Here is a 284,076-nt window from a genome sequence, read left to right on the forward strand (position 1 = left end):
TGTTGGTAAGCAGAATTGAGAGAATAAAAGTCAACATTGTGGGGGCAGCTGCCACTGAAATAACATTATTTTAATCTGCCCTGCCAATCAAATCTCCCATAGCCAATCAGAAGTCCCGCTGGTCAAGTACTCAGACTTCCACAGAAGCTCACTGGGTGGTCTTGGGCCAGTCACTCTCTCTGCCTTATCTACCTCACAGGGTTGTTGTTCTGATGATAACATGAAGGAGGGGAAAGACGTTAAGCCACCTCAAATCTCCCCTTGGGGAGAAATACAGGGAATAAATCTCTAAGTGAATAGATTTTCATCTCAAAACTAGCATATAAAAGGCATTAAAATAAATGGGCTTCTTTCAGATGGACCGAAAGCCTATGGGGGCTGTAATACGCACGATGTTGCAGGTGCTGTTGAAATATCCTGCATAATTGGTACACATGTGTGAACAATGTCGCTGCAGAATAAAAAGCTCTGTTGAGAACGCATCTTCTAATTCATATTGAAGTGATATTCAAATCACATGTCTTCTTACCACAAGTACACTTTCCTTAGTCCATAGAAGAAGAAGGAGGAGGAGGAGGAGGAGGAGGAGGAGAAGGAGAAGGAGAAGGAGAAGGAGAAGGAGAAGGAGAAGAAGAAGAAGAAGAAGAAGAAGAAGAAGAAGAAGAAGAAGAAGAAGAAGAAGAGTTGGTTCTTATAGGCCACTTTTCTCTACCAGAAGGAGTCTCAAAGCGGCTTACAGTTGCCTTCCCTTTCCTCTCCCCACAACAGACACCCTGTGAGGTGGACGAGGCTGAGAGAGCCCTCATATTCCTGCTCGGTCAGAACAGCTTGGTCAGTGCTGTGGCAAGCCCAAGGTCACCCAGCTGGCTGCATGTGGGGGAACAGCAAGAATCCGAGCCGGCTCAACAGGGTGTAGTCTGCACGGGGCTTTTTACCCACTCCCAGATCGACTAAATCCCTGCAGACTACACTCAATTCGATTTCTATTTTGATTTTGGGAGCTTTAAAATTTCCCTCTGCAACATGCATGATTGATTCATGGTGGCCCTACCTTTCCCCCGCGATATCCAGAAGTGGATATAAGCCTCGATATTTGATAAATCGGTATCAGTAAATGTGCAGATCTCTGCTTCTTGCAAATTAACTTAGCTGCCACGTGCCTCCAATGCTCCACCTTTCTCCACAAAGGGGATCAACATTCTTCTTTATTTTATCCTCACAACAACCCTGTGGAGTAGGATGTGACAGGCCCAAGATCAGCCAGAGAGCTTCCATTGCAGAGCAGAGGATCAAGACCAAGACCCCAGACCAGAAAACCATCCTGATGTCAGACGAGCCCTTTCAGCCGTATATTTAGTAGTTTGTAGGGAATGTAACGGTAGGAATGCATTCTGCTTTTATTGCCTGGTCTGCTTTCACACCATCTCCCATTTGTCTCCTACATATTCCGGGAAGGACAAACTAGCACACCGCTCCGTTTGATGTTCTCCCGCCGAATCCTGGATTCCAATGGGAGTGGGGGTGGAGCGCAGGGTTAAAAGCTGAGGTTTGCTTGTTCCAAGCCTGTTCTGGCCACGTATTGATTTGGTTTGCTTGCTTGCTTTAAATAAAATCGATCTTTTGCATCAAGTCAAGGATTCGTTATCGGCGCAATCTGCAGAAACCACACCCGTTGCCAGAACACCTTCGCGGCGGGACCCGAATCTCCTGTTCACATCAACATGTCTGACGGAGACAACCAGGGTTCCAAAGCAACGCGCTGGAGGGAGACCCAAGCCCTGACGGTGGATGGGGCTTCGACAGGCCTCACATTGGCCACCAGCAGGGATGCCGGGACATGCTACATGGCCACCTACACAATAGTCATGCTGTCATGGAAGCAGGGGTCCTGAGGCTCCAATAACGGACAGGTCGCCATGGCAAGTGGGCACTCTCAACCCATGACCGTGAGTTGGCTGACTGGACCAATCCGGTGGGGCGGAATTAGCCTGCAATGGATTGGGAACATGAGCTATCTGTGTACCAGGAAATCTCTGAACTGTGGTCCAAGATGCGATGCCCAAGAAGAAGAATTGGTCTTTATATGCTGCTTTTCTCTACCCGAAGGAATCTCAAAGTGGCTTACATTTGCCTTCCCTTTCTTCTCCCTAAAACAGACACCCTGTGTGGGAGGGGAGGCTGAGAGAGCCCTGATATTACTGAAGAAAAAGAGAGTTGGTTCTTCTATGCCGCTTTTCTCTACCCGAAGGAGTCTCAAAGCGGCTTACATTCACCTTCCCTTTCCTCTCCCCACAACAGACATCCTGTGAGGGAGGTGAGGCTGAGAGAGCTGTGATATTCCTGCTCAGTCAGAACAGCTTTCTCAGTGCTGTGGTGAGCCCAAGGTCACCCAGCTGGCTGCATGTGGGGGAGCGTAGAATCAAACCCTGCTCGCCAGATTAGAAGTCCGCATTCCTAACCACTACACCAAGCCAGCTCTCAAAGGAATGAATTCTTGGGGGTGATGGCAGCACTGTTCAGCAGAGACAAAATGAAGGGCCAGGCCTTCAGCCAGAGATTCCGGGAGGGTCAAGAGGCCACTGGAACATCCGGCTGGTTGGCAGCCACGGCAGCAACCACCACAACAACAACAGCCACCCAGAATGCATCGGCCACCAATGTGCTTGCTGCAGTCACAGCAACAGTGTCTGTACTGGGAGGGGCAGTCACTTCCTGAAAGCTCCATACCCATTTTGATGGGATCTCCAGCGAGCTTTCCTTCTTCCTCGTGCAGCTGGCAGCCTTCATGAGCAAGTGTGCCCCCACTGTCCCCAACAGCACCGTCCAGGGCCTAGTCTGCACACACAGGATAATGCACTTTCAATGTGCTTTGGCAGCTGGATTTTCCTGTGCGGAACAGGAAGATCTACTTCAAAAGTGCATTGAAAGTGCATTATCCTATGTGTGCAGACTAGGTCCAGGTTTGCCATGTGGGGTCACATCTGGAGCGGGAGGCTGCTGAGAGGCTCACGGACCTCTACAACCTAGGCACCTCGTAGCACTTGGTGGACTCACCCCAGGTGGATATAGCAAAGGAGCAGCTGCTGAACCTGCGTCAGGATTCAAAGACCGCAAAGGTCCATGACTGGATCAAGGACACAATAGAGTTTGCTGAGAAGGCCTCAACTCTGACTTTCTCAAGAAGGCAATGGCCCAGGACAACCTGGCCATCCTCATGGATTGGGTGTGACTTGCCAGTGAGGCGGTGACATCATCAAGATCAGGGGTGGCCAAACTGCGGCCCTCCAGATGCCCATGGACTACAATTCCCATGACCCCCTGCCAGCAAACATTGGCAGAGGTTCATGGGAATTGTAGTCCATGGACACCTGGAGGGACGCAGTTTGACTAACCCTAATCAAGATGGTGAGGAGCCAACAGGCTGGCCGAGCATCAAGCCCTGGGGGCATGCCAGCCCGCGTTGGAAAACCATACCCTGGCATGCCCCTAATTCATATACTTCATATTTACATTTGAAGGAAACTTAAGAAAAAAACACACTATACATGCTCAGAGGCACTCTTTTTATTATTAAAGCTCATGTTCCAAAGCCTTGGTACTGGAGGCAGGGGATGTCTCTAGAGCCGGCTCCTATAAACCCTGGCTTTGGGCCACCATGTGATTCTGTTGGCTTGTCAACCTCCAGGTGGAGCCTGGACATCTCCTGAAGTTACAACTTCAGACTGCAGAAATCAGTTCTCCTGGTGAAAATGGCTACTTAGGAGGGTGGACTGTGTGACAGGACACCTGCTCAGGTATCTACCCTCCCCTTCCCAGGCTGCTCTCCCAAATCTCCAGCCCTGAGTTGGCAACACTATTGGGCTGGTGCACCACTAATATATATATACACACATACACAGGTAGGATCTACCCACAATTGCAGGAGATTGGTTCGCAGCTTGATTTAAAGCGGTTGAACCCCAGGGGATATATCCCTGAGCTGCCCAATCAGGCGCAGCAAATAACTTTTGAATCTACTGACTCCCCTAGGGGAGACCAGCCGGCAGGAGCCAATCAGCGGCTCCAAATTACTATCCTGCCTCGGCCCTCATGCTTGGTTCTTCTCGGCAGATCCGCATTCCCAACACGGTCCCAAAGCCGCTCGCTGCCTCCGGTTGCATCAGGTTGTTGTGCAGAGTCTGGTCTCTCCCCCCACCTCCCTCCCTCCCTCGCCGCCCCCCGGGCTCCGGCTTCTATTCTCGCGCCCGGTTCTCCGCTGGATCCGGTTCACCGCTGGATCCTGCAACTTCCAGCGTTTCGAAAACTGAGCATCCCCGGATCGAACGCTGCCCAATCTCGGGGAAGAGAATTTCCAAACAGAACGATCCAAAACCACCCCAAAAAGAACACGCCAAGAGGTGCAGTTGGGGTGGGGTGGGCGATCTTGCAAAGGAAAGACACTGGAGGGCGTGCGCTGGGAAGTCACCAGGTGCGACCTTGGGGAGTTGGCAAGCCACGTTCCTTCCAAGCCCGCCCGGACATCTGGCAAGGCGAACACGGACCCGGCGGGATGCCTCTCCTTGGATGCATCCATTCATTTCAGGGGTGGGGCTGGAAGGAACCCGGGCCCGGTTTGGGGTCCAGCTGCCTCCTCCCCGCGCCCCGGTCCCACCCAGCCAGCGGATCCTGGCGCGGTCCAGAGCTGGGCGCGGGGCGGGGGCTTCAAGGCCGCCCCCTCCTCTGCTCCGCCAGCGGCTGCTGCTCAGCGCGAGTTCTCTTCTCTTTTTTTTTTCTTAATGAGTGCAGCCTCCCAGGCAGCCAATCCGGAGCCGCGGTGGGCGTGGCCGCGCGCTGCCCTGCTGAATGAGTCGGAGCTCCCTAGAGGTGAAGGGCTCCAGTGTGGAAATAACCGGGGAGCGGCGAAAGTGGGACGGCGACGGAAGCGGAGGGGGGGGAAAGAGGTCCGGGCGGTGCAGCGAGCAAGGGGCGATCGACGGGGTTCCCCCCCTCTTTGTTGCAATCCGAGGGGGGGCGCAGGCAAAGATTTCTCCTCCTCGCCATGCCCAGCTCTTGGCTTGAAGTCACCCCCTAGCCAAGGTCAGGCGGGAAGCCCGGGGCGGCGCACCGTGCCCGGCTTTTTTTTGCACCGTGCCTGGCTGAGCCGTCGCTGCGGGATCCCGGGCAGCGCGCCGAGGGGGCGAGGGGGCTCTCCGCAGCGAGCTCCGTCCGATCAGAAGCTCCCGAGTCCCCTTCCCCCGTCTCCTTCCACCCTGCGCCACCCCCGCCCCATGATGAGGACGCCACTTCTCTTGACCTGGATCGCGTCCCTGAGTTACTTCGCACCCACAGGTATGAACAGGACGGGTGGGGAGGGGGCTGGTTAATGGCTAGAGGGCTCTTTGCCCTTCGGAAGGACCCCCCTCCCCCCCAAAATCTTCTCCTTGGCCCGGATTCGCCCCACTTTGGGAGCCTGTCCTTTGGACGGAAGGGATGGATTTGGACTAGAAGGGGTGGGGGGGGCGCACTCGGATAGGAAGGGAATCATTTGGGTAGGGGGTCCTTGACTCTGGCGCAGGGGCTCGGCAGAGATGGAAGGGGCTGTCCAGGACTTGCTTTGGGGAGGGGGGAGGGGGGAGGCGGTGGGACTCGGGGCTGTCGGAGGGGGACGCGGCGAGAGAAACGTGTCCGAAGCTGTGCCATTGAATGCAGCCGGGTGTACGGGTGACCTTGAAGGAGGATCGGCCGGGGATCGCCGCTCCTGCCGCTCCCTTGGTCCATTCGGAGGGGCGGGGAGGGGGGGGGCTGAATAAACGCTTTACCTGCCGACTGCATCGGGGAGCTCTCGCCTTCCCTGGGGAGGTCCCCCCTCTTCCCTCCCCTCCCTTTGAAGATCCTGCATTTCCCTTCTCAAGAACGCAGAGCTGGTTTGATTTGTCCGCTCGGCGGAGAGACGAGGCTCCGTCTCCCAAACTAGGCGGGTGGAGACCGAGGGGTGGGTCGCCTCTCCTACCCTCGTTCCCTCAAGTGCAATTGGAGGGGAGGGCTTTTTTGGGGTTAGGGTTGAGGGAGCGGCATGCGGCGGCGAGACTCCCCCTCGTGGCTAACCTTGAACCGCTCCATTTCGGGAGAGCGAGCCGCCCGGGCGTATTACTCGTTCCTTCCCCCCTTCCCGGTCCCTGACTCCAAGCGACCATTCAGGGGCCTGCTGGCCGTCTGCAAGGTTTTCGGGCCCGGAGGAGGGAGCCCAGCGCCTCCCTGCGAGAGTTCATGAAAGATCCTTTTTCCGTTCCCGACAGACAGCTTGGTCTAGATGTCACTTGAGTATCACCGGTCCCGCGTCTGTCGCACGACCCTAGCCGCGCCTACTCGGAAGTAAGCCCCTGCATTCCGGAGCTTTGCGCTCTCTTTCGCCGGCATCCGTCCTGAGCTCGACCTCTGTCGGAGGTTTGGGAGCGCCCATGACTTTTGGCGTCTCCTGCCGGACAGAGGGCGCCTGGCTGCAGTTGCGCCGGAGGGCTCCCGAGTTAGGCGGCCCTGGATCCGTTTGCGGGGAGGGCAAGGCTAGAGGGCCGGGTCTTGCTCCCGAAGCCGGCGCTGAAGGGCGTCTGCTTAGGCAGGCGAGCCGCCGATCCCGCCCAGCCGCCTCCTCTAGCGCTCGCTTCTCTGCCTCGCACGGAAGGCGAGGTCGCCCTATCGGAGCAGTTGCGCCTCTTCAGGCCGGTTCGCTTTGGGGTTCGCTTTGGGCCCTCGCGCGCCCTTCGCCCCTCCCGTTGCGGCTCAGCCCAGCGGAGAAGTTCTCCTGCGCAAGCCTCTCCGGAATGCAGGGGGGGGGGCAGTTTGACGTGCGGGTTCCACCGGGTCCCCTAAACCGCCCCCTCTGGGAGACCACGGGCAACTCCGGGTCATTCTGGCAGTGGGTCACTGGGCGGAGTCTTGGGTGGAGCTGCTTTTCTTTTTTTTTTTTTCAAGCACAAATCCGGGCTCGTGTCCCTTTAAGGGGGGCGCTCTTCGCTCTCCTCCAGTCGCAGTGCTGCTGCTGCTGCGGCGGCGGCAGAAGCGGCACCTGCCGAACTTCTCTCCCGCGTGCCCTTAAAGGCGCAGGAGCAGCCTTTCGCCGGGCGGGCGGGGGGGGGGGCGGCTGGCGCCTTCCGTGGCGGCGAGGGGAGTGCCGAGGGGCGCGGGGAGCGGAGGTGTCGAGAGGGGGACGAGCGAGTTCGCACTTGCACGCCTGGCTTGGTCCCGGCCCCCCGGCTATGCTTTTCCCTCTGCGCTAACGCTAATGCTTGCTGAGTGCTTTGGCGCTCTCTTCTCCCGGGGCGCTGCTGCGCCTCTCTCGGGCCTTCGCATCAAGCTCTGCAAACGTGTGTGTGTGTGATTGGGGGGGGGGATCGTCTAATGATGGTGTGTCTTAAGACAGCGGCACCCCCCCCCCCCCGGGAAAGTAGATTTGGGGTAAAAGGAGAGGCCAAGTGGGAGGACAGAACCCGACATTTCGCAAGGCCTGCCAGGGAACTCCATTCTATCAGATCTCAAATAGCGACCCCTACAGGCCGTAGAGAACTGCAATAAATCTGTTCTTCTGGGCCATGGGGAAAACTCTGTGTGTTTCGGAAGCTTGCGCTTGGCATTAGCCATAGAAGGTGTTTCTGTTCGAAAAAACACTGCTTGGATCTGCTTTCTGAAAGGGTTTGGTACGTAGGAGGTGGGTGAAAAGACACATGGTTGGCCAAGAGAAGGTGTGGGATCCAGAGGGGTGCTGGGCTAGGGTTGCCAACCCAGGGAGGTAGATTCCTGGAGATTTAGGGGAGTGTCAAGGTTGAAGGAGAGCCCTCAGCAGTATAATGACACCAAACCCACCCTGTAAAGCAACCATTTTCTACAGGCGAACTAGTCTCAGCCTGAAAATCAACCAATACTCTGTGAAATCTCCAGGCACCGGCTGAAGATTGGCAACACTGTACTGGATTGGGATCTCAGCCACAAGCTCACTGGCTAGCTTTTGGGTCCTCTCTGCCTTGATGCCATATAATAAAATTGGCTTAGCTTACGGAGCTGCTGGTGTTACTGTGATAATGAAGCGTTTTATAGGCTGAAAGGCTGTTGAAATACTATTATATTACTAAGAGGCGAGTTGGCTGGTTCAGCTGATGTCTTGTACAATGAAGCACGCTGGAGGTGGTCGCCGTTTTACTTAATTCTCTTGGATCTGACACAATACAACCAGCACAGTGTTATGGCGAGCAGGTTCGATTGGAACTGGGGTCAACTGAGTTTCGATTCTCACTCGGCCACTAAACTCACTCAGGGCTGACTTCGGGCCAGTCACACACTGGCTGCTTGATCTTCCTCACGAGATCGTTAGGAAAACGAGCAGCGTAAGCTTGGAGGAAGGGAGAAGCAAAATGGATAGGTAAGATTCATAGTGCCATCCTTACTCTTTCCTGGCTGGGAACTACTCTATCCAGCTTGGTGTAGTGGTTAGGAGTGCGGACTTCGAATCTGGTGAGCTGGGTTTGATTCCCCGCTGCCCCACATGCAGCCGGCTGGGTGACCTTGGGCTTGCCACAGCACTAATAAAGCTGTTCTGACCGAGCAGGAATATCAGGGCTCTCTCAGCATCACCCACCTCACAGAGTGTCTGTGGTGGGGAGAGGAAAGGGAAGGTGAATGTAAGCCACTCTGAGGCTCCTTCGGGTAGAGAAAAGCGGCATATAAGAACCAACTCTTCTTCTTCTTCAGTAACCTTGGGGCTCTCTCAGCCTCACCTCCCTCACAGGGTGTCTGTTGTGGGGAGAGGAAAGGGAAGGCGAATGTAAGCCGCTCCTTCAGGTAGAGAAAAGTGGCATAAAAGAACCAACTCTTCTTCCTTTCAGCATTGGTTTTGCGTAAGAGTTGAAGTGGTTTAGTGATGAGTGTTGGATTCGGAGTTGGGAGCCCTGCGTTCAGATCCTCACACCGCAACTAAAGGTTGCTGGGTGACCTTGGGCCAGTTGCATAGTGTTGCATAGCCTCACCTACCTCACAGGATTATTGTGAGGAGAAAATGGAAGAAAGGAGAATGTGGTAAGCCACAATGAGCCCCCCAAAGTGTGGTATAAATGGGATGCCGCAAAAGTGGGATATAAATGAGTCAAGGGTTTTCTTTTTTTTTAATTACATATCCATCTATCATTCACCCCTGAAAATAGAGAGGGTGACCCCAAAACCTACACCAACATAAATCAGGGCTAACACAGCTTTGGATCCCAGACTGCAAACAAAACCAACGAGGTGTAGAAAACCTTGGCCCTGCAAGCTTTCCATCTTCATGGTACCCTTTCTGCATCAGCTTGTCTGCTGAAGAGCTCTTGCATATGTGGGCCTGGGAACCTGTGAGCACTGCAGAGGATTCTGGGAGATGTTTTGAGGGCACACTCTCAGTTCCCAAAGGGGGCTGCTGGGGAGGTTCATGGCTGCCCTGCATCAAGAAGAGTTGGTTCTTATATGCTGCTTTTCTCTACCCAAAGGAGTCTCAAAGCGGCTTACAAATGCCTCCCCTTTCCTTTCCCCACAACAGACGCCCTGTGAGGTGGGTGAGGCTGAGAGAGCCCTGATATTACTGCTCGGTCAGAACAGCTTTATCAGTGCTGTGGCAAGCCCAAGGTCACCCAGGTAGCTGGCTGCATGCGGAGGAGCGAGGAATCAAACCCGGCTCGCCAGATTAGAAGTCAGTGCTCCTAACCACTACCCCAAGCTGAGGTGGTGCACTGAACGCCCCCCCCCCCCATTCCAGTATGAATGAAAGGGGGGCAGACTTCTTCCCTCGAAGTTTGCTCTGCAGCATTTTCATTTGGGAGCCCCTGACTGGCTTCTGGGAAACCCCAGACTCCCCCTGGCAACCAATGCCAGCCATTTTCTCCCCGTGGCACTTTCGAGATGCTGTTGTATCTCATGCTGTTTTGGACTCTGGTAGGCACCATAAGTCCCTGAAAGCTACATCTGAGCCCCTCAGGCCATCTTGCAGAATTCCTGCAAGCCAACTTGGAACCCACTGCCCTAGATTGAGCTGTCTTTGAGTGACATCAAATAGGGTGTGTGTGTGTGTTTTTTTTAAAGAGAAAGCTCCATTTTCTTCTTTCCTCTCTTAAAGCTTTCCAGCTGCATGGAAGCCAAAGGTGTCTGGAACAAAACCGAAACGTGTGCGTTGGGTCCTAGCCCTGTCCTGGTTTTGAAAATCTCCGCCTGTAATAAAACGTTATTATCGTCCACCATTCAGAGCGCTTTGCCCATCCGGGGTGAAGAATTTTCTTTTCTTCCCTTCAGGTTTTGGAGAGGGGGTTGGTTGTGTCCCCCCCCCCCACTCTCTCCAGTGTTCCAGCAAAAAAGAAAAAAAATTAATCCAGCTGGCTCCTAAGAATGATAGAAAAGGATAATTCCTCCCCCCCCCCCTTTGAAAGAGAGGGGAGAGAAAAAAAATCCCATCATCTCATTGAGAAGCCGTGCGACTGAAATTTGGCAAGAGCAAAAGCTGGCCTGGGGGATGAGCCTTCTGTTGTCTCTGTGGAAATCCACTCAAATTTGCAGTGATCTCAAGTTGGCAAAGTTGCAAGAAGTGCATTTATCTGAATACTAATGCCGGGCCTTGCCTGTTTGAAGCAATGCAAATGACTTCACCCCCCTCTGCCTACAGAATTGGGGGGGGGGAATAGCTGATCTCCAAACCTCCTTCCCTCTTGGAAGGGACGGAGGGGGAAATAGTCCTCCGTAAGGCCGACAAAGAATTAACTGACAAAATTGATTGAGAAACTCCCCCCCCCCCAAAAAAAATAAAAATAAAGAAGGCCTTGCAGAATCTCAAGGTGATCTTTGGATTGTGTGATAGGAAACAAATGTGGCTCTTTTTTTCCCCCTCCCCTCCGGACTACATCACCGTGTTGTTGGGAAATCTGTTTGACTCCAGTTTTTAAATGTTTGTTGTCGCTGTCATCGAGTCACGGCAAACTTATGGTGACCCCATAGACCAGACATGTCAAACATACAGCCAAGAGCTGGAACCAGCCCAATCACAGCTCTTATGCAGCCTGTAAACAACTGGGGGGGAACCAGTCCAAATGTGGACCGGAAGGGCCTATACGAGGGCATTATAGCCCCTGCTGAAATCCATCCTTTCTGCAAACACATCCCTTGGGCCTTCCCCCAGGGATGGCCCAACCCAGAGTTGGCAACCAGAAGGGGTGAGGAGGGCTAGCTTGGCTCCAAGCTCTGCTGAGGAGGGTTATGGGTCAGTCTTTGGTAAAATATCTCCAGTATCTGGCATTGCGTTTCACAGCACGCCTGGCCTGGCCTGGCCAAGTGACATGTAGGTCAGATCTCAAAACAAACTTCTGCTGTAAGGTTTTCAAGATGAAATGTTCAGAGGTCCTTTTTGCCATGGTTGGCCTCTGGGTCATGACCCTGGACTTCCCTGGTGGTCTCCCTTCCAAATACTCCCAACATAAGGCTGGTCTGACTTATTCAGGGCTGAGAGCCAGCTTGGTGTAGTGGTTAGGAGTGCGGACTTCTAATCTGGCATGCTGGGTTCGATTCTGCGCTCCCCCACATGCAACCAGCTGGGTGACCTTGGGCTCGCCACAGCACTGATAAAGCACTTCTGACTGAGCAGTGATATCTGGGCTCTCTCAGCCCCACCCACCACACAGGGTGTCTGTTGTGGGGAGAGGAAAGGGAAGGCGACTGTAAGCCGCTTTGAGCCTCCTTCGGGTAGGGAAAAGTGGCATAGAAGAACCAACTCTTCTTCTTTTTACTTCGTTTATTCTGTTGTGGATCCTTCTGAATTCAGTTTGATTTGAACTCGGGCCTTCCCCCCCTCCCCCATTGAAACAAAAAGTGTTCTGCACTTGATTAGGGAAGCTCAGGAGGGGGGGAGCAACAGCAGTGTGCAACAGCACAAAGAATACAAAATACAAAGTCACTCAACCCAAAATCTAAAATGTAATTGGACTGAATTTTAAATTGTTGTGGAAGAGACTTACTATTGAAGGGAGGGGCTGTGGCTCAGGGGAAGAGCCTCTGCTTTGCATGCAGAAGGTACAGGGTTCAAGCCCTGGCATCTCCAGTTAAAAGGACAGGCAATAGATGATGGGAAAGACTCTTCCTGAGACCCTGGAGAGCCCCTGCTAATCCCATTATACTGCCCTTGGGTGGACCAATGGTCTGATGCATTATAAGGCATTTTCACCTGTTATGCTACTTTATTATACACAGAACTGGCTATTTCACATGCCTGTTCCACTCTCAGGAGTCCAGGGTGGTAAGTATGTATTTATCTCCCACAAAAACCCTCTGAGGTAGGGCAGGCCAAAAGGGTGCCTACTTCCCAAAAATCAGGTTTCTTAGATGAGGAGAGAACAGTCTCCTAGACCAAGTCCAGTGTTCTGTTTATGAAGAAACATGGGTTGTGTCTGGAAGCTGCTCAGAAGAGAGCTGCTGTGGCCGGGAGTTGCAATAATTTGTGGATGTTCAGTAGGTACTTTGAAGGCACAGAAACACATGTTCGTTTTTATGATGAGAAAAGAGGTGTTTCCAGATGTGTAGATACTGCAGTGCAGGAATGCTTGAGATGGGTCACAGGTGGGGGAGCTGACCCCTCCCATTCATCACCAGTGCCATTTTGTTGTGCCAGTGGTCTTGCCCCCACCCCACACATATCTCTGCATGTGGCAGAGTGGGGATCTGAACCCCAGTTTCCAACCATCTAGCTGGACCTGCCACCGCACCATGGATGCATTCTGCATCAGTAGAATGGAATTTGGTCCTAAGTTTGGGAATGTGGTAGACAGTCGACCAGTCCCTTTGGCAACTTGGTGAGGAGACAAGGAGAATCAGCATCAAGTGACTTCCTCCCTGCCGTGATTGGCAAGCCCACTGGAAGACCCCTGCTGCGCGCTCCCCAGGAAGCCCACTGGAAGACCCCTGCTGCACGCTCCCCAGGAAGCCCACTGGAAGACCCCTGCTGCACGCTCCCCAGGAAGCCCACTGGAAGACCCCTGCTGCACGCTCCCCAGGAAGTCCACTGGAAGACCCCTGCTGCACGCTCCCCAGGAAGTCCACTGGAAGACCCCTGCTGCACGCTCCCCAGGAAGCCCACTGGAAGACCCCTGCTGCGCGCTCCCCAGGAAGCCCACTGGAAGACTCCTGCTGCACGCTCCCCAGGAAGCCCAGGCATTGGAAGGACTTCTATGGATTTATTCTGCTTGCACATTTTAGGTTTGGGTCAAAAAATATTTATTGCATCGTACAACCCCCAAATTGAGAGGAGGAGGGGCGTTGTATATTCATTTTAAGAAATGAACAGCTACGTCCTGGTCATGACATACTGTGTCGAAGTCTCACCTGTCTCCCTGTGAATATTGGCACACGTGAATCCGAAAGGGCATTTTTGCTGACTCAAAGCGGCAGCAGCTGATATTAAACAAAAATTAATAACAAAGCTCTCCATTTTTTCCCCCCTTTCACGCCTCATCCTCTGTCACCGAGTAATTACGTGATCCTTTAATTTCCTGAGGCTGTAAACATTCGGATTGATTTTTAACATGACTGGAGAGGCTGCTTTCAAATATCCATTGATTATTACTAGCTAAAATTGTCGGAGGAAACGGGAGGAAAATCGAATTTTCCAGAGAGAGAGAGAGGGAGAAAAGACAGAAGCCTACCCAAAAAAAAAAAAAAGATAAAAAGATAAAAAGGCCCTGCAATTATTACATGCTTGATGGGCACTAGATAGATTGGCAGCGTCCCAAAAATTTTGTCAGTGCTGCACATATTTCACGGCAAAGGGAAGAGATGCAAAACGCCCTGTCTAGTTTCCCCCCCTCCCCCTGCAGTGTCTGCTTCTTCCAGCTTTAGCTTGACATATTGGTTTAGCCCCAGAACCTGTTTTTATTGCCAGAGCCCCAACTCTGGAACGTGCACAATTGGGGAGGGGGGGGTAACAAATGCCCTAGTACCTTTGCCAAGAGAGGATCCTGTTCTCAGCCGCTGCCTCTCCTACTGCGTGGGGACCTGCGAGGAAGGAAGAATAGAATTACCTGTCTCATAAGTTTGATTCTTTGCCAGGGGTTGCTAATATATCGTCCGGCTATGCTTGGTATGTTGTAGAGTTCCCCCCCTGGCTGCTAAAAGCATAATAAAAACAAATCCGCTTTACATTCCTGCGTGCCCCGTTGTGCTGCTTCGATTCGGGACAGTAGTCTGTCTCAGGCATCTGGGACTGCGTAAATCAGAAGCCGTCAAAGGATCCGTGTGGTTCCCGAGAAAATCTGAGTCGCACGCAAGGCATTAGGGTTCGGCTCTGAGCTTGCCCTTGGCGCTAGCAATGCCAGAAACAGGGCTCCGTAGTCAAAATAGGGCTGTGGCTCAGTGGCAGAGCGTCGGCTTGGCATGCAGAATGTCCCCGGTTCAATCCCCGAAGGGCCAGACTGGAGGTTGCATGAAAGACTCCTGCCCATCTTAGGCAACAGTATTGATGGACCAAGGGTCAGATACAGCAGGGGTAGTCAACCTGTGGTCCTCCAGATGTTCATGGACTGCAACTCCCATGAGCCCCTGCTAGCGTTTGCTGGCAGGGGCTCATGGGAATTGTAGTCCATGTGCATCTGGAGGACCACAGGTTGATTACCCCTGAGATACAGGGCAAGGAAGCTACGGATGTTCAGTGGAACTCCATTGTTATTTCTATTTATTTGTTTGTTTGTTTATTGTGTTTATATACCGCCCTCCCCTGAGGCTCAGGCCAGGGGACATAAACGCAGAAAACAGTACATGGAACTTAGTTTTTCAGAACAGATAATAACATTAGCAGAAGTAACAGAGGATAACGATGCAAACAGGTCCAGAGCAGAACGCCTGGGTGGATCTCTGGGAGGGAGGGAGCAGGAGCCCTGTAGAAGTTGCTGGCCACCTGGTCTCAACCCAATTTAGTTTTCTTTCATTTGTCACTGGGCTGGATCCAACAGCGAAGTCTCTGTAGGGTTCCCAACTCAGGGAAACACCTGGAGATGGGGGAGCATAGAGCCTGAGGAGGGCATGATTTGGGGAGTGGAGGGGCTTCGATGGGCATAATGCCATAGAGCAGGGGTAGTCAACCTGTGGTCCTCCAGATATTCATGGACTACAATTCCCATGAGCCCCTGCCAGCATTTGCTGGCAGGGGCTCATGGGAATTGTAGTCCATGAACGTCTGGAGGACCACAGGTTGACTACCCCTGCCATAGAGCATCAGTTCTCAACCTTAGGGTAGCAAACCCTCAGGGGATCAATCAGCCCTTTCCCTTCAGTGCGGGTTGTCCACTTCAACAATCTCCAACATCCAGTGTGGCCAGCGCCACGGCTGCACGCAGGTGCAGAGCAAGTGGGTACGAGATCTGTTGTAATAGTGGCAGATCTCCAGCCAGCACCTGGAGGTTGGCAGCCCTAGGTCTCCGATATAATACCGTTTGCAGGCCTTGCAATCACGATAGTGCTAGAATGCTGAGTCGCCAGCGGGAAACCAATCAGCTACCTGTTTGAACTGATACTCTCACGGATCATCCGACCCCATGGGGTTATAACTTCTACAAGTTAATACAAGGAAGAGTATTGAATTAATGCCTTAGCGCCTGTAATCAGATCATCTAGGGACATCCTGCTGGCCTGACTTGTCCTCCGACTGAATCAGAGGGTTCTTCCTCGGTCCAAATCCTTCGACTTCTGTCGGAGGCTGCGTGGAAGCCATGCTGTTTGTGGGAGATAAAGGACGGCGGGGGAAGAGAACAGAGGGAGGTTAATTATTCTCTGTATTTTTAATTAATATTTCGGATTCCGCGTCTTATCAGGAAAGATGCCTATGAAGTCCTAGGGAGTGTGCGATGACGGGAAGGACTTAGCACAACAAATAATATGTTAAAAGCACGTGAAACGAAGTGGCAGAAACATCTCACTGGGTCAGCCAGTGACCCTGAGCTGAATTCTAAATTATTCCGTATGGGTACCTGCCTTTCCGCTGATTGTTGCTTAAAGCAGCCTGAGTGGACATTTCGTGATGTAGTAGTTACAGCATCAGGCTAGGATCTGGGAAATTACGGTTCAATCCCTCGCTGTGCCATGCAGGCTCACAGACACCTGCTCTCGATCTAACCTACCTCACAGGGTTGTTGTGAGGAGGAAACAGAGGGGAAGAGCGATGTCGGTCGCTACACTGCACTGTGGTTGCTATTGGCTTTGGTTTCTATAGCTCAGTCGTTCTCATTTTATTTCATCCGTTGCATCTGCAAAATCCTTCATCCCTGAGGACTAGGAACGTGAATCATGACCGCCACGGTTAAAGGGCCCAGCAGAGATATTTGTGCATCTCTGTGAGAAGCACGTGTCACCGGATGATCTCTCCCAGACATCTAGTTCTATCTACAGGCAGCTAACAGAATGCATGCATCCTGGAATATATCGTATCTTAACCAAGACCTCAAAGACATGCTCTCTGACAACCCCACTTGTACACACTGTGTCATATGCACAGATCCTTAGCACAACAAGGAGGCAGAGACATGAGATGGGGGGGTGTGGATTATGTAGCTGACAGATGCTCCTGGCCTCCACGGCAGCTTGGTGGCGAAAATTGCCGTCAAGTTCCAGCTGACTTATAGCAACCCCATAACAGTTTTCATGGCCTGAGACATCTAGGGATGGTTTTCCGTGGCCTGCCTCTGCATGGCAAACCTGAGCTTCCTGAGTCGTCTCCCATCCAAATTCCAACCAGGGCCAACCCTGCTTAGCTTTGGAATGCTGCCTGGACCATCTAGGTCAGGGCCCAGTGTGTCTTCCCTTCCTGGAAAAATCTGGCCAGGGGTCATGAAGCTGCGCTGAAAGGCCTTGTCCTTAACCATTCAAATTCCTTTGCAGACATTTTGCTGCAGGGGGAGGTAGGCTGGCCATCTCTGCTTTAGTCAATCCCCGGAGAGGTAGGGGTGGAGCTGGAGAGGGCAGCATTTAGGCAGAGAAGGGTAGAATAGCACACAATCCATGGCTATCAAAGCACCCATGGCCTCCAGCGGGTCTGAGGTCTGTGGCTTGGAGATCAGGTGTAATTCCAGGTGCTCTCCAGGCCATCACTGGGGATTGGCCACCTCTTCTCCCATCTGACCTCTCCAGACTGTGAACAAGGCAGGCGCAGCTTTTGGGTTTGGTCTGGACAGCCCTAACCGTCGCCTCCTTATGGGACGTCAGTCCACTTGAACATTCCCAAAAACGGAGCAGGTGCAGCCGACAGCCTCACTGGTGCTCCCATTGCAGGAACGAAGATGAAGCCGGCTGCCTCTCTTTCCTTCCTCCTCTAGGTGTTAGAGTGTGAGATGGCGCATGCAACGGGGATGGAAGCGTGCCAGTTTATCAGGCATGTTTACTGTCGGGGGAAATGACCACCCAGCGTCCAGCAGCATGGCCACCTTTCACCCCTTCTCCTCTGCTCTGGAAGCCAAGCTGGGATTGTTTGGGAGAATTCTAGCATGGCCTGCCTTAGAAGCCTTACCAGGAACGAATTCGCCCAGAGCTCTGCAGTATTTCATTTATTCATTATTTAACTTGATTTATCCCCCACCTTTCTCCCTCATTGGTGTCCAAGCAGCTGGCATTGTTCTTCTGTCTTCCATGGGATCCTCACAACCACCCTGTGAGGCAGGCAACCCAGAGAGTGTGACTGTCAGAGTCCCTCGGCAAGCTTCCGAGGTAGAGGGGGGATTTGAACCTGGGTTTCCCGGATCTTAATCTGACACTCGAACCAGTGCATCATGTTGGCCCTCAGTTTTGGCCAGGTGGCCCTCCAAGGTCTTGCCAGCCTCCCAGCTGAGAAGGGGACTGAGCTTTTGTTCGTGGCAAAGCAAATAGTTGCCCATGAGAGTCTTCCGGATGCTTTCTGCATCTCTAGTCTTAATCATAGAATCATAGAGTTGGAAGGGACCTCCTGGGTCATCTAGTCCAACCCCCTGCACTATGCAGGACACTGAAAAACCCATCGCTCATCCACTGTAACCTGCCCCCCCATTGAGCCTTCACAGAATCAGCCTCTCCGTCAGATGGCTATCCAGCCTCTGTTTAAAAATCTCCAAAGATGGAGAACCCACCACCTCCCAAGGAAGCCTGTTCCATATGGCAGTGTTTTGCCAAACTTCCACTGCAAATCAGCCTCCATTTTTCCCAGTGCTGTGTGTGCCTCTAAATTACATGTGCGTCTATGTGTGTGTTGCGCTTCTGCTCTGACCTCTAAACCCCTCTTGCTCTCCCCACACAGGCTTATTTATTTACCAAATGTGCATCCTGCCTCACCGGAGACCAGCTTTGGAGGCAGCTTGCAAAGGCAAAACGATCCCATAAAATCATAAGGACGACAGCGTAAAAATTAACAATAATAAACAAGCCAGGGCGTGAAGCATTCAGGGCAAATTGGGTGGGTTTTAAAAGCCCCGAATGCTACTTCTGTGCCTTGCAGGGCAGTTCGCAAAACAGAATATAGATGCGCATACTTTAAAAACAAAACAACAACCACCTCTTAGAATGCACTCCAATTGCCCCTATTTTCCCATGGAGAGTAGCTGTGTTCTTACACATGGAAAATAGCGCTGCATTTATTTTGCCGTAGGGGGAAATTGGGGCGATGTCTTTTCTTAAACAAAGTTAGTGGGCATGCGCAGGAGTTTACCAACTTTCCTCCAGTTCCTCCGGGCCCAGCTGTTAACTGCCTGGTGTGGTAGCAATTTGGCTGTGAGTCGGACCTGTTGTAATAACAACCTGGCGCATACTGAGAATTCTTCGTTTTTCACAAAGGAAAATGTGTTCGGTTTACTTATCTACAAGACCTGTACAGCAGGGGTAGTCAACCTGTGGTCCTCCAGATGTGCATGGACTACAATTCCCATGAGCCCCTGTCAGTGCTGACAGGGGCTCATGGGAATTGTAGTCCATGAACATCTGGATGACCACAGGTTGACTACCCCTGCTGTACAGGACAGAACGTGGCAGAGTAAATGCCTTGTGCAGAGGAAATCAGAAGGCGTTAGCTGGAGGTTGGCAATCCTAGGGGATCAGAAATGTATGACAGGGGGGTGCGTAGTATGCATTAAAGGTCCTTGGCCTCTAAAGAAGAGTATCTTAAAGTTAATAGACACTGCAGGGCAGTCATCTGAGAGGCCAAAGCTGGGAGTGAGCTGAGACTGGCCAGGGAAGCCAACTGTAACAAGAACAGCTTTTTTCAGGTATGCGAGGAGCAAATGTAAGGTAAACGAGGCAATAGGCCCATTGTTGGGTGACGGTGAAGGGACTTGGACAGAGGACAGAGAGAAAGCAAAAAGGCTCAGTACCTATTTTGCCTCTATGTTTTCCCGGAAGAATATGGACACATCTAGGGATGGTAGTAGGCAAGGTAGAGTGTCTTGGTGGCAGGTTGACATGGACAGAGAGGTTGTCGAGAGGCACCTGACTGCACTGGATGAGTTCAGATCCTCTGGGTTAGATGTTGTGCACCCAAGAGTGCTCACAGAACTTTCTGGAGAGCTTGTGGAACCCTAGGACCTCTCGGAGGACTGGAGAGGTGCCAAAAGACTGGAGGAGAGCAAATTTTATCCCAGTCTTCAAAGAAGGGAGGCGGGATGACCCGGGACACTGCAGGCCAGTGAGTCTGACCTCAGTTGCAGGGGAAATAATAGAGCAGATTTTAAAGGGGGAAGTCTGTACGGATTTGTCTCCAACAGGTCCTGCCAGACCACCCTGGTTTCCTTCTTTGACCAAGTGACAGGCTTATTAGATCATGGAAATTCAGTGGATGTTGTTTACCTAGATTTCAGTAAAGCTTTTGACAAGGTTCCCCATGATGTTCTGATGGGTAGACTGGAGGACTGTAGGCTGGATTTTCGGGTGGTAAGGTGGATAGGGAACTGGCTAGAAAACCGCACCCAAAGAGTGGTTGTCAGTGGTATTTCATCAAATCAAATTTCATCAAATACCACAGGGAGGTGAGCATTGGGGTGCCACAAGGCTCAGTTGTGGGTCCGGTTCTTTTCAACATTTTTATCAGTGATCTGGATGAGGGGGTGGAGGGACATTATATTTGCAGATGACATCATTTGTGAAGGAGTAGTGAACACCCCAGAGGGTAGAGATAGAGTTCAACAAGATCTGACCATACTGGAAAAGTTGGCAAATGAGAACAAGATGCATTTCAGTAAGGAGAAGTGAAGCGTAAAGTTCTACATCTGGGTCTCAAAAATGCAAACTGGGTGGTAGATACATTTCCGGGGAGCAGTGTATGTGAACGTGATCTAGGGGTACTTGTGGGCTGTAAGCGAAGTATGACCAGACAGTGTGATGTGGCAGTAAAGAAGGCAAATGCAGTCTTGCGCTGTATTAACAGAGGCACCACGTCAAAATCGCAAGATGTCTTAGTCCCACAGTATACTGCACTGATCAGGCCCCACCTGGAGTCCTGTGTGCAGTTCTGGAGGCCTCACTTCAAAAAGGACATGGACAAAATTGAGAGGGTTCAGAGGAGAGCGACAAGAATGATCCAGGGCCTGGGGACCAAACCCTAGGAGGAAAGGCAGAGGGACTTGGAAATGCTCAGCCTGTTAAGGGGAGACATGATTGCTGTCTTTAAGTATTTGAAAGGTTGTCACTTAGAGCAGGGCAGGGAGGGGTTCCTGCTGGCAGCAGAGGATAAGACACACAGTAATGGGTTTAAACTATATGTAGAACAGGAAAAAAAGGTCCGCGGAGTAGTTCATCAGTGGAATCGGCTGCCTAAGGAGGTGGGGAGCTCCCCCTCACTGACAGCCCTCAAGCAGCAGCTGGATAGATCCTTATCCTGGATGCTTTAGGCTGACCCTGCATTGAGCAGGGGGTTGGACTAGATGGCCTGGATGGCCCCTTCCCAATCTAGGATTCTGTGAGTATGCACGAGAGCGTGTTTGCATCCGTCCTCAGGGTTAGCTGGGCTCGATTTTGGTTCAGAGGGAAGTTACTGGGTCAAAGAGAGACCACCAGAGCTCTGCTGCCATCTGGGAAGGCCCCCGGGGCAAATGTACAGAGGGGCACCGGTTTTGTGCCCAGCCCACAAAGCGTGCGTTGGGCCGTCGAGAGGCCGGGCAGATGTGCACGGGGGATTTTCAGAGGCCTCGCTATTCAGGGCAGGGGGAGCAGTGGCGCGGAGTGGCCAGCTTTAGCGGAGACAAATGCCGAAAATTAACATCTGTTGGCTTCTGGGGATGACCTAATTTCTGGCAGCTGAGCTGGTGCCAGGCAGCTATGGCAACATGCTGCGAGGGGTGTGCAAAGCTCAGTGGCGAGTCCCTCGGCACAAAGGGCTGGTGAACAAGGGGGGTGTGCCCCCATCGCCAAGATCTGTCGGGGCCGCACGGCGAGGCGTCTGATGGCTGCTTCCAGGCGGGGAATGAGGTCAACTGGGCGATGGGGCTGTTGGCGATAGCGGAAGCTGCCCTCTCGTGAGATCGGTTTGTCAGGGTCTGCACTGGCTTGGATTTGGAGGGCCCAGCCTCGCCTGATCTCATCCAGGGGTAGTCAAACTGCGGCCCTCCAGATGTCCATGGACTATAATTCCCAGGAGCCCCCTGCCAGCGAATGCTGGCAGGGGGCTCCTGGGAATTGTAGTTCATGGACATCTGGAGGGCCGCAGTTTGACTACCCCTGCATCAGACCATAGAAACTAAGTGGGGTCCTGGTGAGTACCTGAATGGGAGGCCACCAAGTATTCAGGCTCTGCTAGGCAGAGGCAAGCCACCGCTGAACATCTCTTGCCTTGAAAATCCTACAGGGTGGCCAAACAGTCGAACGGTGGCCCGCCAGACGTCCACGAACTACAATTCCCATGAGCCCCTGCCAGCATGCTGACGGGTTCATGGGGATTGTAGTCCATGGACGTCTGGAGAGCCACCGTTTGGCCACCCCTGCAGGATCACCACTTGATGGCATTCTCCACCACCATCTTAGCTTAGCATCTGCTAGCCATGCAGAAGGTCCCAGGTTCAATCCCTGGAGAAGACAGTACGGGCTGAGATGGACCAGTGGTCTGATTCAGCTTGGAATGTTCATATGTCTATTCACCTGGCAGCCATAAAGGTCTATCACTTCTACTGCCTGATCCTTTTAGCTGGAGATGGGGAGGAGGGGCAGGTTTGAACTTGGCATGTGAGCTCTACCACTGAACCACAGTCCTTCCCCTGAGAATGAACCCATGAAGGAGCTTTCTGGTTCACTCAGGTCTGTATTGTCGCCTCTGACTGACAGCAACTCTCCAAGGTTTCAGGAAGAGACTGGTCTTTTCCAACAGTGGCCATCTGAGATCATGTAGCTGGAGAAGCCAGGGCTTGAACCTAGGACATTTTGCATCCCATGCCGCCTGACCCCCACCCCAATCAAGGGCAGGGTGGTTTTAGAGCAGTGGTTCTCAACCTGGGGTTCGGGACCTTTTTGGGGGTCAAATGACCCTTTCACAGGGGTCGTGGCAGGGCAAGCAGCTTGCCCAGGGAGGGCGTCATCCACACAACAGCCTTGCGGGGTAGATCGAGATAGAGCCTTCGTCTGTCTGGAGCAGTGGAAAAGAGCGAGATGGGCATGGTGGGACAGAACTGAACTGAGAAACCCCAGAAAAAACCCAATTTATATACAATCGTGAACCATGGATCTTCACACCATTGGTCAGTTTTGGTGTAATTTCTGTGAAATAACGCTTGCATCATTTTATGGTTGGGGGTCACCACAACATGAGGAACTGTATTAAAGGGTCCCGGCATCAGGAAGGTTGAAAACCACTGCTTTAGAGAGAAAGTGGTTACGTCAGGAGTGGAAAGGACACACAGCGGAGAGTAGCAATAAATGAATAGTTCTTGCGACAAAGCGGAAGTGAGCAGCGGGATTCTACAAGGGTCGCTATTGGGACCAGTGCTATTTAATTTGTTCATAAATGCTTTGGAACTCGGGTGTGTGTGTGTGTGTGTGTGTGTGTGTGTGTGTGTGTGTGTGTGAGAGAGAGAGAGAGAGAGAGAGAGAGAGAGAGAGCAGTAGAGCAGCCAAGGCTGCAGAAGAGACCAAATTATCTATCTAAATTGCATGTGTGGGCAACAGTGCAGCAAAGGAAGTTCAGCCTGGGTAAGAGGAAGGCGATGCCTGTTGGAATAAAAAGAATCCCCATTTTGAAAATGTGCCGATGAGGTCCGAACTCGCTGAGACTGAAAGAGATCTCGGGGCCGTGGTGGCAAGCCGGGTGCGTGGCAGCAGTCCGGCCACCTGGCCACTGCAATGTGGACTAGATGGATCACAGGTCTGAATCAGCCGGCCATTCCGTTAGCATCGCTATTGCAGCTTCTGCACCAGAGGCTTTGCACCGTGTTGCAGGCTGGAGTTTGAGCCAGGGCAGGTTGTCCCATCTCGTCCTGCTCCCACATGGGGGAGCATTTGGCCCAGTGCACCTCGTCCGTCCTGGATTTCTGCTCCCACACAGGAGCTGGGGCAGCGAAGTTCCCAGTGCATAAACAGTCCTAGTTCGCGTAACCTTAGAATACCGGCTTCTTGTTTCTCCAGCCTGCCTTTAGCTTGGGAGGCCACAGGCAATCCTGCATCTGGCTCGGCCAGTGATGGGGCACCCCGCCCAGATCTAGGCCTGCACAGTCACATGACCCAGTTGTGAGCATGAGGAGAAGACGGTGGCCTCTGGCATCTCTGGTCAACACCCTGTTCCATGCAGTGGCCAAGCTGGGTACCCAAAGGTTGGGTGAGAGAAAATATTTTTTTGGAGAAATGAATTGTGGGCTCTCCTGGAAGCCAGGTCTCCTTCCAGGCTCTCCTGGAAGCCAGGTCCAGAACTCCGAGCCTTCTGCGTTCCTGCCCCGACCGTTGCTTTTTTGGGAGGGGCTGTCAAGCCACAGGCATCTTATGGAGTTTTCAAGAGACATGCACAGGTGGCTGGCCATTGCCTGCCTCGGCATGGCAGCGGTGGGGCTTCTTGGTGGTCTTCCACCCAACGACTAACCGAGGCTGACCATCCTTACCTTCTGAGATATGATGAGGTCTATCATGGGCTTTCCAAGTCAGGGCATTGTGGAGATTACTTCCTCTGAATATGCAGGCTCCGTCCAATCCCCTTGAATAGTAGCCATCCATGAACCTCTCTTCCATGCATTTATCTGATCCTCCCTCAAAAGCCGTCCACGTTGATACATCCCGTGGCACATCCCACAAATCTGTCCTTGAACCACCGTGGCCCGGATTTGCTGCAAAAGCCAGGCAGCTGCTTTCCCAGGGAGACCCAGATGTGTACAGGAAACTTCCCCAAGTTACTGAGCAGAAACCAGAGCTTCAGGGGTTACTGAACCAAAGGGGTAGCATGAGGACTGGGCTGCCAGAAGCCTTGGCAGAGCACTGGAGCATGAGGGGTGCAGCCCAGACAGGCCGGGGGATGGCTGGGTGGCGGAACTGATGGCTATTGAATGAGCCTGGGATACAAAGCCGCTATTGTCCGGCTGCCGGCTCACACACTCACAAGCTGCCAGCGCTGGTAACCCGCTCCCCCTTTGCCCGATCTGCAAAACGACGATAGGGGATTTTGTGGCGAGGCTATCGTTCCCCATTTCTGCTGGCTCATCTAGGAATAAGAGACGTAAAACTATTGGGCTGGGGGGCACAAGGGACCCCAGGTCCTCCCAGGCATGAAACTGCGTGGCCACCTCTGGTTAGTCAATATGACGGAGACAGGAATCAAGACGGTGCAGAATTGGATATCGCAGGGTGCCCTTTCGAAGGGGCTCGTCTACAGCCGTCCTGTCTCAAAAGCAAGACGTTAAGGCTTCCGGTCCCCAGGCAGGACCTGGAGATCTCCTGGAATGACAAAAGTCCCCCCAGATGACAGAGATGAGTTCCCTTGTAGAAAATGTCTCCTTTGGAGGACGGACTCTCTGGAATTACACCTCCCTTCCTGGCTGGCACCTGCAAAATTTCCACCCCCAAAATTTCCAGGAATTTACCCATCTAGTTGCCAAGCCCTGCCTGTGTGTTTGTGTCCCTTTGCCCTTCAGGGAGTTGTCAAAAGGCGTCAGCCCTGCCCCTTTCTGTCAACCCACCCATCAGGCAGAGCCTTCCTGGGAAAGCCCGTGCCAGTCCACGCCACCATAAATCTGTCAGGGGTTGGCATGTGGGCTTTCAGGCCTTGAATGTTGTGTGTGTGGGGGGGGGGTTACCTTTTCCAAACACACACGCGGAGATGCTTGATCGGAGGGGGTGAGGGGAGGAGAGAGGCCTCTTTCTTTCTTAATGCAGCTCAGCCTCCCAAGCTTTTCCCCCGGGACCTCCTTGCAGGACCTTCCCTTAAAGCAGGGGTAGTCAACCTGTGGTCCTCCAGATGTGCACGGACTACAATTCCCATGAGCCCCTGCCAGCAAACGCTGGCAGGGGCTCATGGGAATTGTAGCCCGTGCACATCTGGAGGACCACAGGTTGACTACCCCTGCCTTAAAGGACGCCGCATGACCGAAACCCGCTTTGCCACCGTGCCGGGAAGAAACCACGCCCGCGGGGCATAGCCTGCGCGGCCCCGATTCAGTTTCGCGGGCACGCGCATGTGTCTGGTTTTGCCCACTGTGCATAAATGCACTTGTATTGCGCTTTTGCGACTGGGCTCCCCTGGGTGGGACAAGATCACCGACTCCGAGAGTGCGTCTAAAGTGCGTTCCCACGCCGCGGGGTCCTTGGGCCGAGGGCAGGCGCCGAGGAGACCGGTGTAGTCCGGAGGCGACGGCTCTGCCTTCCCCTTTCGGAGGGCGGGAGGAGGCCTCTCGGGCCCCAGCGCCGCTTTCGTGCGAGCCGGGCGGCTTCCGTCTCGCTTCCCCCCGCGGCTCTGGCACAATGGCCCGCCGATTTCACGCCTATTAGCAAGCAGGAATTTAGCGGCTCGCCTTTGCCTCGGCGCGGCTTCAAAAGGGATTTGCGGCGGAGCGTGGAAATGCAGCGCGCGGGAGTCCAGAGGAGCCCGCGGCGGAGAGGAAGAGACGAGCCAACAAGTGTGTGTGTGGAGGGGGGGGGGGGCAGTGCCGGGCGAGGAGCTCCCGCAGCGCTTTTATCCCGCCTTTCCCGGGGCTCCGGGCGGCTTTGGACGGGAGCCGCATCTGCAAAGGGCGCGGCCTGTCATGCCCCCCCCCCCCCGCTCATGTCACACTCACGTAAGCGGCACCGGGATTTGGGATTCACTTCCTCTCCCCCCTTCCCAATTCATTGGGTTGCCCGCCCCGTGTTGAGACATCCCGGGAGATTTTGAGAGGAACCAATCTCTGGTGATCAATTGTAGCTGATCTAAAGGGCCCACTGGAAAGTTGGCAACCTATCTTTTGTCTTTGTAGCAAAGCGCAATTTGTCAATTGCAGAATGGGAATTTCTTGGAAAGAGAGAGTAGGAGGTATCTATCATTCATTCATTCATTCATTCATTCATTCATTCATTCGATTTCTTACCTGCAACCCCCAATAAAATACCCCTTAAAACCACAGACATAAAATACAGCAGAAAGAGACAATAAAATGCAGTAAAAAAACCCTTAAATTTCCCAATTCTACCCCCCCCCCAAAAAAAAGGGGCGGGAGGAAGGGCAGATAAAAACTCAAGTCCACCCACCGTTCACATAGCGGTGTCTTTAGTCCTGGTACTTAATGCAACAGTTTTATATTTTTTAATGTTATTTTTTCCCTGGATGGAATTTTACTGTGATGAAATCCACCCTGAATCGCACAAGATAAGGGGGGGAATAAGTATTGAGAACAGGAATACCACCTGCCCTCAAAAGCAGCCGATCTCTGTCCCCTAGAGTTCAGTTGTAAATCCTGGAGGTATCTAGCCCTCCCCTGGAGACTGGGAGCCCTAAGGACATGAAAGGCCCCGCTCTAGACACATGCCATGCTGCATACCCTCATGAGGACAGAACGTCTGGGAAAGGGTGGTGAAGGCTCTCAGACTGCAGTGCCCAGAATTTGGTATAGGTAGCCATGCTCCCTTGAATTAGAATCACAGTGAATTGCCTGCAGAGAATTATTCGTTTCTCTTCATCTTCACTAAAATCTGCCACAATTTCTTCTCATTCTGACGCTGACTCACAGGCCGCATCTGAATGCTTGTTCCCACATTCTGCCATATGTGCAGGATCGCTTTTTAAAGAAAGTATGCGTTAATCGGGCACTCTGATCTCTCTTTCTCTCACATCAATGCCAGTTTAGGAAATACCTGGAGTTTTGGGCGTGGCCCAGGGAGGGCTGACTTTGGGAAGGAGGGGGAAATCACTAGGGGTATGATGCTTCTCTGGAACCTCCATTTCTCAGAGACTCAAGGGTGGCCAAACTGTGGCTCTCCAGATGTCCATGGACTACAACTCCCATGAGCCCCTGCTAGTGCGAGGGGCTCATGGGAGTTGTAGTCCATGGACATCTGGAGAGCCACAGTTTGACCATCCCTGCGTCTATGGCAGGGGTAGTCAAACTGCGGCCCTCCAGATGTCCATGGACTACAATTCCCATGAGCCCCTGCCAGCAGCTGTAGTCCATGGACATCTGGAGGGCCGCAGTTTGACTACCCCTGATCTATGGTATACCATCCTCTCCATCCTCTCTGAACCTGCCATTTCCTCCTCGGGAGCTGTGTTCTCTAGTCCGAAAAGCAGACCCAGGTTTGGGAAGAACTTCAGGCCCCCACCTGAAAGTCGGTACCTCTACAGAAAATTCGCGTTCCACCACCAGTGGCCACCTCGAACCAGCAAGCCCATGGGACTGGCAGCGGTTTCTTCTGGGACGGTGCGTCGGGATGTGATCCGCTCAGGCCCCACTGCCGAATTGAGGCACGGTGCGGCCTTCCGGTGGCGACGTTCGCTCGAATGGCAGCAGATGGGTGCCCAGATGGACCTCTCCCTGCGGGAATTTGACGGGAGGCTTTCCTGCAGCTGTGCGTGTTCAAGAAGAGTGTGTGTGCACGTTTGTGTGCATTTGTGTGCGCACGAGAGACGGAGAATGTGTGGGATTGGGTGGGTTTTCCCCCCCAGTCACAACGGTGTTAAAAGCAATGGAATCTGTGGGGTCTCTTCCCTCCCCTCCCCTGCCCCCCTGAACATAAAGCTTTCAGGTAGGGAATGTGCAAATGTGACATGAAGCGAATCTAGGCACTTAATGGGGAAAATTGCGGTGGCTGCCGATTCAGTGTATCCATTAAGGTGATTCTGGGGCCAGCAAAGGCCTTTCTCATTAACATGGCTGCAAATTGACGCCTGGGACTGCCTGCCAACCTCTCTGTTACGCAGCCGGCATTTCAGCGGCTGCAGCCACCCAACCAGGGGCTCCCCATTCGGTGTCAGCTTGCCCCGGCAGCCCTCACAGGCTTCTTTCTGGATTCTGATGGACCAGCATCCCCTTTTGTGAGGACCGTGCTGCCCAGGGCATTTGCATGTGGACAAAGTACTTTTGCTCCGGATAGATAGTTCGGCTTCCCTGTAGGATAGGGGCGGTTGGGAGGCTCCAAAACCTCACCAAGGTCCCCATCTAGCCAGCAATGAATCTTTCAGGGGGGGGGGAAGTGCAAAGGCCCATCCCCTTGGGGTTGCCAACCTCCAGGTGGGCCCTGGAGCTCTCCCACTATTATAATTATAATTGATTTCCAGATGGCCCAGATCAGTTCCCCCAGAGAAAATGGCTGCCTTGGAAGGGGGAGTCTTTGGCCTTATGTCCTGCTGAGGCCCCTCCCCTCCCCAAACTTCACTCTCTCCAGGTCCCACCCCCCCAGATATTTCCCAACCCAGAGCTTGACACCCATCTCCCTGCCCACTTTTCATCCCACGAATCTTCCAAGCAGCTTACAATCATTCTTCTCTCTTCTGCTTCATCCTCACAACGACCCTGTCAGGTAGATCACTGTCTGTGACGGAGCCTGTGTGGGATTTTTGCATGCTACCCCACTTTGTGTTTTCTTTTGTATGCTCCTAGGCCGGGATCCGGGAATCCAGGCTTAACCTACTGGATTAATCTGTGGGCTTCCAACATTGTTGACCCTGTTAAACTAAAACCTGTCCAGGGCTAAATAAAGGAATGGAATTGTTTAGGGCCAGTAGGGCACAGCGGATTGGGAAATAAATTCTTTGCTGTAGCATTTCTTCACTTGAGAGAGAGAGGTCCAGTGAGCGAAGGTTTAGGATAGAGCGGAGGGGACAGCTGGGGTCGGAAACTGGTTTGAGAAGGTGCCCTTAGAAGAACCTTCTTGAATTTTTATTGGGGGAATGATAGTTTTCGAGTCCCCCCCCCCCGTATCTCCTCTTTTGTTACGGTTATTAGCTGGATCTGTGTTATGTTTTTATGTCTGGGGTTTTAATAGGATTATATTCAGATTATTGTAACCCGCCACGAGCCATTTGGGAGTGGCGGGTAATAAATTGAAACAACAACAACGATAATAATTTGTTTCTCCGGGGCAGATGAGATGCAGATTGGAGAGCAACAACTAAGTAGATGAGAATGTTTGTGCTTTTTAAAAGGGTGAAGGTGGGGCCAGTTTAGCATTCCCAACTCCAGTTTGGGAAATATCTAAAGATTTTTTTTGGGGGGGGGGGAGTTGGAGGCGGGGGTTGAAGAGGAGAGGGAGTTCAGCAAGGTATGATACCATAGAGTTCGCCCTCCAGAGCAGCCGTTTTCTTCAGGGGAACGGAGCTCTATCATGCCAAGATCTGTTATAATTCCAGGTGGTTTCCAGGCTCCACCTGGAGGCTGGCAACCCTAGGCCAGGTAAAACCACCATCCCCTGTTTGGAGGGGGGGGAGGCTTGGAAGGTGGTATGTTCCGACCTACTTCTCTTAGAGACATCATTTTCTTCAGTTGGGAGTTGAGTAACTTGACGTAAACTGGTTGCATCGGATGCCGCAGGGCCGCTTCTGAGGGGCTAAATCAGGGGCAGTCAAACTGCGGCCCTCCAGATGTCCATGGACTACAATTCCCAGAAGCCCCTGCCAGCATCCGCTGGCAGGGGCTCCTGGGAATTGTAGTCCATGGACATCTGGAGGGCCGCAGTTTGACTACCCCTGGGCTAAATGGTGTTAGCCTTCCAGTTGCCCCAGACTCCTGTTTTGGGAGCTGGTTGCTTTAAGGGGAGGGTGGGCAGCTGAATCCGCCTTGGCGGTGTGGCAGGTTACAGTGGATGAGCGATAGGGTTGGGAGTGTCCTGCATAGTGCAGGGGGTTGGACTAGATGACCCATGGGCCCCCTTCCAACTTTATGTTTCTATGATTCTATTTCAAATCACACCAACCCTCTGGCCAAGGGTTTAAAAAAGCTATATTCCAGCACTTGGTGCAGTTGTGGTTCTCATCTCGTTGGGAGCAGATCGATCCCATCCGCCTGGAGCATAGGGTGAGCCAAGAGATCAGTTCCACAAACTATTAAATATGGAGGCGCTTATGCCGTTCATTGCAGCAATACCCTGGATTTCCATTCTCAAGAGCCGATACAAATCTGCCCAATGGCTGGGGCCAATGTGGAAGGCCCACAACAGAAGTTCCGCAGGTTCCAGCTCTTCCGATGTTCCCCCAGTTGTCCTGTTGTAATTAGCCTTCCTGGTTCCTTTCCTGGGGGAAGAATCCGCCTGCCTTCCTGCCTTTGTCTGCGGCTCCCTCTGTGCCGTGACCCTCTTGAGGGGATTATCTGGCTGCTCAGCCCCTGGTTGAGTGGGTAAACTTTTAAACAATGGGACAAAAGGCCTGGCCTTATTGGATTGCAGTTAAGCAGGCTTTAGTGCGGAGATAAGAGCCTCAAGATGGAGGGGTCTGTGTGCCAAGGAAAGCTCTTTCAGCCTCTAGGATCTGAACAGGCTCCTGGTGGCCGGGAGGGCGGAGGGCACCGCGTGGGAGGTTGCATGCTGGGTATCAGGCACCCCGTGGGGCTGACCACTGCATAGGCTTCGCAGCATTTGGGGCAAAATTTCAGGCAGATGTATTGCCCCGTTTGTGGTGCGCCTGCTGTAGCTTTATTTGCAGTGTGTTTTTTTTTTTAATGTTTGTGGGGTTTTTGTTTCCCTAATTCTGGAAAGCGGGGACTGACATGAAGTGAATAAATAAATAAAGTCCATCTTTTGTTTGTTTGTTTGTTTATGTTTATATACTGCCCTCCCTTTCGGCTCAGGGTGCTTTATATTATTACTCGCATAACAATACAGCACAGTGAAACCTTCAAATATTACAAACTCATTTAACAGTGAAAAACTCGTATTTGTGAATTACAACTGAACTGAAAAGGACTGATTTGCTGATTTAGTAGAGAATTATCATGTGGCATCATATGGCTTAATTTGGACATTACGGCACAGTTTATTAATTTGCGGCCATTTGATTTTGCCTTATCTCTCCACAGTTATGATGGTTGTTCATTTAGTCTGAGGAAAAGTGCTTGAACTCAAAAGCTCACGCCTTGAATAAACCTTTGTTGGTCTTAAAGGGGCTATTGGGCTCTACGTTTGTTGTGTCAACAGTGTAATAACAACAGTATTCAATAAATAACCATTTGGACTGACTGCACCCTGGCTCCCTTTTTGTGCAGTTTACAGGGCTACGGTCTGATGGTTGAAGGCTTATTCAACTGTCTTGACCAAATACCTGGTGGAAGAACTCCTTTGTCTCTCACAGTTAAGGCTGGTTGCAAAACTGAGGAGCAGAAGGGAAAAATGGCCTTCACAGGTCTTTACTGTAGAAAATAAGGGAAACTCCTAGATCACTGGTTCTCAACTTTGGGGTCAGGGCCCCTTTGGGGGTCAAACAACCCTTTCACAGAGGTCACAGCAGGGCAAGGAGCTTGGCTGAGGGGGGCATGCACACAACAGCCTTGCGAGGTAGATCGAGATAGAGCATTCATCTGTCTGGAGCAGTGGAAAAGAGCGAGATCGGCATGGTGGGACAAGAGGCAGAACTGAACTGAGAAAGCCCAGGGAAAAAATCATTTATATCCAATCATGAACCATGAATCTTCACACCATTGGTCAGTTTCGGTTTAATTTCTATGAAACTGGCATCATGTTATGTTTGGAGGTCACCACAACAGGAGGAACTGCATTAAAGGGTCACAGCATTAGGAAGGTGGAGAACCACTGTCCTAGAGTGTCTCCAAGAAGTGACATCCCGCCCCCAAACACCACCCTTCCCAGGCACCTCCCTCCAAATCGCTGTGCATTGTTGTGTACTTGGCACAGGGCTCAGGGGCTGTGTGTAGCTAGCTGCTGATTTATTCCCCCCTAGCCAGTGTGACGTTGGCGTGATTGCAACTCCAGCTGTTTAATCGGAGTTTGGGAAGTATTAAGGAGGGGAATCAGGGGCCACGGTGCTGGGAAAGGAGGGACTTCCTCCCCATTGAGCACAACATGGGCCCTGTGTTCTCTCCCCTCCCCTCCCCTCTCCCCACATCACCCTCTGGAAGCACGGGGCCTGTAGCACACGCTAAACCGGCCCTGCTTCAAGCTCCCCTTCTTGTCCCTAGCTCTTTCCTTTGGTGTCACCGCCAGATTTAGTTTTCAACCCCCAAGCTGAGCAAAAACAGCTCTTGATTCCAGAAATCCCCCCCGTTCAACTTGCGTGTTCTGATGCTTCTATCGCTACAAAGTTTTCTTCGGTGCATTTTCATAAGGCTGGGAGAAAGGGGAACAGAAGAAAACCGCTCAATGAGGGCAACACAGAGCAGAAACTGGAGTCTTGCTTTTTATTTCCTGGCCCAGGGGCATGTGCAGAGCCTCGGAAACTGGCACCTCAGCAGTCTGTGGCAGGGAGATAAGGCAGTGCCAGGGACCCGGGGGCTGCTGCGGTGCCTCCGAGTTTGAAACGTGCTCTATCAGCGCTCTTTCTCTTTGCACACGCACACGTCTCACCCACCACATTTCTGCGCAAAGGCAAAGAGACGAAAACTGCTAACAGACGGAACATTTTGAGAACGTGCCCGTACCTTGTGAACCAAGGGAGGGTGGGCGCAAACAGGCGTCTAACATTGCTGTGATTTTCGAAAACTTCCATGCAAGCAGAAAGCTGTATGCCTTACTATCTTGGTGCATTGGCTTTCTAGATGCAAGGAGATAGTTTTTTTATATGTAGGGGAGCGTCCGAAGCTGCAATCTGATCCCTATCTGCTGTCTGATAGTGGTATGATCCACTTAGTCACCCTAAGGCTTGGCCAACTCATTGCACCTCATGAGTAGAGCAAGTCTTTTATTAGCTAGGAAAAGCTGTGGGCTGGTTCCTATAGGATGGGTCTGTTGGCAGCTTTTAGCAAAAGTAGTAAGATGGAGCCTCCATGTGTAGTGCGCAGTATACCTTTGAGCGCCATGGAACAAAATAAGGGGGAAATGTTTGTGAAATGCTTTCAGAAGCATCACTTTGGGGGCTGTCAGAATGATGGATGAGAAAGACTGTGATCAGAGCAAGTGACAAGAAAACAGAGATCTCTGCGGTGAGAGCCAGTATGGCGACTTGGCTAGAGTATTAGAATAGGATCTGGGATTACCAGGTCCAAATCCCACTCTGCCACAGAAGCTTGCGGGGTGACCTTAGGCCATTCACACTCTCTCAGCCTCACCTACCTCACAAGGTTGTTGTGAGGATAAAAGAAGGAAGGAGAGTGATGTAAGCCTCTTTGGGTCCCCCACTGGGGAGAAAGGCAGGGTATGAATGAAATAAATAAACAGAGCAGCCCAACAACATTTGGGCACTTTCCAGGGAACCTTGACTTAACAGCCGTGTTTTTCTCCTCTCCCTCCCTGTAGTGTTGGCCGCCTACTTCTTCCAGCAGCCCATGGATCAAGTGATCGTGTCTGGACAGTCGGTGACCTTGGCGTGTGTGGTGATGGGATACCGTGGCATGGTTCAGTGGACCAAGGACGGGCTGGCGTTGGGTGGAGAAAGAGACCTGCCTGGTAGGGTTTGTGGTGCTATGGGGAGTGCAGTTGTCAACGCCGGGTCGGGAGATTTCTGGAGAGTTGGGGGTGGAGCCTAGGGAGGGGAAGGAGGACGACAGGTTAGAACAGGGGTAGTCAAACTGCGGCCCTCCAGATGTCCATGGACTACGATTCCCAGGAGCCCCTGCCAGCGTTTGCTGGCAGGGGCTCCTGGGAATTGTAGTCCATGGACATCTGGAGGGCCGCAGTTTGACTACCCCTGGGTTAGAATGTCACAAAGTTCACCCTCCAAAGCAGCCATTTTATCTGGGGGAAGGGATTTCTAGCCTGGACATCGGTTGTCATCCCAGGCCCTACCTGGAACAAAGAGAAGAATTCAAGCCCAGGTGACATTGGCCACCATACTGCTGCTCCCAGCAGCGGCTCTCAGTCATTGTCCTAGTCCTTGGGCATTTTAATGGGGAGATCAATCTGTTTATTCTCCCCCCCCCCCGTTGCTGCTGGTCTTTTTCTAGCCTGTTAGGGTGTCAAATATTTTGTGTTTTGGAATTTTTCTTTTGTGTGCTTTTATGCAGAGAGAAAGCCTCTTTATTAGTCGCTTTTTGATGGGGTATAATTTCAAAATAAGCCAGCTTTGTGTAGTGGTTAGGAGCGCGGACTTCTAATCTGGCGAGCCGGGTTTGATTCCCCACTCCTCCACATGCAGCCAGCTGGGTGACCTTGGGCTTGCCACAGCACTGATCAAGCTCTTCTGACCAAGCAGTAATATCAGGGCTCTCTCAGCCTCACCTCACTCACAAGGTGTCTGTTGTGGGGAGAGGAAAGGGAAGGGGGTTGTAAGCTGCTTTGAGATTCCTTGTAGAGAAAAGTGCATAAGAATCAACTCTCCTTCTTCATTGCCTCCTGCTTCATTCTGTGAGCCACGTGGCCAAGGTCTCCAAAGAATATTTTAAAGAATGGACAGATGTTTTAAAAGTCAGTCAACCCCTGGGGAGCGGGGCGATGTGTGGACATCCGTCCATTCTGGGTCCTGTGAACTAATCCCGTCTGTCGTGCCTTCTCTCTCTTTGCCGCAGGCTGGTCCCGCTACTCCATTGTTGGAGACGCTTCTGCCGGGCAGCATAACCTGCGCATTGACTACGCCGAGCTGGATGACGATGCGGTCTATGAATGCCAAGCCACGCAAGCGGCGCTGAGATCTCAGCGTGCAAAGCTCACCGTCCTGAGTTAGTTTCCTTTTCTCTACGTTATCTTTCCCTGGGGGTGCCTGATTCTGTTGCATATCAGTCTAATATAGAGTGTTCGATTAGGATAAGGGAAAGCCAGGTTCGGATCCTCACTCTGCCATGGAAGATCACTGGGTGACCTTGGGCCAGTCACGGTCTCTCAGACTGACCCGCCTCACAGGGTGGTTGTGAAGGTACAATGGAGGAGAGCAGAATGAGGTAAGCCTCTCCTCTCCATTGTGGGGAAGGCTGAGCATAAAAGAAGTACATTAAAATAATCCATAGGATATTGGGGGGAGGTGGCCTGACATGCCTTCTGGAAGTCCCAGAAACAGGGCCTTGAAGGCTAGAGCCAGCCCTGTTTGCCTCCAACAGCAGGATATTCATCGGCATCCTGACCCAGCTGAAATATTTATGTATTTATTTACATGTATGGCCCGCCACTCTTGGCTCTTGGTGGCTGACAACACATTTAAAACACGGGGTTAAAATTAGTAATTTAAGACAATGAGCCGCTTGTGGTGCAAAGTGGTAAGGCAGCAGACATGCAGTCTGAAGCTCTGCCCATGAGACTGGGAGTTCAATCCCAGCAGCCGGCTCAGGGTTGACTCAGCCTTCCATCCTTCCGAGGTCGGTAAAATGAGTACCCAGCTTGCTGGGGGGTAAACGGTAATGACTGGGGAAGGCACTGGCAAACCACCCCGTATTGAGTCTGCCATGAAAACGCTGGAGGGCCTCATCCCAAGGGTCAGACATGACCCAGTGCTTGCATAGTGGATACCTTTACCTTTACTAAAAAACATAACCTAAATTCCCCCACCCGCCCCTTGATAGACAAGCCTCCTTGAATTCATCTAATCTTCTTTGAAAGTCGTGGGAACTGCTACATCTGGTTGCCGTGAATTCCGCAGACTCGCGAGGAGTCTGGGAAAGAAGAACTTTCTTTGAGTTGTTCGGAAGCTGGACCTAAATCAACGGCGACGTTACTGTAACAGCCTGTCATTACGACAAAGCTTCCGACGGAGTCTGGTGATTTCTCTTCCGAGGCCAGCGTGGTCTGCTCTGAACAGCTTTCCAGGTTCTGGGTTAGATATTTTCTGTGGCCAGCTAGTGAAGGGATGGGTTGGAACCCGGGACCTTCTGCCTGCCGAGCAGATGTTCTGCCACTAATGCAGGGCAAGAAGAAAAGCCGCATCCTGGATCCGAAGGATTTTCCTCCATGCGATTCACCTGCCTCTGCTATATGGAGCGGGGGGGATTCTTGCATCCCTGCCATGGAATGGCTCCCTGGGAAAAGAGTCTGGCAAGCCCCCTTCTGTCGCAAACGATTAAATGCTTTAATGATCCCTCTTCAGTCAATCTGGAATCGAGCCCTGCTTGGATTAAGCGCTCCCCTTCTGTTTCGCTCCAGCCGGGTTGTGGTTCCAAGGAAGCTCGCAGGAGGCTTCCAGGAGGTTTTGCGGGCATCTGTTGTGACGTGGGGAGGGGCCCCCTCCCGGGGTGTCCCCTCAGCTGACCTCCTCCCTCCGCCTCTCCTCTTCCAGTCCCTCCCAACGATCCCGAGATCCAAAACGGCCCGATTGTGCATGTGATTTCCAACGTCCCCTACAACCTGTCCTGCCGGGCCGCTGGGGCCAAGCCTGCCGCCGAGATCAGCTGGTACCGGGATGGGCAAAGGCAGGATTCAGCCGTGTATTCCAAGGTGAGACTGCAGGGTGGGGCGGGGCGGGGCGGGGCAGCAGGCAAGAAGCTGGCAGCAGAGCAGGAAGTCTTAAAGACCTGCCCCACTATCTGGTCCCAGTCTGCAGAGCTGAGGCAAATGGGCGCCAGAGATGGGGTGTTTTCAGTGGTGGCCCCTTGTCTCTGGAAGGCCGTCCCCAGGGCCGGATTTTCCTATAGGCTAGCTAGGCTTCGGCCTAGGGCCTCAAGATCAAGAGGGGCCTCTATTCCACCTTTTTTATAAAGCTTAGTACCGATCACAGCATGTTTCATGTTACATATTGATCTATATCATAGTAATGATGTATTTTATTATTTTATTATCTCTCATGTAAATTACAAACTTAAAAATGGGAGGTGAAAGGGCCATAAGTGGAATAGACTAGGACCTCTTTTCATGTAAATCCGGCCCTGGACGTCCCCTTTCACGCTCCCTTGACTGCCTTCGCGACCCCAAGCCAAAACATGGCATTTTACACGGGCTTTCTGTTTGTTTGCTTGTTTGTTTCGATTTTAGATCGCCGCTCTCCACAACAGCCGTCTCATGGTGGTTTAGAAAATATAAAATCAATAATGACACCACGATAGATATAAAACGATATAAAACACATAAAACTGAAGGGTTTCAACTTCTTAAGTGCAGCTAATATTGTGAGGATAATTTCGTGGCCATAATTTCCAGGATGGAATTTATACCCTTGGTTCATTCTAAAACTGGTGTTCTTACATTTCTTTTCGTAATTACATTTACTGTGCAAATCGTCTCAAGCTGGTGTGTGGGGTGGTAGCGAATAAACCGTGCAAATAGAATCTTTTTCAAAGGACTGACTAGTGTTTGAACAAACTGGGAGTCCAGGGGCACCTTTGAAGACCAACAAAGCTTTAATCGAAATATGAGCTTTTGTGTGTACACACGCTTCCTCCAATACAACAAAGAAATCAAACTTGATTGGTCTTAAAGGTGCCACTGGACTCTCAATCGGTGCTGCTGCTTTAGACCAACGCAGCTACCCGTTTGAATCTATCTAGTATTTGTTCATTTGTAACCCATCTTTTTCCCCATGCGGGAACCAAGGTGGCTCACATAATTGTCCAATGTTCTATTTTATCCTCACAACAACCCTGTGAGGTGGGTTAGGCTGGAAACAGATTTGAACCCAGTCTCCCGGAGCGGCATCTGCTGCTCTCACCCCCATGCCACCCTGACTTCGTGATCGTGGCTCAGAGATAGCCTCAGGACCATAGCACATCCTTTCCTCTCCTGCAGGCGCTGATGGAGGACGGCAAGCGGGAGGTAGCGGTGAGCAGCCTCCTCTTGACCCCCAGCAGCAGGGATATGGGCAGCACCTTCACCTGCCGGGTCAGCAACCCAGCAGCGCCCGCAGGGAAGCAGACGACGGTCACCCTCAACGTCCAGTGTGAGTCCCAGCGGACGGGGGCCCAGTGGGGACAGCATGATCAGCAGCACATTCCCCCTCCTGATCCGGGACAGAGCTCTTGAAGGAGTCCTGTGTGGGGCTGGCCTCAGCAATCGAGGCTTTCGGGTATCCCAGCCTGAGCGCCTGGTTACCAAGACGGAGACAAGCGTAGCATTTCAGCTGCTCATCCCTTCCTCTTGCAGACCCACCCATCGTCATCCTGTCAGTCCAGCCGCAAACCGTACCCGAAGGGGGCAAGGTCAGCTTCCTCTGCTCAGCCACCTCCAACCCTGAAGTGACGGGATACAGGTAAGGGTTAAAAAACAAACCGCTCCGCTCCCAAGAGCCAACCGCGGCATTGATGTAGCTCGGAGGCCCTCTGTTGGCTATCTGGGGAGACTGCATGCTCGCTGGTTGGAAGGACAGGGTGAAATCTCCCTTCCTTCTGCAGGGATTATTGTTCCCTCCCCTCCCTTCCCCCCACCCCCATGGTGCCTCCAGTCAGGATTTCCTAAGATTGTGCCTGGATCCACAGGTGGGCAAAAGGTGGCGTGCCCGTTCCCGAAGCCAACGGTGATAGTTACGAGGCGACGGTGGACCAGTCCTTCTTCACCGAACCCGTGTCGTGCGAGGTCTCGAATGCCGTGGGGAGCACCAACGTCAGCACGCTGGTGGACGTGCATTGTGAGTGAGGAGGCAGATCGGGACCCTGATAGGGGTGGGGACCCTCTGGAAAGAGGGGGGAGGCAGGGATTGTCAAGGCCAGGACCATGGACAGCAGACCCAGGGTAGGCTGCTGTTAAGGATGGCGTCTTTCCCTAACATAAGAGGCTCTTCCGTCAGTGGAAGAACATCTAGGGTGCCAGAGGAAGGCACCATCGTGAACTTATTTATTTATTCATTTTTAAATTTGTATACCGCCGCTCTAGAGACTCACAGCGGTTTACAAAGACAATGAAAACACAATAAACCCCCCTAAAACACCCCTTAACACATTAACTAGATGGCAATTGATAAGGATTCTAATCTCTGCCCCCCCCGCCCCGTTTCCCTCCAGGCTTTCCTTCTTTTTATCCCCCCCCCCCCTTCCTTTCTCCCTCCTCTTGGGCTTTCCTTCATTTCTTGCGATTCCCCTCCTGCAATTATGAAGAAAAGGGTGTTATCACGTGTGGTTCCGCCTCCTGCGTCAGCCAGTTTGCGGTTGGCCCCACCCTGTGAAGCAGCCATCTTGGAGCGGCAGTCGCCACCGCCTTTCAAAATTGCAAAGTTGCCCCCGGGCTCAAAAAAATGTCAAAACCCCACTCTAGGGCATCAAAATCTTTCATGCATCCTCTCCCCGTAAGCCAGCCCTTGCAGAAATTAGCTTGATGTTACGTTCCTCATTCCAGAGATGAAAAGGAAAGAATGCGACTTGCGTGGAAGTGCTTAGAAGCTCCAAGCAGGGGTACGAATGGCACAGGAGGCCTCCTCGCTGACTGCTCCAGGTCCCAGCCGGCATTCTGTGCTAACCCTCCCTCTTTCTCTCTGTGCAGTTGGGCCCCGACTTGTGTCTCAACCCAAGCCCCTGACGGTTGACGTCGGTGCCGATGCCTCCTTCACCTGCACCTGGTCTGGGAACCCCCCTCTTACCTTGGCCTGGACCAAGAAGGGATCTAGCGTGGTAAGACACCGGCCCCAGAGGCCTTCTGCATGCAAACCTAGGAGATCCCCCCTCCCATCTCTTCTGAGTCAACCCCATGGCCTTAGGACAGCGGCATTCAGATCCTGTTCTTTCGGCAGGTGCTGAGCAATGGGAACACCCTGCACTTGAAAGCCGTCACGCAGGAGGACGCCGGCATCTACGTGTGCAAAGCCATCGTGCCCCGCATCGGGGTGGCAGAGAAGGAGGTGACGCTCGCAGTGAACGGTAAGGGGCTGGTTAGGGTCTCCTTTGGGCTGGGCGGTGTCTCCGCGGCCTGTGGCACATCCGGGAGAGTACACCTGGCAGCCCCCTAACGGCGCCCTCTTTTCAGGCCCACCTGTCATCAGCGCGGAGCCAAGCCAGCAGACTGCGGTGGGAGCCAAAGCACGGCTGGAGTGCCTGGTGGGGAGCATCCCGCCCCCCGACAGGATCGTAAGTGTTGGCTGCTGGGTTGTCTCCGCCTCCCCCCCCCACGCCTGTTGGGAATGACCCAAGTTATGCCCTGCCCTGTAGGACTCTGGCTAGCCTGATTTCTTCAGGGGCATTTTCGGTCGTGGCCCCGACCTGGTGGAATGATCTCCTGGGTGAGCTAAGGGCCCTATTGGAACTTTTTCAGTCCCGCAGGGCCTGTAAGATGGAGCGCTTCCGCCAGGTATTTGGTTGAGCCCAGGGCAATTAAGATCTGGGCCCCTCCCTGAGCAAGCTAAGTCATCAGGCTCCCCCCTTGTCATGTTCCCCCTGAAGCACTGCTATGAGATCTGTAGGGCAGGGGTAGTCAACCTGTGGCCCTCCAGATGTTCATGGACTACAATTCCCATGAGCCCCTGCCAGCATTCGCTGGCAGGGGCTCATGGGAATTGTAGTCCATGAACATCTGGAGGGCCACAGGTTGACTCCCCCTGCTGTAGGGGAAGGGGAGGGTTTTATCTATCGCCACGACAGGTGGCGTTTTGTTGGGCTTTCCTGTTTTTAAGGGGATTTGATGATGGACTCCACACAAGCCACTGTGTGGGAGTCACGGGATATAACTACAATTATAAATAAATATAAATAAATAAGCAAGCTAGGCTGTCTCTGGGTAGCAATCCCCAAGGAAGGGAACCTAAAACTTGCTACGCAGAGTCAGACAATGTCAAACCACCTATGTACTCCTGCCAGGACAATCTTATAGGGTTGATATTAGTCAGCAGGGATGTGACGGCATTTTCCTTCGTCACTCGATATAATAATACAGCCAGCTGGAGTCTCTCCCGTTGGCACGAGGGAATCTTTTTGGGAAGGGTGCCTGCGCATCGAGAGAACCTGAAGGTGGCATTTCGCCATCGCCAGGCTCAAATGTTTCTCAGCAGCACACAAAATGGTGTGCTTGGAAGGCAGCGAGGTGACTAGGAGGCGCTTGAAGGAAAGCCAGGGGGGTTCTTGAACACCCTTGACTTTCCAATGCTTGACATAAGGATGTGCTTTAAGTATCGTGCATTCTGATGGAGAGGCTGATTCTGTGAAGGCTCAAGGGGGCGGCAGGTGACAGTGGGTGAGCGAGAGGGATGTGAGTGTCCTGCATAGTGCAGGGGGTAAGACTAGATGACCCAGGAGGTCCCTTCCAATTCCGTGATTCTATGATTCTATGTATCCTCCGGCTGTTGATGACCATGCAGATTGGTCGGTTTTATTTATCTCCCCTCTCTTATAGAGATCACCAAAGGAGGTCTGCCCAGCCAAATTTCTTTTTCTTTGGCACGGAGAACTGTTTCATGTTGTCATTACAGCCATGGGATGGCAGTGGCGGCACGGAGGCATTTTTAAAAGCTGCCTCCGCATGGCAAATATCGTGCCTACGCTGGCTCGGAGTCAGCTCTGCCTTTAGCCCCCTGGCTCCTAGATCCTCCTTCTGTCCCGGCTCTCAACTCTTTCTGTCTCCTTCCTCTCGCGGCAGGCGTGGGCATGGGGGGAACGGGTGCTGGATTCTGGATCGCTGGACCGCTTTACGGTGGACACCGTCGTGACGGAGCAAGGCATGCTCTCAGCTCTGCTGATAGACCCGACCCACGACTCTGATTTTGCCCTCCCCTACAACTGCACGGCTTGGAACCGCTTCGGCGTACGGTCAGCCGCTGTTAGCCTACGGCGACAAGGTGAGACTCTCTTGTAACAGCCAGAAACGCCCTTAATACTGGAGCTGGTTAGGTTGACAGGTAGTTTCCCCGTGTCCTTGCTCAGCCACAACGCTTGCTCTGTCTCTCTCTCTGTCTCTCTCTCTCTCTCTCTCTCTCTCTTTCTCTCCCTCTCCCTCTCCCTCTCCCTCTCCCTCTCCCTCTCCCTCTCCCTCTCCCTCTCTCCTGCTCTCTCTTCCTGTCTGTGTGACCCACCTCACAGGGTTGTTGTGAGGCTAAAAATAACTTAAAGCCTCACACGTTCTCCTGAGCTCCCTGGAGGAAGGACTGTGGGTCAGTATCAGAGAAAAATTAAATGATAAACAATAATAAAATAAAAGATCAGTGTCAGAAACCCCCATGGATTTGTGCCATGATTTAGTCGGCCGTAGTTCTGGTCTGATTTAACGCTTTGCCCTGCCCAAGCTGAGCTGACCCACAAGGATGAATTCCCTTTGCAGTTTTAACAGCGCACCAAATTCCCCAACATTCCTCATCTCCCTTCTCCCTCCCATGTCCATTTGGTCTCCTTCCCATGTCCATTTGGTCTCACCCATAGTTAGATTCAAATGGGTAGCCATGTTGGTCTGAAGTAGGACAATAAAATCAGAGTCCAGTAGTACCTTTAAGCCCAACAAAGATGTATTCAAGGCATAGATCTTTTGAGTGCCTGAGGAAGAGTGCTGGCACTCGAAAACTCACACCTTGAATAATTCTTTGTTGGTCTTGAAGGTGCTACTGGACTCTGATTTTATTGTGTCACCCAGAGTTGTTATCAAGACGTTGTGATTTCCTTGACATAGTGTCTGTGAACAAAGAATCCCAAAGAATCAGCGGGCGGGTTTACCTAAGTCTCTGAACTTCAGTTCAGTTCTTCTCTCGGCTGGCATTCTTGTCAGACTGACGGTCTCTCTCCAGTTCCACCTGGAGGTTGGCAACTCTAAAGCCTGAGTACCTATTCAATTGCTGTGACCATCTGTGTCTTTGATGTGTTCTGTATCTGTACAACACGTTGCCTGGGTCAGTTTGCCTACGAGTGTTTTAGTAAACGAAAAGCGATCCGTGTGAAGAGGGGATCCTTAACCCCTTTCCCTTTGCACTTTCTTCCCACTGACAATGCCCCCAGATGCTTTTACCCCCACCGGGGAAAAACCTACAGGTAAGTGGTATGCAGTAAATCTCTCTATGTGCTGTCCCACGTCAAGCCCTCCCAGTATGGCTTTTTTACTGAGCGCTGACAATATTATAATCCTTTTTGTTGTTGTAGCTTTCAAATACTTTCAAATACCTTTCAAATACTTAAAGACAGCAACCATGTTCTTTTTACGTCTGTTTTTAAAAAATCATGCCTTTCTTCCAAGAAGTTCAGGGCAGCGTACGCTGTTTTCATTTCCTGTCTTCACAGCACCCTTGTGAGGTGGGACTTTCTGAGAGACAGAGTTACTGACTGGCCCAAAGCCACCTAAGTGGGCTTGTGGCTGAACTGATGGGACATGCTGGATGAGAGATACATTTCTGGGGAGCAGTGTGTGTGAAGGAGATCTTGGGGTACTTGTGGCCTGTAAGCTAAATATGAGCAGACAGTGAGATGCAGAGGTAAAGGAGGCAATTGCAGTCTTGGGCTGTATCAAGAAGAGTTGGTTCTTATATGTCGCCTTTCCCTACCTGAAGGAGGCTCAAAGCGGCTTACAGTCACCTTCCCTTTCCTCTCCCCACAACAGACACCCTGTGAGGTGGGTGAGGCTGAGAGAGCCCTGATATCACTGTTCAGTCAGAACAATTTTATCAGTGCCGTGGTGAGCCCAAGGTCACCCAGCTGGTTGCATGTGGGGGAGCGCAGAATCGAACCTGGCATGCCAGATTAGAAGTCCACGCTCCTAACCACTACACCAAACAGTGGCATCACATCAAAGTCACAAGGTGTCATAGTCGCACTGTGTACCACATTGGTCAGACCCCACCTGGAGTACAGTGTGCAGTTCTGGAGGCCTCGCTTCAAAAAGGACAGGGACAAAATTGAAAGAGTTTAGAGGAAAGTGGTGAGAATGATCCAGGGCCTGGGGATCAACCCCTATGAGGAAAGGCTGACCAGGGAATGTTCAGCCTGGAGAAGAGGAGGCTGAGAGGGGACATGATTGCTGTCTTTAAGTACTTGAAAGGTTTTCACTTGGAGGAGGATCCTGCTGGCAGCAGAGGAGAGGACCAGCAGTAATGGCTTTAAACTACATGTAGAACAATACTAGCTTGTTATCAGGAGAATAATATTCAGAGTCAGAGTAGTTCAGCAGTAGAATCAGCTGCCTAAGGAGGTGGGGAGCTCCCCCTCACTAGCAGCAGCTAGACCAGGGGTAGTCAAACTACGGCCCTCCAGATGTCCATGACTACAATTCCCATGAGCCCCTGCCAGCAAATGCTGGCAGGGGCTCATGGGAATTGTAGTCATGGACATGTGGAGGGCCGCAGTTTGACTACCCCTCAGCTAGACATTTATCCTGGATGCTTTAGGCCAGGCTTTCTCAACCAAGATATTGTGAAACCCTGAGGTTTCTTGATAGCCCTGGAAGGGTTTCCTGAATGGGTGGGAGTTAACTAATTTTTAAATATATTTTTAAATGTATTAAACATTGATCAGGTGATATGACTATATATGGTCATGTTGACCTGCCCCGTCCTCCCAAAATGGCCAATGATGGGCCTGGAGGGATGGGGAGGGGCCCTGGATGAGTGTGCACACCTGTATGTTTCCCAAACATATTCCGCATGATTGTGCCACTCAAAGCCTGGCAAATGCTTCAGGGATTTCTCAGTGGTAAAAAAAAGTTGAGAAAGGCTGGGTTAGGCTGATCCTGCATGATCAGGGGGTTGGACTAGATGTCCCCGTCCAACTCTATGAGTCTCTGATCCCTGATCTCCCCAATCTTGGGCCTTCACTCTAACCACTACACCACACTGCGTTTCTCTCAGTTTCCATCTGAACATGAACTTTGTTTTTAATTGATTGCTTGTGGGTGTTCTCTCTCTCTCTCTCTCTCTCTCTCTCTCTCTCTCTCTCTTTTTTTCCTCTTGCTCTCTTTATTCGACGGTGTTTATTTTACGGTGCTGGGAATCCTTCCGCCCTTCCTTTTTGTGTCGATCTGACAGTTCTAGATCCGTTTTTAATTTAATTTTTACATTTACACTCTGCCCTTCCGTTTTGTTTATTTTTTTAAAACCCTGCTGGTTAAAACGGTGATTAAAAGGCGGAATTCTCCCTGCAGAAGTCCTGTCGGTTCTCATCTTGGGGGTCCTGGCCTCTTCGGGCGTGGTTGGCCTTCTGCTTCTGGTGGTCACCGTGTCCCTCTGCTACCGGCGGAAGCGCTGTGGAAAAGGTGAGAGTTCTTCCGGCCCCTCCACCCTCCAGGGTTGAGGGTGGGGGTTGGGGAAGAGCGGGACTTCAGTGGGTTACAGTCAGTCAGATGTACTGCGCAATCCTAGCAAGACCTGAGAGTGATTGGGTTAGAGCAGGGGTAGGCAAACTGTGGCCCTCCAGATGTCCATGGACTACTATTCCCACGAGCCCCTGCCAGCGAATGCTGGCAGGGGCTCGTGGGAATTGTAGTCCATGGACATCTGGAGGGCCACAGCTTGTCTACCCCTGGATTAGAGTGTTGGACCCAGATTGGAGTTCAAACCTCTGCTCTGCTATGGAAACCTGCTAGGTGGCCACTCACTGAGGGCCACTCACACATACTCAGCCTGGCCTGTCTCGTGAAATGGAAGCAGGGAGAACAACATCTGCCTGTTTTTGCGTGTGGCTCAGTCTTCCCAACTGTCTGTCCTGCAGCCAAGCGGGGAACACAGCTCTCCAAGGCCGACATCCTGGTTCAGATCACGACCAGCGAGAGCAGCCCCAGCCGACCGAGCGAGCCGGAAGATGACAGCAAAGAGCCAATGGTGAGTAGAGCCGATGCCTCTGAGCACCCAGGGTGACCCTCAACAGGACTCTGCTGCCAGCTTGGTGTTGGGATTAGGAGACCAGACTTCTAATCTGGCGAAAGGGGGTTGATTCTGCACTCCCCCACATGCAGCCAGGTGACCTTGGGCTTCCCACAGCACTGAGAAAGCTGTTCTGACCGAACAGTAATATCAGGGCTCTCTGAACCTCACCCACCTCACAGGGTGTCTGTTGTGGGGAGAGGAAAGGGAAGGCGAATGTAAGCCGCTTTGAGACTCCTTTGGGTAGGGAAAAGCGGCATATAAGAACCAATTCTCCTTCTTCAGTAATATCAGGGTGAATGTAAGCCTCTTTGAGAATCCTTCGGGTACAGAAAAGTGGCATATAAGAACCAACTTCTTCTTCTTCTTCAGTAATATCAGGGCTCTCTCAGCCTCACCCACCTCACAGGGTGTCTGTTGTGGGGAGAGGAAAGGGAAGGTGATTGTAAGCTGCTTTGAGACTCCTTCAGGTAGAGAAAAGCAGAAGTAAGAACCAACTCTTCTTCTTAACATCAAGAGTTCTGTTGAATCAAGGCTGCAGATCCATCTAGCTCAGTGTCCTGTTTCTCAGCAGAACACATGAGCCATAGCCCGCCCCTCATTTTATGTATTTAAAGGTATACTGCTATGAGACACGGAGGTTCTTTTTCGCTGTTGTGACGGAACGTGGCCCGGTCTTAATCCCGTCGTGTTTTTTTCCTGTGTTTAGCAGTGGTACAGTCCCTTGGGGAAGCCCCCGTCACCCGTACTGATGACGAAGGGACCTAAAGAGCTGAAGCTGGAACCAGGGAATCTCCTATATCAGGCTCACCCTTCACCCTTCGTCTCTCTCCAGGCCACTAGCAGCGAATCTCCAGCAACATCCCATACAGAGCACAGTGAAATCCTGGAAGATGACGAAGGGAGCCAAGAGCTGAAGGTGAGGCCAGCTGGGACTCAGGGAGGTGATGCAGAATCTGCCCCACCGATAGTTACTTGAGAGGCCCCCAGTCTTGTCAAGCCTGAGGCGCTTTTAGAATTTTGAGGGAATTGTCACAAAATGGCTGCCATGGAGGACCAGGGCCTTTCATAAAATGGCTGCCCTGGACAAAGTGACCAATCGTGAAATGTTGTCTTGGCCCCGCCTTGAATTCACTTCACTGGCTTTTCCGTTGTCTCTTCTCCCACAGGATCCCACTAACGGCTACTACAAAGTCCGCGCGCACGAGGAGCCGTGTTTGGGGAGCAGCTTCTCAGAATACACGCCAGCCTCCCGCCCTCTGTTTGGGGCCTCCTCTCTGTACCCTTCGGCGGGCCCAGTGCAACCGAAGTTGTACGAGTACGCTCACCGCTACACTTTGGGCACCCCTGGCTCCCGCTCGGCCTACGACCCGCACGAACGACTCTTCCCTCGGGAAAACATGTACAGTGGGAGCACCTACCTCACCGCCCCCTACAGCCGGGCCTTCACGAGTTATGTCAAGCCCAGCAACTACGAGAAGGCTGAGAGCGGGTACGAGCCTTCGGACCAGGCCAGCAAGGCCTCGGGCTGTTCCCGCTTCTCCTACACCTCCTTGTGTCAGCAGTCCGACTACGGGCGCCCTTCCCAACAGCGCATGCAGACCCACGTATGACTCCTGCCGGACCCTGCCTATTGCTGCTCATCTTCGGAGGTCACAAAAAAAGGAACAGGCGCTCGCTTTGGCTGATGGACTCCAAAGAATCAGGCAACAGACTGGGTGTCCTCGAACTTAGCCGAGGACGCAGTTCTCACCATCTGGGGAAGATGGCAGGCAGCCGCCTTAGCAACCCACAGCGGCCAAGATGGCCGACGGCCGGCTTGGCATCTTCAACGGTAGCCCAACCCATCTGTCTGGGACTGAAGACACCGGTGCTGGCCTCCTTGTGTCAGGACGCAGTGAATATGGAAGGGCGCACCTTCTGCCGACAGTGGGAACAAGCTGCAGAGGATTGTGGGATAGCTTGGCCTGGCATATCCTAGATTCAAAATGGTGGATAGTGCTGGCCGTGGGAGGCAGACCTGAGAAGCCCGTAGGCCAGGGTGTTGAAAACTGGTGACAATATGGTGCTAAAACAGCCTCGGCAACAGGGCTTTGTGACGCTCTGTTTAGCCCGATGACAAGGCTTGCCCTAAGGGCAATCCACCGCTTCAATTTAGACCTTACTGCAGTCGCATGATTCTGAGAAATCATTGCATGGGCAATAATGCTTGCGTTTTACTTTGTTCCTGGCTTGACGCTGTGGTTAAATTATCCCCTCTCCCCCTCCCGAGTGGGGGCATCTCTGGATAAACACAGGTGCAACTCTAAATACCCCCACCCCCAGTCTCAGAAAACCCTGTCCCCCAGTTCTAGTACAAAGGGACCAAAATAGCATCTCTTCGGAGAATAACATCTGTTCTTCACTCACCTGCAGTGAACTCATCTGACCAGTGGGTGGCACTGGTGTTCAACAACTTAGGCCATTTCTCTACCTTGAGACTTGAAAGGACTCCCAGGGTACAAACTCTAAAATAAATCTGACCATAAAGTCCAGGGATGGAGCCTGGAAGGAAATAGGAAGCCAAAAGTAGATGTGATAGGTTGATATCTTTCTTTTTTTTAAAGAAAAAAAAAGTAATAAGTTATTCCTTTTGCCTTAAATGTATTTCCCCGCTGTGAATGTTTCGAGTTTTACGTTCTTCTCTTTCCAGAATCTCACTGTATATCATTTTTGTTTTGTTTTGCATTTTATTCTTTAGAATGGGATTTCGCAGTGTGGCACGCAATGATCTTGCCTGAGTATGTTGTGCTTTATATAGAGACATAGCTATATATAAAAAAGAGAGGGGGAATTGTAAATGCATTGCCTACCCGTGGAACGCAAATATTTATATTTAATTTTAAAAAGTAGGAACTGATCGATGCTTTATATCAGGGTTTCATATTGTACAACTGCAGTAGGGGAAGGCAGGCTGGATAAAACACACAAAGCCATACAAATCTCTAGCAGCTTTATTTTTCCACTGATGATATAGTGTCACTGGGGACCTCTGTTTAAAAACAACGGCATCTAATCTTATCTAACAGGTGAAGACCCGTCAGCCGTGATTAAGCAGCAGGAAAAAAAAGTCTCAAGCCAGTGATGGCGAAAGGATTTAATCCAACGTCCAAAACAATTTCAAAACGGATTCCCGGGTATAATCTCTTTTCGATAACTTCATCAGTGATATTCTCCGTATTGTTAATAACTCAGTCTTCTCTCATTATATTCTCATGGATGATGAAATTATAGTGCAAAACCAAAAAGGGAATGAAACCCCAACCTTAACAAAGTCAGGAACTCAAAAGTTGAGCTATAAAACAATATACAGTTTGAACAATTGTTTATTAAAGTGCACCAATATTAGGTTAAAAACAAAGTAAAAACTATATTTAAAAAACTATACAGATCTAACTGCACATGAACAGACCAAACATGTTTCGACCCTACTGGGTCTTCCTCAGGGTTCAATAATATTAAATAATGCACTCTTATCTAAAACCAGTTATGACACACATGAGATGCACTCTCTGTGCAGAGTAAAACAATGGCTGAGAGTGGACTTCCTTGATATTACATATCTTAGAAGGTGGGGCTCCAGAAAGACACACTATACCAGTATTTGTTGGGGCTACAACTCACAGATTTCCCTTGACCATCCAGCTATACTTCAGAATTGGTTTTAGAGTGTATTTAATATTATTAAGAGCCTCTTGTGGCGCAGAGTGTTAATGCAGCAGACATGCAGTCTGAAGCTCTGCCCATGAGGCTGGGAGGTCGATCCCAGCAGCTGGCTCAAGGTTGACTCAGCCTTCCGAGGTCGGTAAAATGAGTACCCAGCTTGCTGGGGGGTAAACAGTAATGACTGGGGAAGGCACTGGCAAACCACCCCGTATTGAGTCTGCCATGAAAACGCTAGAGGGCATCACCCCAAGGGTCAGACATGACCCGGTGCTTGCACAGGCGATACCTTTACCTTTACCTTTAATATTATTGACCACTGAGGAAGACCCAGTAAGGTGGAAACGCATTTGGTCTGTTCATGTGCAGTTAGATCTGTATAGTTTTTTTTAATATAGTTTTTACTTTGTTTTTAACTTAATATTTGGTGCACTTTAATAAACAATTGTTAATTTTTTATATTGTTTTACAGCTCAACTTTTGAGTTCCTGATGTAATTATAGAAAATAATAACTTAGTCTCTGGTAATATTTTGGTTTATGTGGCTCAATCCCAAAACGGCCATATAATACCCAAATTTGTAGAGGTCTACTAATATTAATATCACAATGTGTAAATACTCTTTGGCAATAACTGCAGAAGAGTAATTACACATGATATTAATATTTCTATAATTTCATCACCCCTAAGAATACAATTAGAGAAGACGGAGTTATTAACAATATTGAAAACATCACTGATGAAGATCTCGAAAAAGGACTATACCCAGGAATCCATTTTGAAATTGTTTTGGACGTTGGAACAAATCATTTCGACATTGCTGGCCTGAGACTTTTTTCTTCCTCTTATCTTACCCGGCAAAGGGGGAAATCAAAAGCTGAGAATGCAGCTAGAGCTCAATTGTTCTAAAGAAAAGCACCAACTTGTTGGCACGCTGTTGCATATGCTTGTGTATTAAGTGTTGCCAAGTCACTTCCGACATGGCTTCCAAAACATCCTGTCAACAGCCTCGCTCAGGTCTTGCAAACTGTGGGCCGTGGCTTCCTTGACCGAATCCACCCATCTCCTGTTGGTTCTTCCTCTTTTCCTTCAATTTTCCCTGGATTGTCTTTTCCAGTGACTCTGGTCTTCCCATAATGTAGCCAAAGTACAATAGCTTCATTTTGGCCACTTTAGCCTCTATGGAAAGCTCAGCCTTGATTTGATTCAGAACCGACTTTTGCCTTTTGGCGGCCCACGATCTCCGTAAACCCCTCCTCCAGCACCACATTTCAAAGGAATCGGCTGTCTTCATGTCACCTTCCTTCACTGTCCCACTTTCATGCTCATATATCGTCGTGGGGGAATACGACGGCATGGATTAAATTGCTCTTGGCTGCCAGCGACCACATGTGTACCTGCTTTTGAGTGCCACAGATTTCTTCAGGCTTGGATGTTGAGCAAAATAAAAAGAGGAAGGAAGAGATGTTACAGAGCATGCTGGAAAGCCCAGCAGGTCTGCAGGTTGCAATGGCCTTAAAATAGAAAAGAGGAAGCAATGCAGATTTAGGGTAGGTTACCTTGTGCTAGCTGCAGAAAGGTCTCGTGGGGACTATAAGGACAAAGAAGTTTTTTTTAAACTCGTTAAAAACAGTAATTCTTCAGTTGTGATACCATGCCTAATTGAGATCTACCGGTTCCCTAGAACAGGGGTAGTCAACCTGTAGTCCTCCAGATGTCCATGGACTACAATTCCCAGGAGCTTAGAGCTCCTGGGAATTGTAGTCCATGGACAACTGGAGGACCACAGGTTGACTACCCCTGCCCTGGAAAGCAGCAAGTAGAAAAACATGGCTGAGGTGGAAGGAGCTGTCAAGCTGCATCACGATTTATGGCAGCCCTGTGGGGGAGGGAAGGGATCCCCAACCTTTTCGAGCTCGTGGGAACTGTTGTAGTTCTGACTCAAGGTGGTGGGCACAAGTACAAAATGGCTGCCAGAGGAGGCAGAGCCAACCAAATGCTAGGGGACAAGGACTTGCATAATTCTCCTAGAAACTCTTCAATCTTTCAGGCAGAAACTCTTGTTTAACGGGGTGCCTTATGGAACAAGCACCTTGTTTAAAAACATTTCCCTGCATAAAGACAGTTTCAGTCATGCAGTCCAGGTCCTTGTGTTATGGTGGCCGTGACCGCCAAAATGATGTTTCTAAAAGTGGGCACAGCTAATCAGCTCTCGTATGGCTCATCAGAAACCCAGAAGGAGGAGGAGGAATTGGTTCTTATAGGCCACATTTCTCTATCCAAACGAGTCCCAAAGCGGCTTACATTCGCCTTCCCTTTCCTCTCCCCACAATAGACCCCCTGTGAGGGAGATGAGGCTGAGAGAGCCCTGATATTACTGAAGAAGAAGAGAGTTGGTTCTTATATGCCGCTTTTCCCTACCCGAAGGAGGCTCAAAGCGGCTTCCCATCACCTTCCCTTTCCTCTCCCCACAACAGACACCCTGTGAGGTGGGTGAGGCTAAGAGAGCCTGGATATTACTGCTCAGTCAGAACAGCTTTATCAGAGCTGTGGCGAGCCCAAGGTCATCCAGCTGGCTGAATGTGGGGGAGCAGGGAATCAAACCCAGCTCACCGGATTAGAAGTCCGCACTCCTAACCCCTACACCAAGCTTGCTCTCTCCCATGGTGAACAAAAGCTCCACCTAGCTCCTAAAAACACTTAATGGGTATCAGGTAAAGTGTCGACAGGTGCCATGGTGCCCCTAGGGACCTTATTGGGACAAGGTGGACAGAAGTGGTCTGCCCTAGCCTGTGTCTGTAGAGCAAATCTGGAACTGCTTCGTGATCTCCCATCCAAGTCCATACCAGGACTGACCCCGCTTAGCTTTGTAGGTCTTCTGAAATCAGGCCAACCTGGACCATTCAGGTGAGGGGAGAAGGCAACAGATCTCATACTAACAAAGATGAGGATTGTTTTAGAAGATGCAAAGTAAATAAAAATAATTGGGTAGGACTGGAAGAAGAGCAGAAAAGGGGAACTAAATGACTAAAGGGATGGGACCCCTTCCCTGTGAAGGAAGGGTTAAAGGGATTAGGGGTAACAATTGAGGGGTGACATGACAGAGGTTGACAGAATTGTGTGTGGGATAGAGAAGGCAGAGAAAGAAGTACCTTTCTCCTTTTCTCACAATACAAAAACCGGTGAGCACTCCATAAAATTAATGAGCAGTAGGTTTGGAATCTAAAAAGAAGTAGTTTACTCCACTCTGGTTAGACCTCATCTAAAGTGCTGTGTTCAGGTTTGGGCACCGCAATTGAAGAAGGATGTAGGCAAATTGGAGTGTGTCCAGAGGAGGACAACGAAAATGGTGAGGGGTTTGGAGACCAAGATGTATGAGGAAAAGTTGAGGGAGCTTGGTCTGTTTGACCTGGAGAGAAGACAACCAAGAAGTGATATGATAAACATCTTCAAGTACTTGAAGGGCTGTCATACAGAGGATGAAGCAGAGTTGTTTTCTGTTGTCCTTGATGGCCGGACCTGAACCAATGGGGTGAAATTAATTCAAAAGAATTTTCGGCTAAACATCTGGATGAAGTTCCTGACAGAACGGTTCCTTAGTGGAACAGGCTTCCTTGGGAGGTGGTAGGTTCTGGTTCTCCTCAGGAAGTTTTCAAGTAGAGGCTAGATAACCATCTGACAGAAATGCTGGTTCTGTGAACTGAGGTAGATTGTAAGTGGGTGGGCAGAAAGGATTGTGTCTGAGCTTGGCTCTTGTGCCCCTTTCTTGCATGCCCAGGGAGATGCTGATCTCCACTTTGGGGTCAGAAGAGGAATTTCCTCCAGGCCAGACTGACTAGGGATTCTGGGGAGGGGGGTTGGGGGGGACATCATCTGGACATGCAATTGGGGTCACTGTGGGAGGGCAAATAGTTGTGGATTTCCGGCATTCCGCAGGGGGTTGGACTGGATGACCCTGGGGCTCCCTTCCAACTCTATGATTTTATGATTCTATTCTGTGAGGCTACTTCATCCAAAGAGTAGTTAACACATGAAATTCACTGGCATAGGAAGTGGTGGCAGCTACAAATGTAGGGATTGGATGAACATACGGAGCAGAGGCCCTCTTAGCCCCAAGGTACAGATGAAATACTCTTTCTGGGGAATAGATGCTCTTTGTTCTTGGTGCTTGGAAGACAATGGGAGGGCTTCTGGAATTCCTGCCCCATCAGTGGACCTCCTAATGGCACCTGGGTTTGGCCCCTGTGACCTGTTGGACTGGTTGGGCCATTGGCCTGATCCAACATGGCTTCTCTCATGTTCTGATGCACTGAAGAGGGGTATAGGGGTATGTTTATAAGCACACCTATGGGCAAGAATGTTCCGTTGCAGGGTACAAGCTCATCCTGTGCCGTGTATACTCTTTCCTGCAAAGAAATTCAGCCCTACAGTCATCACTCAAGAAGATCTGGAAGATGCAGGCTGCGTGAATTAAGCACCGTCTCTCTTCCTTAACTTTCCCTAACTTATTCGGCGGCTTCGATGTCTCTTACAGCAGTCTGATCCTGTGAAGAGCGGCAAGGTGCATGGAGCTTGGAAGCCAAACGCAGAGCTGCTAAAAAAGCTTCTGGCTTCTGAAATGTCAGGAGGTATTGCCCACGCTTTTTGAAGAACATCTTCACCGCCATAAGGCTGAGAAAGAGGAAGAAAAAAAAAAGCAAAGGCTTGGGAATTGCAGCATGCTCTGTTCAAGTGAGGAGTAAGTTCCTGCATGGGAAGGGGGCCATGGCTTGGTGGTAGAGCCTTGGCCTGGCATGCAGATGGTCTCCAGTTCAGTCCCACCATGTCCAGCTAAAGGACCTTGAATCCCACCTGTTATGGGGGGGAAAGGAGATCTGTTTTTTTATGCACCCCTTTTCACTGCCGGAAGGGGTCCCCGTGCAGCTTGCATAGCCCTTTTCCTTCTTCCCACAACAGGCCCCCTGTGAGGGAGGTGAGGCTGAGCAAGCCTGGAGAGACCTGCTCTGCAAGGACAGCTCTAAGACAACTGGGATCAGCTCAAGGCCACTTGTCTGGCTGCATGTGGGGGAGCGAGGAATCAAAATTTGGTTTCCAAATTAGAGGCGGCCGCTCTTTAACCACTACACCACACTGGCTCATTGCCAGAAGTGTGATACAGTGCAAATTCCTTCCTTGCCTTCATGAATCTCATAGCTGCTGTCACTCCCAGCCTAGCCTGCCTCACACAGTTTAAGGAATTGTGGTGCCCATAGCACCAGAGCAGATTTAAGGATTCACGGGGGCCCTGGTAGAGTACTATTTCAGCAGGAGCAGCCAGATTGGGGCAGAAGGGTCGTCCGTCCCCCCACAGTGGAAAGAGGCATCACCCCAAGTGTCCTTAAAGAGGGAAGAGGGGGGAGGAGAGAGGCTATGACCCTGATCCGTGGAGGGGAGGCATTGTGCAAGGCACAATGCCTCCCCTCCATGGATCAGGGTCATACAGGTGCTACATGGATAAACCAGCCCTGACCTCACAGGGTTGTTGTTGTTGTTGTTGTTAGGTGCAAAGTCGTGTCCGACCCATCGCGACCCCATGGACAATGATCCTCCAGGCCTTCCTGTCCTCTACCATTCCCCGGAGTCCATTTAAGTTCGCACCGACTGCTTCCGTGACTCCATCCAGCCGCCTCATTCTCTGTCGTCCCCTTCTTCTTTTGCCCTCAATCGCTCCCAGCATTAGGCTCTTCTCCAGGGAGTCCTTCCTTCTCATGAGGTGGCCAAAATATTTGAGTTTCATCTTCAGGATCTGGCCTTCTAAGGAGCAGTCACTGCTGATCTCCTCTAGGACTGACCGGTTTGTTCGCCTTGCAGTCCAAGGGACTCGCAAGAGTCTTCTCCAGCACCAGAGTTCAAAAGCCTCAATTCTTTGATGCTCGGCCTTCCTTATGGTCCAACTTTCACAGCCATACATTGCAACTGGGAATACCATAGCCTTGACTAGACGCACTTTCATTGGCAGGGTGATGTCTCTGCTTTTTAGGCTGCTGTCTAGATTTGCCATAGCTTTCCTCCCCAGGAGCAAGCGTCTTTTAATTTCTTTGCTTCAGTCCCCATCTGCAGTGATCTTGGAGCCCAGGAAAATAAAATCTGCCACTACCTCCATTTCTTCCCAATCTATTTGCCGGGAATTGAGAGGGCCGGATGCCATGATCTTCGTTTTCTTGATGTTGAGTTTCAAGCCAACTTTTGCACTCTCCTCCTTCACCCGCATCAACAGGCTCTTTAGTTCCTCTTCACTTTCTGCCATTACACAGGCTTGTTAATAGGGGCCAAATGGAAGCACAAACGTGCCTTGAGTTCCATAGGATACACATGATGGATTATATTTTATTTTATTGTTTGTTTGTTTATTATTAGATTTTTATACCACCCTTCCATAGGGCTCAGGGCGGTTTACATATAACATCACGGGGGGGATACATGGAACGACCTAACATATAACATAGTCAAATACAACAACAAGGATCTAACAGTGGTTCTGAATAAAACAATTTCAGTGACCTTAAACAACAGCAATACAACAATGTAGCAGGCCCCCAGAGAGGTCAGACTGGTTCAGGCCATGGAGAGGATGTCTGAGGGGGACCTGTGGATGCTATTAGGTTTGGTCAGTCTCAGGCAAATGCCTGGTGAAGGAGCTCCCTTTTGCAGGCCCTGCAGAATTCTGGGAGTTCAGGCAGGGCCCTGATTTCTTCAGGGATCTCGTTCCATCAGGGGGGGGGCAGGACGGAAAAGCTCTGGCCCTCGTTGAGGACCGACATGCTTGTTTGGGGCCAGGGATCACCAGCTAGTGGTGGCAGAGCGAAGCACTCTTTTGGGGCTGCAGGCAGAAAGATGGTCTCTCCATGGTCAGATGGGGCATAAGTTGACATTAGCAGCAGTATAGAAGAGGGGTTTGCAGCAGAGAGTGGGAAAATGTCATCTCCTCTTGGAGGGATTCCTTTGCAGTGGGTGTCCCTCCTAAGGTATCACTCAGGCCCTGCCGCTCTTCCAGTCGTGATTCTCTGGCTGCAAGGTTCCCTTCCTGGAACTGTATTTTTCAAGAAACATGTGAAGTATTTCACAGCTTTTTCTGTTCTTGTGAAACCAGATGGGCTGATGGCATGGTGTTTTTGCCTCAAAAAGCTGGAGGGGGAAGGGAGAGATCGCGGGCTGTCTCTGTTTCTCATCAGCCCTTATCGGAAACATCTTCGCATTGCTGAAATGGTTTCGGTCTACACCATCTTTTTTATCCCTAATCACTTGCCGAAAATATTTCTCACCCCCGCCGCATGCCCAAGGTGGGGGAGAAGTTTGACCGATCCTGTGGAGAAAATACGTGCCACCTGAAAATTAAGGTTTGACTGCAAGGTGCACAAAATACCGAAAAGGATGCATCCAAAATGTTTTAGCTCACGCAAGGAAATCATATCCTGTAATGCAGGGGTAGTCAAACTGCGGCCCTCCAGAGGTCCATGGACTACAATTCCCAGGAGCCCCTGCCAGCATTCGCTGGCAGGGGCTCCTGGGAATTGTAGTCCATGGACCTCTGGAGGGCCGCAGTTTGACTACCCCTGCTGTAATGGATGAGGGGGTTCCAGCTGCATCAGTACAGGGAGCAGGAAGCTGGATAAACTGTGGCCACATGTATGGTGTATTTTTCACTTTCTAAAAATTTGAAGTCCTTGTTCTCCGGGAAACTGGTAGTATTCTTGATCTGTTATGGTCAGAACCTCATGTTTTGCATTTGCAGGGTAGCCAGCCTCCAGGCGGGGCCTGGTCTCCTGACTACGGGGATCAATTCCCCAAAAGAAAATAAGCTTCTTTGGAGGGTAGCTATATGGGATTATACCCTGCTCCTTCCCTAAACCCTGCTCCATCTTCCCGGACTCCACTGCCATAAATCTTCAGGAATTTCCCAACTCAGGCGTGGCCACCTGGCACTGATGATCCAGTACCGAATCCCAACTTCCTTTTTTAGGGCTGTCCCCTTTGTTCCTCCTGTTTGATGAAGCATTAGACTAGTGGTTCTCAGCCTGGGGGTGGGACAAGAGGCAGAGCTGAACTGAGAAATCCCAAGGAAAAAAACAATTTATATACAATCATGAACCATGGATCTTCACGCCATCGGTCACTTTTGGTTTAATTTCTGTGAAAGAACCCTTGCATAGTTTTATGGTTGGGGGTCACCTCAACATGAGGAACTGTATTAAAGGGTTGCAGCATTAGGAAGGTTGAGAACCACTGCATTAAACCATCAGTTGGCTCTGGGCAGCACTCTTTGCTGCTTTTTGGTCTCCTACCTGTGCTTGCCTTGACCGGAATGGCCTCGCTAGATCTCAGAAGCTAAGCAGGGTTGGCCCTGGTTATTATTTCAATGAGAGGCTACCAAAGAAGTCTAGGGTCACTATGAAGAGGAAAGCAATGGCAAACCAATTTAAAATTTTAGTACTAATATTTATTAAAGTTAAAACCCCAAGGCTTATTGCATAGCCTCAATGAAACCAGGGCAGACAGGCATTCCCATGCCTCCACTGACCAGATGTGTCTCGATGTTACTGCCTTTATTGACAGTCAAAATAAAGTAAGAGGGGTAGGACCCTGTGAAGGACCAGATACAGGGCTAGTACAGGGGCTCTGGGATACCAATATGGCCAATCAAATATACAAAAATGACTTTTATGGAGTCTTCAAACTTCCATTCTTCTTTATTCATTTATATAATTCTTTTATATAATAAAGAATAAAGAAGAATGGAAGTTTGAAGACTCCATAAAAGTCATTTTTGTATATCTGATTGGCCATATTGGTATCCCAGAGCCTCTGTACTAGCCCTTTATCAACGGTCAGACATGAAATGAAAACAGCATACATAAAATACAAGAAATGCAAGAATTGTTACCTACAGTTAGTTTCTTTATATAAAATGATGATATTATATACACTGGACACTAGTCAATTCTGTGGGCCAGAAGGCCAGATAACTTGGGCCTCTGATGTTTCCAAAGCAGGCCCTGGTCAAGGTAAGCAGCACTGCCAGGGTCCAGTAAGTGCCATGGAGGAGCCAACCTTCAGCAAAGGATGCTACAGGCTGATGGCCCATCCAATCCAACCCTCTGTGTCATGCAGGGACCATATCCCAGGGACCGTCAAAAGTCCCAGGTCTTACACAACCAGTTCCCCTCCTAAGGATTTGGCTTCCACTTTCTGCCAAAAAAAACCCACCTCCTTTGTGTTAGTCCAGGGCAGCTTTGCTTGTAGTCACACATACATCCCCAAAGTACGCCATTTTTGTTTTTAAAGGGTGTATTTTACTGTACTATATTGTAATATTAGAGCTTCTTGTGGAGCTGGGTGGTAAGGCAGCCAACATGTTGTCTGAAGCTCTGACCATGAGGCTGGGAGTTCGATCCCAGCAGCCAGCTCAAGGTTGACTTAGCCTTCCATCCTTCTGAGATTGGTAAAATGAGTACCCAGCTTGCTGGGGGGTAAACGGTAGTGACTGGGGAAGGCACTGGCCAAGAAACGGCTAGAGGGCATCACCTCAAGGGTCAGACATGACCCGGTGCTTGCACAGGGGATACCTTTACCTTTATTGTAATATCAGCAAGATGGTAATCTTGCCATCTTATGTCTTTATTGTTTTTATTGTTGTGAACAATAATAAAAATAACTTCCCCCTCACCCCAAAATGGCAATGTTATCCCACCCTGAGGACCATTTAAAGTTCTTATTAAAAATGGGGTGGGGGGGCACCTGAGAAGTAGTAAGAGGACAAAGCAAGGCATACAAGGGAGGATAGGTAGGTTTAACCCCCACCGGAAAAAAAGGTTAAATAAAAGAAATAATACAAAAATCTACCCATTGAATTAATCAATGGTACAAGATAGAAAAATAATAGAAAAAGAGTTTAAAACCAGTGGTTCTCAACCTGGGGGTCGGGATCCCTTTGGGGCTCAAATGAATCATAGAATCATAGAATCATAGAGTTGGAAGGGGCCATACAGGCCATCTAGTCCAACCCCCTGCTCTACACAGGATCAGCCCTAAGCATCCTAAAGCAGTGGTCCCCAACCTTCATCTGGTCGGGGACCGCCTCCGGGGGTGGGGGAGAGCCAGCGGCCCGGCTGCCGCAGTTGCTCAAAAACGCGCACACGCGGAATTGCCGCGCATGCGCGTTTTGGCCACCAGGGGGCACAAACGCACATGCGCGGCAGTTCTGCGCGTGCGCGTTAGCATCACTAGCGCATCGGTTGCCGCGCCAGCTGCCATACCGGCCTCTTTCCCCCCCTCTCGCTGCAGTGGGGGGGAAGCAGGCGCGGCCGCTGGCGGCCTGGTACAATGGCCTTTGCGGCCCGGTACCGGGCTGCGGACCGGGGGTTGGGGACCCCTGTCCTAAAGCATCCAAGAAAAGTGTGTATCCAACCTTTGCTTGAAGACTGCCAATGAACCTTTCACAAAGGTTCTGGGATGTTTTGCGATCCTTCCCCTTTTAAAAATCCCGTGCACAGGCCTGTAAAAGGGGAAACTGTTTGGAAATCCCACAACCACACTCTCCCCACCGGGATTTTTTAAGGTTAACTTCCATCTTCCTTCTTCTCCTTTCTCCCTTTATCTGACTTTCCGCTACTGTCTAAATGTCACGCCTCCAGAGGCATAAAGTACCGTCAAGTCAGAGCTGACTTCCAATGACCCCTATTAATTCTGCCAGCAAACACAGACTCCTTCAAAAACAACAGCTCGTTATTCAATCCAGTACCAACTCCAAACATATACAGGGAACATAGGAACAACACAGACTTATACACAGTTTAGCTGGGCCACCAAAGAACCTGATAAAAGGGAGCTATTCATTGGTCCATACGTTTGAGGAAGAATCACCTCTGATTGGCCCAGTCACAAGCCTTCATTTGCATAAGGCAGCCTTTCTCAACTTTTTCACCATTGAGAGGCCCCTAAAACTTTCTTCAGCCTGCAAGAAACACCAGAAGTGGCACGATCGTGCAGAATAGGGTTGGGAAACAGAGCTGCGGACACGCCCACCTGGGGCCCCTCCCCTCCTCACCCCCTCCAGGCCCATCATTGGCCATTTGGGGAGTCAATAGGACCATATATGGTCATATCAACCGAGAAATATTTAATAATAATAAGCTGTGTCATTTGATTTGGCCCCCACATCAATCCTGTGCAACAAAATGTGCGCCATTGAGGTTTGCATGAAATTACCCAGCCCAAAGTCCTTTTACATAAAAAAAAAAAACAGAACATATGAATCAGAAGCTGGCCAGGCTATATTATATTAGCTCTGGGATGGGAAATACCTGGAGATTTGGGAAATGGAGGTAGAACTTGTGGGGGGGGGGGAACCACTGCAGTATGTAGAGAGTCTGTCTTTCAAAGCAATCATTTTCTCCAGGGGAGCTGATCTTGGACTTCTGGGGATTGATAGCTGGATATCTCCAGGTGAGATTAGCAACACTGTATTCTCTATCCTGGCATACAGAACCTTTTCACGTTACATGCTCCCTGGTTTTTCTAGCTGAAAAAGTCAGGGATAAGTCCTTTTTAAATTGGAGAAAACAGGAATTGAACCCAATACCTTCTGCAAACTACAGGACTGCTCTGCACCCTTCACACGGGTTGATTATGCACTTACCCCTTTTCTCTGGAATCAGTCTGCTGGCCCTTTTAGATCGTCCCTATTAAAAACAGTCCATTTTCTGCATGTGCACTGCTACTGCATGTTCCCCTTCCCCACCATAGTAAACGATTATGCATTTGAAATTTGAGATGACAAATCTTCGAAAACTGGAAAAGCCCATTCTCGGAGGGAGGGGTAATTCTTCCGTTGCCCTGAAACTCATTGGCTAGCTAAGAGGACAGACGTGCCGCGAGAAAACGCTGACTTTTCCCACGAGGGTTCGCCGCAGCATTAGCTGTCTAAGTTCATTGCAGTGCTAACAGTTGGCCACCAGGAGCACAGTTGACAGACTCCAAGATTTCTTCTTCTATCGCCACAATCAGTTTTCCCTGTAAAATTGTACTTTAATAAGACTTCTGGCTAGAAAAAAATTATTTTTACGGTGATGCCTACTCAATCAACAGAGCACAGCAAAGGGGGATGGAGGTGGGAGGGACAGGCATTTGGTGAGGAGCAGCTACTGAGGCATACAACCAAGGACGTCCAGCAGGGGTTATTCAGTAGTGCATGACACTAACTTTCTTGAAGACATTTTTATCCACGCACCACGTTTCTGGCCGACAACACCTTAGGCTTCAGTGGACACCCAAACTAGGCTTTCCCAACTACTGTTGAGCAATACCAAACTAGAAAGCCAGTCTTGTAGGTGGTGCATTAGGACAAGTGCGAGACATCTGCTGGTGGCTGTTACAGCTTGACTTTGCAGGTTTGAATCCCATGCTGGAATTTGACATATGTGTCTTCAACAAGAAATTCCCGTGGGGGAGCACAACCTTTTGAATGCCAACCTGCATCTCTCGAATCACTACCCCCTTTACCTCTCTGAGGTATATTGCTCCTCTTTGAGAGTGGATCAAAATACCTCTGAGGGAATGACACGTCCACATGCAGCAATGAAAAAAGCGAATGGAGGTGGTGTAAAAAAAAATTTCCTATTAAGTTTGTACTTTTTCTTTAAAGGATCTTGGTATGACCTTCCATGTTCACACACAGCTCCAATGGAAATCCTCAGGATTAAAGCGATACCTTTAAGATATTTTCCCGTAAGCACTCATGTGCTGTGCAGTGCTCCCATGCATTCATGGCTGTAAATGATGCGCTGGGTCCAATGTCGCACTCCCTGCTGACATAATGTTGTAATAGCAGATGTGGGAGGGGCACTGCCGAACAAGGGGAACTTCCACCTCCCATTGGTGGACAAAGGAACTGCAAGCTGAAAGGGGCTGTTTGTTCACCCATTGGGAGGAGGGAGAAAACATGGAATGTTTATGCATGGGGGGGAAAGGTGCAAAGGAAAAGTCATTTGAAATACCGCAAGGAAATGATGTGAAAAAGGCACATTCACTGCCAGGGCAGAGTATTGTGCAGAATGGAAAATACAACAGTGGTGGTTCCCACATGCAGAACCCTCCCCCCCAAAAAATCCTCTTTTTTTTGCAAAGTTTTTGTGAGGTTTTCCCCAGCGCCCAATTCCCCAAGGACACGTGACTGCCTTCCCTCTGGTCCATCAAGATCAATATTGCCTGGTTGGCAGAAGCTCTCCAGGGTCCCAGGCTGAGAACTTTCACGTCACCTACTCCCAATCCTGGACCTTCTGCATTTGAAGAACGAAACATTGGAGTCACCTGAAGGTTTCTTCTCTCCAGTGGGGCGAAGTCATCCAGAGAGGTTAGGTCATGCCTCTGCTTGCCTAGGTAGGGCAATTGTAATGCACATTTCTTGAAGCCACTTAGCTGGTGACTAGAGCTTGACCTTCCAGTTTTAGATTGCCCTACTGCCTAGGTAGGAGATCCCACAGCACCATCTTGACTAGGTTCAGGCTGGGGAGGAGGAGCAAAATGAGTTTTGACAAGTGTTTGTTCCTCATGAGGATTCCTATTTTCCACTATAACATAAAGAACTCTGGAGCACAGAGCTGGTGGGAACTCTTATTGGCCCTGGGAAAGTCACAGAAGGAGCACCCCACCCCTTTATTCCTACCCAACCCACTCTGTCCCAGAATTAGTTCCCCCACCCTGAATTTTCTCAATGTTTGTCCCCTCAATACCACACTTCAGTTTGTATTGTGACTCTATTTTTAGTTGCCAGTATTCCAGTTCCGGCAGGTGAATAGAGCCTGCTAGATCTATCAGGGCTGGGCACCATTGAAAAACAATCGTAATAAACCTCCTGCAAGCACAAGTGAAATTCCTCATTTGTGAAGGTCAGGTAGACATCTGGAATAAGGTGACCAGATTTTAACATTGGTAAAGCAGGACACCATCTACCGAGGGGGTTCTTGATTAAAAATTTGGTCTAGTCACCTTAATCTTGAAGGAGTTATCCCTGTGTTTTTTTTCCTTTTCTATCAAACATGGAAATATCATTTTCACCCATCAGGTTTTTCATTCTGTACCCTGGGTGATGTCCTTGGAGGATTCTTCAGCCAGGGCATGGACCCGACAGGCACTAGCTCGGGGGCCCCATGAGCATAGGGGACCTCTGCTAATCTGTGCATAATCAGGTATTTTCAAGCATTTGATTGCTCAAATGTTTATCAGGTTGATTAGTTGCTGCTGTACAGCATGTTTTTAATGTTTTAACACCAGTTTTGTTCAAGTACCAATTAAATAAATATATGTTTAATATAATGGACCGTTTACTTCTTATTCCTGTGAGTGGTTGTTGCAGGGGCCCCAGCACACTGGCCCCAGCACAGGGGCCCAGAACACTGCAGGTCTTACTGTATATCACCCCCACTGGCCACTGGACCCTCCCTATCATGCAGGAACCGGGCCAATTGCCTTAGAAGAGTTGGTTCTTATACGCAGCTTTTCTCTACCCGAAAGAGTCTCAAAGGGGCTTACAGTCACCTTCCCTTTCCTCTTTCAGTCACCCTGTGAGGTGGGCGAGGCTGAGGGAGCCCTGGTATAACTGAAGAAGAAGAAGAGTTGGTTCTTATATGCCGCTTTTCTCTTTCCGAAGGAGTCTCAAAGTGGCTTACACTTGCCTTCCCTTTCCTCTCTCCACAACAGACACCCAGTGAGGGAGGGGAGGCTGAGAGAGCCCTGATATTCTTGAAGAAGAAAAAGAGTTAGTTCTTATATGCCACTTTTCTCTACCCAAAGGAGTCTCAAAGCGGCTTACATTCACCTTCCCTTTCCTCTCCCCACAACAGACACCCTGTGAGGGAGGTGAGGCTAAGAGAGCCCTGATATTCCTGCTCAGTCAGAACAGCTTTCTCAGTGCTGTGGCAAGCCCAAGGTCACCCAGCTGGCTGCATGTGGGGGAACGTGGAATCAAACCCAGCTCACCAGATTAGAAGTCCACACTCCTAACCACTACAGTTCTAGACCCTGGACTGAAATCAGAGCTACACCTGAGAGCACGGAGTCCGGCTCTTCCTCCTCTAGGAGCGGCACAAGTGCACCAACGGCCAAGATTGCCGACTCTTTTTGGCAGGGTTCCTCTGCTTTTCACATCTGCAAAGCAGGCAAAAAATTAGTTGCTGGAATGGGGTAAGTGCTTCTTCACCCTGCAAAAAAAAACCCCTCAGTGCTGATGGCCATTTTACATTGTACAGTGAGGCAGTGCCTGCAGGATTCCGTCCACCCCCACCACGGAAATAAAACAAAACTGGTGGGGGGTGGGGCTAAGTGGCAGAGTGCCTCCTCAGCATGCAGAAGTTCCCAGGTTCACCATGCGGTTGTGACCTCAGGACAAACAGAAGGAGCTGGGATCTGGCTGGTCCCCACTTCCAACCTGTGTTATCAATGGCCCACTTTGCCCACTGGAACTCAATAAAGTCAACAGATTGGACGCGCAATGAATCAGCAACATGACGGGGCTGTTACCCACCACGGCCTCAAGTGCTCCTAGAGCTACCAACAGGACTGGAAAAGAAAAAAAACACCCTGTCCCATAAACCCGAAGCTTAATGGTTGTTCTTTACCAGGGGATGTGATTGATCTCCATGCCATGAAAAGTTTCAATTGCACATGTCCACACATTAAAGTGTCTCTTAAAGAGACATGACATGCCTCTCCAGGCTTGTTGGCAACCTTAGGTGCCCCGAGACACCGAAGCCACCAAAGGACAGAGAATTGCTCTGCTGCGACAGTAGCAATGATGAGGACAGAGGAGGGAAAGGAACAGGTTGTACAGGGGAGGGGGCGCATGCTTGGGCATTGAGCAGAGAGTATCTCTGACAGTGAAAGGAAAGCTGGGGGTGGGGAACGGAAATATGAGATGCCTGTCTTGGCCCCATTCACTTTGAGCTGCAGATAGGACATTGAGGATGACGCTTGGCAAGAAAGAAGGGGAGACATCAAGGTGGCAGGATTAACCAGCGTCGATCTCTCTGCAAAGTGGCTCTTCTGCAGCAAGCGTAACTTTTACGCAGGCGAGCGTCTTGTATGGCAAGTGCAAAGGCAGAGACCGAGGGAGGCGGTCTGGTCCTCTCGCCAGGGAATCAGCCTCTTCATCCGTGGCGTCTGCGGCAGCTGTGCCACACTGAAATGGTCATGATCCATCACAAGGAAGTGAGACTGGCAAAGAAGACCAATTTGCAGGACAATAACAGTACGATGTGAGGAACACACACACCCAGCCTCCAGGAGAGCTTAAAAGGCACAATAACACAACCTCCTTAAGGACGGGGCAAAAGTTTTTAAAAACACAAACTGGGGGGAGGGGGGAGTGGCAGGAACCCAGTTAACCTGGAAGGGGGCGTGGGGGACCCGAGGGGGGGGCAGGAAACTGCAGTGCAGGGGGTCCGGCAAGCCCCTAAGAGAAAGCACCGCCCAAGAGACTCCACCCCGAAAGCATTTCAGTGGCAAGTCCACACTATGGCTGCCACGGGGGGGGGGGGGGCTGCCAGACCTCAAGGTTCTTCACTAGCTGCCTTACAGGAAGAAATTCAACAGGGGAAGTATGGAAAGTGTTGTGACACCTTGCCCTGTTTGACTTCTACCTGTGCCAGAAAAAAAAATATGGAAAGTCAGTATTTGGCTCTTGGGACACTGAATAGTGTCCCCCTCCCCCTCTCTAATAGGGGAGATTGGGAGTGGGGTTTTCCCCCATGTTGGGATTTTATGTCTTTTAATTGGGATTTTAATGGGGGTTTTAAGACTTTGTAACCTGCCACGAGCCGGTTCCAGGAGTGGCAGGGAATAATTCTAATTCTAATAACAATAACAATAGCAAAACAGTGTTGTTTAAACCCAAAATGTGGAGCTGCACTCATTGGTCCCAGCTAGTGCGGTTGTCAGCTACGGGTTGGGGAACACCTGGCGATTTGGGGCGTGATGCCTGAGTAGGACGGGGTCTGGGGAGGGCCCTCAGCGGGGTATAACGCCAAAGAGTCCACCTTCCAGGGTGGCCCGGGGAACTGATCTTGGGGGATCCGTTGTAATCCCCGAAGATCCCCAACCCGGAGGTTGGCACGACTGCAACGCAGGCGCCCTTAGAGAACATCTGAACAGCCACCGCGCGTGTCAAAGGTCCCGAACTTTGGTGATCGAACCCGGTTCCGCGCTCCGCCCGCGAGCATGCGCGAGTTGTCGAAGGAGCCACCCGTTGGTCCGACGGCTTCAGACGTTTCCTCGTGCACGCCACGGAGGGCCGACTTCAGACGAACGAAACAGCCGCCGCGTTCAAGCCGGGCAGAGAGCGGGGGGAAAGGCGGGCCAAACAGCCCCGGCGCTTCGTCCTCCTGCGCAATATCTTGGCGTCTCTGAGCATGCACAGAGCGCCACTCCCCCCTCTCCCCCGGATCCCGACACACCCAGTGAATTGATCCCCCGCCTGGCGTCATCCCTGTCCGGGACCCTCTAACCGGGTCCGGGTCTGGTCTGCAGCCCTCCCTCCTGCTCGGGAAGCCGCCCCTGCGAGCGGGCCAGCGAGGTCCGCCCCCGGGCCGGCTGCCGAGGCTGCGGCTCCTCCCTCCCGAGCGCGACGTCGCGGCGGCTGCAGGCAGGCAGGCAGGGCGGGCGGGGCGAAGGCTGCAGGCGCGGCAGCGGGAGGAGGCGGAGGCGGACGAGGACGAGGACGGCGGCGGGGCCAGCGCCAGCGCCTCCTGTCACAGCCCAGCTGGGAGCCGCCGCCGCCGCTGCCGCAGCGCCGGAGCCGGTGCAGCCTTCGCTCTCCCTGCCGTCGGCGTCCCTCTGCCTTTCGCAGCGGCAGCCCCGAGACTCGGCCGCGCCGTGGCCATGGCTGGGGCGGCGGGATGCGCCGCCGTGGCGCGCCGGCTCCTGGCGCTCGTCGGCTTCTTGCTGGCCTCTGGCGGCGGACCCGGAGCCGCAGGCGACACCCAGGTGAGGCCGCCCAGAGCCTGGGCTGGGCTGGGTTGGGCTGCGCGGCGGAGCCTCGACGGCAGCGGGTCCGGGGAGGGGAGTGACTGAGGATGGCGCGTTGGAACGGAACGGAACGGAACGGAACGGAACGGAACGGGGGGCGGGGGGGCTGGCCAAGGTCACCGGAACGGCGAGGGGCTTCCTTTTTCATTCTGTGCCTCCTTAAAGGGGAGGGGGTCCTTGGGCTGGGCGAGCGGGATACGGGAGGGCGAGCCGAACACCTACGCCCCTCGGGCAGCCATCTTCAGGATCGGCTTCGCCTGGCGGCCCAGGGCCAAAGGATGGCTACAGAGGGGCATCCGTTTGGGGCGGGGTGGGGGGACCCCTCCGCCCCGCCCCCTCTGCTGGGGTTTGGGTTGTGTTCTGTCGCTGTGCCAAGGGGGCTCAGGTACCCTCCTTTTCGGCCCCAGATGTCGCAGGAGCGGGAGAGGGAGTGACCAAGGCTGGGGGGGGGGGTCTCCCAGCAGGGGAGGGAGGGAGGGGTCTGCCATGGCTCCATCTCCGGCAACTGATCCTGTCGCAGGGCAACCTTGCCTCAGGGAAGGGAGCGTTTCCCCTGTCCTGCCACTCTCTGTTGCTCCCCAAAGGGCATGCCCCTCTAGCGGGGTCTCTGGGCATAAGCAGAAGTGCCTCTTTCCAAGGAAGACCAAGGAAGGGTTGGGGGGTTGCCCTTCCGGTGGCTTCGGTGACCCTCTCTTTAGGATGGGGCCTACAGAGCCTGATTCGCGGCGGTTGGAATGCCCCATTGGACATCTTAGCTGTGGTCCCCACTGCTACCTTTGGGGAAACGGAGCAGCACCCAGTGAATTAATTCCCTGCCTGGCATCTTCCCTGTCCGGGACCCTCTAACTAGGTCTGGTTCTTGCCTGCCGTCTTCTTGTGGGCCTTGGCTCTTTGTCAGATGCTGAGAAGAGACAGGCAAACCCACTGGGAGGCTGCAGATGTCACCAGCTCAAAGGAGAGTCACCAAACAGTCCCTTGCCATGTCTTGATCCGCAGGGATTGGGTGCAGGAGATGTTCTCGCTGGGCTCTGGCCCAGGTGCTCTGTGGCTTGAGGAAGGGGGGCTTATCCAAAGGAGAGGCCTTGCTTTGGGAGATCTTTGCAGTGCATCTGTGTATTGGGAGGGGTCTGAGCATACTTTTGCTGAGCTCTTGGGGGGGGGGGAGATTCACTGCAGTGAATAGCCTGCCTCCGACAAACCGTGGTTGAGATTGCAGGGTGTTGGGATTCAACATGCTGTAGCCTACCCCAGCGTAGGAAACAGATCCAGAAGGGACCGTGATGTCCCACGGGGAATTTTCAGGTGTGAGAGCGCATCTTTCCAAGAAGATGAATGGTGGAAGAGAGGCAGGTGTGGCCTTTTGATCCAAGATGTGAGCCCTCCCACTCTTAAACTGCATTCTGGTTCCTTCGGGGTTATGAGAACCACTTTATGCTGTGTCCGTTCTTATGAGCCCTCTCGTGTCTCATGGTTTTTACAAGGGTCAGAGTCATAGAAGGTTGTTTTGTCGATAGGTAAAGAAATCTCCTGTGGTGTGGAGTTTCTGCGATCGGAGGCATTCTTTTAGTTGCAGAGACTGAAAGGCAAGCAAACAGTCATACCTCTTACTGGGGAGTAGTCAGATATCTGGCTAGTAGATGTGGGGGACCATTCGGCTTTTGGGTCAAATCCAGCAAGGCAGTTCCCATTGGTTGAGAAAGAGACCAACATCTCCCACCCCCCTCCCAGCAGTGGGCATATCTATTGTGGCCTTCCTTGGTTGGCCCTGCTTTACTTAACAAAGTCAGGGAAGTGCGGACTATGAGCATTGGAAACGGCCTTTTCTTGGTCCATTAAGAACCGTATTGTCAACTCTGGCTGGCAGCTGCTTTCCAGGGTCTTAAGGCCAAGGTCTTCTGCATTTCCTATTACCTGGCCTTTTCAACTGGAGACGTCAGGGTTTGAACCTGGGACCTGCTATGGGCAACGCCTGTGCCACAGCCCTTCACTTTAATAAGCACATTCTGCTTAATTGAATTGTTGGTCCCTGAATTGCCTGTCGGGCTGGCAGCAGCAGCTCAACATCACAGGAGAAAAAGCTCTTTCCCAACACTGGCTACCTGTGATCCTCTGCATATTCTGCACACAATAGATAATGCACTTTAAAAGTAGATTTTCCTGTTCTGCACAGAAAAATCCAGCTGCCAAAGCACATTGAAAGTGCATTATCCTATGTGTGCGGAATGGGCACTAGGATTGGATTAGGGAAAGGTTTTCCCTCTGTATAAAATGGCCTTACACCGATGTTGTCCCCTTGGTCCATCGAGCTAACTACTCGGACTGGCGGCAGCTTTGCAGGGTCTGGGCAGAAGGATTTCCGGGTGCCTCCTGCCTTTACCTGGAGACGTAGGACCTTCTGGAGCACTCGGGACCTTCTGCTTGCAAAGCAGTGTTCTGCTCCTGAGCCTTGATCCTTCCCCCAAACATTGCTTAGGGCGGTCTAGTTTTTCATAAACATGCATTACATTCTGAATTATCCCATTTGTTTCCCTTGCATCGTTAAATGGGTTTGGGGTGTGTGTGTCTTAAAACGTAAACATTTCTTGTTGACAGGGTTTGGGGGATTCGTTTTGTTCCGGTTCCAACTGGGGGTCTAGCACATGGGAACAGAGGAACCCATTCCCCTCTCTCAATGCCAGTCATCCCCCCACCCCCCACCCCCACCCCATCACTTGCTCTTTCCTTTTTTAACATCAGCACCAGCCCTCGCCAATGTTTGCTGCTTCCTTGCTTGAGTAGCAAATTGCTGGTGCAAAGAACTGGAGTAGGGAAATCCCCTGCTCTGGAAAATAAAGCCCATTCGATTTTTCTCTAGGGCCAGTGGGACTGCAATTCTCTGGCTGCCGTTTCTCCAGAATTTTTTATTTGGGGGGGGGGGAGGTTTTGACTCTCCGGGCCGGATGCTTATCCTGCCTCTCCTCTCCCCTGCCCCTTGCAACTCCTGTTGGCAAGCAGCCTACCTCGCTGCCTTCTCCCAGAGCCAGCTGGTGTCGAGATGCAGGGACAGCTTGCATCAGCTGAAGAGGACTGGAAGAGGGGGGGGGGAGCAGCACCAAGGGAGGCTAATAACAAACCTCCACATCCCGCCCCCACCTCCTGGGCTTCTCCTTCTTTGGAGCTGCCCCCCCAAAGAAATCTGAAAGGATTTGGGGCGACCCCTTCTATAAGAGGCAGGATCGTTGATTTCTGTACCCGTTTTCACCTTTGCTTCCCCCACCCCACCCCCAAGTTATGAGATTCAGTGGGAGGGGGGAGGGGAGCAGGTGGAAGCTTTCTCTGCCTTCTATCTCATCTCACTAAGTGCTGTGCAGGGAGGGGAGAGCAGGAGAGGGGATTAGCCCTGCATTTATTAATCCCGGTGCCAATTAACTGCTTCCCTGCCATCCGGGCTTCCCTTTCCCAGCTACCTCTTTGTCACCCTCCATGGCAAACAGACCCACCCAAGCTCCAGATTCTGGGGCAGGGGGCAGGTTTAGGAAGCCGAGTCAGCCCCGCTTTGACGCCTAGCCCCGTCCCACCCCAGCCCGGGGAGAGGTCACCACGCCACCAAATTATTCTGGCAGCCCTGTGTAATCGCTCTAAGCGGCAGCGGCTTAGCTACAGGATCCAACTTAATCTGGGCCTGACTTCCCCGCAGTCATGCACACACATGGCTTGGACTGAATCGGTCGGCCGGTCTTCCAAAGTCGGTGTTGTTTGCTCAGGCCGGCAGCGGCTCTCCACGGTCCCTTTCACACCCTGGTCCTTCTAACCCAGGGGTAGTCAAACTGCGGCCCTCCAGATGTCCATGGACTACAATTCCCATGAGCCACTGCCAGCATGTGCTCATGGGAGTTGTAGTCCATGAACATCTGGAGGGCCGCAGTTTGATTACCTCTGTTCTAACGGAAGATGCCAGGGATTGAACTCGGGACCTTGTGTGTGCCAAGCAGATGCTTTGCCCCTGGGCCTGTGTGTGCACGTTCTCTCTTTTTCATGCACAAACACATTTGAACAGGTAGTCCTGTAGAGCCTCTTCCGCTTCTGAAGGCAACTTGGGTTTTTTAAAGGTTCAGGATGAAGTCCTGTCCTCTTGCCATTACTGAAGCCTTACAAACCTGTTTTATGCCCAGGTGGGGTTTGGGTTGAATTTTCATCCGTAAAAGTGTGTGAAACCTTGAAAACCCATTTGTTTTCAGAACCGCTCTCGCTAACAAACCTGGATTCTAGAATAGGCTTTTGGGCACAATGATTGGCTATCCGCATTATGCAGTTCTGGGGTGGGGGGTTGCTGGATCAGGGAGCCTCACAAGGGGCCACGATATGCAAGGGGCGCGGAACTGAACTGCCCGTGTGTAACAATTTGGATTGGATCAAGCAGAATACCGTTCTTTGCTGTGGTTAAGCTAGTTAAGCTAGGGTGAGGGAGTCCCATTTGTTGTTAACATGCCAACGCTCAAGGTGCCCCTAGGTTCCTCCCCGCTGGAATTGCACCCACTTTGCCTGTTCTGTCTTTTTCTGCCTGGGCTCCTCCTGTGCAAACACACCCTTTTTTCATAGCTTCCCGCCTCCATTCCGAGGATGCTTGGAGCATTTCTCCAACCCACCCGCCCCCAGGCCCTTGAATTGTCATCTTCACCTGTAGACCAGAGTGAAAAAATTATAGTCATTCCGATTTTCCTCCATATATACCCACATGCCTAAACCGAAGCAGCATTTGGACTAATAAGGGAAGAGAGAGAGGCATTCGGTGTTGGCAGATGTTGACACATTTGCAGTTGTCTCTCCTCAACTTGAACATGGCTCTGCTCCTACTGTTGTCCCAGACCTATGGTCCTTTCCATGTCACACCCCCTTAGCATCACCACACTTAAACTGAATTCTTGGGAAGTTTTGGAGCCCAGAGCCGTCTCCCTCCGTTGTTTCTCCGGCATCCAATTCCTATATCTCCTCCCCGCCTCTGTTATAACCTCACAAGGATAAGCTTCGTGACTCCGATGCTGGCCATCTTCTCCCCAGTTTGGGACCTCCTGCCCTTGCCTTGTGCTTCCTGTCATCCTTTCAATCGGGCTGCGGGAAGAGATGGAAGCAAGGTGTGTTGTTCCGCCAGGTGGTGGCCAGAGGCCTTGAGCCCCTTGCCCTCAGGGGTGTGAGATGATCAACACAACCCTGTTTCTGCCTGCCGTTTTTGGGTTGCAGCTGCCGAGCCCGGAGGCCCCACCTGCCCTCTGGCATGATACCGAACCAGAGTGCCAAATTGCATCTCCACAAATTGTGAGGCATGAGTCTGAGAAGGAGGGAGCGTTGCAAGAGGAGTGGCTGGGAGTCCGGGATGGAGGAGTGGGAGGCGGCTGTTGAGGGGGAGGGAGGGAGAGAGAGAGAGAGAGAGAATAGGGAGGTGCGGCCTAGTGGGAGGGGGCTCCGGGTGAGGAGAAGCTGCCGCGGGAGGGAGGGGCTGGGGATACAGTATTAATTTCCATCTGGGAGCTGGTCTCCATGGCAACAGAGAAGATCCGGCAACTCCATGGGGAGCGGTTACCACGGCAACAACATCCCCGTGGTTGCCGAGGAGGAGAAGACAGAAAGAGAGAGAGAGAGAGAGAGAGAGAGAGAGAGAGAGAAAGATGGTACAAACAAGGGTGGGGGAAGGGCGAGAAGAGGACCAGGCAGGTGGATCCCCCAGGTTCGGGGGTGGGCCAACAGGGACGTCCCTCTTGGGGCAGCCCTTGAACTCTTTCGTCAGCTGTGGAAGCGAACCTGTGTGTTTGTGTGTCCCCCTTTCCCCTGCCCCCGTGTGATCTGCCGGCCGGGGGCGGGGGGGTTCTTTGTGGAGAATGCGGAGATTATGGCCCTTCTCTTGGTGTCTTGCAGGTTGTGGGCGCCGCCCTTGGCCCCCCACTGGGGGACCCCCAAGTGGCCATGTTCTGTGGGAAGCTGTTGTTGCACCTGAACATACAAACAGGTCGCTGGGAGCCAGATGCCTTCGGCACTCACACTTGCTTCCAGACCACCGAGGAGATCCGCAGCTACTGCCAGGAGGTACCACGCCCCCCTGTTCCGCTCTCTCTCCCCAAAGCTCACCTGGATAGAAGAGAGGGCGCCCCTTTTCACCGTCCTTTCTCTTGTCCTGACACTCGGCTGACTCAGCCGGCCCTGCCTTGAGAACATCCAAAGCCACGATGCTAACCCTGCCCTCGAACTCGGTTCCCACGTTAATCTGGACTCCCGCCGGACATCCGTCATGCTGTACAGATGCAAGTGGGTGGCCGTGTTGGTCTGAAGCAGCACAACAAAACAAGATCAGAGTCCAGCGGCACCTTTAAGGCCAACAAAGATTTATTCAAGGCGTGAGCTCACGCCTTGAATAAATCTTTGTTGGCCTTAAAGGTGCCGCTGGACTCCGATTTTGTTTTGTTGTACTAAACAAGGTTCCGAAAAATGGGCACATGGGTGCTTATAGCCTTGGAAGCAGAATGGGTCAGAGTTCTGGGTGGGGATACACCCCGCCCCCTCCTCAAAACATCACCTGCCAGCTCTGCGTCCTTCAGAACAACACGTGATAAAATGAGAGAATGGCCTTCCTAAAATGCAGTCCCTTTGCCTGCTGGCAGGCCGTTATGCCAGTGGAGCGCTGCCCTCAGCTCGCCTGCTCGGAGCGACGTTATCTGCATGACGAGGGTATCCAAATCTCGGGTCAGTCGCCCACGCGTTAAAGATCTGTGCACTCCATCTCGAATGCGTTCACGCTAAGTGCCTTGAATGCACAAACATCCAGCGATGCTGCCACCTGGTACCCTACGCGTGCCAAGCGGTGACTTCTTTCTGGAGTATGATAGCGCCCGCTGACTAACAGTGTATGAGATAGCCTTATAGTGAGTCAGAGCCTTGGATCAAGGTCAGCGTTGTCTGCTCTGGCCGGCAGCTGCCCTTCAAGGTCCCAGGCTAAGGTCTTGCAGATCATTTAGTGCCTGGTCCTTTGAATTGGGGATGCCAGTGGCTCTACCTCTGAGCCATGACCTCTCCCCTGGAAGTGCAAAGTGCATTGCTGCTTTCAGCTCTCCTGTGCCAGCAGTGCTGTGAATTTTTTCAGCAGGCCATCCCTGCTAGGGATGGCCAAGCTCTGTTTACCCATCACTGATGCTACCAGTCAACTTAGTTTTGTTTTTCATCCTGCCCTTCTTCAATAGTGCTCATGTGCTGTCCTCCTCTCTTCCCTTTTTAAAAAAATCCTCACAACAACCCTACAAGGTAGGTCAGCTTGGTTTAGTGGTTAGGAGCGCCAACTTCTAATCTGGTGAGCTGGGTTTGATTCCCTGCTCCTTCACATGCAGCCAGCTGGGTGACCTTGGGCTCCCCACAGCACTGAGAAAGCTGTTCTGACCGAGCAGGAATATCAGGGCTCTCTCAGCCTCACCCACCTCACAGGGTGTCTGTTTTGGGGAGAGGAAAGGGAAGTTGCTTTGAGACTCCTTCAGGTAGACAAAGGCAGCATATAACAACGAACTCTTCTTCTTCAGTAATATCAGGGCTCCCTCAGCCTCACCCACCTCACAGGGTGTCTGTTGTGGGGAGAGGAAAGGGAAGGCAATTGGAAGCCACTTAGAGGCTCCTTTGGGTAGGGAAGAGCGGCATATAAGAACTAACTCTTCTTCTTCAGTAATATCAGGGCTCTCTCAGCCTCACCTCCCTCACAGGGTGTCTGTTGTGGGGAGAGGAAAGGGAAGGCAATTGGAAGCCGCTTTGAGACTCCTTCCGTTAGAGAAAAGAACCAACTCTTCTTCTTCTTCAGTCTGGGTTGGGGGGTTGGCAACTGGCCCACAGTTACCCCAGTGAGCTCTGTGGCTAATACAACCCACAGACTGGTACTAAGCTGACTCTCAGAAAGATCAAGGGAGCCCAATGACCAGCTCAAAGGGATCCATTTTAACAGGCCACCCCATGCCAGCTTAGTTACCAGATCCAGACGGCAGCGCTCCACTCTTAACGCGGAACTGTGAATTGTGCAAAGGCCAGTCAGTGAGGTCAGAGGGTGAGATAAACTCAAGAGGCCCACAGAACTCGTGGCAGGGAGCTACGATGCAGTCTGCTGCTGGCATACCCAGGGATGTAAGACAGGCAGGACACCCAGAGTAACATCGGGTCAGGCAAACTTGACCTTCACAGCTTTTATGATGTACGTTTTCCAGTTTTCACTTTTTCACACAGAGAGGAACCTTGGTAAACATCACGAAGAAACCTTTCTTGGCCTGGAAGCTCACTCAGGTGACACCAGTTGCCTCCTTCCAGCCTGGCCTCCCTGTTGGGGGTGTTGTGAGGATAAAACGGGATCGCCTCCTTTCGAGATAAAAGGGAATTCGATGACACAGGGAGGACTCAAGCCTGCCCTCCGAGCAGAGACACGGTGTGAGGGAGGGCCTTAGACGGCACTCGGAATTTTTGGCCAGGAGTGAGTTTTTCCTAAACCTTTTTAAACAGCACAGCTGCATCCCGTAATGCTTTGGCCAGCTGTTTCGCAGGACCCCTGTCTCAGAGCCTACTCGCCACAAAAAGCTTTCCAGCAGCTCAGCAGCGGTCTTGCCGTCCTCTCACGGCGATCCCAGCCATCCGGTTGCCCCGTGGGTGCTGTTTATCGGTCTCTGCAGAATTCAGCACCATCCTTGAGAAAGGGCCCCCATCCACAGCGCATATCCCGATGTGCTGAAGCACCTTGTGGTGCATCTTGCTGACAAGGCTCCTAAGATGTTCTGTTCCCAGGTGTCGGGTATCCAGAATCATAGAATCATAGAATCATAGAATCATAGAGTTGGAAGGGGCCATACAGGCCATCTAGTCCAACCCCCTGCTCAACGCAGGATCAGCCCAAAGCATCCTAAAGCATCCAAGAAAAGTGTGTATCCAACCTTTGCTTGAAGACTGCCAGTGTATGCTTGAAGAATGCCGCCCAACGTTCATTTATGTGTGTGTATATTTTTACACGTATGCCCTGCCCTTCCCCGTAGGCTCAGGACAGCTTACAAAGAATTATAAAATACATGAGAAATTTCAAATTAAAATACAGGGGAATTTTAAATTAAATATTTTTAAAGAGCGTCAAAGAATTGAGGCTTTTGAACTCTGGTGCTGGAGAAGACTCTTGCGAGTCCCTCGGACTGCAAGGCGAACAAACCGGTCAGTCCTAGAGGAGATCAGCCCTGACTGCTCCTTAGAAGGCCAGATCCTGAAGATGAAACTCGAATACTTTGGCCTCCTCACGAGAAGGAAGGACTCCCTGGAGAAGAGCCTAATGCTGGGAGCGATCGAGGGCAAAAGAAGAAGGGGACGGCAGAGAATGAGGTGGCTGGATGGAGTCACTGAAGCAGTCGGGGCAAACTTAAATGGACTCCGGGGAATGGTAGAGGACAGGAAGGCCTAGAGGATCATTGTCCATGGGGTCGCAATGGGTCAGACACGACTTCACACCTAACAACAACAAATGTTTAAAGATTTTACATAACTCTCCAGTATTAATAGTAGACCTGTTGGTTTCAGTCGCCTTCTTCCTTACATAAGGGGGGGGGGCAAGATGTTCATCTGGTGGACTTCACTTGGAGCGCCAACACAACTCAGTTCCCCCCCCCCCCCGATCTCATTTGGCAGAGCATTCCACCAGGGCGGGGCCAGGACCAAGAAGGCCCTGGCCTTGGTTAAGGCTAATTTGATTCCGATGGAGGTGGAGATCCTAAGGGGACGTTATTCGCTAGAACATAAAGTTCTTTGGGGGACATAATGGAGCTGGTTTGGACATACCCAGTCCTTGGATGGGAGTTCACCTGCCATCTCTCGGTATGCTGCTCACTCCTGTGGAATGTAGACATTTATCCCCTGCAAATTTAGACTCGGACCCAAAGCCGCTTATAAAATATTGTTCTCCCTTCTCCTGTGCTATTGTTACAACGACAACCCTGCAAGGTAGTTAGGCTGAGAGACAGAGAGAGAGACGCCACCGTGTGAGTTTCCCTGGCAGAGGTGGGATTCAAACCCGGATCTAAAGCATCGTCTGAAATTCAAAGCACTGTTCCACCCCCACCCACCCACCCCGGCTGTTTTCCTTGTTCTGCCAGCAGAAAAAGCTAGAAGGGTCATATTCCATCTCTGCCACTTACAGGGGTAGTCAAACTGCGGTCCTCCAGATGTCCATGGACTACAATTCCCATGAGCCCCTGCCAGCATTCGCTGGCAGGGGCTCATGGGAATTGTAGTCCATGGACATCTGGAGGGCTGCAGTTTGACTACCCCTGTTCTATGACATGCTGTGATGGAGCCTCTTTTCCCCCTCAGGTGTACCCAGAGCTGCAGATCACCAATGCCGTGGAGGGGACCCAGCCGGTCGCTATAGACAACTGGTGCAAGAAGGGGCGGCCCAAGTGCAAAAACCACCGGCACATCCTGGTTCCCTATCGGTGTCTCGGTGAGTGTGACGTGGACTGGCCACCAGGAGCCAGCGTGATCTGGCAGCTGGCGGTAGCCTTATTGCGCGTCAGCCCAGGGTATAAGAATGCCTCTGTACGCTGCATATGAGTCAAGCCTGTGATACGATGCGCAAGGGAAGACTGGTGGGTGGTCGTCCCACAGATGAGGCTAGTGGCCAAGACTTGTTTGTCACCTTCCTGTTTTTGAGAGGCATTTCGGCTGAATATAGCACCAGTTAGGCTGTGTCTACACATTGCTGAATTTTGCACCAATGTGCAATAGCTAACTGGATTTTCTTGCGTGGAGGGCGATGAATGACGGCCCTTCTGGGACAGTGGTGCCATAGCCCATGGTGCATGAGTGCAGCCTTCGAACTGGGCTAGGTGGACCCAGGCCGTTTCCTTATGCTGGACCAGGTCTTTGCACTGTCAATATCAGTTTTGTCCCTTTGGACTGGTTGCGACCCTCCGGGGTCTTAGAAGGTCACTCACCTACGCTTGGTGTCGTGGTGAAGAGCAATGGCCTCTGATCTGGGCAGCTGGGTTTGATTCCCCACTCCTCCTCCGCCTGCAGCCGGCTGGGTGACCTTGGGCCGGTCACAGTTCTCTCCGAGCTCTCTCAGCCTCCTCTAAATCTCAGGGTGTCTGTTGTTGGGGGGAGGAGGCGGAGGTGATCATAAGCTGCTCTGAGACTCCTTTGGGTAGTGAAAAGCAGGATATGAAAAATCAGTTCTTCTTTTCGTCTACTCTCTGATCATTTAAGCTAGAGGCGTTAGGTGATTGAACCGGGGATCTTCTGCATGCCAAGCAGATGCTCAACCCCCGGGCTACAGCCCCACTTGGTAGGTGGCTATGGGGTTACCTTTGAGAGTCATCTGAGTCGCTGCCCCGTGTCGCTGCCTAGCCCTGCAACACAGTTGTCCAAGGCTTTCAGCAAGCAGCTTATTACAAAACAAAAACTAAATGCTCTCTTGAGATGTTTGGCACAGCAAAGTCAGGGGTTGTACATGCCGAACTACATTGTCCCGTTGAGTTATGGAAGAGACCGATGCTTGCTCACTCTCCCCTTCCCTTCCCTTCCCAAGTGGGTGAGTTTGTGAGCGAGGCGCTCCTCGTGCCGGACAAGTGCAAGTTCCTGCATCAAGAGAAGATGGACTCGTGCGAAAGCTACTTGTACTGGCACAGCGTGGCCAAAGAGGTAAGAAGCCCTGGCGGAACTATTTAGCGTAGATTCAAATGGGTAGCCATGTTGGTCTGAAGTAGCGCAATAAAATCAGAGTCCAGTAGCACTTTGAAGACCAACAAACATACTGAATTCGAGGGCACTGATTGGCTGTTTTGGCGAAGAATGATCCTATGGCTGCATTTGGATGTGTGACACAGTTTACTCATTTAACAGAATTAATTTTTGCTTTACATTCCCACGGTCATGATGGTAGTTCACAGTCTGAGGAAGAGGGCTTCTTGCACTCGAAAGCTCACGCCTGGAATAAATCTATGTTGGTCTTAAAGGTGCTACTGGATTTTATTTAGTATAGAGAGAGTGGGAAATAGAGACCGTCTACCAATGAAGCCAAGTCCCTTGGAGAGAAACACGGACAGAAGTATTATAAAAGCCACACCAATTTCATATTGCCACCGTGGCATCAAAGGTGATTGCTGGGGGTTGATTCTGGAAGAGGATTTTGTATGAAAAACCCATGGCGAGGTTTAAGGGGGATCCAACTACAGCCCATTCTTCTGCAGTAGAGCAGAAGAGCCATAGAATCTGGCTTCTTAATGCCCGTCTTGGGAGGGATGGCAGCAAGGTGTAGCCCAGCCTCGTCTGATCTCAGAGCTAAGCGGAGTTGGTGCACAAAAGGCAGACCATCAAGGAAAGATCTGCTCTGGAAAGCAATGGCCACCCACCCACCCCTGCCTCTCACTCGTCTCCAGAGCCCTTGCTGAGCTTGCCTTAAGTCAGCTGTGCCATGAAGGCACTAGACACGTGCAGTGTCTGCTTTCGTCTGTGCACATTCCCCAAGTTTCATAGAATCATAGATTCATAGAGTTGGAAAAGACCTCCAGGGTCATCGAGTCCAACCCTCTGCACCATGCAGGACACTCTCAAGTTTCTAGTCCTTAAGAGCGGGAAGGTACAGGTGGGACTGGTGAAATCCCAGAAGGTGGGGGAGTTGTGGTGCAAGATTTCCAGGGACCGGGAGGTGGGATTGGTCCCTGGGAGCCCTGCCCCCGTGACTAGGTGAAAGAATGCATTTTTGCAGAACTGTTGAACATGCACAAAATGAGAGAAGCCATGCATATTCTGCTCAACTTCACAAAATGTATGTAGGTGGAGGAACAGGGCAGAATTTGGGGGTTTCTTTTTAAGTATGCGTAATTCTGGAGGGTATTATTGAAGAGCTAGGCAAAGGATGCACTGCTTTGCAGCCACACCTGTCCAACAGGTGTGCACTTGGCATTCTGGGTTGAAACTTAGATTCTCATGCACTCAGCATGGACTGAGACTGATACATGGGGAGAGGGAGCTGGAACCCCCTCCCTGCCACTGCCTCTATTGCCCATAGCATTTACTTGGCTGTTCCAGCCTTTGGGGCCGCTTGCTGTCCTGGGGAAACTCCACCTGTCCTGATGGGAGCAATATTGACTTGAGAAAATGGCACGAGGGGCAGTTTGTGCTCATCTCCCCTGCCAGGGCTGGTGTAAACATGCTCTGAGGCAGGGCAGCTGCCAGGGCCCAGGGCTTCCAGTGGGGCCCATAGCTGCTGACCCCCATCCCTGCAGCTCCCCTGTACCTCCCAGCTGCCCAGAGTCCTTGACGAAGGGCACAGCAGGGCCGTGGCTCTCTTGACACTGTGGCAGCCATGGTGGGATCCCCCGCAGCAGCATCCTTTCAAAGTCAAAAGTCAAACCCCTTTATTGGCATAATCATAGCACAACATCTGTATAAAAGACAAAGCGATTCAAATCCCAGATCACTTGGAGAAAATCCCGTGGAGGAATTTTGCAATGCCTTCGGTGACTTGAGGATTGGGAGCCAGTAATGGTCGAGGGACCATTGGCTGGGGTTATTGGGGGAAAAGGCAGCCAGGCATGGGAGAAGGTTGCACAGGGAGGTATGAGTCCCAGACACTGTATGCCTAGGGGCCTCCAAAAACTGGGACCGTCCTTGTGGGACAGTGCCCCCAGCCCTGATGGAGATCGGTCCCTACGTACCCGGGGGAGATGCCTGCCCTACCTGTTGTGAGAGGGTGTTGCCTGGGCCCGGGAGTAGTGCGACCTGGCGAGAGGCCGTGCATGGTGCCTGGCAGCAATGTGATTCTGTCCTCCTCCGCTTCACAGGCCTGCAGCCCCGAGGAACTGGTGCTCCACAGCTATGGCATGCTGCTGCCCTGCGGGGCCGACCGCTTCCGAGGGGTGGAGTACGTGTGCTGCCCCGCACGCCCCGCCCCCGTCAGGGTGGAACAAGGCACCGAGGCCCCTCCGAGCCTTGCCCACATGAGGGCGGAAGCAGTGTACAGGTGAGCAGGCCGCTCCGACTCACAAGCATCCTCCTTCGGAGGGCGCCGATCGTTCGTAACGCAGAGCGCTCCTTTCAAGCAAACCTTACAATAATTCTATGGGGCAGATCGGCATGTTTATTCCTGTGTCGCAGGCAGGAAGTTAAGGTCAGGGAGTAAAGCCAGCTAGCAAGATTTGAACGGGTGGCTTCTGGATTCACAGTCACTTAGCTACAAAGCTATGGTAGCTCTTGCTTTGCTTGTTTTCCAGAGCGGGGCATAAGATAAAGGCTTCACGAGTTTCTTTTGAAGTCGGCCAGCTGGAATTCAGCTTTCTGGCTGCATGAACTTTGTGAAAGTTGCTTGTCTCTCTCTCCTTAAAAAAAAAAATCAAAACACGGGCAGTCTGTTTTTCATTTCATGCCTGGATGCTTGCATTCACAACCCCCTCCCCCCCCTAAAAAAGCTGAGTGTCTGATCCAAGACCTGAGTCTTCTGACATCCCTGCCTTGTGTGTGTTCCCAAAACAGTGAGCCTGAATTCTGATTCAGACCTTCCCTAAGCCGGGCGAGACCCGAGTTCAAATCTCTGCTTGTCCATGAAGCTAACTGGGCAAATCTTCAGCCAGCCGCCCTTTTCAGAATCATAGAATAATAGAGTTGGAAGGGAACTCATGGGTCATCTAGTCCAACCCCCTGCACTGCACTAACCTTACAGGGGGTTGGACTAGATGACCTTGCAGGATTGTTGGGTAAGGAGAGGGGGAGAACAGCATACACCACTGTAGTGCTTCAGAGAAACAAAATAAGTTTTTAAGTACGATAGCTCTCCCCCTCCCACTTAGTCTGCGGCTGTCCCTGTAGGACCTGCATCATCCTGTTCAGGGTGGAAAGGATACGGCAACTTTCCCTCCTTCCTACGAAATGTGTCTCCCTCGTTCACTTTTTTTGTGGCGCCTCTCAGAGAATTGCCTGACGTGTTTCCCTTGTCCCCAGCAACAAGGTTCCAACAGCCCTCATCCCAACGGAGGAAGACAGCCTGGAGATGGAGGAAGATCGGGACCTGGAAGAGGAGGAGGAGGAAGAGGTGGAGGAGGAAGAGGAGGAAGAAGAGGAGGAAGAGAGCCCTCCGGACAACGCCTCGGACACGGACCCCTTCCCTAACGCCTGGGATGACTACTTTGTGGAGCCGGGTTACTATGACGACAGCATCACCCAGACGACCATCACCACCACCACGCAGACCACCGAAGAGGACGTCAAAGGTAAGCTAAGCCAGCGCGGGCGAGAGGAAAGACGGACCATAAATGTAATAAGTAAGAATAATATGAATAATAAAGGCAGTGGGGGATGCTTCCCGAGGGTGAAGCTTGCTGTGGAAGGACTGCCTGTTTGGCACATGAGAGTCCAGGGCGCGTGGAGCCAGCAAAAACCACCCAGGGGGGTGGGAAGGAAACGCTCAGCTGCCTGGCCCGGTCACGTCTCCGCCACCGCACAATGGGGCCTCTGTCTGAGGCAGAGCTCGGAACCTGGCTCTTCCTGACACGAAGGGGCAGTCAACTCCCAGCCGACACGTCCTTCGAGTCAACATCTCCTAGAGGCTGAAGGGGGCACCCGTGCCTCAGCTGGCACCCAACCCGGTGCCTGTCAGGCTCTGAATCACGCTGGGCCCTCCGGAAGTAAGGGGTTTGGGTGGTTTTCTTGAAAAGATGGCTTCTTTGAAGAAAGGGATTGATAGCGCAGTCGTGAGACTTCTCTGTTCTCGGTGTGACCTGAGGCAGGTAAGCGTGTTGCTTCAAGGTGCACCCATGAGGGGGGATTGTCCCACTAACAGGCTCCCCTTCCCCCTCGCAGTGACCCCAACCCCTCGCCCGACGGATGGAGTAGACGTTTACTTTGAAATGCCCGGCGACGGGAGCGAACACGCCAACTTCCTGCGGGCCAAGATGGATCTCGAGGAGCGACGCATGAGACAGATCAACGAGGTCATTTCGCTGGCCCTCTTTCTCTTGGGGCATCGTGCGGGAACATTTATGTTTTACTTGTTATTCGCAAAAAAAGAAAAATGCATATCCTGCCATTCTAGCCTGTCAGGGCCCACCCAGGCAGCGACCACTTGAAAACAAAACGGGACTAAAAACATATTAGAAAATCAATTAAAATCCAAAACGATCAAATGTATGTAGATACATAAACAAGTGACACACAAACATAGGACGGGAAATGCATTGGGATCTTGAGTTCATCTGATTCCCACATTTTTATTTATTCTATTTATCGGCTTTTTTTTTATCACCACTCACCCAAAGGGTCTTGTGGAGATTTACAGCATTTCAATCAATATGGTAAAAAAAAAGAAATCATAAAAGGCAAACGACAAATATAAAATATTAACACTGAGTTATGAAAATACGTGGCTGTCACCCTACCTCTGTAAAAACAGGCAAAACGTGTGGTTACCCTCCCAAGCCCAACCTGGGCCCATTAGTCATATTTTAGATCAGTGGTCCCCAACCTTCTTCTGGTTGAGGACCGCCTCCGGGGCTGGGGGAGAGCCAGCGGCCTGGGCACCGCGCACCGCCAGCAGGGGGCGCAAACACGCATGCGCGGTAACTATGCGCATGCGCGTTTGCGTTGCCGGTGTGCCGGCGGCCGCGCCTGCCTCTTCCTCCCCTCTCAGTGAGCAGCTAGCGGCCTGGCAAGCTTCTCGCTGCGGGGGGGAGGAAGGCCGCGGCCACCGGCAGCCCAGTACTGTGGCCTTCGCAGCCCGGTATCGGGCTGCAGCCCAGGGATTGAGGACCCCCGCTTTAGATAATGTGCTTTCAATGCACTTTAGAAGCAGATTTTCTGGTTCTGCACAGGAAAATCCAGCTGCAAAAGCACATTGGAAGTGCATTATCCAATGCAGAATGGGGCCTAAACGATTCATCTTTGCACGGCCAGTGGAAACTACTGGCAGGGCTTGGGTGTCATCTGAGAGTGCATTCCACTGGGTAGAGGCCACAACGGAGAAGGCCCTTTCCTTGGTGACTGCTAACCAAACTGTCCTGGGGCCAGGGGCCCACAAAGCCTTGATTTCCTAGGTTAAAATCCAGGAAAACTTTAAAGAACAGGCTGTTCTCCAGGGTATGACCTCTTGAGGGTGGAACAAGTCCGGAAAAGGGAGTTTTGACCCTCAAAAGCATAGACCTTGGAAAACGTGTTGATCTTGAAGGTGCTACAGGACCCCAAATCTTGACTTCCTGTTCTTAGTGCATCTCTACTTTACCTAGCATCCCTTTGTGCGAACTGACAACCAGTTAGGTTAATAGCCATTAATGTGTGGGTAGGGGGTGAGTGTGTGTGTGTGTGTGGGGGAGAGACTCAGAACAGACGGCCAGCTAAGGAGGTCTACGTGGCAGTAAGCCCACTTTATTCAGAGACTGCAGCCTTCAACGTTTTATCCCTCACTCCTCCTGACTCTCCAAGAAGAAAAATGGACAACACTGTCCAGTGTCTGTAACGAGCATGTCTCCTGCAGCTCATATGTCTATACCAGGAAGTGGTAGGCAAGTGCCTTACGGGAGCAGAGCAAGCTGTGCATTTGTCCACGGGCACATTATCCTGATCCAGAGTTTTGTTCCGATTCTGTAGGTGATGAAGGAGTGGGCCGAAGCCGACAACCAAGCCAAGAACTTGCCTAAGACGGACCGGCAGGCGCTCAACGAGGTGAGCATCGGAAAGGGATAATTGGCCAGCCACCCTGGTACGAACTACTCTAGTGCATTTGCTGGCGGCACTAGTTAGCTTGATCATGTTTGGGGCTTCCTTAATACTGTGTATTTGGGTCTCGTTGTGAGAAGACTCACTGGAAAAGACGATAATACAAGCCAATGGCCGGTGGAAAAGTGGAGGTGTGCTGACTCAACCAAGGAAGCCACGCCCCGCAGCTTGCAGGAGCTGAGCAAGTTCTTTGACAATGATAGCAAGTAACACAAAGGGAAACAATAGCCCAACCTGAAAGACAGGCGAGAACCAAAAAGGCTTGGGCTAAAATCAATTTAAAAAATATATGAATGGTTTATTATAGGAGCTCAAATGTTTAAAAACCTATAAAAGAATATCTATTTGGCGCACATAAAACATCTAAGAGAGCACACCAATGATGCCTCCCCCCCCCCCAAATTTTTTTTATGACCTTGACCTAACCCAGTCTAATAGATCTCCATCAGAGGTCAATTATACAGATGTGTAAGCTCTAATTAGCAAATTTTTACAATTTTCAACCTAGGGGCGAAAAAAACCGTGGGTAACAGAAATAACATGAAATGAGTACTGCCATTATCTCTGTTGAGTTGTATACATTCTGTGTTATCATTTGCTTACTTGCTTGCTTATTCAGTCTCCTCTGGCTAGTTCTGGTCCTGCAAGGTGTTCATATTAGCAGAATCCTCGGCCAGCAAATATTTCTTGTTTCTAGTAGATAACTCGGAATGAATACGCATAGATTGAGATCTTTAAGATCTTTAGCACAGATTTCATGTTCATAAAATTACCAACCACCCCAGGATATTGGAGAATCCCACTGTGTCCTTCTCTGAGGGCAGATTCAAAACGAGAGGTTATTCTTGTGCTTTCAGGCTTGGATAGCCTCAGATAAAGCAAAAGCCTGTAGGTGCAGAGAAGGGAGGGGAGAGGGGGAAATCGTGCCTTTACAGACTAGGTGTTGTTGTTTTTTTTCGCAGTGCAAAATGCAAACAGTTTGCACATCGAACCCAGTTCTTATACAAAGAAAAACTCCTATATAAATTACAAGCACAACCAGTCCGTTCCAGAATGAAGGCTGGCCGGTTCAAGAGACTTCAGTGTGTAGATCCAAAATGTCTCTCCTTCTCAGTTGTCTAGGGCAGGGGTAGTGAACCTGTGGTCCTCCAGATGTTCATGGACTACAATTCCCATGAGCCCCTGCCAGCATTTGCTGGCAGGGGCTCATGGGAATTGTAGTCCATGAACATCTGAAGGACCACAGGTTGACTACCCCTGGTCTAGGGAGGTGTTCCTCAGACCTTTTCAATAACCCAGAAGCGCAGATCTTTTTCTGCCCAGTAGGAACTCAACCAGGGCTATATCAGAGGTGCTGAAACTATTCTGTTCCGAATGCAGATCAGATGTTCCAGTATACGGACTTTTATGGCTCTGGAGCTTAGTCCCTCATACAGTAGGTTACATTTGACACATTCAGTGGCATATATAATACTTTTAGCATTACCGTTCACAAACTCCTTAATATTAAATGTCTTTTATTTGGCTGAATCCTGAACGGTATTTCTCTTACAAGAATATTTACAGGCCTCTGAATCCCAGTGCCAGGAGGCAGCATCAGGGGAAGGCCTGGTGATGCTCTTATACCTTGTTGTTGCCCTCCCAAGGAGGAGGTTGGCCACTGTATGAGACAGGATGCTGGACTAGATGGGCCACTGGGCCGATCCAGCCGGGCTTTTCTTACATTGTTAGTAACATAAGGTTGTAGAGGTCATAAGGACACCATAGGTTGGAAACAGCTTGATAGCACAATAGCCCACAAACATTGTCTTTGTCAGCGGTTTGTGTTTCTAGACTCACCTGTTACCTGTCCTCCTCCTCCTCACTCACTCCTTTTTAATGAGTATCCTCCCCCTGCAAGTGACGTTTGCTTCCTCAATGGCTTCTGTCCATTAACCATCTAAAGCGTGGATGTTCTAAAAGCATGTCCATTATTACACGCATTCATTCATTGATTGCCTTTCACTTCCACCCTGACTTGCTGCATTTGGCTGTCCCAGCATTTCCAGTCCATCCTGCAGACGCTGGAAGAGCAGGTGGCCAAGGAGCGACAGCGGCTGGTGGAGACTCACCTGGCCCGGGTGGTGGCCCTGCTGAACGATAACCGCCGTGCAGCGCTCGAGAGTTACCTGACAGCTGTACAGAGTGACAACCCTCAGGTAGGCGGAGGGACTCCGACCTGGACGGCCCAGGCTAGCCCCATCTTGTCAGATCTTGGAAAATAAGCAAGGTCCAGTCGAGTTAGTACTTGGATGGGACCACCTAACTGACTGTATCCCCGAAAAGCACTTCGTTCAGCCAATTTGAACCGGTTGATGATCCCTGGCCCTAGGAAAGTACATCTGGCCTCGACCAGGGTCAGGGCCTTTTCAGTCTTGGCTCCTACCTGGTGGAATGAGCTGACAGAAGAGCTGTGGGCCCTACAGGAAGTTCCCCAGTTCCATGGTGCCTGCAAAGCAGAGTGGCTAAAAAGGCAAATGGTATTTTGGCCTGTATCAAACGGAATATCGTGTCCAGATCATGGGAGGTGAGGGTACCGCTTTACTCTGCTCTGGTTCAGCCTCACTTGGAGTACTGTGTTCAGTTTTGGGCACCCCAATTGAAGAGGGATGTTGACATACTGGAGCGTTTCCAGAGGAGGGCAACAAAGATGGTGAGGGTTTAGGAGACTAAGATGTATGAGGAAAGGTTGGGGGAGCTTGTTCTGTTTAGCTTAGAGAGGAGACGACTGAGAGGGGATCTGATAACCATCTTCAAGTATTTAAAAGGGTGCCATATGGAGGATGGAGCAGAATTGTTCTCTCTTGCCCCAGAGGGACAGACCAGAACGAATGGGATGAAATTAATTCAAAAAAAATTCCATCTAAACATCCGGAAGAAGTTCCTGACAGTTAGAGAGGTTTCTTGGTGGAACAGGCTTCCTCGGGAAGTGGTGGGTTCTCCATCATTGGAAATTTTTAAACAGAAGCTAGACATCTGATGGAGAGGCTGATTCTGTGAAGGCAAAGGGGTGGCAGGTTACAGTAGATAAGCGATTGGGATGTGAGTGTCCTGCATAGTGCAGGGGTTGGACTAGATGACCCATGAGATCTCTTCCAACTCTATTATTCTATGACTCTATGAATGTGCAGCCTGGGTATACTCAGCAAAGCTATGGACAGGTGAGAAGAAAAGAGGGGCCAGCTGCAGAGAAAATGCATCCAGGGAGGGTCAGTGGTGGTGGTGGGAGAAATAGCAGAGATGTTAGGAAGAGGTTCAGGAAAGGAGTAGTGGCTCCATGGTAGACTGTGACATTTTGTGGCAATTCTCCCCAAAAAGGCAGTCTTAGAAAACAAACTTTCAGTAGTTTTCTAGAATGACATACTAACGGCTACACAAAATGCTTGGTTGCCAGAACTGACCACATACAAAGATTGAGACAATTATAGAGCTTAGCTTGCCTACCCTCCGATGCCAGTTGGTTTTATACAGTCTGTGATCTTACAGAAAGTACCATCTTATCTTAAAAGTGAAAGTAGGATTTACAACTTAGGAAGAATAATCATAACACAGAGAACAGGATAAAATGCCAAGTGGCCCTGGGGACCAGAGAGTATGGGAAGAGGTTGGGAAACCAGGAATAGGGAACTCAAGAGGAGCAGAGTCAATCGGCTGCCCGAGGGACATCGTGGGACTCTGGTCAAGCCAATATGACGTGAGCAAGGGGCAAACATGACATACTGCAGGGGTAGCCAAATTGCGGTTCTCCTTAAGGAAGGCCGAGCGTCAAAGAATTGAGGCTTTTGAACTCTGGTGCTGGAGAAGACCCTTGCAAGTCCCTTGGACTGCAAGGTGAACAAACCGGTCAGTCCTAGAGGAGATCAGCCCTGACTGCTCCTTAGAAGGCCAGATCCTGAAGATGAAACTCAAATACTTTGGCCATTTCATGAGAAGGAAGGACTCCCTGGAGAAGAGCCTAATGCTGGGAGCGATCGAGGGCAAAAGAAGAAGGGGACGACAGAGAATGAGGTGGCTGGATGGAGTCACTGAAGCAGTCGGTGGGAACTTAAATGGACTCCGGGGAATGGTAGAGGACAGAAAGGCCTGGAGGATCATTGTCCATGGGGTCGCGATGGGTCGGACACAACTTCGCACATAACAACAATAACAACAAGAGATGCCCATGGATTGCAATTCCCATGAGCCCTCCAGCATGCTAGCAGGAGCTCATGGTAATTGTAATCCGTGGACATCTGGAGAGCCAGTTTGACCACCCTGACATAGAGCATCTGCTTGGCATGCAGTAGGTTGTAGTTTCATTCCCTGGTATCTCCAGTTAAGGATTAGGTAGTCAGTGATGGGAAAGACTTTTGCATAGGTCCCTGGAGAGCCACTGCCGGTCTGAATTGACCACACGGACCTCAATGGAATGAGGGTCAGGTTCAGTCCAAGGCCAATGTCATGTGCAATTCTCCCATCTTCCCCTTTGCACTGTTCCATTTCTCACCCAGCCGGAGCGCGTCCTGGCAGCCCTGAAGAGGTATGTGCGGGCAGAGCAGAAAGACCAGCGCCACACCCTCCGCCACTACCAGCACGTGGCCGCTGCCGATCCTGAGAAGGCTGAGCAGATGAAGTTTCAGGTGCGATTCTTCCCCTACGTGTGCTTTCATCCCTGGGAAATGATCCTTTCCCCCACCCAACCCTGCAGTGCGGAACCCTGAAGCCTTGCTGCCCTTTCCCCCTAGGTATACACCCACCTCCATGTCATTGAAGAACGGATGAACCAGAGCTTGGCTTTGCTGTACAAGAATCCTCATCTTGCCCAAGAGCTCCGTGGGGACATTGGTATGTACCAGGCTACTTCATTTCCCGAGGAGCAATCTCTTTTCTTCTGCAGCATCTCTAGTCTCTGCGGTTCCCAAAGGTCTCCTCGTCTTCCTCCCCTTCCTTCTACCCCTTCTGCCTCCATAAGCCAGGAATGGCTAGCTAATGTTTGGGAAATCCCTGCTTCAGTTCCACAGGATTGCCAAATATGGGTCAGGGAAATCTAGGAAATATGTGGGAGGGGTCTCCACTGGGTATGGTCTCATAGAGTCCACCTTCCCAAGCAGCCATTTTCTCCAGAGTATCTGTCCTGAGTAGTTTGGAGACTACTTGTAATTCTCAGAGATCTCTCGGCCTCACCTGGAAGTTGACAACTCTCATTCAACTCTCATTCAGCCAATTCATCCCTCCAGGGCTGAGTGATGGGGCACCCCATGTGTTCTACATAATATTTCTGGTAAGGCCTTGGAGGAGGAGCGTGTCTCATGGCTTAAGTGCCACTCAGAGCTTAACACCCACTCAGGGCAGTTGTCCCGCCCCTGAGTGCCTCCTCCTCCAACCGGCCTGCCTGTCTGTCCAGTGGCCAGCAAATCACCTTCTGTCCCTCACCCCTGACCACCCCCTCCTCCTCCCACTTCCCTCTGAGGCTTGGAGGCTGCAGATCCCTGCTGTGTGAGAGCTGCCCCTGCTGATGAGTTCCCTAACAGCTGCCTGTAGCCTTTCCAGGGCAGAGTCTGCACTTACTTTGTTTATTCCATTGTCAATCCTGCTGAATCCAGATCGCTTTGAACTCGGGTCTTCCTCTCCCCCCCACCATTGAAACAGGAAAGTGTTCTGCACGTGGTTAGGGTAGTTCAGAAAGGGGGGGGGGGAGCCAAGCCTATTTCTTTCTGTTCTTGAAGGGGGGGGAGAGGAGCCAAGCAGGGAGCCTCTTTCTTTTCTTGGAGGGGGTGGGGGATCGAAAAAGGCAGAGAAGGGAGAAAAAATCCAGGACTGACAGAAGTTGAGAGAAATTAGGGGCTTCTCCTTTAAGGCAAGTTTGTCACATGACCAGGTGTGGCTCATCAGAGGTTCTCTACCACAGAGCTTGCTTTCCCAATCCAGATTTGAAAAATATTGAGGGTTAAAAGCACTCTAAGATATCGCACAATAAAGGTAGGGTCACTCCAGATCAATCCTTCTTGCTGCAAAGGAAAATTTAAATCACTCCAAATCCAAATGGAAATCGCATTCTGTGTAGACGGCAGGGACTGAATCGACCTGGGATTGGAATAAAAGCTCCGTGCAGTTTACACCCAGGTCTTGGGGAGGAGGGGGAGGCCGTCTGCAGAGTTCTTCCATCCCATCCCCCCAATCTAGCGCGTGTTGTGTTCCTGAGTGAAACGAGCTTAGCCCCTAGTTTTATATAACTTTGTTCAGAACACTTTGTACACCTGATAGGTGGCATCAGGCTATATGTTTCTGCCTTAAGCTAACCCTGAACCTATCTGAATCAACCTCTTATTTATTTTAGAAGACGCTGCTCAGGTTGTGTTGATGCAGCTGAGAATAAAATACAATTTTCAGTTTCTCCCCCTTGACAATGTACCATCTTGGATTCTTGGGAACAAAAGAAAAACTCAAACAATGAATCCAAAACCGTAGCCAAAACCTTGTGCCAGCAAATTATTTTTACACTGTAGAAATCCCCAAGTACTGCAGAACTTTTGCCCTAACTTAGCTGCCTGTCCTCAGCACCCTTGGACGGGAAAACCTTACATACTCTCATTCTTCCCCTCAAGGTCTGTGTTCCTGCCAATTGAACACACTCAAAAACATGGAACTGGTATGATTATTTTTCATTGTAGAAGAAAAAGAAGAAGAGTGGGTTCTTAGATGCCGCTTTTCTCTACCCGAAGGAGGCTCAAAGCGGCTTACAGTCGCCTTCCCTTTCCTCTCCCCACAACAGACCCCCTGTGAGGGAGGGGAGGCTGAGAGAGCCCTGATATTCCTGCTTGGTCAGAACAGCTTTATCCTTGCTGTGATGAGCCCAAGGTCACCCAGCTGACTGCATGTGGGGGAGTGCAGAAACGAACCTGGCATGCCAGATTAGAAGTCCGTACTCCTAACCACTACACTAAAGGACATCCCTTCTGCTTATCTCACCTCTGTTTACCCAAGTGCCGGAGAAGATCTGAAAAATTCTACCCCTACTTGCCCTTTAAGAGCCTCTTGTGGCGCAGAGTGGTAAGGCAGCGACATGCTGTTTGAAGCTGTCTGCCCATGAGGTTGGGAGTTCGATCCCAGCAGCCAACTCAAGGTTGACTCAGCCTTCCATCCTTCTGAGGTCGGTAAAATGAGTACCCAGCTTGCTGGGGGGTAAATGGTAATGACTGGGGAAGGCACTGGCAAACCACCCCGTGTTGAGTCTGCCATGAAACCGCTGGAGGGCGTCACCCCAAGAGTCAGACATGACTCAGTGCTTGCACAGGGGGTACCTTTACCTTTTGCTTGCTCTTTGCAGACCGCTCCAAAGAGACCCTCTCTAATGTGGCCAAATTCTGTACCAAGAGTTTTTCCACAAGAAATATGGAAATAACTTTTTATGTATAATTAATACTACTACTACTAATAATAATGACAGCACAATAAAGTTATTATTATTATTTATTTACGATTGACCCGGCACTCTTGGCCCAGCTGGCTTGTGGCGGTTTACATTAGAATAAAATCCACATTAAAACCCGGTACAATAGACCATACAATTTTCCAATATTATTATGGCAGCAACAATCAAGAACTAGTCTCCCTTGCGGACCCTCAACTCTGCTGCTCACAGTCATTGTGGCACTAGATGACTCCAGGCGATGTTAGCCTAAGGGGGGGCACAGTTCCCAAAGAGAGGGCGGGACCCGATCATGGAAGGCTTTAACATTTCTATGTAAACTGTACCTTGTTGACTGATCTGTTGTCTGCGATAAATATTGATGGGCAACGTTTTATTCAACGCTGCACTGACTCGATGTTTCCAGAACAGCTTTGGCCAAATACGAATGACCAGTAAATAAGCAGAAAAGGGATGGAGAGCCATTCAAAAGCAGCCAGAGATTAAGCATTTCAGCCAAATGAATAACAAGTCCTCAGGGGCATTTTGTCTCCTCCGAGTTGGAAGCAGTACCTTCTGTTCCCAGATTCCCTGTCGGAAATCGGAACTAGGGGCATCGCTGAGACCTCTGAGGTTTTGACTGGCTTGGTATGAATCAAGAAGTGGATTCTCAGGCTGCCAGCTTGGAACCCCCCTGAAAGGGAGAATGCACTCATGAGTGCCTTGTGGATGAGTTGGCATTCAGCCACTGTAAGGGCATTAAAGGAAGAATACATTGCAAAATGCTAAAGGGAATTTCCCTTTGAAGGGATAAAATAAACCCGTTTATCAGACGGGTCTTGAGCAGTGGTAGTTTCCCATTGGAGTGCCCTTAAAGGTTGGGGGAACCAGGGGCAGGCAGTCAGTTTATTACTGCAATCCCCAACCAATAGAGTCGCAAAAATAATACAATCACAGTCCTAACAATCTACAAGTTAGAACTGATTTAAAAATTGCTTCATCAAATTCGTCTTTACAATATAATTAAAGGGGGGGGGGAGGAAATGAGGTTTGAGATTTTAAATTTCCTCTTATCTCCATCTCAGTTACCGCGTGCTAAGTTTACAGAGCTGGGGACAAAATCTGGGTATCAGGCATGGACTGTCCATTATGGGCCCCAGGATTTTTCCTGTGGGGCTGATGGCCTTATCCCCTGCACCTGAGCCAGGTCAGCCCAGTGGCAAAAGGGAGGCATGCAAACTTTCTACATCTCATGTAGGGCTGGGGAAGCCCTGCACGGCACTTCTGCCACTGAGCTGGCTTGCCCCAGGCGGAGGGAAGGCCAGCCTGTGTCCCACCCAGGCCTCTTCAGTAAGGTGCATACTGCATGCTGTCCCTAGGAGACCGCAGACGGACACTCTCTCCCTCCTTTGGGTGGGCAGGTGGGACAGAAATCTTCTTTCCCATCCTTCAGTGAGATGGAGCTAAGTTGACTGGGAGGGGGAGAGTTGTCGTTTTTCTCTCCCAGTTTGCCCCAGTGTGGAACCTCTAAGTTAATAGCCTGTTGCATCCTACCAGTTAGGAACCGAATACTTCAGTCTGAGGCCAGAGCTATGCCCTCCTCAGCTCACAGTCTGAGAAGGCTGCTCACTGTTCAGGCCTTGTGTTGTAAGTTTGCCTCTCAAAATGTCTTTCCAGAAGAGCTGCTGCGATCAGAACGGGTGGCAACCAACGATCTGCTCACCACCTCCATCTCAGAAACACGCACCACCGAGGAGTTCCTCCCCGTTGACAGTAGCGAGGACATGGCCGCCGAGAGCCATTCGTACCTGCATGATGGAGAAGGTGAGTAGGACCTTAACGTTAAATCCTGGACCATCATGGCGGGTAGATTAGCAGTCGGGGAGCTGGTTCTTGGTGGCAGTGGGGGCTCAGCTGGCAAGTCTGTTCAGGAGTCGGGTCCACGGGAAGTTCACAGAGGATGCGAGCAAGATCCCTCGAAACCATTTATGCTTTTCAGTTTATGGGTCACTTGGAGGGTGATTCTGTAGGACCGGAGTTAGCCCTCCCCTGTTAACGGACCTTGTTGACGCAGGCTTGTTGTCTTCGGTTTGACTTTTGTGAAATGCTCCAATGGTGATCCTTATTGAGGGCTGTTAGGAAACTCATTGTTTTGGATGCTGAGTTTGACAGGTAGTGCGATGTAGTTAATGTCATTTTTGTTCAGTTTGTTTTTATTGAAAGGTTAAAATGCGGCAGGTCTCTACCCCAGACACCCACAGGAGTCTCCTTTCATTACCTGAGGGGAAAGGAAGGTTTTTATTCCAGTTCTGTTGACTAAAAGTTAAGTCTTTTCCGGTATTTGAACCAGGATAAATAAGGGAGACGCTTCCCTCCCCCCCCCCCTCCTAAAAATGATCATTCCACAATCTCTGGTCACCTTTATTTTAGTTGCAGTAAGGATTTATCTCTTAGTGTACATGTTGTAGTCACATCTGAGGTCGTGAGAGGTTCAGGTATATATTTGAAGGTGCTGATGATGTCCTCGGGAGGGTCAGTTTGTGAATTTCCTTTTTGGAACAGAGTTAGAGAGAGAGCCTTCCTTGTGTTTGTAGGACGGTATGGATGGGGGACTTCTTCCCCCCGTCTGTTGTAGATCTGGGCTGTATGCCTCTCCTTCCCAGTCTACCTCACGTTGGTAATCATTGGTGCAATTTGGACATAAGACATCTTGAGCATAGTGTTACAGTTAGAATTTTTCTGACAGCGGAAGTGAAATTTTGTGCCGAGTCTTTAAAACAAAACAAAAAAAATCTGATCTATTTCCCATTTTCAAAATCTGAAAATCTTGCCAATGTCACAAACAAAAATGTTGGACTGAAATGCGGGTTGTGGTACCAAATAAGAATGATACACTCAATGCTGTGAAGCTCTAACACCAATGATACCATCTAGGATGACAAAATCAGAGTCCAGTGGCACCTTTAAGACCAACAAAGATTTATTCCAGGCGTGAGCTTTCGAGTGCAAGCACTCGAAAGCTCACGCCTGAAATAAATCTTTGTTGGTCTTAAAGGTGCCACTGGACTCTGATTTTATTGTGCTACTTCAGACAGACCAACATGACTACCCACTTGAAACCATCTAGGATGATTATAAACCAGCCTCAAAAGAACTTCTCTTTTCATTGGGATTTGAGTTTTCTGAAATCCTGATTGTCCTTTCAACTAGAGATTTGTTAAGGGAAACATAGGAAGGCTCTTTCCCCTTTTCCCAGTCATGCTTTGTCGCACTCCAGGTAAGGTGATGGGGGAGTTACTTCAGGACGGACAAAAAATACTTATTCACACCATGGTGGCAGAAATTACTGCCACAGTATCTAGCAATGGCCAATAGCACTGATGGATTTAAGAGGGAATTAGGTGGCTTTATGGGAGAGAGGCCCGTCCATGACTACTAAATCATGAGAAATAAATGGAGCCTCCATGTTCAGAGCCTCTTGTGGCGCAGAGTGGTAAGGCAGCCGTCTGAAAGCTCTGCCCATGAGGCTGGGAGTTCAATCCCAGCAGCCGGCTCAAGGTTGACTCAGCCTTCCATCCTTCTGAGACCGGTAAAATGAGTACCCAGCTTGTTTGCTGGGGGATAAACGGTAATGACTGGGGAAGGCACTGGCAAACCACCTCGTATTGAGTCTGCCATGAAAACGCTGGAGGGCGTCACCCCAAGGGTCAGACATGACTCGGTGCTTGCACAGGAGATACCTTTACCTTTTACCATGTTCAGAGGCAGTATGCTTCTGAATAACAGCTGTGAGGAGTAGTAATAGAAGATCGCTTTGGTCTCTGTGACCTGCTTCAGGGCCTTTGGGGGGTTATCTGCTTGACTACTCTGGGATGCTCAGTTAAATGGGCATTTGAGGTGCTCGGGCAGGGTCCTTCCCAAACTAGAGATTCAGTCAAAATTCATGAAACATAACTGTTTCAGGTTCTTATTTCCCACTGAGATTCAGAACTGGGGAGTCATATTCTCTTCCCTCCTGCCGACTCCGTCTCAGCTCTGATTCGGCTCCCTCGACGTTCCAGTTGCTGCTCCGGCAATTAAATAATCTTTTAGCACAACTGCACCGGGCCAGTTGAGGGATTACTTGACCCAGGAAGCAGTAATGACCGTGGAGGGGTTTAGCTTTTGATCTCTTGCTTTGAAGCAGAGGGGAAACTGGCAGCTTGGATTGAAGCGATGCAAAAAAAAAAAAAAAGAAAAGAAAAGAAAAAAAGTGGACTTTTTTCAACAATCTGTGTAAGGAATATCAAGTAGCATGGGCATGATTCTGTCGCAGGAGGGTTTTCTAGTAGGATTTTACTGGAGAAACCTATGTCAGTCTCCCAAACATTTGAAGTTGGCTTACGAAGCTGGCTACCAGTCATTCTCCCCACCCACCCCAGCCTGGGGCTCACTTTCTGACCTGCAGGGTCTTTCCAAGGGCTCACACCAAAATCATTGATTGATTGATTGATTGATTGATTGATTGATTGATTGATTGATTCATTCATTCATTCATTCATTCATTCATTCATTCATTCATTCTCTATTTATTTATTTGTTTCTTTTAATTTGGATTTATATGACCACCGCTCTCAGCAGACTGGTTCGCAGCGGTTTACAAGCATGTAAAATACAGATCCAATCCATAACAATAAAACAACAATATCAACAGTATCAAAACAATCTCCCCGTAAAATAACTCTAAAACTCTACAATATTACAACGGTGGTAATAATTAACAACTAACGTCATGTCCCACGCAGGGAACCACTGGACCCATCCCTGCTGGCATTTCTGTAGTACTTTCGCAATCTTTCATTTTTGTTTATAAGAATTTAGATGCTGCTTTTCCTCTCCAGGGGCCCTAAAGCAGATAACAAACAAAGAGAAATGGCTTCAGTGAGTGAAGGGCTAGTTGCTGGTTCTTCCCCAGGTATACTATCTGCATAGATGCTACTCCTGCTTGGAAGATTTCAGGAGCTTTGGGGTTGGAGCCTTGAGAGGGGAGGAGCTTAGGGTTGCCAGGTCCCCTGGCTGCCAATTGGAGGCAGGGAGGTAAGAATTGCCAACTCCTGGAGATTTGTGGGTCGAGCCTGATAAGGACAGGGACTTCAGTGGGGTGCAATGCTCTAGAGCAGTGGTCCCCAGCCCCCAGTCCGGAGACCGGTACCGGTCCGTAGATCAGTCGGTACCGGGCCATGGCTCCTCCTCGTCCTCCTCCCCGGCTGCTGCCTCTGGGGCTTTAACCCCATAGAGTCCACCCTCCAACGCAGCTATTTTCTCCAGGGAGAACTCAACTCTGTAGTCTGGAGATGGTACAATTCTAGATCTCCAGGTCCCACCTAGAAGTTGGCAGCCCTAAGCAAGGCCCCCATGAATTTTGCCCTTCAGTTTGAGCCTTTGATTATGCTCAAGTCTCATAGCACTTGTAGGAAGAGGAAGCAAGCCCTACCCTGTCATGATATAACAGATTGGATAAAGGGGGGGGAGGAGCTTGCCTAACACCTTCCGATTGAATTGGCTGAAGGACCCTACCTAGCATATTCTTTTAAATTATTCTTTTTATTTTTTATTATTTTTTTACATTTATTAGCCGCCGCTCTTGGGCCAGCTGAATCGCAACAGTTTACAAGTATAGTACAATCAAACAGACCAATACAATAGTACAATAAAATTAAATTTCTCACAACAAAAACCCACCCTCCAAAATTTCTGGCTCCACGGCTCATCTTGACCTAATTCCTCAAGAAAAGTGCTTGAAGGAGGCACCCAATAAGATCTTGCTAGCCCTGGCCTCAACCAAACGCCTGATGGAAGAGCTCCATCTTGCAGGCCCTGTGGAACTACAATTCCCATGAGCCTCAGCTCTTCCAGCAGCTTGTTCCACCAGGTAGGGGCCAGGATCAAAAAGGCGCTGGGCCCTGGTTAACGCCAGGCATACCTCACATGGGCCAAAAATCACCAATTTATTAGGATTCGCAGAGCAGAGAGCTCCGTGGTGGGCATAAGGAGCGAGACAGTCCCTCAGGTACACTGGGTCGGACTGAGAACGGCCTTAAAGGTTAAGACAAAAACCTTGAACCTGATCCAGAATTCCACTGGCAACCAATGCAGCTGCTTCAGCACAGGCTGGATATAGGATTTCCAAGGTGTTCTTGTGAGAAACCTAGCAGCTGCATTTTGGACCAATTGGGCTAGAAACGAGGGCAGGCCAGCATAGGTATATAAATCTAAATAAATAAATAAAAATAAATAGGGCAAGTCACAGAAGTCTAACCTGGAGGTGACCATTGCATGGATCATTGTAGCTAGGTGCTTCAGGGTCAGATAGGCTCTAGTAGCCTCGCCTGATGAAGATGGAAAAACGCCAGCTGGGCTACCCTCGTGACCTGCGCCTCCAGGCATCAAAGGTCACCCCCAAATTCTTAGCTGCGGGTGAGATCTCTAATCCCACCCCGTCCAGGCAGGGGAGGTGTGCTTCCTGATCTGACTTCTTCCTTCCCAGCCACAGGACCTCCATCTTGGGAAGGTTGAGTTTTAACTGGAGGTGCTGGGCGACTGAACTGAAACTTTTTGCATGCAAGCAGCGAGCTTTGCCATATTTTTTTTTATTTAAATATTTTTATGCCACCTTTCCACTTGCTCGGGGTATGCGTAGCGCCCAAGATCCTTAGCAAGAAAGAGCTCATGAACAATGTGGGCTTTGATCTAATAACAGCAACAACCACCAAGAGATAAATCTAATAATAATAATAATAATAATAATAATAATAATAATAATAATAATAATAATAATAATAATAAAAGAGAGTCAGAGAAGGATGGTTAGAAAATTCGTTTGTTATCTATCTAGTATAGTCTTACCCTTCCTTCAAGGAGCCTGTAGGCCACATAAAGCGTTCTGCCCTCCTCATTTCATCCTCTCAACAACCCTGTGAGGTAGGCTAGGCTGAGGGAGTGTGACCAGCCCAAGGTCACCCGTTGAGCATCTGGGGCATAACAGGGTTTCCAGTCTGGTCCCCCAGATCCAAATCCAACAATTTAACCACTGCACCCAGGTGGTTCTTCTTCCTACATCCTTCTTAGTTACATAACTGCTCTATTAGTACCAGTGATGAGCAGGCTTTCCAGGGAGGAGACCCCACTGTAGATACCTGAGTAAAATCCTGAGTAGAACTGATGTTCTGGGTATCCCATCTCCCAACAGATATATTGGAAGAGGAGATATTTGCCAATGTGAGCAGTAAAAAAAAATGCTTTATAGGAACTGGAATTGTATTTGACATTTTTAAAAGGGGATTTCTCTATAGAGAAATAAGGAACGAAGAATTTTCATTTAGAACACAAATAAGAACTGTTTGACTACTGCGGCCCTCCAGATGTCCATGGACTACAATTCCCATGAGCCCCTGCCAGCGAATGCTGGCAGGGGCTCATGGGAATTGTAGTCCATGGACATCTGGAGGGCTGCAGTTTGACAACCCCTGGTTTAGATGGTCAGTAGCCCCTGGTGCCTGGTCATGATCGACAGCTGAGTAGTTGGTCTCTGGTCCCTAGCAAATCTCATCGACTTCTGAGATTTTGGAGGGATGGGAAGGGATCGCATTCCTGCTCTGGAGGAAATAGGATCTTGACAAAATAAGGCAATAGTGAGTAGAGAATAAGTTGAGCTAGAGGTCATCCAAAGGTGCCCTAAAACTAAACAAATAACACCATTAGGTAATGCCTGTTTGGTTTTTGGAACGCTTTGCCTCCAGATATCACAGAGGTCTTTTTTAAAGATTAAGAACACCATTGGGGATCATATCTGGTAGGTGAACCCTGACGTTTGATGTGTCCCAAACGTTTTGATCATCTAGATCAGTGGTTCTCAACCTGGGGGTCAGGACCCCTGTAGGGGTCGGACAGCCCTTTCACAGGGGTCGTGGCAGGGCAAGCAGCTTGGCTGTGGGGGAGGGCGTCATCTACACAATTGCCTTGTGGGATAGATCGAGATAGAGCGTTTGTCTGTCTGGAGCAGCGGAAAAGAGATCGGCATGGTGGGACAAGAGGCACAACTGAACTGAAAAGCCCCGGGAAAAAAACAATTTATCTACAATCATGAACCATGGATCTTCACACCATTGGTCAGTTTCGGTTTAATTTCTGTAAAAAGAACCCTGGCATAATGTTATGGTTGGGGGTCAGCACAACATGAGGAACTGTATTAAAGGGTCACGGCATTAGGAAGGTTGAGAACCATGGGGCTAGAGACTGATAAGAATATCCTGCATTGCTAAATATGTATATATTTTTGTCTGTGTCCAGATCTGTGTTCAAATTGCAGTGTCTGTGATATCAGTCAAGTACCTAAAACACTTGGTGTTGTGCAAAGGCTTCTACAATATAGACATTACCAGCCTGAAAGTACGCAAAGACACCACAGGAGCCTCGTGTGTGTGTGGGGGGGGGGGGTGACAATATAGTACAAGAAGAGAGAGAGAAAACCAGGGAAGCCATCGAAACAGCAGGCGTATCAATAGACATATTCCAGCAGGGACATAGACAGAGATCGGACCATTTGAAGATTGGATCGCAGAAGCAAAAGATAATGAGAAATGGAAAATTACGCTCTGGCCGCATGCCCAGACAGAAGGACGGGTAGGGAGGTTATCAGCATCCAGAGCAGCAGACCTGTAAAAGAGAGAGGGGGTGTGAAGGAAAAAAACAGAATTTCTGATGGATTGGAACAGCCTTTCAGTCTCTGTTTATTAAATCAATTTTCAGCCTGGAAACTCATGACCGTAACAATGGGTGAGGAAGGGGGGGGGTGATCAACCCTTTACTGCTAAACCATGTCAAAGTTCAGAGCAAGAATGTCTCACGGCACCTGTAGAAGAGAGCCCTTTTGGTGCCACTAAAGCCGTACATCTTAACCTTTACTGATGATTCACCTCTTGATCAATCATCCGTAAAGGTCCCGCAGCCCAAACACTTGCTTTTGGAATTGGCACACACACAGAGGCTCCTAATAATCATAGAATAGAATCATAGAGTTGGAAGGGGACATGTAGGCCGTCTAGTCCCACCCCCTGCTCAATGCAGGATCAGCCTCAAGCATCCAGGATAAGGATCTGTCCAGCCGCTGCTTGAAGACTGCCAGGGAGGGGGAGCTCCCCACCTCCTTAGGCTGCCCATCCCACTGCTGAACTACTCTTGAGTGTGAAAAAATTTTTCCTGCTATCTAGCCAGTATCATTCTACCCATAACTGTGGGTCCTCTCCTCCGTTCCCAACAGGAACCTTTCCCTGCCCTCCACTAAGTGACAACCTTTCAATGTTGGGTCCACTGCAAATTCAAAATACGCTATGTTGTATACTCTTTTGTTGTTGTTGTGCGGTGGCCATATTTTATTATAGAAAAATAACTTCTTCATCATTGCCAAAAGCCACTCTGGGTCCTCACTGGGGGGAGGAAGGGAAGGGAGAGGGAGGAGGATCCAAGGCCTGGAGACCAAGCCCTATGAGGAAAGGTTGAGGGACTTGGGAATGTTCAGCCTGGAGAAGAGGAGGTGGAGAGGGGACAGGATTGCTGTCTTTACGTATTTGAAAGGTGGTCACCTAGAAGAGGGCAGGGAAAGGTTCCTGTTGGCAATAAAGGAGAGGACCCACTGTAGTGGATTTAAACTATGTGGAGAATGGTATCAACTAGATATCAGGAAAAAAATTTCACAGAGTAGTTCAACAGTAGCATCAACTACCTAAGGAGATGTGGAGCTCCCCCTCACTGACAGTCTTCGAGCAGCGGCTGGACAGATCCTTATCCTGAATGCTTTAGGCTGATCCTGCATTGAGTAGCGGGTTAGACTAGATGGCCTGTAAGGCCCCTTCCCACTCTAGGATTCTATGAGAAGGCTTTTCCTGAGGTCTGGGGTGGAGCTTGGGAAGGACTGGGCCTGAGGAGGAGAAAGTTATTCCATCCAGCCCACCTTCTGAAGCTGTCTTGTTTATCAGGAAGATATGCAAGGTTGGCCCTGGTCAGCAATGGGATGGGAAGCCACCAAGGAAACCCTGGGTTGCTACCACCTAGAAGCAGGCCATGGCAAATCGTCTTGGTAATTGGTCCATGGACATCTGGCCCAGGCTAGCTCCATCTCGGTCAGATTTTGGAAGCTAAGCAGGATCAACCCTGGTTAGTACTTGGATGGGTGACCACCAAGGAAATCCAGGGTCTCCAATCCAGGAACAGGCAATTGCAAACCTCCTCCATTCCTCTCTTGGCTTGAAGGCCCTGCCGGGTTGCTATAAACCAGTTACGCCTTGACAACACACTGTACTACCTCTTCCACAGTTATCACGTGCAACTGGGGAAGAGGGACCCCTAAGAGATTAACTTCTCCTACTTTCCCACCATACTCTAGCTCTTCCCGTTCTCAATCCCCTGTCCCTGGCTGCGTCTTGCCAGTTTAAGCATTCTGCCACCCTCTAACACAGGGGTAGTCAACCTGTGGTTCTCCAGATGTTCATGGACTACAATCCCCATGAGCCCCTGCCAGTAAACGCTGGCAGGGGCTCATGGGAATTGTAGTCCACGAATATCTGGAGGACCACAGGTTGGCTACCCCTGCTCTAACACATGGCTCTTGCAATGAAACCTGAATATTCTCTTTCTGTTTAGCAGAGCACTTAGCAGGCCAAGGGGATGGAGGAGTAAGGCTGTCCCAGCCAGTAGACATAATTTAAGAATGCAATCACACTGCAATTTGTCACTGGGCAGTTTTTGTTTTTGTTTTCTGTCTCGGAGAAACAGCTCATGGTGTACAACTTAAAAAAAACAGCAGCAGCAACCTTACAATAGGCATCTCAGTCTCTCTCGGTGAATGAATGAAATAATGAGAATCCGAGAACAGCTATAAAAAGCCGCAGAACTCCCGTCTCCAGAGGGCCGGATTCATGAATGATTGAGCAGGAAAGGGAGTTGGAAGCGCATAAGGATTGCTCTCTTGATCCGACGAAAACAACCCGTTGGGTCCTGACACGCTCCATGGGACCCTGATCAGTCAGAAGGCTCCTGGTGGACTTGCACCAGGAAAGCACTTCTTCTGCCCAGTGTGGTTGCCAGCCTCTGTGCTTTCCCTGAATTGCCACATTGCTGACGTGGTAGGAATCGCAAGTGGGAGCTCTTGAATCCGATGGACCTAGTCCAGACTTGACCAAACTGTGGCTCTCCGTGGACATCTGGAGAGCCACAGTTTGGCAACCCCTGACCTAGCTTGATGCATTGACTTGAGCATGGACATCCATCAGGCTTGCTAGTGGCTGCAGCTTGGCATTTCATGAGTGGGTATACTGCCACTAAATGTAGAAGTTTCACTGGAGATCATGGCAAAAGAAATATCATTATTAACCTCCACCAAACATACCTAACCCTTTTTAAAAATGCAAGTAGCCATCACACACCATGACCGTGATAGCTCAGGCTATAGCCTGATCTCCTCTGATCTCGGAAACTAAGCAAGGTGGATGGGAGACCACCAAGGAAGGCCATGAGAAAGATTGTACATTTTGTCCCCTCTTCATTCTGGATTTCCTTTTCTGTATGTTTTAAAATATGTCATGGAGATGGGAGGTTTGGGTGATCAGATCTGTTTACCATGATGCAGTAGATGGTAAGAATTCTGGAGACCAAGTCCTGTGAGGAAAGGTTGAAGGGGCTGGATCTGGTTAGCCTGAAGAAGCGATGACCAAGAAGTTAACGGAGCTATCAGAGTTCTGCAGGGCCTGCAAAACAGAGCTCTTCCGCCTAGTCTATGGTTGAGGTCAGAGCCAGGAACAATGGGGGACCCTCCTCAGGTGACACAATAGCATCCTCGGGGGTGGACAGCTGCAGGCCTGGGGGGAGGGATTATCCCACCAACCTTGTTGTATCCTCGTTTATCTTTGTTTTGTTGTTTGTTATGGGATGGGGTTTTATCATGTTTTATGGGGGGTTATATTGTACTCCATTATGAGTCCCCAGAGTGGTGAAGGAAGGAAGGAAGGAAGGAAGGAAGGAAGGAAGGAAGGAAGGAAGGAAGGAAGGAAGGAAGGAAGGAAGGAAGGAAGGAAGGAAGGAAGGAAGGAAGGAAGGAAAAGAATGATGACAATGATTACCGTCTTCAAGAATTTGAAGAACCGTCATATAGAGGTTGGAGCAGATCTGTTTTCTTTTGCCTCAGAAGGCTGGGCCAGAATCAGCGAGTTGAAATTAAATCCAAAGAGCTTTCAGCTAAACATTAGAAAAAACTTCCTGACAGAGTGGTTCTTCTGTGGAATAGGCTTTCTTAGGAGGTGGCGGGTTCTCCTTTGGAGGTTCTTAAGCAGAGGTTTGATGACCATCTGATAGCAGTGATCAGGTAGCCCTTTCATATATGCCCGGTTAATGCCAGTCACAGTTCCGCAGGGCCTGTAAGACGGAGCTCTTCCGCCAGGTCTTTGCTTGAGGCCAGATCAGGTAAGATCGAGTTTTGTTTTTGGTGTTTTGGTGGTGGTTGTTTTGTTTTTTGTTTTTAATGCCTTCCTGTGGGCATAGAGCAAAGGACCCTGGGGAATGCGGGAGGCAATTGTGAATTCCCTGCGATGTGCAGGAGGCTGGACTAGGTGATCCTTGGGATCTCTCCTGGCTCAATGCATCTAGGTAAGTTTCGAGCAGCGGCTTTAGTGGTCTTAGGAGCAATTCTTGTGTGGTTGGAGTAGACCATTTGAGTTCTGTCATTTAAAAAAACAAAAAAGCTAGCAGCTATAGCATATGAATGAATCGAACACTGATGTGCTATAGGCCAGGGGTAGTCAACCTGTGGTCCTCCAGATGTTCATGGACTACAATTCCCATGAGCCCCTGCCAGCAAACGCTGGCAGGGGCTCATGGGAAGTGTAGTCCATGAACATCTGGAGGGCCACAGGTTGACTGCCCCTGCCATAGGCAATTCTTCCAGCTGAACAGCTGTGAGGAAGTATGCTGTAGGCCAGGGGTAGTCAAACTGCGGCCCTCCAGATGTCCATGAAACTACCATTCCCAGAAGCCCCTGCCAGCGAATGCTGGCAGGGGCTTCTGGGAATGGTAGTTCATGGACATCTGGAGGGCCGCAGTTTGACTACCCCTGCTGTAGGCAGATCACTGCTGGGTCAGATGTTACTGTGCAGTCAAAAGAACTGAAGCCCGGTGTATTCTCAATGTTGCGAGCGTCTCTTCTTTTTAATGTACATCTGTTTGAATCCTGAGAGATGCCCATGGCTTAAACCCAATTCTCACCGGTTTCCACACAGTAAAACTGCCATGAAGCAACATCCCTATTGTTGGTTTTTGAGGGGTTTCGGGAGGGCGTGGGCGTTATGAGGTGTACATTTCGTTCAGACCTGTCCCCACGATGGCGACAAATGGCGTTTAGTTTCCCATTGGGCCTAGCATGCAATCTCCCACCGTATTTGCTGGGACAATGAACTTGGTCCTGTCAGAAAGCCAGCAGGAGAACCGAGCGAGCAGTAATCTGGAGGCATGCCCTTGTTCGTTGGTTGCCAAACTCTCCCTTCGAAGGAGAGCCCTTTCTCCCTTGACCAAGGTGTTCCTCAGACGTTTGCAGTGGAACATTCTAGAATATGCTTTAGAGGTGCCGCTAGGTCTTTTCGGTCACCTTCTGTACCACATGCTCGAAACTGGCCTTAAATGACACAAGAAAGAAAGTTTGACAGGGGCGAGCAGGCGGCCATCTTTCAGAGAAGCGTGTCCAACCGTTACAAAGCATTCTCAGGGAGGCTTTCTCGATCTGCTTCCATCGTACCTCAGGACTCCTGAAGCCCAGCTTGAAAGCCCTTTGTGCCCTAGTTGCCAGCTTGATCCCTGCTTTCCTGACGCCCTGTTGTCATCCTTTTTTCTCCCCCTCTTTGCCTCAAAACTGTGTTTCTTTTTCTGTTCTTTTTTTTTTCTTTCTGCCATGCACTCTGTCTGTCTCTCTCCTCTTGATGCTCTGTGGGGAACGGGCAGATTCTGAACAAGTTGACAAGAAAGGTGAGTGTTCAGATCTATGTTCAACATCTTCCTGGAGTATTTCTTGGAAGAGGGGAGGGGACTCAGGGTGGGAAACACTTCCCAAGCAGAGAAATCTGCCCTCCAGTTGTGTTCTAAAGGGCGTGTTGATATATTTTTTTCCTCCTCCGAAGCTTCTCCCTATAGCTCTTTACTGCACTGCTGCTTTTGAAATTTCTAATTCTGGCTGGCTTGTTCTTAATCCCGGCATTGATTTCTGCCGCTGCCTGCTGTTTTTAAGAAAAGAACTTTTAAAACTCATCCTGCTAGGTTGCCTCGGGTGCTGTTTCCTGACGGAAAAGCAGGATACAAATCCTAAATGGAAAAGCAGGATACAAATCCTAAACGGAAAAGCAGGATACAAATCCTAAATGGGTCATCCCACCTCACAAGGTGAAGTGGGCCTTTTAAAAGGCTAAGACGGTAAGCTTGTGTTCCTCACCGGATTCCTTTCTCTGCAGCTTCTGGACTGGCCGAATATGACTACCCCACCAGTGACAAAACCTTGCTCTATGAGTATGAGCGGAAAGTAAGTCCAGCCTGACAATTGCTCACATACCTTCTGTGTTTTATTCACTGAGTTTCCTATATCCTATGGGATTGTTTGTTGTTTCTCACTTTTTACTATGATAGTATTTTGAGTCTTTATGTCCTTTTAATGGTGGCTTTTAATGGTTTTTGTGGGATTTCTGTAACCCGCCACGAGCCGGCTCCGGGAGTGGTGGGGAATAATAGTAATAGTAATAGTAATAGTAATAGTAATAGTAATAGTAATAGTAATAGTAATAGTAATAGTAATAGTAATAGTAATAGTAATAGTAATAGTAATAGTAATAGTAATAGTAATAGTAATAGTAATAGTAATAAAAGGGCTTGTGAATTTTATAAACCGTGGAAGGAGATTGCCAAACTCTGCCTTTCCCACATGCAGGGAGATCTTAACTTGAAGGTGTCTTTCAAAGTAAGGATTCCCAAAGAGGCCGATGGGGTATAGTGTTTCCAGCACTAGGCTAGTATCCGGAAAATCCATGCCTTGCCACAAAACTCACAGGGTGACCTTGGGCCAGGCACAGCCTAATCTTCCTGACGGAGCTGTGGCAAGAGTCAACTGAGGAGCAGGGAATTGTGCGCCCTACTCTGAGTTTCTTGCGTGAGGGAGGTGCCTTCAAGTTCATGGCGACCTTATGGCTCAAAAACTTATGGCTCAAAAACATGGCTTCGGAAACATCTTGTCGATAAAAACAGGATAGAATGTGAATCCTGAGGAGTTGCCACTGCATGGAGCAGACTTTTGTGTCTGCTGGCTCTGAACGGTCTCTGTCAGGCAAGAAGGGATATGTACCATGCTCATGCGTGCTCCTGGCCCTTCCCACCAATTCAGCCTCAAGTATGAAAGGAGACATTTAAGAGGGAGAAAAGCTGGTTCCAATGGCCAGACCTACATCTCCTCTGTGCCATACAGAAAGAAGGACTTTCCCCCCCTGGAGTTCTCTCCTCTGTTCCTGTTACAGCCTGCAGCCCCAGATCCTAAAGCCATTTTCTCTCCCTCACCATAGGTTAATGTGTCTGCCTCAGACCTCAAAGGCCTGGTGTACAAATCCCAAGAGATCCAACGGGACGAGTTGGTAAGTGGTCCTCGAGCCAGCCCGAAACAGCTTCTCCTCACCTTCCCACCTGGCCAGGTGTGCATCCCCAGCCCCGCAACTTCCTGTTCTGTGTGTTCCCCCATCCCTTCCATACTTACGCAACTCAGCCTGGAAGAAGTGGAGTTTCTTTCCCGCTTCTTTTTTATTGAAGACCACTCAGCGTACCGGATAGAGTGGCAGACTAAGTTTCCTGGGTGACCTGGGTTCAAATCAAAAACATGGCTTCGGAAACATCTTGTCGATAAAAACAGGATAGAATGTGAATCCTGAGGAGTTGCCACTGCATGGAGCAGACTTTTGTGTCTGCTGGCTCTGAACGGTCTCAGGCAAGAAGGGATATGTACCATGCTCATGCGTGCTCCTGGCCCTTCCCACCAATTCAGCCTCAAGTATGAAAGGAGACATTTAAGAGGGAGAAAAGCTGGTTCCAATGGCCAGACCTACATCTCCTCTGTGCCATACAGAAAGAAGGACTTTCCCCCCCTGGATCCCGACTGTGGGGTAGGAACGCGGGATATACAAATAAATGAATGCACAATAAATCCCAATGCATAGAATCATAGAACATGGGATGCAAAGCAATTTTTAGAGCATTGTTCTCCCTGCCTTCATTTTCTCACAGCAGCCCTGTGAGGCAGGCCAGGTCAAGAGCAGAAGTGGGAATTTGAACCCAGGTCACTCAGGAAACTTAGTTTCCTAAATCCCAATGCATGCAAAAAAACTTCTCTCCCTTCCCAGTTGCTCAGCCTGTCCCCAAACACTTCTGTTCAGTTTGATCATTTGCCGGACTTGCATGAGAACAGGAGCTTGTGTTAATTCCTTAAAGGTGTTTTGCATTTTGAAAGTCAGCCACTCAGAGGCTTTCGGCCTGAAACATGATTTGGGGCAGCTGGAAACGCAGCAGTGTCAGCAGGCTGGTCTACAGTATAAGTGTGTGAGTGTGAATGGGTTGCCAGGTCATGGCATTCTGTGTGCGGGTGCGCATGAAAATGCATGTTGGGGGTGGGGCAGCTGGTTGCGTAGTGAGAATTGGCAGTGATGTGCAATTGCAGCAAAACAACAGGGTGATACCAGCCTCCAAGACAAAAGAAGGCAAGGACGAATGCCGATGGTGTGGCGGGAGAATGAGAATACACCGAGGGGGATGCTAAAAAGTGGATACACTTTTCACAGTAGCACTGTCAGGGGACCCTTAAGTATGTTTTATCTACAGTGGTTTCCTGACAACTGTGGAATCCCTTTTCCGTCTTCCATCAAGAAGAAGAAGAAGATAATTGGTTCTTATCTGCCGCTTTTCTCTACCCGAAAGAGTCTCAAAGGGGCTTACATTCGCCTTCGATTTCCTCTCCCTACAACAGACACCCTGTGGGGGAGGTGAGGCTGAGAGAGCCCGATATTACTGAAGCAGAAGAATAATTGGTTCTTATATGCCGCTTTTCTCTACCCGAAGGAGTCTCAAAGCAGCTTACACTCTCCTTCCCTTTCCTCTCCCCACAACAGACACCCTATGAGGGAGGTGAGGCTGAGAGAGCCCTGATATTCCTGCTCAGTCAGAACAGCTTTATCAGTGCTGTGGAGAGCCCAAGGTCACCCAGCTGGCTGCATGTGGGAGAGCGCAGAATCAAACCCGGCTCGCCAGATTAGAAGTCCGCACTCCTAACCACTACACCAAGCTGGTTCTCTCAAGAGGGGCCAGAGTGTCACACTGGGATCCCAAAGCCCCAGGTCCCCTGAGCGACCTTGGGGGTAGTCGCGCCCACTCGGCCTGGCTTATCTCCCAGGGTTCCTGTGGTGATCAAATGGAGATAAAGAGAATGTGGATAACCACATCTTACAAATGCACTGCTACATGGACCCTTCCCCTCCTTCCTGCAACAAGCTCCAAAAGCACCTCAGTTACAGGACACGTTTTTTTGGGGCACTTGGGGTTTCCAGAATCCCACCTAGTAATTAAAATGGCCAATTATTCGCAGTGACCTCTTTCTATCGGTGCTGGCCCACCAAGTTCTCCTGCACAGCCTTAGGGCACATTGTCTGATTCTCCCTGCTAAACAGATGTTTGGCCTCCTTTGCTCTGACAGTGCCAATCTCTTGGGGAGGGAGAGCTGAAACCTGGGGGGGGGGGATGCTTGTCTTCAGCCACCCAGCCCGCCTCCCTGCCAAAAGGGGGGAATGGACTCTGTTAAAGATGGCAGGCCTGACCATCTGTTTGGCAGGTGTATGTGAGACGGAGCACAGGAATCAGGTTGCCCACGGGGAGAAGGGTTTTTTGGGGGGGGGGCGTCTATCTCCTTTGTGTGTGGGGGGGGGGAGGTTTGCACGTGTGGACAACTGTCAGCTTGCACAATCCAGGCTTCTAACCACAGAGCACCCCAACAAGAATGGCTGACTCTTCAGTCTGCTGACATTGGACCTCCTTTAGGACTGGCAGAGGAGAGAATTCCATCTGCTCCGGGTGATTTATGAGCTGAATATTTCTGCCTCCTCCTCTCCCCCCCCCCACCTTTTTCACTCCGCAGCGTCTTCCGAAGACAATTCAGTGTGTGTCATTCCAGCAGATTTATCACCTTCACCGAGGAACGGCTTGAGTGTATCTCTCCCGCCCCCCTCCCCAACCTTGTCTTTTTTGTCTACCACAGATGCAAAGCTCTCATTTAACTTCCCTGCAGTATATCTGTCTGTCTTAAGTGCTCTTTTTTTTTTCCTTTTACATCTTGATGGTCTAATGACCCGAGCTATTCTCTTTGGCAAGCTTCCTCCTTCTAATGCATCCCTTTTTAAAATTCTTATCATGGGCTTTTAGAACTTACCGAGATGCTTTTAGTTTCTTTTTTATCCTCCCCTCCCCCTTTCCCCCGCCCGCCCTTCACACACATCCCTTATTAGGTTTTATTATTATGTTCAAACTGGATTTCGGGTCTTCAGGTTCTTTCATTTGAGTTCTATCCTGCTACACACACACACACACACACACACACACACACACTCTTTATGGAGTGTTTTAAAACAGTCATCAGTCATCTTTTGGCTCTCAAAAGTGAAAAGCTTAATTTAAAAAAAAATAACCCTGCGTTGACTTATTAATTGCATAAACCCTACATGAAATTCGGGGTCTGTGTTCGAATCCCCTAATGTGCGATCTGGCGGCCAAAAACAGCATAGTTACTTCCCATAAGGGAAAGGGAGGAAGGATTTGTTCTTTTTTCCAGATAGTTTACCTAATCCAAATGTCATCTGCAGCTGCTTTCAAACCTTTGTTTACCCCTGCAAGGATCGCAAAGCAACTGGGGGGGGGGGGTTGTTGAAAAATGGTACCCTATGGCTGTTTTCTGAAGCTGTCTACTATTCGCCAGGGATGTGTGTGTTTGTGTCACAGATTCCCTTTAGTGTCCCATGACATTTAGTTAATGGGGCAGGTTGCTGCAATTAATGCTTCTCACATTTGAAAAAGATTGCACTTGAGCTAGATTTTGGGTTTTTTTTTTTTTAACCCCACAAAACTTGACATGCTCCCGGTGACAGAGTGTGAATATAACAGCGCCAGTGTGGTATAGTGGCAAGAGAGCTGAACAAGGATCTGGGAGACACAGGCTGGACTTCCCCACTTGGCCACGTTTGCTTGAGGGTGACCTTGGGCCCGCCACATGCTCCCGGCCTCACCTACCTCACAGAGTTGTTGTGAGAATTAAACGGGGGAGAGAAGAACAACATAAGCCACCTTGAGTGCCCACAGGGGAGAAAGACAGGATATCAATAAAGTTTTTTAAAAATTAAATATTGTGAAGGTGCGTGAGAGATAGACCCATGGGTTGGCTCTAGTGGACAAAATGTCCACCAGCAGAATGGGACTTCTTTACCACCCTCCCTCTCACATGTGCCATCTAGTCGCTTCCAGCTTTTGGAAACCCTATGATTGAATGGCTTCCAAAACATCCCTTCAACAGCCTCGCTCAGGTCTTGCAGACTGAGGGCCGCGGCTTCCTTGACCAAGTCCACCCATCTCATGTTGGGTCTTCCTCTTGTCCTGTTGCCTTCAGCTTTTTGTAGCATTGTGGGCTTTCCTTTCTTACTGCAGCCTAAGTGGCTCCCCAAAATACTGTGTTCCTGGCAGGGGTAGTCAATCTGTGGTCCTCCAGATGTCCATGGGCTACAATTCCCATGAGCTCCTGCCAGCATTTGCTGCTCCTGGGAACAAAAGGGGATTCCCAAACACAACAAACTCTGCATAGAAGAATAGAGTTGGAAGGGACCTCCTGGGTATCTAGTCCAACCCCCTGCACTATGCAGGACACTCACAACCCTATGACTCGTCCACTGTAACCTGCCACCCCCTTGAACCTTCACAGAATCAGCCTCTTCCCCCAGATGGCTATCCAGCCTCTGTTTAAACATTTCCAAATTTTTCTTCCAGTGGCAAGAAGAATTCAGCAAACAGCTGTTAGATATTTCCACCAGCCCTGGACCCAGCCCCCGTGTACTTTCTTCAGGGCACACAGCTTTTTCTGCTTTTTGCGCAGCGGGGGCATAGCTGACCTTATTTATTTCCCCGCTTTTCCTTGGTGCCGTAATTGTGCCTGTACTTAAAAGTAAGATTTGTTTCCCAGTATATTACTGCCCACAAGCATTCCCTTGAGCTCTTCTTTTCATGTCATTGTCCTAATACACACACAAACCCACACTATTTCGGGGTTCTGTCTTTGTTATATTCTATTCAAGGAATCAGACCGACAGGGGAGGTGTGCAGCTTCTGTTCTCTGTGCCGCTTAGTAGGGAGGTCAAGGAGTAATAAAAAGGCTGCAGCTGGGAGGGGGAAAACCTGCTAGTTTGTATATACAGAGAGGTTAGGTCACTTTTAAAAATGGGGAGAGTTAAAAGATGTGCTCCTTCACTCACAGTCAACAATAATGCAGGAAACATATATGATTCAGCCATATGTATAAATTGGCACGTTGTACCGATTAAAGTGCTGCAGCTGGACCGGAGAGGTCTGAGTTCAAATCCCCACTCCACCCTCTTTCTCAACTTTTTGACCATGGAGGAGCCCCTGGAATAATGTTTCAAGGAGCCTCGGAAGTGATGTCATCTGGCCACGCCTCCCTAGCATGCCCCCATAAGTTGCATGTCACTGGAAGTGACATCACCACCTGCATTAACAGACAATTTTGAGGAGGACTGAGGAGGGGGAGAAAGGCCATTGTTTAAGACAGGAAGAGGTATTCTAGCCCCAAACAGAATGCTGGTTCCATTTAGGGAGTGTGCCCTGGGGACGGATGTTGAGCCAGGTCTCTGTCCCAAATGCTGTTCTCCTTCGGAGCTAGAGTTCCATCCTGGGGCATGAAGTGAACTCTTCCCCACAGGCCAGGGCTCTGGCAAAGGGAGGGAGCTGAAAGATGCAACCGGGTCATGGTGCTGAAACACTCGAAGACATATTACACAGACAGCACAGTGGGATGAATGTTATTTATTAAACACGAAACCAAATGGCCCTTAAAAAAAATTCCATGCTTCCCTATGATCCCCTTTGCAGTTATTGGCCACTTATTCCCATTTGCCAAAGAATGTGCTAGGAAAACCTGGCCGCTCCCACGTTTTTTTCCAGAGTTAAGGCCTGGCTTCCAGGCATGTGCAAAGTGCCTTTACCACACTGGTCAGGGCCAAGATACCGCTGGTTCTTCATATTCATATTACCTCCCAGTATATTTCCCTGTTTTCACGGAGACATGGAGAATTCCAGATTCCACTTGAGAATTGGTGGACTCTCTGCCCCCAGCATGGGCTGCAATATTAAACTTTGCTTACACCAGGGGTAGTCAAACTGTGGTTTTTCAGATGCCCATGGACTACAATTCCCATGATCCCCTGCCAGCGAATGCTGGCAGGGGTTCATGGGAATTGTAGTCCATGGACATCTGGAGGGCTGCAGTTTGACTACCCCAGAGCTAGACAGATATTTATCCTGGATGCTTTAGGCCAGGCTTTCTCCACCAAGATTTTGTGAAACCCTGAAGTTTGACTACCCCTGGTTTACACCTTGGTTCCTGCCTTCCCTATTCTTGCATTTCTTTTACTCCCATCTTTTTTTCTTTTTTTTTACAAAAGGTTCAGTGGCATCAGATTACTCGGCAGGAAGCAAAGGAGTTCCAATGATCCGTCTGCTTCTCTGCAGAATCCCAACGCATAGGAAATATATCCTGCAGAACTGCTCCCCACTCCCTCCCTCCCTCCCTCCCTCCCTCCTTCTATAGCGGGTACCTTCTTTGTGGCTGAGGTCATCCTTCTGCTTCATGTTATGTTTCACATCTTAGTTCATGGATTTCTTTTTTTTTTTTTTAAACATCCCACTTTGGCTACGTTACTTTGGCGTGTGATCCGAAAAGGCCTTGAAGAATCCCGAGGCCAGAATCTAGCACTCTGTCCGAAAAGGCAAACCCCCAGGAACCGATTCATCCTTGTTCACTTGGCCACAGGTCTGCTTTTGTTCTTGAAGAAGACCAGCCTCCTAATTCGAGCAGGCCCTCAGAACGGAGGCACAAACTCAGTTTGGCAGGAGTTTGAAGTGGCCCAATTTAAATTCCAATATTAGATTCCATGAACTGTAGTATTGCTGGTCAAGTGTCTGGGGGAGGGGGGGCAGGGGAGAGAGACGGATGTGCTAAGCAGAAATCCCATTTCATTTCTGCTCTTAGCCCCCAATGAACACTGGGGGATCAAAAGCTTACTGAACGTTTCGCCACATTAGCCGTAATCTTTACCTAATCCCTTTTCTTCGCCTTCTTAAGCAGTACCTTTTTGTGTGCGCGCAAATTCCTTTCCCGTCTTTATCCTCCCGACAGCCTGGTGAACAAGGTTTGCTTTTCCTGCTTTGACAAAAGATATATATTAAAAAAAAAACACCTGTGAGTACAAGCGATGTGCTCAAGGCCAATCTGCCAGAGTTTAGAAGGTAGCAACGCACCCCGTTTGCCTCAGGCTGCACAGTCAGCCAGGAGCTTCTGTTAATCCTAATACATTTACAACACACAGAGCTTGTGTTTCCAGGTGCATGTTTGACTAATTCATGCTACAAGAGTTTCAGCTTAGTGTGGTGGTTAGGAGTGTGGACTTCTAATCTGGAGCCGGGTTTGATTCCCCACTCCTCCCCCACACGCAGCCAGCTGGGTGACTTTCGGCTCGCCACAGCACTGATAAAGCTGTTCTGACCGAGCAGGAATATCAGGGCTCTCTCAGCCCCACCTACCTTACAGGGCGTCTGTTGTGGGGAGAGGAAAGGGAAGGAGAATGTAAACCACTTTGAGACTCCTTTGGGTAGAGAAAAGTGGCACATAAGAACCAATTCTCTTCTTCAGTAATATCAGGGCTCTTTCAGCCTCACCTCCCTCACAGGGTGTCTGTTGTGGGGAGAGGAAAGGGAAGGCGAATGTAAGCCGCTTTGAGACTCTCTCAACCTCCTCTTATCCAGGCTGAACATTCCCAAGTCCCTCAGCCTTTCCTCATAGGGTTTGGTCCCCAGGCCCCAGATCATTCTCACTCTCATCTAAACTCTCTATATTTTGTCCACATCCCTTTTGAAGTGAGGACTCCAGAACTGCCCACAGGACTCCAGGTGGGGTCTGATCAATCTGGTATACAGCGGTACTATGACATCTTGCAGTTTTGATGTGATGCCTCTGTTGATACAGCCCAAGACTGCATTGGCCTTCTTTACCATTGCAGCACACTGCTTGCTCATATTTAGCATACAGTCTACAAGTACCCCAAGATCACATTCACATACACTGCTCCCCATCCAGTATGCATGTTTCTCATTTTTGTGACCCAGGCACAGAACTCTACACTTCTCCTTATTGAATTGCATCTTGTTCTCATTTGCCAACTTTTGCAGCATGGTCAGATCTTGTTGAACTCTGTCTTCTGGGGTGTCCGTTATTCCTCCCAGTTTGGTGTCATCCACAAATGTAATGAGGAGTCGCTCCACCCCCTCATCCAGATCACTGATAAAAATGTTGAAAAGAACCGGACCCACGACTGAGCCCTGTGGGACCCCACTGCTCACCTCCCTCCACTCTGAGGAAATACCACTGACAAGCACTCTTTGGGTACAGTTTTCTAGCCAGTTCCCTATCCAACTAACCATCCAAAAATCCAGTCTACAGTCCTCCAGTCTGCCCATCAGAACATCATGGGGAACCTCGTCAAAAGCCTTACTGAAATTTAGTTAAACAACATCCACTGAATTTCCGTGATCTAATAAGCCCGTCACTCGGTCAAAGAAGGAAACCAGGGTGGTCTGGCAGGACCTGTTGGAGACAAATCCATGCTGACTTCCCCAGATTAACAAATTGTCCTTCAGATGATTGCAGATCGCCTCCTTTAAAATCTGCTCCATTATCTTCCCTGCAATTGAGGTCAGACTCACTGACCTGTAGTTTCCCAGGTCACCTCATGTCCCTTTTTTGACAAAACAGGACCTTGAACTCAGCTCTCTTAGCCTCACAATGTTGCAAACATCCTTAAATGTGGGGAAATCATGGCTACATGGTCTTCAGTGGTTGTGCCGTCCCCTGCACAATTAAAGCACTAGCCTTGCCCAGCATGAATGTTTGAAGGGAGGTGCTCAGAATGCAGTGAGTTTGCCACTTCTTCCTGTACTGACTCTTACCTTGCTGCCCTTTGCCGATCCTGTTTCAGGGGCCCTCTGTCTGATCACTGTATGTGTGTGTTTGTGGGAAGAGGAAAGAATCTGAGGCAGCTTAATGAAGCCTCACCCGCTCTTTTATGTCCCAGGAACCAGACACCTTGGTGACCATCAACAGGGGTGCCCTCATCGGCCTGCTAGTGGTGGCGGTGGCCGTTGCCATGGTGATCATCATCAGTCTCCTCATGGTCCGCCGGAAGCCCTACGGGACCATCAGCCATGGCATTGTTGAGGTAAGGTGGGAAAGGATGTGGTGTCCTGTTGTTGTAGTTGTTGTTATTAGATTTATTATTAGATTTATTCCCCGTCACTCCCAAAGCCAGCTTGTGGCGTGTTACAAAGGTCCATCATAAAAATCCCCCACTAAAACAGGACATCACAAAGTACAATAAAACACAACAAACATGGCGGTGAAGTACACAACACTCATCCCCCATTGCACCTAATGTGCCTAGTAGCAGGGGGTAGGCGGAGGGCCATCGATATTGCATTGGCCAGAATGCTATATAACACTGGCACGGGGCGGGAGACAATCTTCCTCACCGCTGTGGCCTCAATTATAGACTTAGCGGCTCCGTTTTGCAGGCCCTGCGGAACTCAGGAAGTTCCCGCAGGGCCCGCAGCACGACTGGGAGCTCCTTCCACCAGGTCGGGGCCAGGACTGAAAAGGCCCCTCCTGTCTCAGCCTGGTCCACGGAGCCACAAACAAAGAGAAGAGCAGGTGTGACACTGAAAGGTGAGGATGGAAGGTGAAGGCTATTCGTTTCATGGAAGGGCAGCCTAATCCATCCTCATCCGGGAAAGCTTCCTTGGACCCCGGGTAGGGCTAACCAGCCTGCTTTGGGTGCAGGCCCATTCTGTTACCACCATTTCCAAGAAAAAAAGAAGCACCTTCTATGACACTGTCAACCTCGCCGTCATAAAAGCAGTTTTCTTTTCGCGAAAATGTCACTGTTTCCCCCTCCCACCCACGCTGAAAGAAAAGAACTCTGGGAATTGTAGTTTGGTGAGGATGAATGCTGAAGTGGTTAGAATGCTGGAATAGGAGCCTGGGAGACGGAAGTTCAAATCCCCACTCTGCTGTGGAAGGTCACAGAGTGACCTTGAGCTTATCGCTGTTTCTCAGCCTAACCCACTTTGCAGAGGATAAAATGGAGGAGAGGGGAGTAATGGAAGCAATGTTAGGACCCCCTCAGCACTGAGAGGTGTGAGCAGTGGCTTGGTTATATGTGCCCCTCTTCCCACCCCCTCTGTTAAATATTCCTGGGGGATTGAAAGTTCAAGGTTGAGTTATTCCGCCGTGCTCTGTGATTTTGTTGGTCTTTGTGGTATGTTTTTAAACTCCGAGGGTTTTAATGGGGTTTTATTGTGAACAACTGTACCCCGCCATGAGCCAACTTCGGGAGCGGCGGGAAATAAATAAATTAATTAATTAATTAATTAATTATAATAATAATAATAATAATAAACTTGAGCCGGGCACCGGCTTATTAATTTATTATTATTATTATTATTATTATTATTATTATTATTATTATTATTATTATTATTATTATTATTATTATTATTATTATTATTATTATTATGGTAGAAAATAAACACTGAGAATTCTGTTTAGTTTTCTCCTCCACTCCCCATCACACGTAGAAAACCACTTCAGGCTCCTGTTAGTATTTCTTCCAATACATCAGGGGTCTTGTTAGCTGTGGGTTGGAGGGGGGGGTCTCAGTGCTCCCAGGTGCTGTTTTTGTTTTTAATCACCCTTTCTTCCTCCTCCTCCTGCTTCACCCCACCCCACAGGTGGATCCTATGGTGAGCCCCGAAGAGCGGCAGCTGAACAAGATGCAGAACCACGGCTACGAGAACCCCACCTACAAATTCTTTGAGGAGATGAACTGAGTCCCTCGGTGGTGCTAAGGGGTGGGGCGGGGAATGGGGTGTCACTGGGGGAGGTGGGCGTTACCATGGGGATGGGAGGGGTTGGTATCTACAGGGGGGGAGAGGGGTAGGTTCTCCAAACACTTCCCCGCCGATCTCCTCTCCCTCCGCCCTGACTGAGCCTTGTCCTTTCCCCCTCACAAATTTCCTTCTGTTCCTCCCTCCGTTTGCCATATTCCGTCCCCCGCTTCCCTTTCCAGGCTTCCAGGCTCCCATTGCTAGTCTTCCCCACCCCCAATCCTCTATCCTCAGTTCTTCACGATTCCTTTGGGTTCCCCAACCCCAATCCCACTGGTCTCGGATGCCATCTCCAGGTCTCTCAGCTCGTCCAGCTACCTCCGCAAAGCACCTGGAACCCGTGTCGAATCCCCCAGTATCAAACCGGAGGGGGAGGGGCACACCGAGGACCACACACCTGCACCCTTAACGACTTATGCACGCACATCGCTATTCAGTGCTCAGTCACTCGGGGCTGTCTCACGAGCTTCTTCCTTGACCTCACACAGCGTTGGGCCACAGCTTTGACACTAAAGCGCCTCGCCTCCAAATTTCCCATTTGCATAACTCCATGTTTCACCAAACCTCAACCCATTCTATCCACCGTATAATTCATTTGTAACTCCGTCTCTCTCTCCCTGCCTCTGTCTCTCTCTCTGCCTCTCTCTCTCTCTGCCTCTCTCTCTGCCTCTGTCTGTCTTTCTCTCTTTAAATCTCTCTGAGTCTCTGTCTCTCTCTCTGCCTCTGTCTCCCTCTGTCTCTCCCTGCCTCTGTCTCTCTCTGCCTCTGTCTCTCTCTCTGTGTCTCTCTGCCTCTTTCTCTCTGCCTCTGTCTGTCTTTCTCTCTTTATCTCTCTCTGAGCCTCTGCCTCTGTCTCCCTCTGTCTCTGTCTCTCTCTCTCTCTGCCTCTGTCTCTCTTTTGGGGTAGCTTGTGCGGCAGATAGAAGAGCACCGTGCACACTCTAATTCCCTCAGTCCCTAACCCTGCCAGCCTCTTGCATAAGAATCCCACGTCTGCCTACCCTTGCTTGCCTCCCTCTCTGCCCTCTCCCGCACCCGCACACCCCCCATATTATGCTTCCTTGGTTCCACCCCTCACGATTTGCACTTAATTTATTGGAAAGCCAGCTGTGAGGGTGATCGCAGCAGGTGAGCCCTTCCACTCCCCTCTGTTCCTGGTTACTTCCATCAGCACCTTTACTGACTCATTCGGGGAGGGGAGGAGAAAAGACTGAGGGCTCTCCCCTCCCCCCTCGCTCCCCCTCCTTCGTGATGCGAGGGTGACGGGGTGAAGTGGCTGAAAACAAGACAAGAGGGCTGGTCTTTGTCCATCCTGGCAGTCCCTTCGCTCGGCGGTCAAGCCAGCGGGGGCAGCACAGGCAGAGCGTCCGTCACTGGGCGAGGCTGATTTCGGCCCTCCGCACGGCCAGGCATTTCCCCATTGGTGGGATCTCGCCAGTCGCCGCAAGGTGGCCACAGCATGACATTGTGTCATCACCTTCCAAAGATCTTTGGGAACAAGCCATCTTGGAATCGGGGGAAGGATGGTGGGATGCCTTGTAACGATGCCCGCCCGCCAAAACCTTTGCCCATCGCTCGAGGGTGGGAGTCGGCTCTTGGTGTTACCGGCTTTTACACGGTTGCCCTTGGGTGGCGTCCGAAGGAAACAGACGACGTTGGTTGACTTCCACTGATGGCACTTAGGGGAGAGGCTTTAGCTCTAGCCAGGGGGGGCTGATTTTTGGTATTGTTTATTCGTTTTTCCCAAGGCCCAATCTCCCTGGACAGGCATTACAGGGTGGGCGGGGGAGTTCTGTCCATGAAAGGTTCTCAGAACCCAACCTGCCAATAGGGCATTGCCCTTCTACCAGCTACATAGCGATAGGATGGTTTTCTTATGTGCTGGGCCCCCTCCTCACTTCTGTGGCAGGAGACCAGGGACTTGGAAACAAGGAAGAAACAGAAAGCCCTCTGTGGACGCTGGCAGCCCCCCCCCTTTCTACACGCACACCCAGGGTGCAAGCAGGTGGACCGGCCTCCTATCGTCTCCCTGGCTCTGTGCCACACTTGGTTTGGGGAAGGCAGAATGTATAGGGCCAAGAAACGCGCTCTGCCCTGTTATTCCGTCGTTTGCCGATTCACCCCCTGCCTTCCCTCCCCTCCCCTCCCCTCGTTTCTGTTTAGTTCTTGTTCCTTTGTATGGCTGACCTTTTTAAAAGCTGACACACTTGAAATCAAAGCGCAAACTTATGTCGAACCAGGAAATGGATTTCAATTACCAGCCCTCCCACCAAACTAATAAAATATTGTCACTTCTCTAACCCCAGTGCCGGGCCTGGTCTCTTCTCTGCCAGGGAACAGGGGGAAAGAGAGAGGGTCATAGGGTGGGGGGATTGCGCAGCCACTCAGCTTATGCACACAACCGTTTTTGTTCAGTGCTGTTACCTGGGGTCCCAGAGGTGTTTTCATTTCAGGATCGCTCCACTCAGAATCATAGAGTTGAAAGGGACCTCCTGGGTCATCTAGTCCAATCCCCTGCACTATGCACTCACAACCCTATCGCTCATCCCCTGTCACCTGCCACCCCCTTGAGCCCTCACAGAATCAGCCTATCCGTCAGATGGCTATCCAGCCTCTGTTTAAAAATCTCCAAAGATGGAGAACCCACCACCTCCTGAGGAAGCCTGTTCCACTGAGAAATCGCTCTGACTTTTGAATTAATTTCATCCCATTGGTTCTGGTCCATCCCTCCGGGGCAAGAGAGAACAACTTTGTTCCATCCTTTATATGGCAGCCTTTTAAATACCTGAAGGTGGATATTAGATCTCCTCTCCAGGCTAAACAGACCAAGCCCCCCCAACCTTTCCTCATACCCCCTCACCATCCTTGTTGCCCTCCTCTGAACATGCTCCAGTTTGCCTACATCCCTCTTCAACTGGGGTGCCCAGTTGGTATCAACTGGGGTGGTATTCATCTGGGGTGCACAGATACCCAGATGGTATCTGTGAAAGTGTTAAGAACACAAGAAGAGCCCTGCTGTATCAAGCCAATAGCCCATGCTGTCCAGCATCCGTGTCATGCAGGGGCCGACCAGTTTATCTGGACAGCCAACAGCAGGGCCTTCCTGGCTGCTGCCCCCTGACTCCAGCCATCATAGGTTTACTGCCTCCGAATGTAGCAGTTCCTACAACCACCCTCGCTAGTTGCCACTGATCGCAGAAGGTGCATGACCACCCCGCTCAGACCAAGCAGCAGGGGAGGATGTTTTCAGAATTGTTTGTTGCTAAATGAAGGGCAGTTCACACATTCAGCACTGCGCTAAGGAGCTTACACAGGGAAGATTCATACACAAAGTTGCCAAGGGCCAGAGGTTACCTGTGAGCCATGCTGTTTAGCTTCTGAGGACAGACCTCAGAGAGAACAGCAATCTGTTGCCCGGCTCAAGTGAGAAGAAGCAGAAGACTTCCTCATGTTCACCAGTCAGAATTTTGCAAGGAACAACATCTCTGAAAGGAAAGGGAGGAGCTGGTGCCAAAACAACAGCATTCAGGCCAAAACAAAGCAGTTCCAAAATACGCTCTCCCTCCTCTGATCCAGCAGAGGGAAGTGGTGAGACACAAAGCAGGTTCATAGGGTTGTGGGGCTTAACCCTTCTGCCAAGAGGTGGCTTCTTCATGGCCCAGGAACTGTTGCGATGCCCTGTAGGCAACATCTGGGCCAGAGGTCCAGTTTCTCAAGATGGGGTCTGTGTGGGTTTTGTCCCCTCATGTTCAAGTTGTTTGCCCCACAGGGCATACCGAAGGCTCTGTTCCCAAGCCTTTTTTGGAGGCCTGTGGCTTTTCCATGCCACATGTCCTTTGTTTCTTGTGACACGTTGAAAGCTTACAAAATGGCAAACTTTTGTGAGTCAGCAGATGTTCCTTCATCATGTCAGCGGGATGTTCCACAGAAGACTGTTGGTCTGTCAGGGGCCACTGCCCTTCTATTTTGATTGTAATGCAGAGTTACCGAGCCACTAGGCAAGACATCTCCTGTGGCCACCTTGTTAACCATGAAGAAAGCCTGAAAGATTGAGGAGAGCTTCTGTAAGGGAGTGTGTCACAAAAAACACCAGCTGCCAAGAAAGAGAGGCCAAAGCCAACCAGAAATTGGGGCATGCGGTTGCTATTGGTTTCTGGGCAGGCCTGAGGGGATGAAAGAGTCATCCGGTTCCTAGAATGAGTAGACGGCTTCCTAATTAGCAAGTGATTGGAAGCATCTCTTTGCATACAGCTAGAAAGGAACCTCCAGCTGTGTTGAGCCTGTGGGCAGTTTTGGAATTTCGAGAACATGAACTACAGATCATCACAAGATGGCCGCCACAGGAAGAAATCATAAAATGAGTTTCCAAATACATGCTCCTGGTTTCTTTGGAAGTACCTCCTACCCCAACAGAGCAGAGGAAACCCAAGATGGGCTCTTTGCTTTGGGGATGGCGGAAGGCACCATGAAGCACCCGGGCACTGCAGTGGGGAGTCACTGACCTAGGATTAGGGGTATTTCTGTTTGGACAGACAAGCAGGAAATGAACATGGTGGAGAGGAGCTGCTACCCATTCATAGTTTAGGTCTCCCTTGTGATTGTATTTGTGGCTTGGTCAGTGATTCTAGCCACTGATTCTAGCCAATTTGGATGTTAGCCAGTTAGTGGGTTTGTGTCGTAAGGAGGCATGCTAAAGATAGGTTGGTGTAGTGTTTAAAAGTGGGAGCCTCTCATCTGGAGAACAGGTTTGATTAGAAGAAAAAGAGTTGGTTCTTATATGCCACTTTACAAGGAGTGTCAAAGCAGCTTACAATCGCCTTCCTTTTCCTCTCCCCACAATAGAGCCCTGATATTACTGCTTGGCCAGAACAGCTTTATCAGTGCTGTGGCGAGCCCAAGGTCACCCAGCTGGTTGCCTGAGGAGGAGGAACGGGGAATCAAACCCGACTCGCCAGATTAGAAGCTGCCACATCTAACCACTACACCAAACTAAGTCCCTCAGTCAAACCGTTGATGTCCTACAAGCTGCCAGAGCAATCTCAGCATACAGTACACATTTGCAAAATGCAATGCAACAATTGGCTCGCTGGAGCAGGCTTTTATTTCAGTTATTATGTATACCCATGTATAAGCCGAGGAGGGCTTTTTCGGTGTGAAAAAAGGTGCTGAAAAACTAGGCTTATACGTGAGTATATAGGGGATTTGTTTAAATACGTATCTGCAAATTCGTTGAGGCATAGGGTTGTGGAACTTTAATTCACTATTTTTAGACAAATGAAATGTAGTGCAAATCTCCACGCCCACATGACATACCCACGCAACACCTGAATAAAGCTTCTGTGAAGCACACCTGCCCGCCATTGCTCTTTGTCTGCAAATATCCTTAAGATTGGGCCATCTTTACAGTGGTGTGGCTGTATAAACCTATATCTTGGGAGCCTGCTAAAGGAGGGCATGCTTCCCATACTGTTTCCTAGGGGTAGCTGTCATTTCATGCGACGGGATCTACAGGTGGATTTTTCTCTGGGACATGCTATACGGCTTCATGTAGCACACATCAAAACCGTACATGCATAGGGAATCTTTGATGCTCTTAACCTGATATCATGACCTCTATGGCAGTCAAGTAGCCTGGAAAAGAAAGGTCCCATCCCATTAATAGAGGTTTGGTGCAGAAATCAGCGCTGGTTGGAAGAGATGTATCATGTTGCATCCGGATGGCAGCATATTAAACCTGTGATGTTAAAAAGACCTCTAGAAGGCCAGTTGAAAAGACAGTCGCACCTGTGGCCATGCAAACTGGAAACCTCACATGTTTCCACTTGCCTGTTGTAATGCCTGAAAAGGGCTCATGAATACAGGAGGGACCAGTTTACAGGACTGCCAGCCTCCTTATGGCATCTGAAGCTCTCCTGCTATTATTGTTGATTTCCAGCTGATCCAGATCAGTTCCTGGTTGCTTTGGAGGGCAGACTCTCTGGCATTATACCTTCCTAAGGGTCCTCTCCTCTCCTCAACAGCAGGCCTTGCTAGGCTCCATCACAAACATCTTCAGGTATTTCCTGATCCAGAGTTGGCAATCCCACTCCTCATTTATAGCCTGGCACCCCTTGGAACAAGGAAAGTCATCCAGCTGGCAAAGGGCATTCCCTTCTTTTTCCAGGCTGTTGTGCATTCATGTGCATTCAATAGCTGTGCGATAGGCAGACGTCCAAAAGATATAGCATCCCTCTGCCTGGAGATGAACTGGTAGAAAAGGTTTTCCTTTCAGAAGTCCAAGAAGAAGAAGAAGAGTTGGTTCTTAATGCCGCTTTTCTCTACCTGAAGGAGGCTCAAAGTGGCTTACAGTCTCCTTCCCTTTCCTCCCCCCACAACAGACACCCTGTGAGGGAGGGGAGGCTGAGTGAGTCCTGATATCACTGCTCGGTCAGAACAGCTTTCTCAGTGCTGTGGCAAGACCAAGGTCACCCAGCTGGCTGCATGTGGGGGTGTATAGAATCAAACCCGGCTCACCAGGGTAGAAGTCCACACTCCTAACCTTTACACCAAGTGGGGATGATAAATTATGTGAAAAAGGGTCTTTGCCCCCCTCCAAGCGCTGGCGGTCCTTCTGCTAGGACACAACCAGGACATAAAAATGCCAGGAGAGAAAGGACAGGAGAGAAATCTGGAATTACTGATGGATGCGGTTAAGGAGCGGCCTCTTTTAACAGCATTTCCATGGGAGAAAATTGGCCAGGGAGGAAGCAACGGAGTTTGCTCCAGGCCATCAAAAGCTTCATCTGCTGTTTTCTGCAAATCAGACTCCTACTAAAAGTACGGGAGTAGGGCTGGCTGGGCTATTATTATTGCTGGTTAGATAATAATTCTGCCCCCTTCCCCCGCCCCCGGATCTCTTAAACATTGGCATAGATCCAGGGATTTTGACTTCATCTCTCTTGATGGTAATCACACAAAATTATTGTTGCACTATAAATTGGCACATCTTGGCTAAAAACACTGGCTAAAAAGCAGTGTTGTCTAGAGCAGGGGTAGTCAACCTGTGGTCCTCCAGATGTTCATGGACTACAATTCCCATGAGCCCCTGCCAGCGTTTGCTGGCAGGGGCTCATGGGAATTGTAGTCCATGAACATCTGGAGGACCACAGGTTGACTACCCCTGCTCTAGAGTAAGCATCATCCAGCTTTTACCCTTACAAGAGTGAAATGGCACCAAAATACAGAGACAACAATAGTCAACAGAGCCAGTATGGGAAAAGCCACCTACATAACTGAAAATGTACAATTTAAGTGACTGCTAATAGACACATGGATCTATCCATTATGTTTTCCTCAGCCCAAATAGTGGCTCTGAAAGTCATTTTAAGAGGAAACGCATGCATGGTATCTCAAGGAATCATTATAAGGAATGAGGACCACCTTGCATGACTTTTTCAGCACACTGGCATAAATTTGTGCATGGTTTGCACTCGAAATACAGGCAACTGTTTCTCTCTATTCCTTTCTGACTGAGTAGTGATATCAGGGCTCTCTCAGCCTCACCCATCCCACAGGGTGTCTGTTGTGGGGAGAGGAAAGGGAAGGCGAATGTAAGCCGCTTTGAGACTCCTTCGGATAGAGAAAAGCGGCATATAAGAACCAACTCTTCTTCTTTCCTTTCTCTAAAGAATAACACCTGTTTTTTATATCTTGCTTTTCTCAAATTGGCTTCAAATGACCTTCCTCTCCCCAAAACAGACACCCTGTGAGGCTGATTGAGCTCTGAGAGAACTGGGACTGGCCCAAGGTCACCGAGCTGGCTTCCTGTGGAGGGGCGGACAATCAATTTCAGTTCTCCACATTAGAGGCCAACCTTCTTAACCTCTACACCATGGTGGCATCTTTCCCCCCCCCTTTTTGTCCCATCCAGATATTTCCCTCTCATTCTCCTTACATCCTGGCACTTCCAGCACACCTTAACTTACACATTTCATTTTCTTTATTTTTTTTTCAAAAGCTGTAGGTTGCAAATCATATTCTAGAGTAAGAAAACGGCAAGGGAGAAAAAAACAGTCTGTTCCTGTGTCTGTATCCCGATTTGCTCTGCCCAAATCAGGAGGTGAAGCACTTCCAATGCAGAATGTGCTCACCTGTTAATAGCCACTGTTAAAGCCACGGCTCCATGGGTTTGATAGGAGAATCAGCTCTCCTAAAGCGATCCCTGATCGGAAACATGCTTCTTTCAAACCATAAACACCCTCAGCAGCAGGGCTTCAATCCGATGCCTTATGCTTCTAGATGTTTTTTTGTCATGTTTATTTGAAATAGCTAGTTGTTTTGGGTTGTTGTTTTAATCCCTAGATGGATTTGGGTGTCCCCCCCCTCCCCCAATGTGTTTCACAGTTAGCAGCCATGGATTAAAGGGTATCCCGGAAATATCAAACAGGGTTAAGCGTTTCGGCATTAAGCTGATGACTTGAACATCATGAGAATCGGTTTGCAGCAATCTGGATGTAGAACTGCCCAGCCAATACTTCCGTCCGTAGCATTGGGCAGCCCATTTGAAACTTCTCCCCATTTGGCTGGCCACCTTCCAGTTTACCCCCTCCGTGTTCTCCCTTAAATTGTTAAGCTTCTGCTGAACACTTGCAGGGGAAATTCTTGCCCCCCAATTAATTATCTGGACCCCACTATGCTAGAGCCGGTCAGTCAACCTGTTCCTAGGCGGGGCATCCCCAAGCTGGACCAGGAAAAACAGAAGACAACCAGCCTTTTTTCAACTAGTCCCTCCAGACTCCAATCCGGAAAATCCAGTCCAGTCATCTAACCCCCTCACCCCTTACCTGGGTAAACATATAAAGGGCAGTTCTCAGCCTGCTCTATCTGGCAGAACGGGTTGGAGTTGACTAGTATACAGTGGACAGGTGAGTAAAGGCTTTGTTGAGCGGACTGCTTTTGGGGTAGGCAGAGCCTACTACTCAGAATATGCCTGGTGCTGGTGACTATTTTTAGGAGAGCAGGGAAGTTGGTTAGTGATACTTGAGCATCACTGTATCTAATAGCAAACTGGTTGGGCCTTGGGTAGAAGTCAATTGCACGTGAAGAGCATCCTCCTAGGTGTGAAGGATCTCTAGTTACTTTACACCTAGGAGGATGCTCTTCACGTGCAATTGACTTCTACCCAAGGTCCAACCAGTTGATCTCTAGTTACTTGTGGGTGTCCCTAGGGTTGCCTACTTCCAGGTGGGGGATGAAGATTTCCCTGGATTGCAAATGGTCTCCAGATTACATTAATTGTTTGCATGTTTATTTATTTAAAACACTGGTTCAGCTTTTTCTGAAGAGAAAAGCTATTTCGGGAAATAGGATCCCAGGCATTATACTGTAACACAGTTCCTCTCCTTCCTAAATTCTACTCCCCCCTAGGGTCAGATCACGGGATTTCTGAATCTTGAGTTGGCCACCCTATAATGTATAGGTGGAAAGTGATTTTCGTGTGTTGCCAATTGAGAAAAGCAGAAATGCATTCAAAATCTGGATGAGACTAGAGGGGATGAAATGTTGAGGACAGCTAAGCCACTATTGGAGGAGGGGGTAGTTCCCAACAAGCTCCTAAGATTTTAGAAGATTCTGGAAGGGGAGATCTGGGGCTGGGTAGGATTTCAACATTGTCCCCCTGCCCCCATTCTTCATGGACTTCCAGCTTGTTATTATATCTAATAGTGTGAATAACAATATCTGCAAAAGCTGGACCACCGTAGGCAGGGTGGTAGGAGCTGCTACCCACCTGGGGCTCTCCAGGTATATCAAAAATAAGATCTTTATAAATTCAGCAACAAGAAAAATACTTTAAATAACCCTCCTGATAAGGACCATATCTGCCCCAGAAGGAGTGGAGTTGCTGGAATTAAATATGTGCCTCCTAACAGAGGGGGATCTGTCCTTGACTCTCAACAGATTCCTTGCTAGAGTTACCTGTTCTGGCTTCAGAAATTCTGGAGATTTGGGGTTGGAACTTGGGAATACTATGCACACTCAACTCATTGGTATCAGGGCTTTTCATTACAGCAAGCAAAGAAAAATAAAAAGAGAACTTCAATGAACCTGGCCGCATAAAAAGCCAAATCTCTTTGCAGTCAGCCACAGGGGCTGCAGAATCTGGGTTTTGATGTGGAAACACATCTTATGGTGTGTTTGGGGAAATCATCATGAATGTGATGCCTGTCTCGCCCCCCAGAGGGCAGCATAAGAGGCAGGGAGGCAGCCAGCAGTGGAGGCATCAGCAGCCCCAGCAATGGCAGAGTGAGTGGCCCTCAAAGGTGGGTCATAGTGGAGCAAGCACAGCTCAGCGCACCTGTGGGCCAGGGGAGGGGCCAGGGCTGGGCACCAAAGACCGGTGGCAGTGGACTGAGTGGGCCCTGGCCAGCCACCACCATGCCCATAATGTGGAATGTGTTTCCACATTATTTCAACATAACGGTCGAAAATCCGCTTGTCGCTACATTTTTCTGAATAATGGGACTATTTCCAAAATGGAGCTGCCCTCATGCATGTTCATATGAAAATAAGGCCTGGACTCAAGCCTTTCGATCTGTGACCTTTTGGAAACTCTCCTCCCCTGTGTTCATGAGACTGATATCACTTACTGACATCTCGGTACAACTTGGTACAGCGGCCAGTGGAAAGCTAGAAAATCTACTTGACCACTCTTGATTAGTTATCTCCTTGTTTACATAGCCCAAGCAGCTGAGCAGGGTATGAAAGTCAATATTCCCCTACCCCTCCATCCCTCCTATGCATTTCTTACAGAGGTTTCAGCCCTTGGTAGCAACGGCATTCTACCAATCGAAGACAAGCAAGGGCGAAGCTTCTTGTGGATCACACACCAAATCATCCCTTGCAGCCATGACTCAAGATGGGTAGCCATGTTAGTCTGTCTATTGTAGCAGAAAAAGAAAAAGAGTTGGTTCTTATATGTTGCTTTTCTCTACCTGAAGGAGTCTCAAAGCGGCTTACAATCACCTTCCCTTTCCTCTCCCCACAACAGACACCCTGTGAGGTGGGTGAGGCTGAGAGAGCCCTGATATTACTGCTCGGTCAGAACAGCTTCATCAGTGCTGTGGTGAGCCCAAGGTCACCCAGCTGGTAGCATGTGGGGGAGTGCAGAATCAAACCCAGCTCGCCAGATTAGACGTCCGTACTCCTAACCACTACACCAAACTGGCTCAAAAGCAAAAGAGTGCCTTAAAGACTAAAATTTTATGGTGAGGTATAAGCTTTTGTGAGTCACTGCACACTTTTTCATATACTCTTTAGTCTACAAGTTACTACTGAACAATTGCTCTTTCTACAGCTTGCCAGTGTTACTTCTGGAAAATTCCTGAGTCTTTGGGGCTTTAAAAAGAAACCTTGCCCCATCGTGCAGCCTAGATTTGTGTCATTTTCTTACAGAATTAGGGGCATTTCCACACCCATTATATGTAGTGAAATGCTTACCTTACATAGTCTTTATATTCTGGCCCCTCCATATGATGTCATCAGTATCCAGAATCTGGGCTCACTACATCCTCCATTTTAAAGCGCAAGTTGCCTGCATTGATTGACAGGTGGAAGCACAACACATATAAGGCACATTGCTCTCTTCCGCCATTCCCAGCAGCAGTTGTGGAGGGTGAGATATGCTAAAAGGCGCAGACAAAAACAAGACAGCAGAAAAGGTGAGGAGGGGCTCGGAAGCGCGAAAAAAATAGCGCTTTGCCATTCAGCTGGTATAACATTTTTTCACTGATGTGCGGAAATGCCCCAGGTGTTGCATGCAGATGGAAAGTTGAACCTAGGGTTCCCAACCTTTGGGAGGGCCCTGGAGAACTCCTAGATTTATAATGGCTCTACAGGTGAAGGTGATCTAGAGAAAATAGCTGCTTTGAAGGGGGGACTCTACAAAATTATACTCCGTTGAAGTTCTACTCTACCCCAAATCCTGTAGCAAACCTGACCTTATCACATCTCAGAAGCTAAGCAGGTTCCAACTTGGCCAGGATCTTCCGGCTATAGTATACACATGCCGTACGATACATAATGATAATCTTCAATCCCCAGAAAGGTTGGCCACCCTAGTCAAACCTGTCATGCCAAATAAACCTAGAATGACGTTTTTAATTTAATTCTTCTCGTATTATCCTTAAATAAAACATACAAGAAGAAAAGAATCAAGACAAAAGGGGGGGGGGAGAACACAGAGAGAAGTCCAGAGTATTACATGAACGTGATGAAATGAAAACACATTAATTTTGTTGAAGCATGACAGAGTTAGCAAAACTGAAATATGCCAGAACGTCCCAGTGATTACAGCTTGAGAGCTAAGGGAGGGTTTCCCATTTTGGGAAGGGGGTACCCGAGGGGGTTGGTTCTGTGAGAACTAAACTCATGTCAAGTAGCACCTGAGGGGTTCACGAAAAGGCTCAGCCTTCCGGAGTCGGAGCTGGCTTCACACCAGAGACGGATGTCAGTCACTGCCACAACTTGCAAGGTATTTTCAAGGATGGATTCTCCTCACCACTCAAGCATTGTTGAGGACTGTCAAGTCAGAACCTCAGATTTGTACCCAATAGGCTGGCGGATGTTCTTTGACCTGGGAGCTGTTTGTCTACTCCAGGGGTAGTCAAACTGCGGCCCTCCAGATGTCCATGGACTACAATTCCCATGAGCCCCTGCCAGCATTCGCTGGCAGGGGCTCATGGGAATTGTAGTCCATGGACATCTGGAGGGCCGCAGTATGACTACCCCTGGTCTACTCGGTATTATGTGAGTGGTGTTTCCAGAGTCATTGGGAGTGGTGGGGATCATTCATCGAGCAAGCTTGAATGGCCAGTTGCTGTCCCTCTCCTATTCCCCCCTCCCCCTGGAATCCGTATAATTCTTATAATGCTGCCCAGTAGGTCTTTCCCTCCTGGCCAGTTAAACCCGCCTTTGTTGGTCCAAACTGGTGTTGAGTGGATACCTTGGGACAAACATTCACTCTCCCTCCTGAGCCCACTGTCAGGATGCCAGCTTCCAGGTGGGGCCTGGGGATCCCCTGGAATTACAGTTAGTCTGCTGGCAACAGAAGAAGAAGAAGAGTTGGTTCTTATATGCCGCGTTTCCCAAAGCAGCTTACAGTTGCCTTCCCTTTCCTCTCCCCACAACAGACGTCCTGAGAGGGAGGTGAGGCTGAGAGAGCTGAAGAAGAAGAGTTGGTTCTTATATGCCGCTTTTCTCTACCCGAAGGAGTCTTAAAGCAACTTACATTCGCCTTCCCTTTCCTCTCCCCACAACAGGCACCCTGTGAGGGAGGCGAGGCTGAGAGAGCCCTGATATTACTACTCAGTCAGAACAGCTTTCTCAGTGCTGTGGCCAGCCCAAGGTCACCCAGCTGGCTGCATGTGAAGAAAGAACACTGAATCAAACCCAGCTTGCCAGATTAGAAGTCCACACTCCTAACCACTACACCAAACTGGAGATCAGTCCCCCGGATAAAATGGCCCCTTAGAAGGTGGATGTGTGCCATGAGACCCCATTGAAGTATCTCCTTTCCCTAAACCCCGCCCTCTGCAGGCTCCACACCCAAAGTCTCCAGGTTATTCCAAACCCAGAGTTGGTGACTCAAGTCCACAGCCAGTCAAACAGCTTCTGCATCCCCTTTATCTCCCCACAGCATTGTGAATTGTTTCCTTGAGGTATAAAGGCATGTTATGTTGTGTGGGGTTAGGGTGGCTAAAACACAGGCAAATCCTCTGCTTCTCTAGGATCTATTTATTTACCTGAAACTGGCTGGAAATGCCAAAGATAGTGAGCAGCTGTGTTGGTCTGAAGCCTAGAGAACCAGCTTGGTGTAGTGGTTAGGAACACGGACTTCTAATCTGTCGAGCCGGGTATAATTCTGCACTTCTCCACATGCAGCCAGCTGGGTGACCTTGGGCTCACCACAGCACTGATAAAGCTGTTCTGACCAAGCAGTGATATCAGGGCTCCCTCAGCCTCACCCACCTCACAGGGTGTCTGTTGTGGGGAGAGGAAAGGGAAAGCGAATATAAGCTGCTTTGAGACTCCTTTGGGTGGAGGAAAACATTATATAAGAACCAACTCTTCTTCTAGATCGGTGCTGGAAATTATTATTATTATTATTATTATTATTATTATTATTATTATTATTATTATTATTGTATCCCGCATCCCCCCAAAGGCTTGAGGCGGCTCACATAAAAAGCCCAATCCCCTAAAATCCATAACAATGAACAATAAACATTAAACAGTAATTAATAAACCAATCAGTCAACAACACTATTATAGAGTGTGCAAACAAAACTGCAAAATGTTTATTCAAGGCGTGAGCTTTGGAGTTCTGACGAAGGGTGCTTGCACTCGAAAGCTCACGCCTTGAATAAATCTTTGTTGGTCTTAAAGGGGCTACTGGACTCTGGTTTTGTTGTGCTACTTCAGACCAACACGGCTACCCACTTGAATCTGCAAAATGTTTGTCTGCTTCAGGCCGAGCTCTGCCTGCGTCCTCTGGATGAAGCCAACAACAGGCTACCGACTGAAAAGCCGTGTTGCAAAAGTGTTGTGAAGCTGAGAGATGCAATAAAATAACATAATCTGCCATCTATAGATACAGGGCAGGCTACATTTTTCAAAAACGATCTTTCTCAACATAAGCATTTCTATCTCCCCACCTCCCCCAATATGAAACCTAAATAGAAAGCCAGTGTGGTACAGAGATTAGGCTTTTAGAACTAGGCTAGGAGAATGCCCATTGTGCCATGGAAGCTTGCTCAATGACCTTGGGCCTAACATTCCTCACAGGGTTGTTGTGAGGATAAAGTGGAGGAGATAAAGTGGCAGGTTCTCCTTCTTTGGAAGTTTTTAAAGCAGAGGCTAGATAGCCATCTGACAGAAATGCTGATTCTGTGAATTTGGGCAGATTGTAAGTAGGTGGACCGAAGAGATTGTGTAAGTGCTTGGATCTTGTGGCCATTTCCTGCATTCTGCAGGGGGTTGGACTAGATGACCCTGGAGGTCCCCTTCCAACCCTATGATTCTAGCAGAAAGGTGGGTAGAAATGAAATAAGCAAATTAACAAAGGAATCATCTTTGGAGACAGCTTTTTCTGAAGACTTGTTTTGGAAACCTGAGCATGGAATATTCCTCTTCCTACCTCTGCTTTACAAATGGTTCTGTTTTTCAGTTCTATCTCGTCAACCCGTGGAAGTTGAGTGGTCATCATCTCCAAGGTAAGCAGAGAGGGATCTAGAGGAGTCTTCCCATCCAGAGTTCCTCACTATTTAAATGCCATTGAATTGGTTCATGTATTGAGAATACATAGAATAATAGAATCATAGAGTTGGAAGGGGCCATACAGGCCATCTAGTCCAACCCCCTGCTCAACGCAGGATCAGCCCTAAGCATCTTAAAGCATCCAAGAAAAGTGTGTATCCAACCTTTGCTTGAAGACTGCCAGTGAGGGGGAGCTCACCACCTCCTTAGGCAGCCTATTCCACTATTGAACTACTGTGAAAATTTTTTTCCTGATATCTAGCCTATATCGTTGTACTTGTAGTTTAAACCCATTACTGAGTGTCCTTTCCTCTGCAGCCAATGGGAACAGCATCCTGCCCTCCTTCAAATGACAACCTTTCAAATACTTAAAGAGGGCTATCATGTCCCCTCTCAACCTCCTTTTCTCCAGGCTGAACATTCCCAATTCCCTCAACCTATCTTCATAGGCTTGGTCCCTTGGCCCCAGATCATCTTCGTCGCTCGCCTTTTTTACCGCTGCATCACACTGCCTGCTCATGTTTAGTTTACAATCCACAAGTACCCCAAGATCTCATTCACACACAGTGTTACCTAGAAGCGTATCCCCCATCCAATACATTGCAATTAATTCAATGCATCTGGTCTTGGCCAAAAAAGCTGTCTAGTGACCGTCAATTTATGGCAGCCCCCATTGGGTTTTCAGGGCAAGACAGGTTTAGAGATGGTTTGCCATTGTCTGCCTCTACGTAGTGGCCATGGATGTCTTTGGTGGTCTCCCATCTAATCCTGCTTAGCATCTGAGATGCTATCCAGATGTGGACACTTTCCTAATTGTGCTGTCACTCATCTACAGCCCCACATTTTGCACAGCTCCTTTTGAAGGGTGTGTGTGTGTGTGTTTCCGAGTCTTCTTTTTAATGAAAACCTGTCTCTGTGAATCCATGAGCATTGTCCCAGCCATGCGTCACCAGATGTGCTTATAAATAATATTTTAAAGCTGCTTTACTGCTTGGTTCCACAAAAGTTAAATATTTTAAAATCTGCTTCTAAAAAGGGAACGCTGCCATAAACAAGCTGTAAAATGGATTATTCCAACCCCCAAAGCGGGGTGAATTAAAGCATGTCGTCTAAAAGCAGGTCTCATGGGCTCAGTGGAAGAGGAATGTTCATAATGGGGGTGGGGGAACTTTTCTCCATATGTCCATGAATCCTAACTTCAGGCAAAGATCATTCCCTCTTGACACAAAGATCTAGTTGTTATATTAACGAGTATCTTTGCATATTGGAGAGGCTGGTGGTTGTGAGGGACACGGTGACAAAACAGGCTGGAATTGGTGTCTTCTTCATCTATTGTCTTCAGTCTTTCTAGACCAGAGACCCATCCTTAATCCCCAGGTAACATGGGACCCAGAGAACCTCAGATGGGTGGCATCGGGGTCATGTGACAGGAAAGGGAGCAGAGTTATGACATCACTAGTGTCTGGGCCAAAAGTGCCGGATATTAAGAAATGTACCACAGAGAGTGGAGGACCTGGCCAAGGACGCACTGTAGAGGAACCTTCTGCACTGCTAAGTGACCTGAATCACAAACATGCTGCTCTTATTAGTACATGGCCCAAGAGGTGGGAGCTGTGATGGCCACAGTGATGGCCACACACATGTTCACTAGCAGCGCCTCCTTCCCAACTAAATGTGTCTGCCGTTTCAGGCCTTTCAATCACAGGAGGTAGAGCTTCATGACCGGACAGTTGGAGATGGATAACATACACACATTCAAATGGGATTTCATTCATTCATTCATTCATTCATTCATTCATTCATTCATTCATTCATTCATTCATTCATTCATTCATTCATTCATTCATTCATTCATTCATTCATTCATTCATTCAATGTATTTGTATGTTATTTAGAAGAACCAGAATCATAAACCCTTCAAACTTGGTGGAAGAAGTTCTTGTCCTAAACGGTTTACCCCGTGTACCTTCATTTTCTTTCCGCCTCTTTCAGAAACTGAGCTACGGGAAAAGAGCCATTTCCAGGCAACATGGCAGAAAAAGGGTCACCTTTTATCGTAGGCTTGTTGGTGATGGCCAATATTGTAATTATGGTGAGTGCATAGGGTTACCAGCTCTGGGCTAGGAAATACCTGATTATTTGGGGGGGGGGCTAGAGACTCAGGAGGATGGGTTTTGGAAAACGGAGAAACCTCAGTTGGGTACAGTGGCATAGACTCCACCCTCTAAAGCAGCCATTTTCTCCTGGAGAATTGATCGCTAACATATGGAGATCTAGTATAATAGTGGGAGATCTCCAGGCCCTGCCTGGGGGGTTGCAAACCCTGTAAGTGTGCCAAAGCAATTGTACATCTCTTCCTCTATTGATGGAGCAGGATTCTTGGCCATAGCATCCTTTAAAAGGTGAGCATGCGAAGTATGACCACAAGTCACGCTAACAGTCTCTCATGTTGATGCAGCTCGCTGGGTTGGCCCTCTATGCCGAGTCCATCTGGGTGACAGCAGATCCGTACAGTGTGTACCCCATCCTGGGGGTCTCTGGCAAAGATGATGTCTACGCAGGCGCCTGGATCTCCATCTTCACTGGTTTTGCCTTCTTCTGTGTCTGTGTCTTTGGTATTATCAGCCTGGTGCGTGGAAACCGTCTTATGGTGTTACTGGTGAGTGAGGGCAGCAGGGACCGCAAATGGGTGTCTATGAATGCAAGATCTGGGGGAGGGGGAGGGAGTCTGATTCAATCCATCACTATAGAGAAAGAGGCAAGGGAAGCTTGGACACTCGTCCCCTGATTGCTGGGAACAGAGCTCTAGAAACAGGCGGTGGCTGGAAGAAGGGATGCTTGCATGGTGCTCAGGGCATTGCATTCACATCCATCCTATAATGACTGCAGGACAATACGGTCTGGAGTCTTTAGAAAGACAATCATAGAATCATAGAGTTGGAAGGGACCTCCTGGGGCATCGAGTCCAACCCCCTGCACTATGCAGGACACTCACAACCCTATTGCTCATCCACTGTAACCTGCCACCCCCTTGAGCATTCACAGAATCAGCCTCTCCATCAGATGGCTATCCAGCCTCTGATTAAAAATTTCCAAAGATGTGTATTGGAGAGGGGCCATGGCTTAGTGATGGAACACCTACTTTGGATGCAGAAGGTCCCAGGTTCAATCCCTGGCATCTCCAGATGAAAGAACCAGATGTGAAAGACTTCTGCCTGAGTTAGGATCACCAATTCCTCCTTGGCTACCAATGGTGGTTGGAGGATAGGGTTGCCAGCTTCAGATCAGGGATGTCCTGGAAATTTGGGGGTGGAGCCTGGGGAGGACAGGGACCCCAGTGGGGTACAATGCCACAGAGCCCAGCCTTCAAACCCTCCATTTTCTCCAGAAGGACTGATCTCTGTAGGCTGGAGTTGTAATTCCATGACGTTCCCCAGACCCCATCTGGAGGATAGTACCCCTAACCTGAAGAGCAGCTGCCCACTAGGACAGACCCTCCTGACATTGATGGACCAAGAGTTTAAGTCAGGAGAAGACAGATTTCTGTGCCCATAGAAAGAAGGGACGGGTCACCCAAGCCTGCTTTCCACTTCGGCTTCTTAGTCCAACAGGTAAGGTTGACGTTATCCTGCCCCTGCTGGAGTCTCACTTTATTGTTTTATGTCCTCAGTATCTGGTCCTGATCCTAGTTGTCTACTTGTTTGAATGTGCATCTTGCATCACAGCCTACACTCACCGTGACTTTGTAAGTATGGGGGGGGGGGAGGGTATCTTCTAATTATGCCATTTCTGATGAGGACAGAAGGTCATGGCTTGGTCTGGGAAGAAGGTGCCACAAACTAAAAACTACTAAGACGTTTTGTGTCTCAAAGCCTTTCTGGGGGGGAGGGTTCTGGGGGAAGTGCAAGAGCCAGCTTGGTGTAGTGGTTAGGAGTGAGGACTTCTAATCTGGCGAGCCGGGTTTAATTCCCCGTTCCTCCACATGCAGCCAGCTGGGTGACCTTGGGTTCCCCACAGCACTGATAAAGCTGTTCTGACCGAGCAGGAATATCTGGGCTCTCTCAGCCTCACCCACCTCACAGGGTGCCTGTTGTGGGGAGAGGAAAGGGAAGAAAAAAGATTTGCTCAAAAGTTTGCAGTGCTTTCCAGTGAGGATTTGGTCTAGGATTGCATCCGTTTTTGTCTTCCAAGCCTAGAAAACCAACTTAGCTGAGAAACACTGGGGTGTATCCAACCACTGGGGAAATGGGCTTTCTCACTTTCTTCTCCCACTTCAGCCCACTGTCCTTGGGGAGCACATTCTATGGGGAAGATGTCCCCAGTGGAAATATTCTGTCCCCACTTGTCTAACCTCTGGCAGCCAGAGGAGCTGGCATAGACCATGCAGTATTCAGAAATGGCTGTAAGGGAAGAAGAGTCCTTGCGGATACTTTTTTTAACCGGGTTCTTTGCAAAGCAGACTTTTCAGAGTGTGCGGCTTGTGTGCAGAAGTTGGGGAATGTCACTCACCCGCATAGTTTCTTCTCCCTTCCCCACCCAGGTGGTTTCGAATTCCAACTTGGTCACCAAACAGATGCTGACCTACTATGCTACGGACACATACCAAGGCCGGGAGCTCACCCGGATGTGGGACCGCTTCATGATGGAGGTAACATGCTCCAACCCTAGGGGATCTCAGCGGACGAAAGGAGCCCAGAGTTCAATTTGGCCAATTTGGGACTTGGTCAAGGCCAATCGGTGGGCTTGGTGGCGGAAGCCAAGCTGTATGCTCCTCTCAGATCATGGCTGGGATGTAGGGAAGTGGCACATCTGTCTCCAGTAATGCTTAGGGCGGCCCTGAAACATTCTTTTAAAACATTCTGAGAAACCCTTGAAACATTCTTCAGGCTTTGAGAACTCTGAGAATTTATTCAACATGGCCAGTCTCTCTGGGAAGTACAAGGTGGATGGTTTGTCCCTCTGACAGCAACTCAGTAACGTTCCTGCTTCCCTTCCCAGCCCCTGCCAATGGAACTGGCTCCTGGTGTGACAGATCAGAGGGGCATTCTGGCAATTCGTGCATAGTCCTGCACCACTCCTAGCAATTAGCTAACCAGTGTGACCTTCTGCCCTCCCTTCCCTCTCTAGCAACAATGCTGCGGCACCAACACTCCAATGGACTGGGTAAACTACACCTCGGTCTTCCGCAGCAGGTACCCCGAGGTGGTGGCCCCCTGGCCGTTCTACTGTTGTAAGCGGGACCCCAACTTCGTCATCATCAACGAAGAAGGCTGCAGACTGGGGCACGTCGACTATATCAATACCAAGGTATGGGGAATCCTCCATGTTTCCTCTGCTGTTCCTGGAATCGAACGAAGCCTTCTTCCCCGGGTCAAAGAGTGCTGCCAGCTTCCCCGCTGGGACTTAGGGAAGGAAGCCACACTCTCACTCAGTGGCTCTCCTAGCCCGTTTGGTGACTGGGGCAAGCAGGTGGGTGGGGCGGGGTGACACGGGGCGGGGGATTAGGACATGGGGGTGTGTACCGGCAATCCTCCTGCTGTACATCCCACACATCTCCTCCACCAACATGCTCGTCCTGCCCATCTCCCCTGCCAGCCGGCTACATGCCCTGCATGTCTCCTGCAGTGACCTACCTGCCCCATGTCTCTCCTCCTCTGGCCTGCCCTGTCTCCTCTGGCTCGCTCTGTGCCCTCCAGATCCTCACAGAAGCTCTTATAACTATTGTTCACTACCCTTCTCCACCCCTCTTAGGCCAAATAAGAACTCTGTTCATTGAAATGCACGGACGCCTTGCTGTATATATGTCAGTTAGGTCTCCATGCACCTATTCTGGTCCACCCCACGTGTCTTGCCCGCCCACTCTGAGTGTCTCTTCTGCCTGCATACCCTTGCATCCCCTCCACCCACCTGCCCACCTCATGTGGCCCATCCTGCATGTTTTCCCTGCCCACCAGCCCTGCATATATCCTTTGCTGGTCAGCCCACCCATCCTGCACATCTCCTCAACTGACCAGCCCGCTCGACACTGAAGGACCAGGCCAAGGGCAGGTTGCCCACTGACTGACTTGCCAGAGTCTTCCCACACCTCTCTCAACCAGCACCCAGGACATGCGCCCCAGTCACCATATCCTGGAAACGCTCCGTCTCTCACCCTATGGAAGGGAGCCAAGACTCTGTGGCAGGGAGTGGATGTTCTACATGCAGAATGTCCTAGGTTCAATCTCAGACATACCTAGTGAAATGCCACTTCTCTGCCTTAGACAGAAACTGCCAGTTGGCTTCGATGATGCTGGATTTGGTAAACCTATTAAGATCACTTCCTGTGTTTGAGAGCTAGAGCATCTGCTTGGCCTGCAGAAGGCCGCTGGTTCAGTCCCTAGCATTTCCACTTTAAAAGGACCAGATGTGAAGGACCTCAGTTTTGAGACCCTGGAGAGCAACTGCTTGTCTCAGTTTGACAGGCCACTGCTCTGATATAGTATAAGGCAGCTTCATGTATTGATCTGTCCTTTGCTCCTCCCCTCTGTAAGAAGTTCTCACCCTGTTATCCTTCCTTGCTCCAGGGCTGCTTTGAGCACATTAAGCATGCAGTAGACAGCTACGCCTGGGGAGTCTCTTGGTTCGGCTTTGCTATCCTGATGTTCACGGTAATTCCCAGTTGTGTGGTTTGTTGATTGGGGGAGGAAACCAATAGCTATGGGGCTACTGAGAAATTTGCCTACTGATATCCACTCTCTCCCCACACCCTTTAGTGCCCTGTGGTCCTTCTGGTCATATATCACTACACCACAATGTGAGGACCTCCAGCTGGTCAAGCTGTCTTGCATCCGGTGATGGAAGAGAACCTTTTTTGGCTTTGTGGAGATCCTTGGCCGTCTTCCTGCAGAGATGTCCTCTGGGTGTCCTCATGTACCCACGTCACGCACCAAAATGTGTCCTTGGAGGTTGGCCTTATCTCCTCTCCTCCTTCTGGCCACGGCTAGTCTTGCATTTGGACCCCTTATCATCTAGTCACTGGATTTTATCATGGAGGAATCTTCAAAATTCCTTCGCGCAACTTTTTTTGGTCTTTAAAATGTATCATAAATGTGATTTGAAATCCTGAGGTGGACAAATATTTTGGGGGCAAAGCGTGGATTTAAACTGGGCTGTTTAAAACAAAGCTGGGACTCCATAGTGTAATAAATTCCTCCTGCCCCCCGTTTTCCCCTCTGACATAAAATCAGTCAGCATCCCTGCGTATCATACAACAGATCCTAAAGTGACTTTTTCTGGGATGGGTCTTTCTCTCCTTTCCAAATGACTTCCTAAATTATGGAGCCCCCTGCTGGAGAATGGGCAAATGAATCACTGGAAAATATATATCAGTCAGTCTAGACTAGGGGTAGTCAAACTGCGGCCCTCCAGATGTGTGTGGACTACAATTCCCATGAGCCCCTGCAGTGAATGCTGGCAGTGGCTCATGGGAATTGTAGTCCATGCACATCTGGAGGGCCACAATTTGACTACCCCTGGTCTAGGGGATGGACTGTGTCCACACCCACCCACCATGGTCTACACCAGGGGTAGTCAAACTGCGGCCCTCCAGATGTCCATGGACTACAATTCCCAGGAGCCCCCTGCCAGCAAATGCTGGCAGGGGTCTCATGGGAATTGTAGTTCATGGACATCTGGAGGGCCGCAGTTTGACTACCCCTGGTCTACACTGTTATGTCTATCTGTCCCTTCTTCCCCAAATGGCCAACGATGAGCCTAGAGGAGGTGGTAAAGGGAGAGGCCCATTATTAAAATCCTTGCTGACCAGGGCTCATTGCATGTGGTGCTGACTGGAGTCCAGAGAGGTAGATACTCTCATTATAGCTTAACTGCATTGGAGGGATCGCAGGGGACCATGGAGAGCTGGATACCTGCCCCAGCCCTGTTCCCAACCCAGCAGAGTAGGCCATGGAGCAGCATCTGGTGTCGGTGGGTGGGTGACAGAACATGATGTCACATCCAATGAGAGTGAATGAGTGATGTCACTTCTGGTGACACGTCATCTCCGGGGGCCACTTCCCGGGGGGGGGGGGCTTTCTCTTGAAGCCTGGAGAATGTTTCAGGGGGTTCTCGGTGATAAAATTCTGGTCTAGCCTGCAGGAAACTTAAACATGAAGAAGAGGAAGAGCTGGTCCTTATATGCCGCTTTTCTCTACCCAAAGGAGTCTCAAAGCGGCTTACGGTTGCCTTCCCTTTCCTCTTCCCACAACAGACACCCTGTGAGGTGGGTGAGGCTGAGAGAGCCCTGATATTACTGAAGAAGAAGAGTTGGTTCTTATATGCCGCTTTCCTCTATCCGAAGGAGTCTCAAAGCGGCTTACAGTCACCTTCCCCTTCCTCTCCCTACAGCAGACACCCTGTGAGGTGGGTGAGGCTGAGAGAGCCCTGATATTACAGCTCAGTCAGAACAGCTTTATCAGTGCTGTGGTGAGCCCAAGGTCACCCAGCTGGCTGCATGTGGGGGAGCAAACCTGGCTTGCCAGATTAGAGGTCAGTGCTCCTGACCACTACCCCAACTGCTTGTAGCCTGAGGATCATGCCCAGCACCCATTTGCACAATTGCAGCTCCAACCAACCAACCATACAAGCATGCCTAAAGAGAAGCCATAGAGCAGATCTTTATAGTTATAGAAGAGGCCAGGGGCCAAGCCAAGCAGAGCAGTATACTTTTCCTAGGCTGCCTGAAGGCCCTGAAATACTCGACCCCATAGCTGCCATTACTATTCTAGGTGGCTCATGAGGTTGGTATGTATGGGGTTGAGGAAGAGGTCCCAGTTTGAAAGATTGGGTCAGGACCAGATAAATGACACTTGGAAATACGGACAATCCATAACCTCTAGAAGCCGGTGTGAAGCCGTTTTGCTGTTCATTAGGAAAGACTCTCGATTCACAGTGCAATCCTAAACAGCCCCCACCTTTCTAAATCCACCTGCCCTGACCTGGATCGGCCAGGCTTGCCTGATCTTGCCAGATCCCAGCAGCTAGCCCTCAATCCTGGCTGGTCCTCAGATGGGAAGCCACCAAAGATGTCCAGGGTTGCTGGACAAGAACCACCTCTGAACCTCTCTTGCCTCAAAGGCAAGCCACAGAGGGAGAATGACAAATAGCCTTTAGCGCCTCACTGGCGGAGGTATAACTGGGCCTTGCCCGGATTTCCCCCGCATATCCCTGTTTGTAAACAGTTTCCAAGGAGGCCTGGCCGTGTTGCTATGGTAACTGTCTCATGTGGGACCCTGCTGTGGCCTGTTTGAGTCATCTGGGCTCATCTCTACCTGTGGGGAAATGTACCTATTAAGTGATGTGGTCTCAATTCAGGCTGTTCGGCTGGACACGGGCTTTTCCTTGCCCTTTTCTTTCGCATGGGCCTGCAGCACAGAGCACAGGAGGTTGACTCTGGAGGAACAATGGCTGATAAGGATACAGGAGTGGCCAGGTGATGTTTACTGAGTAACTGAGCACCTACGATAAGCAGGTTTTTCCAGCTTGGTGGCATTGCTGTCTTCCCAGGCCGAGGAAGCTGGCCCAGACTTTCAAACAAGCCTGCCACTCCCCACCCTCTGAAGCCGCCCTTTTCACCAGATGGATCCATTGTACTGGGCTGGCAGCCTTGTGCTCTTGATTTGAGCTCAAACAGGGGACGCAAGGCCTCAACTAGGCCAGAACATAAAGAATTTGCTTCCCATTGAACAAAGACACCTGAGCTCCTTCCCCAGCAGCTGGTGCAATGGGCTTTGAAATCATGGGCCTGCAGGTCTCAAGCAATAGCTGGACATATACTTATCCTGAATGCTTTAGGCTGACCCTGCACTGAGCAGGGGGTTGGACTGGATGACCTGGATGGCCCCTTCCCATTCTAGGATTCTATGAGTTTAGTTCAGCAGTGGGATGGGTTGCCCAAGGAGGTGGGGAGATCCCCCTCACTGGGGGCTGGACAGATACTTATCCTGGATGCTTTAGGCTGATCCTAAATTGAGCAGGGGCCTCTTCCAACTCTAGGATTCTATGAAATTGAGGTATCTTGAGTATTATCTTGGGGTATCTTGAGTATATCTGCCATTTTGATATTACTCTTTCTGCTGCCCCCACACACACTTTAAAAAGAAAACAATAATTTTAAAGATTGCTTCTTGGCATTGTCGGGAAAGTATATTCTGCATTCGCATGGAAGGAAATGCCTCCTCCCACCGCATCCTCACAGTGACTTTGTTGAGGAGGTCCCTATTGCTTTCCCACATTTTGCTCCCCCTTGTGGTCAAGCCAATATTACATCATTGTGCGTCCAGCATGTTTTCCTGCAGATGGGGTACAGAATAGACATCTTGGCCTTCCCAGCACTAAAACAGAACCCAAATTTATACACACAGGGTGCGGGGATCTGCCCAGTATCTTGTTCAGCACTGCAATGAAGTGAATGCACTTTTAAAAAGTGTAAAATCACACTGTTTCAAGCAGTACTATGGATGCACCAAATAACATTGTGGACGGGCAAAAAAGTTTGACAGTGGCACAAGCACGATGGGGGAAGATGTGCATCTGGTGTAAAGGGAAGCCGCAGCTAATAACGGCATGGGGGAGAAATAGATTACCCCAAACCATCTGAAATCTCTATTGAAACTGCAAATGGCCCCACAACTGCATGGGTAACATGACCGCCATAGAATGCGTGCACATGGGTGAGATCAACCAGGGATGCTTTTTCAGGATCTCAGGCTGAAGACGTGATTTCCATGCAGGTTCTTCTTCTTTTTCAAGCAAACTGAAGCAAAGCCCATCGGTTTGTCCCCTTGCTTTTCTTACCAGTGAAACGCAGGGCCTGAGCTGCCAATTGGCCTTTATTTGTTAACTGGTTTGTTTTAAGCCATTTAGTACAAGAGTCCAGAATGAAAGGAAGGTTGAGTCATATTTAAGAGTCGTATTTTAAAAAGGAATGCAGCACATTGGGGCAATGAGGAAACATTGGCCTTGAGAAACACAGGCACATAGAGAGAGACACACACACACACGTGTGGCAGTGACAGCTTCACAGTATCAAAGAATATGGGACTGCCCCTGCCCCCCCCCTCAAAACTGAGCACTCCCCCCATTTGTTGCTTCTGATATTGGACCCTGGGGGACTTTTAGGGGAAGGGGCCCACAGAAGTTGAATTCCCTCGGCATTAGGGAATACGTCGAAGAAGGCCTCACCTACTCTTCCACCACCATACAAGCAAACACCAAGAAACCAGTCCCGACCACAGCTCTCAAGTCGAAAGAATCTCAGGGCTGCTGAACATGTTCCATTAGAAAGGCACAGAGGTCTGCTCTGAAGGGGCGCTGCGTCCAAAAAGATCCGAGCACATGTCAAAATCCAAACGGTAGAACATGTGTCAGTTCACCAACAGTGGATGCTTTTCGGTCGTGGTCCCGCAAGCTCCTGCAGTGGGTTGACTGTTGACATTTGCATGCAAATACAGACAATCTCAAATCAAGGTTACGAATGTTTAGAATGAGACGGATCCATGGGAGTCCCCTAAATATGACCATCAGTATTTGTTGACTTATTTATGGGCACAGTAGAAATGGACGGCACTGGCTTGTAGGCACGGGCCTTAAAGCTGCCTTATCGTGACTCAGACCATTTGTCTGTCAACGTCAGTATGGCCTACTCAATTGGTAGAGCTCTCCAGGTTTCAGATGATCCTACCTGGTCCTTTGAGCTGGGGGTGCCTGGGACCAAAGCTGGAACTTTCTATATGAAGAAGAAGAGTTGGTCCTTTATATGCCTCTTTCCTCTACCCGAAGGAGTCTCAAAGCGGCTTACAATCGCCTTCCCTTTCCTCTCCCCACAACAGACATCCTGTGAGGTAGGTGAGGCTGAGAGAGCCCTGATATTACTGCTCGGTCAGAACAGCTTTATCAGTGCTGTGGCGAGCCCAAGGTCACCCAGCTGGCTGCATGTGGGGGAGCAGGGAATCAAACCCGGTTCGCTGGATTAGAAGTCCTCACTCCTAACCCCTACACCAAGCTGGCTCTACCACTACACTGTACCTCTGTACCACTCAGCAATGTCCCATTAATGTCAATGTCAACATGCCCCAAGTTTCCGTCATCCACTGTAACACATTTCTCTAAAGCACAGTTCCCAAAGCAGCAAGGATGTACATTTCTCTTTCTAATAGGTACATTTCCCCATCTAGCTGGGCTTGGGGCTATGGATTCTAATGCCAACCAGGGCTTTTCTGTCATCTCATTTTCCTCGCTTGTGTGTTGCTTTTGCTTCTGGCTTCCCCTGCTCTTGTTCTGCATGTGTTTAAATCTGCAGGGAAACATACCAGACAAACAACAGCATAATATCAAAACCGACCACTAGAGGGACAAAACGCAGCAAGACAGAAAAGAAACCCCGAAGCAGTATGGATAACACAAGTCTAGAAAATGAGAATGCGGTGAGGCCCATTGGGTTCTCATGAAGTTTTAGACAAATTTCTTTTTCTGAGCACGCACCTGTGTCTCCTGAAAGGAACGTGAGGAGCAGCTTTCGAAAGCTCACCCCCTCTGGAAACCCAGGGAAGGGCAGAGGCTTAGAACATGGAGGAGTGTTAAGGTCATTGCCACAGTAGTGCAAAAATAATAACCAGACGATGTTAGTGCAATTTCTGTAGTTAAGCTGAATATGTTGTCGGGTGAGTCGTGTTATCGGAAATTCTGGCACAGGCGCGGGTTGCTCGGTTTCCACTGAGAGCCATCCTGGAAGGAGACCTGCCAATAATATGCACATGTCTCTCGCACATGAACCACCATGGTTGGCATTAAGACGACTGACGCCTGGCCACGGCGGGAGATGGGCTGCACCTCACTGCAGGAAGCCAGCAGCCACCTGGATGTGGCCAAGATCCAAGTATGGGCTTAGCCCCGAGTGTTTAAACTCAGGATTAATACACACACAAACACACACGCACACCTGGTTGATGCCTTTGACATTATGGACTTAAGGCTCCAATCCCCCAGTAGTTAAGTCTCATCGACTCAAGTGGAATGTGCTTCCAGTTAAACATAGAACGGGGTTGGCTGGAAAGGACCCAACCCGCACGGAAGCTAAGTGTTTTCAAGACATCTCTGTGGGAAATCGGTCAAGTGAACGCTTCCTACCCCACTGGAATCCACAGGAAATAAAAAAGCTACCTCTAAATTGTGCTCAAACAGAATGCAAAATGTCATTTCAAATCAGCGAATGGCCACTGAGGGCTCCCCCTCTCCGTTTCCAAGTTTTGTTTTGAGACCTGATAGTATGAGAGGCCACCAGGCCACAGAAAAGTGCTTGGGGAGGGGGGGACGGACAGACACAGGGTGATTGGGGTAGGGGCTTGACCCTCACCCACACCTGCACTCGAACTGTGGGATGGGTAAACCAGTGGGGATTGTGCATCCAAGGGGGGGGGGATAAGGCATCAATACTCCACCCTCTTTCCCCCACGTACCTAGAATACTGCCTGCAAAATATGCACAAAACACCTTCACGGACATACGTACATCAAAGCCCACGCCAAACTCTGGACACAAACACACATCCCCGAAAGAGACACTGAGATGCCCAACTCTACACCCTTCCACGCACACCCAAACCAGATCCCCAAACCCACAAACACACGTATATACAGGAGAGTTCCATGCCAGGCACACATGCTTCTGAAAAAACAACAAAACAATCCTCTCCACACATCCCTCTACAAGGACACTCCGATTCTAAATTAACGTACGAATGCTTCGACCGCACCTGCCACATCGGCTAAAATCCTCGGCACTCACCTCCTTTTGCCCACATTTGAACCCCCCCCCCCCCCGAGCATCTGTCCCATCGCAGGGAGTTGCATGTGTGGGAGGCCCGCATTTACTTGAAACATCCTTCTCCTCCTGGCACAACCTGCGATCCCACCTCTGAGGAGGCAAGAGAAAGGGTGCGTGTGCGGGGTGCTGTTAATGTTTTAATCGGGTTACGAAATGGGTTAAAAAAAGCTAGAACTTTTGTTCCCTGCTGGAAACACGGGAAGGAACTCGCGTCTGAAGTGACTGCTGTACCGTTCGGTCCATCCCTCACTCGAAAGGCCCCGAGTAGGACCACCTGAGAGACTGTAACAACACCACGCCATGATGCGCTTCAGGAGCATCAGGGTATGTGCCAACCCCGGCACTCTGGAATCCTGCTGGACATGACTAGCAGCAAGATTGGGATCTGGTAGATACCGCCGAGAACGCATAACCGGAAAGTTCAGCCACCTCGCAGGGTTCGTGACGAAGTGACCGAAAGTTCCCCTTCGATGATCTTCAGGAGCGATCCCTGGCAATGCGTCATGAAGCATCGCCAGGGTGGAGAAGCACCGCAGGCAAGGTGGTGGTTGTGCCGCTCTTCTTGCGATGGACAGAGTCAAAGCTGCCTCCAGAGGTTCGTGTGCTTTTGAAAACAGCAGCCGGTAAAGTCACCGAAACGGGCAAATACAGCAGCCAGTGGGGGATGCCCCCGTGATCCATAGTGGCAGATTCCTTCCTGCTGAAAGCCGCGCTTTTCACAGCAAACAATACACAACGTCGTTCCACGAACAGCCGGGAGGAGACGGGGAGGACAGGCCAGCGGAAACCCCAGAGCCCAGCACTGGGAAGCCACGGTGCGTGCCCACAGGGCTCGTGCTCTCAACAGTAGCTGTGCGTTTGGCCCTCGGTGTACACCGTCCAGCTGGGCCCCACGTAGCACCCAGACGGAGACCCCGCCCTCCGTTCCACGTTGCCGTACTGCGGGGGGGATGGGCAGCACTCGTCCAATTTCCGCAGAGACGAAGGCGGGGCGGAGGCCTGGCTCCCCGGGCGGGCTGGGGGTCCGTCGTAGGTGATGATGGGCTCAGGACCATAGGGGGGCCGACCCCAACAAGAAGGGGGGAGGGCGGTAGACTTGCCACACAGCACGGCTGCAGGGCAAAACATCCATGAGCTGGCGGTATGGCCCGGCGGACGGGTGGCCCCAGCCGAGCCTCTGCTTCTGCGGCAACGGGGGTCTGCTGTGGTGCGCTAGAGGCTGAGCAGCTCCGGGGTCGGAATGACTGCGGGGGTGTGAGGCTTCAGGGGGAGGGGGAGGGGAAGGGGCCGGGATAATCGACGGGGGCTCGGGGAAGGGCACGTTGACGTAGATGGGTTCCTGCCGAGTCACCGCAGGGGGCATCGGCTGGCTGTGCCCGCGGCCGCTCTTCAAGATGGGCTGGAGGGATGATGGGGCCGAGGGGAGGTAGGGCTGGCGCCAGGGCCTCTCAAACACCCCGTAGGAGGCGTTCAATGTGGCCAAGTACTCCGGGGGCGGGTAGGGCGGCCAGGGCCGCGCCATACCTGGGTAGGCAGGAGGCTCTCCAGCGATCTCGTAGTAGAGATTCTCGTGTTCCAGCTGGGGAGGCGGCGTCCCGTTAACGCCGGTCCGAGAAGAGGCAGGGAAGCGGCTGTTGTGCCGGAGCTGATGATCCGGGAGGTAGGACTGGAAGGTCGGGAGCCTGCTTTTGAAGGGTAGGGCGCTTGGGGCAATGGGGAAGTGTGGGGGTGGCGGAGGTTTAGGGGGGGCCAGAGGCTGCGTGGAGGAGGGAAATGGGTCTTGGGGTTGCCGGGGCGCAGGATAGGGGCCTGCCAGGGGAGGCGGCTGGTAGTTAAAGTTGTAGGCAAAGGGCGAGGCAGGAGACTGGCAGGACAAGCGGTAGGGGTCAGATAAGGAATGTGGCTGCGGGTCTCTCTGGGGCTGGTCGCCGAGGGCCCGCCGATAGGGCGAGAAGGAATCTGAGCTACCCAAGGGAGAGGCCTGGCTTGACGGCACCTGTGGAAAGACATGGTGAGAGAGGGAACAGTAGTGACTTGTAAAGCATTTTGGAATGCACACACACCAAGGGGTTGGACTAGTTCCCTTCCAACTCTATGCCTCTATGACTGGCCACAGGCTTAGAAGGCATTTCCTGTGTCTGCACAGCCAGTATTCACAGAGATAGAGAATTCAGCAGAGAGTTTTTCTTTTGTCGTGACTGGGAGACAGCACAGGATACCCTGGTGCATGAGGCACAACATCCTCTCACCACCAACGCTAGTATCATAGAATCATAGAGTTGGAAGGGACCTCCTGGGCCATCTAGTCCAACCCCCTGCACTATGTAGGATACCCACAACCCCATCGCTCATCCACTGTCACCTGCCACCCCCTTGAGCCTTCACAGAATCAGCCTCTCCGTCAGATGGTTATCCAGCCTCTTCTTAAAAATCTCCAAGGATGGAGAACCCACCATCTCCCGAGGAAGCCTGTTCCACTGAGGAACCGCTCTAACTGTCAGGAACTTCTTCCGGATGTTTAGACAGAATTTCTTTTGCATTAATTTCATCCCCTTGGTTCTAGTCCGTCCCTCCGGGGCAAGAGAGAACAACTCTGCCCCAGCCTCTACATGGCACCCTTTTAAATACTTGAAGATGGTTATCAGTAAAAGCTAAACAGTACATAGACACATGAAATAATGCACCTTCAGTCCACCCCCCCCCCCCAACAGGATTTAGCTGCGCGACGTGGCAAAAAGCCACTCACAAGCTCTAGCTCGACTGAAACTGTCTTATTTTGCAGGCGTGAACGCGGCCGAGGAACTAAGGAACTCGAAGCCTCTGAACAGCAGCCCCCCAGGACCACCCCTCTGCAGACGAACGGCGGGGCCATCCAACCCTGCCCACCCCCTTCTAGCCAATCACAGTCAGAGTAGTTCAGCAGTGGAATAGGCTGCCTAAGGAGGTGGTGAGCTCCCCCTCACTGGCAGTCTTCAAGCAAAGGTTGGATACACACTTTTCTTGGATGCTTTAGGATGCTTTGGGCTGATCCTGCGTTGAGCAGGGGGTTGGACTAGATGGCCTGTATGGCCCCTTCCAACTCTATGACTCTGTGATTCTATGAATCCCTTCTGCCCAACTTCCATCCTCTCACCTGGTTTCCACCCTGGCGGTCGCGACACTGGCTGCCGACGCTCCTGCCCCTCGCCTGGCCTTGCAGCGACGCCAGTCCCGGGGCTTTGGAGCTGGAGCGCACCATGGAGTAGAGCGCCCGCGCTCCGGTTGACAGCTCTCCTGCTTTGCACTCCAGGGACAGCGAGCGTCGGAAGTGCGTCCGCGGCTCCCTCTTCCCGTGGCTGGCTTGCCGGCGCCGCTGCTGCTGCTGCTGCTGCTGCTGCTGCAGCACTGCCTGGTGCGCGCTCTCGGCCAGCGCAAGCGCCATCAGACGAGCCGGGTTCTTGGGAGGGGGAGGCGGCGGGATGTGCCGCAGCATAGGGAGCGCGCCGGGAGATGTGGGGGTTGCTTGAGTTTTCGGACCTTGATAGGGAAGACAGAAGGAGAGGGACGTCAGGGCAGGTCCTACCATCAGGAAGGGCAAGACCCATCGCAAAACATCTCTTTCCTGTTCTCCAGGTGGAAGCTGGGGATCTCCTGGGATTACAGCTGATCTCCAGGTGGCAGAGATCATTCCCCTGGAGAAAATGGCCACTGTGGACTCTCTTATCCCACACCGGAACCGCTCCCCTCCGCAAATCCTGCCCTCCTGAGGCTCCACCCTATTAAATCCGTGGGGTCAGAGACCAGGGCACTGGGAGTTCATCCAGGTCTTTATCGAACCCAGCTCTAAGGTAGAGAGAACCAAAATTGAACTGTGGAACACCCCCCAGAAATGCCCCACAATATAGGTTATAATAACAAGAGTAGATTACCACAAGTGTGCGGCGTTGAGTAAGTTCACACTAACTGGATCCAGTAGTTGGGATCCAGCTGCATGTTGGCCAAGCTCAGCTCCTTGGCAGATCTACATAAACAACAACCCCCCCCCCCATCTCCTCCGGCCCCCCAGCTGGCAACCCAGTATTCCAGCCTGGAGATTTAGAGCTGAGATGACTGGTGGGGCATGCTCTTAACAGAATGGCTTTTGCATCAGCTGTGCCTGCCCACCATAACAGAATGGGCGGTTCAGTCTATCATTTGCACATTCTGCTTTTCAAATGAAAGCAGCTTTTCAGGTTCCTGTCAAAACCACCCTGCTGCTTATTCTTGTCAATAACTTCCGAGGGAACTATGCTAAATCTTAGAGAGCCACAAGATATTTAGGGCCTAAGCTTCCACGTTCCCTTCATCTGATATGTGATAAAGGGAGCTTTGATTCTTGGACACTCATACCCTGAAATTCTGGTGACCTGAAGGGAAGGGAAGGGTGGGGAGGGGAGGGGAGGGGAAGGAAGGAAGGAAGGAAGGAAGGAAGGAAGGAAGGAAGGAAGGAAGGAAGGAAGGAAGGAAGGAAGGAAGGAAGGAAGGAAGGAAGGAAGGAAGGAAGGAAGGAAGGAAGGAAGGAAGGAAGGAAGGAAGGAAATGTTTCAGTGTAAAGAGTGTGCAAAATGTTTTCCCCACCCAAATTAAGTTCACCTCTAATCAGCTACAATGAAATCTATTTGTTGTATTTATTAGATTTCCATGCCACCCTCCAAAGAACCCTGCACAGGATGCATTCTGTCTCCTCCTGGGGCACATCAGCTCCTCTCACAAGCAGAGTGGACGTCCCTAGCCCCATTCCTGGACACATCTGGGATCCCAACTCAGGGATGGTGATTTCAAGAGCCAACAAGCGGCAGTCCTTCCCAATTACACCGGGTGCAAAATGCGCGAGGTTGCATTCGGGGAACGCGACACATACGCAAGCAGCACTCACTGTGAGGTGACACACGGCCTTTGGCTTGCGTGAGCTTGCAGCGGACTTCGCGTTTGCAGCTGTCGCTGAGCTGCCCACCGGCGGCACTGAGCAGCATGGAGATCATGTGTGGGGGGGAGGCCTGGGCGTTCAGCCCCTTGACCTCGCCGCCTGCAAACATTTCCAGCACCTTCTCGGGCAGGGAGACGGGTAAAGGCTCTGACGTGTCCCGGCCGATGGTGGGGGGCGAGCTGGGCGAGAGGGCCCCGATGGGGCTCGGGGTGCTGGAGCTGTCCGAGATCGAGGGCCGCCTCGCCGGCGGGCTGCACTGGAAGGTCAGCGGGTCGAAGTCCAGTCCGCGCAGGCCGGGAGGGCTCAGCTCAATCTCCGAGTCCAGCTCTGAGTCGCCCTCCAGCCAGGAAGAGCGCCGCCGCGCCGCCATGTCTACGGCCCCGGCTGGGCCGTCCCCCCTGCCCGACACGGAGGAGCCCAGAGACGAACACGAGCGGCACGGCTTTAGGGTGGGGAAGGCGTCGCTGCTGGAGTGGGGGCGCCTCAGGCAGGGCAGCTTCGGAAGACCTAAGCCAAAGATCAGAAGGCACAAAGATCATAGAATCAATAGAGCTGGAAGGGACCTCATGGGTCATCTAGTCCAACCCCCTGTGCTCTGCAGGACACTTTCTGGCAGAGCAGAAAGCTTGAGACTTGGCCCAACATTACAACAGTTGGAGTCCACTGCGGGCTGAGCAGTTCCCACAGCAGGCCGCCTGCACGTGCAGATTGACGCCCAAGCCACGAACCAGGAGGAACAGAAAATGGCTGTGCAGGTCAACGTTCTGTCTGCTCAGCAGAGCAGCTATTGCCTTGGGAAGGCAGGGCCAGGCTGCTATTTCATCAGTGCCTTTTGGGGAAGCAGGGCCGTTGGGTTTTTTACGGGGAGAAGTCACCACGGGTCTGCACCCAAGTAGCTGTCCCCTCTCCCAGGCTTTCCCCTTTCCAGATTTACCTGTCAGGCTGGCCTGGGAAGTGAGGGACTCCTCGCTCTTGGCTGATCTCAGGGTGACGGTCTCAGGCGGGCCTCCTAGGGCAAGAGAAGAGGCCAGGTTATCCCCAGCCCCGGGAAAGTGCTGTGATCGCAACCTTCCGCCTTGCTTCAAACCTCACCCACCCCACATCTCCACATGTGATGCTGCAGGGAGCTGGTTTTCCAATGGTGGGGGTACCTGGTTTGGATTGGGACCATAGCATGGAAGAGGAAGGGGGGGGAGGGGGAGGTTCTTATGTGCCCGCTTTTCTCTACCCGAAGGAGTCTCAAAGCGGCTTACAGTCACCTTTCCTTTCCTCTCCCGGCAACAGACACCTTGTGAGGTGGGTGAGGCTGAAAGAGCTCTGATATTATTGAAGAAGAAGAAGAGAGTTGGTTCTTATATGCCACTTTTCTCTAACCTGAAGGAGTCTCAAAGCAGCTTCCTATTGCCTCCCCCTTTCCTCTTCCCACAACAGACACCCTGTGAGGGAGGTGAGGCTGAGACAGCCCTGATATCACTGCTCATTCAGAAAAGCTTCATCAGTGCTGTGGCGAGTCCAAGGCCACCCAGCCGGCTGCATGTTAAGGAGTGGGGAATGAAACCCGGCTCACCAGATTAGAAGTCCGCTCTCCAAACCACTGCACCAAGCTGGCATAGACAGTTCAGGCATAAAGCAGCATTTGCCCTGGGAATGTTGGGCCTCTCACCTGGCAGAGACTCCCCGAGTCCAAAGAGCTCCCCAAGCCGATGTGACTTCTTGCGGAACGTGACGGGCGCCTTGCCAATTGCAAAGAACGCTTTCCCAGCTTGGGCCCGAGGTCTTGCGTAGCCTCCCGTTACTTTCCACCTTCTGCCTACAAGTGGGGGACAGACGTCATCTCAGTGCCACCCCTCTCCAGCCAGAGAGAATAACACACTCCCTCTAAGGCAGGGGTAGTCAAACTGCGGCCCTCCAGATGTCCATGGACTACAATTCCCATGAGTCCTCCTGATGTCCATGGACTACAATTCCCATGAGCCCCTGCCAACATTCCCCTCTCGACCTCCTCTTCTCCAAGCTGAACATTCCAAAGTCCGTCAGCCTATCCTCAGAGTCTTGGTCCCCTGGCCCCAGATCATCCTCCTCACTCTCTTCAATTTTGTCCACATGCCCTGTCCCCAGGATCCTGGTTGGGGACTGCCTCTCTGCATAGAGATTTCCAGAGTCCCTCCCCGCATTCTCCATCCCTGTTACCTGGCGTCAGGTGATCCCAACACAGAGGAGACTTTTTCCTTGCCCCTGCAGATCGGTGGGTTCGTGTTTGGCTTCCGTTCTGGTGACCTTGCAAAGGGCCTGGGTGCGAGCCTGGGCCTCCTCGAGAGACAGCAGTCGGGTGGAAGGGCAGCTGACCAGCTGGGACTTGGGTCGCGGAAGGAAGCAGCGTCCTGGTGGAGGCAGGGAGGTGGTGGTGAAAAGAGGAAGGTTATACAAGCACTAGCCCACTGTCAGGAGGACATGGTTACAACACAAGCAGATGTCCCACAAGGGTGCACCAAAAAGTGGCACTAAGGCCTCAACAGGAAAACAGGCCAGGAAACAATCCTACCCAGCGATGGGCAGCCCAGGCTAGCCTGACCTTATGTGTCCTTGGAAGCTAAGCAGGATCAGCCCTGGTTAGCATTTGGATGGGGACGACCAAAGAAGACGAGGACTGCTATCCAGAGGCAGGTGACGCTAAATCACCTCTGAACATCCCTTGCCTTGAAAGCCCCACAGAGTTTCCATTGGTTGACTGACTTGATGGGACTTGGATCTCGCGGGGGAAAGGTAGTTCAGTTCAGTCAGTTTTATTACGGTCATAGACCAGCATGAGATGATACAGAAACATCCATTAAAACCAGGAATTAAAACATCTTAAAAGATAACAATAGAAAATAGAATAAGGTAGATAAACACAGCTGTCCAGATTCATTTTAAACAGACCATTCTATTGCGAATTTTGATCGCTGCTGCGCAGAACTTGGCAAGTTGTATTATTTTCTATATCTGCAAGCAGCAGAGAAATGCAAAATTCTCCTGAGCGCCCTGGGAATCTGCCTAGCAGCGGAAGAATTAGACCAGTTCGAATCTTATTATAGAGACATTGAAAGAGAACATGTTCCATGGTTTCTACATGTCCAGAGCCACAGGTGAGGGAAAGGTAGGGTCCCACCAAGTATCAATCATGCATGTTGCAGAGGGAAACTTTAAAGTGCCCCAAATCAAAACGGAAATTGAATTCAGTGTAGATGGGAGGGATTTATTCAGGCTGGGAGTTGATCAAAAGCCCCGTGCAGACTCGACCCTGGTCACTGCTTGTATGGGGGACTGCCTGGGAACATTGCACAGGCCAAATGCACTTCCATGCCAGAAGAATGATATACAGGAAGTAAGCACAAAATGAGTTTGGCGATTAATACAGATAGTGTCTTCTCCAGCAGTTACCAAAACAGAAGGCTCTCTCCTCACAAAGCTTCTTGCACAAACTCCCAGAGACCAATGTTGACAGAACCAGGCACTGGGCCAAGAAAGTTTTTGATGGCTCTTTGCCTGAAGTGAGAGAGTGGTCATATAAATGTAAGTAAGTTGACCTCACTCAGCTTCCCTTGAGTATTTTGGGATTCGTAGGAAGATGCGGATTGGTTCTGCACAGCATTCTTAGCCCCCTGACAGAAACACGGCTTGGTGAGGTACCTGCGCTGTCCTTTCCCACGGAGGTGAAGGTGTCACTGAAGAGCACCTGAACGTTGTTGAGAAGGAACTCGACCACGAGGGACTGCACTCGGACCTCCTGGAAGGCATCTGCACCACACTGCGCTACGGACTCCAGGGCCATCGAGCTGCCATGAAAGGAAGGAGGAATTACTAGGTGGTCTGATATCTTTAGGAGAACCAAGAAAGACCTGGGAAGGATGGAAGCACACTCAGGGGTCCAGGGCCCCATGCGTCTAGCCTGGAAGGGATGTGTCAGGGACCTGAGGTAGTCTGGCCAACTAGGGCAGGAAGGACAGGTCGCCAAATTATGAGATCTCAGTGAACGCAGGCATTGTGCCGGTGTGGAAGGAAGTCTAGGGCAGGGGTAGTCAACCTGTGGTCCTCCAGATGTCCATGGACTGCAATTCCCAAGACCCCCTGCCCGCATTTGCGGGCAGGGGCTCATGGGAATTGTAGTCCATGGACATCTGGAGGACCACAGGTTGACTACCCCTGCTCCAGGGCATTATGGGTAAATGTGACGGTGAGGAACAGCTTAATGGAGGAAGAGAGGAGATAAAGACAAGCAGCAGCACAGGCAGGATCTCAGACGAAGAGCCAAACAGCATGGCTGGCAGACTCCCAAAGCAGGACATCTACGGCAAGTTGAAGCAACACTTCTAAGGGCCAAAACAGCAAGAAAGAACTGTTCACTTCATCTCTGTTCCATCTTCCTCCCCATGGTGATCTGCCACCCAGCCTCACATCGTTCTCCTCCCCTCCATTCTATCTCCATAACTTTGGGAAGTAGGTGAGGCTGAGGACAGGTGACAGGGCCAAGGGCACCAAAGAAGAGCCAGTGGCAGAGGGAGGGCCGAGCCAGACCCCCACATCCTAGTGCAACACCCTAATGGCCACAGCACACTGGCTCTCTCAGGAAGTCAAGCCCAGCAACTACAGAGTCATCGTTTAAGGCGGGGAAGGCTGAGCTTCATGCTGTTGGTCAGGACTATGGTTTGCCCAAGGATAATGCCAGGGACGCACAAGGGAAGAGCCGGAGAGAGTGACAACCAGAGTATCTTGGCAGCACAGGGAAGGCATAGTGTTTCTGGGCGTCTCACCGCAGCAGGTTGGGCGCCCAAACAATGGCTAAGTTGCGGATATGCATGCTGGTGTTTTGACTGTGCATAGCCATGCGCGCCAGGTGCCGGAGCAGGTATTCCAGGGTCCTGTTGGGATAGAGCAGAAGCTGCTACTGCGACGGCCTGCTTCGACGAGCCTCCCGCACCACCCCGCCTGCAGTCCAGTTCCCACCTCCAACTTCACCCACCATGCCTGCTCCTCAGAGCTGCCTTCAAGGACAGCTGCGTTTCAGACGATCCGTACCTGTAGTGCGGCGGAGGCAGCTGCTGGATGACGTCGTGGACACGCACCAAGCGCTCCTCGTTCCCAGAGACGGATACAGCCTCCTGCAAGGGTGCGGGAAGAAAGGAGGGAAAGGGGGAGTGCCATTCAGCAACAAAGCTTTGGGTGGGGCAGCACCCTGTCAGTTTTAAAAAGAGAGTGAGTGGCCGCCATTTTGGGGAGATGGGATTTGGAGGCAGATCTGATCTAAGCACCATGGGAAAAGAACATGAAGATTTCCACCATGATTGGAGGCCTTTTCATTTCTAAGCAGAAGGGAAAGGTTTTAGCCTCTTCTAGAGTCTACCAAGATGACATTTGGTAGAACGTGGTAGACGCCTTCCGAATCAATGTCATCCACGTGCGGCTACGAGTGCACGCTCCTGCTGCCGACATCAGCCACACTAGCTTCTTCCGTGTCAAATAATCTGACATTTGGCTGGCTATTATCACCAAATAAAACATCAGCACCACAGTGGTCTCTGAGTTCCTCTACAACAGTGGTTCTCAACCTGGGGTTCAGGACCCCTTTGGGGATCGAACAACTCTTTGATAGAGGTCGTGGCATGGCAAGCAGCTTGGCCGGTGGGTGGGGGGGCATCCACACAACAGCCTTGTTGGGTAGATCGAGATAGTGTTCGTCTATCTGGAACAGTGGAAAAGAGCAAGATCAGCATGGTAGGACAAGAGGCAGAACTGAACTGAGAAAGCCTGGGGGGGGGGGGGAAGCCAATTTATAGACAATCATGAACCATGGATCTTCATGCCATTGGTCAGTTTCGGTTTAATTTCTGTAAAAGAACCCTTGCATCATTTTATGGTTGGGGGTCACCACCACATGAGGAACTGTATTAAAGGGTCACGGCATTAGGAAGGTTGAGGACCACTGGTCTACTCAGTCTGGCAGAGGTTCTCCAGGATCTTGCACACCACCTCCTGCCTGGTCCTTTTATCCAGAGATGCCGGCGATTGAACCTGGGACCTTCCGCATGGCAAGCAGAAGCTCTTGCCCTGAACCATGGCCCTTCCCCATCTTTGGCTGAAGGGGCTGGTTCTTATCACAGACTGCACCTGCGCCCTTCCCCGAGACAATCCAAAGTAATTAAAATAAAACTGAGCAGGAGCAGAAAAGGGAAGGGGGGTGGCGGCACGAGTTACTTGAGCCGAAAATAACACAGCACAAAGAGCCAGGGGGACAAAAGAATAAGGAAGTAGGTGGAAGAGCGGCACAGATTATTGTGTAGGCAGCAGCCCCAGAGGACGATTTAATTGCACTGCATTGTCCCACCTCCTTTTCAAAGCCCCTGTTCTGCGACTCCCACGTCTATTGTTCGGCCTGGGAACGGGCGCAGGGAAGAGATGCGAGGCTGCTTATGATTAAACCTCCGGGCCAACTCGCAACTGACACATCAGGCCCACGGCAGCGGCAGCTTGTAAGCAACCAGCGCTCACTCGCGGTTTCCATCCGGTTTCAAAAGCTGACCCACTCCCAGGTTGTGCGCCGATGAATGCAGAATGAATGCAGAATTGGGCCATGCAAGCCGATGCCACTAGATCCCCCTGGCACCTCTGTTCAGATCCGCTTGTCGCTCTACAAAGAGCAAAGGCGGGGGCCTTAAAACTGGGGCCTGGAAAATTTGTTCTTTAAAAAAAAAAAATGTCTGTCTGAAACTGTCAGCCCTTGTTTGGTAACCCCAGGAGGCTTTGGGGACAGAGAGTCACAGAACACCAGAACTGCCAATGCAGTGAATGTTATTTTTACTATTGCTATTATTATACTATTAAAAGGTAAAGGTATCCCCTGTGCAAGTACTGGGTCATGTCTGACCCTTGGGGTGACGCCCTCTAGCGTATTCATGGCAGACTCAATACGGGGTGGTTTGCCATTCCCTTCCCCAGTCATTACCGTTAAATGGTAATTAAACAGTAAACTATTACTATTACTATTACTATTACTATTACTATTACTATTACTATTACTATTACTATTACTATTACTATTAATTGAATTTGTTCCCTGCCACTCTTGGCAAGCTGGCTTGTGGTGGGTTACAGAATAAAACCACCATAATACCATCGGGGGATCCCTTAACATCAGTGAGATCAGGACCCCCGCTCCCAGTGAAAGAGAGATCTCGGCCCCAGCCGGACAGTGGGAGAAGTTGGGGGGGGGGGGTTAGAACTCTGTATCGGCATCTTTTAATGTTAATGTCAATGTTTATTGTATGCATTTATGGGGTTTTAGGGGACTGGACTGTTTTTTGTTGTTTTATTGTAAATTGCCGCGAGTCCAAATGGAGGGCAGGGGTATAGAAATACGAAAATAAATAAATTAATTAAATTCCCATTAAAACCCCAATTAAAATTCCAAATTGCATTAACGAAAGCACAAGGATGGTGGCAAAAAACAAGCCTTCCCCACTACGCTGCCAGGGCAACAGGGTAGGATCTGCTGGTCACCACTGATGGAACAGTGTGTGTGTGGTGGGGGGAGGATCAGATCTTCTCCCTGCATGGCCTCATCCATAGACCTGGCGGAAGAGCTCTGCCATGCAGGCCCTGCAGAATTCCAGAAGGATTGCCAGCTCTGAGTGGGGTAACATTTGGAGATTTGGGACAGAGCCTACGGAGGGTGAGGATTTGGGAGGGGACGGGAGGGACTTCAACAGGGTACAATGCCATAGAGTCCATCCTCCTAGAGAGACATTTTCTTGAATTTTCCTATGGAGCCTTCCTTTACTGCTGCAACATAATTTTGAGCCCCTGGGGAGGGCGGTATATAAATATAATAAATAAACAAACAAACAAACATGAGCCTGAAGGCATCGACTGAGATGGCACTCGGAACCATGGGAGCCCAAGAACAGATTTCAAGCCCTTGCAGAGGAGGCGGAAGCAGCAACAAGGGCAGAGGAATTCAAGGACGGAATGAAGAGGGCATGGGGAGAGGAGGAAATGCATTTGGAGGAAAAGGGAAGTGTTGGTCATCAGTGACTCTGTCCTGAGAGGTACGGAACGGCATGCGGCTAGGCTTAACCCCCAAGTTCAAGAGGTGTGTTACTTGCCGGGGCAAAGATATTATGAACTGGATGCCAAAACTGATAAAACCTATGGATCGCTACCTATTTGTGATGGTCCATGTGGGAAGAATTTGGGGAGGAGGGGTCCATTGCATCACTTCTGTTTTTGAGATTTTGCTTTGGACCCTGCAAGTTTCAAAGATCATACAGTATGGGCCTCTGTAATACTGCTGGTGCCATGGTGCCAGTGCAAAGACCATTTAAAAACTGGAGGTTTCATGCCATGCTGTAGGCTGGAGTTTTAGTCTTCCTGCACTCACCTCTTCCTGCACTCACATGGGAGATCATTTGTCCCCATGCACCTCATCCGCCCCCAATTTGTGCTCCTGCATGGGAGCTGGGACACTGAAGTTCCCAGTGCATAAATGGTCAAAGGGGGTATATAGTGGAACAACATTCTATCGCTATGCATTCTGGGTCGCAGCTGCCCCAACTGGACGACCAGAAGCAGCGCAGGAGCCTGGATGCAAAAAAAGGAAACCTGCCAATTAGCAGGGAACGAACACTTTCAAGGGCTGCAAAACCAAACCCTTTACAGGGGGCCTGTCCCCTGGCTCATTGCGAGACTCACCGCAAACTTGCTATAGAGCTGGTAGGTGAGCAGCGGGTTTGGCAACTCCCGGAAGTACAGCTTGCAGAGAGAGCTGACGGAGTGGATGTCCTGCAAGTAGACGTCCTTGGAGAGCTCGGGCACCCGCTCGCTGTCGAACTCATGCCTGCAAGAGGAAGAAGATTAGAAAAGGCAGCCTAAGTCCATAGCCCAATGACCCGTCTCCTTACTGAGTCAAGCCAGACTTTCATTTGAGGATCCTGTAACCCTAGCTCCACAGCAGGGCTTACCGCAACCTCTGGATGTTGGAGGAGACCCCAGAGAGGCGATAGATTCCGTCCACAATGCCATGCTTCTCAATGAACTCGGAGCAGGAGCGCAAGACCTGGGGGACTGGAACCACAACGAGGGTATTATTTAACTTATTATTTACGGTCAATAACTTTATTACTTACTGGCACGAAGAGTCAAGGCCGATCGTGCCATTAAAAGCCACGCAGTCAGAGCAGCATCATGCATGCAATAAGCAGCTCAAGAAAAAAGAAAAGGATTGCCAAATTAAAGAGGGGCACACTTGAAAACAGTACACGACACGGAGTAAAGTGGTTTTAGAAAGCGGGCTGTGCTTTTCCTCTGGCCAGGATTCTGACCGGCTGTGCAGATTAAAAGGCACGCTGTTAAACAGAGTTACTGCCGGAAATGCTGCAGAGAGACAATTAGAGTTGTATATAGTCTCAAATGAGCCTCTTGTGGCGCAGAGTGGTAAGGCAGCCGTCTGAAAGCTTTGCCCATGAGGCTGGGAGTTCAATCCCAGCAGCCGGCTCAAGGTTGACTCAGCCTTCCATCCTTCTGAGGTCGGTAAAATGAGTACCCAGCTTGCTGGGGGGTAAACGGTAATGACTGGGGAAGGCACTGGCAAACCACCCCATATTGAGTCTGCCATGAAAACACTAGAGGGCGTCACCTCAAGGGTCAGACATGACTCGGTGCTTGCACAGGGGATACCTTTACCTTTACCTTTATAGTCTCAAACCCTGACATTTTGTGATTGACTCCACCTCCTGCAGCAGCCATTTTGCAATTGTGCCCCCTGCCCTTTGTCAGAATTCCAAAGGTCCACACTGGCTCATAAAGGTTGGGGACCCCTGAGCTAAGGTGTCTTGACCTGAAATAAGTCAGGGGGTGCTAGGTGGCTGCGGGGTCATTACACGCTTTTATGGCCCCACTTCCAAACTTCAAGAAATATGTTCAGACCAGGGACAGCCAACCTCCAGGTGGGGCCTGGAGATCTCCTGGAATTGCTGCTCATCTCCAGACTATAAAGATACTGAATTAACTCTCCATCCATCATCCATCCATCCATCCATCCATCCATCCATCCATCCATCCATCCATCCATCCATCATTCATTCATTCATTCATTCATTCATTCATTCATTCATTCATTCATTCATTCAGCCAGCCAGCCAGCCAGCCAGCCAGCCAGCCAGCCAGCCAGCCAGCCAGCCAGCCAGCCAGCCACACTCCTTCCCCCAAACAGACTACTCCCAGTGCAGCCATAGTATTGAGCTCTCACCCTCGCTGCCGGCGTTCTTGAGGTGCTCGCCCAAGTCGCACCCAAAGACCCTCTCCCGGAGGATCCCGCGCTGCTTGAGGCGCTGTTTGCTAGGCCTGGACTTCATGAAGGTGCGAAGGAACCCGATCAGCTTCCCGTGCTTCTTGGACACTGCAAAGAGGGCGCAGAATCCTAATTGAACATCGGCTCAGAACAAGACATCTCAGCGGAGGTTCTCCCACGTGGCCAGGAGTTCTCGGCAACCAAGCACTGAGATTAACCATCTGAGACGAAGACAAGTGTGATGTAGTGCTCAGACTGTTGGTCTAGACCAGGGATAGTCAAACTGTGGCCCTCCAGATGTCCATGGACTACAATTCCCAGGAGCCCCTGCCAGCATTTGCTGGCAGGGGCTCCTGGGAATTGTAGTCCATGGACATCTGGAGGGCCGCAGTTTGACTACCCCTGGTCTAGACCGAGGAGGCTTCAGCTCACATCTGCCTCAGCCACAAAAAATGCCAGGGGACTTTGGGCTGCTCTTTCTCTCAGCCTAGCCTGCCTCGTGGGCATATCGGGAGCTGAGCAGCTGCATGCTGCATTCACTGAATCTACCTGGGTCAAAGTCAGCCTAGTAGTCCAGCTGAGACATTACAGAGGCATGGCTCCAGTCCAGGAAGACCCACCCTGGCAGAAAGTGGCCATACGTCCTCACAAGTCACCAAGACTTCAGCAGCCCCATCCTGCCTCTCAAAAAGTTGGGAGGAGTCTACATGGACCGTATCTCACCTGAAGTGGTGGAGAGGAGGCCGTGAGGTCTGGAGATTGCACAGCTCATCCCTTCTGCATCTGTTGGGGAAGAAACACCCTAAGGAGAGAGCAACAAGGCACATCCGCCTCCCCCTTAGCTTCAACCCCTTTGTTTCTCAGCTACTGATGCACGTCTGTCAAGCACAGTTCACCTCCTCCGCTCTTCTCTTCTCAGATTGCAGGCTGCCAGTTAAGATCCTGTCTCCAGACTTGCCCACTGTATCCCCCCACCTTCCACCCCTCCCAAGAGATCCACACTTAAGAGAAATGCGCTCGGTTTTGGGCAGAAGGATGTAGACAAACTGGAGCGTATCCAGAGGAGAGCAACAAAGATGGTGAAGGGCTTGGAGACCAAGACATATGAGGAAAGATTGGGGGAGCTTGGTCTAGCCTGCAGAGGAGGAGACTGAGAGGTGATATGATAACCTTCTTCAATTGCTTGAAGGGCTGTCACATAGAGCAGGGGTAGTCAACTTGTGGTCCTCCAGATGTTTATGGACTACAATTCCCATGAGCCCCTGCCAGCGTTTGCTGGCAGGGGCTCATGGGAATTGTAGTCCATAAACATCTGGAGGACCACAGGTTGACTACCCCTGACATAGAGGATGGAGCAGAGTTGTTTTCAGTTGTCCCAGAGGGTTGGACCCGAATCAATTGGTTGAATTTAATTCAAAGGAGCCTTCAGCTAAACATCTGGAAGATGTTCTTGACAGTTAGAGCAGCTCCTCAATGGAACAGGGTTCCTTAGGAGGTGGAGGGTTCTCCGTCTTAGGAGGTTTTTAAGCAGAGGATAGCAGATTCAGGAGACTTGGCAAACCCTGGATGTCCAGGAAAAAGAGAATTACCTGCTTTAAGACCTGATCCTGGCCGTTCTGAGAACAGCTCCACACACTCGCTGGGGAAGAAGCCCACCTGGAAAAAAAAAAAACAGGCAAACCAGAGTTGCAAGCTACACAAGAAAACAAGGTGGGAGCAGAACAGCACTGCTCAATTCCTGGTTAAGCAAACCACAGTTTGCAGAGAGCAAACCCACAAACGCTGCCACAGCTTGGCACCCAACACCAGGTAAGCATGGCAAGTAGGCAACGAACAGCATTTCTGGGGTAGAAGAAAACATGTGCTCCTTGTCTTGCCTTCGTGACCTCTACAATGACTGCCACGCTAGACCTTACAGCAGGCATTTAAAAAGACGCTAGGGATATTTCAGTCCTTGAAAAGTCACAGAGGAGGGGGCCAGACTCCCCGTCACTGCCGATCCAAATCAGGCCTTTACAGCAATTTACGAAATGGCTAAAATTGTCTCAAAAATGGTATTATACCCCCAATTCGATCACTGATTACTATTGGCCACTCTCAGGACCAAACCTGTAGATGTGGCCAATCGGGTACTTATGGGATGGGATTGTCCACTCATTAGAAGATTGGTGGGGGGGGGGAATTTTAAGGAAATAGAAGAAATTAAAAGAGAAAAGATAGAACCATGAGCTCCGTTAGCCCTTCATAATATATTTCCGAATCATAATGTATGTTGTAAACCTTGGTAAATTTTATTATTGTTGCTGCTAGGCTGGCTATTGCTATCAGTTAGGAAAATGCTGAAAATTTGGTAATAGATAAATGGTGGAATAAAATTAAGCAATTTATGATTCTAGAAAAAATAACTCATAATATTAAAGTTACCCTGGGAGCTTGCAAAAGGGAGGAATGTAATTCAGTCTGGGAAACTTAATAAAATAAAAGAAGAAAATTTCAGATAGCAATGTATGGGAAATAATTATGTCATTTACATATTAAGCCAATGGTTTTTGCCTGTTCTGATGTAATCAACATTGATAATGTTGCGTAAATGTAAATGCAGAATTTATTTGTATATAGCCATTACAAAATATAAGAGACACGTTTGTAAACAATAAAATAGAATTACACTGTATAAAAGCCAAAAATTTAAAACTGTAGCACAATGAAACAGCATGCAAAAATACAGAGAGGCAGGCGCATTAAGAGCCTGCCTTAACGGTGACAGCGTTGGCCCTTATTTCCTTCCAGCCAAAGCCAATAATGAGGTTTTATATGTAACACTGTCAACACGATTAGGTAGGAGATAGATTAACTTTTTGGCAACAGAGTGAAGGCTAAAGCCACATAAGGGCCTAGTCTGCACACAATAGAGAATGCACTTTCAAAGCACTTTAGAAGTAGATTTTCCTGTTCTGCACAGGAAAATCCAGCTGCCAAAGCACATTGAAAGTGCATTATCCTATGTGTGCGGAATGGGCCCTGATCTCATCAAGGAATTTGGCCCTAGGTTAAGCGTAAAAGTTATGTTACGTTATTTGCCCTTTTTTTTGTTCTGTAAATACAATTATAATAAAATTAAATCTTCTCTAAAAATGACATCAGCAGCCATGGGTCAGACCTTGGGTCACTGTAACATCTAGTTTGACCCTGATAGGTTTACGTTGTTATTTATTTCCGATGCCAAAAGAGGAATTTTTTAATAAACTGCTTTTTCTCTACCTTAAGGAGACTCAAAGCGCTTTACAATCACCTTAGTTTCCTCCCCCCACACACACACACACACAACAGGCACCTTGTGAGGTAAGTAGGTCAGAGAGAATTTGGAGAAAACTTTGACTGGCCCAAGGTGACCCAGCCAGCTTCATGCGGAGGAGAAATGGTCCCAGTTCTCCAGTTTAGAGTTCACTCCTCTTAACCATCAATGTTCTTAACCACTACATCAAGATGGCTCTCCGGAAAGAAGGTGAAACTCTAGGAACGGGGGGGAAGGGGAAGGGGAAGAGTTGTAGGGGGCAAAAGGCTCCCCACCCTGACAGAGAAGCAGCAGCCATTGGGGAGGAGGTCTGCACAGAGTTGTGTAACAAAGTTCTGGCCCCAACAAGGTCTTTTCTGAACCAATGTTTCTCTTCCCCCAAAGTCTTACTTGGAATCCATGTTTCCCACGCCACCAGCTCCTGTCCTCCTTGGGGGGCATGTCAATCACAGAGATGATGTCTCCAACCTACACCAAACAGATAATTACTGTTTTTTAGTAAAAGCAAGATAACCACATGGATAGACAACATTGTGGATTTATCCTAGAATCGTAGAATCATAGAGTTGGAAAGGGTCTCTTGGGTCATCTAGTCCAACCCCTTGCATTATGCAGGACACTCACAACCCTGTCGCTCATCCACTGTAACCTGCCACCCCCTTGAACCCTGTTCTGCTAGCAAACAAGGCCATAGATGGGTACTTCACACAGAGTTTAAGCTGAAAGTAGAAAGTGTGCCTTTCCTTAACTGTCCAAAATGTTTCTGATCCAAGAGGCTTCCAACAATCCAGCACGGTTCTCTCCCCAGGACAGAAAGCAAGTCACAAAGATTTATGGTTTACACAATAAGCTCATTGTAAAAGTTCATCACCATTGCAAATAAATAATTTGTAATCCAAAAATGACATACAACTGGACCGAGACTATGAACAAAGATGCATCATTGAAGGCCAGTCTGTAAGTTTAAAAGCATATCTACTTCAAAGGACCACTGTTTTCAGTCCTGGCTAAAGAACATTTTGACCTCCATTTCTGCAGGATAATGGCAATTTTTCATCTCAGAATACAGGATGTTTTCCCTCTATGCGGTGGGATTTCCAGCCTCAAGGAGGGGACTGGAGTTTTCCTGGAATTACAACTGATCTCTAGCCTACAGAAATTAGTTCCCCCGGAGGAAATGGCTGCTTTAGATGGGAGACTCTATGGTATACCACAGAGTCTAGGAGAAATGGAAATCCTAGAGTGACAAATGACACCCTCCCCAGGGAACACTGCTCCCAATTTCCCAAGCTAGTGTTTTTTGGCTTTTACTTTCTATTTCTATTTGTATAATTAAGGGGGGCTATGGGTTTTTATATTGTATTTTATCGATTTTATATTGTGAACCACCTCGAGACAATTTGTCGTAAGGGGCAGTATAAAAACCTAAATCTAAATCATCAATAAAATAAAAACAATCAATTTTTTAAAGTTATAGATTTACCTGATTGTGCAGGTTTAATCCTAGATTCTTACTTCTATGTTTCCTCACACATGGTGGAAGGGACATTGTAATCAACAATCAGTTACAGAATTAATAAGATATCCCAAATTGTGAACTGAGTCCACCCATCAATGCAAACCTAAGCAGAGGAAGCCCCTTCTGAATCTCTTTCATAACAGGCCCAGTTCTGGGGAAGGGAATGTTGAAGATACAGAGTCTGAAAACCACTGAGTGTTGCCCCTTTTCCCCAGGGAAAGACAACAGCAATTCTCTGTACTCTTAAGCCAGTGGTCCTCAACCTTCCTAATGCTGCAACCCTTTAATACAGTCCCTCATGTTGTGCTGACCTCCAACCATACAATTATGCAAGGAATTAAACCGAAACTGACCAATGGAGTGGAGATCCATTGTTCATGGTTGTATAAAAATTGTTTTTTTTTTCCTGGGGTTTCTCAGTTCAGTTCTGCCTCTTGTCCCACCATGCTGATCTCACTCTTTTCCACTACTCTGGACAGACAAACGCTCTATCTCGATCTACCCTGCAAGGCTGTTGTGTGGATGGTGCCCCACAGCCAAGCTGCTTGCCCTGCTGCGACCCCTGTGAAAGGGTCATTTGACCCCCAAAGGGGTCCCAACCCCCAGGTTGAAAAATACTGCCCTAAGCAGTGACCTCACTGCAAAAGGGACGGGACCATTACAGTGTGGCAGAGGTAGGGAGCCAGAGGCCCACAAAGAAAACGGCCTTCAGGGCAGCCTACTGGACGCACCTCAAAGGAGAGCTCATCGGGCGCTTGTGCTGTGTAGCGTTTGATGACGTGGGCAGCGGCGATGGCGGGGACGTTGATAGAGGCCTCCTCGTTGACCAGCAGGCGATTGCCATGGTTGTCGATCTGAAATTAAATGGGGAGGGGTGGCATATGACTGAACAGGCAGAGCCCAAGAATACCTTGCGTGTAACATTTGGAAAAGGGCAAGATGAAGCAATGGCTGGTAACTGGAGGGAAGAGAGAAGGGAAACGACCCATCTGGCCGGCATCACCTGCATGGGGTTGCCCCCCTCTGTGCCTAGCAGGGCCCTTGTACCTTTATCAGGTGGGAATGACGCACAACGCACATGGAGCATGCACAGGACTGCCCCAGGGCATTCTTGGCAAACTCAGCTTGGCCTGTCGATAAGCAATCTTTACAACAGCCCTGTAAGGCAGGCCTGTATGTCTTCTCTCCTCTTGTAGATAGGGTGGAGGGGGAAAAGAGGTTTAAGACTATTTGGCGAGTTGGTGGCTTAGATAAGATTTGAACATCTCCTTTTTTAAAAAACAAAAAGGATGGGAGGAAAGTAGCTGTTGTGACTTTTTCCCTGCCTGTCGTGTGTGTGTGTGTGTGTGTGTGCGCGTGTGGGAGGGAGGGAGGGAGGGAGGGAGGGAGGGAGGGAGGGAGGGAAGGAAGGAAGGAAGGAAGGAAGGAAGGAAGGAAGGAAGGAAGGAAGGAAGGAAGGAAGGAAGGAAGGAAGGAAGGAAGGAAGGAAGGAAGGAAGGAAGGAAGGAAGGAAGGAAGGAAGAGGGTAGACTCCAGGACCCTAAAATATCTCACAGGCCTTTTCCCCATTAAGATCCAGTCTGCTTCATTGCTTAAGTTAAAAAACTCAAGAGGACATCATTGCAAAACCAGGGTGTTCCATGCCTCAGGTGCAGAGCATCCAGTTGGCACATAAATGATCTCAGATTCAATCTCCCATTTAAAGGATCAGGTTATAGGCAATGTGAAAGACCTCCCTCTAGGACCCTGGAGAGCCACTGCCAGTCAGGACAGACAATAATGACGCTAACAGAACACTGATCTGATATGTTTTGAAGCAACTTCATGTGTTTACTTGTTAGGGAGGGGCTGTGGCTCAGCAGCAGAGCATCTGCCTGGCATGCATTCTAGGTTCAATCCCCGGCACCACCACTTAAAAGGACCAGGCAGTAGGTGATGTTAAAGTCCTCTACTTAAGACCCCCAGAGAGCCATGGTCATTCTATGAGTAGATTTTACCAACCGAGTTGGGACCAAGGGTCTGATTTAATGTAAGAACTTTTTCACAGTCAAGTAAAAAGCACACACTGGCTTTCTTAAAGACCCGAAAAAAGGTAAACATTCCACACAAAATTCTACCTCCAGAATCTCACGCCCAATTACTCCTCATTTTCAGAATCTTGAAAATCAGCAATTTTATTTTTCCCACAGATGGTGTTTTCCAGTGAGGAATACCAGAATTTGAATCTGTGTTCCCGTCTCCAATTTGTGTCATTATTGGTGCCTGTGAACCCCACCCACCGCCCTCATTCCCCCCTCATTGTCTCCAAACTATTAACCCTTTAAAAATATATTAATCATGTTACAGGGCAATTAAGAAGCAACATAACAGCCACCAGTGTGGCAAAGGTCTGAGGCAGCTCCATGTGTGTTTATGTACAGAACATTTGTGCCATGTGTGGCTTGGCTACTATGATACTGTGGTGTTAAACACAGGTGTTAAAAACTGCAAGGGTTCTCATAGAATCATAGAATCATAGAGTTAGAAGGGGCCATCCAGGCCATCCAGTCCAACCCCCTGCTCAATGCAGGATCAGCCCAAAGCATCCTAAAGCATCCAAGAAAAGTGTGTATCCAACCTTTGCTTGAAGACTGCCAGTGAGGGGGAGCTCACCACCTCCTTGGGCAGCCTATTCCACTGCTGAACTACTCTGACTGTGAAAAAAAATTTTCCCTGATATCAAGCCTATATCGTTGTACTTGTAGTTTAAACTCATTACTGCGCGTCCTTTCCTCTGCAGCCAATGGGAACAGCATCCTGCCCTCCTCCAAATGACAACCTTTCAAATACTTAAAGTGGGCTATCATGTCCCCTCTCAACCTGGTGACATCAGATTTCTAGGAAGGTCTCCAGAGAGAGTAACGACCCAGAAAGAAGCACCCCAACTCAGGAGCTAGGATGAACTCAATGCACAACAGGCTCCATTTGCAGGACCCACCCTTTGAACTCATGCTGATTTCTTACCTCCATCCAGGTGAGGACAGGCCCGCAGTTGATGTTGCTATCCACAATGGCTGAGAGCTTTTCTAGGTACTGTGTGAGCATGGGCACCAGCAGCTGGTGAGGGAGAAAGGAGGAAACATGGCGTCACTGGCTCAGATTCAGAAGCCAAGGTAGCTGAGGTTGGCCACTTATGGTGAATGACGGAGGTTTTCAGCCTTTGACATCATGGCCCTCCCCGTCTCTAGACAGTCATTGTTCCATCTATAACAGAGTTCAGCCTGCAAAACTCCCTGGCTTGGACTCTATAACTCTCTTTCACTGTATTGACAAAGAAAGGGGGACGATGGCTCAGTGGTAGAGTATCTGCCTGGCCTGCATAAGGTCCCAGGTTCAGTCCCCAGGACCTCCAGTTAAAAAGTTCAAGTAGAAGATGATGTGAATGAGACCTCTGGAGGGCAGCTGCCAGTCTGAATAGACTCTGCTGAGCTTGATGGACCGATGGTGTGAGTCAGCAGAAGGCAGTTCTTCCAACAGAGAAATACTTTCTCCGTTGCAAGCAGGCCCTTCTCTATGAAAGGCTTAGCCCAGTGGTTCTCAACCTAGGGCTCAGGACCCCTTTAGGGGTTGAATGACCCTTTCACAGGAGTCGCGGCAGGGTGAGCAGCTTGGCTGGGGGGGGGGTGCTGCCACTGTTGCTGCTCCTCCTGCAGGCGCCTGCACTCAGCCGCCAGGCTCTCCATAGGGCAGCGCAGCTCAGTGGGTCTTTCTTTTTCTTTTCTTTGTGAGATGGAAAATAAAGGAAAGCGCAACAGCAGCCCCGTTCTATGGCACGATCACCAGGCTGGTCAAGCCATGATGCTATGGGTTGGGTCCAGCGACCTTTTTTCACTGAATCATACCCAATTCCCCTCCCTACTCCAGCTATAGTTCACTCATGACTTTGGTCAAAGCGGGCCCCATGATTTTCAGCACAGCTCTTTTCCTGTGGCCAACCACCATCACCACACTTTCCTGTACCATCTGCAAAGGAAACTGGCTACCTCCATCCCTATCTCTGCTTTGCCTTCCGTATGGCCAAAGAAAACCGGAGACTCCCTGAACAAACACCTACTCCCCTGCACCTTTTCCCTTCCAGTTAGAGTACCTACGAAGAAATAGCTAAGCCAGGGGTAGTCAAACTGCGGCCCTCCAGATGGCCATGGACTACAATTCCCAGGAGCCCCCTGCCAGCGAATGCTGGCAGGGGGCTCCTGGGAATTGTAGTCCATGGACATCTGGAGGGCTGCAGTTTGACTACCCCTGAGCTAAGCACTACTGCCTTCCCCCTCAAATAATACTTTAAGGTTTCCCAGAACCATTTTTTTAAGGCGCCATCTCCAGGGCTGAATCTGCACGGAGCTTTGATTCCTGCCGTCTCCACTGAATGCGATTTCCATTTTGATTTTGGCTGATTTAAATTTTTCCTCTGCAACAGGCATGATTGATCCGGAGTGACCCTACCTGTATCCTGCAATATCCTAGAGTGGATATCACCCTTAATATTTGAAAAATCGGCATGAGAAAGCATGCAGATCTCTGCTGGTTCTGAACTTGCTACTGAGCCTCCGTTCTAGAAAAGCCCTGATTGGCCAAGGCTTCAGTTCACAGGCGTCTTTGTTCCCAGGCTGCAAGCTTGCCTTAAAGGGGAAGCCCTAACTTCTCTCAATAGAGATTTTCCTCTTGGATATAGTCCCCCTTCTCTGCTATCTCCAATCCTCTCCCCTCCCTTCAAGAAAAGAAAGAAAGAGGCTCCTGCTGCCCCCCCCCGCACTGCTGAGCTTCCCTAACCACGTGCAGAACACTTTTCTGTTTCAATGGGGAGGGGGGATAGAGGAAGACCCGAGTTCAAATCAATCTGGATTCAGCAGGATCCACAACAGAATAAACAAAGTAAGTGCAGAATCAGCCCAGGTGTCTCATCTCGTTCAGCCTTGAGTTGTGCAAAACAAGGAGGGGAGCCCTACACCTGTGCTGCATCGTGTAACAGCCCAAAGCTTGTCCGTGCATGCCGAAAGGCAAAGCACACACAAGGACAGCAGCTCTGATGGGTGCCAGCACCTGCCTGGTCATGCCTGCCGAGACCCAGTCCTTGGCCAAAATGGAAGATTATTATTATTATTTGATTTATAGACCACCGCTCCAGGCAAGCAAGCTTATGGCCATTTACAACATGATTAAAACATTTCCAATCAACATTTAAAACATCCTACATTAACCCCACCCCCCCTCACCCTGCCCTAACTATCTTCCGTCTGGCCTACAGACTGGCCGGGGAAATAGGCCCAGCCCAGAAGAAAGCGGGGAGGGACCTGGAGAGGAAAGGAAGTTAGGTCCACAGGATTTTAAGCCACCCTGGCCTCAGCCATAGGCCTGGCAAAAATGTGCTGTCTTCCAGGCCTTCAGAACCGTGATAGCTTTTTGTGACTTTTTGGGACCCAGGCCCAGTGTGATAAGAAGGCAGCCGGACAAAAGGTGCCGCCAGCAAAGGGCAAAATGTGATTCTGGTGTGCGTGTGTGTGGGGGTGCCTCCCCCCTCCAGGCCTAACATGGTTCTAAGTCACTCACCTCTGGGTTCGCCCGCATATGGCTGAAGGGAGGCAGCTCGGGAAGCTGGGAGAAACGCCTGTCAAAGATGCAGCAGTGCAGGTGGGCGTCCAGCGTACGGAATTCCTCATAGCTGCGGTGCACCTGCCAGCTCTTCCCCTGTGCCAAGAAAGGCAGCATGAGAAACGAGGGAGAGTCCAAAGGCAGGATGGATTGGCCTGATCGGAATGAACGGGCCCCACCCATCCCACCACTGGCACAGAAGCACACATGCATATGAAGCGTATGCAGGATCTGCATAGTGAGTCTTCTCATGAGCTCGAGAGCCAGTGTGGTGTAGTCGTTAAGAGTGCTGGCCTCTAACCTGGAGAACTGGGTTTGATTCCCCAATTCCTCCTCCACATGCAGCCGGTTGGGTGACCTCGGGCCAGTTTCTGTTCTCTCAGAACTTTCTCAGCCCCACCTACCCCCAAGGTATCTGTGGGGGGAATAGGAGGGAAAGGTAACCTCCAGGGTCATCTAGTCCAGCCCCCTGCAGAATGAAGGAAATTCACAACTACCTGCCTCCCCATAGTGACCCCAATTCCATGCCCAGATGATGCCCCCCCCCCAAAAAAAATGAAACCCTGGTCAGTCTGACCAGGGTGTAAACTTTTATTCCAACCCCAGATCGATTCAGTCCCTGCCCTCTACACAGAATGCGATTTCCATTTGGATTTGGGGCAATTTAAATTTTCCTTCTGCAGCAAGAAGGATTGGTGCGGAGTGACCGTACCTTTACTGTGTGATATCTAAGAGTGCTGTTAATCCTCAATATCCAGATTGGGAAAGAAAGCTCCATGGTAGAGAACCTCTGATAGGCTACACCTGGTCATGTGACACGCTTGCCTTAAAGGAGAAGCCCCTAATTTCTCTCAACTTCTGTCGGTCCTGGGTTTTTCCTCTCCTCCCTCCTCTGCCTTTTTCGATCCTCTCCCCCTCCCCTCCAAGAAAAGAAAGAGGCTCCCTGCCTGGCTCCTCCCCCACTTCAAGAAAAGAAAGAAAGAGGCTTGGCTCCCCCCCCACACACACACACACACACTTTCCGAGCCTCCCTAAGCACCTGCAGAAGACTTTCCTGTTTCAATGGGGAGGAGGGGGGGAGAGGAAGACCCGAGTTCAAAGTGATCTGAATTCAACAGGATTGACAATGGAATAAACAAAGTAAGTGCAGACTCTGCCCAGGAGAAAATTCACCTCCTGACCCCAAAGTGGCGATTGGCATTTCCCTGGGCATGTAAGGAAGGGCCACAAGAGTAAAGCATGGACACAATCCCTTCAGTCCACCCATTTACCATCTGCCTAAGTTCACAGAACTAGCATTTCTGTCAAATGGTTATCTAACCTCTACTTAAATCTTCCAAAGGAGGAGAACCAGAACCCACCTCCTCCTGAGGAAGCCTGTTCTACTGAGGAGCCTCTCCGTCAGGAACTTCTTCCGGATGTTTAGCCGAAAATTCTTTTGAATTAATTTCAACCCAGTGGTTCTGGCCCAACCCTCTGGGACAACAGAAAACAACTCTGCTCCACCTTCTATGTAACAGCCCTTCAAGTATTGAAGATGGCTATCATATCACCTCTCAGCCCTCTTCTCTCCAGTCTAAGAAGACCAAGCTTACAATCGCCTTTGGGTAGAGAAAAGCAGGGTATAAAAGCTAGCTCTTCTTCACTTTTCAGATGCTTCAGTCATAAGACCTGGGAACCTATCCACCAAGTGTAAAGGGAACATGCATTATCCATGATGCTCCCAATATGCATGGTCATCATTTCATGCCTACATGCCTGACACGAATCAGCATAGTGTTTTGTGGTGAAGCCTATAGGGCAGGGGTAGTCAACCTGTGGCCCTCCAGATGTTCATGGACTACAATTCCCATGAGCCCCTGCCAGTATTTGCTGGCAGGGGCTCATGGGAATTGTAGTCCATGAACATCTGGAGGACCACAGGTTGACTACCCCTGCTCTAGGGTACGAGCTGGAAGTGATGTCACTTCCAGATGAGGCTGCAAGAATCAGGAAAAATGTATCAGGAAAAATCTTTTCACAGTCAGAGTAGTTCAGCAGTGGAATAGGCTGCCTAAGGAGGTGGTGAGCTCCCCCCTCACTGGCAGTCTTCAAGCAAAGGTTGGATACACACTTCTCTTGGATGCTTTAGGATGCTTTGGGCTGATCCTGCGTTGAGCAGGGGGTTGGACTAGATGGCCTGTATGGCCCCTTCCAACTCTATGATTCTATGATTCTAATCCCTGCAAATCTCCATAGTAAAAGCCACAGAGATTGTGAGTGTTCTAAGAGTGTAGCCCAAAAGCTGCATCACTTCTGTGTCAGACCCCCATTCCTCCCCTTCTCCTGTCGTGAACATCACCAGCAGCCGGGATGTTAAGCAGAGGGGTGGGGGGCTGCTTGCTGAAAGGGGGAATTTGGTAATCCTAGTTGTACACACACAGAAAATCTGTTTGTTTCCTTCACACAAAGTGGCAGCCAGAAGTATCAAAGAGGCCGCTAACAGTATGCATTCCCCATTGGTATCCTGCCAATACAAACAGTGGCAAAGTCAGAAAGAGGCCTATCTGCAGCTTACAAAAGTGTACAATCTGTGGGCAACAGACCTGATGAACATATGCATCGGGTGTGATCCAAGCACGCACTGATTGGGTCACCATGGAGTAACAAGGCTAGAATGACAGGCACTCAAAGTAGATGTTCCAGATTGCTGGAACTACAGTTTGGTTGATCTGCTATGTTTAGGGCTGGGGGAAGGGAATTTTAAGACAGTCTTTTCTTCTAGCAACAACTAACAGTGAAATTGTAAGTTAACCCACAGTTAGATACAAGAGCTTCCCTCCCAGGAGCCAGCTTGGTGCAGTGGTTAAGAGGTAGTCTCTAATCTGGAGAGCTGGGTTTGATTCCCCACTCCTCTCCATGCAGCCAGTTGGGTGACCAGGGCTGGTCACAGTTCTCTCAGCCTCACCTACCTCACAGGGTGCCTGTTGTCGAGGGACGAAGAGTAGGTGATTGTAAGCTGCTCTGAGACTCCTTCAGGTAGCAAAAAGCGAGGTACAACCCCCCCACCACTCTTCTTCTTCAAAAAAACCCAAGACATTATGATGCATATCTACACTATAAGATATATCATTGTATATTAGATTAATAACAACTGCGGCTTTCCCCAAGGAATCCTGAGAACTGTAGTTCAGTGAACGGCCTACGAATACCCTACCAGAGGTCCTAAACACAATCTGTACTGGAATTACAGACCCTCAAGTCTCCTAAGAGGGAATAACCATTGCACTGACTTCCCTGCCCATTTCTAGCATTATCAGAGCTGCTTAAGACTTTTGAGATTCCAAATGGTGTAGGGTTTAGGGTTCAAACCCTGCTTGCTGGCTATCTCTAATTTTCAGATCAGCCTACCTCCCAGGGTTGTTGTGCGGGTACAATGAGAAGAAGAGAGGAAATCCATGCCTGAGGTCCTGAGCTCTTGGGAAAGGGTGGAATAAAACTCAATGTAGGTTTGGGAGATTTGCAAAGTAGACACTCGGTTGCCAGCTGGGCAAGCAGCCAAGCCACTCAATCCACGGCCAACAAACACTTGGTTTTTTCCCCTCACCTGGCAGGTGACTTGGATGGCAAAAAGCAGTTCCCCCTCTTCCAAGTTGTTGAGGTTCTCGTTCTGCTCGGGCGTGAACTGTAGCTGTGGGGAGAGGCAGAAGGTCAAGATCCCAACCCCAGTTTGCCACAGGAACCCCCGTGTCCCAGATATCCATTCCCCTCGGGCAGGGAGAGAAGGAGACATACCTGGATATGTCCAAAGTCCACTGCTTCATAGTGGAAATGGGCACACTCAGTCAGCTTGGGGAAGTGGCCACGTGTGATGGAAAGCCTATGGAGAAAGAGAGGGATACAATCCAGGGAACGGATGTTATTCTGAGGTGGAATCCCATCTGGAAGTCAAACGGTCAAGCAAAATACGGAACAGGAGGCGTCAAACCCTTACAAAACCAACAGCCCCATCCTAGACTTAACAGGATTTATTTTCCCCTCTCCCATCCCAATTCTATCCCTGGGGCTTGTCCTAAATCCACACGAGGGCACTCAATTCTGTCAGCCTGCTTAGGTCTCATACTTCTGTCAAAGCCTCTTAAAGACAGCCATCTCCCTCACGCCTGGACTGCTATTTTTCTGACTTGAACTCTGTGTGTCACTGCTTGCCCTCATGGGGAAATAGACATGTATATCCATGGTATACGTACATTTTCTCAATGGGGCATGTTACAGCTGCCTAGGCTTTTCAGTTTGGAAAAACCACCCAAGGGGGTAGGGCTTAAGTCCGTTCCTTTCTAGGACTGCCAACTCTGGGATGGGAACTTGGTGGAGATTTGGGAAGTGCAGCGTGGGTGGGGTTGGGGAAGGAGTAGGACCTCATGGGGTAAAATGCCATAGAAGCAGCCCCTTCCTTCAGGAGAACTGATCACCATCATCTGGAGATCAGTTGGGATTCTGGGAGATCTCCAGGCCCCACCTGGAGGTTAAGGGGAAATAGATAGGCCACACTTTAATGAGGCGTCAAGTGAGAGGCAAACAATGGAAAGGAATGTAAATGAAATAGTTTATTCTGACCCAAAAGTCTTAACAGAAAAGCTTCAAATTCATTCAGATTAATGAATCCTTCCAAAATAATGCTTTGAATAGCTATCGAACAGAGCTATTTTCAGGAAATTATTCCTTTCTTCAGAAATATCTCATCTGTTTGAATAAAAAGTAAAAGCGAAAAGAAATATTTAATCTGTGTGAATAAAAAGTAAAATAGTAAAAAAAAAGTAAAAAAGTAAAAATAAAAAGTAAAAGAGAAATATTTTGTCTGTGTGAATAAGAAGTAAAAAGAAATATTTCATCTGTGTGAATAAGAAGTAAAAATATACTTTTTAGTTTTTATCCACACAGATGAAATATTTCTGAAAAAAAGGGAATAATTTCCTGAAAATAGCTCGAATCGATAGTTATTCAAAGCATTATTTTAGAAGGATTTATTAACCTGAACGAGTTTGAAGCTTTTCTGTTAAGACTTTTTGGTCAGAATAAACTATTTCATACACATTCCTTTTCATTGTTTGCCTTCTCACGGGATTCTCTTCAGGCCCCACCTGGAGGTTGGCTACTCTGTTCCTCCCAGATGTCACAATCCTGGTAAGAAACGGACCCACATGCCCTTCACAATTAAATTCCCAGTGGGGGAATTCCCAGACCATATCTGATTGAAAGTTGTCATGGAAGCCAGGAGTGAATCAGCCCTCATCCTGGGGCCTAAGGTGCTGACTGGTACTTCTGGGTAAGGGTGTCTAGACATGGAGGGGACAGGGACTCACGCCAACTCCCAGCCATATAAAATAGCATGTATGGGAGACCCCATCCAGAAGTGCAAACTCCCAAACCTGGTAATAATCTCTCCCTCCCAGTACTATTAGGATTCCTCGCTGACCAAAGAAAAATTGGCTCAATCTGTTCTTCAGCTTCTGAAGTTGCTCAGTAAAGTTCTCCCCAGCTTGGAGGAAAAGTTGGATCACCTGTTCACCGTTGCTTATCAACTGCAAGTTAAAGTCTCAGGTACAAGAGCTGGTTCAAAAGTTGGCAGCCCTGAATGAGCACTGCGGCCATATTGGGCCTTTGTCCTCTCCCCAGGTTTTACCTCTTGGTTGGCTTTCCCTTGACGTTGTTGGTTGCGTTTCCCAAAGAGCGTACTTGTCCCTCTCCGGAGGTATCGATGTTGTCTGTGCTCCGGGCCTGTGCAGTCAAAACAAGCAAGCCATGGAGAATGCTTAGCACAATGCAGTGGTTACAGAGCTATGTTCAGGCCTGGAAGGACTGGGTTCAAATCCACCCCCAGCCCATTAACTCAGTGGGTTATCCCAGACCAGTCACTCTGTCTCAGCCTAACCTACCTCAAAAGTACAATGTGGGGGCCAAATGGGAAGGAGAATTCTGTGTCCCATCCAGATCTCCTTGGAGGAAATATATAGATAACGCCCTCCAAAGTCAGTGTCTCAAACACGTAGCAACATTCTTCTCCCCTCTCCTTCACCCTTGCCTGTATTGTTGGCTAGCAATCTCTCTGCAACAGTGTTGTGGCTAATTCTTGACCCAGTGATTCAAGCCAAAGCTAAATTCTTTTGCTTCAAGGCAGGTTGGTTGCCCCCCTACATCCAAGATAGGTATCCCTGGGCTCTTTTGTCAGCAATATGGCTGTGTGGGTCCAACCATAGCCAACTTATTGCAACCCTTGTTGGGTTTGCAAGGAAAGAGAGGAACAGGTCGTTGGCCATTGCCTGCCTCTGCCTGGAACCCTTGAGTTCCTTGGTAGTCTCTAGTCCAAGTACTACCCAGGCCCAACCCTGCTTCACCTTTTACAGTCTGAGAAGATCAGCCTAGCCTGGGACATCCAGGTCATGGCCTTCCACAGGAAGGCCATGTCTCAAGGCTGCTGAGGATGCAAGTGGTGATCTTCTGGTTGGACCCCAGCTTTGAAAAGACGTCTTCACATGCCAAACACATATATAAATGCCCACTGGCCGCTAGGCCACCTCCAACATCCTGTTAATTGGGAGACTTCTGAGATGTCATCATACCCTTTCCATATTCTTCATAATCCCTTCCCTAACTTGTGATCACCTACCGGCTGGGATGTGGAATGGCATAGTCTAGTCCAGTCTGGTTAGAACTTGGAAGCTAAACAGGGTTGGTACTTGGATGTAAGACCACCAAGGAAAGTTCTGCAGGTGAAGGCCATGGCAAACCTTCTCTGCTTCTCATTTGCCTTGATAAATCTCCTTGTTGGGATCATCATAAATCAGTTGTGACATGATGGCACATGCCTACATAACTGTTCCTCCACTGTCTGGGGAAAGAACTGATAAAAATATGTAACTGTACTAGGCACTACAGGATAGAGGGGCAGTGGCTCTCCAAATGTCCATGGACTACCATGATTGTCATAGTTTGGCCACCTTTGCTATAGTAACACCTACAGAATGACAACAAACCCCTCAAAATATGCTAGCTGGATCCAGCCAGCTTTTCTACTCTATCTCATTCTCCTTTATATGGCCCCTGCCTCACTTGCCTCCTTATGCAGTTCCCATTTAGGGCTGCCAACGAGATTTGGGAGGGGGGCAGCTTGGGGAAGGAAGGGTTTGAAAAAAAAGAAAGGTTTCAATGGGGCATAATGACAAACAGTTCCCCCTTGAAAGCAGCTATTTATCTCCAAGGGAATAGATTTCTGGAGTCTGGAAATTAATTGTAATGCTGGGAGATCTCCAGGTTCTACCTGGAGTTTGGCAAACCCACCCATGACTCCCAGCACAGCCTTTCAGGTGGTCCTTCCCTGGTCCTTCCCTTCTCAACAGCAAAAAAAAAAAAACAGTTAAATCCAGCCCACATTTCTAGATAGTGATTCAAGTCCTCAGTGGAAGTAAAAAAAATTAAGCTTCTTGTTCCAGACAGCCCAAGCTTGAATTGCCAGAAAAACCCAAACAGGATCTAAGAGGATAAGCTCATGACTCAAAATAAAGCCTCACCTCCCAGCATTCTAACAGCTGGTTTTTCGGCTGAAGGCTCCTGTTCTTTAGCTCCTTCTACCCAGGTACAGCCGGATACCAGATCTACCCAGCCACAGTTTATCTACTAAAATCAGCCGGTGTTCCACTTCTAGATGCTGAAAGGAAAGCCTCAAGATCAAGGCCTGAGACATCTTCTCTCACTTTCCCACCTGTTTATTTTTAATATTCAGTGTGATGAACAGTTCTGAGGAACCCAAAAGCTGGCATGATGTTTTGTGTCACTTTGAGTGGAACTCATTCAAAGTGTTCTGTGGTTCTACTGGTTGGTTGGAACCTAGCCTGTCATTGTGATGGGCCCAGGGTATAATGGCTCACTCAAAGGTTGACCTTCGGTGAAGCAAAGCACTTGCTGTGAGACAGTCAGCTACTAAACATACCAAATGATCCATTGTAGACAACCCACCGACAGAGATTCTCACCTGAGGGGTTTGCAAAATACCTTCTTGGAACTAAAGTACCCACCCAAGGAGGTCAAGAAAGAGATCAACAAAGCCAGAAGGATGCCCAAAGAAAACCTGCTAAAAGACCCAATAGAGACTATAACAGAACACCACTAGTGGTTAACATACAGGTCTCAGTTCAGCGCATCATCTGTGACTTACAACCTCTACTGGAAAATGACAGTTCTCTTTCCCAAGTACTGGGGGGGCAAATCTTTTCTTGCACACAGACAACCCCCCAGTCTCAAACAACTCCTTACCCACAATAATAATTTGAAGATGGATGCTGGTGCCAGAGCTTGCAACTAACCCAGATGGCAACTTTGCTGCCACATACACCTGGACAATACAATCACTGGACCTAACAATCTACACCACCAAAGGCTTATTCACATCTTCTAACGTTGTATATGCCATTAAATGCCAACAATGACCCTCTGTTTTCTACATAGAGCAAACAGGTCCAACCCTCCACCAAAGAATTAATGGACACAGGTCTGACATCAAAAACCACAGGACTGAAAAATCTGTAGGGGAACACATCAGCCTTCTGGGACATTCATTGAGGGACCTCAATGAAGCTGTTTTATTGCAAAGAAACTTCAAGAACAGACTGGAAAGGAAGATTGCGGAGATTTATTTATTTTATTTATTTATAATTACATTTATTGACTGACACTCCCAGGCCCTGCCGGCTCGTGGCGGTTTGCAAATTTAAACCATATAGAATACCATTACAAGAATATATATATACATATATACATACACACACACACACACACAACCCTATAATTGCCAACAAAACTCCATCTAAAAACTCCCCGCCCTTCCTGCCCACACCCAACCGCAGCACACACAGCCCCACACCATCAACTCAGGGAGATAATTCCTGCCCAGTAAACAGAACATAGAGCCTATGTAGAGCCTATGTAGATGCAAGTTATTACAACATTCAAAACAATGAAATTCCCAGGACTCAACAGGAACATTGGTTTCTTAACTCACTACATATGCTAATGTCATTCAGCACTCATATCTACACTCCTCACAGTCCCTTCTTCATTTAATTTGGGACAATGGGACTGTAATATAATATAAGTATGTATGTAATGTAATTTAGAATCTTACTCTCTGGTCTTCGGACAGGAGAACAAACACAGCAGGGCTTGACACTTGTAGGAATGCTTCCCTGCAGATGGGACTAGCAACTAAACTCTTTTAATAACTTCTTTCCACAACCGGGAAAACATCTACCATTAATCACTAACCTTGACATTTTTATATCCCCTTTGTTTTTATGAACAACAACGGGACCCAAATAAGCAGATTTTGATATTCTAGCAAGGAACTATCCAATCTTCATCATCATGCTGTATATTTGTCGTGAGGCTGTTTCCTAATTTACTCTCTCCTTATATCTCTCTTTATGATTTTTGTTCCATTGTCTACAGACGTGTGCATGCACACAAAAGCTCACACCTTGAATAAAACTTTGTTGGACTCACATTTTGTACTGCGACTTCAGACCAACACAGCTACCCCCCTGAATCCCAGGGGGGATTTTAGCTATTTTTGAACCAATCCTGCATTTCTGTCTTACTAACTGAGGGACGTGCATAGACATGCAGATGAATCAGGGCCTGCTGTGGTCCCTCCCATGCATTACAAGTCCAACTGTACTTTCCCTTTGCAACCTGTTCAACAGGGACAGAAGCCAGAAAAGTGAATGCTCATTCCTTAGACTGGCTGCCTTCCTGCCGCAAGCTTCAGGAGGATTACCTACCTTTCAACAGCAGTTGGTATTACTAGCATATTGAAGAGCCAAAGGCCGATATATATATTATTCAATAGAGGACAACCATTGAGGAAGATTATTATTTGAAAACGGGACATATCTAGATACTGTTCTGGTTGGATCCTATATAAGAATAAACAAGAACGAAGAACCTTTTATTTCATGTATTCTGTATAATTTTACTACATCTATAGTAGCCTTGGGATAAGCATCTAGAATATGGGGCAATGTTCTGACCTACCTGGGCTGACAATTTCATTTATCAAATGGTGGAAGAACCTACAAGAGGCTCGGCCATACTCTACTTAATACTGACCAACAGGCAAGAGTTGGTGGATGGGGTGAAGGAGGTGGTGGCCTAGGGGGGAGTGCCCATGTCCTCCTAGAATTCCTAATTAGATGGGGGGAAGAAAGTTTGTAATAAGACGTGTCTGTTAGACTTTCATAGGGTGGACTTTAATAAACTCAGAGACATAATGAGAGTCATTCCATGGACCAGAATGCTGGAAGAGAAAGGAGCAAGTGATGGGTGGGCTCTCTTTAAACAAGAGCTATTTCACGCTCAAGTCATCACTATTCCAGCAAGATGGAAACACGGTAAGGGATCCAAGAAGAAGAGAACTTCAGAAGGAGCTAAGGAAGAAAAAGAAAATGTTCAAGAAATGGAGGGAATAACAGACCGCTAAAGAGGAATATCTGCAGGTTACTAAGCACTGCAGGTCAGCTACCAGAAAGGACATAGCCGGGAGGGAACTGAGACTGGCCAAGGAAGCCCACTGTAACAAGAACAGCTTTTTCAGATACGTGAGAAGCAAACATAAGGTAAACAAGGCAAGAGGCCCGCTGTCGGGTGATGTTGGAGGGACTCTGACAGAGGACAGAGAGAAAGCAGAAAGGCTCAGTACCTATTTTGCCTCTGTGTTTTCCCAGAAGAATATGGACACATCTAGGGATGGTAGTGGGCAAGGTAGAGTGTCTTGGTGGCAGGTTGATATGAACAGAGAGGTTGTCGAGAGGCACCTGGTTGCACTGGATGAATTCAAATCCCCTGGGCTGGATGGTGTGCACCCGAAAGTGCTCAAACATTCCTGTTGGCAGCAGAGTATAGGACCTGAAGTTTAAACTACACGTAGAATAATATCTGCTAGATATCAGGGGAGGAAAAATTTCACAATCAGAGTAGTTCAGCCGTGGAATCGACTGCCTAAGGAGGTGGTCAGCTCCCATTCACTGATAGTCTTCAAGCAGCGGCTTGACAGATATTCATCCTGGATGCTTGAGGCTGATCCTGCATCGAGAAGAGGGTTGGACTAGAGGGCCTGTCTGGCCCCTTCCCACTCTAGGATTCTATGATTCATCACGCAGCATGCAGAAGGTCCCGAGTTCAATCCCTGGCATCTCCAGTGCAGATCAAGTTGTAGGTGATGTGAAAGTCCTCACCTTTTGATCCTGGGAAACAGACTATACTGACTTTGATGGACCAATGGTCTGATTCTGTATAATCCAGCATCATGTGTGTTCATGATGTGTATTCAGATACACCTTGGTTTTATCCCCAACTTGGAACTTTGGGTTCTGCAATGGCCTTTATTCTACCAACTCTGGCTGCAGGTTAAAAAAAAAAAAGTGGATTGCTGCTGCTGGGGCACAAGGGGGAAAACAGAAATGCCACTTAACCACTCCTCTTCCTCAGTTCCCTGCAATGACCAGTAAAAGCAGAAGTGTAGTATGATCTCCTCCTGGCCGATTCTCCCTGCTCTGCTTCCCTGGCTGCTACTTTTTGGACTGGGGAAAATTGAGAAATTTGCATTAACAGGACAATCCTATGCAGAGTTACTCTAATTCAGCCTTTCTCAATCTGGGTTTTGTGATATTTATTTTTCTTTTTTTCAAACTAGGGTCCAGAAATCTTGGAATCTGCAAGAATACTCCAAGGAAGCGAGGACTGGCAACACTTTGGAAGAAAGAGGGTGAGTCTTTCTCATGACCATTTTTAAAATGTATTTGAAACATCTGAATTCCACCTTTCCACCCAATCAAAAGAGGTTAACATGAAAACAAGAGCCCTCTCCATCCCTATCCTAAGGGAAGGAAACCGAATTGGCAACCCCCTCTTTCAAAGGGTGAGAGTTCATAGAGTCTAAACTTTTGAAATTGTTTCAAAGGCTGAACCCATGGGGAGGAAATAGGGAGGCTGCCTTGGGGGAGGCTGAAAGTTTGTAAAAAATTGAAAACAAGCTTTCGTACTCATCTTGCTGCTTTAAACAACATAAAATTCAGTATAGCTTAAATCAGCATATAAAATTGTATCTGGCATGTTTAGGAAGTGTAGAAGCATAAATGCTTAAGAGTGCTTGCACTCGAAAGCTCACGCCTTGAATAAATCTTTGTTGGTCTTAAAGGTGCTACTGGACTCTGATTTTATTTTGTTTTCTACAGGCAGAGATAGAAACTTACCTCTACTGCTGACAGTTAAAAGTCAAGAGCAAGCCCTTACACAGGAATCATTACTTAAGGCCACATAACAATCACATTCTGAACAAATTCTAGTGGGTTAGCCGTGTTGGTCTGACGTAGCTCGACAAAATTTGAGTCCTGTGGCACCTTTAAGACCAACAAAGATTTATTCAAGGCGTGAGCTTTCGTGTGCAAACACTCTTCTTCAGACAAAATGGAACAAGGGACATTCCGAACAAGTACGACTTTGTCTTTAAATGTGTTTCCTAGTAGCACCACAGTTAGCAGTTAGCATACTGGGATAATCAGGCACCACAGAACTACACTTGGGAATCCTGGACCAGTGGTTGTGTACCTCCTTGGCATACAGGAGGGCCCAGTTTCAATCCCTGGCATCCCCAGTTAAGGGATCTGGCAGCAGGTGGTGTACAAAGCAGAGACCCTGTAGAACTACTGCTGACCTGAGCAGACCAGTCTTTCTCAACCTTTTGACTGTGGAGGAGCCCCTGAAATAATTTTTCAGACTTCAAAGAGCCCCGGAAGTGATGTCAGCTGGCCAACCCCCAGAAGTGACATCACCATCTGCACCTTTAGCCTTCCTTTCGCTCCCTCCCTCGGCCTTTACTACTACTATGCTGGCTCTGCATCATGTAGGCCGGAAAGAAGAGTAGGCACTGAGAAGACAACCCAGACACACACCCCATACCACACCAGAGCTCCCGCAGACCCCCTTCAAAGCTACCACGTACTGCCAAGGGTTTATGGCAGGGGTAGTCAAACTGCGGCCCTCCAGATGTCCATGGACCACAATTCCCAGAAGCCCCTGCCAGCAAATGCTGGCAGGGGCTTCTGGGAATTGTAGTCCATGGACATCTGGAGGGCCACAGTTTGACTACCCCTGGTTTATGGGAATCCCTGGAGTAGATAATATTGACTTTGATGGGCCAAGGGTCTAATTTGTTATCCAGTGCTGCTGAGAACCACCTTGTTGTAGTGGTTAGGAGCGTGGACTTTTATCTGGCGAGCCAGTTTGATTCTGCATTCCCCCACATGCAGCCAGCTGGGTGACCTTGGGCTCCCCACAGCACTGAGAAAGCTGTTCTGACCGAGCAGGAATATCAGGGCTCTCTCAGCCTCACCTCCCTCACAGGGGGTCTGTTGTGGGGAGAGGAAAGGGAAGGCGAATGTAAGCCGCTTTGAGACTCCTTTGGGTAGAGAAAAGCGGCATATAAGAACCAAATCTTATTCTTTGAACCCCCACTGGGGAGAAAGGTGAAGTTTCAATGAAGTAAAAATAATGTTTTCATTGCTTCCTACAATTTCCAGTTTTTCTGTAGGGAAAAATGGGAAAAGGTCATTGAACTTTTTCTGCTAGCTCTTTACATCTTCAGGCATTGCTACCTTCAGTCCTGCTACTTTTCACACAGCACTGGCCTGAATATGAGCTGATTAGTCTCCAGGATCCAACAGCTCAGGAACTCTAATTGGATGAGCAACCCCAAGACAGCGCTGGGAAAGTGAATTGTTTCCCACCTATTAGCCTATTAAAATAATTCTATCCTAGAGACGGAGAGAAGCCATTCTATGTCCACAGGGAAACACAGTCTATGGTAGTTGTCATTTGAATATCAGAAGTTCAGGTTCATTTGCCACTGGTCCATTTCCATTTGGTCCCTGGCTCTACGTTTTCATGTAATAAGAGACTGAATCATGGCCTCTGGTGCAACATCCCTTCCATTCAAGCAATGGGACTACAGTAGCCAACCTGCTGTTGTTCCCCAATCACCGGGCTGCGGCCCAGTACCGGGCCATGGAGGCTTCGGTACTGGGCCATGGCGAGGGGGAGGGAGGCACATCCCGCGCCTCTCCCCGCAGCATGGCGCTTGCTGCGCTGGAAGACGGCTGATCACCTGCGCTTCCCTCTCCTCCCCTGGTCCCCATGCCTCCCTCTCCTCCCACCCAGTCCCCAGCCCAAAAAAGGTTGGGGTCCACTGCTCTAGATGACCGGGATCAGATTCTTTGTGGGGAAATTCTGCTTTGTAGGTTGGACACTGTGGCATTGCACCCTGCTGAGCTCCTTCTTCTCTCCCACCCTCCCTAGGCTGCACCCCTAAACCTCCAGGAATTTCCCCATCCAAAAATGACAACCCCAGATGAGACCAATTAGAACTTGTCTCAGGGACTTGTGTCAGGAGGCCGCCATGCACAGGTAAAACAACATAGATGGGCGTTTTCAAGAGCAAGATTTAATGCTCTCCCCTCAGCACTCTTACAGGGCACATTTTCCTGCACCCCTGCGCATTTGAGGCATTGTCTCTGCTCAGAGGATATAATTGAGACCATTACCCACATTTTATTATTTTGACCCCCTATACATGGAAGAGAGGAAATTGCTAATTATGCTCCTCCTTACACCGTTTAACCCTCTTGAAAAAAAAATTTAAAACATGCCGAGGGCCTAATATTAAGACATCTTCTGGATGATAGGCACAATGAAATCACATGCATGGTTGCAAAATTTTGTCTTTTAACATCTCTGTGGTTCTTTCAATATAGGATTGTGGAAAGGGGCCTCTAATGTGGAAAGCATGCCTTGCCTAAGATTGTCAACTCTGGGTTGGAGTCTACCTGGAGATTTGGGGGATGGAGCCTGGGGAGAGGGAAAAGTTAGGGCGGGACTTCAGCAAGGTGTAATGCCATAGAGCAGGGGTAGTCAAACTGCGGCCCTCCAGATGTCCATGGACTACAATTCCCAGGAGCCCCTGCCAGCGAATGCTGGCAGGGGCTTCTGGGAATTGTAGTTCATGGACATCTGGAGGGCCGCAGTTTGACTACCCCTGCCAAAGAGTCTTTCTTCCAGAGCAGCCATTTTCTCCAGGGGGACTGATCTCTGGAGATCAGCTGTAATTCCAGGAGACCTCCAGGTGCCACATGGAAGCTGGCAACCCTACCCATCACAGGGGCCTGGTCTGGTGTCTAGCAGGTGCCGTCAGAGAGAAAGATGAGAGGGGGTGTGACATTTTAAAAATCAAGATGGGGGGGTGCCCTTGTGCTGTGAAACCCGCCATGCTCTGATTACATCCGGGTCGGATTACTGTAACCTGCTCCCAACGGAGCTGCTTGAAAAGTGGCTGGAAATATCAGCGGGTGTACAATGCAGTGGAGAGGTTATTACCAGGATTGGACAGGTTATTGTTAGAATCGGGACACAGGAATTGTTATCACCCCGTGCAGAAAATCTGCACTGGGTGCCCATTTGGTTCCGGGCACAATTCAAACCCTGATTCCTACCATGAGGACCCTAAATGGCTCAGGGCTGGGGAACGTAAAGGATTGCTTCCTCCCATATCTCCCGGAATCACAAATGATCTCCCGGCTACAGAGATCAGTTCCCCTGGAGAAAATGGCTACTCTGAAAGGTAGACTGTATTGCATTCCAACCTCCTCTCCCCAAATCCTACCCTCCCAAGACCACCACCAAAATCTTCAAGAATTTCCCAACCCAGAACTGGCAACCCAACCTATTGCTAGTCTGCCGGTTAAGATCTGCCTGCGAAGCCCTGCTCTCTGTGCCCTCCCCTTGAGAGAGGAGGTGGTGGTGGTGGCAACCAGGGACGGATTTCTCAGGGGGGGGTTCCTCATTTGTGGAACGGCCATCCCTTTGAGGAATGCCTAACCACTGCCCCTATTCTCTCTTGTAAGGGTTGTGCCAAAACGGTTCTTTTGACAACGGGGTTGATCTTTTCACACTATTTTTCATAATGGGTCTTATGTTTCCGTGCTCTGGCTGGATTTTAAACCCTTGGCTCTGAGGAACAACTTTGAATAATTTGTTTTGGTATTCCGTTTGTCAGTCACCTGGGGCTGGTTTCCTGGGGAGGCAGCATAAATATTTCCTGACTATTTACGTAGAGTTTGGAAACCCCTGCTCTTGACCCTTTCTGCTGGGCATCCAATTTAACACACCAGGGGATGTCCAAGCCCTAAGTTAGCCACAGAGAAAAGACGTCCAATTCTGACGTGTACAGACAAGGCTGTTTTGCTTTCGGTGTCCAGAGTCGGTTTAAAAAGAGCTCTTGTGTCATTCGCTAAACAATGTCAAGAAGAAGGACTGTCTATCAATTTTGACAGAACAAAAACGGGTCCGCTTCAATAAGAGACCAATGAAATTCAACGGGAGAATTAACGGCCATGACATTGAGCAAGTTAAAAGCTATAAGTATCTAGGGGTGACTTTTACTTACAATGGCAGTGCTGTCAATCATACTGACTTGTCTTGCAGAAAGAAGTGCCTTCGCCACCTTGGGCTATTTTAGAAAGGAAAGGTGCCCGTTTTGTGCCCGCTGCATTAAAACTTTACAGAGCAAAAGTGCTTACCCACTTTTACAGAGCAAAACCCCCTGGACATGGACCCTGTGGTCCAATCATCGTGAAATTTGGAGGGGGGGGATCAGGAAAGACCCTTCCATAGCTACCCTGAAAGTTTGGAAGCTGTAACTGAAACCCCCCCCCCCAGGCCCTGGGAAAGGCGGGGACACTGAAATTCCCATTAAAGCCAATGGTGCCATTGACTTTAATGGGTGTCGAAACTGAATCGGTCCAGATCGGGCCCCTGGTGCACAAGCCTGTTCCAAGCAGACCTGGATAGGACTGCTCCCAGAAATTCCTACCCAGCCCATTATGTTGTATACACAATTGTCTGTGTGTGTGTGTCAACAAGTTGCAGTCCATGTACAGCAACTCTGGTAAGGGGCTTTCAAGGAAAGCCAGAAGCAGAGATGGTTGGCCATTTTCTTCCTCTGCAGCATCTTCCTTCCATGTATTGACCCTGCTTAGCTTCTGAGAAGTGGAAAGATAAGGCTGTATTATGCTGCCTTCCCTTCTGGGTACATAACTAACTGTCTGTAATTCAGTCAAAGTACGATATACATTGAGTGTGGCTATGCCTGTATCGGGGTCAAAATGAAGGGACTATTAGTTTTGCCAGGAGATAACAAACTTTCTGGTCTCCTAAATTACTTGGGCGTTCTGTTCAGTGGTTAGCACACCTTGGACTCTTGATAATGTCGGAATCCTGGGTATTCTGCCATGTGGTTCTAGCTGATTTCTGTGATTGATGGTTGGAGCTGTCAACTTTGCCTGACCTGTTGATGTTTCCCAGTGCTGGTTCCCTTCACACCTCAAGGCCGCATTCTCTATAGTTTGCTTTAGGGCCTTTGCTTCCCACAACAATGCTGTGCTGAGATACTACACTCCCTTTGACTTAGTTTGCCCTCCTGCGCCTGGTACCCTGATTAGAGGAATGTTTGGTCTCCCTTGAAACCCGAGATCGCCTTCCCATGGGAGGGAGGGAAGGATGCTCCTGTGTTTTATATATGTGAATCCCTGCGTGTATCTTCAGTTCCGCCAACGTGCTTGTTAGATGCTTTTGCTTGAGAATAAAGAAACTTTCCGAAATAGAAGTTTTCTTGTCTACAAGTCTGGAATTCTGACAGATAAAGGGAAGAATTTAGGATAAGAAGTTACGCTGATGGTGTGGCTCTAAAGCTGGCCAGACCTGAAACTTCAGTTCCAAAATTGTTAGATTATTTAAGACACCATTGAGTGGTGTCCGGATATAAAATTTATAAGACTAAAGCAAAGATTTTCATGACAGCTGCCTCTGAACAAGCGTTCAAGGATATAAGACCCAAGACTGGTTGTGAGGCTAATTCAGATAAAGGAAAGTACTTAAGAGTTTACACTAATAGAGATTTGGAACACCTGTTTGAAAACAATTATGAAATGGTATGGAAGAAGACCCAAGAGGATCTACAGAGGTGGACAAGAATGAGTTTTACATGGTCAGCAAGGATGGCAACTATTAAAATGAATGTATTTCCAAAGCTGAACTTCTTATACGAAATTCTGCCTATAGACATTAAAGACATCCCTAAAAACCTGGAAAAATTGTGTGAATAAATTGGTTTATTGGCCTTCGAGCCTCCCTCCCATGAAATACACCACCAATTCGTCCAGTCCACGGGGCCATCAGTATGCTGTAGTTGAATTGATGTTCTCATCACTGTTCTACTGTTCTATTATACTGCTCTATTGTTATCACTGTACTGTTACTATTTATAACTACTGAGTTATCTGTATTGTTTCCGTTTCATGTAAACTGCCCTGAGCCGCAAGGGAGGGCGGTTTAGAAATATAATAAATAAGTGGGTGGGTGGGTGGCTGGATGGAGAGAGAGTGAGAGAGAGGGAGGGAGGGAGGGAGGGAGGGAGGGAGGGAGGGAGGGATGGATGGATGGATGGATGGATGATAAAAAGTCAGACAGACAAGTGGATGCAAAATTTGAATCATAATGTAACTCTTGATGAGTGGGAAAAACTGGAGGGGGGGGGATAAAAAACTGACCACACGTCAAGTATTGAAAGAAAATTGGTACAAAACGTTTTGTAGATGGTATGTAACTCCTAAAGGAATCAGAAGAATGTCAAACTAGCATTACGGCAAATCATTAAATAATTGGTTCTCTTTACCATATGTGGTGGCAATGTGAGAAAGTAAAAAAAATTGCATCAGTATTCATGCCATGTTAGAAAAGATGCTAAATATTAAATTTCCTATGTATTCTGACTATACGTTACTAAGCGTCTTTCCTGGAAAACTACCAGCAAATGCCAAAGAATTCTTTTTTTCACACTACGACAATGGCGAAATTATTAATTACTCAGCATTGGAAACAACAAGACTTATTGAAGATGATAGACTGGATATAATTGGAGAACCTTCTAAGGTGGCTAAACTTACAAGCATGGTGAATCGGAGACCTTTGGAAGAATTTCGAGACCTCTGGCACTTCTATATGGATTACGTGATTAAGTAGCTTCTATGTTTTGTATTAGTTAGATGATTAATTGGAGACTAGAATATGGCGTTGTTTCTTGTTTTCTCCATTTTTTCCTTATTTCTATCCCTTTCTATTTTCAATAATAAAAATTCATTAAAATAAATAAATAAATGGCCAACAGTAGAAGGAGTTATATATTTTTCCCCTCAAGGTTTCCAGAAAAGGAGAAATTAGATTTTCTGACTGGATGCTGTCAAAAGCTGTAAAAGTTTCATCACTTTCTTTTTGACCAGGGGAATGTAGCTTTTTTCCAGGTATTTGAGAACCTCTGGATTGCTCCATTCACATGGAGATCTAGAAAATGAGCTCTGCTTCTTACAGAGTTAGATTAAAATCCCCCCTTCCTGGAGCCAACCACTCAGCATTTAATTGGGCTGTGGTGGGGGGGAGTTCTGTTCCACTAATGGATACTTCAGACCATTTCAAAATGTGTACAAATTCTTTAGAGTTTTGTTTAAATAGGATGCAAGTTCCTAAACCTCGCAGGCTTGTCTAAAACTCTAATCCTTGCAAACTGCCTCTGCTAAATTATTCCGGATAGGAATTCTACGGTTTTGCATTTGGCAATTTCTTCCCTTTAAATCTCCATCCCCCCTGCCTGTGCAGATCGCTGATGCTCCCAATGTACCATGTGCTACAGAAACAAAGCAGTCTGTTGTTCAGAGAAAGCAAGACTGGAGTCCTGCATTTTGCAGTCATGGAAATAAAGCGGTGACGGTACTACAGCTGGAAAGTGGAAATTTGGCAGGCACGTGGTCCAAAACGCTCCAACTTAATATACATATGCAAAAATGTCTATATTTAGAATAATAGATTCCAATAACAAGTTAGCTGTTTGTTTGCAAGAGCATCTCCTTTAAAAAATATATACAGTTCTACGATTGCAACACCTCTCAGCTGGTCTAGAGCAGGGGTAGTCAAACTGTGGCCCTCCAGATGTCCATGGACTACAATTCCCATGAGCGTTCGCTGGCAGGGGATCATGGGAATTGTAGTTCATAGACACCTGGAAGGCCACAGTTTGACTACCCCTGCTCTAGACAGTCTCAAAGGAAGCCTTATATTCACCAAAATGTCAACCTTTCCAGGGAACCAGGAAGAAGACATCCATCGCTCACCGTGGATCAAGAGCTACTGCAGAGAGGCTCTCCCTTTTAAGCCCTGCACAAACAAACAATACCCCTTCTTTAGCTCCACCCGCTTCTCTCTTCTCACCCCAAATTAACATCAAAAGATGGCAAAAAAGCTCCTGTGCCTCTAGAAATGAACAGCAATGCCTGATCTCTTTCCACCCGCTACAGCAGGCATCTCATCAAAGTACCTCTGCCTTAGCATCATCACATTCAATATCGAAATTTGCTCCATCAGCAGTTTTCTAAACCTTTGGAGGATCTCTGACTTAAAGGGAGCCTTTGATTGCATGCAGAGCTGAGTCCTGAGCAATCTAGTTCAATGCCCAGCTTTTCCAGGTAGAAAGGATCCCATATTACAAACCAGGGACTGACCTGCACTCAACCAGAACAGACTGTGTTATAATAGATGGGCTGCAGGTCTAATGCAACACAAAGCAGCATTTGTTGGCAGACAAATGCTGTGACTTTCTAGAAAGTCTGAGATACAACAACAACTGGGGAATCACTAAATGGGTCTATCAACTTTCACTTCCATATGTCCGAAAGATAGAGGGGTATTTTCAGGCATTCATAAAGATGCATCTGACATTATCAATATAAACCAAACACTGGACAGTTTTTCCTTGCAACGCAAGTCAAGGCGTCACATCTGACAAAGTAGGTTTAGTCTATAAAAAACCCTCTGATGATCAAATTGTTAGTAAGATGCCACAGAACACTTCCGTCATTTTAGGTGCTGAACAGTCCATTCGTAAGGCTATCAAAGTTGAGTTCAGGTACTTGTGCACCAAGATGTGGAATGGCATAGTCTAATCTCATCAGATCTCAGAAGCTAAGGATGGTTAGTAGGGACCACCAAGAAAGACTATGAAGAGGAAGCCAATGGAAAACCACCTCTGCTTCTCAACTGCCTTCGAAGTCCCTTGCTGGGGTTAACATAAGTCCATGGTCTAGCCTAGTCTCATCAGATCACAGAATAGGGATGGAAGACCACCAAGGAAGGCTCTGCAGAGAAAGGCAATGGCAAATCACCTTGCTTCTCTCTTGCCTTGAAAGTCCCTTGCTAGGATCACCATAGGTCAATTACGTGATGACAATTTACACACCCAATTAGTTGAATAGGATGTGGAATGTTATAGTTTGGGCAAATCTTGTCAGATCTCAGAAGCTAAGCAGGGTCAGTCCTTAGATGGGAGCCCATTAAGGAAGGCTCTGCAGAGGACGACAATGGCAAACCACCTCAGTGTCTCACTTGCCTTGAAATCTCCTTGTTGGGAGTCACCAAAAGTCAGTTGCAAGTTGCAACTTGGCAGCAAGTACATGCGTTTCTATTTTTACACCCACCACTGAAATTTTGCTGAAGGCACACTGGGAGTGATAAAATACGGAACAACAAAACAATGAGCCTGAAAAGGCGACATGGTACATCTCCCCATCAAGGTGGAGACATAAAGCTCACCATGGCATGTTTCAACTACTTTGATGCTACCTGGAAAGTTGACAGTTCATGTGGTTATTGACCCACCGATTTCCAGAAAAGATGCACAAGGACACAACCTTCTTTCTTTCGACATTTAAAACGAAAACAATCACGATGCAAGAAAGTATGATGGTTTTCCCACTCCCTCGGAAACTTGATAAGGTGGTAATGAGTCATCAAAGAGCTGTCAGACAAAGAACGAATGGAGAACCTTCCAGGGCTTTCGAACATACAGCGATGCCAACAGGCTGAAGGAACATTGCAAAGGATCAAATCATTGGGCATGTAATGGCCTGAACTAATATTTTCATTGTAGTAGAAGCCAGGAGAGAGAGTGGTAAGCCATGTGATCTGGGGCATAGGACTTCTGTTGCCTCTCTTCCCACTGCTGGAACTGGCCGTCAAGTCACAGCAGACTTATGGTGACCACAAAGGGTTTCCAAGCAAGAGACATTCAGAGGTGGTTTGCTATTGGCTGCCTCCCCATCAGGACCCTGGTGTGCCTTATAACAGGGGTAGTCAACCTGTGGTCCTCCAGATGTCTATGGACTACAATTTCCACGAGCCCCTGCCAGCATTTGCTGGCAGGAGCTCATGGGAATTGTAGACCATGGACAACTGGAGGACCACAGGTTGTCTACCCCTGCCTTATAAGTCTCTGATACAAAGCTTCTGAGATCTAAGGAGATTGGCCAAGCCGGGGCTATCCAAGCCAGGGCTCTCTTCTCTACCAGTCACCCTTGATCTGGACAAACTTAAAAACAGAAGCACTACCAGGAATACAACTGTTGGATCTGAGTCCAGGAGAAGCTTCGAGATCAACAAGAGTTTCAGGGGATACACTTTCTTAAGGAGATAAGGATTCTTCTCTTGCTACAAATGCTAATTCTCTGACACTTAGCATTCCTCCCCTACTCTATATCGAACTAATGACATTTTGCATTGTGCCTTGCTTTGCAACACTTCTCCCAGTTCTGACTGGGATAGAAAGCCTCAGGGATCTCCATTCCAATTTGTACCTGATGAACGGACCTCTGACTCTCAGAAGTTCATAGTCTGAAAATCTTGTTGGTCCCCAAGGGGCTATCGGACTCGGATCCAGCGCCTACAATACCTGAGCTGTCCAAGGTTCTCCATTCCGATTTGTACCTGATGAAATGACCTTTGACTCTCAGACGTTTATACTCTGAAATTTTTGTTGGTCTCTTAAGGTGCTACCAGACTCGGATCCAGCTCCTACAATACCTGAGCTGTCCACGCTCATCATGGTTGCTACTTATGGTCCATTCCCAATTGTTCCTGAGGCCTTCTCTCTTCCCTCCTACCTCTGTCTACCTCCATCTAACAAAAGTAGTATGTGAGAGCCAGCATGGGGTGTGTGTCCAAAGCTTGGGCGAGATAATACATTTTTTGAGAAATAAATTAAAGAAAATGTACGTGTGCTTATTTCTCGCATTTCCACGCTGCCCTTCCTCAAGGGCTCAGGTCGGCTTACAATATGGATCCAAATCACATTAAAATGTTAAGTTATTATTAAAATCCGTCGATCTAAAAACTGCGGGAGGGAGGGGGAATAAAGTGCTGAGGCAGAATTAGCTATACGGCACCCAGATGGTTATTGCCTATGTAAGGAGGCCAGGGATGGTTGGTACATCTATTGGCCTCAACCATCGGCCTGTCTTACAAAATTCGTGGAACTGTTTTAGATCCCACAGGGCCCTGATCTCACTTGGGACAGTGTTCCACCACCAGGACAGGACAGAGAAAGCTGATTTCAGGCAGATTTTGCATGCTCAAACATATGCTCCTCTGAGGGGCATAGATACAAAGATCCTACAGAAGATCCCACAGATACAAAGGTCCAGACCATTGGGCTTTAAACCTGGTCATCAATTGGTCATCAATCTGGAGCCAATGCAGCGGGGAAAGCACTAATCAAGTGTTAGAATCATAGAATCACAGAGATGGAAGGGACTTCCTGGGTCATCGAGTCCATCCCCCTGCACTATGCAGGACACTCACAACCCTATCGCTCAGCCACTGCCACCTGTCACCCCCTTGAGCCTTCACAGAATCAGCCTCTCCGTCAGACGTTCTCTCTCCATCTGGTTCCCGTAAGGGGCCCAACTGCTGCATTAATGCAGCAATAATAATAATAATAAATAATACCTTTATTGGCATACCACAAGAATAAAACACATTAAATGGAACAGGACGCATATAAAATTAATTTTAAAAGATCTTCGCTCGAGATGCAATCAGGCTGCATTAATGTGTCAGACCAGGATGAGGGGACGCCCAAGTTCAGATCCCCACTAGGTCATTATTTATTTAGGAAAGGTCAGTGGTGCAGTGTGGCATGCAAAAAAACCCAGGGTCAACCTCTGGCATCTTCAGTTGAAAGAATCATGGAAAAGGTGATGTGAAACACCTCCGCCTTGGACAGGGCTTGGCCGACCAATCCTCAGATTCATTATAAGGCTCCTTCACATGTATCCATTCCCTGCCTTCCTCTCAACACCAGATTTGGTGTCTTACAAATCAAAATTTAAAATGCCACACAAATAGGAGGGATCCAGCATCCCAACAATTCACCGTCATGTCTAGCAAACCACCAGCTCACCCAGGGATCGAACCACCAGATGTTGTCCAAGGTTCCTTCATGTTCTTCCGCTCTGTAGAACCTCCAGGACAGCTCAGGGACTAATCCAGAGACCTCTTCTGGACTGGCCAGAGCACTTGCTCCAGAGACCTCTTCTGACTGGCCAGAGCAATAATCATACAAGTAAATCAGAGTCCAGTAGTAGCACCTTTAAGACCAACAAAGATTTATTCAGGGCGTGAGCTTTCGAGTGCAAATAAATCTTTGATGGTCTTAAAGGTGCTACTGGACTCTGATTTTATTGGGCTACTTTAGACCAACACGGCTACCCATTTGAATCCTTAATAAAACCTTGGTGGAAAACTGAATTCGCTGCCCCTATGAGGAACAGTGGTCCCTACAAATTCTGACATGCTTTCAAGATTTAAAACCAGCACCTTGAGCTGGATGCCGAAGCAGCTAACCTAAACACCAGGGGTAGTCAAACTGCGGCCCTCCAGATGTCCATGGACTACAATTCCCAGGAGCCCCCTGCCAGCGCTGGCAGGGGGCTCCTGGGAATTGTAGTCCATGGACATCTGGAGGGCCGCAGTTTGACTACCCCTGCTAAACACCAATGAATTGGGGAAAGAGGTCACATGCACATAATGCTTTGCCCCTGCTAGCAGTGGCAACTCATGTTTTTGAACGACATGTAGCTTCCCCACTGTCACCAAGGGCAGCCCCATGTCATGTTACGTTAGCCTTGAGATTACCATATTTGTGAATCTGAGAACAAAAGTTGAGTCCCATGGCACCTTTAAGGCCAACTAAGTTTTATTCAAGGTGTGAGCTTTCGTGTACATGCACACTGCCTCAGGCAATGGAACAAGAATTGTAAGGGTACAGAGATAAGGCAAGAGTAAATTAGTAGTAAATTAGTAAACAGCATCCCGAAGACATCCACAAAAACGCAGCATGATAATGAAGATCGGAGAAGTCCATGCTAGAATAACCAATCTTTCCTTTGGGTTCAATTGTTGTTCACAAAACCATATTGGGGGAATAAAAATGTTAAGGTTAGCGATTAATGGCAGACACTTTCCCAGTTGTGGAAAGAAGTAATTAAAAGAGACGAGTTGCTAGTCCCATCCGTCTCCACCCAAACATGGAAGCATCCCCATAAGTGACAAGCCCTGTTGTGTTGGCTCACCTGTCCGAAGACCAGAGAGTTAGATTCTAAATTATTTTACATACATACTTACATCACATTAGCACCTCATTCAGTTCTTATAGCCTTATAATCCTCTCTTCATTTCATTTGGGACAATGGGACTGTAATGTGATATAAGTATGCATGTGAAGACTGCTCTCGCCCAAGGTGAACCTGTCAAACAGGTACTCCCCCTGTATTGTTTTGGGCACCCCTAGCTGCCTCAGGTTGGTGAGATGGTCCCCCAGCCTCTTGATGGCCTTCACTTGCTCTTCTAAGTATTCAGACTCTAGGAAGTTACACAGATGAGGGTCTCCCTTTTTTGTTGCCATCTTGTACGGGTCCAGCAGAGCTTGGTCCACCTGCTTCCCCAGCTGCAAGGCTTCATCAGGGCTACCAAGTTGCTGCCCCACTTGTCCTGGTCTGGCTTCTTGATGTCCTTTGGTATGATGTCACCTCCTCACTTGTTCTGGTATCTCAGGAACTTCTCAGCATGCCCCCTTCTCTTTCTGGAACTGCTCCCTGAAGAACTGAGCCATGTGGCTCAAGGCAACATGGTCACAGTCAAAGTGACTGGCCATAGAAAGGTACACGTAGCTAGCGCAGAGCTCCAAGTTGACCAGCTGGTTCACAGCAGCTTCAACCTCAAGATGGAAGTTCTGGCTCACCTGGGATGTCACCTCTGCACTCTAAACAAAACTTTTAGCAGTAATTCAAGAGCTCTTCAGCTACCGCTCAAGGAAAAACGGCTTCTTTGGGGGATATGTCAAGTGGCAAGTTACTTATAGCTGCCTTGTAGGGATTTCAAGGCAAACAACATCCCAAGGTCATTTGCCATTGCCTGTCTGTGAGCTAGCAGCATCCCTGGACAACCTCCATGGTCCCCCATCCAAAAATTGTCCAGAGCTAACCCTGCTTATGAGCCTCTTGTGGCACAGGGTGGTAAGGCAGCTGACAAGCTGTCTGAAGCTCTGACCGTGAGGCTGGGAGTTTGATCCCAGCAGCTGGCTCAAGGTTGACTCAGCCTTCCATCCTTCCGAGGTCGGTAAAATGAGTACCCAGCTTGCTTGCTGGGGGTTAAATGGTAATGACTGGGGAAGGCACTGGCAAACCACCCCGTATTGAGTCTGCCAAGAAAACGCTGGAGGGCGTCACCCCAAGGGTCAGACATGACGCGGTGCTTGCACAGGGGATACCTTTACCTTTACGCCTGCTTAGCTTCTGAGATCTGACAAGACTGGCTTAGACTGGGCCACCCAGTTCATGGCAATACTGTTCAGTCGTCTCTTAGAAGCTAATTTCGGTTTGTTGGAAACAAGCTATCACAACAAAACCCTTAGGTCAGCGGTTCTCAACTGCCGTAACACCACGACCCCAACTGCGGCAGTGGCGCACACACGTGCACAGGTGCAAACACAGGCGCAATGGCGGCCAATGATCTGGAGGCAGTATAGAGGCAGCCAGTGGCATAGATCCGCCGCCGCCGGCCACCGCCCACCACCACCCGCTGCCACCACTGCAATAATCTGTCCTGGCAACCCCACGGAAGGGGCCAGGTGATCCCACTGGGGGTCGGGACCCCAAGGTTGAGAACCATTGCCTTAGGTGGTGGTGTGATAGAAAGTGCCATCAAGTCACTTGGTGGTTTCCCATCCAAGTACAAAGCAGGGCTGGTTATGGCATCCTAGGTCCCACAAAGGAAAAAGCTGGTAGAAAATAAGTTCACATCATTCGCATTCCTGGATTCGCACTGTTGTCTCGGGAAGGAGCGTGAAGCACAGCCTTCCTCCTGCAAATCTCACATTTTGCAATGAGAGGTAAAGAAAAACGACCTCGGTCGTTTCTAAAAGATGACCTTACAAGCCAGGAGACGAGCAGAAGAAAACTCTGCCACTAGCTAGCTACACGAAAGAACAATTGTAATGACAGCCAGGGACCTGAAGCGGTTGAAATGCTATTCCAATTACAAGCTAGACTTCCCCCCCCCAGCCCCAGAGAACAGAAGGAGGTTTGAGAGAGAGAGAGAGAAGGATCTCTGCTCATTATGTGTACGCTCACCCTGCTCTGGTAGACCAGTCCAGTAGGCTTTCATAGTGGGTTGGATCCAGACGAAATTCCCCACAAACGGAAGGAGAGGTTGTCATCCCCACCTGCTCCAGACCTTCCACTTGCCCCCAAGTGTCATTCCTGTTCCCCAGAAACAGGATTCGGAAGATCCAGGGAGGGCAGGAAAGTTCTGTTCTGCTGACAGAAGAGCCATCCATCCCTGGACAACCTAGTCCGGTAGGTTCCGACCCAGTGATCCCAAAACATGCAAGACCTATTTGACCAGAGGTGACGCAGAGACAAAAGCACGGCCACTATACACAGCAAAGGCCTCTCTCTCTCGGAAATCATACATTCCGCATGTGACGATTAGGCGGAAAACCGATTTGGGCTGGACAAACTGTCGGGATGAGTCTTTTGTCCACAAAACCACGGCTTCAAAAGCTGGTGGGGCCTCGAGGCTGTTCCCCTCTCCCACTTGGGGGACCACAGGCCGGTTTTCTCACCCCAGGGTTTCTTAACCGCCCTGACATGACGGATGTCAGACAGCTTTACACTCAAGTGCCGGTCCAGGTAAATCCAGGTAACTTGTGAATCTAGCTTTATGCTCCTGGCTATTGGGGAGGGGGCTGTTTCTCCTCCTGCTCCACTTGACCTCACCCTGCCCCTATAGCAGACTCTTCACTGCCTTTTCCCTTGGCTTTTGGCCTCTCTCCTGAACCGTGGGCCCTCCAGGCCAAGCCCTCCGAGATCCCAATCGCTGAGGTTGTGCCGCGCACAGAACAGTTTTTCTGTCTCTCTATCCAAAGAAAGATGCTGGAGAGGAGCTGGACCTTTCCATGGCAGTGGAGGAGGCCTCTCCGCCCCCCAAACACACACACACAAAAACACACAGAAACACACAATGGCTCCAGGGTTGCCTTCCCGTTTCCCCCATAGATCTTCAGTGTGGAGGAATTCGCGCCTGGTGCCAAGGTGCTGGGTGAGTTTCTGAGGCAATGAGGCATTTTGCTCCCTCAGATCTCTGGAGTTTGGGGGCGGGGGGGGGGGGGTGGATCTCGCAGGTGCTTAATCCCAAACCAGGAAGAAGGAAACGTATAATGAGGGAACGGGAAAGAGACAGAGGAATGGGAACTCAAAGGACCTGCCCTACGGGGTTTCTTTCCCCTTCCCTGACAAACCCCAAATGGGGGGAGGGGTGTAAAAGGAGAAATTAGGAAGGGAAAGAGGGGCAGGAACCTGCTGATCCCCATCTGATTGGGGTGTTTTTTTTGGGGGGGGGGCCCTGTCCAAGATCTGGACTCGCCTTTTACGCCGGGTAGGCCGAGGGAGGGAGCGTGTGGGGCCGTGCCCTCTCCATCCCTCCCCACCCTTATCCTGGAGGAGGGGGGGGGTCAAGCCGGGGCGGGGTTTGGGGACGGGGCGGCCGACGCGGGGTGTCGCCGGTAACAGGTGCATGGCTGGGGAGCAGCGCGCCGGAGCCTCCCCGCCCTCCCTCCCTCCCGAGCCGCTTCCCAACTCACCACCATGGCGCCGCCGTCCCAGCGCGCGGCGGCGGCGGCGGCAGCCCGAGCCAGATCCCGGGCAGAGCTGGGACAATAGGGGAGGGAGCCGCGCGGGCGGGCGGGCGGACGGACGGGCGACGCCACCCGATCCTCCTCTCCGGCCCGGCCTCTTCCCTCCTCCCCGGCGGGGAAGCACCAGCCAGCCAGCCAGCCAGCCGATGCGGGGCGGGAGGAGAGAGAGAGGGAGGGAGAGGGCGAAGCGCTGGCTGGCTGGCTGGTTGGCTGGCGGGGGCGGGCGCGGCGGCGGAGGCGGGGGCGGCCGGGGATGGGGGGGGGGCGCGGAGAAGGGGGAGGGAGCGGTGCTTTGCAACAATAGGGGCCGCGGGAACTGGGGGGAGGGCGGAGAGAGACACCCCCGCTGCGAATTTGGTGGGATCGCCCTAACACTTTGGGGGAGTGGAGGGAGAAATAGTGCCGGCGCTGGAACAAAGGGGGCGGCCGGCGCGGCAGCTGGACGGGAGCGCACAAAGAGGCTTCTGTCCGCGTAGCCGGCCTCCCCCCGCCCAGCCCAGCCCAGCCCTTCGGCGATGCCCGGGCCAGGTCCCCAGGCCGCCTCCTCGGGGCTCTTCGCGCCCGCGGGAAAACGGAGCTCGGGAAGCCGCCCGGCTTTGCACAGCCGGCCGGCCGCCTCCCTTCCGGGGAGTTGGGAAAGGCCGCGTAAGGAAAGCCCCGCCATCGAGGCGGGCGGGCCCTGCTGGCTGCTGCTGCCGCCCCCGGCCTTCGTTTTCTACCCCCGCAGGGCGGGTGGCGCCCGAGGGAATCGTCGTCGGAGCGGCAAGCGGCAGACTGCCACCCGGGAGCCGCCTCTCCAGCCCCAACCCGCACCCACGCGATGGGGATCCGTGTGCGCCTCCTTCCTGACCCCACCGATAGCCAGACGTGCGCCCCACCGGCAGGTGCACGGTCTTCACTGTTAGACGTGCACCCATTCTCGCGGTGGGGTGGGATTTTCAAATCCGCTGAGCAAACCCGGCGATCCCACGTTGCAAAATGGGACACGCGGTGGTGGCATGCGACAGGGGGGGTTTCCTTATATAAGGGCGGACATACTTCATAGACAAAGACATCTGCTGTCACCTCGGAAGCCAGATGAGGCTGTAGCTGTTCTCAGAACACTGACCGGGATATCCCTAAATAGGGGAGACCCTGTGACTGGGTGGGAGAGCATGTGGTTGGCGTGCAGAGGGTGCCAGATTCAATCCCTGGCATCTCCAGGTAACCGGGGAGGGCATTGGCTCAGTGGCCAAGCATCTAGGTCAGTGGTTCTCAACCTCGGGCTCGGGACCCCTTTGCAGGTCGAATGACCCTTTCACAGGGGTCATGGCAGGGCAAGCAGCTGGGCGGGGGGGGGGGGGGCTGCCATACACACAACAGCCTTGTGGGGTGGATAGAGAGAGCGTTCATCTGTCTGGAGCAGCGGAAAAGAGCAAGATCAGCATGGTGGGACAAGAGGCAGAACTGAATTTAAATATCTTCAAGTATGTAAAAGGCTGCCATGGAGGATGGTGCAGAGTTATTCTCTCTTGCCCTGGAGGGACGGACCAGAACCAATGGGATGGAATTAATTCAAAAGAAATCCCATCTAAACATCCGGAAGAAGTTCCTGACAGTCAGAGCGGTTTCTCAGTGGAACAGGCTTCCTCGGGAGGTGGTGGGTTCTCCATTTTTGGACATTTTTAAACAGAGGCTGGATAGCCATCTGACGGAGAGGCTGATTCTGTGAAGGTTCAAGGGAGTGGCAGGTGACAGTGGATGAGCGATAGGGTTGTGAGTGTCCTGCATAGTGTGGGGGTTGGACTAGATGACCCATGAGGCCCCTTCCAACTCTATGATTCTATGAACTGAGAAACTCTGGGGGGGGGAACAATTTATATACAATCAGGAACAATGGATCTTCACGCCATTGGTCAGTTTCGGTTTAATTTCTGTGAAAGAACACTTGCATAATTTTGTGGTTGGGGGTCCCCACAACATGAGAAACTGTATTAAAGCATTAGGGAAGTGGAGAACCACTGATCTAGGAGGTAGGCTTGAGGTCCTGGTTTCAGCTCCTGACGTCTCCACTGAAAGGACCAGGTAAAGTGGTGATGTGAAAGTCCCTGACCCGTGAGCCATGCCGGCCAGAGTGTTTGATATCAGCCTCCGTAGACAGAGGGCCTGAACAGTCTAAGGCTGGGGTCCCCTACCTGAGGCCCCTCTTTCTGTGTGGCCCTCCAACCTGCTTGTCTGCCACTATCACCCTCAGGGTGTTGTCTCTCAGACCCATACTGTTCTTCCTGCCTCAAGAGGCACCCTCTACTGCTGTTCATCCTGTCCCTTTAACTTCTTGTAGATGAAACTAATTGATTTGCAAGCCAGCCATCCTCTCAGAGACATTTACAAAGAAAATAGTCCGTTAGATTTCTGTTCTGGTCTACCTGATATAGTTATCAACCTAAAGAAATCTACTGCAGGCATGTTCACAGTCTCTGGCACCACACACATATGTGAACAAACCTTTGTTCATTAGTCTGAAGAAGAGTGCATGCACTCAAAAACTCACACCTTGAATAAATCTTTGTTGGTCTTAAACGTGCTATTGGACTCTAATTTTGTTGAGCTAGATTCCTTATTAGCCAATGCTGCAGGCACACTATAGGGGTCTCCTTGGAGAGATGTCATGCAAATATAAGGATTATAGTGGCACTTTATTTATTTATTTATTATAAATAAATAAATTTATTTATTTATTATAGTTATATACCGCCCTCTCTGGAGGCTCAGGGAGGTTTACATAGAACATAAGAACAATATATGAAACTGTATGAATCCCGCAGAGAAAAAACAAAGATGACTTTACGATAATCTATAACGCTTTTATAAATTATCTGATGGAATTTCTGGAATATATAGCATTGAAGGATGTTCTTTAATCAGATGGAGGCCTTATTTTTGTGGTTTGGCATTAGATTAAGGCGATATATATGATATTGTTTAGAATTGGATTTAGTAATTTTATGTAGAAAGAATGCCAACTTGGATGGAAGCTCCATAGATCCTATTGTTTTGGTTTCTGCTTTTGTCTTGTATATTGTTAGGTCTTTTGCATTATCCTTTATTGGTTAGGAAAATGCTGTTTTTTGATGCTTTATTGTTATATCTGTTGGATGGTTTGGTTCTGTTGTGTTTTTCTGGTGTGGCTTTTGTTTATGTACATATAATAAAACATTAATCTCTTTTTTTAAATCACAGAAAGGAAGGGGTTTGAGAAAGAGGAGTCAGATGAAATTCATGCATCAATCTAACCCCCCCAGTGTTCTTTTCCAAACAGGTACAGCATCAAAGTGTTCCATGTGCAAGCAACCCTAAGCTGAGAACACCAGCCATTTTCTCTCTATTTAGCATGTCCAGTTTTCCAAATTTTATTGCACCCACAATAGGACTGCAGGAACATGCATACAAGTCCTACAGTTTCAGGTGGGTCACCACGTTGGTCAAAGGCAGAAGAACAAGGATTCAAATCCAATAGCAACCTTAACAAACAAGATTTCCAGGATGTAAGCTTTCCCTGGCCCCTTCATCAGTTTTGGCTCTCCAAAGTTTATACCCCTGAAATCCTGCTAGTCTTTAAAGGCAGTACTGGACTCGAATCTTAAAAGTCCTTACAAAAACTTTCACGGAACGTTGCATAAGAGACTGTTCACAGCCCAGCCGTACATGCAACATGCAACAGCCAGGAATTAGCAGGCAATGGGTTGAAGTTCTGATCCTCCCAGGCAAGGTCAAGGAAGGAAGGCCGCCACTGAGTTCAGCCTCCAGGTTGTAAATATGATGAACTGGAGTCCAGAATGACTGAAACGGGACCCAGCCTGGGAAGATCAGCGGCGACATTGCCACTGGGGGAGACATTTGAAAGGAGTGCCGAGGACAGCACAATGGCGACGAGGAAGACACAGTGACAAATTGGTCTGATCAACAAAAGTATCTTGTTCTTTGCCAGACAAACACAGTCATCGCGAATGCCTGGCACTACCTAGGCTATGATCACAGCTGTGGCTGCCCATCCCCCCCTCCCCTCCCAGGCCGGCCAGCTCCCACAGAAGCCTGTGCTGCTGAAATTCCCACAGCCGCGGGAGCTGGGCAACCAGGCACAGCACAAGGCCACAGTGCTCTAGGACATGAGACAGAGAACCCTCCACAGTTCTGACTGGCTGGTATTTTGGCACTTTCCAAGTCTTTGGCTGCACATTCCTACATCTGCTCAGGGTGGCTCACCCGGATTCGGTCAGGCACAAATGGGGAACTGAAGAAAGACACGAGTGCTTCAAATTAGGTTGATGGCATCGATGCTTATGTGTGCTGCCTTTATTTATAACTGCTGTGGGCTTTTGTAGAGCAGCTTCCCTATCAAAAGCCAGGACTCAAGAGTTTTCAAGGGACATTTCCCCATAAAATTGGGAGGGGGGAAAGGGTAGCTAAGCTGCTTCTAGCTGTCCCCCCACCAATAAGCACCACATGGAAATCTCTTCCCCATCACCCTGTTTATTGAATAGAAGTGAGCTGCAGTATAAGAACTTGCACCTACCCCTCTCTGCCATGCTGCCAGGGTTCTGTGGCTCTCACAGTTGTCTATTCTGTAAGGTGGAGGGAGATGAAGAAGAGGAAAAAATGGTTTTCTGTATATTCCTGTACTGCTTTGATGATCTGTCAGATCTGCCTTCTTTACAATTTCATGCAAATGTGGGTCCATGTGCTGTAAAAGGCCCACTGACAAAGAGCAGAATTGTATAACTAGAAAACGGGCTGGAGAAGAAGGGATTTCAAGACACTAAACTCAACGCGGGGGGGGGGGGGGGATGAATGAAACAGCCTGGTTTTCCAGGGGATGATTAGAACAAATACTTTTTGGGGAAGGAGATGGTCCTTTGGGGGAGTAGCTATGACTCACAGGTAGAACATCTGCATAGAATCATGGAAGGGGCCATAGAAGCCATCTAGTCCAACCCCCTGCTCAACGCATCCTAAAGCATCCGAGAAAAGCGTGTATCCAACCTTTGCTTGAAGACTGCCAGTGAGGGGGAGCTCACCACCTCCTTAGGCAGCCTATTCCACTGCTGAACTACTCTGACTGTGAAATTTTTTTCCTGATATCTAGCCTATATCGTTGTACTTGTAGTTTAAACCCATTACTGTGTGTCCTTTCCTCTGCAGCCAACGGAAACAGCATCCTGCCCTCCTCCAAGAGACAACCTTTCAAATACTTAAAGAGGGATAGCATGTCCCCCTCTCAACCTCCTTTTCTCCAGGCTGAACATTCCCAAGTCCCTCAACCTATCTTCATAGGGCTTGGTCCCTAGCATACAAAAGGTCCCAGGTTCAATCCCTGGTATCTCCAGTTAAAAGAACCTGAGAGTAGGTGATGTGTAAGACCTCAGCCAGTCCAAGTAGACAATACTGATTATGGGGCATAAAATACTGGGTATAAAAAAGCCTTTTCTTCTTCTTCCGAACGAACAGTGGTCTAACGCGGCTTCCCGTATTTATGGCCCTCTTTCTAAAGCAACAGTTCGTTTCAGCCAAAGCAAAGTGAGGCTGGCCTACCATCATGCATTGCTCTTGCTGGAGGTTCCAACTACAAACAGATTTACCTGGTTCTTGGTCCCCCTCCTGACTTAAAACGACCCAATTTTGCTTGAGAAGGAAATTCTCCTTTCTGTATAGTACTGGGAACCTCTGGATCAATGGCCCGTGAAAGTGATTGGCAGTAGGCTGAGGACCAACCAAAGGATATCATTATTCACACAGCTTCACAGCTCATGAAACGTGCAGCCACACGCAATGAGGGTTCCCAGCTCAGACTGATACTTTATTTTTTTAAAATAGCTTTAAGATAAATGTATGGAGTATTATTATTATTAATAATGTGATTTATTTCCTGCCACTCCCAACGATGGCTCGTGGCGGGTTACAAGGCCCTCAATAAAAATCCAATAAAACCCCCATTAAAAGAATGTTCAAAAATACAACAAATACAGTGAACAAGGCAATAAAACAACTTGATCCCTGCGTCAATAATCCAGTAACCTACTACGGGGGAAGGGGAAGGGCCCTCACTGGCAAGACAACCCCAGGTGCTAACACTAGCCCTGGGGGGGGGGGGGGCAACAATCTTCCTCACTGCCCTGGCCTCAACTGTAAACCTGGCAGAAGAGCTCCATTTTGCAGGCCCTGCGGAACTCAGAAAGTTCCCGCAAGGTCCACAGCTTGATTGGGAGCTCATTCCACCAGGTCGGGGCCGAGATTGAAAAAGCCCTGGCCCTGGTTGAGGCCAGGCATGCTTCTCTAGGGAGGGAATCACCAACAAGTTGGCATAGGCCAACAGGCGGTCCCTCAGATGTGTGGGGGCCCAACCCATGAAGTGCCTTAAAAGCCCAAAACCTTGAACCCGATCTGGGCCACAACCAGCAACCAATGCAGCTGCCTCAGCACAGGCTGGATATGGGCCCTACAAGATGTTCCTGTGAGGTCCCTAGCAGCTGAACTTTGTACCAGCTGCAATTTCTGGGTCAAGGACAAGGGCAGGCCCGAGTGGCCTACCAATGCAGGGGTAGTCAACTGTGGTCCTCCAAATGTCCATGGACTACAATTCCCACGAGCCCCTGTAGTCCATGAACATCTGGAGGACCACAGGTTGACTACCCCTGTGCTAATGGATATTAGCTATGAGAACCTCCCTTGGACAGAAATAGTTTCCCTAAATTTCAGATGAAGAGTCCAAAAAAGGCAAAGACTAGCCCTGACATCATGCCCTAATGGTAAGCGTCTAGAGACATCTGGTTGCCCACTGTGGGAAACTGAATGCTGGGCCAAGGGGAATGTTTTATCTGATCTGCAGTGAAAGCAGAGGGAATGGGTGGCATGTGCTTTCTTGGGACTATTAACTTCTGAGCCTTCATGTCCTTTCCCACAACCAACCGGTTAATGGCTTTAAAGGGGTTCAGAACATTCATGGAGGGTCCATTGATGGCCCCCGGCCACAGAGACTGAATGGAGCCTCACTTTCCAGAAGCAGAAAACTGGAATACCAGTGCTAGAAAGCAGCACCAGGGAAATGTCTTGGCCTTTATACCTCGTTCATTGGCCCCCGAAGGATAGGGGCCCGCTGGGTGCTTCTGGAAGTAGGTGCCGCCATTGTAAAGGCAGAACCAATTACTGGCAGCCCTCACACAAATAAAGGGGCTTTCTCTCTGGTCCTTCTAACTGGAGAAGGATCCAAGATCACATAAATAGAACCCACAAATCCACTGTGCAGTGGCAGGGGCTAAGAAGCACCAAAGCAGTACAGCACCCCATTCCCACTTCAGTCATATTCTTTCTGTGTGCGCTATCCTCCCCTTTCCCTATTGGGCGTGTTTCCCTGTGTGCGCTCATACTCCCATTTTCCTTCCGCTTCCATGTGTACATCCACTTGGCTGTGCCTCCTGCGGCAGCCATTTTGTGCTTGGCACCGCCTCCTGTGGCAGCCATTTTGTAATGGTGCCCACCACCCTGCTTCAAAATTACAAAAGGTGCCCATGATCTCAAATGGGTGGAGGACCTTTCCTCTAAGGCCGCTGGCCGGCCTCTGTGAAACAGGACGGTGGACCAGACAGGCTATTGCTCTGCTCCAGCAGGGCTATTACATTCTCTGAAGAAGAAACTGCAAGCAATAGCTCTAAGAACTGGACAGTTAACTTCCTTCTTGCAAACCATCACAATTTCGCTTTGATCCAAAAATACACTTTTATTTTAGTTCTGTCACAACCAAAAAATACACAGAGAAACCATGGAAACAGGGCACTATTTATGTGGTACGGACACCTCTACATAACAGAGCCGGGCTTCTGTGACTATACACCAATGCTGATAGGTGCAGAGTTGCGTAACTGAACCCAAAATGTGCAAGCAGTCATGGTGCTTAGCCCTTTGCCCCAGGCCTTACGCACCCCCCTTCTGCAGAAAGGGGTGCCCAAAACATATTGCAGAGGGAGAGAAGGCAATACCAGAGTCAGTCACGGTTGGGAGAAGTCCTCGTTGGAACGGTGACTCAGCTGAGCCACCTGAGCATCCACAGCCCTGCAAGGAAAACAGAGCACAAATGCAGAACACCTTTGATGGCCAGAGGGCACCAGAGCAACACCGAACATGTGGCCAGAGCTAACGTGCAGAGCAGCGCAAGAGAGGCTAAGCTGTCCCTGAAGGGTCACAGAAGCTGCCTCTGGTCTAGAGCAGTGGGCGCAACTGACTGATAGAGCTATGATACAGCTATGTGCCAAATTCCACAGTCAGAGCTGGGCACTCTAAAGGGGGGGGGGAATCATGGGGAGAAAAAGATTGAAGATTTCAATACAATTTGGCTTGATTTGGCAAATTACTTAAGGAAATTTTCAGACTGGAAGGTATGTGAACTAGTGTTGTAATGCAAGACTTGGAATTATGACGAACAGCTGAAATGTAATAGATGAAATGGACGTTGTTTACAGGATTCAAAAGTTTTATGAAGCTACAGGGTCGTGTTGGGGTGAATTTTGTTTTTGGTGGGGAGTTTCTGTTGATTGTCTGTTATTTAATAAATAAATGTTTAAAAAATCATGGTGGTCCACCAAGGTAAACTGAATTCTACAAGCAGCTTAAGGTAATTCAGCCAGACTTGTGAGATTACCACGCACTTCCTGCATGTGCATCTTCATGGTCACAAGGACTACAAATTTGGGGGGGTTTTTGGAAACGAGATTGAGCCAACGAGAAGCTGAATTATTTACTCAATGCTACGTTCTCTGCTGAAGTGAGCCTGACTGGATTTCAGCAATGAATGCACACAGCCTTTCCCACCTCTGTGTATAAACAGATATGCCATCCCCACCAACTTTATGTAAGGCAAATCTCTCACAAAGCAGGTAAAAGCTTTCAATTAACATTCATACAAGAAAGAATCCCATTATCTTTGTAAGGGCCGGAGGTACTGATCATCATTTTAATCCCCCCTCTTCCTCCAAGGAGCTCAGGGGGGTATTTATCTCTCCCCTCTCCCTTTTTTTAATTCTCTTGATTACATTGCAGGGGAGATTAGCCCGAGAGATAGACACACACGGTGCTCACTTCAGCAGCACATATACTAAAATGGGAATGGCACAGAGCGATACACACACATTGACTCGCCCACGATCGTGCAAGAAGGCCAAGTAGGGGACTTGAACCCAGGACCCCTTGGTCCAAACCCAAAGCTCCCCCCGCTGTAGCACTGACCTCAGCTGGCTGCGCAACCGGTCCCTCTGGCTCCTTAGCACCTGCAGCAGCGGATCCTCCTCAAAATCTGTGCCATCCGAGTCTGCAAAAACAGAAGCCGCTCCAATCAGGCACCGCCTCCTTTCCAGGCAGCCCTAAGCCCGGAGGGCTCCCTGATTGATCAGTGAGTCTTCCCCTTGAGGCCGTGCAGTATCGCCTCCTGTCCGGGTTCAATCCACCTTCACGCTTTCACCGCAGCCTTCCTCCTGGCCTCCACTACACCACTACCTGGCTCAATGACTTCTTCTTCTTTTAGGGGATGCATCTGCATTGCAGGTTGGGTGGTGCTCCCATTGGGGTGGAAGCCAAAGGCGTAGCATGGGCAGGGGTGGGGTAGGGTGGGAGAAGAGTGCATCACCAACTGGTCCTGTGCAGCCCACGACCATCCCACCAATATGGCTTTGGGCCATATTGGGCAGCTTCCAAATTCCCCAAATGCCACGCGTGGGACTCATTTGCCTCTGTAGATGGAGGTGGAGTGGGCCACGCTCAGCAGCAGATGACTCAGAGTTTGTGGGCCCTTTGGGGACTTGTGCCAATCCACAGGTGACCAGCCCTGCCTTTAGGCGCCTATGCTCCCTTTTCTCTCCAGCCGCCTATTGTAATTTTCTCTTCGGCAAGTGCTCTTAAACTGAGGCCAACTCGTTCATGCAGAGGGGCAGCTCTGCCCTGAGCACATGCACACATATGTACATATACACACACACACGCCCCAGGAGTCTGAATGCAGATTTCCCATCCAGAGGTTACAGCAGACCAACTCAGGACTGATGATAAAGAAGACTACAATAGACAGGGAGTAAAATTCCACCCCGTTTAAGGACATCGCAGAAATGTAGGCAGCTACCAATGCCTGGCCCTGATCAGCCCACCTTCAGCCTGCTCCAGGAGCTGAGCAGCCATGCTCAGGAGCTCTGGATAGGATGGAGGGGCAACAGTATGCGGCAGAGACTCCTTCAGGCCCTTTTTCTTGGAGTTCCTCTTCAATTGACCCCGCTGGGGCGCTGGAGAATCCGGTGAGGAGAACAGCCTTTCGGTCACCACCTGGAAAAAAATTTATTTTCCCCTACAGCAGCCTTTCTCAACATTTTTACCATTCAGAAACCCTTGAAACATTCTTCAGGTTTCAAGAAACTCCAGAAATTGCGCAAACATACAGAATATGGTTGGGAAGCAGAGTTGTGGAAATGCCCACTAGGGGCCCCTCCCCTTCTCACCCCCTCCAGGCCCATCACTGGGGGGGAGGGGGCAGGTTGACATGGCCATAAATGGTCATGTGACCTGATAAAAGTTTAGCAAATTTTTAAAGTTTATAAAAGATTATTTAACTCCCATCCATTCAGGAGGCCCTTCCATGGCCATCAAGAAACCCCAGAATTTCATGAAACCTTGGCGGAGAAAACCTGTTCTACAGTATCACATAGTAATAAGCAATATTAGAAGTGTGGCAGCCTGGAGCCATCCTTCCCAGAGCACCAAGATAGTCTGTGCTGCTGCTGCCCTGCTATAGGGGGGGGGGGGGGTGGGGGCTTCTTGACTACAAAACACTTTCCCTTTTTCTGGAATCTCCCAGAATCCCACAGCCCTGCTGAGGGATCCCCTCCCACAGAACCCCTGAGCTCCCAGAGAAATGGGAAAGTCAGGAAGCATTGCCCTGAGGCAGTGGCTGGGCCTCCTCCACCTCCCTACTGCCCTGTTGGAAGTCAAATAGCACCTACTTGCTTTTATCAACAGGGGCTGCAGAAGGAAATTGGGAACATAAAAAGCTGGAGAAATAAGTGTTCAGGGCAGAAAGGGCATCTGGAACATGGGGGCAGGACTTTTGCTGAGTAGTCAGCTTGGTGTAGTTATGAGTTGCTGCATTGTGCAGGGGATTGGACAAGATGAACCTGGAGGTCCCTTCCAACCCTATGATTCTATGTAGTGGTCAGAAGAGCTGATTTCAAATCTGGCGAGCTGGGTTTGATTTCCTGTTCCTCCTCCACATGCAGCCAGCTGGGTGAACTTGGGTTGGCCACAGCACTGAGAAAGCTTTTCTGACCGAGCAGGAATATCAGGGCTCCCTCAGCCTCACCCACCTCACAGGGTGTCTGTTGTGGGGAGAGGAAAAGGAAGGTGATGGTGAGCCTCTTTCAGACCCCTCCTGGTAGAGAAAAGTGGCATATGAGAACCAACTCTTCTTCTTGTCTGGGGTCACTGGAAGCCCCAGCCTAGCCCTCCATTTCTAAGCCTGTAACAATACAAAGTTATATTTCACCATAGATTTAAGGTGATCTAGATTCTGCCTGAGAGTGTAATGGAAACCATGCAGATCTCCAGACCCTGTATCAATACCTCTCCCAGGACATGCTGAATGTGTTTCCCAGGACTGACGGACGGCTTCACAGAGTCTCTGGGGGCTTTGGGCCTGCCCTGCTCAGTTCTGAATAGGCACTGCCTTCTGTTGGGTTCAGTGTACACCTTCTGTACAGGCCGAGCTGTCCCTCGGGAACGATTTGGTGGGCTCAGGTCCAAAGGTTTGGCGACCCCTGCAGGCTCTGGCGAGGGAAGAGAATCCAGGGACACGGGGACAGGATCCTTTCTCGGAACTGGTCTCTTCACGCCTTGTGTTCGGTTCGGCTCAGAATATCCAAGCATCGCCTTCTGATCACTGAACGGAGCTCCTTCAGCAGGGGGCTGGGAAGATGGTCCACCTCTCGACTGGTCCGTGCAGTAGTAGGGATGACTGTCCAGAATATGTCTTAGCTGGGCCTCAGATGTTGGCAGCGCTGTTCTGTCTTTGCTCTGCCAGCTGGTGGGCTCTGGTGTCTTTGGAGCTGCTCTGCTCATCTGCAGGAAACAAAAACATATGGAAGAGCCCAGATCGCACCTGATTTGACCAGGAATGTTGACTGTACAGGTCTGTCCCTGCCTACCTGACGGAACAGCTGAAGCTCAACCCCCCCAAGACAGAGGTCCTATGGCTTGGTAGGAAGGGGACAGACCTGGAAGCACGGTTACTCAACCTGGACAGTTACTCAACCTGCAACTAAACATCTCTCACTCTGCCAGGAACTTGGGAGGGATTCTGGAATCCTCTTTGTCAATGGAGGCCAGGTCACCAGAGTAGCCCAGCGGGCATTTTCCATCTCTACTAGAGCCCTATCTGTCCCAAGAACACCTGCCCACAATGAAGCACGTGATGGTCATCTCCAAACTAGATTTCTGTAATTCACTGTATGCAGGCCTGCCCTTATCCCTGACATGAAAGCCTCAGCTGGTGCAAAATGCAGCTGCTAGGGTTCTCACTGGAACATCCTGGAGAGCCCATATCCAGCCAGTGCTGAGGCAGCTACACTGGTTAGCAGTTGGATCAAGTTTAAGGTTTTGGAATTGACCTTCAAAGCATACGCAGTCTGAGCCGAATGGACATAAGGGAGTTTGACTCCCTATGCCCCCTGTGGGGCTTTGCACTCTGTAGGTACACACAGGTTGGAAATCCCCATCCCTTGTGAGGTTTGCCTGGCCTCAACCAAGGCCAGGGCCTCTGCCTGTGGGAATGAGCTCCCGGAAGAGCTGAGGGTCCTGTTGGAACTTCTTCAGTTTTGCAGGGCCTGAAAGACAGAGCTCTACTGTCAAGCGTTTGGTTGAGGCCAGGACACAGACGATCTGGCCCTCCTCTGGGCCTTCAGCCCCCTGGATACATATATGCAACACCAAATTGCAGCCAGTAAGGGAGGGAAGGTGGAAGGGTTTTTTTTTTTTTTAGTATTGGTTTTATGGACACAGTGTTGTGAGCTGCCACGGGCCAACTGGTTTGGGAACGGCGGCATATAAGGCCAATAAGTAAATAAACAAACAAATAAATAAATAAACAAACAAACAAACAAACAGTATCTGAGGAGGATGTGTGCATGCACACAAAAGCTCATACCTTGAATAAAACGTTGGTCTCAAAGGTGCTTGGAGGTACATTTGTACACCAACATCAAGATGGTTATCCTTATGTACGGTTGTGTACACATAATAGCACTTAATTGGTGGACAGTTACAAACCGCGGTGGTTTTAGGCTAAGTATTCAGGTTGCTTTTAAAACCAGACAGACATTTACGGCAGATGTAAATTAGTAACTGCTTTCCCCTTCGCCACCCCACTTCTCTTCATTCCTTTAGAAAAGGCATTTAGTTTTCTCCCCAGGGGGAAATGGGGGGAAAGGATCACTAAGTTGACAACCGAAACATCAACACCAGCACGGGAAAACCGACCAGCTCATCAGCCCATCAAGGAGGCCAAAGCAGTGAGAAACAGGACTGCCACATCGACTGCTAGAAAAACAAGGGTGGCTTTTACAACATTTCTTCCGCCTCCTTTCCACAAGTAGATAGCAAGGCCTTGGATCTCTTATGCCCCACACCCTGCCAGTTGCTCAAGTTTCCCCACCCAAAGGCCAGAATCCACTCTCCCTTGACAGCCCTTGCCCTCCAGCTGCACTGCTCACACTGGATGCAGGAGCGTGTTTTTCTTTGACTGGTTCATCTCCTTTCTGAGTACTTGCAAGGCTGCCTTTGCAGATTCCCAAGTATCTCATTGATAAGTCATGAGCTTCAGAGATGGCACTCTGTGGTATGTGCCAAAAGTCTGTAGAACAGGAATGTGCTCTGCAAACAGACCACCACAAAAGCAGCAGTTTTGCTGCTGGTGCACCTGTCACATCAGCATCTGAACTAACGCTGCTCAGTGCAACAACCAACACAGAAGGCCACCGGACTGTTTTCCCCAGCTCCTGAATTCCAGCGCTGAGACCTGGGTGGCTCATTCATCTCAAAGTTCTACTATGCAAGACGTCCTGTTTTAATTTGAATGGAGTTTTTATTAACAAACTGCTGTAACCCTCCACGAGCTGATCTCTGGAGTGGCAAGGAATAAAAATATAGAAAAAGAAGAGAGAAGAGAGAGGAGGGAGGGGGGAGGGAGGAGGAGGAGGAGAAGGAGAAGGAGGAGGCTAGATAGCCATCCAACTCTATGATTCTAAGAAAAAGAAGAAGACTTGATGGTTTTCCTCCTCCAACCTACAGAAGGCAGCAGAGCAGCGGCTTTGCTGGCTTCCTCCATCTTCCGACGCAGGCGCCACTGGAACAGGATGTCATCCTCTGGTCTCGAAGAAGAATGGGATGGCGATATTTGGACGATGGGACAAGAGAGAGTGCCCAAGATGGCTGGGGAGAGAAGGACATCGGTGCACGTGAATTTTAAAAAGTTGTGCCATTAGTTCCCAAGATCACAGATGGCCTGGAGACCCATAGCCAAAAAAACACTCTGTATTATACTTCATACTATATCACTACAATATAGTCAAACTGCTACTACAGTAGCATCATAGCAGCTGTGATCCCCAGCCTTTTTGAACCTATGGGCGCCTTTGGAAATCTGACACGGCATCCACAAAATGTCTGACGCAGGAAGTGAAGCCAAAGCTTACCTTCAGCCACAGAGTGAAGATCTTGGTGTGGGAGTGGCAGATGATGCCAAAGAAATGTTGTTGTTTTTTTAAAAATCTGCACAGCTAACCTAGACAGTTTCCACACTGGGAACTTTGCTGCCTCAGCTCCTGTGTGGGAGCACAAATACAGGGTGGATGAGGTGCACCAGGCCAAATGCTCCCCCTGTGGGGGAGCAGGAAGAGCTGGGGCAACCTGCCCAGGCTCAAACTCCAGACTACAGGCCAGTGCGAAACCTCCAGTGCAGAAATGGCCCTAGTCTCTCCAATGGCCAATCAGAAGTCTTTCTGGGCAACCTCACCTAGCTCCTCCCACTTTCTAAAAACACCCAGCAGACCCAGGAAAGATATTGGGCAGGCATCACATTGGGAACCCTTGTACTGTTAGAACTACATCTCCCAATCTCCTTTACTTCCTGCACAGGGAATGATATAGGGGCCTCACCTCTCGATTGCAATGAGAGGCTGCTTTTCAATTCAACCCTTTAAAAACTTGGGGAAAGTGACACAGAATTCTACAGAACTTGGAATCCAATCCTAAAACACATGGTTCTGAAAGGTGAAATGCCTGGAATAGTAGACACAGGTGGCAGCACAAGGCAAACCATCACAGTCCTATAGACTTTCAAGAAGTAAATACATTTTGCAGGAAGACAGTTTGAATTCTAAACCTGCAGTCGAATCCTATGACTTCCATGGATTAAACTGCCGTATTTGCCGGCGTATAAGACGACCCCCCAACATTTCCATTCAAAATACAGTACTATGGCCCACTATGGGCAGCTATGTCTATCCCAACTGAAGTGCACCCGGCGTATAGGACGACCCCCCTCCCCACTTGGAGGCATGTTTTTCAGGGGGGGAAAGTAGTCTTATACGCCAGCAAATACTGTATGTGTGTATACATTTTTCCAATCCATATGGCTCCTACCTCTGCCACACATGCAGCTCCACTATCCCTTGGATCTTAAGAGATTTTATCAGGCGCTGCTGAGACATATTCCAAGTCTAGCTTTGCAGCCTTAAGGGATTTAAGTCTCGCTTAAGGAAAGCTAGCTGACATTTTCAGAATGCTGTATCCTTTTATGTTATATCCCAGTTTCTACCACAGTTACTTCCTCAATACAATATAAGCATGCCCCAGAGAAGACAGGCCCTGGATCCGAGATGTTACCTGTATGATGATGCCCCACCACTAGCTTCGGGGCCTGCCCAATCTGATCTGCATCAGCATTCGTGATGGTAGAAGCAGGGGTGCAGCCGAGTCCCTCAGAGCTTGCATGCCTGCAACTGCTCGAAGAGGATGTGCTGCATGCAAGAAGAGGCATCGGGAAAGGCTGTGTGTTAGCAAAGTGGCCACAAGGGAAGGCAAGGAGTCAAGAAGGCTGGGCCGAGGCCCAGGGATGGAAAGCCCAACAGAAACTGGGCCAAGCTAGGAGAAATGGTCCAAGGCACGGCAGCAGGTTACCTTCTGTGTAACAGCCTGGTTGCTCTCTCTTGCAGGCTAACTGTGTCAGGATCCAGGGTGGAAGAGTCTTGGGATTCTCCCTGCAAAAGGAAATATACAAAAGAATCGAGGAGGTTCTCCCACCGGCCTGCCCTATAGGAAGAAGAATGCAAAGAGAAAGTTAGAGGTGCAGTAATGACAAGCCTTAGAGGCTGCTGGCTTTGATGTTTTCCTTTTGCCTTTACAATCTACTAATGTTGCTTTTGTATGACACTCTGAATCCTTGGAGGGATTACGTGCTGTGGCCATTTTGAGGTTCTCCTTGACCTTCCAAAAATACTATGTTAGGATCATGGGACTGTGTGGACAAAAGAAACACAGGATGGGGGGTTGTGATAAAGAGGATAACTGGGTGACAGTGGATGAAAAAGCTGACTAGATCCACAGCAATGATTTTTTTTTAGTGGCATTTGTAGAGAACTCCTGTGACTGGGGAAATCAGGAACTACTTGCTGGCCATTCAGCCAGGATAACTGGCATCAGACTTAAAAGCAAAACAGGTTGCTCATGTCTGCAAATTCAGAAGTCAAAGCACAGCAATGCTCTTACTGGGGAGAGACACCAAGTGGTAAAGGTCATGGTAAGTCCCATACACAAAGCTGAATGAACCCACCAAGTTGGAGCACTTGCATAAGGAATTTTCCCACTTTTGTAGTAGATATCCTGTTCTTTCTCAAAAGAAACATCAGTCAGCATACATGAGATTATGTTATTGTGTGCTCACAACAACCCTGAGAGGTAGGTTAGACCCAGACCATCAGAACTGTCTCAAAGTTACCCTCTGAGCTTTATGGCTGAGCAGAGGTTTGGTCCCAGATTGCCTGTGGGATAAAAGAGTTCACAACCTGAAATAAGGATAGACAGAAACTCAACAGGTCAGACTGCAGAGAGAAGTGATTCCCCTCAGACCTCACAAACAGTGTTGTTGTACTCACTGAAGGAGAATGGTCTTGCACGGGACTGAAAGAAGATGGCTTCCCTCCATGCGAGCCCCAGTCTGCAAGGAAACACCTGCATTAAACAAGACAGGTCCACCATCTGCATCCTCAGGGAACTCCCACAGTCTGAGAAGGTCATTCCCACCACAGCCAAAGACCCGTAGAGCTCCATCCCAACCACAGATCAGCCTGTGGGAAGACCAAACATGTCGGCCAAGAGTTCCCAGCACACCACTACAACTCTATTGCTGAGTAAGGAGTGCTGGGCCACATATGACCCTAGCGGTGTGAATCTGTGCAGAATTACTCCAACCTAAATCCATGAGTTTACACCCGAGTAACTCCGGACAGGATTGTCCTCCAGTTAATAAAAGAGATTCCTAAAATCCTCTTCTTGCACTGTGTCACTTTAAGAAGCTCTACTTGGGCTTTCCTTTATCCCTGACCTGGAAACTACAGCTGGTACCAAATGCAGACGGCCCAGGGCCTTATGCAGACCCCATGGAGAACCCATCTTACACTTGTTCTACAGCAGCTGCACTGACTGCTCGTTGAATTCCAGATCAGACTTAAGGGGCTGTTTTTAACCTTTAAGGCCTTATGCAGTCTGGGACCTGCACACCTGAAGGACCGCCTCCCCATATAGACCCCCGAAGAGCACTCAGCTCAGCGAATTCTAACCTGCTGGTGGTCCCTGGCCCCAAAGAAGTGCACCTGGCCTCGACCGGAGCCAGGGCCTTCTCAGTCATGGCTCCTCCGCCCTGCAGGAATGCATTGCTGGCAGAGACCGGGGCCCTGACGAAACTCCCAAAGTTCCAAAAGGCCTGTAAAATGGTTGTCTTCCACCAGGTGCTTAAATGAGGCCAAGGCCATACTGTTAGAATCTCAATGCTCCCTTCCTGCCCAGTCCCTTGCTAGGGCCTTCGCCAAGGCCACTATCCCAGGTTAAACCTGGCTAGTTCAGAATAAAGAAAGGACTGCACCAAGGTTATATTCTTTCCCCCTTCCTGTTTAACTTGTATGATGAGATCATCTGCTGGTTCCCTCCCCCAGACACCCTTCCATAACTGAACAATTTGATCTCCCCAGGGTTGTTGTTATTCATGCTGTGTTGTAATTGTTACCGATAGATTGTTGTGATGTTCTATTGAAAATTGTATAATGTTATAGATTGTTATAATGTTCCATGTAAATTTATGCAATGCTCCATGTCAACTGCCCAGAGCCGTAAAGAATGGGCGGAATAAAAATCTAAATATAAATAAACAAACAAACAAACAAATAATGAGATGGAACTCAAAGAATCAAACATTGGAATTAAGACTAGAGAAAGGAATATGAATAATCTTCGGTATGTTGATGACACGACCCTCCTATCAGAAACTAAAGAACAGCTGATTACAAAAATCAGTGAAGAAAGCAAGAATGTCAGCCTTTGCTTTAAGTTTTTTTTAAAAAATTACCACTGCAAAAAACAGACATGCGACAATAACAACTGATGGTGAAGAGACTGAATGTGTTTAAGAATTCATTTTTTTTAGATCGCAAATTGATAGGAGTGATTATTGTAGTATGGAAATAAAATGTCAAATTGCTCTAGCAATGATAAGCTTGAACCAAGCATAGAAAAGCAAGGACATCAGCCAGATCACCAAATGTAGATTAGTCTAATCTATCATATTTCCAATAGTCAATTATGGCTGTAAAAGTTGGCTGATGAAAAAAATCAGACAAGAGGAGAATTGATTCATTTGAATTCTGGTGCTGGAAAAGGCTTCTGCAGATTCCATTGACAGAACAAAAGACAAACAAGGAAATACTAAACCACATAAAGCCTGATATATCACTGGAGGACAAAATCATGAAACACTTGCTCACTTATTTTGGCCATATCATGCAACCCAACTCATTGGAGAAAGCAATTATGCTAGGCTTGGTCAGTGATAAAAGGAAACCAGGCCAACACGAAGGTTAGACTTGATCAAAATGAACACTGGCCAGATAAAACTAAAAGTAGTGGTGCAAGATCAAACGACAGTTGGGTCACAGGATAACCAAGAGGCAGCTGTGCCATAGGATCACAGCCAAATCATCATTATATTGTACTTAACGCTCCTTGTGTGCACTAATATTTGCTTTCCCCATTCCACGTACAATATTACAGCAATTTACCTTGGTTATTTAGACTTGTTATACATTACTGTACTTCCCTTTAATTTACTTTAAGTTTAAGTGGCCAGCAGCCACTATGGGATAAGAATCTTTGAAAATACTCTGGGAGCCAAGCAGAGGACGAAGAGAAGCACCTTGAACTGAAAATGGTGGTTTCCCACACAGAACCGAAGAAACTTTCGATGACCATAGTTGATTGGAATGTGCTGATATTTCTCTTTTATGTCTAGTGAGGCGAGAAACTCTCCCTCCTGTATCGCTTCCGTGATGGAGTAGTGGAGGGTTTCCATGTGGAACTTCTTTGGCTGTATGAACCTGTTGAGCCACTTGAGGTCGAGTATGGCTCAGCAATCGCCGTTCCTTTTTGGAACGGTGAAGAAGATGGAATACAGGTCGCAACTTTGTTCCTTTGCTGGGGCCTATTCTATAGTCTGTAGCTGTTTCAGATGATATATGGCCAATAAGTTTCTTTGCTGTTTCTCTGGGTTGTTGCTGAGAGGAGAATGAATTTCTTGTGTGTGTGTGGGGGGGGGACATGAAACTCCTATGTGTAATCTTGACTACCTCCAGTGCCCATCTGTCTGAGATGGTTTCCTTCCACTTTTTTCTGGAAGTTGAACAGCCTGCCCCCCACCAGCCTTTCATCTGAATCCGCAATCAACTGGATCATCTCCCTGGCCCAGACTACAGTGGCCCTTGATACTATGGAAGCCATTGATGAAGCTCTCAGCGCCATGGCAGATGTGTCATGTAACTTTCTTAAAGCATAATCTGCTTTCTTGTCTGAAGTATCCTTCATTGACCCTTCCCTGTCAAGGAGGAGGCCTGGTGACTGAAGAGCCACAATGGGCACATTGCCAATTGGCACTTGGAGAAACTGTTCCGCATAGTCAGGAAGATTACAAAGCTTCTTGGCATAAGGAGGGAACTGCTTGTGAGGCATGGGTTTTACCCATTCCTCCCTGAACTGTTCCTTTAAAAATTCAGGTAGGGGAAACAGGTGGGAAAAATTCACTTTTCCCCTCAGCCTGCTTTGCCTTACATGGAGCCTCATCGCTATCCTCAGCAGTGGTCTGTTTTAAACCCAAGGCAGCCAAGGTCCGCTCCAAAAGGGAGGGCTATTCCTCCAACTTAAAGAAACTCTTCAAGGGCTGTGGCAATTCAATACTCAGTTCCAGCTCCTCGTCGATGAGGAACTCTGTGTCAGCTCAAGAGCTGCAATCTGAGGCCAGATCCGCCTCCCTATCAGGACTACATCTTTGCTTCCTGGCTGCTCTTGTTAGCCATGAGCACCTGAGGTTAGAATGATCTGAATCATAGTCTCAGAGGGGAGGGGAGAGGGAGATGACTCATGTCCTCCCCAAAGCCCTTGCCCGCATCCCAGGGCATGTCATATAGGCTGAACCTTGTTTCTGATTGAATCTTTAACTGCTGCCAATAAATCAGGGGTAATAGAAGACGACGCTTGCCCAGCGGGCCTTACGTTTCCCTCCATGTGTCACGAGTTGTCATTAGAAGCCCGCTCCTCTGCTTCATGAATGTTGGAAGCGTGCTCTGCCACGGAGTCTGGCCACACATGGTTCCCATGGACCAGGGGCACTGCTGCGGCCACTATTTTGATCCATTTAGTTGCTTCGCCACCTGAGTCCACTCCGAGCAGATGCGGGATGGCCCCCATGGACGGGCCCACTGGCCTAGGGAGCTCCAAATGTCCTCCCACAAACCATGCAGCCAAGTCCCAGTCGCCCAAAAGGGACACACTCTGCCACATGTCCATCATGCGGCTCACTGCGCTTTTGACTTCCCAAGGAGATCTGAGCCCAAATGGCCAAACCACGGCTCCTCCACTAATTAATACTAAAAACTCCTCTAGAAGTGCCCAAAGAAGGAATAAGAGTGAGCCGGGGAAGAGAGGCAAGAAATTAGGTAAGAAATAACGATACAGCGTAAGCTATCCTGCTAGCCTAGCGAAAGGTTGCTTTGCCTAGCAGAGGCAGGAAAGAAATGGAGCTTTGGGTGACACCCTCTACAGGAAGCAGGAAGGGGGGGGGAGTTCCTGCCTTCCTAAAGCGAGGGGTGGAAATTGACCCAAAGATGTCTTCTGCCTCTGGGGAAGAAAGTCTAGACTTGTATAGACTCCAGTGTTTTTAGAATGCTTTTATGTACAGCCAGTCATTAATCGATCAATGCTACACAAAGAAGCATGCTTCCTGTATAAGTAACTATAGAAGGATTGGGATTGCATCAACAAAAATCTATATATATTCTATAATAGTAGAACTGTAAGAGCACAGTGAGTGCTGTTCATGGATGGGATCCTGTACATTATCCACCAGTGCTAAGAAACTTCACTTCCTGAATCAGCAGAAAGGTGGAAGGCAAAGCTCTATTTCTGCTTTGTCTTCCCCTATTCAACTCTACCTTCATAACAGTTTGGCACAGTGGTTAGGAGCCGTTCCCTCTAATCTGGAGAACTGGGCTTGATTCCCCACTCCTCAGTATGCAGCCAGCTGAATGACTTTGGCCTATTCACAGTCCTTGCAGAGCTCTCTCATCCCCACCTATCACACAGGGTGTCTGTTGTAGGGAGAGGCGGCAATTATAAGCCGCTTTGAGACCCCTTCATGTAGTGAAAAGCGGGGTACAAAAAACAGCTCTTCTACAGCATTTCTACTGGCGCACAAGGAACCAAGAACCTTCCTAAGCCCCGCCTGAGATGACCTGACCCAACAAAGGCATTCGCTGCACCTGTGTCTTTCCTGCTGGCACTTGAAGATGTTGATGTCTCTGTCTTGGAGATGTCACCTTCAGAAGGAGAGGAATGGCTAAGCCACCAAAAGGGAGGCGACTTCCGGCCGGGCGTCCAGCGCTCTCTACGATTGGTGGGCTGCCCGTAACGGAATCGCTCGATGTATCTGCCAAGGGAAAGGAGAAGTCACATCACGTGCATGGACAATGCTGCCCCGGACGAAGGACTCACTTGAGCCGCTGGTGAAAACGGAGCGCCAGAAATCTGCTATGTGGCACACTCGTCAAGGCCACTGAACAAGCTGGACTGCCATGTCCAAGCTCTCAGGACCCAGGGATCCCGTCCCGCCTCCTCACCATCTCACAAGGGGAACTTCTACTCTAAGGCGCTCACCTGGCAATCACTGATTCACTATCTGAAAAAGAAGCGATGGAGCCCCGGAGCTCTGGAGAGGCCAGTGCCTTGGTCCCCGAAGTTTGCTCTGAGCGATGTGCCTTCGCTTCCTCCGGGGTCAGGGAGGATGAGCTGCGCTCAGTTGACGGCCACGACTCGTAGGGGCTTGCGGAGTCTGAGTTAGGAAGCTGTGCCCCCTGGCAGTTGGAATCAGGCAGGGGACTCAGATGCGGGAGGGTAAAGGTCTCGGCCTCCTTGGGGGAGGCAGGGCGATTTCTCTGTTGCAAACGGGATGGGCTCAAAGCCTAGGAGGAAGGAGGGGGAAAGTGAGTACCCTCCCTGATTCAAAGGGTGGCTGCAAAGTCTCCAACACCCTGCAAAACCAGCCAGGATACAACTGCCTAAATCTAGTGCTCTATGAACGCCTCTTTTCTTCCTTGCCTTGCTCAGCCCAGCTTCCAAGGCAAGCTGGATATTGGGCCCCAGAAAAGAATATGACCGGGAAGCAGAGTTGACACACATTACTAGCTACTCTGCATTCACACTCCTTCCAGGCAAGGCAGTTAGTTTCACCCAGCCTCAAGATGGAGGGATCACCAGGATTGCCACAAGACCAGATTGGCTCCTGATGTTTCTGCTATATTTATTTATTAAAACATTTATATCGTACCTTTCCTCACAGTTCAAGGTGGCTTACAATAAATTACAATAAAACACGTTCAGTTTACAAACCAAAAGTAAAACAACAAAACCCCAGATCTCTCCCACCCTCTCCCCTTTAAAGATGCCTGCTCATTCAAACTCCCTCAAAAGCCTAGTCTAATAGGTGGGCCTTGCAGCTCCTCTTGAAGATCACCAAGGAGGAATCCCCTCTCAGCCTATTCAGGGAGCCCGCTGCAAAGAGCCAGAGCCTCAATGGAAAAGGATAAGGGTAGGGTGTGAGACTCAGATGGCTACTCCCAATTAGCAGACTTCATTCAAAGGAAATCTCTTTATTGAAAGATTCAAGTGGGTAGCCGTGTTGATCAGAAGTAGCACAACAAAAATAGAGTCCAATAGCCCCTTTATGACTAACAAAGACTTATTCAAGGCGTGAGCTTTTGAGTGCATGCCCTCTTCCTCAGGCTAAATGAACAACCATCATAACTGTAGAGATATAAGGCAAAAACAAATGGTGGCAAATTAGTAAACTGTGCCATAATATCCAAATTAAGCCCTATGATAAATCTTTGCTAAAACAGCTAATCAGTTATTTGAGTTCCGTTGTAGTTCACAAAAACATTGGAGAAATAAAACTGTCCATGTTAGTAATTAATGGCAGACTCTTAATTGATAGTAATTAATGGCAGACATTTTTCCCAGTTGTAAAAAGAAATAATTAAAAGAGACTAGTTGACAACTGTTGCACTGATAGTGCAACCATGGGCGATGTTTGGTCTGGAAGGGCTACAGATACAAGAAATATAAAGGGGTATAAAGGGGAGGGACCTGAGGAGAGCGAGGAAAATGATCTGGGGTCTGGGGACCAAGGAAAGAAATTTTCAGAGTCAGCAGTAGAATCGACTGCCTAAGGAGGTGTGGAGCTCCCCCTCACCGGCAGCCTTCAAGCAGCTTCTGGACAGATCCTTATCCTGGATGCTTTAGGCTGATCCTGCATTGAGCAGGGGGTTGGACTGGATGGCCCCTTCCAGCTCTATGATTTACTGATTACTTTGGGCTATTCACAGTCCATTCAGAGCTCTCTCAGCCCCACCTATCACACTCCAGACTTGCTACATTCCCATCTACCCCATACAATAACCAGGGCCCAAGGTGAGAAAACTAGGTTACAGTTCAAAGAGCTACATAAGATGCATGCATAGATAACTGACCCAAACATGCCAATAGCAGGGACCAGGTTTAATGGCAAAGGCAGCAATCATGGTTTTGACACAGGATCAATGCCAGAAGGGCCATCCCAAGTGATGCGATGGCCAAAAGATGGCCGCCCAATGACTGTAGGTGTTGCACAGGAAGATACGGCTCTCCAGAGTGATTCCCTTGGCCCACCATGTCTCCTCTCCCCATCCTTACCGTGGATCGCTCTCTCTGACTCAACGGCTGTGCCGGGGAAGGGTGATAATGGCTCTGGAAACTGGATGCCTCCAAGAAGGGGCTCCCCAGGTTGGAGAACACAGCTGCACTGTGGGTAGACAAAGGATCCTGGTTAATAAGGCTCACTCCTGCCTTAGTTTAGCCCCCTTTCTCACCAGGAAAGCAAAAAAATATTGTCAAGGAGATCCCTAGCCCTACCCCATCCCCTGGAAAGCTGATCCTACTGCTTACTTTTCGAGGCCATAACAGGTCAACCAATTATGTATTGAAAATATTTATACCCTTCTTCATGCGCTGCTAAAAGAGCAGGCACGAACTTTTCAAGCACGTTCAAGCCAAGTCCGTTGCATTCACGAACACAATGGGTGCTAGATTAGGGGGGTGGGAGAACACTGTGGATGGCCTCCCCCTCCCACAAGGACCTGGAAAGGCTTCAGGCAGCTGTTAGGGAACTCACCAGCAGGGGCAGCTCTCACATGGCAGGGATCTGCAGCCTCAGAGGGAAGTGGGAGGAGGGGGTAGTCAGGGGTGGGGAACGGAGGGCGATTGGCTGGCCGCTGGACAGACAGGTAAGCTGGTTAGAGGAGGAGACATTCAGGGGTGGGACAGCCGCCCTGAGTGGATGTTAAGCACTGAGTGGCACTTAAGCCACGAGACATGCTCCTCCTCCAAGGCCTTACCAGAAATATATAGTGGAACAGATGGAAGGGGAAATAATCTACCACATTTGTGTGCTACCAGCACCTCCACTTCTAAGTGGCCAAGCCGTGGCTCACCGGATTCCCGATGGATCTCATGATCCACCATGAGACACGCTCCTCCTCCAAGCCCTTACCAGAAATATATTATACGGAACCAATAGAAAGAGATTGGTAGGAGCACTGTAAAGGAGTGATAGGGAAATGCTCTGCTCAACTAAGATAGCAAAACTGGGAACACAGTGTGGTGGTTTGATGAAGCCAATAACTTCAGTGCTGCAAGAGTGGTCTTATACCAGATCATCAAGTCCACCTATCCCAACACTTGGGTGCACAGCAGCATTCCAGGGTCTGCACTGCTGTTATACAAAACCAAAACTAAATATTCCAGGACTCAACGTTAAGATCTTAAGGTATGCCTTCTTCTCCCGATTATAGGGAAACAACAACAAAATGCCAAGACTAAGAAAACAGCAACTTCGTTCTTATATCTCAGCACAAAACCAGCATCTCTACTGGCTTACAGAAGCAGCGCAGTCTCCTGCCCTCGGTCTTGCCCACTCCTAGTAGCCATATACCACCACACCAAGGGACTGGGATTCGCAACAATGGGGAGGTTGTAGGCATATTCGTACTGTGACATCCATGAGCAAGACGGTAGCCATATTGGTCTGCACTAGAACAGCTGGATTCAAGTCCAGTAGAACCTTAGAGCAGCCTTTTTCGACCTTTTGACTGTAGAGGAACCCGTGAAATAGGGGAAAATGTTGAATGCGGCCTCTTCAGAGGCTACTAGTTTAATAGGACACTTGCAAGGAACCCCAGAAGTGGTGACACACTCCTTCAGAGAAATGGGCATGGAAGGAAGATGTGGTAGCTAGCCAATCAATTAATCATTTATCGTTTCCATTGTTGAGAAAGACTGTAGAGCAGCCTTTCTTAACCAGGGTTTCATGAGACCATGGAAGGGTTTCCTGAATGGGTGGAAGTTAATTTTTTATATATTTTTCAAATTTGTTAAATATTTATTGGGTGATATGACCATATAGAGTCATGTTGACCTCCATCCCCTCCTAAAATGGCCAATGATGGGCATGGAGGGAGTGGGAAGGGGAGGGGCCCTGGGTGGACATGTACACAGCTCTGCTTCCTAACCGTATTCTACACGATCCACCACTTCTAAGGGTTTCTCAAAGCCTTGAGAATGCTTCAGGGGATTCTCAATGGTAAAAAAACTGAGAAAGGCTGCTATAGAGTAACAGGGAAAGTGGGCTCCAGTGACATCTAGTGATGTCAGCGGGCATCCAAACTTCTGGAAAACCCTTGGGGAGCTCTTGCTGGCTGGAAAACCCTGCCTTAAAGACACTGGTCTCTAATGTACAACTGGACTCAAATCTAGCTATCCCCAAGAAAGGGACTGAACACTGCATTTGGAGTAAGTTACATCATGTTCAAGAGCCTCTTGTGGCGCAGAGTGGTAAGGCAGCAGACATGCAGTCTGAAGCTCTGCCCATGAGTCTGGGAGTTCAATCCCAGCAGCCAGCTCAAGGTTGACTCAGCCTTCCATCCTTCCGAGGTTGGTAAAATGAGTACCCAGCTTGTTGCTGGGGGTTAAAACGGTAATGACTGGGGAAGGCACTGGCAAACCACCCCATATTGAGTCTGCCATGAAAACGGTAGAGGGCGTCACCCCAAGGGTCAGACATGACTCGGTGCTTGCACAAGGGATACCCTTACCTTTACATTATGTTCATAGGCAAAGGAGTGCTGTTTGCATGGGGTGTGTCCTAATTCTGGTCCTACCAGGCAACAGAGGAAGATAAAAGGGCTACTTTTCTCTCTTTTGGCTGGTTAACATTCTTCACTGCCACAGTATGTGGCCAATCAGGAAGAAGCAAAATGCAATTAGGAGTACAAAGGTTCATACAATGCAGAACCCTGTGCTCCTAAACTCCCAGCTGTGATTCAGTACCTGTGCCTTTGCCAACCTGGCATGATCAAGCAGGGCACGGGTTTGCTGAATCCCTGTTCACACTTCACCTCTGGATAGAAATAAGAATGATTCTACTAGTTACACAGGAGAGTGGGGGAGGATTCTAGATTGTAGAACTACAAATTACTGGAGGGAAGTATGATTTTGAATAACATAGCAGCTCGCTGCAGGTAACAAACCAGAATAGAGGAAAATGTTGAATGCAGCCTCTTCAGAGGCTACTAGTTTAATAGGACGCTTACAAATACAGTGTAAATGTGGAATATAAATGATTTTTTTAGAAAAACCATACAGCCAAGCCTACAATGTCATTTTGGGTTCCTTTATTTTGCAAAATTTATATCCTGCCTTTCTGCCTTCATATGGGGCCACCAAGGCGACCAACAAAAGAAAACATAAAATCTCATCTTAAAAAAAACAGTAAAACCAATATTATTTAAACAATTAGACAATCAAGAAGAAGAGTTGGTTCTTATGTGTCACTTTTCTCTATCCAAAGGAGTCTCATAAGCGGCCTTTCCTCTCCCCACAACAGACACCCTGTGAGGTGGGTAAGGCTGAGAGAGCCCTGATATTACCGCTCGGTCAAAACAGCTTTATCAGTGCTGTGGAGAGCCCAACGTCACCCAGCTGGCTGCACGTGGGGGAACAGGGAATCAAACCCGGCTTGCCAGATTAGAAGTCCGTACTCCTAACCACTACACCAAGCTGGCTCTCAACACATCACTAAAGCAGTTACAGTGCACCATGGGCATTCCTCACAGTAGTATCCCACACTGAGTTCTATTCCTGTTTCTCCTGGTTTCCTCCTAGGAGTTGTTCAACCTTTCCCCTTTTATCATCATCATCATTATTATTATTATAGATTTATTTCCTGCCATTCCCTAAGCGGGAGTGCATGCAACATTCTCCCCAGCACTTTCCTAGCAAATGGCCCTCCTACCTGGAATCCATCGCTCTGCACCCAGGCACTCAGCTTTCCAGGCACACAGCCTTGTAGACACCTTATCTACCTCCTTCCTCCATGGGGTGGCAAAAGCTTCCCAAAATCTGATTTAAAAATGTTTTTGGTGCAGGCATGCTTATTTGGCAAAATCTGTTCAGCCTCCTGGAGTGGATATGGCTTTCTTGTTCCCTCTGGAGTAGTTTGGAAATGGAGGACTAGAAGGAGGAAGATGGAGGCATGAAGAATGGGGCCTACAAAAGCAAAACAACAAGGAAGGCAGTTAATGAAAGGAAGAAAGGGACCTGTGCAGGACCTCTCTCGAAACGCCCTCCCCCCAAACACTCTCTGAAGTCCCACATTAATATCCTCAATGGGGAGGTCAGGACACTTGATTGCAAAAGCTGATGGCTAATATTAGGCCAAACACCATAATCTCTAGACCAGGGGTAGTCAACCTGTGGTCCTCCAGATATTCATGGACTACAATTCCCATGAGTCCCTGCCAGCATTTGCTGTTAGGGGCTCATGGGAATTGTAGTCCATGAACATCTGGAGGACCACAGGTTGACTACCCCTGCTCTAGACCACAGTTCCCCAAATGTGGCAGCCCCAAGAATGCCTAGTATTCCAAAGAGAGACAGGCTGTCCGCTTCAGACGCTGAATTCCTCACGGGGCAACAAGACATTCAGAAGGTAGCTTCCCTCATGCTCAGATACATTTATTTATTTATTTATTATATTTCTATACCGCCCTCCCCGGAGGCTCAGGGCGGTTTACATTAAACATATAAACAATACATGGAATAGAGTTTTCCATCAGAGCAGTAATGGTGGAAATGGCCATCAAGTCACTGCTGACCTATGATGGGTTTTCAAGGGTATGAATCTGCTGGTTTTCCCGAGCCCCCGGGACATTCACCTGGCCTTGACCAGCCTGGTGGAATGAGCTCCCGGAAGAACTAAGGGCACTGGCTGGAGTTATCAGTTTTCCGCAGGGCCCGCAAGACGGAGCTCTTCCGCCAGGCGTATGGTTGAGGCTGGGCTGAGGTCCTGGAATTATCATCAGTGGATCCCTTAGAATTAGAACAAGACCCTCGCTCCTAAGGAAAGAACTCTGACTGCTGCTGGGCAAGGGAGGAGTGATAGGGTATTAACTCCATAGAACATCCATCTTTTAATGTATTGGGGATTTTGTGGCTGGGTAGTTTTCTTCTATTTTCTTCTTTTATTGTAAACCGCTGTGAGTCTTTGAGAGCGGCAGTATACAAGTCAAAATGGAAGGAAGGAAGGAAGGGAAGGGAAGGAAGGGAAGGAAGGAAGGAAAGGCACATTCAGAGGTAGTTTGCCATTGCCCATTTTAGTGTAGCAATTCTGGACTTCCTTGGTGGCCTCCCATCCAGGTGCTAACCAGAGATGACACCTTGCTTAAGTTCCAAGAACTGACAAGGTGGGCCACAGAACCAAAGCACTACTCACTACCCTCCCACTGCTTACTACAGTTGTGAAGCGCTCCAAGGACCATGACACTTCAAATGCAACACTTGAGTTCTACAAATATAACACATTCGGCTGCTGCTTCTCTGCCAAAACTGCCACGGAAGCAGCCACAAGGTCCTCTGCACTGAGCCACTTTTCAAAAGGTCCCACCACTGTGGGGAAGAATTGCCTCTCACATGGCCTGGGAACCATGCTTAGCCTGCCAGTTCACCCAGCCCAAGGAATCTTCCACTTTGGTTATATCTATCAGGCACACAGACAGTTCCCAAATGTGATACATCCAGCAGAAGTCAGGCTTAGGGACACTTCTAGAGCAGATAAAGCAACTGTCATCTGGGATCTCCATCCTCTTTACAGCAGTCGCAGCTTCGGCTCCTGGGTAGAGCCAGGGGGGAAATTTCCGCCTGCGCTTGTTTATTCCAGTGCACAGTTGCTGAGGCAACAGTTTTTGTTTTTTTCCCCATGAAAGCATCCTGTTCACTGATCCCACCATACCATGGAGTAACTAACAGCATGAATCCCTTTTGCTCAGGAGGAATTTCATGGCTCCCAGTTAACGTCTGATCAAAGACGGAGCCGTTCATATTGTGGCATTGCTCTTTGTGCTTCTCTCGGCACTTGCTGCAGTAGGGACTCAAAGAGAGGAGGTTTCTTCCCCCACCCAGAGCAGGGCTTTGACTGGTTTGGCTTGAAATACCCTTAAAACTATTATTTGCCAAGAATGCAGTGGGGTCAGATCCGTGAGAAAAATGCCACAGCATCTCCGGTTCGTAGTCGGCTCACTTAAGGCTCAGTTTCCCCGATTCTTCTGCAAAAATACTCTGACTTAGAGAGCCCTTCATAGATCTCGGAACCTAAGCACAACCCACGCAGATTAGTATTTGGATTGGAAGTCTGCAAGTAATACCAGGGCTGTGACGTAGAAGAAGGCAATGTCAAACCACTTCTGATAGTCTCTTGCCTTGAAAATCCTATGGAGGTTGCCATAAGCTTTCTGTTGTGTGCAAGTTCCCTGTTCCACTTCCAACACAACAAGCATGGGGCTTCTAGCTACATAATAGTGTCACTGGATATGAACAGCCAGTTAGTTAGGATGTTGTACCATCCACCCAACACACCGCCAGCTGCCCTGTTGGGCCTACTGGAGGCGGTGACTGCCTGGATGTTGCAGATCCCTGAACTTCTGGGTCTGGGGAGACTTCAATATCCATGCTGGTTGTTCTCCCCGGGACTTGGCTCAGACCTGGTGTCAACCATAGCAATACTGGGATTCTCGTGATTTGTTACCAGTCCCACACCATCAGGTTGGCCATACCCTCAATTTGATCTGGTAGAGGTTGATCTGATGGTGGTTACCGCCATCCCATGGTCAGACCACCACACCCTGAAGGCACGGATTTGAATCCCACCCCTCTGTTTGGGCAGTGGGCATATTTTAGCACCCACACAGTGACTTATGGATCTGGAAGGATTCCTGAATGCTCTGCAGGACCCAATGCCTCCCAGCGACTCATTGGCAGAGCTGGTGGAGGACTGGCAGGTCCATCTATCAGCCACACCACTCCCCGACGTCTAAGAGCCAGTTCAGTGTAGTGGTTAGGACTTCTAATCTGGCACGCCGGGTTTGATTCCATGCTCCCCCACATGCAACCAACTAGGTGACCTTGGGCTTGCCACAGCACTGATAAAACTGCTCTGACCAAGTGGTAATATCAGGGCTCTCTCAGCCTCATCTACCTTCACAGGGTGTCGTGGGGAGAGGAAAGGGAAGGCAATTGTAATTTGCTTTGAGATTCCTTCAGGCAGAGAAAAGCAGCATATAAGAACCTACTCTTCTTCTCTTTGCCTTCATCTCAAACGGGCCCCCTGGCATTCCAGGGAGCCAGGTGAGAGAAAGAGGGAAATGAGATGATTAGAGTGAGTGTGGAGGAAGACTCACAACGAAGCTACAAGAACATCCTATCACACGCTTATGAGGGTATATGAGATAGTGGTAAAAACAGCTAAACAGGAGTTTTACACTGTCTCCATCGCATCTTTAAGTTCACACCCCACTCAATTATTTAGGGTAAATTAGTAACCACCCTAAAGGGAGGGCAACAAAGTAGTAGTCAACTGGAACATTAATGAGACTTTGGCAAGCACTTATGCAGATAAGAATCTCATCACTTTGCTGTGACCTCCCAGCCATGGTTGATGCAGAAGGGGAGCTGGAGATCCCTTGGCCATCTTGGAGGGATACATTTGATGGCTTTAGCTGACTTCTGTTAACCTAAGTGGACAGGTTGCTAGGCTCAGTCATGGCAACCACCTGTCCTTTGGACCCCTGCCCTTCCTGGCTCCTGAAATCAGGTGACAGAAGGATAGGAGGACCTCTTCAGGAGATTATCAACCTCTCCCTTATATCAAGAGAGTTACTGGAGAGCCTTAAGGAACCTGTAGTTTGCCCGATACTCAAGAAGCAATTTCTTGATCCCCATGTCCTAGCCAATTACCTATCTTGAATTTAGTGTTTACGGGGAAGGCTCTGCGGGTATGAATAGGTTGGAGACCTCCAACCCATAGGAAGCGTGCCTGGCCCCAAACAGGGCCACGGCCTTTTCAACCTTGGCTTGCCTAGTGGAATCGACTCCCACGGAGAGCAGGAAACACCCCCCCACACACACACGGAGTAAGAATTTAATGGCCATTTTAGGTTGCTTGAGCAGGGGAGTTGCAAAAGTCACACAGCTTGTGCCCATGACAGTGTGGCACTGTATCCATGCCAGTGCCAGCATGGTGTAGAGATTAAGTATGTGACGAGGTTTCCAGACCCCACTCAGGTGTAAAATTCAGTGGATGATCTTGGACAGCGTTCTCTCTCTTTCTGTCTCCTACCTAATCTATTTCAGAGTTGTTGTAATGATAAAATGGAGGAGAGAAGAACTATGTACACCTTCTTCAATGCTTCATCGGAGAGCAAAACGAGAAAATGTGTGATTAGGCAGTCTGTTATGCAATCGGCGGTGACAATTTGACAGTGAGCTGCTTCTATCCAGTCACGACTAGATTCTTATCTCACTTTCCCTCCCAGGAGCTCAAGGCAGGGTAGATGGGGCTCTCCTCCCTCCCATCATCTCCTCTCAACAAGTCTGAGAGACAGGTTAGTTAGGGAGACAGTGACTGGCTCCAGGTTAGCCCATGAGCTCTGGGACTGAGTGAAGATGTGAACATAGGTCTCTTCACTCAACATCTAACTTTCTAGCTGCTAAACCCCACTGGTGACTGACATGACAGACCTCACCAATGGCCATCCACAGCATAAGGGGGAAATGAACTTCCCCAAGCCCTTTGCTCACAACTCCACTGACAGCATTATTACAAAATCTGTCCTTTAGCGTACAGCTTAAAACCACCGAACTCTTTCCCACAGTCTAGGAGAGGATAACAAGCTCCTCAGTAGGCATACTATCTCCCTTCCTCACTGTGTCTCCTCTCTGGGCTGTTCCACATCCCCCCCCCCCGGTCGGTTCTAGCCTCATACTGCTTCAGTTTATTCTCTGATTTCTGTGTGCATTTTTGTGCCTTTAGTTTTCACTTTGAGTTCTTTGTTTTCCCCCTGGGATTTTTTGGGTTCTTTTGAGACCTCTCTTACCCTGATCTTTTTTCTGAAAGCCAAATAAGAGTCACTTTTTCCCCTTGTGCATAATGTTTCTGCTTGTTTCCTTTGTTCCCTCCCCACAAACTTCCCCCTACCTCCACCCCACTTTTCCATAATTGGACTGTGGTTTCTTTCTTCAAAAAAAAAAAAAAAAAGGCAGTAAAATATTGAGGGATCAAGCAGGTCCTCTGAATGACCGACTTTTTAAAAAATGTCTCTAGCCCTTCCTTTGCAGATACATGCATTTTTCCTTGTTATCTCTGTGACGGGAGAAGGCTAAATACTTACTTTACAAGAATGAATCTAGGAATTCAGAGACTCTGTCTGAATTATCATTACAACAGTATATGTATATAAACATAGACAAAAATAAAAAGTGGGGGTACTGTGACACCACCAATGACAGCACCCTCTCTTGAAAATCCTAATTATTTAAGGTAGTGGTCCCCAACCTTTCGGAGGTTGGGGACCAGCAGGGCATCGGGCCGCACCCGCAGACCACGCCCGCACAGCGGGCGGCGCCCGCGGACCACGGCTGCACAGCGGGCCATGCCCGCACGGGCCGCACCCCGCGTCGGGCCACGCCCGCACGGGCCGCGCCCCCGCGCGGATGCGCAGCCCGGCCCTGATTCCCTCTCCCCGCCCTCCCACAGTAAGAAGCTTCCCGGGCCGCAAACTTGCGGCCTGGGAAGTTTTTTACTGCAGGGGGGGCGGGGAGAGGGAGCTGCGGCCCGGCACCGGGCCGAGGCCCGCAGGTTGGGGATCACTGATTTAAGGCACATGTGAAAGAAAAGAAACTCACTTTACAACCATGAAAATACAGAGAAAGGGCAGCCTTGTGGAAAAAGCATGCCCAAACCAATTTCAACACTTGTAGATCAACTGCCAAGAAAATGAGGAATAAGTCAGGCATTCAAAAAAAAAAATCCTCTCTCTTATTTCCCCAGTCCAGTCAATACAGAGAAAATAGGAGGTGTGGCTAAAGATGTCGTCCTGAGAGGGTGGCAGGGCATCTGCTCTGCTATCTCTGAAGCCTGACAGGGGTCAATTGTGCAAGCAATTGGCAGAAAAGAGGAGGGGTACGCAAACCCCACCTCACCTTTCTACCCAGGAAGTTCTTGGGGCCGTCTCCAATCCTTTAGGGAGTATATCTCCCTGGATTATAGGCTGTCAGCGTTCCAGGTCCAGAGGACGACTGCCATTTTCTATCTCGGACTTTCTTTTCTTTCTTTAATCTTAAAGTATCTGCTTCAACCCTACACGATGATTTACCACAAATGAACGTTTTGAACTGAGGGGAGGACATCGGCTGAGTTCCAAAACATCATTTACTGCAAGTATCTCTCGTTTTTTTTTCTCCGTCTCTCTTCCTGCATCAAAGCCCATTGTTTCCCCCCTCCTCTTACTCTGCTCTGCCCGAAGCCACCTCGTTATGAGGCAGGCTAATTCTCCTAACTAAGCAGAAGAAGGACTCAAATCAACTCGAATTAATTGGCAAAAGCTCTTATTGTAATTGTTTTGGTTTTCGGAAATAAGAGATAAGAGCTGTGAATGGGAAGATCTCACGAGAACTCTGTGCCAGCACGAGAATACCTGCCTTAACTGACTTCAATACGTCACATGCCAGAGGATAAAACAGAGGACCTCTACTGGCCACTTGTAAAATTGTTTGAGGCCGGTTTTTCTTAAAGTCAAAAACATGTCTATGTTAAAAAGATTGGCTCATCTAATAGAGATACAAACCCAAGATTACAAAGTATTTATAGATGGATTGGTCAAAAATATCTCCAAGGAGATCCAAGATGGCAAGGAAGAAGTCTCCAATAGGAATGATGGATCAATAACAGTGGCTGATGACAGCTTTAAACAAGGTGGAAAACCAACAGCAGAAGAGAAATCTGAAATTCATATCTTCAAGGAGATCCAAGATGCCAAGGAAGAAGTCTTTAACAGGAATGATGGATCAATAACAGTGGCTGATGACAGCTCTAAACAAGGTGGAAAACCAACAGCAGAAGAGAAATCTGAAATTCATATCTTCAAGGAGATCCAAGATGCCAAGGAAGAAGTCTTTAACAGGAATGATGGATCAATAACAGTGGCTGATGACAGCTCTAAACAAGGTGGAAAACCAACAGCAGAAGAGAAATCTGAAATTCATATCTTCAAGGAGATCCAAGATGCCAAGGAAGAAGTCTTTAACAGGAATGATGGATCAATAACAGTGGCTGATGACAGCTCTAAACAAGGTGGAAAACCAACAGTAGAAGAGAAATCTGAAATTCTGGAGACGGAAAATGGGATGCCGGAGTTCTGCATCCCAGATAAAGACACCCTTTTTAAAAAGACATACAGCCATCTCAAAGCAACAGTGTACAAAAATCAATCAAAAGAAATATGGATCTGCAGTGAAAGTAACCGATTTAAGGGAGCTCTTTGGGGAAAAAATTGTATTGATACTGGAGTCCAGGAGGTGCAACGGCCTCAAGATTTATCGATGCATATTCTGCGGGAAAGAGTACAACTGCACTTTCTACGCCAAAGGCCAATGGGACAGAATATAAGTTACGGGAACGACAAGATGTAGCAAGCCTCGAGATGAGACCCCCTTAAGAAGACCGAAAGCTCATATTGTTTTATGTTTAATGTTATACTGTATTCTATATTTCTATTTTTATGAAAAAGGGGAAGCAGTGTCTCTTTCTCTCTTGTTTCTTGTTTCTTTTCCTTTGTAGGCATATAGGTAATATAATCATTAGTGTTGGAAATATAAAATGGGGTTCTCCCCCCTTATTTTTTCTTTCTTCTATTAGTGTATTGTTCTAGGACCAAAGCCTACACTGACCTGTAGAAAATGTTTAATGTTAAGCTTTCAACTTAAATCTGAAAATATACCTGTCAGGATGGCTCTTAGAATGGGTCAAGTATAAATTGTTTTGTAGATGTATAAGAATTAAGGATAAGGAGAAGCTATAGAAGACTGAAAGCTTATATTGTTCTATGTTTAATGTTAAGCATTTAATCTAAACCTGGAAATCTTATTATTCTCTGTATTAACAACATATACTGTATCCTACATTGCTATTTTTATGAAAAAGGGGAAGCAGTGCCTTTTTTCTCTCTTGTTTCTTTTCCTTAGTAGGCATATAGGTAATATAATCGTTAGTGTTGGAAATATAAAATGGGGCTTTCCCCCCTTATTTTTTTTTCTTTTGTATATCTAAACAGGCCTTTTTTTAATGTAGTGGAAATGTGGATGGCTCTTAGACTCATGGCTCTTAGAGTTTTGGGCAAAAGTTTATATCACTGTGGAGTCAATGTGGGGTCGTATATTTTCAAATGATGATTATATTTTATTTACTGCTTTTTGTATCAATAACTCGTGTTGCATCCTATATTTCTATCTTTATGAAAATAAAAAAAAATACAGAGAAAATAGGAAAGCCCTTACTTAGGGATACAGCTACCTCGGAATCTCAGTAGTTCCTTGCCCCTTCTTGGAAAAAAGAAGACTAAGAACTACAGATTCCCAGGGCCTGTATTAACCCAAAAACATATATAGCACACTTTGAACAGAGAATGGTTATTGTCCTACTCACAATTGAATATGGGAGAGGAATACAATAGAAACTACAGCTTTTCCTGAATGGCTCAGGAAGACTGATGTTGCAAGAGGGAGGGTTGCAATGCAAACTTCCTTTGGCTACAGGAATGCTCCTTTCTCTGACAGGGGCCAGTCTGACTATGATTTCCAGGCAAGAGAAGCAGGCATCCTGACTCTCCTCGGTGGAAGGGGCAGAAGTCCACACTAGGAAGCGGGTGAATGGGTTGTTTCTACCTCACAAAAACTAGGCTTAGCATTTAAGCAGAAAAACAACCATCAAGCATGTAAAGTGTTATTGGACCACTAAAGAACTGAAGGAGTTTTGCTAATTACATGAGACTTCTAGGAGACTTCCAAGGCCAGGCCTTCTCAGGCGTTTTTTTAAAGACTATGCCAAATCACAGCAAGAGCAAAAAACCCCTCTATTCACCCAACTATATATAACAAAAAGCCAAGCCACATGGGGTGCAGGCTGTAGTAAGAAAAGGACCTGAGCAGGACAAGGGAGGCGCTGTGGCTCAGTAACAGAACTACTATTTTGTATGCAGAAGGCCCCAGACTCAACCCTGACGTCTCCAGTTAAAAGGACCAGGCATTAGAAAACATGACAGACCTTTGCCTGAGACCTCAGAGAACCACTGATAGTCTGAGTAGGCAGTCCTGCCCTGCATGGACCCATGGTCTGATTCAGTATACAGCAGTTTCATGTGCGAGATTGAGGGGGAAAGCTGATGGATCTAGCCCACAGCTTAAGGTCAACAGGGGAACATGTGACTGCAGAAAGCAGAGTGCCAGAGACCCCACTCCTCCACCATTGCTATTGCCCATCTTCAAGATACAACCTCCCCCTTGGAAAAACAGGCAGCCATCTTAGTATAGTTGACCCTAGTAAAAACATTAATGTAAATCATCGTAATGTCAGGAACTCAAAAGTTGAGCTATAAAACTATAAAATTTTAACACTTATTTATTAAAGTACATCAATATTAGATTTAAAACAAAGTAAAAATATATTAAAAACTATAACAGAATAGCACATGAACAGACCAAATGCTTTTTGACCCTACTGGGTCTTCTTCAGTGGTCATTAATATTAAATAATGCACTCTTATCTAAAACCAATTATGAAGTATAGCTGGGTATTCGAGGAAAACCTGTTAGGTGTAGACCCAACAAATACTGGCATAGTGTTTCTTTTTGAAGCACCACCTTCTAAGATACTTTTTTTCTGACACACATGAGATGCACACTCTATGCAGAGTTAAAACAATAGCTGAGAGTGGTGTTCCTAAATATTACATATCCCTCTTTGGTTTTGCATTAATCATTGTAATGTCTCCATGAAGATGATAGATGTTGAGGGGGGAATCCAAGTGACATTGGTGGCAGTGATTTAACTTGCCTCTCCTAGAAGATAGTTTCAAGTGGGTAGCCATATTGGTCTGAAGCAGCACAACAGTCTGAGGAAGAGTGCTTGCACTCGAAAGCTCACGCCTTGAATAAATCTTTGTTAGTCTTAAAGGTGCCACTGGATTCTGATCCTCCTAGAAGAGTGTAACTTAAATTTACTAAATGTTTGTCAGGTGAGGGTGGGAAGCAACTGTACAGTCCCCTAGGCAAGTGTAAAATCTTGCCTACCTCTGAGAAAGTTGGAAATCTTTTCATGTGCCTTGGCGAAACAGTGAAGATGTGGCTAAGAAATGTAGATGGTTATCACTACCACAAGATATTTTCCTCTGATCCAGAACAAGTGAAAGTGATCTGTCAACCAATAGGAAAGGGAGCTCACCGACATGCTGAAGTCAGCAGATGAGAAAGCCATTTGTTTAGCCTGTGGGGTATACCGTGATGGAAAGGTTTTTGCAATAAATCCTTGACACTGAAAATCCTTATTACGATCTCTTTACTGTTTTTTCCCAAAGGCAAAACCTGAAATGAACTCTGCCAGTGTGCCAAAGAACCAAACGTCATGATGAAAAGGAGGTGGGTCTCTAGGATTAGGTGAAAATGAAAGAGCTTCCCTCCCAAAAAAGTCCAGAGTCACAATGGAGAAGCAGGTAATGGCAAACCACCTCTGTTAGTCTTTTACCATGAACCCCCATGCGGTCACCATAAGTTAGCTGTGACTTGATGGACAGAGACAGAGAGTGCTATTGCACCTACCGTTGCCAACCTCTTCATGGTAGACCTTGGACAAAAAATGTCAAAGTCTTAGAACTGACTTGTTTGTTTATACTTTTACCGGTTCTGACCACCAGATGCTTCTTGTCAGTTCTGATCAACAGATGCTTCTTGTAAAAGTTCTTCTGAAAATGCAGCAGCACCAGATGCACTGCTCTCATCTCCAGGATTTATGTGCAGTCTTGCTTCTTCTGATAAGAAACCATAAGTTTGCAAGCCAATTACTGGACCATCAACCACTGGTATTTTGAACAGCTCTTCCGCATAATTAGCATGGAATACATCTTTTTGGCTGAAGCAGGAAATTGCCTATTTACCATAAGCCTTACCCATTCAGCTTTATATTGCTTCTCAAAATAGGGAGGTAACGGAAAACATTTTAGTATACTGTCCGCAGGCAGGTTTTGGCTTTAAATGTAAGGCAGCTAAGCATCTACCTAATAGATACTGATTAAAGCATCTGTTTGATTGTTCAAGTAACTCCATTTCATCAATTATTTCCTCATCTGAGAGAAATTCTGTCTTTCTCTTACAGGACTTATCATCTGAATGGATAGAAGACCTTGTGGGGCTACATTATGGCCTTTTCTGAGCAGCTTTAGTTTTCTATGTTCTTTTTCAGAGTCATGTCTACTTGTATATTGGGGAGAAGACTAAACTACTAACCCTATGCTGATCCCCCGCCCCGCTATCCCTTTATCTGGATAGCTGCTAGAAAACCTCCTTCATGCAATTAATCAAGTCTGGAGAAATCACAGGTTGCCCAGAGGCTCTTATGGTACTCCCCACATCTTGTCCAGTCTCCTTGAGTGCAAGTGACTCCCATGTAACAGTCGAATGGCGCCTCCACTTTGGAACACACAGCTTCCCCTTCATGTCTGCCCGATCTGTGTTTTCTGTATGGGGAAGCCTGTTCAGTGGTTGGGAAAGGGACTGTCCCAATGAACGCAACCGCCAACTTCGCAGGTGCCTTTTCTTTAGACACAACTGGCACCTCCAATTCTCCTTCAGAGAGAAGAATGTCATCTTTCCACTCCATTTTCTTTATGGGAATGTGAAAAGCAACACCTAAAATGGTCTCCAATTAGTCTAATAGGAGACCTAGCCTTTAACAGCTCTTCTCCCTCCACCTTTGCTGTCTTCTGCTTATGGTAGAGGAAAAAAAATAGACCTTTATAATTAAAGAGGGAAAGAATAGAATAGTATTCCTCAATAAAAGGTTTTTCTCTAAGGAAGGTCTGCAATGCTGCCTGTTCACTGCTCTCCCTACTGAGGCAGAAAACAAACTGATCATTAAGGTGACTCAACCTTGATGACGACACAAAGAACTTTCTAGGTCCTGCCTCCCTGATGGATTGGTGGAAATCACCCAGAAGATGTTCTCACCTCCTAGAGGGAAAACTGCCTTCATGCACAGACATTTATGAGGAATGGATGCTATGGATTCAAATAGTTTCTGGGAATCTATGGACTTGTGGTAGAGCCTTAGATGTCACACCCTTAAGGAAGCATATTATGTGTGGGTAATGTGATAGTTGGAAGCCTTCCACCTGTGGACATCCTGTAGAGATTGGTGCAATCTGTCTTCTAAGGATCATAGGCTTTAAGCCCTGCGCCACTCCCTCTTGTAGGAAACTTAGAATAATTATTATGGATGGCTGTAAATAGTTCACCTTCTTTCTTCCCATTGTATAACCGTATGGTAGACTCTCTTCTGGGTGCCATAATGGTACTTATCACTTTGTCCAAATAACCCACATTAGTTAAATACCTCCTTTCAATTTCTAGACAGTCTCATCTAGGCTGAATCCGGGTGTCATATGGTTCCACCGTATCCCATACCATGCGAGACTCTGTCCGTGTGGTTCTGGCTGCCCTGACTCTGTCTCACACATTTTGTTAGATTGCCCCTTATATGAGCAGTGTCGGGATGACAGCTTTGCCATGAGCATAGCTTTAATAGGTGATGACTATACTTGCACATCACACGGAACTGCCTTAAACTGAGTCAGGCCATTGGTCCATTAAGGTCAGATTGTCTACTCAGATTGACACAGCTCTCCAAGATCTCAGGCAGAGGCACATTGTATATTGACTGGCCCTTTACCTGGGGATGCCGGGGCTCAAGCATGGAACCTTCTGCATGTAAAGCAGAGTCCCTACCACTCACATCCCCTTCCCTGAAACATCATATTGTATATCCTGAGCAGAAAGTTTCAAAGGGATTTTATTTTATATATTTATTTATTAACTGGATGGTATTGTTTTTTTAAATCCCAATTATTTACACACTTGGGATGGGCTACTTCTGGTCTGATGCTTATACAAAAAGTCCAGTCAAAGTTCGTACAGGCTATCTCACAAATACAGACCAACAGCAGCAAATACTGGCTAGTCACTGCCTAAAATTTTCCTTCTAACTCACTGAAGTTTCTCAGCAGTCTTCAGGGGCAGCCCCACACATAGTGCAGTAATCAAGCAGGGGGTTGAACTAGATGACCCAGGAAGTCCCTTCCAACTCCATGATTCTATGTAACCAGAGTACAGCAAACAGTGGCAAGATCATTTCTGTCCAGAAGGAGGCATAGCTTTAATGAAGGAAGACAGACGACTGTATATACCACTTTCAATTCCTTGGAGAAGAGGCAGAATGGGATCAAAACATTATAGCAATAGATTAGCGAGCAGACTTGTCAAAGCTGCTAAAAAACACCGCACTAGATACCACCTAAGCATCTTTCTGGACAGAAAGTCTCATGTTCAAGCCAGTTAGGATCAGATGATCACATCATCTCCAGTGAGGACCAGATGATGTGAAGGACCTCAGCTAATTTGAGTCGATCATACTGACTTTGATGGAACAATGGTCTGATTCAGCATAAGGCAGTTTCATGTGTACCAGTATTTGAAAGCTGGATCCAGAAGCACTCCTATGGTGTAAATCTTACCTTAGGAGATCATCTAGAACAGGAGGGACTCCACCCCAGTGTCAGTCTGTATCAGGGATGGCCAAACAGTGGCTCTCTAGATGTCCAAGGACAACAATGACCATGAGGCCCAGCCAGCCTGATGTCATCCATTGACATCTGGAAAGTTACAGTTCGGCCACCCCTGCTCTATATTATCTCAATTTAGAATGCTCACACAAAACCCAGCAACAGGGACGTGGTGATATTGAGCACAGATCTCTTCCCCATGAGACGTGCCAGTTCTGAGTTCTGTGTATCCAACAGCCACATGGAGATTCTGTTGATTTCTCGGAGCCTAAGCAGTAGGCAGAGGGACTGAAAACAGAAAAAGGTGGCACAATCCAACACTCCATATCCCTCTGAGTTCTTTACATAAAACAAAAACACCCACAGTCCCTGCTTATTTCCGCCACAGTTCTAAGCTTAGTGAAAAATTATACAATGACAGCACAACAATTTGTAGAGTCTAGATGCAGCACTATATGGGGAAGAAAAACAAACAAAAAGACCAAGGAAGACATACTTTCCTGAATGTTTGGATCACAGCGCTCAACAAAATACAGAGGCACATAAGGGCACAAAGTCAGATCCAGCCAGACTTGCCCCATTCCCCACCTTATTACAACTCCTATCATACAGAGCATTTGCCCGTGCATATTCCATGATAAAGAGCCTCTTGTGGCGCAGAGTGGTAAGGCAACAGACATGCAGTCTGAAAGCTCTGCCCATGAGGCTGGGAGTTCAATCCCAGCAGCTGGCTCAAGGTTGACTCAGCCTTCCATCCTTCCGAGGTCGGTAAAATGAGTATCCAGCTTGCTGCTGGGGGGTAAACGGGAATGACTGGGGAAGGCAATGGCAAACCACCCCGCATTGAGTCTGCCATGAAAACGCTAGAGGGCGTCGCCCCAAGGGTCAGGCATGCTTGCACAGGGGATACCTTTACCTTTACCTTATTCCATGATAGCTTCTCTGGTGGCCAAAGCCCACCCCCCACAACACTATTCCTTGATCACAAGTAGAAGAACTGGTGGGACCGAACCAATCAGCTGTTACTACTAGGCCTGTCAAACTCCAAGGGGGCCCAGAGATCTACTGCTGTTACAACTGATCTCTAAGCTAATTTGCGGCTCACTCTCTACCTATATGTATGGACTGGTAACTTACATTTTAATGTGTCTGAGGAAGCGTGTGAGCACACAAAGGTTTATCTGTTCCACTATATATATCTGGTAAGGCCTTGGAGGAGGAGGGGTGTGTTATGGCTTAAGTGCCACTCAGAGCTTAACACCCACTCAGGGCAGCTCCCGAGTGCCTCCTCCTCCAACTGGCTTGCCTGTCTGTCCAGCGGCCAGCCAATTGCCTTCTCTCTCCTACCCCTGGCCACCCCCTCCTCCTTCCACTTCCCTCTGAGGCTTGGAGGCTGCAGATCCCTGCTGTGTGAGAGCTGCCCCTGCGGGCAAGTTCCCTAACAGCTGCCTGCAACCTTTCCAGGTCCTGGGGGGAAGGGAGAGCCCGTCCGCAGAGTTCTTCCATTCCACCCCACTAATCTAGTGCCCGTTGTATTCCTGAATGCAACAGGCTTCGCTCCTCGTACCTTCAATAAAACTTCAGTGGTCTTAAAAGTGACACTGGACTTGAACTTTGTTCAATTAATCTCCAGAGAGAGATCCGCTCCCTGGGAGAAAATGGCTGCTTTGGATGGTGGTTTCTATAGTACTATACCCTGCTGAATAGCCCAGCATAGCTCAGTCTTGCCAGATCTCAGGAGCCAATCAGGGTCGGCCCTGGCTAGTATTTCAATGGGAGATCTCCAAGGATGTAGTGGCAAGCAATGGCAATCCATCTCTGAATGTCTCTTTGCGTTGAGAGCCCTTGTAGGGTCACCATAAATCAGCTGTGACTTAATGACAAAAAGAAAAACCTGCTGAGATCCCTCCCCTGCCCCAAACCTCACCTTCTCCAGACTCCAGCCCCCAAATCTCCAGATATTTCCCTATTTAGAGCTGAAAATCCTAGCTTACTACAGACCTAGAATGATAGAACCATGCCTGATACTTACAAACTACCAATTATTACAAGTTCTGTGACAGCAGAACAGCACAGAACTGGCTTCCTTAGCAGAGAACCTGCTTCCTTAGCTTTAGTTTCTTTCCTAGATTTCCCCTTATACACACACAGACATATTTTGCACGTGGATAAGCCAGGAGCCCACTGACCACATTATCCCAAGATAATGCGAGGGGGGGGAGACTACTGATTACTCTTCCCCAATGGCTGAACAGTGCAAGAAACACATCAGAGGACTCCAACCTCAGAGCAGCCGCCAAAGGGTTAAGGTTGCCCTGATGACCCTCTGCTTGGTTTTGAAGTGGCGCCTTCTAGGTTGGCATGTCTGAAGAATGTGACTGTGGCTCGCTGCAAAAAGGCAGCCTGGCTTTGCATTTTAATACAGCGGCACAAAGGCAAGAAAAATCTCCACGCCTGATGGGAAGAAATAAATGGCTTGAGGTTTTACTTTATGGAACCTGCTCAGGATGGAATCACTGAATGTCGAGGTCCTTGTCTGTTTTCTGGCTTGGTCTGCTTTTTGGCATCCTGCGCTCCACATGTCAACATTTATAGATGGGTGGGAACATTTCAGCATTTGCCGAACTTTTGTGCACTCTATCCAGGTTGAAACATGTACCAGGCATTTCTTCGAGAACACTGGATTTAGTATTTAAAGGCTCAGTTTTGTGAAAGGTTTTTGACATTATTTCTCTGTCCCCTTTGTGCCTTTCCAAGGAAATATCTTAGATGCTGGAAAAGGTCTTCTGTTTATCAGAAATCCACATTTCTTTGTAAATGGCAGATGTACAAATGAAACTGCTGACCTTTGCACTGACTGCAGCAAAACTCAGTTTTAATTTTACTAATTTTACGAGCTGTGTGTTGTTTGGATGGCCACTTATAGACTTAGGTCAGGGAAGCGAGGTATGGTTCATTGCTAACGCACCACTCCCACTGCTGCATTGTGTACATTTCAGTTGTAGGACTTTTGTTGTTATTTGGTTGGGGGCGGGGTCTTTTTTGTAAAACTGATTTTTATGTCCTTCCTGTGAAACTCTATTGCTTGTAGTTCTTCATTGGGATGTGACTATAGTAGTAGGTTTCCATGTAATCAGAAACTTCTTTGGCAAGAAAAAAAAAAGATAAGTGAATTATAACTCCTTCCAGAATTTCTGAAAATGTACAGATCATGCTTTCATGGAAATACCCTATATACTCGCGTATAAGGCTAGTTTTTCAGCACCTTTTTTTACACTGAAAAAGCCCTCCTTGGCTTATACATGGGTATATACGGTAATTGAAATAAAAGCCTGCAGCCAGCCAATCGTTTCTCTGGCAGCTTGTAGGACATCAACAGTTTCACTGAGGGACTCTGATCTTTTTTCCCCTTTTGCCTTCACTTCTTCCTCTTCTTAATCACTTCTTCCAAACTATTCTTTTGGTTTCGGTGGGTGAAAAGTGGGGTACAAAAACCAGCAGCTATTCTTCCTCTTGACTTTTCTGCATTTGTTGAGGGGGGGAGGCTGGATTGGAAAGCCTGTAAGGATGGAGCATTTCTCACCCTCTGCTTATATGCGAGTCAATAAGTGTGCCCAGATCTTGTGGTAAAATTAGGTGCCTTGGCTTATATGTGGGTTGGCTTATATGCGAGTATATACGGTAAGTACAAAACAGTCATGAGTTATGTGGAAGAACAACACACAGCCAACTTTTCCCTAGGGAAAGTAATGTCTCCTGCCAAATCCTGCAGGTGAAGGACGGCACAATGCACCTATGTGCCCACACAAAGCAAGCATATACACCTCCCCAAAGCACCTTTTCCCAGCTCCTTACTTTCAGGGTGGATCTCTAGAGCTCCACCATGAGCACCCACATGCACCCAGATCAGACTATTGGTCCATCTGAAGGATATTAAGCATGGGTAAGGTCTTAATATCCAGAAAGTCAGCAGAGTGCCTTAGTATGGCAAGGAGTGCAGCATGGGGCAGAGGGCATGCTGTAAGGAAACAACAAAGAAAGACATGTCCACCAACGTGGTCCTTAACTAATATAAGAGCTATTGATTAAAGAACATAATTGTACATACTTTGGGGCAAAGAGAAAGTTCCTATTCTAGTCTAAATAGCTGGATGGAGGAAGCTTGAGAGATGTAGTATCAAAGTGGCTTACAAACACTTTTCCTTTACTAGCAGCTAGCTGGAGGCTTGTTGCAGGCTTGAGAGATGGAGGAGAAAAAGGAAGAGACTGGGGAAACAGGAAATTACCCTCTACAGCAGTGGTTCTCAACTTGGGGATCGGGACCCCTTTGGGGATCGAATGACCCTTTCACAGAGGTCGCGGCAGGGCAAGCAGCTTGGCCAGGGGCAGGGCTCCATCCACACAACAGCCTTGCGAGGTAGATCGAGATAGAGTGCTCGTCTGTCTGGAGCAGTGGAAAACAGCAAGATTGACATGGTGGGACAAGAGGCAGAACTGAACTGAGAAACCCTGGGAAAAAAAACAATTTATATACAATCATGAAAGATGGATCTTCACGCCATTGGTCAGTTTCGGTTTCATTTCTGTGAAAGAACACTGGCATAATTTTCTGGTTGGGGGTCACCACAACATGAGGAACTGGATTAAAGGGCCATGGCATTAGAAAGGTTGAGAACCAATGCTCTAGGGACAGGTCAATGAGATCGAAGGTAAGCAGTCAATGTCCCTCTCTATCTCACTAACTCTATGGTGAAGAGAGTCTCTGTTTACAGCCTCACAGTCAGGAGACATCATACAGAGAGCTGTTTCCAACACCATCAAGGTCAGCATTGCCAACTCTGACTGGCAGCAGTTCTCCAGGATCTTAGGTGGAGGCCTTTCACATAACCCATCACTCGATTCTTTTAAACTGGAGATTGATCCTGTGACCTTCTGCATGCAGAGCAGAGGCTCTTCTGCTCTGCCACAGCACGTTGATCTCCTGGCTGAGAACTCACTTCACGTACTTGATGCTACCACCACCAAGGCCCTTGTTAGCCCTGCTACCCAGTGGAATACGCACATGGCCTTCCTGCCTCAGGAAAGGACACGATTAAGACTCTCAACAACAGGGCCCACCCTAGCCTTCTCCATGGGAAAAGGCAGAACCACTCCCCAACCATGCTCTCTCTCTCAGGACACTCCCTGCTTCTGCAGGTGTTGCTGTAGCTGCTGCAGGTGCCTCCCTTCGTTTACAGTAAAGCACTGTCACCGATTCCAGCACCTCTGCCACTTGCCAAGATGATTTAAAATGACAAGCAGGGAATATCATTTAAGTTGTAGATAGTCAATCTGTGGTCCTCCAGATGACCATGGACTACAATTCCCATGATCCCCTGCCAGCATTTGCTGGCAGGGGCTCATGGGAATGGTTGTCCATGAACATCTGGAGGACCACAGGTTGACTACCCCCGATTTAAGTAACCAGTGTGTGCTTTCATTCTATCCCAAACAGGTCAGACCAGAATTAGAACCTTAGATGCAACAGCACCGTACTTATTTATTAAAATCATATCCCGCCTTTTGGGTCAAGCGGGGCCACCAAGGTGACTGATACTTAAAGGCAAGGTATTATACAATACACCATAAAATCAGTTATACCCCAAAATTAAACATTTTAAAAAGGGATTGGATACAGAGTAGGAAGAAGAGGTCGCTGTGAGAATGCCAATTTAAAAAAAAGCCACTAGCTGCCAGCAGAAGACAATGATGGAAGGGGACAGATGGATACAAGGGAGGGAAGTTCCACAGTTTTGGAGCCAAGAAGGCAGTCTCTTGGGTAGTCACCCACCTAAAACTCAGCAACGCCTTGGAAGATTCATTTTTTTATTATAATCATAGTGATTGTGAGTAACTGGTACGTAAGGTATGCTGGTCCCAAATCCTAAAGGACTTGAAAGATCAGCACCAGCACCTGGAATTGAGCCTGGAAAAATACATAATGCGTATTATAGCATCTCAGATCCCATAACAATAGTTATCCCTGTTATTTCCTTCCTGTTGGAAGGCAATGCAAAAAGGGGATAGTGTAGTGGATAAAGAGCAGCCATCTCTAATATGGAGGCTGACTCGCTACTCCTCCACATGCAGCCAGACGGGGGACCTTGGGCCATTTACAGTTCTCTTAGATCTGTTCTTGCAGATAAGCTCTCTTTAAAGCTCTCTCAGCCTCACCTACTTCACAGGTTCTGGGGAGAGGAAAGGAAAAGTGTTTGTAAGCCACTTTGGTACTACAAGTAATGAAAAGTGGGGTGTAAAAGACAACTCTTCTTCAAAACTCCACTTGATTATATGCATCTGGGCTAAACATCAGTGACTAAGAAACTGACAATTCCAGTTTATTTATTAAGTAATTCTATTTCTTCGACGCCGCTCCCGGGGGCTTACAACAGTGATTAAAACAATGAAATACAACGAAAACCTAACCCTAACCCCTCCCCCCCCGCACACACCAGTCCTCACCATTCCAATCCCATCATTTCATCTCCCAGCTGCCATCTGCAGGGTGATGTTCCAGTTGGGCACTCAGAGGTGGGGCAAGGTCTTCCAATCCAATCCAATAGATATAAAGCAGTACTTCATGTTCAGAAGGGCTCTGGTCTGTAGCTAGGACCTCAATAGCAAGCAATCCTGGAAGATTCAGTACTACTACATAATTTTCAAGTGGCAGCTAATTTGGATTTTACACAGTAGAAGAAGAAGAGTTGGTTCTTATATGCCGCTTTTCCCTACCCGAAGGAGGCTCAAAGCAGCTTACAGTCACCTTCCCATTCCTCTCCCCACAACAGACACCCTGTGAGGGAGGTGAGGCTGAGAGAGCCCTGATATTCCTGCTTGGTCAGAACAGCTTTATCAGTGCTGTGGCGAGCCCAAGGTCACCCAGCTGGCTGCATGTGGGGGAGCACAGAATCAAACCTGGCATGCCAGATTAGAAGTCCGCACTCCTAACCACTCGCTCCCTCCAGTACTGCAAACATGGAAGTAGTGCCTTGGAAGACAGCAATTCTGGGCCCAATTACCCAAGCATAAATCCAACTGAAACCAGCAACTCTCAGGCTGTATTTTGGGAAGCTTCAAATAACCGTTTTAACCACCTAGGCATTGGAAGGGCCTCTTCAGTTCAATGATATCACGATCCTAACCACCTCTAGCCCAGGCTTGCTAATTGCTCAAGTACCCATCCCAGAAGCTGTGGAACTTAATCAGAGCATGTACCGTGCTTATGCACTTCTTTGCCTTCAACTATTCACACCATGTGCAAACTAGCAGCTCTCCCCAAAAGCCCAAGGTCAGTTTTCGATACAGCGCTTAACTATTAGCCAGAAGCACAATTCACTTTAAGGTGTGCAAGACATAAAATGGTACAGCAAGCCAGGATATAAAAAGTGAAGTAAGTATAATACTGTAAGGTAATACGTGCAATTAAAGACATAAACATCAATTAACTGTGGAAGGTGCAAACGGAAACATTTTCCGTTCTTCGAGGAAATTCTGCACTTTGTTAACTTTTTTTGGTGACGAAACTGAGAAGTTCAACAACGAATTCATATCTATGTCAGGGGTAGTCAACTTGTGGTCCTCCAGATGTTCATTCTGGCAGGGGCTCATGGGAATTGTAGTCCATGGACATCTGGAGGACCACAGGTTGACTACCCCTCGTCTATGTCTTTAATTGCACCTATTGCCATACAGTACTATACTTGTAGTTGCGCTCCTAGTTATACTGTGTGCTCCTCTTCTTGTTCTATTGACGAAGATATAAAAAGCGGCTGCATGCAAACCAGGGATCGACATAAGGTCTTGAAAACATCTGCAATCACAAATTCACACTTCAACAACCTTGAGACTTAGAAGGGTGTTCTTTTCTCTGTTTTTTAAACAGGAGAGATTCACAGTGTTTTAATTAGGACCTAATATTTCTGCTACAGCCTTGGGAGTTTCATTGCATGCCCCTTCTTTCAACGACCAATGGGGGGGGACCCCACAGTACACAAAAGGAGGTAGTAGAATTGTGGACTGCATGGCTTTCAGGAAATTACAGGGGAGATCTCTCCCAAAGGGGGGGAACCCCTCTCTGCACACAGTAAACTACCAAAACTAGTAAATATTCAGCATGGACCTATATCTGGCTATGTCAGCTTTCTACAAGCAGGGAGGTGAAGATTTTGACCTGCCCATCCCCCGCCCAGGTGGGGCTTTCAAGAATCCAATAGCATACCTCCTGCAACCTGAAATGGCATAGTACAAAATTGTATTCTGCCTGTTGGTCATATCAGCTCTTACCAGTAGGGATTTCTTGGACCTAAACATGGGGTATTGGAGTCAGGATCCATAAAGACAGCATCTGCAACAGAATGTATTGCCACGGTGTCAAAACAAGGTTGGTAAAACTGTGTTGCCAGGTATAACTACACACGCCTACATACACTATTCAATGGAGGAAGCAGTAGCTTTAAAATCACACACACACACACACCTTCATCTCACCACCTGATTTCTTTCCCCAAGGTTTAGGATCAAACCTCTAGTCTGCCAAGGAAGTTCACTGAGTGCCCCTGGGCCAGTTGCCTAACTCACAGGATTACTACAATAATATCAGAGTCCAGTAGCACCTTTAAGACCAACAAAGATTTATTCAAGGCGTGAGCTTTCGAGTGCAAGCACTCTTCCTCAGACTAACTTATTGTACTACTTCAGACCAACACGGCTACCCATTTGAATCCACGCAGGATTACTGAGAGGGCAAAATGGGGGAGGGAGAACTACATATACTGATCATTGGAGGAACAGCAATTGGATCATCTAGTAATGCTGACCACAGGAGGGCAATTTGCTGAAGAAGGATCTAATGACAATGACATCCAGGAAGTTCCAGTTGGCAGAAGTATGTCAATCCCAGAACTGTTTACAGATGAAATGACCCAAGGAGAGATTTGAAAAATTGCCATATCAGCATCCACAAAAGTGAAATATAAACCAGAAGTGGCAGGTTTGGTAACATTTTCTCGACACAGTTGAAACCACATTTGGTGCTAAACTGAAGTGTTAAAGACGGCTGCACATTGGCAAAGTAATAAAATAGCTGTTGATGTACTGGGCATAGAAGAGGCTCCAAAAGAAAAAGGGAAAATCACACATTTTAGAAACTTGTTTAAAAGAGATCACAGCCTAGAAACAGAAGGTTAAGGATTACCTAATGCTACAGAATCACCTTCACTGAACAATAAACTCAAAGCATTTGATGATTAGTGAAAGGACACACAAGGCCGTTTCACACACTTGGGAAGTCAATATCTTAAAAAACCGCGTGAACACAAGAAATCTGTTTGCCGTCACGTACAGCATGCAGACGTGCTTGCCAGAAAGCCAAAATTGGTTGTGACACTGTGTCTCAAGAATTCTCAGAGGCAATGCCAAGTCTGCTACAAGGTAACACTTAAAGTAGCCTACATGCTCTAAGCTGTCATCATTACCATATAAAAAGACACCTCAAATCCAGCAACTAAAATCTGGCACAGTTTATTTGTATACACAGCACAACCCATTCCGTTCTACAAGGAGGAGGGCAGGATAATCTCCAAGCCAAGCGAGAATGCAAAACCAACAGAAACCCTATACCTGCACACCTGTAAACAAACACCCCTTGTACAAGGAACCTTTGGGCGCTGGTAACTTGAGAAAGAGGAGCTGACTAACCTTCCCAGTTGATATCCAAATAAGCGGTTATTATGTTTATGCAAAGAAATTTAGGTTGCTAGCTTCTGTATGTGCCAGGGCTCCTGGGCACTTTAACATTTATACAACAGGCAAAAATCCAGTAAGTGATTGCTTCCCCCCCCCCAGCCCCACCCACAATCCAGGAAAAGTATCAGCTGTGGAATTTCTGCCAGTCATGCAGCTTTTTTAGGAAGACAGGCCCTGCCAGAAAAGAAAACTGACAGTAGAACAATCATACTTTAGGCAGCCAGAACTGCCTCAAGAAATAAAGACTACAAAAAGAACTGGAAAGAAAGCAATGCACATTCTACCACAAAGAGAGCTAAGCTGTGAATGGGGAGTGGGGGGGGGGGATTGGGGACAAGAAACTATATTTATCACTTTTTAAATCCTTTCCTCTCCCCTTCAAGAGTTCAATGTACACAATTTTCCTCTCTGGTGCTTTAGCCTCACAACAAGCCTGAGAGGGTTAGGCTGAGAGAAAATGACAGCTCCAAGATCACCCCACAAGCTGCACAGTAAGGATTTGAATCTGAATTTCCCCTGTCTTTATCTGATATTCTAGCCACTATATCATATTGGGTGCTAAAATGATTTTAGCAACAGCCCCAAAGTGCTAGAAACTGATTAAAAAGTGTCAAATTTAACAAGACATGTTTGCAAGTTAGGATGGAAACTGCTTAAAGGGAAACTCCGCTATTTAGTATTTTAACTTTTATCCTGAACCACCTCCAGATATCAGAGCAGGGAGAAGGTTATGATCATATAATCTGAAGTATTAAGATCCCATGCCTTTAAAATCTGTAGCAAATGAAAGCTGGGCAAAGTAAGACCATTGCTTCCTGAAGCAAATCCCATAGGCTCCTAATAGATTCTAATCCTATACTGGGTTGCCAAATGACCAGGGGGAGATCCTGGCCCGCTTCTGTGCAGCTTAAAACACCTTGATGTGCAGTAATTAAGAGATGATAATATCCGTACCCAGGCTGTGAAAAGTTTCACCTGCCATTTTCAAGTGGCTATTTTTAAAGTAACAACACAAGAGCAAGTTTTGTTTTGTTTTTTAAACAGGCAACCTGGAGATTAGAACCAAACCAGGGCCCATTCCGCATACTTAGGATAATGCCCTTTCAGTGTGCTTTGGCAGCTGGACTTTCCTGTGCGGAACAGGAAAATCTACTGCGGAAGTGCATTGAAAGTGCATTATCTATTGTGTGCAGAATAGACCCAGCTGACAGAGAAGGATGGATGAAAGAATAAGTGAAGGGGCAGACAGGATTGATAAAGGTTGCATTCTGTATCATACCTCAGAGTGAAAACAACCAGTTTCACTAAGGGGGGTGTGCTTTAACAGTGCTCTTAAATAACCAAAGAAGCAGCAAGATTTACCACACTCAAGCTGCCAATAATTAGCATCATTTCATGGTTTAACAGAGCAAAGTCTAAGCCAGGCATCTCAGTCATGAAGTAAGTAGTCTTAAATCAAGCAATCCTCTCTCAGCCACCGCCACTAATAACACCACAGCCCCATTATGAAAGTTTGAAACATATAAGTACCACATTATTTATTTACCATTATTTATTTACTTCATTTATATCCCACTTTACTCCCTAATGGGAACTCCAGCAGTTTACATCGTTCTCCTCTGTTTTATTCTCACTACAACTGTGCAAGATAGGTGAGGCTGACAGGGCGCAACTGGACCAAGGTCACCCATCAAGTTTCCATGGCTGTGCAGAGATATAAATCTGGGTCTCCCAGATCCTAATGCAACACTCTAACCATTACACCACACAGCAGAGATTATTAACATCAAGAACATCCCCTGGTTCCCCCCCCCCCAGACACCCCCTTCCATGACTGAATCTGACCTACCTAAGGGTTCTGTTAAAGTTACCGTTCTTGTTGAAATATTGTTCTAGTTGATATGTTATGTTACGATTGTTATATTTGTTATGGTGTTCTATGTAATTACCCTATGCCGTTTTATGTAAACCACCCAGAGCTGTATGGTATAAAAGTCCAATCCAAATAAATAAATAATGTTGCAGGTCTAGTCTTCATTTTGGCAGGGGATGACGAGAGTCTGTTTGTTTGAAGCCAAGACACAAAACAAGCTTTCAGAGGACAGAAAGATACCAGATGAAACTTCACAGTAGTATCAAACTCTAGGAAAAACATTCTCTCTCTGCAAGCAGCTACTTATAAAGACAGGGAATCCAGCTAAGACTACAGTGACAAATTCAAGAGGGGATGAAGTCTGGGAGCTTTAGCCTTCCAACACATACTTGGAGAGATGAAGAGGGGGTTGAAGTTGTGCTGGGAAGTTGTATCCATTTAGGATCTGGAGATTGCTCTGGGAGCTGTGGGAGGGGTGCTATTCTTCAGGTAGGAAGACCTAACTTCAAACAGCTACTCACCTTATAGGTGACCTTAAGCAAGTTATTTCCTTTCACAAGAAACAGACCACTGACCCATTTACTTTCATGCCACAGCAGTATTTGGGAGGCCTACAAAGCAGCCATGAAGTCAACACCTTCTGTTCTCCAAGTAACAGGCATTTCAAGATACACTGCTTCTAAACAAGGAGGCTCCAGTTGGCTATCACACCTCAAAACATTCATGCCAGGTACAAGACCCAGCATGGTGCAATGGTTAGAGAGTGCCAGCCTAAGATTAACCTTCAGCCAATCATTCCCTCTCGGCCTATCTACCTCAAGGGCTGGTGGCAGGATAAAATAAGGGAGACGAGACTAAAAACATGTATGTGAGCCAGCATCGAGTTCATGAGCCTAGGGCAGGGAAGAGCCATGTTCAAATCCCTGCCCTGAAGCTTACTAAGGGACCTTTTGGCCGGCCAGCTTCTCTCTCGTCCTGTCCTACCTGAAAAGGTTGTTGTCAGGATGAAATGGGGGGGGATGTGAACACCACTCTGAGCCGGCGTACCTCATAGGGTTGTTGTGAAGACAAAATGGAAGACGGCAGATCCACATCCACCACGCTCATAACAGGGGCCTCCGACTCCAACGGCCCCCTTTCCCGGCGGGCTCAACCTGGGTCGCGGCCTACCTGCGCCCGAAACTCTTCCCAGCCTAAACTTACCGCCTTTACTGTCACCTAGCAACCAGAGAAGGAAATCGCGACGCGCAGAGGATCTCGGGAAACGGCTACGCTTCCCTCTCCGCCACCGACTCTACCGTACTACAACTCCCATAAATGCGTGCGTAAGGCGCGCCGAGCTTATGAAGACCGGTACGCTTCTGTCTGGGCGGATAGAAACTACAAAGACCGCCATGCCTTGCTTTCCCCTTTTAAAATTTTTTTTTTTTTGTTAAAGAGCAACTTGCGTCCCTGAAATAAGTATCAGAAGCGCAAGGTTTTGCAGCAGGCACGTCTAAAGAATAACCGCGTTGGAAGAGGCAGCAATAGCTTTAAGCAACGGCTGCTAAGACAAGGCTTAGGGCCTTTAAGGAAGTGAGGCGACCTTATCTTAATACAGAGAGCTGTCAATGTCAGTTTTTTAAGACAGCTCTTCTTTGCTTTCAAAAACTACAATGTAGTGTCCTCTCCCCCCACCCCCATCACTCCCCGCCATTTACCAACAGGCCTGAAAATAAATGCCCTCTCCCTATAAAAGTGTGTGTGGAAGTGGGGAGCTGAAGGTTTTCATGGCATGGAGGTTAAAACCTCACTTCCTAAATATCATCCTATTACTCCTTTATTAAAAGGACACTTCTTCTCTAGGTTGCCAACTCTGACCAGTGGGTGAAACTACAGACCTCCTAGATTTCTGCCAGTTCTGCAGTTAAGGACACAAAAAATCATAATAGCAAGGAAAAGCTGGCCATTATGTCCTGATCTAGATCCGTGGATGATCCTAAATTTGGGGAAATGGCAAGGATAAAATCTTTTTAAACGGAATTCCAGTAAACTGAGCAACAGGATTAATGTTTTCAAATAAAAATGACAAAGGTCATTTGCTCTGAAAGAAGCACCATGAGGATCTTGAGACATCAACAAAAGTTGTGCCTTGCCAGATCTGACCAGTCCCGTTTCAAATATTGCCCAACCGTAAGCCCCAGGAGGCCTACAAGAAGGCCTGGTTATATATGTTAATATTCTGATATAAGAAACATAACACACCTGGCATCCCTACAGTATTTATGAAGCCTATAATTAATCCTGACTGGATCAACAACTTTTCTCAGCAGAGAATGATAGCTGTAATCATGGGAGGCTGTCTGGAACAGGGGGTATCACTTCCAGTATGCTCCTGCTGGGGGCTATGATATGACTGGTTTATGTCTTGAGCAAGGTGCATGACCTAGGGCAGGATGTGAGAAGATATCACATAAGAACAGTATGCAACAAGTTTAACAGCTCTGCTCCTTCATTTGCCTGGCAGAGAATTCTAGAGCACATTGTATACTAATATTCAGTCCACTTATGCACACTTACCTGAGAGTCACTGCTGTTGAACTCAGCCGTCTTACTTGTGAAAAACTGAACAACTACATTGCTGCGTTGCTGCAGTCATGCACACATATCTGGGACTAAGTCCCTTTGAACTCAGCAGGACTTCTTTCTGAATGAATGTAGAAACAGCCAGTGTGGTTCAGTCGTTAGAATGTCTAACTAGGAACTGGGAGATCCACGTGGAAAACAAATTGTGAACTACAGGATACAAACATAACTAAATGCAAGAGGCAGAGACTATATTTAAAAGCCTATTGCTTAGACAGGCCCAGATATGGCAAGATATCTTCAAAATATGCCGGTGCATCTGCAAGGAATGCTGGCGTAGCACTTTAGTTGTGATCCTGTGGCATTTGGAGAAGTGGTTTAGGATAGCACACACACGATCCACGGTTGAACAAAGATTGAGTCCAATGGCACCTTTAAGACCAGCAAAGTTTTATTCAAGGTAGATTCAAGTGGGAAGCCGTGTTGGTCTGAAGCAGCCAAACCAATTTAGAGAGGTTTTGTGTGCATGCGCACTTCCTCAGACAATGAAATGGAAATCACTATACTACATATATAAGGAGAAAATAAATTAGCAGTAAATTAGTAAAGAGCTTCATGAAACTATTCAACAAATATGCAGTATAGCAAAATGATGTTTTGCCAAGAGCCTTGCTAGAATAACAGGCTGAGTTTATAAGGTTCTCAGGTTCTCAGTCCTTCGGATGCAACTCGCTTGAGAACTCAGTAGATGGAATATGAATGTCAAGATTAGTGATTGACAGCAGATGCAATCCCAGTTGTAGAACAGAGTAATTAAAAGAGACCTGTTACTAGACTCATCTATTTCCACCCAAGCATGGAGGCATCCCCACAAGTGACAGGCCATGCTGAGCTAGGTCTCCTGTCCTAAGACCAGAGAATTAGATCCTAATCTTTCATTCTAAATTACGTTACATACTACTGTTCATTACATTATATTACAATCCACTATACAATTCTATTATCCCAAATGAAATAAAATGAAGAGGGGATTGTAAGGAATACAGATATAAGAGATGAATAAGGTTTATATGTGTAGTGATAAGAAACCAATATCCCTGTTGAGTCCTGGGAATTCCATAGTTTTGAGTGTTGTACAAATGTGCAACTCAGCAGTTTCCCTTTCCAGTCTGTTCTGAATTTCCTTTGTAATAAAACAGCTACTTTGAGGTCCCTCATTGAATGTCCTGGAAGGCTAAAGTGTTCTACAGGTTTCTCAGTCTTGTGATTCTTGGTGTCAGATTTGTGTCCATTTATTCTTTGGCAGAGGGTTTGACCCATTTGCCCTACATAGAGAATTGAAGGGGATTGTTGGCATTTAATGGCATATACAGTGTTCGTAGATGAGCATGTGAATAAGCCTTTGATGGTGTAGTTGATATTGGGTCCAGTGACTGTGATGTCTCGATGTATGTGACAGCAAAGAAGTCGTCTGGTTTTGTTAACAGCCAACAGAATTGTACGGACTGTAACGTAAAGTTATTTAGAATGGAAGATTAGCATCTTATTCTCTGATTTTAGGACAGGAGTCCTAACTCATCATGGACTGTCACCTGAGGGGATGCCTCCATGCTTCGGTGGAGATAGGTAGGGCTAGTAACAGGTCTTTTTAAATTACTCTGCCCTACAACTGGGAATGCATCTGCCATTAATTAATCCCTAATATTAAATAAAATTTTGCTGGTCTTGGAAACAATTCAGGGCTATTACATTTAATTGCCTTCAGACAGATCTGATAGTATTGCCCACATCCTTGCGTGTGTGTGTATGTGTAGATAGATAGATAGATAGATAGATAGATAGATAGATAGATAGATAGATAGATAGATAGATAGATAGATAGATAGATAGATAGATATTTACATTTACATATACTGACTAATAATGACCTCTAATCCATGCAAGCATAGATAACAAAGAGATCCTAACCAAGTTAGGAAAGTTTGAAATCCATTGAAATATATATATTTGGAGATGGAGATGCTTAAAAATCTCACCTATTCTTTTACTGGCGATCATGCAACTGCTAGGAGCCCTTTGCGGGGGAGAGTAGCAGCACTTTAAAGATGTTCAATAACTCTGGACTTTTTAGGGACAGAACACACACATACACACCCTAAGAAACTACAACTCCCATGACGACAGGAAATCTCCACGGTCGTTTTTTGTCCCGGTGCCGCTGCTTCCGGTCCCGGGCAAACTGCCTACAGGTCCCAGCATGCAATGCGACAGAGGCGGTTTTTATGCATTCTTGCGAACGGGGTCTAGAGAAGGGGAGCAGGGGGACAAGGTGATCGACCGCCGGGTGTTCGCTGGACGTAGCCGGGATTGCACAGGGGCGAGTGGGGGGAAAGGTAGGGCAGACGCCCACCCACAAAGTGCCCCCAGCAACCCCCCCCCCGAGACTTGAGCTGGTTTGGTCCATTGGGTAAAGAAAGTCAGATTCTTGTCCTTTTGAAGCGTCTAGTCCTCAAGCTGACTTTGTGCTGTAAGAGAAACGAGCCAGGTAATGTAAGCAGTGCACCTTCTGAAGACTAACTTTGAGTTGGTAGAGAACATGTAATCTTGCTGAGTTACACAGATCTCCTGATGAAATTAGGAAAGTGGTCTGATACAGAAGATGGAAATTCTTATTTCAGCCTGTTCACCTTTCTTACGTCCTTTCTGTATAAAATACCTTTAAAACCTTTACTGGTGTACATAGGCTTACTTCTTACTTAAAAAAAAACATCTGTGCATATTTATTATCTGCTTTTATGGTCTGGCTTAGGAAAACTTGAGCCACTTTTTGTAGCTTCCCCTCCCAACAATTTATCCCCCCCCCCAGTAGCATAACATAGCTATTCTTCTGCAAAGTATCCTGTCTAAATCAAAAGCTCAAATCCTTTGACAGGAACTGAAATCTTTTCTAGAGGTCAGCTGACCAGTTTTGCAATGATACAGTTTGAACAGTGTGTAGCAAATGACGTGTGTTGGTGTTGTTTTGTTTTTCCTTGTGCAGGGAGCCTGAGGAGAACATGTTGCATGCAAAAGTGAAAATAGAGAAGCCAGGTAGGAAAACTTTAAAACTTCAGACTGTAAATACTGAGGGAAGATTGTGGGGATGCCAGGTGGGGCCTGGGTATCTCCTGGAATTACAGCTCATCTCCAGACTAGAGCAGTCAGTTTTCCTGGAGGATGGACTTTATGGTATTGTTGTACCCCATTGAGGTCCCTGTCCTCCCCAGGCTCCACCCCCTAAATTTCCACGAGTTTCCCAATCTGGATCTGGTAACCCTGCCCTCTCCATCCCCTGCTGGTAGCTAGAGGGCATTTGACAACCATAGCAGATGGCTATAATAGCTGTTGTTCAGATTTGCTAAATTCTGAGATAATTAAATGAGGAGAAAAAAACACTGATGTGATTGAATGTGGTGGTTCTTGAAGCTTTTAGGTATGTTGACCCATAAGTCCAAATGTACTTGGTATTTATTTATTTATTTATTTATTTATTTATTTAGATTTATATACCGCCCTCCCCGAAGGCTCAGTATGGTGGCTGACCCCAGTTTAAATGGTAGCCTAGAGTAGACCAGTGTCCCCCAACCTGTGGCTTGCACTTCCTCTTGCTTCTCTATGCGCTGCACAGCTTCTACCAACTCTCCAGCCTTCCCCCCCACCCCACCCCATCTTCCACATGATACCAGAAAATAAGTTATCCTCTGCAGATGGAATTGCTTTCCTAGCTCCCAGGTCATTTTTGTCCCCTGAGATAATCAAAAACCTACTTTCTAATTTGTGACCTTTTGATTGGTTCAAATTAAAAGGTAGCCATCTATTGTTGTGTTCCAACGTTTCCAATGGATTATTCTTTCTCTCTCTATGGCTCCATCACAGATCTAGAGACAGCCAATGCACGAAACCGTCTTGATGCTGCGCTACAGTGTCTGCTGGAGAAGGGTGATGTCGACCGGTAAGCATCTCCAAGTATTGTGGGCATGTACGCATCAAAGGTGCTGTTTTCAAAACATCTGGGAGCCTCAGATGGCCTCCTTAAACGGGAGACGTCTTCTGTATTCCTAGCCGATCTGTCACTTGGAAGGAATAATGGATCCCGTTAGAGCTCAGATCAGGAGCCCAAATTCCTGGACCAGACTGGTGAAGTCCTGTTTCTCCTTTTGTGTGCATTTTTGCAGGGAGCAGATGGAAGAAGACTCCGGAAAGACAACATCAGATGCACTCAGCAAGTAATTCTCATATATTTACTAAAATACGTATAAATGTATCTTGCCCTATGGCTTTTTCTTTTGTTTTGGTTTTTTGCTGTCAAGTCACAGCTGACTTATGGAGACCCCAAGGCGAGAGGGGGTTGTTTTTGCCTGCTTCTGTGTCACATCCCTGGTCTTCCCTGGTGGTCTCCCAGTTTAACCTGGGCCAACCCTCCCTAGTTTCCAAAATCAGATGAGATTGGGCTAGCCTGGGCCATCCAGGGCAGGTCTTCCCCTTGGCTGCGAATTTAAAACATAGAGAATACATTGGGGGTAGGGTGGACGAACCATGATCCTCCTCCCTCATAAAAGGAAATACTTCCCTAGCTTTTCTTTAGATTTTGTTGGCCGTTCAGTGGCATGTAGCTGCTGCTGTGACTGAGAGTCTGTGTGCACGCACAATTGTGTTGAAGTGGACTTGCAACCCCACAGCCTTGCCCATTTTTGCACGCCCCAACTTCTTCAACAGCACAGTTGTCGTTTTTGTGATTTGGAACTCCACATTGTGCTTTCAGAATGCCGAGAAGAGTGGGAAGACTCAAAGGCAGGTTAAAAATGTCCCCTTTCACGATACCTACGTCAGGCGTTCTCAACTTTTTTACCATTGAGAATCCCCTGAAATATTCTCCAGACTTTGAGAAACCCCAGAAGTGGCAGAATATGATTAGAAAGCACAGCTGGGTACGTGCCCACCCGGGGCCCCTCCCCTTCTCACTCTTTCCAGGCCCGTTATAGGCCATTTTGGGAGGGGGAGGCAGATTGACATGAGCATGTATTGGTCAGATCATCAGATAAATGATTGACAGGTTTTTTAAAAAATATAAAAAATGAATTAACGCCCACCCATTCAGGAAACCTTTTCTAAAACCCTGATGAAGGAAGCCTGACCTAAGGAAAGGGGGGGGGGGCAGGCTAAAATATAATTTGAGAAATGTCCACTATTTGAGTGGATTCTCTTTTTTGTAAGGCTGGGGAAATAAATACTAACAAAGTAGTTTGGAGATAGTTAATTTTAACATCAGGGATTTTTGCTGCAGGAACTTCTGCTGTGGTCTCTGGGGAAATAGCATGCTTTGGTCTCCAAATGTTAAGAAGAAGAATTGGTTCTTATATGCCATTTTTCTCTACCCAAAGAAGTCTCACAGCGGCTTACAGTCGCCTTCCCTTTCCTCTCCCCACAACAGACACCCTGTGAGGGAGGTGAGGCTGAGAGAGCCCTGATATCACTGCTCAGTCCGAACAGTTTTATCAGTGCTGTGGGGAGCCCAAGGTCACCCAGCTGGCTGCATGTGGGGGAGCGCAGAATCGAACCCAGCTCGCCAGATTAGAAGTCCGCACTCCTAACCACTACACCAAACTGGCTCTCAGGTGTTCTCCCTCTTGGACCAGTTTCCCTGCCAGGCAGGGTTTCTCCCTGCTGTTTCATGGAAGGTGGCTGTTGACAACACTGTTTTGTGTTTGCAGGGACTCCTCACCTACAGCCCCGGGGAAAAGGTATGGATGCTGAAAGTGCTTCATTGGACTAGCCATTGATGGTTGCCTGCGTGGGAGATTTGAAAACTCTTCCTTTGGCTGGACTGGGCCCTCCTCAGGCCAAAATTCTTGTGGAGCTTCCCTTGATCAAGGAGCATCTTAAAAGAAACCCTCCCACCCCCACCTCCTTGAAACACTCCCTTGTAGCATCTGGACCTGTCAAATAATATGGGAGAGCAACGTGAAGAAACCCAGAATCAAGGGAAGCCAATGTTGTCTTCGGTTAATTGATTCTGGTTTTAATTCGAGTGGGTTTTAAGTTGCTGTAAACTGTCCCAAGATGGTTAGGCTGAGCGGGGCGGACTTATAAATCTAATTATGGATAAAATTTAAAAATGAAAGAAAGACAGCAGCTCGTTACATCAAGGTCCTTCTGTTCTGGGCTGCTGGCATGTCTCTCGGTCCCGCCCTGTGTCCCCCGGTGTAGGGGGAGATTTATTCAGAGCCAACGCAGTGAATTGGACTGTCGTAATATATCAAATGCCTTTGCTGTCCTAGGCCTTCGGCCAGGTTCTCTCACCACCGCCGAAAGAAGAGGAAGGAGACAGATGACGGCCTTGCCGAGGGCGGCCAGCAGAAACAAAGTGAGTTAAAATTCATCGAGCTCAGTGCGTTGTGCCGCTGCATGCCAACAAGCGCTGTCCCTTGTTTTGTGCCTGCAGTAAGTAGAGGTGCCCTGTTCTTGGACATGGAAGCTCAGTTTAGGAAGCACAGACGATAACTATTGATATTCTCTGCGAGTTTCCATAATCTGCTGCAGTCACCTAGGCTAGTGCTGTTACCCTAACCATTTGGGAATAGTTCACGCCTTCCCCGGAGAAATGGTTGCTTTTTAAAAACCTGGCTCTACACCTGTCCTGTTTTGTTGTTGATGTATATAGACGATTTCTGTACTGGCTCTTCAGCACGCGGCCAGTGGGGCTTACCATCGAGAACCACCACATTCAAAAGCAAAGCTCTCTGCAAAACAAAAGATGACCATTCGAAGCCTGATAAGACAAACCCCGCAATAAAAACTGTACGGCTTTATTAGGCGACCCTTGGGAAAGAGTCGCTTTAGGTTGCTGTCGCTGCCTTTCAGGATCGAATGACTCAGCATCTTTCCTCTACCTTGCCCTAATCTAGCAATCTTTTCTGAACTGAAAAGTTTCAACCTTTTAGCATCTTTTTTTAATGCTCTTTTAATGACCATGTTACTGTCTCCATCATAACTGCCTCGAAGGTTTTCCTTTGAGAGCCAGTGTGGTGTAGCGATTAAGAGGGGCAGCCTTTAATCTAGATCAGTGGTTCTCAGCCTGGGGATCAGGACCACTTTGGGGGTCGAATGACCCTTTCACAGGGGTTGAGGCAGGGCAAACAGCTTGGCCGAGGGCGGGGGGGTGCGCCATCCACACAACAGCCTTGCAGGGTAGATTGAGATAGAGCGTTTGTCTGTCTGGAGCAGCGGAAAAGAGCAAGATCAGCATGTGGGACAAGAGGCAGAGCTGAATGGAAAAACCCTGGGGAAAAAACAATTTCTATACAATCCTGAACCATGGATCTTCACACCATTGGTCAGATTCAGTTTAATTTCAGTGAAAGAACACCTGCATAATTTTATGGTTGGGGGTCACCACAACATGAAGAACTGTATTAAAGGGTTGCGGCATTAACCAGTTTTGATTTCCCCTCCTTCTCCACATGCAGCCTGCTGGGGTGACCTTGGGCGAGTCAAAACTCTCTCTGCCCCACCTACTTCACAAAATGCCCATTGTGGGGAGAGGAAAAGAATGGATTTAAGGCAGAGCAGGGTATAAACACAAGCTCTTCTCCTGAAAGGAGAGCAGCTGTCTCCTGTCATGACTCAGTCATCTAGTTTTCATTGTACCCTCCTCCAACCTTATCCTCACAACCCTGAGATGAAGATTTAACTGGGAGATGACTGACAGCCACCCAGGGAGCCTTATGTCTAAGCAGAGATCTGAAACAGAGCAGGCATGAGTTTGCTTTATTCCTTAGCAGACCCTTGGCCCATCAAGGTCTGTATTGCCAACTCAGGCTGGCAACAGCTCTCCAGGGTCTCAGGCAAAGGTCTTACATGTCACCTATTTCCTAGTTTTTTTAACTGGAGACACCAGAGCTTGAACCAGGGCCTCCTTCTGCATGCCAAGCAGGTGTGCGATCGCTACAGCCCCTTCTCTCCAGTTGGGTTCAAACATGTTAAGCTCACTCTTTTTCTCTAAACCTCACATCCATCACACATTCATGTATAAGGCTGGGCTAGGGCAGGCCTGGGCAGCCAGACAGCTGAGAGACCCACGTTCAAATGCTTGCTTGGCTGCGAAATTCACTGGTTGACCTTGGACCAATCATTGTCTCTCAGCCTAGCCCTACCTCACAGGGTTGTTGTGAAGGCAGAACGGAGAAGGGAAGGGCCATCTCGAGCTCCTTGGAGGAAAAGCGGGATGAAAACATACCCGTTGGTTCCCCTCTAGAAACACGTTTTGTGTGGGTTTGGCACTGAAGAGGCTGCCATTTTGGTTTGCTCTCCTAACCTGCTTCCCCCCTCCCCCTTCTCCAGATACTTACGTCATCAAGCTGTTTGACCGGAGCGTGGACCTGGCCCAGTTCTCCGAGAGTACCCCGTTGTACCCCATCTGTCGGGCCTGGATGCGCAACAGCCCCATGGTGCGGGAGCAAGAGCGGTCTCCCAGCCCAACTCTGCCCACCCTGCCAGAGGATGAAGAGGTACCCAGACAGAAGGACCCTTGGCTAGGAAAGGGCCTGTGGGACCCTTTTAGGAGGAAAAAGAAGCTCTCGTGATCCTGTACTGCAGGGGTAGTCAACCTGTGGTCCTCCAGATGTCCATGGACTACAATTCTTATGAGCCCCTGCCAGCATTCACTCATGGGAATTGTAGTCCATGGACATCTGGAGGACCACAGGTTGACTATCCTTGGTCTAAATATCCCAAAGACGACCCCTCTCCTGAAGAGCCAGTGCGGTACGATGGTTAGATCAAGTGGAGCTTTAGCCCCATGGAGGTTCTGATTGGCTATGGGAGATCTGGTTAGCTGTATGGCTCCTTTAAAAGGTGCTTCTGCATTAGCCAAAAATGAAATCAAAAGGCCAAAATAATAAGTCTATCCACTCTTACTAGGTATATTAAGTCTATTAATCATTCAACTTCTTGGCAATCGGAATGGGGTCCCAGGTACATTTCTCCTATTTTCTGATTCTTCCTCAATGATTGCCACTCCAAAATCTATGTTCCATCTAACATTTATAAGTCAACTAAGGCGTATCTCTTGGTTGTAAGCTCTGTTGTCTTGAGGCAGATTTACTCCAATGTGACTCTTGTCAAGGGATTCCTTTATAAAGTTGAAATTGGTCCTTAAATATAAAACCCATGGTCCCTTGAAAAAGCTGTAAGGCGAAACGTGTCGGGACTTGTGTGAAATTATAAAGAATAAAGAATTACTGAAGATAGAAGACTCTATATAAGTCCATTTTGGATATTTTATTGCCAGATTGGTTCCCCAGTGCATCTATATTTCTCTATATTTCTTTCTTCACTGGGACTCACCCCTCCTAGTTCATTATTTTGGCCTCAACACAGGCCAAGGCTTTTTTAGTCCACATAAAACCTGGCGGAAAGAGCTGAGGGCCCTGACTTGCCTGTCTCAGTTCCGCAGGGCCTGCAAAATGGATCTCTACTGCCAGGTCTTTGATTGAGGCCGGATTTAGGAACAACTGAGGCCCCTCCTTCGGCCATCGCCATACCATTCTGCGAACCTACACCCTGTGAGGATTGACTGTAGATGGGGGAGGAATGGGGATTATGCCATATCTTATGTCTTATGGTATTAAGGGATTTGTGGTTCGTTTTATTGGGGATTTGATCTGGTTTTGTGTAACCCGCCATGAGTCCATGGAGAGTGGTGTGATATAAATATAAATAAATAAGGAGGATCTCTGGTCTGGAAAGGTTGAGTTCTCTTGGATGACACCAGCTGGCAGATTTACAATGTGACTCACAAGGACTTCCTGTTTCTTCTGTCTCAGGGGGTTGAGGGGCTGAACGGGAAGGGTCAGGATGTCTACAAGCTGCCGCCTCCGACCTCCTGCCCAACAAACACCTCAGGGGATCCCGTGAACCTGCGTATCCCTTCCCCACTGGAGCCCGAGGAAGAAGCCAAGGGGGCTGTTGACACGGTAAGGAAGACGCTTTTGGAGCTGGGGAGAGGCCCCACCTCAGTGGGAGGGCACCTGCTTTGCACGGGGAAGGAACCTGGCTCAACCCCCAAGTTGGTTCTTATGTGCTGCTTTTCTCTACCGGAGGGAGTCTCAAAGCGGCTTACATTTGCCTTCCCTTTCCCTACAACAGACACAAAGCCCCACAGGAGAGCTGCCACTGGCTCGGTATGCTGTGTAAAGACTATAGGACAACAAAGTAGGCGTGCGGATCTTGAGCTGGAAACATATGTGCATAGTGAAGAAGGCAATAGCATTTTAGCTTGTTCGGGATAGAATGGGGGCATATCTTGGGTGGAAATCTCAGAGGAGATGTACAGTGCCAACGGGGTGTAGTGGTTAAGAGCAATGGCTTCTAATCTGGCAAGCTGGGTTCAATTCCCCACTCCTCCACATGCAGCCAGCTGGGTGACCTTGGGCTCACCACAGTGCTGATAAAGCTGTTCTGACCGAGCAGTAATATGAAGGCTCTCTCATCCTCACCTCCCTCATAGGGTGTGTGTTGGGAGAGGAAAGGGAAGGCGACTGTAAGTAGCTTTGAGACTCCTTCAGGTAATATCAGGGCTCCCTCAGCCTCACCCACCTCACAGGGTGTCTGTTGTGGGGAGAGGAAAGGGAAGGCGAATGTAAGCCACTTTGAGATTCCTTTGGGTGGAGAAAAGCGGCATATAAGAACCAACTCCTCCTCCTTCAAATAGTTTATATGACTGCTTTGTGCCTCCATTCATCTCAAACCTGCAATTTGCCTGAGGGTTTAGGTGCTGGTCAAGCCAACCCAGGGGATAGGAGTATTGGACTAAGGTCTGGAAGACATGAGTTCAAATCCTCCCTCTGCCATGGAGGCTTCCTGGGTGCCACTGGGCCAGTCACACATCCCCTAACCTACCTCACAGGATAATGGTCACAGGGATAAATGGGAAAACCAAATATGCCATTGTGAGCACATCGAGGGAAAGGCATGACTCAAGCACAGTGAATGAGAGTGGGCAGTTGTAGTGATTTATCTGTTTTATTTATACCCCACGTTTCTTCCCAGTGAGAACCCAAAATAGCTTTCACCAGTTCCCTCTTTCACCATTTTTATCACGACAATCCCAGAGCAGGTACGTTAAGCTGATCCCCACAGCAAAGTGGGGATCCGAACCTGGTTCTTCCAGATCCTAGTCTGTCCCTCCAACCACCACCCCACACCAGCTTCCTAGTTTCACTCCTCATGCTTTGGAATCAGGTGTGCTGGTGTAGTGGTTAGGAGTGCGGACTTCTAATCTGGTGAGCTGGGTTTGATTCCCTGCTTCTCAGCTGGGTGACCTTGGGCTCACCACGGCACTCATAAAGCTGTTCTGACCGAGCAGTAATATCAGGGCTCTCTCAGCCTCACCCACCTCACAGGGTGTCTGTTGTGAGGAGAGGAAAGGGGACTGTAAGCCGCTTTGAGATTCCTTCGGGTAGAGAAAAGCAGCATATAAGACCCAACTCTTCTTCTTCTGTCTCCTCCTCAGGCTCCCGATCCAGTGCCGTCCATGTCCTCCCTCATCTACAAGAACATGGAACAGTGGAAGAAGATTCGACAGAGGTAGGTGCTGCTGGGTAAGAGAAAGCAGCAGGGTGGTGTTCGTATTGTGGGCAAGGCAGGCGGAAAGCGGAGGCGTGCTAGCCGGGAGGAGAAGACCGGGTGCGACCAAGTCGGAGGAAAGGCGCACAGCTAACTCGCGGCTTCTCCCGTGCGTAGGTGGAAAGAGGCCTCTCACAAGAACCAGCTGCGCTATGCAGAGAGCATGAAGATCTTGAAAGAGATGTATGAGCGGCAGTGAAGGAGGCTGCATTTACACCCAAATTCCCCACTGCTGCTCCCTCAGCCTTTGAGCCCCCTATTCTCCTGGAATCTCTTGCTTTCTGCGTTGTTGAGTATAAATAAATGCAGTCAGTGGAGTGAGGGGCGGCTGTCTTTACCTCCATCCGGTCTGGAAAAAAACTTCTGAGACGCAAAGACAACTTTTTTGAAGGGTGCCGTGAAGACAATACAGTTTCAAGCTGTGAATAGGTAGATCCTACTCACCGGGGGGGGGGGGGGGTGCAGTTTCTTTAATTCATTTTATTTGTTCAGCTTACCCCACTGTGATGACTTGAGGCTGTTTACGTAGAAACCAGGAAAACAGAACATACATCCAACCGTTTTTAACAGTAAGAACAGAACAGATTGTAATAGTCATAACAGGCAACATCAAACATAAATTGGGAGCACTGAGCAGCTTGATCATTGCAACAGTTAAGAGAGGAGAAGACCATGAGCTCAGGGATGATGGAGTGGTACAGTTGCCTGACAGGGATCGTTCCAGGCTGCAGGGAGACCTCCCGTCGCTGACCTTCCACCAAAAGCCTAGCGGAAGAGCTCAATTTTGCAGGTCCAACGGAACTGTTTTAAGTTGCATTAGGGCCTTGATCTCATTGGGGAGCTTATTCTGCCAGGTTGGAGCCATGGTCAGAAAGCCCTGGCTCTTGTTGCTTTGGAGCAGGGGTTGTCAAACTGGGGCCCTCCAGATGTCCATGGACTACAATTCCCATGATCCCCTGCCAGCAAATGCTGGCAGGGGCTCATGGGAATTGTAATCCATGGACATCTGGAGGGCCCCAGTTTGACTACCCCTGCGGAGCCTGGGAATCACCAATCTTCTACAGTGGACAGAGTGTGTCGCTCTTTAGAGGATATGCACCTCATATCTCTTTTTTCATTGGTCAGCTATTAGTGCACATGTTGCTAGTGTATTATCCGTCCATCACTCTAAAAATATCCTGCTCCTGTCTTCCAGGAGCTCGGGTTTTGCCTCCTTTCGGTTGCCCTCACAACAACTCTGCGAGGTAGGACAGGCCGAGCAAGAGCCAGCTAGTGAGGTGCACGCACAGAAGAGGGGTGTGTGTGTGGAATTAAACCCAGGTTTCCTAAGGTGATTTAGAACTGAATCTGCCCCATCTTTTGTGATGTTTGATTCTGGCAAAACAGCAGCCAGCCACTGGCTCTTTGCAGGTGTGTCTTGAGAACGCTCAGCAGCTTACCTGCCTGAACTGGTGCTGCTGCTTAGCGCTGCTGCATCCACCACCCCATTGAATGGGGCCTGGGCCTGAGCCAAGAGCAGAGCATCCAAATTTCTCACAGTACTGTCGTAAAAAAGTTACTGTTGTAGCAACACCCTTCAGAGTCAGGAAGCTGTACAGCCCAAGACAAGCCCCTGCAGAGAGCCTGCAATTCAGATCTGTGACTGCCAGTGCTGCAGTAACTCTTGGGCATAAATGACGCAAACAACTCCTATAAAAATGTTGCAGTATCTGCTGCCAAGATTCTCTGCATGTTTCTGAAACAAAAGTGTGGCAGAGCAGTCACTATCAGCTAGGATCTCACAGATTCGTATTCAAATCCCCACTTCTTGTGGGAAGTTGTTGTGAGAATAAAATGGAGGCTGGGGGAAGCATACTGCAATGTAAGCTGTTTGGGGTCCCAACTGAGGAGACTACATCTCCCTCATCCCTCTCTGCTTTACCTCTGAGAGGAAAAAGTGCCGTGCCCCTTTAAGGGAGGCTTAATGGGGTGTTCTGGATCAGGTGAGGTTTATTTAGCTGGGTTCCTTGAGAAGCTTCACCTGCCCTTTGCCACCTATTCAGCATCTTTTAAAGGGACAGGCCTTCCCACCAGAGCCAGTTGGGTGTAGTGGTTAAGAGTGTGGACTTATAATCTGGAGAGCCGGGTTTGATTTCCCACTTTTCCTCCACATGCAGCCAGCTGGGTGACCGTGGGCTCGCCACAGCACTGAAAAAGCTGTTCAGACCCAGCAGTGATATCAGGGCTCTCTCAGCCTCACCTCCCTCACAGGGTGTCTGTTGTGGGAAGAGGAAGGGAAGGTGAATGTAAGCTGCTTTGAGACTCCTTCGGGTAGAGAAAAGCGGCATATAAGAACCAACTCTTCTCAGTGTTGATTGCGGTTAGCTGTAACTCCTAAGACAATGGTCCCTTCCTCCCCATAAAACACTAGCCAGGGCATTTTAACAAAACTCCCACACCTCCACATTTGTACTTTTCATTTGCTTGAGGGTGTAGGCCAAATGAATACAGAGTTTCTTCTTGGGCTGTGGCCAGATGCCTTGGCTTTCCTTCAGCACCTGAGAGCTTTGCACAGGCAGCAAACACTGTCAACATGTGTCTTCTAATCCCCGCTTAGGGGCTGCGTGCTGGTTGAGAGTATTACTTCTTCTGCCCGGCTCGCTGGAACATTCAGCCCTGGCTGGTTTCCAGCGCTGCTCTTTGTACTGGCTGCTGTGTTCAACATTGTTCTGAGAGCCAGTTTGGTGTAGTGGTTAGGAGTGCGGACTTCTAATCTGGCATGCTGGGTTCGATTCTGCACTCCCCCACAGGCAGCCAGCTGGGTGACCTTGGGCTCTCCACAGCACTGATAAAGCTGTTCTGACCGAGCAGTGATATCAGGGCTCTCTCAGCCTCACCCACCTCACAGGGTGTCTGTTGTGGGGAGAGGAAAGGGAAGTTGCTTTGAGACTCCTTCAGGTTGAGAAAAGCAGCATATAAGAACCAACTCTCCTTCGTAGACATTTGCCAAGCACTGGGCGTAGTGGTTAAACGTATTTGGGCAACCTGCTTTAGAAGCCTACTTGCCCTTTACTTGGTCTTTATCATTCAGCCTAACTTACCTCACAGGGTTGTTGTGAGGATGAAACAAAAGGGAGAGCCACTCGCAAAAGCAGTGCTCTAAATTAAAGGTCTGATTCACCTCTGCACCAAGCACTACTCTGCATCAGGGATGTCCCAAGTAGCCTGAGCTATTTGCCTGTTCCCCTGTGCATGTCCATAGTTCAGTGATACCCAGAGACACACCAGTTCTGTCTGATATTGTCCAGCATTTCCCTATAGGACTGAAGGTTAGCACAGTGGATGTTTTCCAGTGTTTCCCTCTTTAGGGTTAGATGGGAAATCAGCAGCCCCAATTTAGTCTGGCTAGTTTTGCCATTACTTGGGCTTGAAATCCTGCAGTTTGTCTCTGACAAAACATGTCGCCACTCTCATAAAAACTCAGAGCTTGCTTTCTCATTAAAAAGAGATCTTGTGTGTAGGTATGTGAAGGAGCGCTAGTAAATCGTGGCTCCCCAAATCCACACCCATCTGCTTTCCTTCATGGCTTCCCATGAGCCTCTCAAAACGGTGAAGAAGGCGTTTCCTTTGGTTCTCATGAAAAGCCAAAGCTATTCAGTGGAAACCACAGAAGAACAGCTCTGCTGGATCAGACTTGTGGCCATCTAGTCCAGCATCCTGCCTCACACAGTTACCAACCAGTTCCTTTGAAAGGCCAAATAATAGGCCTTCCCCTGATTTGGCCTTCTGGGGTTTGTATTCACAAGTTGAATGACGGCCAACCAGCCTTCCCTCCCTCCACCCCAGACCCACAAAATACTCTCTTACAACCAAGCTGTTATAACCTCAATTTTATTAACTATCCACATTGAGCTTTAAGGAAATGCAACATGTATCTTTTTATGGAGTACAAATAGTTCAGCACGAACCAGTTAAGCCTGTAGCAGAAGTCTATGTCCACCCAAGGAGACCTGATCCCCTGCTCTTGGAGGGCAGCTTCTCAGGAACTAGGAAATGTGCCCTCAAAGATCATCTGGGGTGGGGGGAAAGAACCAAGACCCTCCAACAGGACAGAAAGCAAAACATGGATTCCTTAAAGTCTCCGGCTGATGGGCTACTGTTGAGAGGAGAGCAAGTTTTCGGGCCCAGACAGGTACTCCCAACTACTTTCCAGTAACCGCGGGTTTATCCTGGCGGCTAATGGGGATGTTGCGCTCCTGTGGAAGGGCGCCCTGGGCAACAGGGGCTGTGATGGTGAGCACCCCGTCTGGAGACAGTGCCGAAGTGACCGAAGCTGGGTCAACCCCCTTGGGGATCATGTAGCGGCGGTGAAACTCCCGGGAGATGTAGCCATGTTCATCCTGGAAGGAGAGAGAGAGGAGTTGACTCTAGAACTCTGGGAAGTCGGACAAGCTACGCAAAAAGAGCAATGCTAAGGTACATAACAAAGAGCGCGCCTAGGTTTCACTGAAGCAGGGGGAGAGATGGATGCAGCTGCAATGTATAACCTGTAGTATTCTACATTGTCGTGGTCAGAGTTATTCTGACATTGCACAAACCAGAGTTTGGCTATGATGTGCTTTCTCCCTTTCCTGTATAACTATAACTGGGGCAGGTTGCCGATGTTAGCCAATTCTGTTGTGTCCGACTCTTGGCTATTCTATGGCCCTGCTGTTGCCACATCTTTTAGTTGAATAATGCTCTGGCCAGTGTTCACTTTGATCATGTCTAACTATCTGAGGAAGAGTGCTTGCCCGCGAAAGCTCACGCCTTGAATAAATCTTTGTTGGTCTTATTTTATTGTGCTACTTCAGACCAACATGGCTACCCCTTTGAATCTATCGTGTTCTTTGACGGCCTGGTTTCCATTTACCACTCACCAAGCCTAGCATAATTGTTTCCTTCAGTGCACTCCAATTGTTATTTACAGTCCAATTCGAAGCATGCTCACCTGGAGGAAAAAATTCTGCTAAATTCAGCATAAAGGAGCAGATATTTATGAAGATTCTTGCATGCGGAACCATCTCCTTGCAAGGAAAGCTCTGGAAATCACTCCTATCAATGCTTATAGCCCCTCTCTCCCCGCATGTACAAGGTCTCCCAATACCACTTCAAGACCAGATTGACCCAAATCATGCAAACCACCTGCTGGAACTCCAATTGAAATTAACCCCAGCCAAGTGTTGCTGCTCAGCTACAACTTGTGCCAGCTCCACTGCCCCGAGTGCATCTCATCTTCCTTTCTGTTCGTATGCTGCTGGATCCGAGCCAAAGTCCCAAGGCACCTTACAGACTAATAGTTACTGCTGCGTAAGCATCCCATCCCAGTGGATTATAATGCAATAGCTCCAATACCTGGCGGACAATTGGGTCAGCGTGACCCACTCCCTGGTGGAGATGGGCTGATAAAGCAAGGGTGGTATTTTCTCTAAACCCCTCCCCAGGGACCATTGCAGAATGCAGTAGAACGTGCTCCCCAGTTCCTCATTGCCATTTTTTTTCCTATTTATTTTGCCTCTAATGACTTTACTAGCCTCCACCATGGTTTCAGGGCCAGCTCCAGAGCAGCTACCTACCGGGCGCTCCTCGTGCCTGGCGTGCACTTCGACGTAGTCCCCCATCACTTTCACGTTCAACTCCTCGGGCGAAAAGTGCTTCACATCCAAGTGGACCGAGAACTTGTCTTTATCCATCTTGACCTGGAAGGGAATGAAGCCCAATGGGAACATCTCACTTCCTTCATCCCACGTTCCTCCCAAGTCCACCCTGCACACGTGGCCTATACAGCCGGCAAGTAAATCACCTCCTTATTAGATTCAAGTGGGTAATACAACAAAAACAGCACCTTTAAGCCATAATTTGCTCTTGCCTTATACCTCCACAGTTATGATGGTTGCTCATTAGTCTGAGGAAGGGTGCCTGCACTCGAAAGCTCACGCCTTGAATAAACCTTGGTTGCTCTTAAAGGTGCTCTTGGACTCTTATTTTTGTTGATCTCCTCACTAGTTTCCCTCGAGTTCTGCCAGGCACAGGATAGATGCATAAGCCACCCACTTACTAGCCACCGGGGGCTGCTGTAGCTACACAGCAGACTACCCCAGGAGTGGCAATTCAGTGTCCAGCTAAGATCTGGTTCAGACCCCTACCCTACCATGGACGCTCCCATGGGTGTCTTTGGGCCGTACTCTCCTAGCCTACTTCACAGGGTTGTTGCGAAGCATGACACAGGAGGGGAGAGAAGCTGTGAGTGGCCCCTGGTTCCATACTGGGGAGAAAAGCAGGGGAGATGTCTCAACTGTAGGCAGTATGCAGCTCACTCCAGAATCAGGCTATATGAGAACAGTTTCACTTGGAAGATCCACCTCCGTTTTCAGCTCCCAAAACAGGCTGCAAATTCCAGGGAGGCCTCAGATTTATGAAGCAGGATTTAAAGAGGCTTTTTATCAACTGGAGAAAGCAAAGCTGAACAGCCAGGCAGGTGCAAGTTTTCAGTTAGGCAGATGACTGAATGCAGCTGCAGATGTGGGGTTCTTCCTCCTCTCCTTGTGTATATGAGGAGGGGCACTCACTGCCTTGCAGACTTCCAGACCAGGCAGCCAAGGGGCGTCCCCCCCACACGGCCAAAAGCTACCATCAGCCCTCTTTCCAGGAGGCTCAAGGCACCCCCGAAATCACAGAAAGCCATTCACGAGACAATTTGGAAGCAGTTGTTGCTAACACCAGCAAATTGTTTCAAACCAAGCGGCCTATCGACAGCTTTGATTAGGCAACGGGGTGCAAACTTTTGAGCGTTCCAGAACACTTCTATGGGCAGTGCGCAGCTTTCCTACCGACATGATAGTCCAAATCCTGGGCTATATTTAGAGACAGAGTTGAGCCACAATATCCCTGCCAAGGGGAGGAGGTGGCAGAAGCCACTGGGGCAGAGAGCCGGTCATAGACAAGCCAGCCCTCCAAGCTCCAGAAGTAGGGGGCTACACAGGTCAGTGTCGGTCACCAGAGGCACCATTCAGGTAAGGAAACTTTTTGCAGGGGTAGTCAAACTGCGGCCCTCCAGATGTCCATGGACTACAATTCCCATGAGCCCCTGCCAGCAAATGCTGGCAGGGGCTCATGGGAATTGTAGTCCATGGACATCTGGAGGGCCGCAGGTTGACTACCCCTGGTCAAGGGCTTCACGGTCAGCCTCTGCAACTTTTGTCCGCTTTTCTACTGCCAAGAGGGGGGTGGCGGGTGGGCAGTGCCACCCCATGCCATTCCCTTCTGCAAGACCAGCCAAGCCCACCCGGGCACGGCCAGCCAGGGGTGGGGAGAGGCAAAAGAACTTTACCAAAATAGGTAGCAGCACAGCCTCCAGGCGCTTGCAAAGCCCACACTCCGCACCCTTTCCTTGCTTCAGTCTGGATTTTTCTCCCGGGGGCATTAACCAAAAAGTTTTGCTCCGCACCCCCTTCCCGAGCCGTCGCGAGAATGTCTCGCCTGCGCACCCACCCGCCTTAGCAATCAACCCAGTGGGAAGGGGAGAAAGAGAGAGAGAACCCCGCGCCCGCACAAAGCGCTCTGCACATGCTCTACGGCCCCCGCCCTTACCTCCGAGAGCCCGGTGTCCGGGATGTGAGGGACGCGCGCGTAGTAAGGGCTGAGCGTATTCATGCCGGAGAACAGGTCGGACTCCAGCAGCCCCTCGCCGAAGCGCTGGTCGAAGAGGCGCGGCGGGAAGAGCGAAGGGAAGCCGAAGGGCCGCCGCATCCAAGGGTGGTGGATGGTGATGTCCATGGCAGGCAGAGGCAGGCGGGCAAGCAGGACAGCTTCTCCCGTTCTCACGACGGCGCGCTTGCAATCCGGAGCGATGCCGCCGCCGTCCCGCGACCGCTCTTTTATAGCCCTGCCGGCCCGCCCCTTCGAAGGCGCTCGAAGGACTGAGAAGCGGCCGGAGGGAGCGGGGAGCGGGGAGGGGGCGTGGCCTGGCAGTGGCGCCCTTCTCCGGCCCAAAGTGTCAATAAACACGCGTGGGCGCCAGCGGAGTGGCGCGTCTGTCTGAGCTCCCGCGCGGTCGGGTCCTTTCTAGAACAGGCCGAAAGAAGCAAGACAAACTGGGAGCCCATAGGCACCTTTAAGACCGGTTTTATTCAAGGAGATGAGCTTTCGTGTTGCACGCACGCTTCCTCCGATACAGTGGAACGAGAATCACAAAGAGTACAGATATAAGGAGGGAGTAAAGTAGTAGTAAATCAGATTCAAGTGGGTAGCCGTGTTGGTCTGAAGCGGCGCAGCAAATCCAAACCGGAGTCCAGTGGCACCTTTAAGACCGGCAAAGATTTATCCAAGGCGTGAGCTTTTGAGGGCAAGCAATAGTCTGAGGAAGAGTGCTTCTTGCACTCCAAAGCTCCGGAACTGAATTAATCTTTGTTGGTCTTAAAGGTGCTACTGGACTCTGGTTTTGTTTAGTAGTAAATCAGTAAGTGGCGTCGCAACAAATACGCAGGGTAATGATGATGGAGATTGGACAGTGCCTTGCTAGAATAACAAAAATCTGTCCTTTGGGGGATATAAAAATGTTAAGGCTAGTAGCAGACACTTTCCTAGTTGTGGAAATAAGTAATTAAAAGAGACAAGAGACCCACATTTGGTTCTGCTAATTCAAAGCAATATGGCTACCTGCCTTTAAGACCCCCCCCCCCAGTTTTTTTCTGCTCTAAAATGTGCCCCCCCCCCACACTTCAACCTTGTTCTGCTGATTCAGACCTCAGGGGAGGGTGGTACATAAATATAATAAATAACAAAACCATGGTGACCCACCTACATCTGTGCTTATGGAAAGCAAAACAAAACATGAGAAGGATCACAGCGTTTTTCTGCCCAATTAAGCATGTCCTTCGTCTCCCTGTTGTTTTTTAGACCCTCCCCACCAGCCCACCTAGAAGGGACTGCAGCTAGCTAATAAATCATTTAAAAAAATTCTATCCCATCCTTCCCGTGAGGCTCAGGACAGGTTCTTCAGAGTATAAAATACAATAATGATTAAAATCGCATTTTATAAAACAGTTCAAAACTAATCCATCAGTCAACTAAGTCATACTAAATGTTAAGGAGGGGTGTATTCCTTTGGCGATGTATTTTGCCTTGTGGTGGGGTGAACCCTCCTGGCCGTTCGAGGACGGAGCCTGGGGACAGGAGAGAGTGGGAAGGGAGCTCAATGGGATATAAGGTCATGGAGTCCACCCCCAAAGCAGCCATTTTTCTCCAAAGGAACTGCTCTCTGTCCTGTGGACATCACTAGTTGTGCGAAGCCAACCTATAAAGAAACTGGCACAGGGGAAAGGTTTTTTTCTCTCCTTGTACATCACATCACCCTGCCAACAAAAGTGCGTTTAGTCTTCCCAGTTGCAATGTATGGCTGCGAAAGTTGGACCATAAGGAAGGCTGAGCATCAAAGAATTGAGGCTTTTGAACTCTGGTGCTGGAGAAGACTCTTGCGAGTCCCTTGGACTGCAAGGCGAACAAACCGGTCAGTCCTAGAGGAGATCAGCCCTGACTGCTCCTTAGAAGGCCAGATCCTGAAGATGAAACTCAAATACTTTGGCCACCTCATGAGAAGGAAGGACTCTTCCTTCTGAAGAAGTGCCTAATGCTGGGAGCGATCGAGGGCAAAAGAAGAAGGGGATGACAGAGAATGAGGTGGCTGGATGGAGTCACTGAAGCAGCCGGGGCAAACTTAAATGGACTCCGGGGAATGGTAGAGGACAGGAAGGCCTGGAGGATCACTGTCCATGGGGTTGCGATGGGTCGGACACGACTTCGCACCTAACAACATCTGTCATGCAATCCCAAACACAGTGACACCCCTCCAAGCCTGCTGACTCCTATATAATGGGGTCAGTAGGGTGCAGAGTCACTTGTAGAGTGACACATCAGCTCTATATTAAGATCACATCACAGAATCCAACAGCCCACTATCCGAACGTATACAGTCCAGAGTTCCTGCCAAAGCCCGTGCAAATTCCCCAGGTTCAAACTCATCAGACCGTTTAAACCAGGGGTAGTCAACCTGTGGTCCTCCAGATGTCCATGGACTACAATTCCCAGGAGCCCCTGCCAGCGAATGCTGGCAGGGGCTCCTGGGAATTGCAGTCCATGGACATCTGGAGGGCCGCAGTTTGACTACCCCTGGTTTAAACGGTTGAGTAGCAGGACAGATCCTGCATGCAGACCAATACATTACAAGTCCCCAGTGTTTGAATGGCAGTTCCCATTCTCTGCTTCTACTAAACCACCTACTCCCCCTGTAAGTATATTTCTACCAAATGGCAGATAAAGTCCTGCAGGTATTAGGGCCATGTCCAGATCCGTTGAGGGTGCGGTTCCGGAGGAGTCATGGTTGCCGGGGGTGGCATGACAGTCTTGGGTGCTGCAGCTGGCAGCGTGACAGTCTCAGATACTGCAGCTGGCTCTGACGCATCAGTGATCTAGGAAGGTTCTGGAGTTGAAGGCCCTAGGACTTCCCATCTGGGGACCATTGCAGCCAATAAGCTAGAATTGGTTGAGGCTGGAGTTTGTAAGGTTTATATGTATTTTAGTGTATTGTTTCATCTGTATTTTATTGTATTGTTTTATCTGTTGCTGGAACCCAATCAGGGACGCTCATGTAACTGCAGATGAACAGTGTGGCTTCAGGTGGGAAGGAGCAGGGGTGCCATGATCTCCATCCGGTGTGGCAGATGTGAGATTGGGGTGGATCTGATCCACGGTTGCTTCCAGCTGGCATCCTATTAACAGCTCAGCTGAGCTCTGGCTGGTTGCAGAGCTAGGTGTAATGTGTTGGCTAAGGTGACCAGATTTCAGCATTGGTAAAGCAGGACACCATTGACAGGGGAGGGGGGGATTCTTGATTAAAAATTTGGTCTACACGGAGCAACAAAAAGTTTTATAGAACCCATAGAACACAAAAATAGTATTGTAATATATATTTTTTAATTTCAACATAAGTACAATTTGCCAGGTGCCCCCAGATGTCCCTCCAAAAGTGGGACAATCTGGTCACCTTAGTGTTGGTGGAGTAAAAAATCCGAAGCCCCTGAGACCCCTCACCCTGAGTGATTCTGATCCCTGCCTCTTTGGCATGGATCATCTGTTCCACCTGGCCCTTGGCTAGGGATCAGGTGTGCTTTTGGTGAGAGGCTCTTTAAGCAGCTGTGTGTATTTGGTAATGACTCAGCAGAATTCTAGCAGGGACCCAAGAGAATTTGGAAGGGGATCCTCCACTTTATCTAAGGAGCCAAAGGCTAATGGATACTATGAGGTAAAACTGTAAATGTGAACAGTTTGGGAATATGTAGTTTATACTTTTGTAGTGTAGATCTTAGGGGTATATAGTAGAACTGATGGGAATTTATATTTATATTATAGAACCGTTTGAATACCATTGGATTACATGAGAGTACAAATTACATAGGTGGGATATAGATGCATTTTCTGAAAATGATTTAATAGGATTATGATGATATGTGCTAATTGTTTGTGTAACTAGGTTACATGATAGTGAACATTTATGGGGAACAAGCCACTGAATTTGAAAGCGGAACCCATTTTGGTGGAAAAAGTGACACCGGAAAATAATAAACAGTGTTTATTTAGTAGATCAAACAACTGGGAACATCTCCCAGGTGATGCCTGAGTTGGATCCAGGTGTGCCAGAGGATTCTGTCCCTTTTAGTCAGGCTGCCCAATTAAGGCAAGGGTGTGGGGCCATGGCAAAGCTTTTTCCTAATGACATGAAAAGGCTGGAATGATGTTCTCATCTCTCTTGATTTGCAGGTGAGTTGCTGTTCCAGTAACCAGCTAGCTCGGTAAACACTCTCCCTTCCCCTGAAGGGAAGAAAGCAAGAATCTGCCATTCTCCGCCAACCCATTTCTTACTTTGTGCTCAATGTTTTGAAAGATTGGGATGACGGCCACCTGCAGAAAGAGGCTGCAGATAAATTTGTTGCAAAACAGAATTGTGAGTTAAGTCAGCTATAGCTCCATCATTTCACTCTGCAGCTGTGAAGGCAAAAAAGATTTGCTCGGCTTGTACGGCTGTAAATAAAGCAAACTTTACAGGGGGGGGGATGGCTTCAGGGATCTCCTTCAAAGAGAACACCCCTCCCCTCTCGAACTGCTTCCCCTTAGAACATCTAAGTGCAGGGTGTAATAGCATAAAAGATAGAAACAATTCTGTCCAGCTGGTTCTAGCAGCCCAATGGAGGGAAAGTGGCATCGTTCACATCACAAAAGCTAAGGAGGGTCAGTAACTGGATGGGAGGCCCCCAAGGAAGTGTCTACAGAGGGAGGCACTGAAAAAACCACCTCTTCTCACTTGCCTTGAAAGTCCCTTGCAAGGGATGGCCATTTCAGTTGAGATGAGACTGCATTTTTGTGTGAGGGATTTCTTGTTAGCTCTCAGAAGCTAAGCAGGATCAGCCTTGGTTAATATTTGGATGGGAGACCACCACCACTTGGCAGAGCTTCTGTGTAGAGGGAGGCAATGGAAGACCACCTGTGTTAGTGCCCTTTCTGGGGTGACC

At 48.9% G+C, this 284,076-nt stretch overlaps 7 protein-coding genes and 1 pseudogene across 28 annotated transcripts; 4 read left to right on the plus strand and 4 right to left on the minus strand.

Annotated features, from left to right (window-relative positions):
• Positions 1-4,441: 4,441 nt before the first annotated feature.
• Positions 4,442-49,191, plus strand: KIRREL2 (kirre like nephrin family adhesion molecule 2). Of its 6 annotated transcripts, none has more exons than XM_077337042.1 (16): positions 4,442-5,328; positions 33,796-33,945; positions 35,004-35,153; positions 36,698-36,855; positions 38,140-38,290; positions 38,494-38,599; positions 38,826-38,974; positions 39,823-39,950; positions 40,070-40,196; positions 40,303-40,403; positions 41,905-42,103; positions 43,248-43,280; positions 45,379-45,489; positions 45,945-46,054; positions 46,932-47,015; positions 47,266-49,191. In XM_077337042.1, the coding sequence occupies exons 1-16, from the start codon at positions 4,776-4,778 to the stop codon at positions 47,707-47,709; spliced, it is 2,754 nt and encodes a 917-aa protein (XP_077193157.1). In that variant the 5' UTR covers positions 4,442-4,775; the 3' UTR covers positions 47,710-49,191. The 6 variants fall into 6 exon arrangements, with proteins under 6 accessions (XP_077193157.1, XP_077193154.1, XP_077193155.1 ...); XM_077337039.1 differs by having other exon boundaries at positions 4,443-5,328; positions 46,806-47,015; XM_077337043.1 differs by lacking the exon at positions 4,442-5,328 and adding an exon at positions 6,197-6,351 and having other exon boundaries at positions 46,806-47,015.
• Positions 49,192-67,394: 18,203 nt separating this feature from the next.
• Positions 67,395-198,809, plus strand: APLP1 (amyloid beta precursor like protein 1). 3 transcript variants are annotated; one of them, XM_077337047.1, is made up of 17 exons: positions 67,418-67,810; positions 73,742-73,909; positions 78,188-78,317; positions 79,404-79,516; positions 81,661-81,839; positions 82,814-83,082; positions 83,672-83,802; positions 85,451-85,525; positions 87,619-87,777; positions 90,109-90,237; positions 90,343-90,442; positions 94,683-94,829; positions 107,025-107,048; positions 107,528-107,595; positions 108,623-108,691; positions 117,497-117,640; positions 119,208-121,663. In XM_077337047.1, the coding sequence occupies exons 1-17, from the start codon at positions 67,706-67,708 to the stop codon at positions 119,304-119,306; spliced, it is 2,109 nt and encodes a 702-aa protein (XP_077193162.1). In that variant the 5' UTR covers positions 67,418-67,705; the 3' UTR covers positions 119,307-121,663. The 3 variants fall into 3 exon arrangements, with proteins under 3 accessions (XP_077193163.1, XP_077193161.1, XP_077193162.1); XM_077337046.1 differs by lacking the exon at positions 107,025-107,048 and having other exon boundaries at positions 67,408-67,810; XM_077337048.1 differs by lacking the exons at positions 107,528-107,595; positions 108,623-108,691; positions 117,497-117,640; positions 119,208-121,663 and adding an exon at positions 198,736-198,809 and having other exon boundaries at positions 67,395-67,810.
• UPK1A (uroplakin 1A) lies at positions 128,197-141,753 on the plus strand. 2 transcript variants are annotated; one of them, XM_077340906.1, is made up of 9 exons: positions 128,209-128,266; positions 134,566-134,611; positions 136,647-136,746; positions 137,113-137,313; positions 138,325-138,399; positions 139,195-139,302; positions 139,782-139,961; positions 141,218-141,301; positions 141,407-141,753. In XM_077340906.1, exons 3-9 carry the CDS (start codon positions 136,684-136,686, stop codon positions 141,449-141,451), a joined length of 756 nt encoding a protein of 251 aa, XP_077197021.1. In that variant the 5' UTR covers positions 128,209-128,266; positions 134,566-134,611; positions 136,647-136,683; the 3' UTR covers positions 141,452-141,753. The 2 variants fall into 2 exon arrangements, with proteins under 2 accessions (XP_077197022.1, XP_077197021.1); XM_077340907.1 differs by lacking the exon at positions 134,566-134,611 and having other exon boundaries at positions 128,197-128,266.
• ARHGAP33 (Rho GTPase activating protein 33) lies at positions 145,505-203,641 on the minus strand. Its single transcript, XM_077337045.1, is given in 25 exon segments — positions 145,505-149,597; positions 149,599-150,510; positions 151,648-152,030; positions 153,409-153,966; positions 154,394-154,468; positions 155,123-155,216; positions 155,218-155,269; positions 155,650-155,684; positions 155,686-155,840; positions 157,129-157,274; positions 158,250-158,357; positions 158,515-158,597; positions 162,184-162,328; positions 162,453-162,555; positions 163,739-163,888; positions 164,504-164,563; positions 165,370-165,436; positions 167,466-167,543; positions 169,326-169,448; positions 171,598-171,690; positions 174,181-174,318; positions 177,809-177,892; positions 177,997-178,081; positions 179,885-179,979; positions 203,381-203,641. Coding segments are annotated over 25 exon segments (4,071 nt in total). The 5' UTR covers positions 203,387-203,641; the 3' UTR covers positions 145,505-149,354.
• On the minus strand, positions 199,229-202,075 carry LOC143838808 (ferritin heavy chain A pseudogene; annotated as a pseudogene).
• Positions 203,642-211,164: 7,523 nt separating the features above from the next.
• Positions 211,165-258,588, minus strand: PROSER3 (proline and serine rich 3). Of its 9 annotated transcripts, XM_077337052.1 has the most exons (14): positions 258,314-258,464; positions 253,933-253,993; positions 231,690-231,943; positions 228,035-228,143; positions 225,962-226,266; positions 225,568-225,734; positions 220,645-220,706; positions 219,671-219,750; positions 219,377-219,510; positions 217,779-217,921; positions 215,060-215,554; positions 213,598-213,769; positions 212,687-212,768; positions 211,165-211,516 (listed from the first exon to the last, which is right to left on the minus strand). In XM_077337052.1, the coding sequence occupies exons 3-14, from the start codon at positions 231,698-231,700 to the stop codon at positions 211,453-211,455; spliced, it is 1,824 nt and encodes a 607-aa protein (XP_077193167.1). In that variant the 5' UTR covers positions 231,701-231,943; positions 253,933-253,993; positions 258,314-258,464; the 3' UTR covers positions 211,165-211,452. The 9 variants fall into 9 exon arrangements, with proteins under 9 accessions (XP_077193167.1, XP_077193168.1, XP_077193166.1 ...); XM_077337053.1 differs by lacking the exons at positions 253,933-253,993; positions 258,314-258,464 and adding an exon at positions 258,470-258,588; XM_077337051.1 differs by lacking the exon at positions 253,933-253,993 and having other exon boundaries at positions 258,314-258,475.
• On the plus strand, positions 258,555-271,812 carry LIN37 (lin-37 DREAM MuvB core complex component). Of its 6 annotated transcripts, XM_077337061.1 has the most exons (11): positions 258,568-258,619; positions 261,392-261,457; positions 262,872-262,921; positions 263,747-263,822; positions 264,046-264,096; positions 265,582-265,611; positions 266,149-266,234; positions 268,211-268,377; positions 269,695-269,844; positions 271,383-271,456; positions 271,613-271,812. In XM_077337061.1, the coding sequence occupies exons 2-11, from the start codon at positions 261,432-261,434 to the stop codon at positions 271,692-271,694; spliced, it is 792 nt and encodes a 263-aa protein (XP_077193176.1). In that variant the 5' UTR covers positions 258,568-258,619; positions 261,392-261,431; the 3' UTR covers positions 271,695-271,812. The 6 variants fall into 6 exon arrangements, with proteins under 6 accessions (XP_077193179.1, XP_077193176.1, XP_077193177.1 ...); XM_077337064.1 differs by lacking the exon at positions 261,392-261,457 and having other exon boundaries at positions 258,555-258,619; XM_077337062.1 differs by lacking the exons at positions 258,568-258,619; positions 261,392-261,457 and adding an exon at positions 262,092-262,376.
• Positions 271,813-275,349: 3,537 nt separating this feature from the next.
• HSPB6 (heat shock protein family B (small) member 6) lies at positions 275,350-279,394 on the minus strand. Its single transcript, XM_077337066.1, has 3 exons — positions 279,104-279,394; positions 277,090-277,212; positions 275,350-275,874 (listed from the first exon to the last, which is right to left on the minus strand). Exons 1-3 carry the CDS (start codon positions 279,287-279,289, stop codon positions 275,677-275,679), a joined length of 507 nt encoding a protein of 168 aa, XP_077193181.1. The 5' UTR covers positions 279,290-279,394; the 3' UTR covers positions 275,350-275,676.
• Between the last annotated feature and the right edge of the window lie 4,682 nt (positions 279,395-284,076).

This window comes from Paroedura picta, chromosome 5 (assembly GCF_049243985.1).
Source record: "Paroedura picta isolate Pp20150507F chromosome 5, Ppicta_v3.0, whole genome shotgun sequence".
Taxonomy (NCBI): domain Eukaryota; kingdom Metazoa; phylum Chordata; class Lepidosauria; order Squamata; family Gekkonidae; genus Paroedura; species Paroedura picta.

Excerpts from the sequence above, each read along its gene's own strand:
- KIRREL2 (XM_077337039.1), top strand. The coding sequence starts at position 4,776 with ATGAGTGCAGCCTCCCAGGCAGCCAATCCGGAGCCGCGGTGGGCGTGG. Across the intron at positions 35,154-36,697 it reads TGCAAAGCTCACCGTCCTGA|TCCCTCCCAACGATCCCGAG; the intron begins GTTAGTTTCCTT and ends CTCCTCTTCCAG. Across the intron at positions 40,197-40,302 it reads GGTGACGCTCGCAGTGAACG|GCCCACCTGTCATCAGCGCG; the intron begins GTAAGGGGCTGG and ends CCCTCTTTTCAG.
- APLP1 (XM_077337047.1), top strand. The coding sequence starts at position 67,706 with ATGGCTGGGGCGGCGGGATGCGCCGCCGTGGCGCGCCGGCTCCTGGCG. Across the intron at positions 78,318-79,403 it reads GGTTCCCTATCGGTGTCTCG|TGGGTGAGTTTGTGAGCGAG; the intron begins GTGAGTGTGACG and ends TCCCTTCCCAAG. Across the intron at positions 94,830-107,024 it reads GTACCTGCATGATGGAGAAG|ATTCTGAACAAGTTGACAAG; the intron begins GTGAGTAGGACC and ends GGGAACGGGCAG.
- UPK1A (XM_077340907.1), top strand. The coding sequence starts at position 136,684 with ATGGCAGAAAAAGGGTCACCTTTTATCGTAGGCTTGTTGGTGATGGCC. Across the intron at positions 138,400-139,194 it reads CCTACACTCACCGTGACTTT|GTGGTTTCGAATTCCAACTT; the intron begins GTAAGTATGGGG and ends TTCCCCACCCAG. Across the intron at positions 141,302-141,406 it reads TTGCTATCCTGATGTTCACG|TGCCCTGTGGTCCTTCTGGT; the intron begins GTAATTCCCAGT and ends CACACCCTTTAG.
- PROSER3 (XM_077337049.1), bottom strand. The coding sequence starts at position 253,982 with ATGGATCCTGACTCCAATACCCCATGTTTAGGTCCAAGAAATCCCTAC. Across the intron at positions 226,267-228,034 it reads GTCAGAGAGAGCGATCCACG|GCTTTGAGCCCATCCCGTTT; the intron begins GTAAGGATGGGG and ends CCTTCCTCCTAG. Across the intron at positions 225,735-225,961 it reads AGTGAATCAGTGATTGCCAG|ATACATCGAGCGATTCCGTT; the intron begins GTGAGCGCCTTA and ends TTCCCTTGGCAG.
- LIN37 (XM_077337059.1), top strand. The coding sequence starts at position 262,114 with ATGCATTCTTGCGAACGGGGTCTAGAGAAGGGGAGCAGGGGGACAAG. Across the intron at positions 269,845-271,382 it reads CCAAGGGGGCTGTTGACACG|GCTCCCGATCCAGTGCCGTC; the intron begins GTAAGGAAGACG and ends TCTCCTCCTCAG. Across the intron at positions 271,457-271,612 it reads TGGAAGAAGATTCGACAGAG|GTGGAAAGAGGCCTCTCACA; the intron begins GTAGGTGCTGCT and ends TCCCGTGCGTAG.
- HSPB6 (XM_077337066.1), bottom strand. The coding sequence starts at position 279,289 with ATGGACATCACCATCCACCACCCTTGGATGCGGCGGCCCTTCGGCTTC. Across the intron at positions 277,213-279,103 it reads CGGACACCGGGCTCTCGGAG|GTCAAGATGGATAAAGACAA; the intron begins GTAAGGGCGGGG and ends ATTCCCTTCCAG. Across the intron at positions 275,875-277,089 it reads CCAGGCACGAGGAGCGCCCG|GATGAACATGGCTACATCTC; the intron begins GTAGGTAGCTGC and ends CTCTCCTTCCAG.